The sequence below is a fragment of the Mytilus californianus genome, unplaced genomic scaffold, assembly GCF_021869535.1.
Source record: "Mytilus californianus isolate M0D057914Y unplaced genomic scaffold, xbMytCali1.0.p SCAF_7, whole genome shotgun sequence".
In the NCBI taxonomy this organism is placed as follows: Eukaryota; Metazoa; Mollusca; class Bivalvia; order Mytilida; family Mytilidae; genus Mytilus; species Mytilus californianus.
Window position 1 is genome coordinate 78864118 of NW_026262723.1, and position 255668 is coordinate 79119785.

Consider the following 255668-nt stretch of genomic DNA (forward strand, 5'->3'; position numbering starts at 1 on the left):
TTAAAAAGTGACAAAAATCTCTCATCAGATGAACCTGAAATTTGAGGCCAAAATCGGCCCTTACCGGACCTACTCCTTTGCAAAAGAGAGGCAAAATATTCCAAAGGATATTCAAACTCATAAATCGAAAACAAACAGACATTGTCATTAAAAAAAACCCGAAAAACGATAAAAAGACAAACCACAGTACACAAAACACAAGATATAAAACTAAAGATTTGCAAATGATTAATAAAGTTTATTTGTCTATAAAATTTGTTAGCTTAATTATCATATTAAGTAAGACTTCACCATTTAATACAGAATTTTACGTGTTCAACACTAATTTCTTAGAGTGAAAAAAAAAAGAACGCACTGGAAACTTCTAGATTAATAAGCGGCAACTGTATCAACAATACTAATGGAATAATAATTACATGAGAATAAAAAAATTCATTAAAAACCAAGGGCCTGTTTATCGAAACTTTCCTAAGATCGGTCCTAAGAATTTCTTAGGACAGAAATTAGGATAAAGTTAGGACCGACTCACGACATGTCTCAGCATGCACATCGAAGCTATCTTAGGATTATCTTAGCTAGGATGTCCTAACCGCTGTCCTAAGTATTGGCGTTAAAGAAAATAACAAATTAAATATGAAAAAATGAAAATATTGTATCACATATAACCAATAACTATAATTTAAAAAAAAAAGATAAATAATTAGAAAATAATTATTATTTTTAAATTAAAGGTGATAAATACTTTTTATATTATGATTGCACATTAAAACTCATAAAACAAAACATAAGACAAAAAATATAACTACGTTTTATATAAGAATTGAAACAAACGAATTGTAAATAGTTAAAATAAAATATATAATCGGTAAAATCATTATATGCTTTGAGTGAGCTGAATTCGAAGTGTCACGGTTTCATACTTAAAAGTTCAAAGGCAAATCTCGTGCATCTTTCATATAGATACTGAGTACTTCAACTATTTTATTACTGCAAATAACATGCGATGATACGTGTGAATATAAGAGACGAAATTCGAATTCTACCGATGCAAAACTACAGACTCTCCTGGACGACGTGGACAAGAGTAACACTTTGCTTTTTGGTAAATTGTCAAATGTTGCAGCAAATGGTGCTGAAAAGAGGGATAGGGATTTAATATGCATTGAGGGTACTACCATTTGATTTTTATGGGGGGGGACTAGGTTTACATTTGAAAAAAAGGCAGGACAGGAGTTCGGAGTAAAAAAAGGCAAGATGAGCAACTTTGCCGAAAAGCAAGATTACAATTTATGTAAAAAAAAGTTAGGATAAACTAATAAAATAAAGGCAGGACAGGAGTTTGGAAGTAAAAAAAAAATGCAGGATGAGGAATTTTGCCCAAAAAAAAGCAGGATGACAATTTACATGTATGTAAAAAAAAGTCAGGATAAACTAATGAAAAAAAGGCAGGACCGAATAGACTGAAAAATAAAAAGGAAGGACAGAGATTACATAAAAGGCAGAACAACATTAATCATCCTAGGCACCCCACCCCCCACCTCCGTCATAAAAATCAAATTGTAGTTCCCTAAAGTAAATGTAACCAATACAGGCCATATTTGTTTATAAAACAACCATCCTAAATATATCCTAAAGTTAGGACCATCCTAAGACCATCTTAAGACACCTAAATTGGTATCTTAAAGTTAGGACAATTCCTAGGATTTTCCGAAGTTACGACATGTTTGATAAACCCACTTAGGATTAAGATATGCCCTAAGTTGGTCTTAGGACACGTCCTAATTCTAAGACTGCTTCGATAAATAGGCCCCAGGGGCCTGTTTATCGAAACTGTCCTAAGATCGGTCCTAAGAATTTCTTAGGACAGAAATTAGGATAAAGTTAGGACCGACTCACGACATGTCTCAGCATGCACATCGAAGCTATCTTAGGATTATCTTAGCTAGGATGTCCTAACCGCTGTCCTAAGTATTGGCGTTAAAGAAAATAACAAATTAAATATGAAAAAATGAAAATATTGTATCACATATAACCAATAACTATAATTTAAAAAAAAAAGATAAATAATTAGAAAATAATTATTATTTTTAAATTAAAGGTGATAAATACTTTTTATATTATGATTGCACATTAAAACTCATAAAACAAAACATAAGACAAAAAATATAACTACGTTTTATATAAGAATTGAAACAAACGAATTGTAAATAGTTAAAATAAAATATATAATCGGTAAAATCATTATATGCTTTGAGTGAGCTGAATTCGAAGTGTCACGGTTTCATACTTAAAAGTTCAAAGGCAAATCTCGTGCATCTTTCATATAGATACTGAGTACTTCAACTATTTTATTACTGCAAATAACATGCGATGATACGTGTGAATATAAGAGACGAAATTCGAATTCTACCGATGCAAAACTACAGACTCTCCTGGACGCCGTGGACAAGAGTAACACTTTTTGGTAAATTGTCAAATGTTGCAACAAATGGTGCTGAAAAGAGGGATAGGGATTTAATAAGCATTATGGGAACTACCATTTGATTTATAGGGGGAACGGTGTGAGGGGGACTAGGATGAAATTTGAAAAAAGGCAGGACAGGAGTTTGGAGTAAAAAAAGGCAGGATGAGCAACTTTGCAAAAAAAAAAAAAGCAAGATGACAATTTATGTAAAAAAAAGTCAGGATAAACTAATAAAATAAAGGCAGGACAGGAGTTTGGGAGTAAAAAAAATGCAGGATGAGGAACTTTGCAAAAAAAGGCAGGATGACAATTTACATGTATGTAAAAAAAAAGTCAGGATAAACTAATAAAAAAAAAGGCAGGACCGAATAGAGTGAAAAATAAACAGGAAGGACAGAGATTACAACAAAAAAAAAAGCAGAACAACATTTTTCATCCTAGCCCACTCCAACCTCCCCAAGCGCTGTATTGGTATTTGTTTTAGTTTCTTTGACATAATACTTGTAATTCAAGATAATTAAGAGATTAGTACCCGTTCGGTGGAGTTGTTACAACCATGTACTATTAATTGTATCGGATTGTTGAATGCATGCCATTGGTCATTCACGAGTTATAAAACGTGGTACTTGTTCATGTAAATTAAAATCCGATTTGGAATTTGAGAAGTGTTTTATTAAACAGGAGATTTTTTTTCCACTACCGCAATTGTCAAAACTATAGTACTTTTATTTCTCAAATTATTGAAAACATTGAGTCATACATTTATAAGAACATGATACCACAATTACAAAAACACTGGTTGTTCCAGCATTGCAACGTTAACATTTGTTTGAAAAAACAGTACATACATTTCTAGGAGAGTGATAAATAAAGGTACACGGTTATTTCATTTCCACAGATATGAAATTTTGTTTCAATAACCCTTATTTGTAGGAATAGCGGTAAATACTTTTTAGTTAAAATTATATGACTGTACAATATAGTCTAATATTAGAGTGCAACCTGAATTATAACAAACAAGTATGTTCAAATATACAAATGATTATCAGCCTGTCAAAAAGGCTTATGATGTACTGTCATGATTTGATACGCATTATGTTTTCATTACTGAAAAATTAAAAAATTAAAATAATTAAAGTCCAAAAAATATAGTAAGGCACGTTATCAATTAACCACAGATTGTCTTATGAAAAACAGTTCAAAATTATATGCTGAACTAATTATCAGCTAAAGGTATGATAGTTATAATACTACAAGATCACAATCTTTGCAAAACAATGTTCAAAGATATTTTTACAACTTGTAAAAAAAATATACTAAGTAACTTTGCAACAGCCAATGTAGCAATCAATTAAACAATTATGCAAATAGAAGTGAAAGGTAACAGTGGACATACATATAATTTTATCCACTTAAATATATGTAGTTTAATATTTTAAATTATAAAAAAAATAGCTCGTGTATTGATATCATATCAACATAAACAAATCATACACACACATAAAAAGATAAGGGTAATAAATCATTATGTAACCAACAATTAAAATATTGAAATGGTGTATAAGGTATCAGTTGCTGACGTCTTGAAAGTCTACATAAAAATGTATTTTGTAGCGAGTAATTATATCCACATAAAGAAATTGACATAATTGGTTTCAAAACAAATATTTACATTTCAAACATTTTCCGTATGTACATTTCACAGCAATGATATCTCTCTGTATGAGAGATAAACAAAAGTATATTCAAACGAGTAATTGTTTATGTTCAAATTTGCATTAGGCTATGATTTTTTCTTGCGACATTTCTTGACAAATGTTTGACATCTTCCATAAAAAATTAGAATTGCAACTAATACAACAATCACAACAAGAAGTAAAAATGTTGGCCATACCACAATGTATGCAGTTGTAAGTTGAGGAGCTTCTGAATTTCGCGTTCCTTCTGAATTCGGCATTCCTCCTGAAATATGAATAAATGGTAATATTAAAGAACAACAAACCTAGAAGAAAATGAAATGTAATTAAAATAAAATAGAATGACATAAATAGTGATCAATTGTTGATAAAGGAAAGAATTTAGTGTCCTTTATATTTCATTTATGCCAAATACCAATATTGGCCACTTTCCACCCTTCTAAATTTATTAATAAATTTCGATATTTTAAAACCAATACGATACAGTTTTGAACCCACAAGCTATTTTTCACCAAGTCAATTCAAATATGTAATAAAAAATATACCTTCATGTGCTAAATTTAGAGATCTAAGTGGGGTCGAAATTTAGACATTCACCTAAAATTTCGGTTTCTTGTACATTTCTTTCCTTTGGACAGACATATTTAACTTTTTTGTTTCAAAATATAGACACTTGCGAATTTTTGTAAAAATATTTGGAATATCTTCTTTACAAAAGCATATTCTTACTTTTCGTAACAATTCTTTGGAAATATTTCAATTTTATTAAATTTCAATAATTTAGAAAAAAAATACTGGATTTTTTTGCTGTATATGCATCTAATTTAAAAAAAAATCATCGGTGATTTCTTCATAAAAATGGGAATAAATAATCTCCATACAGTATCAAGTTAAATAATAAATAATCTACATACAGTATCAAGTTAAATAATAAATAATCTCCATACGGTATCAAGTTAAATAATAAATAATCTCCATACAGTATCAAGTTAAATAATAAATAATCTCCATACAGTATCAAGTTAAATATCTTTTAAAGAATTGGATTCCGTGTACTCGTTTTTAAGCTAATGATTAAAATCGCTCGAAAAATGCATCTTTTCCCGATATGTCGCAGTTCGACGTCGCAAAATAATTACATTTTACGTTAGAAACGTCATTACCTCCCCTGCAACTGTATCGTTTGCCCTTAAGGGATACCGACATGTAGACTAAACAATTATTATGTTCCTATATGTAAGTCTTAAAAGTTGAGTGAAATTCCTCAAACTATTTCTTAACAGCAGAAACTGTTGCTAACATTTAGTATGGGTGCAATCTGTTTTGTTTCAGGGATCTGAGTTGGAAACTATGAAATGTTGGTTATTCCAAAAAGGTACACCCGCCCCGATACATCACTAAACCATCAACAGGTTTTGCATTTCGTGCAACCCGCTGAAAGTGCCAAGACACTATAAATGGTAAAAAATAAAAAAAATAATACTTTATAAATTGTATGAGTACGAAGCGCATTTCTGGTTTTACCTTCATCAGGAACGCTCAAAGTCAGAAATGGATGTGTAAGTAAAAACATAAACGCGAGAAGAGCTTTATGACTTAAAGAGACATATTTAATAAGGACAATAGCTTAATCAAAGCAAGTTTCGTTTAGGTGTGCATATCATTTCAGGTAAAAACGATGATAATGTTGTTTATGATAGGTTTCAACAGAACCTATGGTGCATCATTTCAGCAATGTATTCCAATCAATTAGTACATAATAAGATTACTCTAAAGAGTTTCCCGTAAAATTGGTAAAGATTTGGCTTTGCAATACATGTGATAAATTAAAAAAGAGTATTTCCTCTGACGAGTGTGTTTGCCAAAAAAAAAAAATGAATCGCAAAAAAAAGTTCTAAGTTCCTTAAAGGTCAGATGTGTTCTAAATCTAGATATAATAGTAGTCTCTCAAATGCCTTATCTATACTATTAAACGAGAAGACCTCATTTTGTGTGTCGCTTCTCTTCCTTCCCCAATAAATTAATCATCATGCCTCTGTGTCCTATAGGTACCATGCATAGTCGCATTTGTCATCCATTCTTATGATTATTCAGTTTGGGTTATTTTGGGAGAAAAACGAAGAAAAAGGCGTCCGGATATTGTTTCCGTCATCAGACCGACTTTTAAGTCATACCCAAGACTTCCGATTATAAACTTTAAAAGAGGGGGTATAGGGTTATTTTCGTGCAACGTGTTTTGCCACTTTTTATATCACGTGCAGCCGTGAAAAATGTTCGTTATTCACCGTGTTTCTTGAAATCGATAAAAAGATCAACGTGCAAGAAATTTTTAATTGTTCGCTCATCGTGAAATGGCAATTTTATTTCGCGTTCTTCCGTGCAGATACCCCCCCCCCCCACTTTTCTCCCCTCTTTAAACATAATTTTCATAATTACTCGGAGACAGGACAATTATTTTCGCGTTATTCTGCATGTATACTATGATTATAATCCTATAATATATAGAGACTCTCTATATAATATAGCAGTGATCGCCGTGGAGAAGAAACTTGGAATTGATAGTTAATAGCAAATACACTTTATTTATATTATATGTATGTTCATAGTATACAGAAACGCGAAAATCATGGAATTTAACAGAGAGCAAGAAAATAACGGACTTTGGAAAAAAGGGAGAGGGCTTAAAATAAATGTCCTGTCTCCAAGTGCCTATGACTCAGTTTGATACCTTTTCTGAAATTCTCCAGACATAAAATCTTTTACAAAAATTTATCCTATAACAGTTTACATACTTTCAACCAAGCTTTAAATACCCGCGATTTCGCGGGTGTGTTCTAGTATATGTAATTATCGCATCTCGGGTACTCGTAAATAGTGACGTTGTGATTGGTTTAACGCCGTCACGTCATCGCTCACGGCAAAATCAAAGGTACTTTATTTAAATCATTTGCACCACGTGACTTTGTCCCTTTTGATCAAATTACTTCCCTTAGCTTAAGATTGAAAATATAATTTATTGTAGATTTGCGGATAATCCAGTCCTTTTCCGTCATGTATCTAAAACTAATGTATCTTTAAAAACTTCCTTTGGCGGATATTTACAAAAATGCTGTGTTATTCTAAGGGAAAATGCTTAAAATTTGACTTTTAACGAAATGGGAAGGTTGAAATCATCATGTTTTTAAAAGAATTTGGCCGAAAACTTAAGAAAGCAGGTAAGTTAAAAGTTATTTAACTTTAAAATTCAACCTACAAGGTGTTTCCCTATATGCGAACAAATCATGAACAATATCTTCTTGCATGTGTATTTCTGTTTTGAATCTTGCTATTTTACGATTTTACGTCATTTTATTTGATCTTATATAGCAATTACACAATGGTTACGCTTCCTATATGCGAACAAATTGTTCATTCGACATAGGTATTTGCATATTGGCATTTTTATTAAAAGGGCTTATATAATCCTATTGTAATGGCTGCCGTCATGATAAGGCAAAATGGCCGCTATGCAAATTAGCAAATTACCCCAAATTTTGCCATATGTGGTCGTCCCCTTTGGATCCGTAGGGGGTCAGGAGATTTTATATTGGTATCATGACGTCACGTCTACTATTAATGGTGAAGTACTAGTAATATATTAATGATATTGTATTTCATTGTTAATTTTTAAACAAAATGTGACAGGAAAAGTTCCGAGTGTGGTAAGTTCGTTATACGGCTCACCCATAAGGCAAAATTTTGAGTACTTTGTATAAATACTAGTAGACAAATATCCCAATTTCTAAGTCGTATCATTAATTTGTCCGCATATAGGTGAATTGTACATGTTTTTGCCTTCTGTCCTTGTAAAAATGAACCTTGCCATCTTTGAAAACTTTCGGCCTTTTCAATTTGAAAATCGGAAGCGTAACCGTAGTATAATTGCTATATTAAATAACGAATATTCGAAAAAAATGCAAGATTAAAAATAGATATAAAGTTACAAGATTTTTTCATGATTTGTCCGCATATAGGGAAATACCTTGCTGGTTGAATTTTCAGGTTACGTAACTTTATCTTACCTGTTTTCTTGAGTTTTCTGCCAAATTCTTTTAAAACATGATGATTTCATCCTTCCCATTTCGTAACAAGTCAAGTTTTAGGCATTTTTCCTTAGAATTACACAGCATATTTGTAAATATTCTCCAAGGGAAGTTTTTAAAGACACATTAGTTTTAGATCCGAGACGGAAAAAGACTTGATTATCCCCAAATTTGACATAATTTATATTTTTTAATCTACAACTAAGGGAATTAATTTAATCAAAAGGGCCGAAGTCATGTGGTGCAAACCCTATAAAGTACCTAGTATTTTGCCATATGTACTGACCCCCTACGGACCCAAACAGCCTCACCCCTATGAGGTTTACTAACTCTCTAAGGATCCGTAGATCTAGTAGATCTTTTATAATTACCTTTCATAGCAGAAACTGACAGTCCACAAATTGGATAAACACCATTCATTGTTTCTGGAAGAGACACAAAATAGTACACCTTCAACAATGTTCCACTTGTGATTTACAAAGCAACACATGGAAATCCCTTTAATGAGCAAAAACTCACACTTGCCTTAAATGAGCACAACTATCTACTTGCATTACCCAAATATTTTAACGCGTGACAGACATTGTATGACAGACCTGCATGAATAAATACTTGAGATGATTTGTGTAAATAAATTGCTGATATTTGCTGCTCAAGTGTATTGTGCTAAATTTAAAATATATAAATAATATTTTTTAATTAAAGTTACTCATAAAATTGTAGTGTGTTCTATGTCGTTTAAAACCTGATTTCCAGTAATTTGAAAATTCTCAAACAACGTAGTTTTGCCACCGAAATTCTTAACTTCAATCTTATGAGTAATACACTACTTTCTAGTAGTGTGGGTTTGCATTGCGAAACATGTTAATATCAATGAATGTGATATATCTGAACTCAGATGAATTCAAAATATATATATATACATGAATCTTATGTGATCCCGAGGTGCTTAGTCGAGCAATCATCAAAAGAAGAGAGAATATGTTACATATGACACTCTAAACCTTAATCATCTTGCTACCACTAATTTTAAATGGTGGCATTTCGTGTGCCAGAAAATACGACAGCTGGACGTTTGTGACGTCACATGCTTAAAAGTGAAGTAGATGTAAGCAACTTTATCGCACCGCGGGTAAATTATCACGTTGTGATTGGTTTAACGCCGTCACGTGGTGACCCCCTATGGATCCGTAGGGGGTTAGTAAATTCCATAGTGGGTTCATGACGTCACGTCTACTGTTAATGGTGACGTCATCTATTGATGTTTTTTGTATTTCATTGTTTATTTTTCTACAAAACGCTGCAGAAAAAGTATCGCGTGCAAACAAAGAGAAAACCCCATATCATAGTAGTACAGATGTACGATATTGTTCTTATTTCTGTTTATAAATATTCGGACCCTTGAACCCAATGCATTTGTATAGGGTTTATACCATACCTACCTTTCCATTTACAGATATATGTTTCACGATTGCTTAGTCGTAGAAAACATTCAAGGTTATTAGAATTGTTGCAGTTTTCCAATCCATTCAATTCCTCAGATCTATTACACAGTCTTACCTAAACAATAAAAAATACGACGAATTAGTCGGAAACGCATTTTTTTCTTCTTAAAATTTCACTTTTTAAACTTGATTATTACACAACGTATACAATTTTAATCATATTTGGTAATAACATTTACCATTCCTGCATTTACATGAAACGTAATTGATGCAGTCACTTTCTTTAAACGAACTGTTTATAAAACGTTGAAATAATTGGAGACAATAAATTGTCTAAGCCTAACATAAATAGGACCTCAGCCTTATTTAGCATAACTTTTCGAAATATTTGGTTTTCAATGATCTCCAACTTCGTTATTGTTTCTGCGTCCTGTCTTTCTGGTAACAAGGACGAGTCTTATGTAGACGAAACGATCGTCTGACGTTATATATATAATATTATTATACTTCATGTCAAAATGCCAGGTTTTGATTGGTTAGTACGAGGGGGACAATTTATTCTATCCCCTGGCAAATACTCTATTACCCTTCACGGAGACGCTTGCTCAAGTGTGCGCTTTAATAAATACGGATGATTGTTATGTACAAGACGACATAGTTTATTACTTTGAATTTGAAATTTAATAGACAGTAATAACAGAACATTCAGTATAATAAATTAAATAACACATACCTGAGAGGGTGATAGAGCAGATTGTTACCCCTCGAAAAGACATTGTCAACCTTGGCTTCGCCTCAGTTGACAATGTTTTCTCGGGGTAACAATCTGCTCTATCACCTTCTCAGCTATGTGTTATTTATATAATGTTATATCTATGATTACATCTAAGGAAAAGGTTAAATAAAGTATGTTGCACTTTTCTTTGAAATAAGCACTAACAATATAATTGGAAACAATAAATTGTCAAATACTAACGTAAATATGCCCTCAGCCTTATTTAGCATAACTTTTTGAAATATTTGGTTTTCAATGATCTTCAATTTCGTCATTGTTTCTGTATCCTGTGTCTCCGGCATTAAGGACGAGTCTTATGTAGACAAAACGCGCGTCTGGCGTTATAAATAATAAGGTTATATCTTTGATTACGTCCAAGGAAAAGGTTAAATAAAGTTAGTTGCATTTTTCGTTGAAAAAGCCCTACAATTTTTTTAATCACATTTTAGGGATTTGAAGTTTTGCATATAATAGTTACTTGTGTAGATATGACACCAGAACTGAAGCCGGTTAGAATCACGCAGATTATTATTTATCATGCAACATGATTTGTCGTTAAAAGGATATAGAACATCGTGAAAATAAGCTCATATTCAATACTATATATAGAAGATCTTACAACTGTTTTATATGTTGATGACCATAAAGAATTATGATTCGAAGTGCCAATTAGTTTACATTGAGCTAACAATCTCTATAAACACAAGCGCCATAAAATGAAGATGTTATATTCTGTTTGTAATAATATCTGTACAGTTACAGTCACCCTTCTAAGCAAAATCTAAGGATTTATGATATTTTAATTTTGGCGAAAGACATTTTTTAATAAGAATAAAGAATAACGGCTCAATCAGAATGGGAAATAAAAAAAGAAATGTACACCTGACAGAATAAATTAATATCCTTTAATCTGTTATCAACATTGTAAGTTTTTATTTGTAAGACCATTTTGGTTTCTAGTAGCAATTTGTTTTATTTCGTTTTTGATAGCACAAATGAAGGTAAGTTCATTATTTGGCACATAAGATTTCTGATATAGTGTTAATACTTACAGTGATCTTTGTACAGTAAGTACCATTTGTTCCTAAATAAAAAGAAATCAAATGAAATATAATGATCATTAATGATGAATGAATAAAAGTTAAAAGTGCAGAAAAATATTTCAAAATTTCTTTTGTAAAGTAAAAATACATTTATTGTCCGTTTATAGACTTAAAACTAAGGTTCCAACTCCCTCAGACAAAAATGACCGTAGATGGATTTGGCTGTTATATTTAGAGGTTCCCTTTTTGTCGTTTAGCTCTTCACATGTTTCGGTCCTAATTAATGAAAAAGCGTTTCGGACGTCTTACATTTATGAAGTGTTACAGATCTTCTAAACTTAACACTGACCTATTTTCCGTACATTCAGCAGTTCGATTTTGAGCTACACACTTTACATAAGTCTAAAATTTAACCTACTATATCTATAGTTCATAGTATCGAACTTCTGATAAAACATATGCAATTAGAATATATACACGTTTTGAGATCCCATTAGACATTATCTTATTGATAACATTTAACTTGAGTCATTTCTCCAATGTTGAACTATGCTTGAATATTCTTCGCTTAGTTGTCAAATTCAAATTCAACTTAGATATTCTCATTTAGGTTTTGATAAATATCGTAACAAGTTTCCCTTAATTACACGTTATATTTGTCTTATTTCCTGATGGGTATATGAGGGTATTTCATCAAGAATGTACAATTAACAAGGTTGTCAGGTCTTTATACAATACAAGTTGAGTGCGGATTGAGAAATGGGATGTCAAAGTTTAATTATCAGTGACTATTTTAAGACGGATATGTATTTTTTTTAATAGTATTTTCATCTTCAGATCTTTTTTTTTCATTTGAATTAAACTGAATACGTTTGTAACAAATACAAAAACATGAGATATATTTGAGGCACTTTGTAAATAAACAAATATAAGATCAGGCAAATATATCAAGAATCCCTTAAGAACGTTTTAAATATAAGATTCTAGTTTTTTCTTACTTGAAATTGTGTTGACGGGTTTAGAATATAGTTATTTATTTTATGATAGGTCAATCAGATTTAGGTTATAATTATTATTTTCATTAAAATAAACATTCAATACATTCACGGTTTAATTTGCACTTTTCATGATTGCATTTTTTAAAGGCATACATAAGGGATTTTTCTTCCCGTAGGATATTTTTGTCCTATAAGAATCTTTTTGTTCCATAGGAGATATTTGTCTCAGATACATGTAGGATATATAATGTCTCATAGCACAAAACTTTAGTTTTGATCCAAAAGATTCGGATATAATAGTTATTTTGATTGAAACAAATAATTCATAGAGGTTTCGTATGTATCTTCCTTAAATTGAATATCTCTGTAGCGTGCTCAATCGTGAGTTATTGGTTAATTAGTTCTGTCACTGATCGTGTCAAACCAAAGACTGCAAAATTTGTATTGGTCCTTTACATGCTAAGCACATGTTATATACAAGTAAGAGCAAGAGCTAGTTGACTAGTACTCTGACTCGGAATAATGTTCTGCATGAATGCGTCGATATTTCCACGACTTTCAGCGTGCTCTATCAAGATAAAAATTTAGGTCAGCAATTTTGTCTGTATATTAATTTTTTATTGCGTTTTCTTAAATATAAAATTTAATGTGCAGTTCCTGTTATATATGTATATTGACAAGACGATTAAAAAATATTTGAACGAAGAAATAAGTTAAACATACCTTTTTTACACTTGCACTCCAAAGATTGAGCAGTCGTTCGTAACCTTGTGCACTTTTTACATATGCCGGAGTTTTGGCATGGACAATGATCCTCATTTGTGCATAATTTGCCTTCAAATACAATAATGTTGCTAGTATGTATGCTTTTAAGTTAAAAGATCAGTAAATACTTTGATTAAATTAATCAAGAACACAAAGGGATGGTTAAACCCAATTGTGTTTTGAAGTTCTTTCTTTATCAGTTTAAGGAATAACCACTGAACCTTTATAACTGATTTATAAACTGTACAGTCAAATATCCTTAAAAAGTGTTACTCTATAATTTTTTACATTTTTGTACTACACTGTCACTAGTATGTAAATAATTTAACCACAACTAGCAATAAAAATGTGTTTTTCGTTCTCATCTACAAAATATGTCTATTGGTGAATGGATGGATTGGTGTTTTATAATAAAATTGAGAATGGAAAATTTAAAATTTTATGTCCATTAGTAAGTAATTATAACACGCGTATCAGGACGAGAACATGTTGATGTGTTATAAATATGAGCCCTGATTTGTAATATAGATTGAGCCATAATTTAACGTGTAATGTCACAAGGGAACAAGTCTGTTGGGAGACATGTGACCAAACCAGCCATCCGAGACATCAAGTCATGAATTTCGTGCGCCAAATATTCGCATGCATCGGGTACGACCAAAACAAGTTAGGTGAAATAAGCCAAAAATTAATATCTTTTGAGCGCACAAAACTCAAAGGACTTCGACAGAACGCAAAAAATCATGCAAGTTCAAGTTTTGCTTTGGGATTGTAACTCAGATTAAATATGAAGATAAAGGATATAACAGTTAAGTCTGCCTCATATCTTGACTTACATCAAGAAATTGACAATGAGGAAGGTTGAAAACAAAACTTTACGACAAAAGAGATGATTTCAGCTTCCCAATTGTGACCTTTCCATTTCTATGTAGCAACATTCAAGCAGCGCCTGCATACGGAGTATATATCTCCTAGTTGATACGATATTCCAGGCTTGTATTTCCTATCATGCTTTCTTTGATAGAGGGTTGCTGCTCACAAGGAAGCTATTAAACCAAGAGTTCCAAGCGGTAAAGTTGAAATCGTCCCTTCGAAAATTTTACGGACTCCATCACGAGTTGGTTGACCGTTATGGAATATCCGTTTCACAGATGACGACGGATATATTCCAATTGTCGTAACTACAATCCCGTCCACTTTTCTTCGAATGTGACCTACCTAATTTGACTTATCACCGGGTTTGCACTTACATGAGCAATACGACGGGTGCCACATGTGGAGCAGGATCTGCTTACTTTTCCGGAGCACCCGAGATCAATCCCGGTTTTTGGTGGGGTTCATGTTGCTCGGAAGCAATCTCGTTATTTGATTTAGATAGTAAAAATAATAAACTCGCCGAATGCTCGTTTATTATTATATTGAAATTAAACTCTAGTTGATGTCAAGCGACATCCAATTCTCACTCGTTATGAAACCTATGATTGATTTTCGTTTGTTGGTTTGAACCATAAATCATGTCGTTGGTTTTCTAGTTTGAACTGTTTTACATTTTGTCATGTCGGGGGCAATTAGAATCCGAAGTCCATGAAAGATACAGTCCTCTATCCGTATATAAACTTCCAGGACTTCCCAATTACACAGTTTGCGATGTTATATTACATGTACACGTTCACTTATAGCTTTCGCCTGTCATTTATTTCCCGCATGAATATATGTTTGTATCACACTAAACGGTATGTGAAATGAATAAGTGATACGAAAGTTGCGTTAATTTGATTGGCCAATCCTGCAATATGATACGGACTTGCGACATATCCATTGGCTACTAGTACTTGAAAGCAATTAACTCCAGTTGATATCAAGCGACATTTAATCGTTATAAAAGAGAAGAGGAAGATACCAAAGGGATATTTAAACAAACTTACACTGCCATGGCAAAAAACGAAAAACAACTACCATAGACGAACAACAGTATACAAAACACAACATTGAAAACTAAAGACTGAGCAATATGAACCCCATCAAAACAAGGGGATGATCTCAGGTGCCCGGAAGGGTTTGCAGATTCTGTTCCATATAATGAAACCTGTAATTATACCATTCACATAAAATCAAACACCATTCCTCTTTCTCCATTGAATTGTATATCATATTGCACAATCCAAGTTTACTTATACTATTTTATGAATTGAATACTAGTAATGCAATGTTTTAGTAGAGAAGGATTGCCATTTGAATTTCCAATATCAAAATCAAACTAAAAGAAAACTGAAACCAAATACAAGGTTCCTAATCGCACGATATATCATTCCTCATTGCACATAAATCATTTCACAAATAGACCAAACCACCATTCAAAATTAATCCGCACACGACTTATTGCAAATTCGTAAATGACGCTTGTCTTTCGTTTTACTAAAAAAAGGCCATGTTCTAATTACAACAAAACATGTATGATAGTTTACATGTCATTGACGTCTCAATAAAATTTGCAAAGTCTTTTTATTTCAAACTAAACCAGAGATCAAACTTTAGTTGTACATTTGTGTTGTCGATTGCGATATTTAAAAAAAATCTGTTATACAGTAAGTTTAAATGTATCTGTACACTTTTTAACTGTGACATAGTTTATTTTCAAAAAAATTTGGCTTCTTCAAATGACTACGTATACCTGTCGGTCCGCTTTGTCGGGAAAAGTTAGATTTCAAATAAGTCTCTCATGTCATGGTCTATGCTCATTTAACATGGACAGGAAATATGTTTGTCTACATTTTAAAACCTCGCTGACGCTTGATATAAAGATATCAACAAATATGCATATCAAAATGAGCCACTTGTATGGCATGAAAGAATTATTGCAACCTGAAATAATTAGGACTCGTGCCGGTTCCAAATTGATCTGAAGTGAAATAAGTTTTGATAAAACAACCTTGACATAAGGCATATTAAGACAAATACATTGTTATAGCTAATGCTTTATGCAGAGCTTGTTAAGAAGAAGAGATATCACATGTTGTTCCCCTTTTAAGAAAAACGCTGAAAACGCCGAAACATTCCTAAGTATAATGTATCATTCATTCTCGTATGCATACAGCAATACGCTGGTACTTGTTCTATGACAGTCAATACATAATTGTATCGGTACAAAATGTAAGAAATACGACAAAAGAGACGATTACAACTATATCATCTTCTTGTTGCATATAGCGTGCACATTTCACAACGTGACCGGTTTTATGGAATATGTTCGAATGAACATAACCTATAATTACAACATAAGTACTTTTACAGGATTACAGAAACATGTATCACCGACTTTTGGATATTTGAAATGAATACATTCGGTAACACCATCTTTTAGGTAAATACAATAATTCTCTTAAAAAATAATTTTAAACGGTATTTCGAACCCACCCTTTCATAGATATGTCGTTAGTTGAACTAGAACACATGTGTCAAAAGCGAGGGCCACATGCGTTATAGACTCACTAATTCAGGATTCTGTCTTCCTTGGTCTGATGACGTTAAATACTTATTGGCCTCTCTACTGCCGATTTAATATAAATTTCATATCTGTATGAAAGCTGATAGGAGTGGTGTTACTACTGATTTGTTTGTTTTCGTTAGCGGCAGTATTCAACCAATGTAACTACCTACCTTATCTAGCTTCAAATGGCACATTCCGATCCTGTTTTCCATTTTATACGCTTTTTTTTTTCAAATAAGCTGTCATCCGGTTGGAAATGACAGCGTTCAGGGTTTTTTTAATGCGTGTATAATATAAACGACATATGACCAAGAAATAAAAATGAAAGGTTTGTGTGGACGTAAAACTGATTTTAGCCCAATACATTATTTCAAGATATCTGTTGTCTTTTCTCGTATGTATGATTTTTGAAGGGGTCGGGTTTATGTTTCCCTGAAGAGTATTGTTGTGGATTCTCTTTTCATGTTATTTTCGAAAATTTCAGCTTCGATCTCACATGGATCCGTTGACTTTGGATAAGGAAGTCATACGAAAATTTTGTATATTTAATGAAATGATATGAAATTATTTTAAGCGGTTCCGTACTTACAAGTTCTTTTCCTGTAATGGTCGGTCTGGGACTCCGTGTTACTATTCACACTTGGGCAAGTAACATTATAGTCGCACAAACATAGAAGAGGGATAAACAGCTCGGTACCCGGACACTGATAATGTTTTATTACGTAACTACTACTTCCATCTGAAAAAGATATTTTGGTTTAAACGTAAAGTAATAAATTGTTTTAAAAAGGGTTGACAGTCTCACTTTTTCTTCAGACATACCTACCTTCCTCAGTCGAGATAGACCTAAATTGTATATAATTTTGATATTGCCTGAGTTTTAAAGATCCAGTCAGAACGTATTGTGCTGCTGGATACTAATATTTAAAAACAACTTGACACTGATTGTCCACTCATAAATATGACATATTAAGGCGGCAGTAATTAGTTGATATTGAAATCTCGTAAATCGATAAGAAAGTAACTATGCAAGGTAAAAAGTAAAATAACAAAAATAGCGAACTCCAAGGAAAATCAAAAACGGGAAGTCCTTTATCAAATGGCAATATCAAAAGCTCAAAAACTTCAAACAAATGGAAAACAACTGTCATATTCCTGACTTGGTACAGGCTTATGTAGAAAATGGTGGGTTTTATAGCTAGCTTAACCGCTCACTTGTATGACAGTTATATAGAATTCCATTATATTGACAACAATGTGTGAGCAAAACAGATAGACATACTAAGTAAAAATGTCCAAAACTGGGGTACAGCAGTCAACATTGTGTTATAATTTTAATCACTATAAAAACAAATAACTATTTCAACAAAGATAAACAAAATGGCATATAGACACTCTATAGACAAAGTACATCAGTAAAAATGAAAGACAAAAATACAAAAATGACCATAGCACAATGACACAATGACGGGATGTACATAAAAGTATATTACCAAAAATGGACTAAATAGTAAAGGTTAAAAATATGCAAAGACAAATTAGAAGAACATTATAACACGTAATTAAGATGACAAACAACATCAGTACCTAGAATCTATACTTCAAGACCATTGACACAATGACACAATGACGGGATGTATAAAAGTATATTACCAAAAATGGACTAAATAGTAAAGGTTAAAAATATGCAAAGACAAATTAGAAGAACATTATAACACGTAATTAAGATGACAAACAACATCAGTACCTAGAATCTATACTTCAAGACCATTGTGTATCATTTGTGAAGTTGATACGGAATGCTTATCAATCAAGGTCTTGGTATTTTCCGCTGAACTTTTTTAGAAAAAGGACTAGACGTTCTTTGGCATAACTCTGGTTCATCAACTTTTTGTTCAGGCGCTGGTGACGTTTTATAAAGTCTGAGTAGCAGCTGCAAGCTCTTTAATACCGAATGAGTTGGGAAATGTATATCCCATAAGGAGGTAAAGTTGGTATATTGCTGCTAAGGCGGGTGAAATTTATAATTTCAAAATTTAATTCGTCGCGTTTGTGGTCGATTTCATAACAGCGTGGGCATGGACACATGGTTTTTAAATGTTAACGTGCGTATCACTGGCTGTCGACGACAAAGATTTCACCCAATTACAGTATGTCAGAGAGTGTACAAAATTACTATCTGTCACATCTCCATTCATGAAATAAAAGTTTAAAATATGATTTATATAAATTACATAAAAAATTATTTTGAAAGCCTATATCATTAGGGGTTACATCATCAAGTAATCATAATAATGTTATATTTTTTCTCTGCACAAAACTGAAGTTCTATGGCTCATTAAAAAATACGATACAAATATATTCGTACGAGTTGAACATAATAGTAACCTACGATCAGTTGTCTTTTTTAATTCTTTTTTTTGTAATTAAAACCCGGACCTTCACGAAAACCATTTTAGTCCTCTGGACTAGATAATGTTTTGCACGGAACACATTGAAGACTCCAATGATCAGAGTTTCTTAGTTATTTAAATATCATGCTAACAAAAATTTCACTAGTGGAAAATCAAGAAGCATATGAATCCGGTCGTTTACGTGCAAAACATTCAAATTATAAAAAAAAAATGATATTTTGATTGAACACAAATCGCAGTTCGTTATTTTTAATGTGTTTTGTTGTAGCAATATCTATACAGTTTATGGAAAGATCTAGGGTTTTGATTACTGTAAAATATAATTAAAGGAGATTTACTGATTGTTGGTTGCTTAACGTCCAGTAGCAAATATTTCATTCATATTCATGACAGTATTAAAGGAGACGTCGGGTTTTAGTCAATGAGACTGACAGCACCCCTACACATTCCACGAGAATAATGTACACTAAAGGAAATGTAGAAATAGTAATAATTAAAAGATTTTGCCTGAAACACGTAGATACCAACAGTGTTTTGACGTCAGAATACATTTGCATAGTAATTTAAAAAATACAAAATGTAAACATGTCCATGATAAATTGACCAATCGACACAATGAATTGCTGGTTACTACGAGTTTACTATCAACTAAGAACACGTGGAATTTGGTTGAAAACTGTTTTTTTTTTTTCATTTCAGCTCGGAATCCCACGTTTCTTTTTTTCCTCGTCTTGTGTATTAAATTTAATGTATATAACATAATCTTCAATATACACGCTCTGATTTTTAAATTTGTAAATCAGCTTCAGGGTTCGGCCTTTTTGGACTTGTCACAGTAGTTAAACAGTTTTTGTCGTTGTTATGCACTTACCAGTGCATGCATTTGAAGTCTTTTAGCCATGGCTCTTTTATTTGCTAATTTAATTTTTGTAATGATAGATCATACAATCTATTGTGTGCCAAACAACATTTTTGAGTTCATTTAACGGATATTTGTCCATCTTTTTCTAAATTTTACGAAATTACTTCCGTTGTTTTGGAAACCAGAATGTAAGTTCAACTTATGTCTTTAAGGGTTTTCTTGTAGTTTGGTTTGATTGTTGTCTCGTGAACAAGTGTCAAATTTTTGTTGGTTTATATATCCATGATATGAGTGGATTTAAAACACAAATTTCTAAGAAACGAAACAACTATTCGCGAATATGAGAGTAGAACTAAATATGTATCTTTTTTTTTAAATGTAAATACAAATGAAGAAAAAGTAAGAAAAATTCTTTTCTGGCAATCAGTGAAAAATTAAGTAGTATGTCAGTTATAGTCAACTGTAAACACATAGCAGTCCATCATATATTGCAAATCATTCAGTGGATTGGTTAATCGCCAAAATAAAAAAAAACCAGTGCTTTATTTGTAAACAAAACACTAGCTAATACATGCATTGACGGAAGCATAAGTATGCTAAATAATACATGTCCGTATAAGGCAATGTTCCCGACCTGCCAAATGCAGCTGTTTTGTTGATTTGAAAAACTCGCATATTAATTGGACATCTGTAGATTTTTAACTAGCCATCAGGCGTTTTATAGACCATCGCACATCATCGAAAGGACCATCGCACTTCGGCGCAGACCATCGCACTTCAGCGTGACCATCGCACCTCCGAGTCCTATATATGTATTTAAAGATCTAAGGCAGCGAGTGAGTCGAGACACTGACACATCGTATCAGGCAACCAATTTGTGATGGTGACCCTAAATTTTAAGTATGCGTCGGTTTCATTCGTTCTTCCTCATAACTTTGTTGGGAGCATTTTTGATTAAGGATGAAAACCCTGTTAAAATGTTTATATAGTGAGAACATGCATGAGCCTAACGTATTAACTGCGATTATGTAAAATATGATTTGCCATTTCTATATCCTTCACTTTCTGTGAAAAGTTATTTTTGTCTTCATCATTCGTGCATTAAATGTGTAATATCGAATTGAAAAAAAAGCTATAAATATGACTGTAATAGTGTAGAAAGTGCACTATTAATTCAATGAATTTACTTTATAAGTACATTTGATTTAATTTTCTTTAAAAATGATATAATTTTATAATAAGTAGTTAAATATAATAATTTAAGTAGATCAGCACATTTTCCATTGGGTTTTGCATTTATCCCCCACTGAATTTGTTTTAAAGGCATGTGATATAATAAATAATGTTGATCCTTGCATAATTGATCTCTTGATAGAGTGGGAAGCAGGTAATGCTATCCTCTTTAATAATTTGTTTCTGCAACTGATGTGACTGTCGGCGTGATTTTTTCGAAATTGTGCTGTTACAGACATGAGAATAACATACATTAAATATTTCAGCACATAAAGAACAAATCTGTATTTACTTGAGTTATGACAACTCGTACTATTGCGACAAAATGTAACTTTTCTTGAATTGTGTACATCTTCAGTATCGTAACACCAAAGGATTTTTACGATCTTTTTAAATAGTACTATACACGTATATATTCAGACTAAATAGTTTTGGTAGGTCAAATATATAAAACATTCATAGTTGTCGAATATAAGTTCCGTATTTAGAAAACAGAAATCTCATACGTTGTCTGTGAAAACACGATCTGTTATTGGTTATTAAATGTTAAATTTATAATGCTAAACTTTGGTCTTCTTGCATCGTCATTCGCATCAACCTTTGATTACTTTTTAAGGTGAGTAAACTAAGTCATGCAAAAGTACATATTTAAAAGTATTTCAAATTCTTTATTAACGTTGAGCCTTACTCATACATTTGTTAAACTACCGTTTACACAAAATAAGTATACTCACCAATAACCTTTTTTGGTGTGCAATACTCAGTCAAATCATCTGGAACTACAGTGAAAAAACAACATTAGTACACATTCAATATGTTTTGATAAATTAATTACCCGAACAAACACGCCGTCTCTTGTATACCTTATAATTTGTGGAGGCCAAAAGTGCAGCAGCTAATACTTCATATCTTACATAATCATGATTTTTCTTTTTTCTATAGTTATATAAGTTATATAGACCTAGCCCAAGGTAAAATTCTTTGAATAAGGTCAGCCTATTTAGAAAAGACACAGCTGCTCTTACTTTAAATGGTACATAATAGGCGAAGAAGTAACCAATGACATCCAAAACTATTTCGTAGGACACAGTGGAGGATCAAAAGTAGGATACCTATTTGCATTCGAGGCCATCATGGCATCATGCTACGAAGACTACCTTGGCCTTCTGACTCACATGACATTAAAATAATAATAAAAAAAACCAAAAACAAAACCAAACAAATAAATAAATAAATAGATAAATAAAGATGTTTTTACTATTATCTATTCAAAAAGAGCAGCGAAAGATACCAAAGGGATACTCAAACTCATATGTCGAAAACAAACTGACGATACCATGGCGAAAACGAAAAACGATCAAAAGACAAATAGCAGTATACATGCACAACATAGAAGTCTAAATGACTAATCTGTTATGAGTTCTGTGTTGAATAAATTTTTCTTCTTCTAGCTGTGGTTGATACATTTCAATATGAAAATAACAACTTAATATTTAATGCGTCTGAAGCCTTTTTCTGAATTTACCTCTAGGAACACTCAAGTCCTAACCTGTATGGTGAATACGGCGGTATTGCATACGAATCCAAAGAACGGGGCTGTGTCAAGTAAAAAGCGGTATATAATATCTGTTAACTCTCCAAAAAACTCTGAATGTTCTATAAACCAGGACTTTGACATCTCTTATCCATGTTATCTGTTTGAAACCTTAACAAGATGTTTATCATTCTGAACTTTTTATTTTGTTTGTTTTTAGAGGTTAAAAACTATGGTGGATTATCGGTGACGGAAATGATAAAAATCGATTAAAGAAGCATGCATCTACGCTATCGAAGTAAACTTATCGAAAATTGAGATAATGATATATGATACCGACTATCCAAATGGGAATTTATATTGCTTTCATTTATGAAATTATATTTCAGCATTTATTCCTCATTGTTCAATTGAATTTCGTATTCCGTGTAGTTTTGTTTCTCTTTGATTGTCATACTGTTGCTTACTCTCTTCGGTATGGGTTTTTATAGTCCATTGGTATCTTCTAGGTTTCAGTATTAAAATATGTATTTTTTTCTCCTATGATTCATTTTAATCAACTGTAAGGTGCTATTGGGTACTTTGGATGAGTGTTTTATTATACTTTATACTTAAGTGCTGCTTATTTGATAGTGTTTGCCTCACAAATTTTGAAAACAAATTAACATTTAATGAACTTTAAGCTTTGTGTGCGATTTTTAGCGAGCAATTAGGAGCGTATGCAGTCATAAAATGAAGTGCAAAATCATGAATTTCTCAATATGATCGGAGATTTTTATTGATATTTTGTAAACTTTCAGTTTTCAGTAACCTTGTTGTCTGTGTTGTATAATAAAGATGTGGCATAAATGTCAATAAGGCAAGTATCACAAAGGACCAAAAGGACAACGATGTGAACTATAACAGGTCACCATACGGCTTTCAGCAACAAAACCCAGTCTGTATATCAAGCACCATATATCCGGATGACAAAATTTGAAATAATTAAATAAAGAAAACCAACGGCATGATTTATACTACTAAGAATATAGATTAGAATGTTGGTTTTCCCGTTTGAATGGTTTTACACTAGTAATTTTTGGGGCCCTTTATAGCTTACTGTTCGGTGTGAGCCAAGGCTCTGTGTTGAAGACCGTACTTTGACCTATAATGGTTTACTTTTATAAATTTTGACTTGGATGGATAGTTGTCTCATTGGCACTCATGCCACATCTTCTTATGTCTAAAGAAGTATAGAATTTTAAAGGAAAATAAGTTTCATTTCACTTCTTACAATTTTTTGCCGTTAAAGAGTAAATTTGGAATAACTTTTCTTCAGTCAACACGTTTGTTTATCTTGAATATATAATCTATATAGTTGCAACAGTACTCTATTGGTTGATTGGAACATTTACTCAAAACTTTCTTATATTCATTGCAGCCAAGGAAGGTGCATGGTCGATAGAGATCGTGTCATTACGTATGCAGGTATTTATTAGGGGGTGGACAGGGGGTCCTTGATTCCCGCTTCCTAACCCCTATCTCCCACTTCCCTGCCCCTTAAGCCCAGACAAAAAATGGTCAAAACATATTTCCTAGGATATCCCAATTTTTACTCCCCCTCTTCCCCCAGACTCCCATGTCCTCCCCCCTAACTCATGCTTCCCACCCCCTCATTTATACTTCCTTGGCTTTCAATTTTGAGATTTGGCGTTGCTGTTAAAGATAAAAACGGGGGAAAAAAACTTCGAACGCACCATCATCATCGGAAGCACAACATTTATTAAATTATTTTCATTTTGTTTGCACTCATTAAAGGGGGTCATACATCTTTAATAATAATATCAATTTTAATCTAATTTTCAAATATTTTAACAAAAAATTGAAGACAACAGGACCACAATACAATACAATTAACTGAATACAAACTCACGTGATTCCCAGTATTCCAAATCAGTATTGTAAGCACATGTCCTTTCTGTGGTAAAGAACAAAGTATAATTTCACTGTCAATTGTTACATGTGTTATATTGTCAAGTATTTTGGGCGATTCCTGATTCCTGTTATCCTTGTATGTATGTGTATAGTTGTTATTCATAATAATCGGTCTGTCATTTTTTTAACTTTGTAGCAAAGTTGGCCCAAGTATAGTATAAAGTAAAATAACAAAAATATCGAACTCCAAGGAAAATTCAAAAACGGAAAGTCCTTTATCAAATGGCGAAATGAAAAAGCTGCAACTGCAACAAAAACAAACGCCAACATACACAGAAACGGACTATTTGATAACAACTGCCATATTCCTGACTTGGTACAGGACATTTTAAGAGTAAATTGGTGGGTTGAACCTGGTTTTATAGCTAGTGCAAACACGCAAGAACACTCAGCACAGAGAAATGCATAAATAAATAATATAATAGTACATTACAACATGTAAACCGCAGAATAACAACGGACATCTCCCATTAACGACAGCACAGGACACCACAAACTGCGCGTCACATGAATGGATCAACGCCACAAAAAGTGACATATTTTTGTGACGTATATATAATCTTGAAATTCATACAATTATATGGAACGAGATCCAAAAATTCACAATTATTTTCACAATACTAGTCCAAATTATTATCTTGATTATGACGATCTTGAAAGGCTATTTTAAATTAATGCTGTGACGACGTCATTATTATTTGGACTAACACAATACTTTATCCATGGAAAATGAAAATTAACTCGACTATACTGACATATAAGACATATGTGAATTGTACAGAAAATACAGAATTCAAACCACAAAAGATAAGACATAACACAATATCGAACCGTACAAAAGAAACATCATAACTAAATACATGAATGTTGGATGTATAAATACCGAGACACGTCGCCAGTATAGCAATGTGAATTCACACTCGGCAAAACAGTCATATTCGAGAATAGGTCACGTTCGGTACTTAGCAGACAGACGACGTAGATGGTAAACCACAGACATTATCCAGGTATACTAATTAAATTACATATTAAAAGAATGTTGTTTTTTTCTTTCTTGAATAAATGTAAAGTTATTGGGTGATTCGATTTTAATTAGATTAAAGTTAGACAGGTTGTCAGGTAGACAAGTTAATAATGAATCAATAAGTAATTTTTAAAATGTATACAAAGAATATCTTCGATTGTTTGGGTATGCGGACTATTGACTTTTCGAACACGAGTAAAAGTTGTAAAAAATGTTTCTATACATTTAAAAAAAATCTTCTGGGTTTATTCTGTTTGTGACAGGGCCTTCTCTGTTATATTTGTTTTTTAAAAGAGACAAATAACTGCGCCGGTACACGCAAACTCTTTTTTTTTTTTTTTTTTACATTTGTAATGAAATACGTTTGAAATAAAGTCGAAGTATCATTTTCACATTTATCAAAATGTTCCAGATAATTTGATAGACAACAAAGAGATATCAGTGAAAGCTATGTTACTTTATAGATAAAGTATACACAATTGATATCGAACACATTTCTAACTTATGAGAGATGCACGTTCTATCAGACAGGTGACATCTCTGGTCTTCGGATAATTTTAAATAATGAAAGATTTAAAAAGTTTTTAGAGCTAATTTCATATGCTTGTAGGGCAAGACTTTGGTTGACTTGCTTGCTTTGTTTGTATTTGCTCAAGCATTGTAATTAAGATTGTTATCTACAAACGATATAGATAGAACGTTATCCTGTGGGTTAGGAACACCTAACGTCAACAAACTGATTACCACAAATAAAGCAAGCCAACATTTTATCTATGATATACAATTCAATGTAGACTTGCTCATTTAGTACATTAAAATGATGTCGTGGATCAAGTTAAGCTGTAGCAGGCATTGCATTCAGTATCAAATTTGTGACTTCCAATAACATATACTCGGTCCTGTCGGTTGAATATATGTGTCTTTGTAGTTAATTGTCGGTTGTCCTATTTTTGGTTTAATAGCCTTGTATAGTAAAATGGATTTTTACCAATTTGATTTTCCATTACCTCTTATCGGTCTAACTCTATAGGAGGACATCTTATATTGACATACAATAGAATTCCAAGATAACGTATACATAATTAAATGTGCGTTTAGTGAATCAAGAAAAAATCTCGTTACCTCTAAACCAAATATTGGGAAGTTAAAAGTTGAGATACGAAAACCAAAAATAACAAACAAAAAGGATGTGTACCTCGTTAAATTTTCTTGAAATATGTTTTTACTTGTAAAACGCAATCATTACCTTGAGTTTTATCAGATGTTTTCAACGAAGATACACTTGAACCAGATGGCTTGGAAAAATAATAGTGGAATGACTGCAAATCAGGTAACATACATATAATCATCACCAGACATACAATGGCACACACGAAAATTGCCCATAGTAAACGACTTATGCTCTACAAAATAGAATGTAGATCAGAGTTTGTTTAAAAAGCATTTTAAAAGCATTTATTAGGAATCTGAATGATAATGACAACATAAATTAATGATGCAACCAAATAATACTACTGATCCAAAGTTCCATTTATCATGTAAGTAAACGCTGTTTTTGACCCTATAATCATTGGTATGTAAATTGCATTTTTAAAACTGCATCGAATTAAATTCAACATCATTTCGTTTAAGAAAAAGATAACATTATTCTACAATGTTTCAAAAAAGTTTTCAGTTATCGTCAAAACCGATCGAAATTCAATATTTACAAAATTACTCGAAGAAACGTTACTCTCAAATTATAATTATTTTAAAAATAAATGTGGTTTGATTGCCTGCCAATGAGACAACTATCCACCAGAGTTCTAATGACGTGGATATATGCAGTTATAGGTTACCGAACGGCCTTAAACAATAAGAAAAACTCATACCGTATAGTCAGCTATAAAAGGCCCAGACAGGAAAAATGTGAATCAATTTAAACGTGAAAACTAACGGCCTAATTTATAATAATACAATGTAAGAAAATCCAATATAACAGCCATGAACCAACGACATCCACTGAATTACAGGATCCTGACTTGGGACAGGCACATAAAGAATATGTCGGGTTAACCATATTTGTGATCGCTCAAACTTAATAAGTTTGGATCTTCTGCAAGACCATCTTAAAAACCTGTTTTGTTTAAAATTCCAGCCTCTGGTGGTCTGCAAAATTACTTTATTGTTTCAAACTTCAACCTTTAAACTGAAAACACTTGATTGATTTTTAGGGGTAGACTCTCGCAAAAAGATATTTTCCAGTAGAGGAAAAAAATCACTGAAACTTTATTCATTTTTTTTTCTCAACATGTTCCATATCTGTTGGTACAAAAACACTCAAACACAATTAAGTTATTTATCAAATAAACTATCCGACCATTTAAGAATGCACATGAGAATGGAACTGTACAATTAATATGGTATTTATTATAGCTTAATTACTTTTTTATCATTATAATGGTTTTTATACTTGGGATCTTCTACCGAAAGAACGAAATTATCTTTTTCACATATTTCCCCATTGCCATCATCTCTGTTTTGTTCATTTGTATCAGCCATTCTTCATTGTCTGAAAAATAATTATTTTTATGAATATCTAGGGTCCTAAATAATATAATGAAACTTTATCACAATTATTATAGTTTAAATACAAATTCTACACAGGACGACCAATAAATGAGATTGATATGGGGTCATGCATATGAGAATGGAATGGCAAATGCAAATTTAAAATAAAAGTTTATCGACAGGTTGTAGGTATTCCTATGGGCACCAATTGCGCCCCTTTTATAGCAGACTTGTTCTTGTACTGTTATGAATCATAGTTTATGACCAAACTCGGTAAAGACCCGTCTAAATTGCATTTAATTGATAAATTCAACAACACTTACCGTTATCTTGATGATATTTTTTTTGTTAAATAATCAAGAATTTTCTAAATATACTGCCGAAATTTACCAAAAGGAACTTACTTTAAATAAATCAGCTATAAACGGTAATAACTGTCCTTTCCTAGATTAAGATATTTCAGTTTTACACGGGAAACTCTACACTAAAATTTATGACAAAAGGGACGATATTTCGTTCCCTATTGGTAATTTTCCTTTTTTTGACGGTGATGTTCCTTTGGCACCATCTTACGGTGTTTATATATCACAACTCGTTCGCTATGCCCGTGTCTGTTGTGACGTTTAGGATTTCAATGAACCTAATCTAATATTATGTATTACTGGTAATTTATTAAGTCAGGGATTTCGTTACCACAAATTACTTAAAACCCTTACTAAATTCTTCCATAGATATAAAGATTTGGTTTTGAAGTTTGGTTTTACCTGTAGAAAACTTATTTCAAACGGGATAGCACATCCTCATTTTTACGGAGATGTTGTTTACCGAGCCCGGAAATTTAGAAACGATCCGGGTAAACTTGTCGATCCTTTTAAATAAACTTGTTCTAAAAGGTTACCAATTCAACACTGTAATTAGATCTTTGAATATTGTTTTTATTGGTATAAATATTGATTTTGTTATCAGTAAATTAAAATCAAACTAAATATTATTTTTATATACATAAAAATTATGCAAATTCATGGCTCTACAATCTGTCGATACCTGTATCTTGGCATTGCACAAGGTCATGTTTTTCTCTGGCTGTTTATGACGCCTTTACACTAAATCCATTGAAAGTTGGATGTGTTCTGATTGATATTTTAGTCTTAGATGCACGACGTTTTTTATTAGTTGTTATTGGCTTTGAACTAGCTCAGTGTCAGTAACTGCGAGTACTCTCAGATCTGTACTTATTGTCTTTTTGTTGTGTGGATGTATAAGTACCCATCCACGTCCACTCTGTGTTTTTGTTAGATGTATTTCTATTTGTATCCATCTGATGAGTTAAGCCTTTTTCAACTAATTTTTATAGTTTGTTCTTATGTTGTACTGTTACACCACTGTCCCAGGTTAGGGGAAGGTTGGCGCCTTCAAACTAGTTTAACCCCGCCACATTCTTTATGTGCCTGTCCCAAGTCAGGAGCCTGTACTTGAGTGGTGGTTGTTGTTTGATGCTGTTTGTCATATTTGTTTTTCGTTTATTGTTTTGTATAGTGTGTTCTTGTGTTGTGTTGTTGCACCACTGACCCTGGTTAGGGGGAGGGTTTGGCGCCATCTAGCTAGTTTAACCCAGCCACATTCTGTATGTGCCTGTCCCAAGTCAGGAGCCTGTAATTCAGTGGTTGTCGTTTGTTGCTGTGTAACATATTTGTTTTTCGTTCATTATTTTGATCATAAATTAGGCCGTTAGTTTTCTCGTTTGAATTGTTTTACATTTGTCATTTCGGTGCCTTTTATAGCTGACTATGCGGTATGGGTTTTGCTCATTGTTGAAGGCCGTACGGTGACCTATAGCTGTTAATTTCTGTGTCATTTTAGTCTCTTGTGGAGAGTTGTCTCATTGGCAATCATACAACATCTTCTTTTTATAATTAATACACTGTAATAAAGAAATGACACGTTTGAGCATATTTTATTTCATACGTACAAAAATTCTGAAATATACCACCCACTTCCGGAAAAAAGTCTGTTCAAGATATAAATTTTTATCTGAACTGAGTACTACCTTTTTTTTTCTCGGAAAAACAATTATAAAAATTGAGTTTATTCTAAAATCATTCTATTTTTAGGAGTCAAAATGTGGTTACTGTATAAAAGGACAAGGTTTACTTTTGCAAAATATGGCTTTTAATTTCAACTTGATCATATACTATCAAAAAGGCTACACTTGGTTTCCTAAAGGGGTCTTTTGCAAAAGCTTTTGTGTTCAGTTAAAAAGTAAAATAACAAAAATACCGAACTCCAAGGAAAATTCAAAACGGCAAGTCCTTTATCAAATGGCAAAATTATAAGCTCAAACACTTCAAACGAATGGAAAACAACTGTCATATTCCTGACTTGGTACGTAAAATAAACATCTTCATATACCAGTTCATTGTATGCTCAAAAAGTCGGCTCATTTTCGATATTGTGTCAAAGTATAATGATTGTGTGCCATTTGATTTAAACTAAAATCTTCAGAAAACCTTGACCTCCAACCAACGATCCAAAATGTTCGGTTACCAATGTTTATATTGGATCCTCAGACACAACCCGTTTCTGGACAAAGTTTGGTGGAGCTATCTATGCGAAAAACTGTTATCAATTATTAAATAGATCGACTGAACTGACGTTACAACATAAATAATGCAATATTTAGAGGGTCATATTAACTTCGTAGTTTATAATGTGATATGACAAAAAGAATTTATTTTGTATCAATATTTATATCAGTCACCACTGTTTCTAATCAAAATTTGTGTAGTATTTTGGTCCAATCAAAAAACCCAGAAACAATATATTAAACACATATTTAAACACTATGTTACTTGGGTGATCCTATATGAGTTTTTGCGATTTTGTATACCACCATGAAATAAGATATGACTACCATAGTGGAACATAATAAAGCCATGCAAGAAATATGCACATTCAGCTTTTCAAAAACCATATCACACATTATTGTTGTGTTTTGTGTACTGTTGTTTGTCTGTTTGTCTTTTTTTCTTTTTTAGCCATGGTGTTGTCAGTTTACTTTCGACTTATGAGTTTGAATATCTCTTTGGTATCTTTCGCCTCTCTTTTAGAATCTAAATTGTGCACTTAGGGTGTTCCTGTACTAATTTTGAGTCCAGGAGCCTATCCGAGCACAGGTCTGTTTTTGTTAGATATTTTTCTGCTTTGTATCGATCTGATGAGTTAAGCCCTTTTCAACTGATTTTCATAGTTTGTTTTTATGTTGTGCTGTTACACCACTGTCCCAGGTTAGGGGGGTTGGCGCCTTCAAACATGTTTAACCCTCTCATAAGTCAGGAGCCTGAGACCAGTGGTTGTCGTTGGTTCATGTCCGTCATTTTTCGTAACTTTTTTTGTTATAGTACATTGAGCCGTTAGTTGTTTTAATTGAATTGTTTCATATTTTTCATGTCAGGGACTTTTATAGACGACTATACGGTATGGGTTTTTCTCATTGTTGAAGGCCGTACGGTTGTCTATAATTGCTAACATCCATTTCATTTGAACTTTGGTGGATAGTTGGCAATCATATTAAATCTCCTCATTTTTATATAATCACTAGAGTGGATTTCTGTATTTGGCAAAACTTTTCCAAAATTCGGGTCCTTAATGATCTTCAGCTTTGTATTTTATTTGGCCGTTCTACTTTTTGTTTGACGTCACTGATGAGTCATTTGTAGAGAACACGCGCGTCTGGTGCACACACTTATAAGCTTTATGTCTTTGGTGAGTTGTTTTTACAATGCATTCATTTGGAAATCCGTACAAATAAAAAAATGAATTGTAGCTCCTCCAAATCTTGAACATTATAAACAAATATTGAATAAATGACACCATCATGGTTAGCTTCTAACAGCTGCTCAAATTGCCCTGGACAAGTAAAAAAAATATTTTTTTTTTTTAACTTGGATATTTTTAGTATTTTCCTTTCTAAATATAGACATTAAAATAGTAATGAACCATAAGAGTAAGAATCAGTTGTTGACGCATTCTTTGATGAACCATTCAGATTGAACCGGATTATAGGAAAACTTTATATATATGTTTGAAATAAAATTAACATCAAAATAAATATGAATGTTAAAAGTCTAGCGCTTTCATCCTTCCTGGGACTTATCAAGACGTTGTTAAGTGATTCTATGGCGTTATGTCATCGTTTCGTTAAGTGTTTCTTTGACATTACGTCATCGTATTGTTACACTGTTTTTATCTATCTAACTGTTCGGGTGTTTCCGGTATTTGGAAAAGAAACAGTTCTTATCTGTTTAGTTTTGGTCTGAATATCTTTATGATATCCTTTTCCATTTATATAGAACGGGATAATTTTGAATTTAATATTTTCACATCGTTCAATGTGTTCGCTTAACGAAATTTTCCGTGTGCTAGGGTCTCGATTTTGTTGTCTATGAACCCTGACCCTTTCACAAAGGCTATTTCCCGTTTGTCTAATATAGTTTTCCATGCATCCTTGACAGGTAATGCAGTATACTAGTATAAAATTTTTGGTCTTGCATGTCATATTGGCGTTAATTGTGAATGATTTTCCATCTTTTAATATCTTGGACGTTCCGGTCTCTAGATAATTATGATTATCCCTACCTTTGCAAACTCTATATCATGTCAACACAAATATTGAAAAGTTGACTCGGTCATTTCGAATTTTGCTCGCGTTATTTGTATTTTTTCCTTCACTTTTTTTGCCTGTCGGCGACAATTTATTATCTGATCTTCTTTGAGAACTTTTTAAAGTTCTTACTTCGTAAAAGAATCGGCAGGTTTTACTTTTGCGGCATTACAAATTGTTGGTTACTCCAGGATCATATTTAGTAACAAATGATAGTATTAAGCTGTTCGTTTCTTTTTCATTTGTTAATTCCTTTGCCTTTTTAATACCGTCTTCGATTAGTTTGACTGGGTAACTCTGTTGAATAAGATATTCTTATTTTTCGTAGGTCTTCAGTAACAACTATGGCGTAAATTCGTCTTGCCATACAATAGGGAATGTTCCGCTTTGTATGTGACGGTTGACACGAGTAGAAGTTCAGATATTGATGTGTGTCAGTTTTCTCATAAAATATATCTGTAGTAATTTGACCATTTGATATTTTAATCAAAATGTATAAAAATGGTAACTGTTCTGTACTGGTTTCCATAGTAAAGATGATTGAGGGGTGCAGAAAGTTTAATATATCATGGAGTATGTTCGATTCTTCTCGTGACTTTGTCCAAAAAAAGGAAACAGTCATCAAGATATCTTGTCCATTGGTTTAAAAAGTATTTTTGAATGTTTCATCAAATTTTTCACCTATTTTTGTATATAGCGTTTCTTCTAAGAAGTCCATTACTAGGTTTGCATACGTTGTGCCAATTGCAGTACCTTTTATTTGTTTATATGTTGCACCATCGAAATTAGATATATTTTTTTCGAGTACTATTCTAAGTGCTTCAATAATGAATTCAGTTTTGAATCTACTGTCTACTAGTATTTTATCTCTGAATTCATAAACCAAGAATTAAACTGCTACCAGTCCTAATTCGTCGGGTATGTTTGTGTATAGACTTGTGACATCGAAACTGGTGAGAATTGTTTGTTCTGGAACTGTTGTAGGTATATGGTTTAAAAAGTCCATATGATCTTGTATGTAACTTTTGATAATTGGGCACAGCGTTTTCATGACAAAATCCAGGAAATGGCTTAAGTGTTGCGTTACTGACTGTGGACCGGCTACAATTGGTCTCAACTTTAAGTCGGTTGGTCTAAGTATTTCTATATTTTAGGTGTTTTGTTCCTGAATGGCTTTTGTACTTCAATACTTTTGTGTCTTGTTGGTAAGCCATAAAAGGTACTTTTCTTTACTTCATAGTTGCAGCGATAGGCTATTTCCTGCTTAGTAACGTTTCCGAATATTTGATAACTAAACGTTAAGTTTTTCACAAAACATATTTATCATAGCTTTTTGTTTGTTTAACGTAATATTGGTCGTAATGAAGTGGTTCCAAAACTTTATCTCGATAGTAATCTTTATCCATAATTGTAATTGCGCCTCCTTCATATTATTGAATTGTCTCTCTTAATATTTTGTAATGCGTCTTTTTCGTTGCGAGTAAGATTTTGTTTTCAAGTTTGTTGGTTGACTAGGAATTTGGTAATTGTATCAATATACGTATCTAAATCGGAATTCCGCCTTTGTTTTGGTTTTACTATTGATTTATCATCTTTCGACTCTGTGCCAAAATTTTCTCGAAGGCGGAGACGTCTACAAAAACTTAACGTCATAGAAACACTTAACAACGTCTTGATAAATCCCATGAAGGATGAAAGCGCTAGACTTTTAACATATGTGTTTATTTTGATGTTAATTTTATTTCAAATATATAATTATGTGCATCAATGAAGAAATACTTTTTATTCATATATCTATATATATATAAATAAATTTTAACCTGATAATTATTTATGAGCTTTCTCAAAGTTCAGCACTACTTTTTTAGGAAAAGGTTTCTGTGGGTAAATATATACCAGATCCGCATCAGTATCTATCCCAGATTAAGCACATGGACCTTGGGAAATTGTTTGATTCCCAGTGTTTTCACCCACTGGATATACAGCATTTAACGTTCATTAATAACATTCCTGTGCCCTATGTTTTAAGATGGCAAAACAGTTGCCTCTAGGGAAGTTTTTCGGAGGAAAAACGGAAAGAAAATTTACCTCATTTTATGTCCATAAGTGGAAGAATAGAAATTTCTAAAGCAAGTACAAAATTTAGGCAATTTGTTGTCTCTTTCAGACAAGTAATATATGATGGTCACTTGCCCAAAAAGCATGTTGTTTAAAAAAAACCAATGTCGTGCCCTGCACAATGCCAATTTTGAGCACAACCAATACATAAACTCAGTGGAGAAAACAGTGTCAAAACATACTAAACAAATTAAACAATTACTATCCACACCGATCTGTGTCCACACTTGTCTGTGTTGTACAAAAATATGTGTTGTACAGAGTGTGTATGTTACCGATATTTATAAAGTGTTATCTACGTTTATCAGTTCTTGAGAACCTTTTGACATAGATCTAATTGCATAAAAAAGTTGATTTGAAAGACATTCAAGTTGTATAGCCTTATATAAATCCCAGGTATATATTAATATGTCATTTAAAATATTTTATGGACTAAGAATCTGTTGTATATATATATCATCAGGATATATTGTTATACATGAACTTTGAAATGACATGCAACAGTCTATATTCTTTCTAACAAACGCTTTTGAGTATTTTATTATTATATATTATTAACTTGTAATTGTATGTATATGTATTCTTATAAAATATGCCATGGAATTATGCTTATGCACGAAGGTCTGCACGTTTGTTGTATCAAATGTGATGATGTGGTTCATCCCCAGTGGCGGATCCAGAAATTTTAATAAGGGGGGGGGGGGGGGGGGGGGGGGGCACTGACTGCCTAAGAGGGGGCCCGCTCCAGTCATGCTTCAGTAATTCCCTATATAATCAACAAAATTTTTCCCACAAAAGGGGGGACCCGGGCCCCCTAAAAAACCCTCTAAATCCGCCTATGATCCCGTAGGGATTAACAGGGTAGCGCAGTTATGATATTTGTACTCTAATAGATCTCACTGTGTGTAAACTACCCTGGCAAAAAATGTTTGGACTCAACAGACAGAGAAAAGGTAGGATTTCTGTTTATTTATTTGTTATTTTTATTATATTGAAGAATATATAAATGCATATATAACTATTTTCGATTGTGAGATGTAATATTTTCATCAACCGTTCTAGATTAACGGAGAAATAATTAAAAAGGCACGTCAAAATGGTGAATTGAGTGATCCTTGCCTCGAATTTGTTTTATTTCTCGTAAAATTGTGCACGGTGTACGGAAAGAAATAAACGAAAAGAAAGATATTAACATGGAGATTGCAAGACTAGTCACTTTGAGTACCCGGTTTTTTTCGATTTGAAACCACAAATTTATTGAAAGCGACGTTAACATGGATCTGAACATTGTCCGTCGAAAGAAATTCAATATATATGTTATTGTAAAACAAACCTATCTTGTTAAAATTCAATTTTAAACGGGCATTTTTCGTGCCATCACGAGTTGGTTGACCGCTATGGAATATCTGTTTCACTGATGACGACGGATATGTTCCAATTGTCGAAACTACAATCCCGTCCCCTTTCCCCTGAATGTGACCTACCGAATTAGACATATCACCGGGTTTGTACTTACATGAGTAACTCGACGGGTGCCACATGTTGAGCAGGATCTGCTTACTCTTCCGGAGCACCTGGGATCACCTCCAGTTTATGGTGGGGTTCGTGTTGCTCAGTCTAAGGTTTTGTGTTTAGTGTACTGTTGTTTGTCTTTTTCTTTTTTAGCCATGGCGTTGTCCGTTTATTTTTGACTTGTGAGTTTGAATGTCCCTTTGGTATCCTTCGCCTCTCTTTCGAAATAGGAATACACATTTTTCGAATGCAAAACATATACCTTATTGTACTTATCTTCGAACTAATTTCAAATGGAATATAAATACTTTATACCATGCACTTACATTAATTATTTCATCACATTATGATGTTTGTTTGTTTACTATACTAGTATGTAATGATGTAAAAATAAGAAGATGTGGTATGATTGTGTCACCATGATATCAATTTATTAAAAGAGTAAAGCTAGTATGCTTTACTATACTATACGATTTGTTTACAACATTTTCTATCATTTATTCATTTATTCATTCATTAACGGACAGTCAGAAAAAGACTTAGTCTATCCTATTATGCACGAATTAATCATGCATGCAACCCCGCTAAATTTTCTGGTAATATATGTATAATACTGTGTAACTCGTATTGTACGACTTTCCTCCGAGGAGAGGTAATAGTTATACACCGAGGGATAGGTGTGTCTGGATAAGAAACCCCGTCGGCCGGAGGCCGGAGGGGTTTCTTATCCAGACACGCCGTATCCCGAGGTGTATAACTAACTTACACCCCATTCTAAACCCATTATTTGTTAACATTGATTATTAAATGAAAAAAAAAACCGATAGCATATTTATTGACAATATCAAACCATGATTTATAAGATTTTTTTTTTTATTACATGAAACCCCACTAGTAACCTTTCTTAGGGTATCTTTGTTCAAACTTTGACAAGTGAGTATATTTTACAAATGTCAAAGTTGTTTTGCATATTCCCGTTAAATCCATGTGCTAAAATGGATCAGCGAAGGTTGACCGTTTCGTGTATTCTTATTACAAACAAAAAATACATCATGCTCCTTGTATGCAGTTGTCAATATGGACGGGTATAAGACGGACGACATTTTGTGGCAAGCGTTGGGTTTGGTAGAAGAGACTTAAGATAAAGGCAATATTATAACTCAAAGTACTTACCTGTATCAGTGTAATAAAGGTAATCATAACGTTACTTTATATCTTACGGTTTTATAACCCCCCCCCCCTCCCCCGCCCCTCTTCTCAAAATAAACAAACATTCATATTCGGACATACTAAGGGATAGGTGGGAACCGACTATCAGACACGCTCAACATACAAAGATACAGATTTAATATTTAGGAACTCCCTTTTTGGGGGCAAACAGGGGCTGATCCAGCTAAGGGTTCCCAACTCAAGAGAAAAGGGGGGGGTCCAACCATTCAAATGCATTGATCTTTTAAATAAAAGTCGGGTCCAAACCGCGAACCCCCAACCCCCAGATCGGCCAATGGGTAACCGGGGGAGGGGGGTCCCGGGAGTTAGAATCCCCATTTTTTTAAAAAGACCAATGCTTTAGAATAGAGACATATGACTGGGATAAAAAAGATTACCTTCAAGCAAAGGAGTATTTAAAGGATTATTCTTGTATTCAAAATAGATGCTTATTTTTTTTTTCGCAATTGGAATTTCCTAAAATGTGTTTTTTTAATATCTTGAAACAATTTGTAGTGAACACTATTAGTAGTTTCTTATGTTCATGCTATTTAAAAAAAATCAATTTCTATTGTTACGAATAACAATGGACTTTGTTTGCGGGATGTAGAAGCAGGGGTTTCCAGAAACCCCGCTCGTCACACCCTGTGGTCAAAATCCTTTGTTATTCGTAACAATAGATCTATTCAATTTACACTTGTTTCAGAAATAGAAACTATGAAGTATAACAATAGACAAGGACACTTTTTTTAAGTGACACAGACACTTTTTATGAATAGAGTCACTCGTGCATTCAGTGAGTTCATAGGCTTTTTTTCGTACACTTTGTGACCATATTACCTGTTTCCATAAATATAATTCATACGAAAATTGTTCATAAGAAGTATATTTATAAAAAGCTAACTAACGATGTCTCAAAATGCTGAAATTAGATAAATAATTTACTGACTGTTTCCATGTACAAACCTCTATTCGGTTTGCTTAGAAGTTAAGCTGAAATTTTTCAAATCGTCTAAATCGAACAATATGGAGGATTTCCCCTTTTATGTTCATGTTGAAGGAATTTGTTTAAGTCGAATTGTGATAGCGCAAAATCAGTCTCAACGTCAAATAAACTACCACTGATTTTGAACATTGGGATGGAAAATGAAAAAAAATGTTGTCACGTGATCAATACTTGGGTCTACTCGAATATTACATTGCTGTAATGAGCATGAAAATAAACTGAAAAATTTGATTTCCAAAATATGTTGATCCAAAAATTTAAATCCATTATTTTTCAATACATGTTATTTCTGTTGTTTATTTATTTTGTTTGTTTGTTTTTTTAGGGGGGGAGGGGTGGGGGGCAATTGCCCTTCCAACTTTCAAAATTGAGGGAGGTGGCAAAAAAATATTTGTTTGTTTGTTTGTACGTACGTATGTTTTTTTTTCCTTGGTTTGACATTTTTTTATATTTAAATATGATATGGCTACGGAAGAGGACATTATCTTACTTCTAGACTATAAGACCATTATTATAGAAAATATAAGTTGTCACTTTAAGCCTGCAAAAAAAGTGCTTGCCCGTCTCAAAAATTGTATATAAAAAAAGAGCTTACCCCTCTAAAACTTAAAGACAATCAACAATGATTTAGGTTCTTCTTCTATTTTAATGTTTGAATGTAACTTTATGTCTGGAAATCAAAGAATAGACTTTGGTGTAATACAAAATACAAAATGTGCTTGTTAATTCCATATATTGTTGTTTAAATCCAGTCTGAATATACATGTATAGATTTGATTTTATCTGAAGTGCAGCCTGATACAATATACATATAAACATCACAATTACATCTCAATACATAAGTAATAGTATACTATATCAGCAAGCCTTTAATAAAGGCTTAAAAAGTGCTAACAATATTCATACAAGTCATAAACATATGAAGAAATATTAACCATACTATTAAATGCACAAAGTTTATATGTATTCTGAAATCTGAGGTGTTTTTCAATTTATAACAGTTTAATGTATCTCTTTTTAAGTCTTTGTTCTATTAAATAATTGCATAAGTGGTAGTTTTTAATGTTAAAAGCAGAATTATCATTTAAAAGTAGCAATGCCTGTAATATATCATATAAATAAGAGGATGTGGTATGAGTGCCAATGAGACAACTATCCATCCAAGTCACAATGTGGAAAAAGTAAACAATTATATGTCAAAGTACGGCCTTCAACACGGAGCCTTGGTTCACACCGAACAGCAAGCTATAAAGGGCCCCAAAAAGACGAGTATGAAACAATTCAAACAGGAAAACCAACTATCTAATCTATATAAAAAACGAGAAACACTTATGAACCACACCAATAAACGACAACCACTGAAAAATAGGCTCCTGACTTAGGACAAGTGCATACAAATGCAGCGGGTTTAAACGTTTAAACCGGCGCCAACCTTCACTCTAACCTTCACTCTAACCTGAAACAGGTTACATACCTTGTATAGTCATGTATATTTGGAAAACATTAAAAAGCAGGAATTGTTTCCCCTTTTCAGGAACAAAAATAATTGATTCACATCTACATATACATTAAAATCTATGTATTTGTTATTTATAGTGCTAGATTAAGTTTGCATAGATTGTTTCATCTATCAATATCAAATTGAATTCAGAACATAGTATAGACAAGACTAAAACATGTGAAACTCATCAATATTCTTTTCTTAAAATGACAGTAAATTATATATCTAATCAATAAATTATCTCTCCTTTCTAACAGTTTTGTATTGAATTCAGATCCCTTTTTACATTTTTACTCAAGTCCATTCAAAATATGGGAGGCATAATCTGCATATATTTTAATTGCACCACAAAAACTAATTTAATAAAACCTTTCGGATTTCCATGAATACAGGTATCATAATTATATACTGCTTGGTTCTTGAAATATAATAGAAATACTTGTACACTGTAAGACTGGTGTTTGAAATATGTTTGGAACAAAATATTGCTTAATAAATTGATCATATATCTGTCTTTAAGATTAATATAGAATATCATCCATACTATAAAATTATCTATCATTGAAACATTTTATAGAGGACAGCCTATGGTATTATTTAAAGTAGAACAAATTGAAATTAGTGAAAATAAGTCAGTATGCAAATCTATTTCTACAGTTATTTTATATTTTTAAGCATTGATCAGAAGCTATATACTGAATATATCAAACAAGTATAATTTTACAATCTTCAATACATGGAAGATAACTCCATTCATGTGAAAATTGTTGGTTGATCAAAGTTTTGAAATGTTGTGTTTTCTTGTTATATTATTAAATTAGGTGCTATCAAATTATTTCTAAAATGTTGTGTTTTCATATTACATGATTTAATAATTTCTAAAATGTATTGTTTTCATGCTACATGATATAATTATTTCTAAAATGTTGTGTTTTCATGTTACATGATTTAATTCTTTAAATTCATTACTATTGTTTTTATCTTGTGTTGTGTGCCTGCAAAAGAAATTTCCTAAACACCGAAAAATGTATAGCAAATTTTTTCCTATTAAATAAGTTCTGGCCCATCCACTATATATATTAAAAAAAAAGATCTCGCCCATCCAAATATTTACACAAAAAAGTGCTTGCCCCGCCCCATTTTGCACCGGCCCACCCATCTTATAAATATTGAAAGGTCCCTTATTTCAGAGTAGAAGATTTTTGTAAAAATTAACGGACAACGACGGACGACCGACGACGTAAGCCAAGTGATGAGAAAAGCTCACTTTGCCCTTTGGGTCAGGTGAGCTAAAAACCAACCAAGAATTTCAAATAAGATTGCATCGTTCTTAAATAAACAAAAAAATGTATAACAATTCATAATTCAATCTCACACAAACGGGAAAAACTAATCAGACAAAGCAAAATTAAAATAAGTTTTGTTCCAATAAAGCAGATATTCATGTGTTTACGGATTCAAATAAATGATAAGTTGTCTTCTGAAAGAAATAGTTCTCCAACGAGCCATCAAGCTCCTTTTGAAAACCGGAGTTTAATTTACGTTATGCGATTATGGATTATTTTCTTTGACAAAACCGGGTCCTGCTTTGTTAATTTTTAGGACGAAACCGGGTCGTACACATTGACAAAACCGGGTCCTTCCTTTTTGACATGACCCATTTCTTTTGTTCCATGCACAGAAATACAAATATTGATGTGCTCAAAGTGACTACTCTTGCAATCTCCATGTTAATATCTTTCTTTCCGTACAACGTGCACAATTTTACGAGAAATTAAACAAATTCGAGACAAGGTTCACTCAATTCATCATTTTGACGTGCCTTTTTACTTATTTCTCCTTTAATCTAGAACGGTTGACGAAAATATTACATCTCACAATCGAAAATAGTTATATATGTATTTATATTCTTCAATATAATAAAGATAACAAATAAATAAACAGAAATCCTACCTTTTTTCTGTCTGTTGATGGTCCGTCACCGTACCGGATATTATATACCATCGAGTCCAAACATTTTTTTGCCGGGGTAGTTTAGACACAGTGGATCTTCAAAACAAACAAAAAACACATTTCGAGGCCATTCAAAATAAATCAAATTTGGTCAGAAGTTACCAATCGGGTAGCTTGGAAGAAGCACACTAGTCTTGTCTTATTAAACTCGACAAGGGTTCCGCTGATCAAGCCTTTCTCAACTAGTTTGGGAGCCTCTCCTACGTTATACAACTAACAAATTGTCATTTTTGTTAACAAAATTATTTTAACTTACGTGAGCCTCTATAAACAAAGTAAAACTCGTTATGGTGCCCAGTTCTATTTCTAAAAAAGTTAAAATGCGGTTGACAAACATCTAACATGCAGTATAAGACAACTGCTAAATTAACTTAGTTAAATACTAAGTCAAACAACAAAGTTGTCATTTTTGGCACTATCCGTCCATGGTAAACTAAATACTTTTTACTTCCTGTTCATTTTTTCACGAACTTAAAATATCCCATACTTTCATTATCCTAATACAGTATCAGACGAAAATCATATTCTACTGTGTAGTTGTAATAACGAAAATCATATTAGAATGTGCAATTGTGAACAGATACGCTAGCTACTTCCTGGTAATGAATGACAATGCATACGATAAATAAGTTAAGTAAACAGATAAACTACTACCTCTGTGTATCAGGTGCAAGTTTTCTTAGAACAGTTAAACGTTTAATGGAATAATATATATCAATAAAACGGAATACATTTGTTTATGATTATTTGCGTAAATTCAGATACAGTGGTTTAGTTTCTGTTTAAAAAATCAGAAACAATGAGGTAGATGATCAAGAAAAAGTGTGTATTTTTTTTTTAATACAACTGTCATACAAGTCGGAGGTTTAACTAGCTATAAAACCAGGTTTAACCAACCACGTTCTTCGGAAAATGCATGTACCAAGTCAGGAATATGACAGTTGTTTTCCATTCGTTCCGTTGGTTGATAAAGTCTAACGTTTGATTTTGTCAGTTTTTATTGACCCCCACGTTTTGAATTTACCGTGGAGTTCGGTATTTTTGTTAATACTTTTTTAGTAAGATTTCTGCGTTGATAATCAGTTCTATTCTTTTATGAGACATTAATGACCACTACCAAGATGAAGCATGCTGCAGCTTAATATTATAAAATGCATAAAATGAAGAAAATGTTGTTGAAACCATGCTTCACCCACTGAATATGAAGTATTTATATCATTTAACTGTATTGTTTATGAATCCTGATTCCGTTTTACCTTTCACAATGACTAAAAGTTTTTAGTTTATAAGAGAGGATACTGAGAACTTAAAATATGAAAAACCCAATGTAAACGCGTTCTGTGATTGGTTATGTATCAAAGTATGATTGTATTATAGAGATAGGATTATGAATAAAAGGCATGTTTACAGTTAAAAAGATTACAAATTATCTGTATTAGTTTTACACGATAAAGTAATGATAATATTAAGGTGACATCTACTATTTAACAATAACCCTGCACCTACATCCCAGTCCTATTCTGTTTACCATTGTTTGTTTCGAAAACAACCACCTTTTATATGTTTTGATAAACTTGAAAAACACAAATAGCAGATGGCAGTTGCAGATCTTCATATTGTAACGCCCTGGTCGAGCATTACGAAGCTAAATATATCGAGATATATAACACGAGATACAGGATCAACCTTGGTAGCAGGCCTATCAATTACTCTTTCACTGGTAATTGTGAAACTTCAATGCATGGTAACTTGCAAATAACTTGGTTGCTCAACTGAGCAGTCTAGACACTGGTTTCTAATTCTTAATAAGATAAAAATATAACAAAAACAGTTATAAGTTTAATCAGTCATAAATATCAATAAATATCATAAATAAATGCTCCAGAGCGAGAAAACAATACAGGGACCCCCCCCCCCCCCCCCCCCCCCCCCCCCCCCCCCCCCCCCCCCCCCCCCAAATTGACGTTAATCGTCGTATGTAAACATGGAGAAAGTTGTAGTATTCGTAGTAAATGATATAGGTCACTTGGTCAGGTCATAAATATATATAAAATCGGGGTTATCATTAACCTGGTAATGGTTTTGAGTTGAAAGGTTCACAACTGGTTCGCTCTGGTTATGGTTTATGGAACTAAAATGGTCAAGGTTCCGTGAGCTGTAAACTGTCAGAATCGTCTGCAACAGCGTATTTATACTTCGGAAGTCCGCGGACACAGAAAGTGTGTCCGTTACTATAGGTGTAAGTGTGTCCGGCAAATTAACGTAGTGATTGGTTGTAAAATCACATGTACATGATAAGGGGTTCTGGAAACTTGGCCATTTCTGTCAATTTTGATTGGTCTTGATAACCGGACGTTCCTACGGCAATATGGTAAATGGCGCAAATACAAATAGAAATGCACAACTGTCGAGGGAAAAAGGGAGATATGGGTTTATCAAAGATAAACCTTAGGAAAAACATACCCTAGTTACAATATAGACCCTTAACGTAAATCGAGCAAGCAGGTGAGAAAACGAGACAAGCGATATACAGGTCAAACTAAAGCTGGGAACATGTCAAGGTACCCTCCTGGTCAAACAGTGAGAACGAACCCTGTCCTTATCATATTTTCCATTAACAATAATATAATATATACAGTACAGTATAATACGGCCGTGATACCTGAAATGGAAAGTGTTCATATGCACAGACCTTTCGTTCATAATATATACGCAACAGTGCAGCTCAGAGTAGCGGAATGCAAAAATAAAAGTGAAAGTAGAAATGAACTCTCTGAGAAACACAAGAAAAGAATGAAATATGATACATATAAACCTACTAGCCTTAACTCCTACCCTTAGGCATAACACTCCCCCACCAGGGTAAAAAGGGTTCGTCCTCGAACTAAAAATAAAAATAGGATACCTGCCTACCAAGCACTTACCTACCTTAAAAAATAAACCCTTACTCTTCTGTTAGTGCTGGCTGATCTGAAGTCCACATTTCCTTAAGTTCCAAAACGGTACCCTCGGATAGGTAACATCTGTCCTCCTTCATAATGGTTCTAACACACACAAGAACTAACTGTCTCTGGTACTTTGCCTTCTGAGAGGTTCTGCATAAGTTTACTTTCTCTTTTAAGGTGCTCGCTAATATATGATTGTTATATTGCGATGGGGCCCCAGCTAAAAATAATCTGGGGTCCAAGCATAGATGTTCATAATTATCTGTTGAAAGTGATAACGGTTTCATATTCCAAATATTTGTTGGTACAGTACAGTCTATTATAGATGTTTATAGTTAGTTTTGGGTTAAATTTAGTAGCAGGTTTAATATAAAGAAAGAAAAATGGCAGTTCCTTAATAGTTAGCTGTTTAGGAGATGCTGTAGATTCTTCTGTACTCGAAGTAGTGGTGAGGTCTAAAGTTGAAGCAGTGTCTGTTGGTTTCCTGGTCTTGGTTATGGTTATGGACAAATCTAAAATAATTGCTGAAGGTGATGGTTCTGCTGGTTCCTGAATATTGGTTACACATGGGGTAAGATCTAAGGACGATGGTTATACTGGTTCCTGAATATTAATTATAATTGTAGTAAAATCTAAAGGTGATGGTTCTGCGGGATCCTGAATGTTGGTATACTTGTTTTTAAATTTAAAGATGATGCATCTGCTGGTTTCTGAAAGTTGGTTTTACATGAGGTAAAATCTAAAGATGATTGTTCTGTTAGTTCAATGTCAATGGAAAAGGTATCAGGTGAATTTACATGTGAAAGGTATTTGGCGAAAAGTTGATCTGATGGAATGACAGCCTCAGGTGGTGGTTCCTCATTTAACAGCTGTCTCTGCGATGGAGGTCAGAAAAATCTGGCATGCTGGCGTCCAGAAATTCAGTAAGTTGTATAGTAGTTTCTGTGAGTATATTCAGCGGTCTGATCTCTAGGGTATATTCCTCCCTCCCACAAACGTAACTACTTCTTCCTGTCATCAGATTTGTGTATTTGTCAAGATATTTCTCGTGTTGGCTGACCCTGTACCCGTCACACTTTGGTTTTGAATATGGACACCACCGGCACTTTATAAACTCTTGACTGTGGGACCTCCTGATATGTCTTTGGAGGCTGTTTCTAACTGGAAAACGCTTCCCACAGTCATTGTATTGGTATAGATAGTTGTTGTCTGTTTTAAGTAAATCACTCATACTACAAAATATAAAATAAAAACTTTTTTTAACACACAGGACCTCTAAGGTTCTGGTAGGGAGTTATCCTATCCCTAGTTAAACTTATTATTTTAACAGCATCAATATATATACAGGAATATGAACATATATATATATTTATATATATAATTACATACAAGAAAACAAATGTCTGGTTGGTTTAACTTCTTCAAATAGAATATAAATGGGTTTTTAATGACGCATATCATGTTTACAACATGTTGTATAAATAAGTTAAATCACTGGTAATGTGAATTATTAAAAACAAGGTATACACCTTCATATATACACGTACAATGCACATATATGAATAATTAATCACTTTAAAAAAAATGCACCAACTTTGTATGGTGTTGATTTTCATTCGGTCACTGGTATCATGACTATCAGCTTTGTTTACACTATATGTGTATATAATTTAATTTTGGATGTAACGCGTCTGCTGATTGGCTGACGTTGTTTTGTTTATCAGCTCATAGACATAATTTAGTCATGTGACCGTGACGTCAGCAACGTTTTTTCATTGTTTACTCCGGTTTAAAATGGAATTTAGAATTAAATTATAAGAAATAACTGTAATATTTTATCTGTCTATTCGAAATAACATAAAAAATGTGATGCACACTTTAAAATAACCCGCTACGCGGGTTATTCAGTGTGCATCACATTTTTGATGTTATTTCTTCATAGACAGAAAAAATATTACAGTTATCCCTTAAATATAGCTCAAGTATAACTTTTGTTTTTTTTTTCTTTTGAGACATATCACACAAGAAATCTTTGGTATTCATAAATAAATGTTTCAATCGAAATTAAAGGTTCTCACTTCATTAATATTCAGGTAATTGAGCTACTAACAACAATGAATATAACAATAACACATTGAATATCACTCAAATTAATGGTAATACTAAACATATCTATAATGTAATAATATCAGTCATGGTCTGTCTGTGCTCTGTCTAATTAGTCCCCTACCGTCTGTCTGTCTGTCTGTCGTCTGTCTGTCCTTCTGTCAGTCCGGCAAATCAGTTTTCCACACTTTTTTTCTTCATGCTTGAAGATATTGATTTGATATTTTGTATATTGTTTTATCATGACAAGTTACAGATCAAGTTCGAATTTTGTTCCGGTCTGATAATTGTGTGCAGAGTTATGGTCCTTGGACTTGGAAAATTCACTCAAATATTCAGTTTTCCGCACTTTTTTTCGTCATGCTTAAAGCTATCGATTTGATAATTGGTATATAGTTATATCATGACAAGTTACAGACCAAGTTTGAATTTTGTTACGGTTTGATGATTTTTTGCAGAGTTATGGTCCTTGGACTTAGAAAATTCACTTAAATTATCAGTTTTCCGCACTTTTTTTCGTCATGCTTGAAGATATTGACTTGATATTTGTTATATAGTTTACACCATGACAAGTTATAGATCAAGTTAGCATTTTGTTCCAGTACAATTAATTTTTAACCGGTAGGGAACTATGTATTGCCATGCAATACTCTCAGAATGCTTGTTTATTCTTGACTCGATCGATCGAAGTCTGGTATTTTTGGCTTGTTCCCCTAATGGTTGATACCACCTTTTCATATTCCATTGAAAAGGTTCTAGTCTGTTCACATGAACAACTTTAAATTTGACTTTTGGACCTTCCTGAATTTTATATAAAACATCTGAAAGCACTTAAAAAACAGTAAAGGGGCCGTACCACAGCATTTGAAATTAAGTGAATGTCCTTTATATTTCCTGGGGTCAAGTAGGAGTACTTCGTCTCCTGCTTTAAATTTGGGAAAAGTACAAGATAGTTCATAACACCTCTTTTGTCGATAACTTGCACTATCAAGACGGTCTCTCAACACTTCATGGACCTTTTCTATTTGGTCGGTTAACTGATCAACATAGTTACAGTATGTTTGTTAGGTTAAATTCCACAAGCCCCCACAAAATTAAATCTATTGGCAGCCTTACTTCTCTGCCCATCATCATGAAACATGATCTTTCTCCCAAGGTTTCATGAACCGATGACCTATAAGTCATCGTAAGGTACGGAAAATATATGGTACCAGTCCTTTTGGTGTTTAGCAATAAATTTGCTAATCATGTCTTCAATGGTTCGATTTATTCTTTCCACCAATCATGAACTTTGGGGGTGAAATGGACTATTTCTGGTTTTGTCAATATTTAATTTCTTACACAATTGTATAAACAGGTCAAAGGTATATTGAGATCCCTGATCGGTATGTATTTGTAGGGGTAGACCATAACGGCATACAAATTCTTTTAACAGCTTATCTGCCACAGTTTTGGATTCAATTTCAAACTCAATATGCTTCTGCATATCAGGTAAAATAATCTGTCACTACAATAATATAGTTGTTGCCCTTATAGGTCCTGGTCACTGGACCCAAGATATCAATAGATCTTCTTTCTAAATGTTCCTCAACAACATAAGTCTTCATTTGTCATTTGGTATGATGGGAAGGTTGATTCTTTTTTTGACACTCAATGCAACGCTTACAAAACCTTTCTAGAAAATTGATATACCCTGCCCAATAAAACCTATGCCTAATTCTGGCAATAGTGCCACGCTGCCTCCCTGGTGCTAGAGTCGGCCACCAGAGAACACAGGGTCACAAAGAAAAAGAGAGTAAAAGGATCTATAAAGTGTAAGGTTCGACGTCCACTGTTTACCGCCGAACCAAAACACGTTACAGAAAGGGAAATCGTATACTTGTGGTTATATATATATATACTCAGTTGTTAAATAAAATATCTGAATAAAATAAAGTTTCATATTTTATTAATATCGAAAATAATCCACGACGGAGAGAATGGGTCTTGCAGGCTCTGTCACTGGTCTGTTCGGGTCCCCGGTAATGGTTGGTCTTACAGTATACAAACAAACTTTTGATAATAATCAGCTAATAATATATAATTCAACAGTTAAGTAACCCAGTGGTCCCTTATTTGGACTCTTTCAATAATCCCAATTTAAGGATATTATCACAATTTCACAGTATTCAACATCGACTTATCATCATAAAACATCTAAAACAAATATTAAATACAGAAAGCAACAATTTTACTCCCGTCACCCACAACCTTAGCACCGTCACCGGCAACCTTAGCACCGACCACCGTCACCGACAACCTTAATTATTTAGCACCGTCACCCACAACCTTAGCACCGTCACCGACAACCTTAATTATTTAGCACCGTCACCGACAACCTTAATTATTTAGCACCGTCACCCACAACCTTAGCACCGTCACCGACAACCTTAGCACCGTCACCGGCAACCTGATTTAGCACCGGCACCGACCACCTTAAATAAAAACAAAATTAAATATTATTATATACCGTATTTACTAACTTTCAACACTTGATTATAATTATCAGACATCTCTATTTGAATTTGCCGCTCTCTAACTTTTCCAACCCAACAATCTCTCGGTTCTGGTGTTGCTTTTTCTTTTATACTTCCGACTGACCAATGGCAGAGCTTGTTACATATTGTTTACCAATCGGCAACCATGGATCATACAAGGGAAGTTCCCGCAATGTTGATATTATTTGTAAACATGGAGTAATCTTCATCAATAAAGATGGTTTTCAACTTTAAATTTATTAGTAGATCATTAGAAGACATTAGTCTGGGTTTATTTTCAAACCAGGTAACTAACAAATGCAAATATTTCCTTTTGGTGCTAATATTTTAAGTGCGCAAATGAGAATTAAATCTCACGGAACAATTGTCAATCTTTATTTTAACACACCAATCTCTCCACGAGTCTTTCATGCAGTTTTAATTATATTTTATAGCCGATACCAATCTAGCGAACTAACGTGGATATTCTGTTTATTATGTCATAAACAAGTATGACGAGCTTTTGCCGTAAGGATACAGAGAAAATATGGAGGCCGTACGTGAAACAAAACTTCTTGACATACACAAATCTACTGTGTTTTAGTAATCACACCTTGAAACAACAGCCAAAATAACCAATTGTAGTTCTTATATTAGTTCCAACATTGAACCTCTCATTAACATCTACCCCTTATTCTCCATAATTTCAAGAAACTATCAAGACAAAGGTTTACTATAAAAAGGGGGGAAGGCCGGCATTACATTGCCCCCACCTTTAAGGATTTGGTCCCCAAATAAATTCGTCTGTAAGGCTTAATTTGACCACAACCAATTTATTCGTTTTGAAGAACATACAACTAAATTTTCACCAATACTTATTTTTCCGGTATATCATCCTACACAAACAGGACTTTAGTACTTTGATTTTTTTTTTTTTTATTATTGTATCTTCCAAAGACACAAATCACTACAATAATCAACAATAAACAATTAATAAATTAACAGTCCTCCTTCAATACATCAATATCCATTCATCTTGCACACACACATGTCATTAAGTCTCTCTTCAACAGCCACAATAAGTCCCGACAGCTGATAGTATTTAGCCTCTAGCATCAGTTCATGTAAATAGTTTGACTCCCTTGGAAGGTAACGTTTCTCTACATTACAGTTGTTGCGAAGGTAATTCAAAATGATTTTGAAGTGGGCTGGATCTCGATCAAAGAAATACACGTTCTTGGATGGCCTAAACGGACTTAAAGGTTGAAGCATTAAAGCAAAAACACATGACGGGTCAGCTCTTAGTGTAGTTTTGCTGGTTTCAAATCTCAACCCACCAATATTTAAAGTAATGATATTTTCTTGTGTGTCTTGTAACGTTTGCAAAAATGTTTCTACTTGCGCCGCGGAGGTACTCATAACTACAGTTCTATCTAATTTGGGAGCTTCTTCTATCACACTAATTTGTTCCACTGTCCTTTCTCTACCAATCTCTATGTTGTCTACCTCTTTCTTATCAACTTCCCCGGATTTGTTTCTGTCCGACTTATCTGACGAGGAGGATGAGGAAGAGGAACTGGATGAGCCTGATGAAGATGAAGAAGAGGATCTCTGTCTTGATGAGGTCTTTTCTTTTCTCTCCTTATCCAGACTGGATCTTTCAGTATCTGATACATGAATGTCTAGATCCAAATTAACAATTTTTTTCTCAGCTCTACTACGTTTACCCTCATCCTCAGAATCCAAGCAGATTGTGATATTGTCCCCTATTTCACTGGATAAATCTTGCAATACCGATCTTATTTTAGCCAATTTTCGTTCTTTGGTATCAAGTAGCAGTGGTATTTTAGCCTGACTTTGCCCCTGTATCTCATTTTCATTATCATTAACAGCAGTTCTGTCTCTTTTTCTTCCTTCTGTCTCGTCTTTCTTTGTTTCCACTCGGTTGTACGTTTTCTCTGATCTGTTGGTTCTCATGCTCCTGACTGATCCCTCAATACTATTTCTCCTTCTATAATTTAATATTGGAATTTCTTTCCCATCTGTATCTACCAGTTTTATTTTCTTGATTAACTCTTCAACTTTATATAATTCCATCTCTTCTTCTGCTTCTTTTCCTCTAGACCCGGTTTTGTTATTAAAACATAACATTTCCTTATCCGAGATCTTACATCCATGTGAAGAACTTCTCCTCTGGAAGATCTTCTTGCATTCTGGGCATTTCCAACCATAATCGCTATGCCTCTCTAATACATGCCTTTCTACCAGCCAACGTTTTTCAAAGCTCATATCATTACATACGGCACATATCCATTTGTTCTGAAAATACATAAAATGCACAATAATAAATCCAATGTTTGATTTATACTGATTCATAGAAGAAGCAATCTTGAAATAAATATGAATATTTAGTTACTTTTCTGTTTGTTTCAACAATTTGATGTCAACATTTAAGTTTATGTAGGCGTATAAATATATATACGTACATATATATACAAGTCTGAATTGAAACCAACGCTCAAACCTATGATTGTGTAGGATAAAAACCGCAATTATTTTATACGTGTGCATGCAAAAGTCTTGTTAGAGCCATACATTTTATTTACAGTATCTACTGTATTTTCTTCATCTTAATATGAGAAAATATAAACTTCATATCTACCAAAACTACCCTTTGCATTAACATATAAAACTAAACACTTTTTATTCCTATCTAAGGAAGATTAGAAATATAGACGAAAAGAAAACGAACATATTTATTATTCACGAAGCTCCAATAGTAACCATTCCTTCGTCACTATATTATATTAAACTATTAAACCTTTAGTCATCAAATAACATCACACTCGAAAAGTAGGTATATACTAACAATATTAAAGTCATATTTACAACAATCTGTCTAATTCCACACACAAAAAAAAAACTAACAACAACCAACCAATACAACTTATCAAAATAATCAAATTCTACGTCATACAGTCTACTGAAACCAAGTAGGCTTATTGTCACCGTCATAAAGTTTTAATTTGTCGTGATGGACAACTTTGGCCTGACTTTTTGGACTTTGTTTTATTCTATACAGTACGTCATTAAGCTTGGAAACAATCACATAAGGACCATGCCAAGGTCTCTGAAGTTTTGGATTTCTCCCAACTTTGCGCCGATATTGGTAGTACCATACCGGGTCACCCACCTTGTATTGATTTTGATGTATTTTATGATCATACACCTTCTTCATCGAATTACAAGATATATTCATATTTCTACGGGCTAGCTCATGAACAAGCGCTAGGGCCTGTTCCAACTCGTGTAAGTAATCCTCCGACGGTTGATGATTTAAATCATCGAATTTATTTAAAGGCCTTCCGAGAACAAGGTCGACCGGAAGATTAATATCACGTCCAAACATCATTTGACAAGGAGTAACACCAGTTGTCTCATGCTCCGATGAACGATAAGCCATCATAATAAGGGGAACATATTGATCCCAGTCCTTTTGGTGTACAGACACAAAAGAAGACAACATATTTTCTATCGTTCTCATGAAACGCTCCACCATACCATCAGACTGGGGCCGCATTACTGTGGTCCGAGTTTTATCAATATCTAAAATTCTACATAGTTCTCTAAATAATCGAGATTCAAAATTTGCTCCCTGGTCCGTATGTACTTGCATGGGTACACCAAATATTGTAATGAAGTTGTCAACAAAGCTTCTAGCCACCGTCTCTGCCTCTTGATTCCGAATAGGAATTGCCTGAATAAACTTTGTAAAGTAGTCTCCAATAACGAGTAAATACTTATTACCCTTATCAGAAGTTGGAAGAGGGCCCATTATATCAAGTGCGACCCTTTCAAGGGGGGCTCCAACGTTGTACTGGCGCATTGGTGCCTTTGGCTTTCGTATAGGCGCTTTTCTGCTAGCGCATATGTCACATTTGCGACACCAATTTTCTACATATTTACGAAGTCCAAACCAAAAGTATCGTTGTCGCACTTTACTCAGAGTCTTTTTAACCCCCAGATGACCACCCGTTGGACTATCGTGTAATTGTGCTAGAACAAATTTCTTTAAATTTTCTGGGATAACTATCTGCCAGGTAATCTCGTCCCCATTTTCATTCTCCCACTTTCTATATAGGACCCCATCTTTAATTACAAAAGAATCGAGTCTGTTCCAGTAGTGTTTAACTTCTGGACTAAATTTCGAGACAACAGACCACTCGGGTTTGTTGGTATTGTCTTTCCACTGACGTACAAGTGTTAAAATTGCGTCTTGTTTTTGTTCATTTTGTATATCCAAGTTCTGACCTAATGGATTATTAACCTCTGTGTTTATAATCTCATTGTTATTCAACTGACCATCTGTACTTTTCATACTTCTTGTTACAACACGTACTGTAGTACCCTTTTCACCCTCATTTACTGGTGATAACTTAGGTATTTTCTGTAGTAACCTAATATTTTTATCTGAATTTATTTTGTTTGATTTTGCACCCGAAAATTTATCAACCGACAGTGCCTTGTCTTGTATGTTTTCATTTGAGCGATCAATTTTGCCGCCGTACACGCATCTCTCATCAGTAAATGCCTCTTTGTGTACAACCTCGATTGGCAGTTTGCTACATGATTGCTCATAATTAATTTCTTTCAAATCTAAGGGACTGTTTGACACTGGTTCACCGACAGTTACTGAATCATTGTCTTGGGCTATTACCCCGACAACCGATATGCGTTCTGTGGTCTCTTTGCGTGAGCAGTGAGAACAATCGTCCCTACAGGGTCTTCGACTTAATGCGTCAGCATTGGAATGAACCCGTCCTGGTCTATGCACAATTGAAAAATTATAACTTCCTAGTATTTCCAACCAACGAGCCAACTGACCTTCTGGGTTTTTAAAATTCACTAGCCAGCGAAGTGACCCATGGTCAGTACGAACCGTAAATTTACGACCATACAAGTAATGATGAAAATTTTGGACCGCCCGAACAATGGCCAGAAGTTCTTTTCGTGTAATACAATAATTTCTCTCACATTTAGAAAAAGTTTTGCTATGGTAAGCGATGGGTCGTTCAAAACCGTCTTGCATTTGTGATAGTACTGCCCCCATACCAACAGCGCTAGCGTCACAATCCAGAATAAATTCTCCATTGTTTAATGGATAGCCCAGAACCGGGGCAGTTATTAACAAATCTTTTAGTTTTTCAAAGGCCTCTTGACAACCGTCAGACCAACTAAATCTCTTACCCTTTTCCGTTAATTGATGCAAAGGTTTAGCTATAGTGGCGAAATTTTTTACAAATCGCCTATAGTACGAACAGAGCCCAATAAATGATCTTACTTCCCGCACATTTTTAGGAACCGGCCAGTCGCGTACTGCTTTGATTTTTGAATCATCAGTACTTATCCCCTCTTGCGTAATATGGTGACCTAAGAAAGTGACCTCCTTTTGTGTTATAACACATTTACCAGGGTGTAACTTGAGATTTGATTCCCTTAGACGGTCACATACTTCACTTAAATTCCTTATGTGCTCGTCAAAGTCCTTTGAAAAGACGATAATATCGTCCAGATAAACTAAGCAAATTTTCCAAGTAAGCCCTGAAAATATTCGTTCCACCAACCGTTCGAAAGTGGCTGGTGCTCCACTTAGTCCAAAACATAATACTTTGAATTGCCATAACCCACTTCCAGGAATTGCAAAGGCAGTTTTCTCCCTGTCGCTTTCTTCAAGGCCGCACTGCCAATAACCAGACCTCATGTCTAAAGTGGAAAACCAGCTGTTCCCGCTCAGTGCGTCGAGCGTATCGTCTATTCTCGGAATAGGTTGGCAATCATTTAAAGTTAGAGAATTTAATTTACGAAAATCACAACAAAAGCGAATGCTTTGATCTGTTTTGGTTACCATGACAACAGGTGAACACCAAGCACTATTAGAGGGTTCAATGATACCCCGTGCCGACATTGTCTCAATTTCTTTTTGTGCAGCTTCGCGCTTCGCCAAGGGCAGTCGATAAGGCCTTTGCTTTATAGGTTTTGCATCCCCTGTATTTATCTTGTGTTTAATTAATTCAGTATAACCTATGTCTGAAGAAGATTTTGAGAAAACAACCTGATAAGAACACAAAAATTCTTTCAGTTGATCCCTATTTTCTTCTTTTTAAACCTACGGAACCCTTATTAAACACTTCAACCAAGTGTTCAGGTAGTTCACTATCAGATGTTCCCCTAACACAGTTCACCGAATTCTGTTGTTTATTACATGAGATAACCGTCTCTATTTCTACTGGTTCAAAAATGCCTGCTACCGTATTTTTATGAATTTTTACAGGTGTTTCGCTAAAATTAGCAATTCTTAATGGTATAAGGTTACTACTTTGCTGTACAACAGCCCTGGCTATCAATAGTCCAGTTTTTCCTAAAAAATTCTCATCAGTTTCAACAATTCCAACCGAATTGTATTTAACTCGACCACATGCTTTGCCTTTAATTATCATTTCACTCCGCGGCGGAACTTCAACAGTTTCCGCTACGGAGATTTTACAACACGAGGCCTCACCTCTGTTCGTGAAACAAGGAATAAACTCATCCTTAATTCGTAGACAACCCTTAGTAAAAAGGATATCCACATGATATTTGATCATAAAATCTGTTCCGAGAATTGCGGCATCCTTTATTTCCGCCAATAAAAATTCATGCTTGAACAACTGATTATCTAACATTATTTCTAAATTCACCTTCCCTAAAAATTCGGAAGCATCTCCCGTTGCGGTCAGTAAATTCATTCTAACGGGCGTAACTTGGGGTCGTAGTTCTGGTGCAATACTATCAAAAATATCTTTCTTTAATATTGACACACTTGCACCAGAATCAACTAGTGTAGGGACCTTTAATGAATTAATAGTAGCCAAAACAAAACAACCGTTCTCCTGACCCCAAGTAACGTTTGAAATGATAGTGTTGGGTCTTTTTACTGCTGCCGGGAATTGACCCTCGTTCCCGACATTTGCTCGTTTTCCGACCTACGGAATCCCCCTCTGTTATTGTTAAAATTTCTATTGAAATTATTTTGATTTCTTCTATGATTATTTTCTCCTCTGAATTGCTGGCCATTTAGATTTTTGATATTAACTACTTCGCTTGTCAAAGATTTAATGCCTTGTTTAATTTCATTAATTTCCCGTTTCAGACTATGATCTTGAACGGTTTCAGTATCGACCGTACGAACGTTACGACCTTTCTGTCTATCAGCAACTCGTAAGGCCTCAAGTCTCACGGCAATATTCTCGGCCTCATTGATTGATTTTGGTCCAACCTCCCTCAACCTGAGTCGTACTTCCGTCTCAGGTATTGCATCAATAAAATAATCTAAAGCTAACGTGTCCCTAACCAATGGAGAAGTGCCAGGATAAGCCCGACGTGTTAGTTTTTTTATAGCCTGAGCTAATTCAGGCAGAGTTTCATTTCTTAAACGTACTCGTGTTTGCAACTCTGCTCTAAATACTTCAGCTCTATTGACTGAACCAAACCTATTCTTAAGAGATGTGACCAAGCTGTCAAAATTGTGACGTTCCTCTTCCGTGATCTCATTAAGAATTGCCCGTGCTCCGCCAGACAAACTACTAGCTAATAACAAAGCTTTTATTTTTTAACTCCAATTATGCAATTCTGCTAACAAATTAAATTGCGTTAAATACTCTTCTAAATCATCATTACCGTCATACATTTGGGGTTTTATTTTACAACTCAATTCATATTTGCCATTTGACCTATCGTTATCAACTAAATTACTGTTATTACTGATGTCTGCCCTTCCTTTAGTAATTTTTGGTGAACTTATTACGTCCCTACTACTATTTTCAGAAGGTCTACTTGAGATTGTGGAGACAAGTCTCGTTTCAAAATTTGAAAACATTTCTTGCATTCTATTGGTGAAATCGGACATACATTGGTCCATTACCCTTCTCATTTCCAGTCTAGTCTCTGCAACCATTCTCTCCGTTGCTCCTTCACTTCTAGACATTCTAACAGGAGAACTTTCAAAATTATTTTCAGGTAGCGTTTCTTCATCGTCCTCCCTTTTGTCTAAATGGGGCTTGAACGAAATAACATCCGAATCGTCCATACTTTACAAAATAAAGGCCTAATACAACCAAACTGTGTCAATTCAAACTTTCAACACGACTCTACTTTAAAATCCCACCGCTGCCACCAAATTGCCACGCTGCCTCCCTGGTGCTAGAGTCGGCCACCAGAGAACACAGGGTCACAAAGAAAAAGAGAGTAAAAGGATCTATAAAGTGTAAGGTTCGACGTCCACTGTTTACCGCCGAACCAAAACACGTTACAGAAAGGGAAATCGTATACTTGTGGTTATATATATATATACTCAGTTGTTAAATAAAATATCTGAATAAAATAAAGTTTCATATTTTATTAATATCGAAAATAATCCACGACGGAGAGAATGGGTCTTGCAGGCTCTGTCACTGGTCTGTTCGGGTCCCCGGTAATGGTTGGTCTTACAGTATACAAACAAACTTTTGATAATAATCAGCTAATAATATATAATTCAACAGTTAAGTAACCCAGTGGTCCCTTATTTGGACTCTTTCAATAATCCCAATTTAAGGATATTATCACAATTTCACAGTATTCAACATCGACTTATCATCATAAAACATCTAAAACAAATATTAAATACAGAAAGCAACAATTTTACTCCCGTCACCCACAACCTTAGCACCGTCACCGGCAACCTTAGCACCGACCACCGTCACCGACAACCTTAATTATTTAGCACCGTCACCCACAACCTTAGCACCGTCACCGACAACCTTAATTATTTAGCACCGTCACCGACAACCTTAATTATTTAGCACCGTCACCCACAACCTTAGCACCGTCACCGACAACCTTAGCACCGTCACCGGCAACCTGATTTAGCACCGGCACCGACCACCTTAAATAAAAACAAAATTAAATATTATTATATACCGTATTTACTAACTTTCAACACTTGATTATAATTATCAGACATCTCTATTTGAATTTGCCGCTCTCTAACTTTTCCAACCCAACAATCTCTCGGTTCTGGTGTTGCTTTTTCTTTTATACTTCCGACTGACCAATGGCAGAGCTTGTTACATATTGTTTACCAATCGGCAACCATGGATCATACAAGGGAAGTTCCCGCAATGTTGATATTATTTGTAAACATGGAGTAATCTTCATCAATAAAGATGGTTTTCAACTTTAAATTTATTAGTAGATCATTAGAAGACATTAGTCTGGGTTTATTTTCAAACCAGGTAACTAACAAATGCAAATGTTTCCTTTTGGTGCTAATATTTTAAGTGCGCAAATGAGAATTAAATCTCACGGAACAATTGTCAATCTTTATTTAACACACCAATCTCTCCACGAGTCTTTCATGCAGTTTTAATTATATTTTATAGCCGATACCAATCTAGCGAACTAACGTGGATATTCTGTTTATTATGTCATAAACAAGTATGACGAGCTTTTGCCGTAAGGATACAGAGAAAATATGGAGGCCGTGCGTGAAACAAAACTTCTTGACATACACAAATCTACTGTGTTTTAGTAATCACACCTTGAAACAACAGCCAAAATAACCAATTGTAGTTCTTATATTAGTTCCAACATTGAACCTCTCATTAACATCTACCCCTTATTCTCCATAATTTCAAGAAACTATCAAGACAAAGGTTTACTATAAAAAGGGGGGAAGGCCGGCATTACAATAGTACGTTTGAACCCTAAATGACCCCCTAATTGGTCATTTTGTAACACGAGTAACACATGGTTTCTATCTGCACTAAGTAAAATATATTGTTATGTTTCTTCTTTGGTTGTGGCATTTTCCCACTTCCTTTAAAGTATTCCATCTTTGATTATAAGTCTATCCCATTGACTCCAATAGGTTTTATGATTTTGACTGAGATGTGAAATATCAGGCCACTTTGGTTTTTCTCATGACTTTTCCAAGTCAATATTTTAAGAATAACAGGGTCTTCTAATTGGGCTTGTTTAAAATCTTCAGGGGTCTTCTGGTCATACCAATTGGTAGTACAGGAACATCTTCAGTTTCATTTTCATCCAACCTATCTATCGACCTTATTGCTGGATTTTCTATTTGGTAATTTTCCTCTGTAATATCCCTAGTATCACAGTGATTACTATTTATACACGGCCGTCTAGATCAGCATCATCGTTTTCATGCTTTAAACCAGCACGGTGCTTTATAATGAAAGTATAGGTTCCTAATATTTCTAGCCAACGGGCTAATTTGCCTTCAGGGTTTTTAAAATACTTGAGCCAGTTTAGGGCTCCATGGTCAGTTCTCACTGTGAAATTGACTCCGTACAAATAATGATGAATTTGTTTCACAGCTTAAACAATAGTTAATGATTCCCTTCTAGTGATACACTAATGACGTTCAGTTTTCTATAAAGTACGACTGTAATAAGCAATAACACATTTTTTGCCGTCATCACTGATTTGGGATAAAACTGCCCCCACCTCTGTGCCACTGGCATCAGTGTCTAAAAATAAGTTCCTTTTCAATACAAGGATATGTTAAAATCGGGATAGTCGTAAGGGTTTTTTTTAGAATATTGAATGCTGTTTCATATTCAGCATTCCATTTAATAACCACATTCTTTTCTGTAAGGGACGGGTTATTTTTGAAAAATGAATTTTCTATAGTAGGAGCAGGTTCCAAGAAAACTTCTAACTTCCTTAACATTGGTTGGCATAGGCCATGCCTTTACAGCCTCTATTTTAATTAGATCTGGTGAAATACGCTCTGCACTTACAACAAGTCCCAAAAATGATACTTTTTTTGGGAAAATAATACACTCTTTAGGAGCAATTTTTAACCCAGCCAACTGGATTCTATCGAAAACTTCTCGGAGCTTGGTAATGTGCTCCTCAAATGATTTAGAAAAAAACAATGATATCGTCGAGGTAGATTACACAAATCTCCCATTGTAATCCAGATAAAATATACTGCATTGGTCTGGAAAAGGTTGCACCGGCGTCACACAAACCAAAAGGCATACGATTGATTCGAAAAGGCTTTTACTGGTAACAAAAGCTGTTTTAGCCGCGTCTTTGGGATCCATGACTACTTGGTGATATCCACTGGCCAAATCGAGAGTACTGAACCATTGGTTTCCCCTTAGTGCGTCAAGACAGTCCTCTATTCTTGGTAAGGGAAAATTGTCCTTAATAGACAGGTCGTTGACGAAGCAATATCTATATACAGGCGAATTGACTGGTCTCGCGTGCGAACAACTACAATAGGGGAGCTCAATGGTGACTGGGCATGACGTATGATACCCCCATTAAGCATTCGTTGTATTTCGTCATCTTCCTTCCTTTGAGCCAAAGGGACACGTCGTGGGTTTTGTTTTACAGGACGAGCATCTTCTGTATTTATTTATGTTGTGTTATGTCTGTCCTACCCAGGTCATTTTTGGACACCACAGAGGCTACAGAGTATTCAGTCAAAAGCTATATTACAATTTTGTATTGATCCACCTTATGGTTATTTTTCCATTTTTCCATCACAACTTGCATATGTTCAGGTAAAACTAAATCAGGCTCTGCATTTATATTTCCAAATATGTTTTCTGAACATACAGTTTCAGCTGTACCAGCACAAGTATTTTTATATAAGGTCTGGGGCAAATCAGTCACATACATGACACGTAAAGGTAAATTATCTCCCTTGAATGTGCAAATATATTTTGCAACAAGGAGACCCTTGTTCTTAAAAGACTGACTGGTATTGTCAAGAATCATGGTTGAATGTATGAATCTTTATTGCATTTGCAACAACATTGCTTTAGCAAAACAACAAAGTATATACATATATGACAAATATGACAGAATACAGAGAACAATTAAATAATGCAGAGATAACTTATAATAACACATGCATGTGTACAACATATTAACTGATAATTTGTGATCTTAATTTCCATGCAGCCTTTAGATAATTACATAGTTTCTTAGTTAAGCTTTTTGACCCAGTTGTACCATAAGGTAGTTTCTCCTTTGGTAGTGCATGAATATATTTGAATCTCTAAATGACAGTCCACAGTTTTTAATAAAAGATTTTTATTTGGTACATCAACCACACAGCGATTGTTATACGTGAAATCATACCCTAGTACAACTGGTATGTCAATATCAGCAACCACAAAAACTTGGTCAATGTACTGATCATATATTAATAATGGTATTTAATGGTGCCTAATGGTCTAACATTATGCCCGTCTGCCATTTTCAAGTCATTTTCATATGATTGTAACTTGGACACAGATGTTATGGGCGATGCATATGAGAAGTGATTCAAATTAGGGATAAACCTCATTTAGCAGAAAAAAGTATCAACTTATAAGTATCTAAAATACAAAATATGTTTTATAGCCGAACATTCATGCATGATAAATAAGTTAATCATAAGTCGGATGTTAAAGTAAAATATGGGATTTGGGTTGCTTGTGTAACGTGTTTGGAAACAAAAAACCGAGAATCGAACTTATAAAACACAAGAAATACTCCAAACAACGAATTTGGAAGTTCCCGAGACACCGAGTCTCTGAAACACCGTAGTCACCAGATAATCACAAACTACCTGTTCGAGGGACTGCGACCATTCCCATGAAAATTACAGTATCAACTGTAGAAAAGGGAAAGTGACAAATAAGAACAGCTCATGCAATCATTATTTCTTTTCATTATAGTACATCATAGTGATTAAAATCTAAGTGAAATTTAACATTTTATTTTTCATAGCTTTTACATACCAATATATACAGTTAAATGCGCTTATTGAAAATGATACCATGATGGGCAACAGCTACAACTTGTCATTGATTGGTATCCCGTGAAACCAGTTTACCCACCAGGAACCAGCAGACAATTCTACAGAACTGTACAATAGGTTAAAATACTTCAGACATGGAAGTGGGTATATTCCAAAGTTCAAACTCATGGAGAAAATAGTTGTCAATGGAGTAATCGAAACCTTATTTTATAAAATATTAAAGGTAATTATTGAAATAAATTGTGTCGACATTTTTATTTCAAGCAATAAAAGTCAAAACTGACATGTTAACGGTGGATTTGATTCACTAAATTCTTTCACAAAAACTGTTGAATTTACCTTTATTCTGTACATAAAAATATTCTAATTCCAAATTCTACATTTACAAAATAATGTTTTATTTGCAGTATATTGTACCAAGAATCATGTCCACTACCTCAGACAGCCATTTTCTTTCCAAAGGAGAGCTTCTGGGATCATATTCGTCCTAGGGATATATCATGGAACTTCGAAAAATTTATTTTTGATCGACAAGGTCGACCTCTTATAAGATGTCTACCAAAAGTTGAAACAGTTGATATTCAGGGTATATCAGAAGTTGTTGGAAAAAGCAATTTAGATGTTTCGCGAAACCAGCTTTAATCATTCTGGGAAAGAATTTCCTAAAATGTATTGAATTGAAAAATACAACCACTGTTCGCTAAATGCAATATGTTTTTCAGTTATATTAATGTATCGTTTAATCATTAAAAATTTGTTCCAGACAATAAGTGGAGAGCAAATTTTGATGTTTCATTTGAAGAATATGGTTTGTGCATTGCCAATTTCATAAAAATGAAACCATAATCGTACATAATACCAACTAATATTAGGATTTATTGATTTCGTTTAATTTTTTATTTTTTTCGATACAAAAGACGCTGTCCGGCGCCTCCAAATAAACTTATCATAGATACCAGACTTAAAATTTTGCACGCTAGGCGCACGTTTCGTGTACAAAAGACTCATCAGTGACGCTCGAATAAAAAAAAGTTAAAATGACCAAATAAATCATGAAGTTCAAGAGCTCTGAGAACTTAAATTGCCAAAAGGTGCAGTATCCGTTTACAGACGTACAACAGATAAGTCTCACTCCATAATATGGCAGAATAGTCAACCAGTTGACGGTGGCCGCTTACCGGAAGAAGAAGAAGAAGAAGAACAGATAAGTCTTTTAAATGAATGATGCCTGAAATGGCAAAGTCGACATTCCATTTCTATTAAATTTTTCTTTAATTGGAATCTTTATTCTAGTCAATTATGTCTTTTATCGAGAGAATGGGTTTGTCCCGATTTTCTTATATATTAGCTTTGTAAGAAGTGTATAGTAATACCAATTTACGTTTACCATACAAAAAAAGGTAAAGATTGACAAATATAGACGAAAAAAAAATGGGGATCATGTTACATGTAACTGTGGGAGATATGTTAGGTGAATGAGAATGATAGTCATTTTCTGCTATGCATGTTTCATTCGGCAATACACTTTAAACTCATGAGCAGTAGCAAACTTCTATTGATTAGGGAGCATCGGTTGCCGAGTGGTCTGAGTAGTTCACTTACTGTACCACTAGCCTATCAACACTGACATTGTGAGTTTGAGTCCCGCACGTGGCATGTGCCGTTCAACTCCAATCTTAATTGACTATAGTACTGTCATTTTTTTTCCTGCCGAAGGTCTGTGGTTCTCTTTACGGTCACTCCAACTTTCTCCACCAATAAAAGCTGGTCGCTGCGAAATAGCCAATAGTGCTGACAGTGGTCAAACACCAAAAGCTGATCAAAAAGGAGAGAAAAAGATATCAAATGAACATTCAAACTCATAAGTCGAAAACAAACTGACAATGCCATGGAAAAATCGAAAAACGACCAAACGACAAAGACAAACAACAGTTTACAAAACACAACATAGAAAAAAAAAAACTGAGCAACAGGAACCCCACTATCAGGTCTTATGTGTCATGGAAGGGTGAGCAGATCCTTTTCTACATGTTGCACCCGTCGTGTTGCTCATGTAAGTACAAACCAGATGATAAGACTAAATTGGAAAGTCACATTCGAATAAAGAGTATGGGATTATGTCTTAATAAACCATCTCGACAACAAACATTTAGATGTATTGCATCAATATCACCATATGATGCGAATAAATTCAAACTGCACAACAACTAAAGAGAAATGTAGCTGAATAAACGTTTTTTATTTTCCAAAGATGAAACAAAAAGCTATTAAGGAAATCCGAATTTAACACTACGTAGCAGGTTTTTGTCATTTTTCATGAGTCAAACGAAGAATTCAGTTTCTCTATTTTATTTTGAACCTTGGATGTTGATTCAATAAGTAGTAAGCCATAAAGTATCATCATTCCAGTGAATAGGATATTTTCATTTCAAAAAGCAAGATGACAGACATTTTGAAGACCGACAGTGACCTATAGTTGGTTACATCCTCGTCATTTGGTCTCTGGTGGTAAGTTGTCATACCACATAATATTATTTTTATACCAAACTAATTTTTATATATAGATGTTTTTGGCTGCTTAAAATGATTAGTTACTAAATGATCTTATCACTGAAAATTGACAGTTACTGAAATAATTAGAACACGATTATATCTGGAATAGAATACTGATTAAAATACCCTTATAAATTTGTTTTTGATTTCTTCACACACTCAACTATTTGATGTTCAGTGAAACTGATATTTCATAACGGTCAACCAACTCATGAAGGAGTCCGTAAAATTTTCGAGGGACGATTACAACTTTATCACTTGGAATTCTTGGTTTAATAGCTTCATTGTCAGCAGAAACCCTCTATCAAGGAAATCATGATATAAAATGCAAACATAGCCATATTGTATCAACTAGGAGAGGTATACTCAATATGCAGGCGCTGCTGGAATGTTGCTACATAGCAATAGAAAGTTTACAATTGGTCGTTAAGTTTTGTTCTCAACCGACCCTCATTGTCAATTTCTATATGTAAGTCAAGTTATGAGACAGACTTTACTGTATAATCTGTAAAGTACATTTGTACATAAACTGTCTGAAATTTTATCAAAATGTTTAATTCATTGTTAATAAACCAAGTCAGTACTATATAAACTTCTTTTTGAATTTTCCACACACTCAACTATTTTATCACTTAAAAATTGAAATCTTTGCTCATAGGAAATAATATCAAATATTTTTTATAATAAAAATGACAACCAACCGCACAAGTTATCCAGAAATATTTGTTCTTTTCTTGTAAAAATGAAATACATATATGTACTGTACATTCAGTATGTTTTGTTTCCCTATTGGAGATATGTTATTGGTTCCTGAATAGCTTATTTGTTCCTTTTCAAACTAGTTGGTACACTTCACTTGTCAACCTGTTTTTTTTATATTATTATGAGTAGGAGTGTGTTTAGTCTTTGCTAAAGGTAAAATTTACCCGGCTTTGTCTATAATTTTTGTACTTTTTGGTTTAACTTTATCAGCTCTTCAATTTTTAAGAAGGTTTGGATTTTCAAATATTTTGGCCTCGAGTATCACTGAAGAGATATTTATTGTCGAAATGCGTATCTGGTGTAGTAAAGTTGGTACTAATCATGTTATTAATGAAGCAAGAGCCTTAGGATTCTTATATATATATATATGGATGGTCTACTTGCTTTATAGAAGGATAACAGTAATTGTAGTGCCGATTATCTTTTTTGCGTTCTTTCTTTTTGTTTCCTTATTTGTTTCTACATAAATGCAGTATGTGATACCAGTATTTTAAATGAATTACTTTTTGTTTTTATGTTTGTCGCATTCCGATAAGTTATGTGTGTTCTTACAAATCTGCTGCAAGATATTTGCCTCAAATAAACACATTTTTATTGTATAAATTTCTAATCGAAATATTACATACTATGTATAGCAGATTTGCTCTCGTGTGGCATTTGATGTCAACGTAGACATATAAAAATAAGGAGATATGGTATGATTGCCGATGAGACAACTCTCCAACGAGACCAAATGACATAGAAGTTAACAACTATAGGTCACGGTACATCCTTCGACAATGAGCAAATCCCATACCGCATAGTCAGCTGAAAAAGGCTGTGCATTTATTCGGTATTGCTGTCCGATTTGTAATTTTTTGGCATTTTTGCTGTATACCTGAGCATAATCATTTAAGTACAGTTCAAAATAATATCGTGTACCTTAAGGTTTTTTGATGTTTGTGAAGAGAGTAAGCTAAATATAAAGTTTAAATTTCATACAGTGAAACAATTATAATAAAAGTGATAACAGGAATAATTATTACAAAAAATTTGGACAGTACAGCATACCACCAACAACCGACTCGTACAATCGAAGACAAACAGCTCCTTATTTACTAGTGTTTGTAACTTTTCACCTCAAATTCAAAGAACGTTTTCTAATTTGTTTCTTTTGGGGAAATGTAAGTTTGAGTTGTCCTCTTTCCTGAAATGGTATCATTATTTTTTTTTATTTGACTGTCTTTTTGTTTAAACCTGCAAATTCAATTGGTCAGAAAATAATCCCCGATATTAACTTATTTAGAAATAATAATCAAATTAAAGAAGACATGACATGCTGACTTTTCCACGAAACTGCAAGTTCTTTTTTTTATGGAATTTAAACTGCATGCATTGGTTTTAAATGTCAAAGGAGTTTGAAAGAATGACCGTGATTTTAAAATGAACAAAAACAGTTTGTTTTGATAAATTTTTGATTGATTAATCTAGACATCATTTAAATCAAACAAAAGATTACTGTGAAATCATATCAGTATTATTACAAACTCTATTGTGTCGGATGCATCCAAAAGGATTTCCTTAAAAAAATAGAGTGCTACACAATCATGTTAATTTTATATTCAACACACATATTACATAACTATACTTGTACAAAATAACAAAAATAACACGTAAGAAATATGACAAACAGCAATCATTGGAATATTTTGAATTGAATCATGAAAATCGTGAAACAAAAACTATAACATCCATTAATCCTTCAATTCATCAACAATTTCTACATAAACATACCAGTATGAGTATATTATGGACGGATAAACCATGAAAATTTGTAATATACAATGATTAGTTTGAAGAATTTGCCCTGATTTGATTTTTACTGGGATCACCCGTTGATTTAATGGTTACAATACTGTTACAAACTTGAAAAAAAGATTCAACGACTTTAAATTTTTCAAAACTTCCAAATATATATTTGTTTAGTAATATCTAATTAGAAATCAGCCTTCACTTTTTATACAGAAATTTACTTTTCATGAATTTTACAAGTTCTACATTTATAATATTAATCTATTTTGAATATCAATAAAAATGAATAGATTGGAGGGATTCGAAAAAGAGAAAGACTGGGTACGCGAGTATATTAAAAGTTTTAACTAAAAAATGGTTTCATTAGGTTAAAAATATGAAAAGTACACAAAAATCAGGTTACATATGTATATATCAAAAAGGGTTCTAGCATGAAACAATATAAAACATATGGATTTTGCGGTGTACAATGTACATTTATGGATTAATCTTCAATATCATCCATCGTGGGCAAAATTTGGGAAAGATAATGATATTTAAAATCAATGAGAAAATAGAAAGATAAAATTTAGTAAAACAGAAAATGATGTGAGGTTAATTATATATACATGCATGTTGGAGGAAGTCACATAACATTTATCAGCTTAAAAGAATCAAATCTGAAAAAAAGATATATATGAGAAAATAAAGGGCATTTTAAACCTATAAACATAATTGGCATATGACACTTTCTTTAAATGGTAGTGCTGTGCTTGTGTTAAGTCTAGTAAAGTTCTGAATTATTTCATTTCAGTTGTGAATATTACAAATCTTAAAAGCTTAAATGATTGTATCCACATCAAAATTGTAGTCATACTACGAGGAATACTAATTCACATTTCTGGTATGGAAACTTGATAAGTGTTATTTTTTCCTGAAGATGCGTGCAACATTTGCCAATGGACGTTAAGGAAATAACAACAATTCATGTCATCAAATCAAAAGAATTGTTATAGACGTCAAGCAAGCAGCAACCAATCAATAAATCAAGAATTATTGGAACCATGTTTCCAAAAAAAGGAAGAAGTTACAAAAAAAAATAGATAAAACAAATCATAAGTCTAAGAAAAACAGATTCAAAATTAAAACGACGAAAAGAATCAAAACACTACACAAGAACTGGAGGCGGAGAAACACAAACCAAATAATAAATCCGGAAAAGGGGAAGGAGTAAATGAATAAAGTTGCTAATAAAAAAAGTTATATCTTATTAAAAACAAGGTGCAGAAATTTCAGAAATGTTATAAGAATGACAATTTTATTCTACAATTATTGTTAAAGAAAATACTGGTTATTCAAGAAATGTTTCGTTCGGACATGTTTAGAATACATATATAATAGTAATGTTCGAATAGAAATAGTATTTTATAAACTATATAAATACTAATGAAAATTTCAGCTTAAATATTATATATGAAATAGTTCATTACATCTCATCATTTTTGTTAATTTATGCATTTTGAATTATTGATATAAGGGTATCAAAATCTGGATATATTAAATTCCATTTCTGTTGAAATAATGGAATTGTGTACTACTGCAAGATTGCAATTCTTGTACAATAATGTTTTCGAAGACTTACCGTTTGTAAAACATTGTAATACTAGTATTGTTTGCCCTAGCCGAGGTCGCAACTGTACTGAATTATTCATTATTATCAGTCAGTTAGGTTAAATTTGTCCAGGTTTTATTGACTAGTGCGTCCAGCTAAAATATCTTACTTATATTGGTTACAGGTACATCGATGTTATACATGTATTTTATATGTTTTTTCATTTTTTTTATCTACGTGTTATGAAATCGAGTATATAAACTCATTATAGATATCAGGATTAAAATTTTGTACGCCAGACGCGCATTTCGTCTACGGTAAGACTCGTCAGTGACACTCGAATAAAAAAAGTTAAAAAGGCCAAATATTGTAAATATAGCTAAGGTAATATATTCCTGTATACCGAGATCGTCATTGTACTATTGCACGTGCTATTTATATATTAATCTATTTATACAGGGGACTCGTGTTTATCGGCAATCTTCAAATATTTATTAAGTCGATGGTTAACAAGAATCTACAAATGTCGATACTTTTAAAGAATTTTATGCATTGTTTTTTTTTTTCTGTCGGACATTTTAGTTTGTCATAAATCAAATTTAAAAATTTGAGTCAGTTCGATGGGTATGAATTCGCCCATTTAATACTAAGTTGCTTAAATATATGCCATGCAAATTGTTTAATTAACTGACATATTATACAACTGAATATATCAACTAAACAATACAAAAAAATATATCAAAATTTAATGTTAAACATTCGGTAATGCCAATGAAATTTGGTACCGTTTACAATGTGAAGTTTATTATCTGTTAAAAATGTAAAAATGAATGTCAGTTTTTAACATCTTGAAAGTGTTTATCAAGAAAACGATGAATAAGCGTTCCCTGCAAAAATTCGCCGCGATTTTAGCACTTGTAAATGTAGCTGATTAGGAATCAATTGAAAAGATATATGCTTTATTGCTGAATCAAGAGAGTACTATATTCAGAAAGAAAAATATATGTCACAAAGACAGAAATCCCAATCGTTCTCCTCGAAAAATAATCTCCACACGATGTTATTGAAATATTTTGTTTATACATTTTCCGTGTGAACATACTTGTTAAGTGAGGGATTATCATAAGTACGTTAACACACTATTATACTTCAATATATCGTTGTGCATCTATACACATTTTGTATCAAGCTTTGCTTTTGCAACATTTTTTGACAATTTTTCGAAATTTTTCATAACTCGACAGTATAACAGCCAGCAAAAGAAGTACAAATATTGCCCATGATAAATTATGTAAAGTTTTAAGTTGAGGAGCACTGTTCATGTATTGAGGAGCTTCTGATTCGGACAGTCCTGAAATATGGATAAACATGGATAAATGGTAATACATAAAGAATAATCATAAAGAAAATAATTACACAATTATTTTATATCGTCCTTTTGAAAATTTTGCTGAAAAACGAAATAACTTATTTCCCAAATTGGAATAATGTGGAAAATTGAAAAAAAAAAAAAAATAATAATATAGCAAGTGGACAACTTTTTTATGCGATATATCTATTACAACAAATATGTACGCTTTTCCGCGATTAACCATTACACTTAAAGCTTGGTTTTGCATTTCTTGCAACCCGGTCAATATACACCAATAAATAGTGCTATGCAAGTTAGGTTTAGGATTGCCATTTCATTTCAAGTTAGAGATAATGATGATGGGGATGATAGATGGCTGTTTAACGTCCATGGCAAAATCAAATGGATATTCTTGACGAGACCATGTTAGTGCGATATGAATATTAAACATGCTTTGTACTAGACAGACATGCTGGTCCGGATTTTTAACGTGCTAGTTCACAAAAGAATGAACACCCAACCCGGACACATATTCTGACTCCTAGGAGACAATTCTTTGCTCTTACTTCTTAATTTCGCGTACTTAGCAGGCAAGCAGCATCTCTCAAGTTTGAAGTCTTTGGTTTGAACCGGCAGGGGCTTGAACCCACAACCTGTCGTACACGCTTGCTATCACGAGACCACCGAGGGGTCTGGTTGAAAGATGACAAGAGGATTTCTAAAATCGTTTCACGGAACCTATGATACATCAAATCTGAAATGTATCACACCCAACCAGTACTTTATGAGGGTACGTTATGAATGGTTTGCTGGTGAATTTTGAAAACATTTGGCTTTGTTATTGAGGTGGTAAATCAATTTTAAAAATTGACCTATTAGAATAGTGGAATGAACACTGTTCGGGACAAGTTTGCCATTCCGCTGCGTGCATAAGTTGACACATTAATTTTCATAGATAGAGAAAAATGAAATTATGACTAACATGGTATTGGCTCCCTGATATATGTCTCTGGTAAGTATTTTAAACATATTCTGAAAAAGATTAACTAAAGCCTAGGGGACAGCAACACAAACTAGGTGTTTATGCATCCAAAGGTCAGATACCGTTTTCATTTCGACGATAAGCGCCAAAAGCATATGGGCATCTGATTTGTGTAACCATATCTTGAAATGAGATTAATCTCAGGGATCGGAGGACAGCAAAACAACTTAAGCTTTTCAGGGGCGGATAAAGGATTTTTAAAAGTTGGCGTAATTCCATACAACAGATTATATACTGCCAAGCGTAGCGAGACGAATTTTTTCATACTGTTTTATGCTATAAATGTTTTGCTATCAAAAGGAAGAGGGGGAGGGGTCGTACGCCCTGTACGCCCTCTAGATCCGCCACTGCTTTTAAACAATCAAAGGTCAGATATCGGCTTCATCTCGACGGTAAAACCCAGATCACAATGGACGTCTGATTTGTTTTCAAAAAAGGTTTTGGATTTTTTTTTACGTCAGTTGCATGTGTCCTGTGTCAGGAAACAGTGTCAGACATTTTACTTGGTATACCACTGATTTATCACACGAGAATAAAGCGGTAGTTACAATTTTAGAAAAATCGCCAATAAGACTAACGAGTAAAGTGAACTTAAATAACTAAGAAACAGACAAGTGAATTTAAATCTTATGGAATCTATTATATGTACCTTCTTTCGTAGCAGAAATTGACTGTCCACAATTCGGATAATCATCACCCATTGTTTCTGAAAAAAAGACAGGAAATAGATCACAATAAACGGTGTTAAAATTATTTGAAATTAGTTTTTTCCAAATAAATTACTTTCTTCAAATATAGATAGTATTATTATTATTAAAATTTACAAAGCAATACATGGCCATCCCTTAAATGACATTCAAACCACTTTGAGATCTTTCGTGTCTTATTAATTTTTGCTGATCAAGTCAAAGAGTTCTTTTAATATTAAAGTTACGACGAACAACACAATATGTCGTTAGAAAATGCAATTTCAATCTTGGCATTGGATAAAATATCACGAAGTCACGAGCCTCATTTTAAAACTGTATCTTACACGTCAAAGTTTTAGATTCAAGATGAGATTTGTACCATTGAAAACCTTCATTCCTTTTGTGATGCCCATACGGACACTATGCTATATTTCCCCTCTGTTCGTTTTGATGGAAACTGTAGCAGCATTTCTTTCTTTCCATTTATTTTTTCACCAAATAAAGTGTAACACTGTTTTGTCAGTAGGAAAAATTAAAGGTCGCCTTTTTGTTGGCATGCAATATATATGTAGCTTATCGCACAGTAGATAAAACCCATGTTATATAGAAGTGCACTTGTGGAACGACGTCATTCTGTCTATGAAAAGTATTACTTCAAAGTTAGTATACATGTTTATGCATCTGTAACTAATTTTTATTATTAACTTCAGCTCCTTTGAATTACAGAAGTATGGAAAACTTGTACCGTTTAGCAGTTTTTCGATTATTGTACCATTGCCGGTTGATGTATTATAAAAGACTTAGTTTATTGGTAAGTGTCAAATATTTTGACTAGCATTTTTCAGAAAATATTGCCCCATTTCCAATTTTAACAAAACCTGAGGATAAATTATCATTGAAAATCAAAGTAGATATTTAATTAAAAGAAGCAGGGTAGAAATAACACTCATAAATCCTATTCTTTGGGTGTTCATAGGGCTTCGAAGATATAAAAAGTTGTTGTGGATTTTTGTGACTGATGTATATTGTATTAGTAGGTCTATATTTCATGTTTGTGCTAATTCGGGTTTTTAAATAAGCCAATCAAATAAAGTTTTGAGATTACTTAATTTATTCCGTTTCTTTTTTTATTCTTATTTTTCAATATTTTAGTCTTTCTCCGCTATATGAACTTTCTTGACTTGATGATCATTTAAACCCATGTCAGTTTTGCTCTAACTGCTTTAGTTTTTGAGGTACATGTATAAGCAGAAACTGCATTTTATGCCTGGTATGTTCTTTTTTGACAACAGCGGTTAGTTTTGCTTATGAATCAAAGTTCTCCCGTATACAATTATTGAACTAGATTCCCCAAGGAACATTCAGATAACGTTTGGTAAAATGTGACCCAGTAATTTCAGTGAAAATATTCAAACATTTTACGACGCCGAACGACTAACGACGGAGGACGATGACCAACGCCAAATGATGACAAAAGCTCTCCTGTCTGAAACAAGGACAGGTGAGCTAAAAAAAGCACTGTCAAATTTAATGGTGATTTAAAGCCTTCTGTGCTGATCCGATGAAATAGTGGCTGAAATTAAATATGTACCCATCATCGAGAATCACCTGAAAATCCTGTTTAATTGTCTATAAAAGTTGCTAACATTATCCAATATGGTACACGAAGTGCTAGTCATCAATGTTTACAAAAAAATTAGAAAGTGTTAAGGAAGAAAACAAGGTTTCAACTCCCTCAGGTGAAGTTGACCTTAGATGAATTTTGCTATTTTTTTGGGTACTTTTTGGTCATATAGCTCTTTACCTGTTTCGGTCCTTATACATCCTTGGCTTTCAAATATTTGGCTTTGAGCGTTCCTGATGAAGGTAAATCCAGAAAAGAGCTTCGGACGCATGAAATTAATAACGTGTTGTTTTCATTTTTTAAGGCTGTAGGGTGAACACGATAGTAGTTTATTAGACAAGTATCTAATTTTCCCAGCATACCAAATTCACAATACTAAAATCAGGATTAAAACCTCGTGCCACCCGTCTGATAATAGAATAAAACAATTTGATAAAAGCAATTTTTAATCAAAAGTAAAACTACTTAGCAACTGAAAAAACGTCAGCATCCTTATGTATCGATCACATAAGATGAACTAAAAGCCTATGTTTTAAGAAAAATACATATATTCAATATTTTAATCTGTGACACTTTAATTCGTGGATTAACAATGCATGGTCTTGAGACTTAGTTTGGAGCATCCATATCATGTACAAGTATATGCCAAGTTAAATAATATAAATCCTACTTTCATTACTCAATAGTGTGAATTGTTTGATTTTCGTCTTATAAAATGAATTTAATACTTTGACACTTGAACCTATTGCACTTGTACCGATATAACTTTTTTTTAAATGCATGACCTACCTGTCCAATGACTTTTTTGCTTATACATGTATCTCAAAAAATAGCCTTCTAGCGGAGAAAGACTAAAATAATGAAAAAAGAAAAAAGAAACGGAGCAAATTAATTAATCTTCCAACATTACTTGCTGGGAAAATTATTCTCTGAAATAGCATGACCTACCTGTCCAATTACAGATGAATGTTTTATTATTATTTAGTTGTACAAAACATTCTGGGTTGTTAGAATTCATGCAGTTTTCTAATCCATTTATCTTCTCACATAGAGTACAATGTCTTTTCTAAAAAAACGAAATGTATTAATAAGTAACTAATTTAACACACAATTTTTACAAAAAACCACTTAAAGCTCTAGACATTAAAAGGTTGAATAAAGTGAGTTGCACTTATCTACGCAATTCATGTGTTAGAAACTTACAACGTAAATAATTTTTACCTTCTGTTTAAATAAATCATGGATTTGAGGTCCTGTCTATGACACAAGTACGCAAGCTGGCTAGAACCGCAAAAAATATCGTTGTTATAACAAACTTTGTATTATTTTAACATGTTACATGTATGTATAGTTGCATAATTGCAATGTCCTATGGGTGGTTAAATGTAACATATACTGGAAGAATGGACTGCACTATTCATTTATATTTCGACAAAAATAAAATTGCACTTTGTCAATCACAGTATTTGAGCGCAAGCTTACATGCAATGATGCACGTTTATTTCATTTTTGCTTTAATTTAATTTTGTTAAGACTCTTCTAAGTTTTCGTGACAAATTTGAAAAAAAAAAAATTTGACTTTTGATAATTCATATGAAGGTGAGTCCACGTTTAGACAAATAAAATATGTATGATAGTGTGTATACTTACAGTTATCTTTGTACAGTAGGTACCATTTGTTCCTAGATTGGATAAGGATAAATGAAGAAAATATTTTCAAAATACGAAGATATAGAAGAAAAAATGCGTATTTTACAGAGAAAAGATACATTGATTGCTTTTTTTTTTATTCTCATATTTCATGTATTTTTTTGCAAAATTCATATTGACAAGACATTGTTTGGTAGAGCAATATATTTATGTTTTGCATCTATTACGGTTTTATTTTATCAGAAGATGCTTAAATATATTGTATTTACATTCATTATAATTTGTAGTCAGCTAGCTTAATTATCTTAGTAGAGCATCACTTTTGATTAATATGTTTTCTATTGGTCAGTAAACCTTAGGCGGGGATCGTTTGTTTAGCTTTTCTTTGTGTTTGGCAGTTGGCTTTTAGTCTTTGTCTTAAGTGGTGGGTATTTCTTCAGGTTTTGGAAATTGTCATATTTTTGAATTAGAAATAGTATCGGACTATCATATTCTTTAGTAAAGATATGTGCAAAATATTCATAACCGCTACGATGATAAACCTGGAAATCATGAACGGCTTTTTTGAACATCAAATATATAAACAAAGGTATTGATTCTAGTATATTTAATGACTTTTTCATTCAAAAACTTAATACCTTCCAATTTTGATAACACAGAACCACCTATTATTTTGTATATGTTACAGGCATTATAGATGACTAAAAATACCTAGTCATTTTATAAAATGACTGAAATTTTTAAAACAAAATTCAACAAACTGCCTGTTCTGTTTCAGGTAATTTGTTAAAAAAAAAGGATACTTATCATTTGAATGCATCTGACCAAATACACAATATATTGCAAAGAAAATAATTAATTGTTTGGTAAAATTGAAATTATCTTCCAAAACAAGCCTGGAAAATTTATAATCTTTGTAGTGAAACTACGTAAAAGTATTTACTCACTATATGTATTGTAATTTTATGATCTTCTTGTCGTAATGGCAGAAGTACAAATTGTTCTTACAATAGAAAACAAATTTTTAGAAAATCTAGATTCAAAACAGAAGTTTGGTATATCAAACAGAGAAAAATAAGCATGTTTTTTTTGTCGACTGATTGTTGTTTGTTTGCATGCAGTATCATTGTTTGATTGGGACAGAAACTTTGCGTTGAATTTATACATCATGCACCCCAAACATTATATAAAATAACAAATAACTGTCGAGTTCGTTTTTTTTTAGGAATTTTTTTAAATAATCAGTATAATCTATTTTTAATTATTAAAACTCTTAAAATGCCAGGTTTAAAATTCATTTATTATCATAGATAAAACTGCTCTAGTGTTTGATACTTTTAATTGCTCAGTTTTTTTTAATAGTTCATTCTATAAAATAATTTCAGGCATTTTGTAAAATGATATAAAATGCCTGAATGTAACGGGTACTTTTGAAAATGCCTATATTTAGAAAATGCCTGTAACAAATACATACAAAAAAGCCCAGCAGAAGTTTAATTTTTAATTATTCATTAAATATTATTGAAGTTGGGAGCAACAAAGCATTTGATTCATTATCTGCATTCATAGAAGATAAAATATGACTTCACAGAAGAGCTGTCGCTGGCTTCAATCATAATAAAAAACTAAAAAAGTTACTTAATTTGGATTCACTTCTAGTATCACATACAGTGTTTGATAGTTCACTAAAGAAATCTTTAAATGCAAAATATTAAATCAACTTTAGCATATTAGATCTAATAACATGGATAAACTCAGATTTTATAGTACAATGTGCTCATCATTTACCTTAGTCGTTACATAAAAAAATTAATTAGTGGAGACTAGCAACTGAAAGATTCTGCAAAATTTCCGGAGAAGTTGAAGATGAAGTGCACTTTCTTTTTATATTGCCCCATATATAAAAATATTCGAGAAAAGTTTAGTAGTTTCAAGAATTTGATTAAAGATGATGCCGATGATATTAAATCAGTAATATATTTACATTATTTGCCATGTTGTATATGTTGTACACTTGGATTACGCAAAGTCATATACATTTTAAATGCTTTTTCCAATAAAACATTTGATTTCGTTTGCTATGATAATTCAAGGGCAGCTATATAACTCGCTGTCGTTGCATACTTCACAATGTATGAAGTGCAGAGAAATGTATAATGTAATAGTTTAATACAGAATTTCAAATGGCGTAATTATCATTTTATGTAGCGTGTAAAACTATTATTTAAAAGCACAAAGGAAACTTACACAGCTTTCCGGTATCCATCACGAGATATTGATTTCATATTAATTGATTTTTACTACTGATCGGATTGTAAGAGTAAAACCATCATTGTTTTTCCCCTATAAGTCTTTGTTATATTGGCATTTTAAAAAAAGTGCAGAATTTATCATTGTTTCAAACACAAAAAACATTCTTGGTATGAGTTAAGTTTTATCCCGTCCAGTACTAGAGTGAAAATTTCACAAAACATTTCATTGCATTTAAAATAATAACCATCACCGGCAGTAAACCAAACAAATTTTCACCCTTTTATTTCCTTTTTACAAGCTTTAGTAACCATGTCACCTTAGCTTTCCAAAGTATTTTAAAGAAACACCAAATAAAAAAAGAAAGGTGCTTTGAAACACCCATGATATGCGTTATAACTCAGTAATGCTTTTATGCAATTAAATGCAGGGTTAACTTCCTACAACTATCAAATTCAAGGGAATATTTTTTTTGAATCTTTTTTGTATGAAACCGGATGTGACATACTACGATTTGGTGGTATTACACCTAAAGAAGGCCAACAAATGTGATTTTTTTCTGCGAAATACTGGTTATTTCAAACATTATTGTCAAGTTTTGTCATAATCATTTCAATAGTTTGAGAGAAATTCAGTATAATGTAAGACATTAACTACAGCAAGTTGGGCAAACTTTCATCGAAAAATCCAAATAATCCGCATCATGATAGAATATAGTGTTGACTAATAAATTCACAAATAAATGATCAAATATTCATATCATCTGCAAAAAACAGTTGTATTTGATACAAAAGATGACTCTAAAATGATAAACATCACTAATGTACCTCTTTGTCTTCATTATAAGGTTCCTTTTGGTCGAATATACCTCTCATTCCCTCAAAAGTTTACCTTTGTGGCTATTAAATCAAACTTCTGGGGGGTAACTATCACACATTTATGTAAGAAATGTGATAATACATGAGTAACTGAAGTGTTCAAGCTGAGTGAACTATCCATATACAAGTTTACTGACTCCATGGAGATTTCAATAAGTCCTTACGTGAAACTTAAGTTAACGCCGGGTTCCAGAGAGGGACATACATGTATAATGGTTCTCTTTTAGTAAGTTATTTGTTGTCACTGCTTCAAAAACATTTCATGTACTTATTACTGTATATTTATTAAAGAATCACTAAGGAATACGTACAGCCCAATATAGGAAAAGCTCCGTAAACACTGATTACGCCTTGCTCTGCCTACTTATATTCATTGTAGAGCCATATTTCAAGGCAATATTCCCTTAAATATGTTTTTGAGACTCAATCCACTCAGAATATTTTATGTTTGCAATATTTGAGTGAAATAGCATGAAATTAAAAAAAATGAGAGTACATACAATGCCAAAGGTGCATGTGCAGCTTCCCTAAATAGGAGTAATACCACCATTGTTTCCCCCTATAAGTCTATGTTAAATTGGCATTTTGTGCAAAATTTATCTTTTTTTTCAAATAAAAAAATACTTGGCATGAGTAAACTTTTATCCTATCCAAAACTACAGTGAAATTTTCACAAACAATTTCATTGCATTGTTTTTGTTGCACTTAAGTGTTCCTGTTGTTACTTTGTTTTTCTCTTATAGTTGATGTGTTTCCCTCGGCTTTAGTTTGTAACCCGGATTTGTTTTCTCTCAATCGATTTATGACTTTTGAACATCGGTATACTACTGTTGCCTTTATATAAGATAATAACCATCATCGGAAGTAAACCAATCAAATGTTCATACTTTTCCCCTTTTTACAAGCTAAAGTAACCGTGTCAACACAATTTTCCAAAGTATTTCATAAAAACACCTAATAAAAAAAATAAAGGTGCTTTGAAACACCCAAGATATGTGTTTATTTTTTTCTGCAATGACATATAGGGTTAATTTCCAACAACTGTCATATATTAAAGTGATTTTTTTCGACCCTTTTTTGTATGAAACCGGGTGTGAAGTACTATGATTTGGTGGTTTTACACCTATATAAGAGTTATTAGTGTACCTGGTATACAGTCACACCGCACATATGTAGACTTATTATGAGCAGAACATTCTCTACATTTGCCGGAGTTCTGACAGGGACAATGATCTTTATCTGTACAAGTTTTACCTGTAAATACATGTTATAATAACAGTAATTATTTTCATCAAATTACCTCAGAACATATAGAGAATTAATCAATTGTTTCCCTTATTTGCCTAACAACCACGGTGTCCTTACCCACCCTATGTGTTTTAAAGTATTTAATCAAAAGATTTATTTACAATTGGACTTTAACTAATTAAAACGTAAAATATCTATTCAAATAATTTGTGTATTATTTTCCAATTTCATGTTAACAAGGTTTACGAAATATTTAAATAATAGTCAGTTACGCGTAATGTACGTACGTACGAACGTAGATAAATATAGATTCTACCACTGCATCGAGTGTGATACGATATTTATCCACTCGAGACAGTTAAATTTTCAAATTTAAAACGCGAGGCTCGCCGAGCGTTTTAAATATTTAAAATTTAACTGTCGAGAGTGGATAAATATCGTATTACACGAGATTTGGTGGTGGAATCTGTTTCTCTAATGACTTTCAAACAATATGCAGTCAAAGTTATTCCTTCTTTTTGAATGATCTGCAAAAAGATGTGTTCTTTCTATGTGACGTCATCAGGCATGGTAGCCTTTTTTCATGCCGTCACAATAGGAAATTCAGAGGAAAGCAAGAAAATTCGACGTCATAATCGGATTTTAACCAATGAAGAACTGAGATCAAACGAACCACACGTTGATTAAATTTTTTTATACAATGGGTGCAGAAAGGGATAAATTGACGAAGAATTAGAGAAATACAATTAACAAGTATTTGCTTTAATCTTGGAGGTTATATTAGAAGAGAGCACACTATGCTTGAAATAAAGTTGGCTTCCTCAGGAAAGCAATGAAATCAGAATAAAATTATAAAATTATAAAAAAACCGACATTCTTATCACCCACTTGATGTGGTCCTCTGATGTACCAAGCTGTTACCGCGAACAATTCGGGTAATTAGAAGAATCGTTAATGTCACTGGGTTATTAAATACTGTATCAATTCAGTTTGCATGTGTTTATACTATGCAATGACATTTGATGCAAAATTCGAAAGTATGTCGTCTAACTACGATAAAAAACACAAGGGCCGTGTGCAGAATTTGCAATGTGACGGTGACCATTTATTAATTTTTTTTTATTGAAACGGAGAGGAATTTATTCGATAACCATTGAACAGTTTCAACCTTTCTCAGGATGCAGCGCTGTAGATATCAGGACATAGGCGTTTTCTGGAAGTCCTTAATGTGTCCACGGAAGAAAAAATACCTTGTTAAAATGCAGTACTACATTAATAACACGGTCAAGTGACAGAAAATGGAAACATAAACGGTGTACTGGTGTATTGTCGTTAATTCATGGGAGGTTTCCGTTGTTTTTCTGTGGTTTACATGTTGTAATGTACTGTTATATTTTTTATTTATGTATTTCTCTGTCCTGAGTATTCTTGCGTTTATTTGTACTGTTTTTCTGTCACGTAATGTTGTCATTTTAGCGGTATTTTTAACATTGCCATATTAGCGGAGGTCTGGCTAGACATGAAACCAGGTTCAACCCACCATTTTTCTTAAAATGTCCTGTACCAAGTCAGGAATAGGGCAGTTGTTATCAAATAGTCCGTTTCTATGTATGTTGGTGTTTTTATTTGTTGCAGTTCAGTGTTTCTGTTGTTCCGTTGTTTTCCTGTTATAGTTGATGTGTTTCCTTCGATTCAAGTTTGTAACCCGGATTTGTTTTCGCTTAATCGATTTATGACTATTGAACAGCGGTATACTTCTGTTGGCTTTATTTATATAAAACTAGACATAGTAGGCATGTAGACTGGCACCTCGCAAATGTGATTTCATGTGTAGATCCCTTTTTTCAATAATACGACGTCTTTTTTATCAATATTTTCAGGCACTGTTGAATTATTCATTAAAAAATGGGAAAGACTTTCATTGTTTTTGATAGGTAACTTTTGACTTATAGTCATAAGTTATGCAGAACATCAGGTCGGTCGAATCGTTCGTCTTTACAGATGTAGAATATTTCTATATCATTAAATTCTTTTTTCAGGTTCCTACGCTTCAGCTTCGCAAATAAATGGTTTGTCGCCTGATTTTACTCAACTAAATACAATGTTGCTGTGACTTGACTGCATTTCTTCCTCCTATTGAAGTTCATTTTCTGACCCTATTTTACAAAACCAAACTATTCAGCTGGCCAGAAATTTAAACCAAACTGATGTAGAAAACCAGTCAGTAAATTTTATGTGCTCATTTCTCTTTCATTGCTCTTTCGAAATATTGATCTTATCTACCTTTAAAACTCAAAGAGAATGTATTTAAGCTTTAGTTATAATTCACTAAATATTTTAGATTTTAAGAAAACTTTGTAGCATGCATAGAAAAAACACCATTTTAGAATAATTTCAAAGCTTAAGTTTTGGTTTTTTAGCAATTCAAAAGTTACTGCCTTTCACTTCTTGAATGTCTTTTTTTCTGACCAGTTGAACATTTTGGTTTGATAAATAAATTGCAACTGGGTGAGAATTTTGAATGAATCGCAATAGGTGGAGTGTAACACTTACCGCCAAGTCAAAGTAAACAAGAAAGGGGAAAGATACTTATGGGATAAGCAAACTCATAATCGAAAATTAATTGACAATGCAAATGCTCCCCCCTCCCCCTGAAAAAAAATTCGACCAAAAAGACAAACAACAGTATACAAACACAACATAGATAATATTGAGCAACACAAACCGGGGGTGATATGCGGTGTTCTGGAAGGGTAAACAGGTACTGCTCCAGGTATCATTTTGTTTTTTCTTGACTTTTTTAGATGATGCGATATGTACGGATTTTGAAAGGCATTTCTGATAAAAAAAATATTATGTTGCAGTTTAAATAAAAAAGTAGCAATTCAAATCCAAATTTTTACGTTAAGGTCATACGATTAATTACAGGGGAGATAATGACGTCGCTAACGTAAAATGTTATTTTTTTGCAACGTCAAACTGTGACATATTGGGAAAAGAGGCATTTTTCGACTCATTTAAATCATTAGCTTGAAAACGAGTGCATTGACCCTTATTTTTTTAAAATGATATTTGGCTTGCTCATGTATGTAGATTATTTGTACCATTTTGTTTTAACAAATTACCGCTAGAATTTTTTAAATTAGATAAATATACCACAAAAATGCCGTTTTTAAATTAAAATTATAAAAAGTTCATAAAAATGAATCATTTCCAAAACATTGTTGCACAAGTTAAGGGCGTTATTATGAAATAAGATATTCCAAATGTTTTTTACACAAATTCTTTTGTGTTTATCTTTTTTTCTCTTAACAGGCTTATTAATGAATATTAACAATATATGAAGATTAGCAATAAAAGCGCTGTTCATTTGTATTTTATGTTTTTGTTGTGCATATACTGATTTTGTGTCATGGATGGATACCCCATGTTCATTCTGTTCTATTCTATTAAATCAACAAACTAAATAAAATAGATTAACGATTTTAAATGTCACAATTCATAGACAAACAAAATTCACAGGTATCTTAAAGGATTGGATTTGAGACCGGGTGCGTCAATAGGCTAGTGTTCGTTTCCGTCTGTGAATTATGACTTTTGATTATTGCGGCTTAGATCTTACATATTACTTTTCCTGGAAAGGAAGGAAGACGAAACATATTTGCTCTCAGATGTTTTATTAGCTAGTATGAAACTAGAAATAGTGGTTTCATACTTACATTTTCTTTTCCTATAATGATCGGTCTGGGTAGTCGTTGCATTGTTTACATTTAGACACGTAGTATTATAGTCGCACAAACATCGTTGAGGGATATACCACTGGGTTCCAGGACACTGAAACAACAGATTCACGTGAGCCGCAGATCCATCTGAAAGACAAAGAATGTGAAAGTTTTCTGTATCAGAGAAAATAATAATCTACAAAATATAAATTTCGATAAACAGACACGTCACATCTTCCTCAATTGAGAAATTTACCATAATCTATTATAATGTTTCAAATATTGCCTTAGTTTAAGATGCAGCCAAGTCAGAATGTAATATCCCCCCCTCCCCCAGAAACAGTAAAAGAAATTTCAAAGTTTTTCTCTAAAATGTTGATAATTTCCTTCTGATGACCTATTAAATTTAGACCAAAACAATCTGCGGACTCGTTAAAAGAGATATTTCTATTTTGTTTGTTCTACATAAATGGTATATAGTTACGATACTGTTGTTAGGTCATTAAAGATGCCATATTTTGGAATAAATATTGATTCACTCATAGGGTCTTTGCATCGGAAATAAACACATTTAGTCTAAAACCAGTTGTTGACATGATACGGGTTATGTTCTTATCATATATTTTATGATGCTATGATACTAAACCCCTAACGGGAGGGATTGTTCTTGATTTTTATATGATGAAGACATAATCTTTATATCAGTTTAATTTAGGTCTGGAGCCGAGATGTCAGTAACTGCTAGTTGACCTTTGATAATTTATGTATCATTGTCATTTTGCTTAGTTTTTTCTGTTACCTATATTGACATTTGACTCGGACTTTTTTTGAACTGAGTTTTACTGTGCGTATTGCTGTGTGTTTGTTTATTCTACATTGGCTAGAGGTAGAGGGGGAGGGTTGAGATTTCACAAAAATATTTAACCCCGCCGCATTTTTGCGCCTGTCCCAAGTCAGGAGCATCTGGCCTTTGTTAGTCTTGTATGTTTTTTTTAATTCTAGTTCATTTATATGTTTCGGAGTTTAGTGTGAAGTCCATATCCACTGAACTAGTACACATTTTTATTAAGGAGTCAGCTGAAACCCGCCTCCGGGTGCGGGATTTTCTCGCTGTGTTGAAGACCCATTTGTGGCCTTGTGCTGTTTTCTGCTCTTTAGTCGGGTTGTTGTCTTTTTGACACATTCCCCATTTCCATTCCCAATTTTATGTCGGCGAAACACGTAAAACTAAAGTCAAAGAGACCTTGAGTCTTTGATATGAGGCCCTTTGACCATTAGCCGAAAATTGCAAATGCTCGGAAACCGTAAAAGTAATCGATGTAATGTTTTTCACAAATTGAAAGTAACGACTTGATGCAAAGCCAATTTATTTGGGTCTAAGTACAATAGCGACTTTCAACAAGATTTTTCTCCCTTTGAATATTTAAAATATAAGGTGTTTGGTAGAATAACTTCTAATACATTTATATCAGAGACTTGGGATCTTCAACCTTCAAAATAAGGTCAATGTTGAAACCTAATTTGCTTTGTAGATTCCCCTGAAAGTAAAAGAGCCAGACAAAAAGGGAAACAAATGGAGCAAAATGCTGCGGACATTATGGCAAAGATTTCATATATTCATTTTTTACAAGTCCGATAACATTTATAGTTGTTGGCCCCTTGAAACTAATTTATGATTTATTGGTTATAGCTTCATATTGGTATAATTAAACTCATCATAGAACCCAGGAATACAATTTTGTACGACAAGCGCGCGTTTCATCTACAGAAGACTCATCAGTGACGCTCAAATAAAAAAAGCTGAAAGCCAAATAAAGAACGAAGTTGAAGAGCATTGAGGACCTATAATTCCGAAAATGTTGCCAACTACATCTAAAATAGTCTATTCCTGTGGTTGACAATCCTTTATTTTTATTATAATTATGACCATATCAATGATAATTCATGTCAACACAGAAGTGCTAACTACTGGGCTAGTGATACCCTCGGACAGGAAAAATATGTATAAGTAAAAATTGGTATATGATAAAGCCACATATTCACCCAATTTTATCAATATAACGGAACTATATCAACTGTCATACAAGTGGTAGTTTTAGCTATCTATAGAACCAGATTTGCGCAATCATTTTTCTTCGAAAAATGCCTGTACCAAGTCAAGAATATGACAGTTGTTTTTCATTCGTTCAGTTGGTTGATAATATTTTATGAGTTTTTATGGACCTTTTTGAATTTATCTTGGACTTCGGTATTGTTGCTTTACTTTTTAAAAAAAAATGAGATCAACCGGAAATGTAAATTCTTTTTGCACTAATTCATGAAAAAGTATCTTGAAACCATAGTGTTTTAGAATCAGCAAATACTAACAAATCATACTGCCCATTTGTGAAACTTTTATATATTTTAATAAGTGCAAGCTCAGTTCCTCCTAATGCATAAAGGGACCTTTTAAACCTCTAGTTACTATCTCTGAACATTTTTTTATATAACTTTATATACGTTCATTCAAACGTTAATGATCCATAAGACTTAGCATGAATTTGTTGGGCGGCAGACCTTCAGTTTTATCTAATTCTATATACTTATTGTACTAATTACATTATATAAAAATAATGTAATATGGTATGATTGCCAAGTTATGTACATTTTGATGAAGTTTAAGCTTTATATGGATTTATTTATATTTGTGTTTACTTTTTTTTTATATATAAATCAGGCCGTCATTTCCATCGTTTGAATTGTTTTAATTTTGTCGGGACCTTAAATACGGTCCGATGCTATGCGGTTTGTAATATTGTTAATTGTTGAAGGTCGTACGGTGATTTATAGTCGCCAAAATCTACGTCATTTGGTCTTTGGTGGATAATTGTCGCATTGGCAGTCATACCACATCTCCTTACTATATATTTAAGACACGGAAATGTTCATAATGGATTCTAAAGTTTAGTTTTTTTTAACATAAAACAAAAAAATATTTAGACTGCTGTAATTACATTACATACGAATGCTCACCATATATTTTTGGTCTGCAATATTCATCCAAATTATCTGGAACTATAGTAAGAAAAGTATTTATGCATAATTTGTATTCGAATAGATAGGAATGCTTCACATTACTCACATTGTATAAATAGTGTATTCTGAATAACCGGTGGCACATTTACATGTATAACAGACACATTATTATTAAGCCAGAACCCGACATGTAATCAAAAGCACTATCTTTTCTTACCCATTTGGTGATCACTCCGCCATGAAGACCACTGAGTCAATTCTGACTCACAGTAAAGTAAAACATAATTAATTAAAGTCATATGGTACTACAAAACAAAAAATGTTCAAATTACTTGAATAGGTTTTGATGTTTTACAGTAAAACTAATGCACGTGACCTTTCTTGTAAAAAAAACCCTTTATCTTATCAAAATCTTCAAGAAATGTACTGCTATTGAATTATTGTCTTCTCGTGCTCTAATTCGTCAAAACTTTTCCGTATGCAGTGACCTTAACTACGTTTATATATCGTAATAACTTCGGTCACCGCACAGCGTAAGTGCGAGAGAAACATCGTGATATAAATATGTTAACAAACGTGCACTTGCAGGATGATAGTATTAATTGATTCTTAAAGAATAAATTGAATACACCAAAACATTTAACAACTGTTCTGAAAAAGTTAAATAAACAAATGGGAACGCACGGAAATTACAAATGTTTTTAACATCGCTTTACCAATTCACACATTTTCAAGTGCTCCGTGATTCTGTGTTGACTGTTAATTAATGTGACGATCCGGTAATCTTCGGTAACAAACTTGAAAGTTGATAAGCTTGCGATCAACAATCATTGAATTCATTTGTCGATAATACGTTATAAAATTCAGAATACATGGAAAAAAAACCGTGCGTAGAGGACTTAGTTTAGTATATATGCATGCATTGCAATAATTTCCTTTAAATCATATGAAACGAGTTTCTTTTACATAATATTATAGAAATTATTATGCATAATTTCAAAAACGGATCATAATCACAATTTTTGCCCAAAAGTTTGTAATAATATATCCATTTTATCTTGGATTTGTTTGTTGATTTTGTCAAGGTATCACCCCCCCCCCCCCACCCCCCCTCATCAGAATTTATCGGATTTTGATTTTTTTTTTCTTTGCTATTTTTTCGTTCATGTTCCTTATATCTCCTATTTATGTTGGTATTTTTTGCATGCAAAGTTGCATTTATCTTGAAAAGCATTGTGCCAACCTTAATCATTTTAGATGAATGGTTGACAGGATACGGGATACAACTCTTAAAAGGTATTTTAATGTACTTTCCAATAAAAATTGAATGTGCAATGGGTCAACAGTGCTATATAATGAAGAACTAAATGAACATGATAAACTCGTACTTACGTGTTTTCAAGTATCTCTCATCTGTGTAATAAACATGTGTCCTTTCTATGGAAAAGAAAAAAGATATATGTCACTGAAAATTGGTGTATGTCAATATGACGATGTTATGCTGAACAATCGCTAACGTCCACTAAATGCTAGTTGTGACAATGCAGCAATCAGGTTTGTTATAGTCCTGTTTAAACATATAAGTTTTGATGAATTTAAGCCCCCAAAATTAATTTGTTTTTCATAAGTAAGGTCAAATAAAAAAAAAACAACACCAAACCGTCAGATCGGGTGTCAAAGTGTGCATCCTCTATTGGATCGTCAGCAATGGGTGACAGTTCCTAACATCTTCGTCATTTGGTCTCTGGTTAATAGTTGTCCCATTTGCAATAATCATACCATATCTTCCTATTTATATATTTACGCTGGAGTTCGGTATTTTTGTTTTGACATTTTTCAACAAAGTTGTCGGGGCCATATAGTTTTACCCTTGTCCGTCTTTCCGTCCTTACGTCATTCCGTCATTCCGTCATTCCGCAACAAACCATTGTATGCAATTGTTTTCTAAACGCCTTCAGATATTGGGCTGATTTTTGGTATGTGAGTTAACCATGATGAGTTACAGATCAAGTTTAAGTTTCGTTCCGCTCTGCTGATTTTTGCCGAAATTACGGGTTTAGGACTTTGAAAATAGTTGAAAATCACAGTTATACGGACTTTTTTTCTATACGCCTTCAGATTTTGCGCTGATTTTTGATATGTGAATCTACCATGATGAGTTACAGATCAAGTTTATGTTTCGTTCCGCTATGCTGACTTTCATGTCGTTTCAACACATCTTGTTAGATCTGCAGTGCATCCGCTTCCTGTTTGCTGATAGTTTGAAATTTAACTTCTCAGTGATCAAGGAAATTTTTCATCAAACTAGTATTGGTCTTGAGAGCTGGATACTATCCATGCATGTTTGTGTCCACATGTGTTGTTGAAATTGCAGATTTTTCAACTTTTTGAGACGGGGCCATTCGTGTCGTTCCGACACATCTATTTTGTTTTAAATTCAGCCGAGTATTTTCTGTTACATAGCCTTCTGTTTTATATCATTGTTGAAATGAGATTTGTGATGTTTGTTTTATTTCTTTTTCTTTAAATTTATAATGAACTACGGTTAAAAAAGTCACCAATGATCAGGCATAGAAGTATCAGTTAAATTCAACGATATGTTCCAAGTAAATTTAACAACAATAACACATTGGAAATGAAGGGAAACCTACAATTGTTGGTGTGTTGAGAAATTGAATTAGTGATTCAAATGTAGCAACAATTAGACAATGGATTAACGTTAACAGGCTGTTTATGAGACTCAAATAATAAGTCAACACGTATTAACTTGTAAAGATGATTTTGAAAATAAATATATAACATTTAGCCCAGTAGTCAGCAATTCTTTGCTGACATGAATTATCATTGATATGGTCATAATAATAAATTAACTGTTCACAAAACTTAGAATTTTTTGAAATACGAAGGATTTTCTACCCTAGGAATAGTTTACCTTAGCTGTATTTGACAAAACCTTTCGGATTTTTTGGTCCTCAATGCTCTCCAACTTCGTATTTTTTTTTTGGCCTTTTAAACGTTTTTGATTTAAACGTCACTGATGAGTCTTTTGTAGACGAAACGCGCATCTTGCGTACAAATTTAAATCCTGGTTTCTATGATGAGTTTATTAAGTATTGGTCGAAGTTGTTTCCATATATTTCAATTTAATGTATTAAATACAAATTTGCATTAGTTTAAGCTCATTAAGCAGAACAATTTTGTGATACATTCAAGCCTTACGTGAAAAAGAAAGACAAGGCATGATAAGGCCACTCTTTTGGTATTCATGAATTCTAAAATGCACGAGGCCAAATTATTTAAAAACCCAAACCATATTACAAACGTTTAAGAACTGACATAACTTTAAGGACCTTAAGTATTGCATAAAGGAGATATATTCCTTGATTTTAAATAATTAACTTATTGCAATAATAACTGGTCTTTCTTTAGACAGTCATTGTTCATGGATATGCGCAGACATGAGCTATTCTTTAAATTTATTGCTTGACAATATTTTTGTTCATTATTGTTTGGTTTTATATCGCCAAAGTATGGGTCCCAATTGCGCACATCTGAATGATGATCCTTTTCCATTCTGTTGTGAATTTGTTTTCATAGAAACATTTCAGAAATGGAAAATGAAAAAAATCCGACAAATGAATTAAAATTATAAACAATAAGAACACATACCTAAGATATGTACTTTCTGTTAATATTAACTAGTTGATTAAATATGCAGGATGTATTTATCCAAAAGATTGAGATTAATACAAGAGGTTGTAATATTGACAGCAAACCGGATATTCCTGCAGGAAAACGAAATTTTGCAATCTGGACCCCCAAACATGATCAATAATAATAATAATAAAAATAAGATTTTTTGTAGGGTTCAGAAATGGAAAGGCCAAAATCAATCTAAGTATCACTTCTTGCTACTTGAAGGTCTACAACTCAAGAACGATTAAAGTTGAAATCGTGAAAATCGATCTTGACCTTTATTTCGTTACAGGAAACAACATATCTAAATTTGAAAAGATTTCGTCGAAGCGTTTTCAAAAAATTGCACGGACAACGCTCTAAGTATCATTTGCGCTACTTAATGGTCTACAACTCAAAAACGATAAAAGCTGCCCGCCCGCTGTACATCACTAAACTAATATTTCCCTTTGAAATCAGGTTAAAAATTACAATAACAATGAATATTGTCCGTTTTAGATATAACAGTACTGGTGTTAAGTGGAAAATTCAGGGTAAAATCTTGTTCAATTTTACAAACTTCCTTTTTGGATGGCGATATACCTCTTGCTACATCCCATACGGCGCGTACATTTGAAAAGTACAATTTGCTAGAGTATGTTATAATGTAGCTCAATGTTTTGATTATAACCTTGTATTAACATAAACGTTACATTAACAGGGTTGCATATATCAGAGACTTTTGAATACTTTCCAAAAAATTAACAGTTGTTATCAGTATCTTATATGTAGAACTCACGATTTTTGTTAACCGTTTTATTGATATGTCGTAAACAAAATAAAAAAATGAAAAAAAATGTATATTTAAACTCGAATAAATTCTGAAATCTTACACCTGCAAGGGCTACAGTGGTGATATACTGGTTACTAAAACGATTAAATGGTTATTATTCCGATGGTCTTACGATTTTTGATACTTACTGGTTTCTCAAAAATACTGCCGATTTCAATTGAATTATGTGATGAGACTTCATGAAACCTGTAGGGAGTTTTGTTTTTACTATTATTCTATTTACTTGAGCGGCAGTATTCAACTAACAGATGTTGCTACATAAGCTAGCTTCCAGTAATAGTTAGCAAATTTTAATCCGTCTATCCAAATTATGTGCTTGTGTAATTTAGTGGTTATCCTGTAACTTTTTTACTCTCCTGTGCGGCTTATTCTTGTATGTGTGCGTGCACATAAAAATTGTTTAACCCGGACACATTTTTTGCCGGTACCAAGTCAGGCTATCTAAACCGTATGTTCTTCATTATATAAATAAGAAAATTTGGTGTGATTGTCAATGAAACAACCTTCCACCAGAGACGGAATGTCGTATACGTTAGCAACTTTGGGTCACCGTGCGACCTACAATAAAGAACTAAAACAACCCATACAGTAAAGTAAGCTACAAAAGGCCGAAAAAGGGTAAATATAAATTGTTATTTGTACCTTTATTTTTTTTGGAGGAGTCGGTTGTGTGTGGTTTAGTTGGTTCGTTGTATGTTTGGTAATTCCTGCATGTTATCCTTTGTAAGTATCATAATAAGTTTCATCGGATTAAACTTGTGACTTCATCATTAAAAATGTTGTCCAATGTTTGCATGCGTCTTTGTGGTTTTAAATTGTCTAGTGACCTTTGTCTTCCTTCGGTTTTATCGGTATATATAACATGATATATTCTTTGTGTGTTGATTTTCAAAAGCAACTTATATAATAATATCTATATTAGACCATTTTACATTGTTATATTATGGAATTACAGGATAGTAAAAATAATTCAATGCGCATTGAAAATATCTCGTCAGTGTTGCATTTAGCCATATAAACGTTGAAAAGTGTAACATAAAATATACATTATAAAAAAGGACGTAAATATTCTTATAGTTAAAAAAATGTTTTGCTTTCATCGTGTGAAATACTATCGTTTACCTTTAAAGTTATCTGGTGTCCTCACAGACGACGAATGTGAACCAGACGGCTGGGTAGAGTTACAGTACAATGACGGATATACAGCTAATGCCCATACAGCCAACACCAGACTTATAAAAACAAATATGGAAGGTATCCATTGAATAACATATCTGCTCTACAATAATAATAATAAATAAGATGATGTTTTAACTAGTGTTGTGAATATATTCAAATAGGATGGGGATAGGGTTCAATATAACCTGTAAATAAAAGATTTTTTTTCACCCAATATTCGTAATATGTCTGAACATTGCTTTCCCGAACATGAATCGACATTCCCGTGTTTTTTTTTTTTTTAAACTTAATGAAAAGAAGATACCTCTATACTACAATTTTTAATAAATCTGTTCAGTTTTCGAGGAAATCACAAAAAATCATAAATAAACATAAACCACAGTTTTGTTTTTTTTTTGTCATTTTTGAAATTAGATTGTGATGGTAGAGACATTTTTTTTAGACTAAATGCGATTCCTAGTTTATTGTCGAAGATCATAAGTTGAATTATCAATTGATTTAAAATCCTAATACAGGATCGTTATCAATATATATAAAATCCAATACTAATTACAAACTTCCAACAAGTACACGTAAAATATATTACATCTACTACATTGACTAACCGGTTACTTGGACAATCTTTCTACCAATTAACCGGTTAACCGATAGTCAAATTGATGTTTTAAAGGTCTTCAGTACTCTACAAATGCATGGTTTTATAATAAGATGAATTTAAGGTTATGGTTTGACATTATAAGGCTTGGCTTTGAGCAGTCCTGATAAAGTTTTATTTTTGATAATCCAACACTACCTTGGCGTCTACTATGGCATTTGTAATAACTTCAGATTTAGAAGATGAAAATCGTTTTAATATCATCGGATTAATAATGTCTACAACTGGTGATTTTTTCATTTTCTCTGGTGTCCCAGAACATGCTGTGGAGTGTTTCAGTTTGAGTTTATTAAGCTTGTTACTCGTACCACACAATAATATACATTAATTCCATTCACATAATTTGAGTTTTACCATTTTTGAAGTAAAATGATGAAATAAATCGTAAAATTTAATCAGCTACCAACTGTTCACAATACATGTACGTTAATTATGTTTACTTTAGACTATCTTGCCCCTAGCTGATATAAAAGTTGTCTATGTGTTAATTAATTTTGTAAAATTGGAGTGTTTTCAAGGTTAACAATAGTAATCAATATAATGGACAATTAATCTGTCAAATTAATTAGCAAGGGTTTCATCCTGGTTTGCCCACATTTAATTGCAGGTTTATAAAAACATAGGGTGTTTTGTTGTTTTAGCAATTATAGTTTATTTCTGAATTATAGTAAAATTTTACCTGTAAAATTTTATAACAAATACTTAAGGTGACTAGGGCGTCTTAATTAAAATTGATAGAATTTTTTAATAATTTGTCAAAATGAAGTTTTTATCGCGCTTTTTTCAAAAATATAATAAAAAGTATGGATCACCGGACTTTTTTTCACGCTACAGGTTGTGCAAAATTGTCAGATTTTGTATAGATTATGCAAGGAAAATCAAATTTTGTGTGATAAAAAGAAAACTACATGATAGAATTTTAAGATATAATGTGAGAAGATAGCTCTTATAACATGATTTCAGATAAGAAAAAGAAAAAATGGGGTCACCGAATTTGTTTTCCTGCTACAAATTAAAATAGGTAAATTCACAACACTTTCTATTATAAAAATTACTTTATCTGAGTTATCTCCCCTTATTTGGCAAAGTTGAAAAAAAATTAATCAAACACTAATATGGTGTTTTTGAAAAATTACAGCCGTAATTATGATAAAACACACAATTTTATATATTTACATCAAAAATCTAACACATAAATTACATAATAATCTCAAAATTTGCACATTTCATCAAAGATCTAGACCAACGTTATCTACTACTTCAAAATCCAAGATGGAGGAAGACACCCGAGCCACCTTAATTTAACTATTAAATCAAGGAAAATGTGCAAAGATATTTTATACATTTACCAGAAAATTGAATGAATTTGACAAATATTTAAAAAAAAAAAATACAAAAAAAATGTTTATTAGATTGACAAATTATCGAACATTTTAAAAAATTGTTAACAAATAGTTCATTCCGAAAACAAAATATGTAAAAAGTAGATTAATGAAACTTGAGCATGAATAAGTGTCATTTAAAATTCTTTTTATTTATATAATTGTTCACCGTATTTATTTTTTTTATTTTATTTTATTCGGAAATTTACATTCAAGCTGTTAATGATTCCACACACAGAAGTAGCACCATACTGTATTTATAATGAAGCTTGCCCATGCATTGCCTATAGTGTCATAACTGAACTTGCTAAATAACCAATAGAAAATGACAAAAAAAAGGAAATGTGGACACTGTAAATTAACTGGACATTGTAAATAAAAAAATGGGAAAATTACATGCCCAGCATTGCCTTAACAATAAATTATGAGGATTATTAAATATATATATATTTCAAATCCTTTACTTCAAGAGATATGTTGACAGGATATCATTTCTTTGTGTTAATTGTTTAACCTAGATATATAGACTATTAACATACGTAAACTAACTTGGAATACAGCCCAGTGTTTCATTTCAATAGGACAGAAATAAAAACAAACACAGTTGTTGTATTCTGTTTTTTTTTTTAATTTTCACCAAATACCAGAAAGAAGGGCAAAATTGTCATTTTTCACTATTGAGATAACATTACAAAAGGCCATTTCTTATAAAACTACAGCCCATATCACTCTGAAACTTTGCAGTAATGTTTCTCTTACACATAGGTGCGTTTGCATAGAAAAAAATCTCATTTTGCACCATGGACCTCATTTGCACCCAAAATCTCATGGCTGGTCACAAGTGCCCCATATTACTTATTTTTACCATAGTGCTTTATTTATTTCCTTTTGCAATGCATGTATAAATTTGATTCATTAATAATATAAATTATGTTTGCAATAAAAGAAAATTTGATCATATATTGGTCTATTTACATCATAATCATTTAGAAACTGATGAATTATCAAGACACTTTTATAAATGAACGCCATTGTTTTGTAGTTAGTTGTATGTCAAATGAATCAATTGAATTGATGATAAATTATTGAGAAAAAAAATGTTTGATTTATTTATCATTTATCTATAGAAATAAAAACGGAACTACAAAATGAAAAATACCTGAATATATAGATAACACAGATAAACTATCAATCTATTAAGTTGGAACAGACTATACAATTGTATGCTCATTAAACCTTTTGTCTTTTTTGTTTTCTTTACTAATAGATAATTGGTATAATTAAATGTGGGCAAACCAGGAATAAACCATTAGCAAGACTATCATTTTAAAAATTAATTAATGATTTCAATACACATTTATCTCAAATCTGTTAAAATTGAAAAAAAGGTCCGGTTAACCGGTTAGCGTTTTTAGTATTCGATATTCGGTCTTTCCGACGATTAACCGGTTAACCGATTAACCGTTGACAACACTACTTTTTATGTTGTAATGTTGCACTACTGTCTCAGGTTAGGGTAGAGGTTGACGCCTGTTAAAACGTTTAAACCCGCTGCATTTTTATGCACCTGTCCTAAGTCAAGAGCCTGTTGTTCAGTGGTTGTCGTTTGTTGGTGTGGTTCATAGGTGTTTCTCGTTTCTCGTTTTTATATAGATTAGACCGTTGATTTTCCTGTTTGAATTGTTTTACACTAGTAATTTTGGGTCCTTTATAGCTTGCTGTTCGGTGTGAGCCAAGGCTCCGTGTTGAAGACCGTACTTTGACCTATTGTTAACTTGTTATACATTGTGACTTGGATGGAGAGTTGTCTCATTGGCACTCATACCACATCTTATTTATATTTTCTATCAGTTAGTAAATTATTATGAAATTAAAGAACTGATCACATTTTAAAAATAACATGGAAAATTTACAACCATATTTCAAAATTGATCAACACTGACAATAAGAGTTTAGCTTGTAAAATTTAAGATAAATATGTTTTGGCATCAATATAGTAAGGAAATCATGTTGAAACGTCAACGAAACGGCGTTTTACTGTTCAATAAATAACAAAAATACCGAACTCCAAGGAAAATCCAAAACGGGAAGTCCCATATCAAATGGCAAAATCAAAAGCTCAAAATCATCAAACGAATGGAAAACAACTTTGATATTCCTGACTTGGTACGGGCATTTCCTTATGTAGAAAATAGTGGATTAAACCTGGTTTTATAGCTAACTAAACCTCTCTCTTGTTTTACAGTCGCATATAATTCCATTATATTGACAACAATTTGTGAACAAAACAAACAGACATAAGAGTTAAGCTGGGATAACTATAATTGATTCAATTGGTTAATTTACTGTATTTCTATCTTGCAATTTAATGAATGTCATATTCTATATATTATATCAAAGTATGTTAAAATATTGTTGAAATCCAATGAGTTGTTTTGTTATTCACAGTGGATATTAATTGAACACTATACTTTGCATTAGGTTGGCATTGTGTATTTTAAGTAATGACATGATAAAACTACATATTCCAATAGTTTACAAGAAAACACGTATACATTTTAAATACTTTACTCTTGGATTACAATAAATAGAAAGTCAATATTCAACAGAATGTTCGTACACGTACACGCCTTCAAGTTGTCCAGATCCTCTGTCATTCTACTGTGTTGTTTAAACTTTTGAACATTAGTGTGATTGTTATTTTAAGTAGAAGACCAACGCGAACATTGATATACCATATAATAATAAACTGTAATAATATTCATGTTATATCGTTTATTAACTACAACAATATAATTGATTACATACAACGCATTCTATCCGACAAATACGGGTGAATTTACAAGAGACCGAACTGTACAATATGGACTAAAACTTTTATGGTTTGGATTATAGCTTACTTACTTTTATAGCACCACAACCGTTTGTTTCTTTGGGAGGGGTACTCTGCAGCCCACTTTCTTCATCTGCAGGTGGATATTCGTCACCAGCATCCCTGTTAAGTTGATCTAATACAGGTGTATCAGTCATTCTTCATTGTCTGACAAAATATGTTCATAAATAATATACGTAAATAAATATCGTTATTATGACGTTTCATTACATCTTTATTCATATCAAAATTCAACACATCAAATTCAATATTTCAGATATAAAATAGGCATAAAAAAAAAATAGATGAATAGGGGACCATATCGATGAAAACAAAATTAAATTTCTAAACCAAAAGGTATATAAATTGGGCATGGCAAACTTTCCTTGAATTTATTTCACACAATGGCCATTTTCAAAATGTCTTTCAATATTTACTCCAATGCACAGTATTAAGAGTATTAGCTACAATAGAAAACTAATTTATGTTCTTATTGTCCACCGGTAGATAATCAGTATTACTAATGTAGCTGTTTGCTTTAAATTAACAGTCTTAGTTTGACGAGAAAGGCGTTTTCTGCTTATGATAAGAAAAGATCACTGTGTCATTCGGGAGCAGAAAAGAAGTTGAATTTGAAAATATTCTTGGCACATATAGCTTTGTCAGGTCAATTTTTGTAAAACAAAAACAAAATGCCGAGGCAGAGTAGTTCGAAGATTGAAACATGACTATAATAAGTCTAACTTAGATGAAGTAAATGCAGAAAGCGAAATCAAATAAAGGAATTTCTTAAATGCATATGGACAATACTTGTTTTAGTGAGGTGCAATAATTTTAAAATTTGATAATTCAAATGAAAACAAGACTGTTATAAATGAAAGGAAATAAAGCATGAACCAAATAAAGCAAACACAATATACAGTACTAAAATTTAGATGGCAAAATACAAATGAACAATTAGAGATGTTAGACGCTCTACTAAAGGTTGGAACTTAATCTAAAGGAGGAGAATACACAGTGACATAGTTTAAATACCGATATAAGGTAGAGTTAATAATACAGTTATTTTAGTTAGTTAAAAGTGTCTACGGATTTTGAGTAGTGATTTATATCATATTCATATATCCAAGGATACTTTGAAAAGTCATTTCACTGTATATTGTGTGTCTTTCATTTGCTTCATGATGTATTTCCTTTGATTTATAACATTAAAAACACACGAAATGAGGTTCATTGGCACATACATGACATTGTTATGATAGTTAGGATATTTCACAGGATGTTATCGCGCAAGGAAGGATTGTAAATATGAATACACGACGGTGAACTAATGTACATGTAAAGAACTCAATGAATGTAAGAGTAATTGTTGTGGAAGCGTGAGGCAATATCGCAACAAGTATTTATCAATGTTATAAATTTCAATAGTATTAACAGTTACATTGTGGTAGAATAGATATGTCACAGCATTTATTGTAATTACATGGTCCTGTCGGATTATATTAAGGTAATAGTTTTAGGAATTTTTTTGTAAATATAATATGAAATAAACATGATAAAATGATCATCATTGCAAGAATTGTACTTAGAACCTTCCAATGTACAAGTGTAACAAGGAAAAAGTAAAATCACAAAAATACCGAACTCCGAGGAAAATTCAAAACGGAAAGTCCCTAATCAAATGGCAAAATCAAAAGCTCAAACACATCAAACGTATGGATAACAACTGTCATATTCCTGACTTGGTACAGGCATTTTCTAATGTAGAAACTGGTGGATTAAACCTGGTTTTATAGCTAGCTAAACCTCTCACTTGTATGACAGTCGCATAAAATTCCATTATATTGACAATGATGTGTGAACAAAACAAACAGACATAATAGGTAAAAATGTCAAAATAGGGGTATAACAGTCAACATTATGTTATAATCTTAATCACTATGAAAACAGACAAATATGTAACAAATAAACAAAACAAAAAAAGGCATATAGACAAAGCACATAAGCAAAAATGAAAGACAAGAATACAAAAATTTACCATAGCCCAATAACACAATGACGGGATGTATAAGTACCGAGTCACGTCAAATGAATAACATCAAAAATAAATTAAACAGTAAAAGTAATATTCAAAAAGACAAATAAAAGAATACTATAACACGTTATTAAGATGATAAACAACGTCAGTACCCAGAATCTATACTTCAAGACCATCGTGTATTATTTGTGAAGTAGATACGGAATATTTATCAACAGGGTCTTGGTACCTTCCGATGAACTTTTTTAGAAAAAGGACGAGACGTTCTTTGACATAACCCTGGTTCATCAACTTTCTGCTCAGACACTGGTGATGTTTTACAAAGTCTGAGTAGCAGCTGCAAGCTCTTGAATACCGAATAAGTTAGGAAATGTATATCCCATATGCAAGTGAAGTTGGTATATTGTTATAAGAGCGATGAACAATGTATCAATTTCCTTTATGATGCTAGCGAGGACTACCACTGATTGTAGAAAGCGACAATTTTGAGAATCAGAGTTTCTCAGCATAATTGCATATGTAAGATCTTCAAACGGCCTCTTTAAAAAAAAGGACATGTTTGTTCTACATATCATGTAAAAGATGATTAAACTTTTAAAAGTATTCAATCTGGTGGAAATATGATATGTTTTAGGTTATTTCATTGTAAATACTAAAACAACTTCATAACATATATAGTCTTATGCTATACACATTTAAGAGCATTTATAATCCTTTGTAATATTAAGAATATTATTTATAAATCCCTAAGAATATTGCTCTATTCTTTAAAATAATAAAAGTTCGTATCTATGTTAGTATATTCCGACGTCTTCTGGTATTGAAAGAGGTTGGATTCACCTATATATAAAGATATATTGAAATGTATTTGAAATGCATAATTTTTTTTTTAAATGTGTACTAATTTTAATGATAGTACAACCTTGTTATGTATTGCTTAAGAGAGAACGAGACATGCATCATAGTTACACACTAAGTCAAACTGCGTTGTTATAGTCCAGCGGATCGGTGACAAAATTCTGGGTTTGATGATAAAAGCACAAAATTTGACATGGTAATAGTTCTTCGTGTTTCAAACAATATAAGCTATGAACCCACCTTGAAATTTCAAAATGGCGGCTTTTTCCAAGATGGGCGCCATAAGATATACAAAATCAACAAAATTCACTTATAGAAGGTTACAAAGTGTATTGTTTTGACAATAAAACCTAATGCCCTATAATACCAAGTGTATGCTCATTTATATACTAAAGCCAAACGTCAAAAAATTTGTGAGGAAAGTATAGAAAATCATAGTAACGGTACCATTTTTGCAGAACAGTCGTCTACATCGAGGGAGCACGTATAGACACTGGAGTTATTCCAATATTTAAGCTAGACATAATAAAAATGTATATTTTCGCTGTGATTATCTGGAAGAGGACACATTAATGATCTAAAAATTGCAGCAATCTCAGGCTTGCCAGGCCATTAACAAGGCAGATGCTTGCTTCTTCTGTTTAGTTGCAATTAACAAGCGACCGCAACAATCTGTTTGTATGACATCGATACTTGAAAAAAAATGCACATGAAGGTAGTTCAAAAAGACACGATGAAGGCGAAAGTCTTTTCAACAATCATTAAAGACATTAGTTGATAATCGTTTGGCCAAATCTTCAGATGCAGTCCAGTTAATGCATTGAGGCAAATACGACGCTATCCATTTCAAAGTTACTTTTGTTTTATTTCTCTATTCTTCTTTAACATTACATTCAGCTGGACTAAAACCATCTCATAATGTATTAAGGCCTTCTACTTGATGCTAGAACCAGGAAAGGAGGTACTTAATGACAAAATGTACAGTTTACGCCTGTCGTTTATGAATGATCGAATTATCTATTTATCTACAGTACTAGAAGATTCCATTAATGGAACATTCAAAATGGAATATGTGGTTCTTCACACGAAACTTGTAGGTTTGAAACAGCAACCGTTGACAATATTGACAACAACAAGAGTTCAAATACGGCTAAAGAATCGTTACATAGTAACAAACATTCAAAATGGAATATGTGGTTCTTCCCACGAAACCTGTAGGTTTAAAACAGCAACCGTTGACAATATTGACAACAACAAGAGTTCAAATACGGCTAAAGAATCGTTACATAGTACGACAATTTCCATATTTCAGCCTTTTCTTAGTCTAACTTGGCAAATTCGTCATAACCTTTTGCTTTGAAATATATGCATTTCACTTATAACCTCTTGTACTTTAACCAATATATTATGCGCCAGCAAAATTGGTCATATTATTGTTATAACGTAGAATATATTTTACTATATAATAAGATATATCCTTAATACTAACCAAATAAAACCATGCGTATTATAATTGCATCTAATAATAAATGTTTTATGGACATGCACTATGTCAATTGTCTAACCAGATATACATGTATGGAAATCTGTTAAATTAGTCAATCGTGAAACTATATTCTCATATGGTATAAATAAGCAAATAATTTTGTTAACATGGCTTGAAGCAGTTGACAATGAACACATTAAATATGTCTGGACACCATTCCATGCATGTAGAGCCAAGACAAATGGTCATCCGCCTTTATATATCAGTACGCATTCACCAATGGTTCAGGAAGAAATCAAATCTGTCACAACGATTCGACATTCCATGAATACAGTCCAGCAATGTGTTTATTTTTTCCGAGACATGTATCAATTATCACTTGTGATTAATCGTTTTTTGCTTTTGCAAAATCGGAACAGTGGAACTGGGCAAACATATTTCTAGCAGAACAAAGAAAAGTTTTGATTTTTGGTCTTCATATATAAATAGCATAGACATGGCATCGTTGAGAACCTCATGTGATTGGTTAGAAAACAGTGGTTGAAAAAGTGTTCAATCAAGGAAACATAATACTTAATGAATAGCAGAATTTTTTAGAGGCTCTCATGCATCATGAACAAGATATTTCCATGCGATTACAGTAGGTGTACATCTCATTCTTATGCAAAAATCCTGACATAATTTTTACTTAGGAACGAGACCCTGGTATGAACTATGTAACATTCAAAGAATGGAGTAATAAGAGGGAAATTGACAGTCCACTTAACCACAACTGGTCTGTAACATTAAAGATAGTTTAACGGTATCAGATAATCCACATGTTCTACACCAGGAACGGATCAAAAGCAAAAAAAAAAAAAAAAAAAAACAACATTTTCAAAGCAGGTGATAGCTTTAGGCGGGGGAATGTATCAGCCTTTTACCCAGAGTGCTACTTTAAGTGAATGCGGATGGCATATACCTTCTTGGACATTTATCAAAAAGGTATCAGCCTTTTGTAATAAGGTAATACAATGTGGTTGACAGATATAAAACGGATGTCACGGTGGATGAAAATGCACGAGGACAATGATGTTATGTACGGTCCTGTTTAAAATGTGGTGGGCAGTTGGGCAAACACAAAATGGGCTGTCCTTAAGAAACATTTTGAAAACTGTTGTGAAAATATGTTGTTGTTTGGACAATAAAAAAGATGGAGAAGATACTTAGGCAATCAAAAATGATAAGTAAAACAAAACCAGATAAGAACAAAAAACGCAAAAAAGGGACTAACACAAATCGCTACACAAAAATCTAAAAATTTAGCAACACCAACCCCAAATGAAAACCGGGGATGCTCTCATGTGCTCAAGAAGGGTCAGAAGTTCCTGTTCAACAAGTGACACCTACCTAGGTCCTCTTGTTTAAATAGATCGATGAGTTATATCCAGTAATTAGGCATATATCATATAAAAGTGGATTTATAAATATCTCTTTTATAACCCTTAGAATTCACAAAATATGAATCATGTAAAAACCTTTGGTACATGTAAAATTTACTAAAACTTGACCGAATGTGAACGTTTGGAATGAAATAATGTTTTCCATGGCTGTACGATGGATAAATAAGACTTTCACTGGTTGACAACACAGACATTAAAAATAAAGAGCAAATAACACAACATTGAAAGTATAAACAACAAGAGTCCTTGTTAATCAACACTAAGGGCCAACGCATGTGTTCGGAAGGGTGTTTATTTTTTTGGCTAACTGGTTGCACGCGTAATGTTACTCATTTTCATTAGAAATTTGGTGATAAGTCGTATTTATTTATCATCTTGATGTTACCACAATCGATGAAAAAGAAATAATTGTGGCAAGGAGAAGAGGAACATATCCATTATCATTTGTGACTCAGATGGTACCTAATGGTCTAACAAATTCTGATGGCGTCACGATAATTGTTCGAATCTTTCCATTTATGGGATCATTGATTAAAGTGTTTTTCAAGCAGCATCCATTTATCATGGAAACGCAATACCTAGAATATTGTGTGAACTACAAATTGCAATTCGATAGAAGAAATAAATATCAGCAAAGCCTTGTCTCAGTTTTATTTATTTTCACTTTTTGTGGCCATTTTGAAATTTTCCGCCATTTTGAAAAGAAATGATTTACGAGAAACGTTGGATTACATTTTATATGTTTTTAAGAGATTTGATTTGACTATTATTTGCTTTTATACATGATAGTTGTAAAATTTAGACTGATCGGCAGGCATCTTGAAAATGGCCGCCATATCGGATTTTTCAGAGTGGGTCCATAGCTTATATTGATTACCACATATAATTATACAATTGTGCAAAGTTTCATGCTTTTATCATCAAACCTACAATTCGTCTTAAAATATGCACGAATCAGTTGGACTATTATCATTTGTAGCACTGCCGTTTGGCTGAACATGATAAACATGAGGTATTTTACTTACTGAGTCATACATTCAATATTGGAAATTCCCTCAAAACATAATACATCCTAATACATTATATCAGCAATTATCTTCGGTTTTAAAAAATTAAAAACTTGCATTTTTCGCAATGAAAATCGTATCTTTATAAAGATTATATCATAGTCTATCCGATTCACTACTTCCTGGTATGACACTGAATAAATTAGGTTTACAGATAAACAACTGTGTACAAGGTGTTATTTGTGATAGTGTCACCTTATTTCTAAGAGGAATGAAACGATACTTTTAATTGAAAGTTATTAAATACCAGTAAACGGAATAAATACTCTGCGATTCTTTGCGTTAAACATGAAACATTCGTTTAGTTTTTGTTGCTGTTTGCATAAATTCTCAAAATAATGCGGACTTTAAGATCCAAGAAAAAGCGCGAAACCAGCATTTGGTAGGTACGCTGAGTAAATTGTCTACATTATCTTTTATAGGATATGTTTGTAAATTTACCATGTTTATCATAAATTAAGTAAAAATAAGTTACAGATGTATAAACTATGCTTATTTCTTTGTATATATCATAATGATATAAACCATTTCAGTTCAGTGTAAAAGGATCAATTTGATCCTCCTTGTTTCAAGTCAAATTTATCAAACTGTCTAATATGACGTTATAATCTAGATAGAGATATAACGGATATATGCAACATATAGTTTTTTTTTAATTTGAAGCTCAAATGACAATCATTTGTCTGTAACTTTCATGTCGAATGGAAGTAAAAATATATCAGATGATAATCAAGAGGCTTATGAGAGCCTGATATCGCTCACCTGTAATTTCAGTTTCAGGCATTTGACTTTTTGTAGATCTTACTTTGCTGAACAATTTTGTCATTTACACCTTCTCTCTTTCTATAATAATATTAAAGATAATACATAACCCAAAACTGTAAAATTTCCTAAAAATTAACTATTTCCGGACAGTAACCCAACAATAAGTTGTCCTATTTGTGTGAAGATTACTTGACAGTAGATCTTAACACTTTCACCTATGTCAGTTTTGCTCTTACTGCTTTAGTTTTTGAGATGAAAGCCATAATCTTCATTTGACCCCTATGTTCTTTCTTTAGAAACTGTCGCCATGTTTTTTTAATGGATCAAATCCCAGAATACAATCTATAAACTAGATACCCTAAGGAACATTCAGTTAAAGTTTTTTAGTATTTGGCCAAGTAGTTTCAGAGGAAAGAAATTTTGAAAAAGTAATAGACTTTCACAAAAATTGTTAAAAAAAAACATATTAAGGGCAATAACTCCTTAAGAGGTCAATTTACTATTTTGATCATGTTGACTTATTTGTAGATCTTACTTAGCTGAACACTTATTGCCATTTATACTTTCTCTCTATTTATCATAATATTAAAGAAAATAACCAAAAACAGTAAAATTTAATAAAAATAAACTATGTCCAACAGTAACCCAACAATGGGTTGTCGAATTTGTCTGTAAATTTCATAACAGATAGATCATGACCAATTTATCACTTTAACTCCCATTCATGTTTGCTCTAACTGCTGTAGTTTTTGAGATATAAGCCTGATGGTTCAAAACTTCGGATACAATTTATAAACTAGATACACTAAGGAACATTCAGTTAAAGTTTGGAAGTATTTGGCCCTGTAGTTTCAGAGAAGAAGATTTTTTAAAAAGTAATAGACTTGCACGAAAAAATGTTAAAAAAAAACGTTTCAAGGGCAATAACTGCTTAAGTAGTCAATTGGCTATTTTGATCATTTAACTTGTTTGTAAATCCAACTTAGCTGGACATTTTTGCCATTTACACTTTCTCTCTATCTATTATAATATTAAAGATAATAACCAAAAACTGTAAAATTTCATAAAAAAAACCTATTTCGGACAGTTACCCAACAATGGGTGGTCCAATTGGTCTGAAAATTTCATAGAAGATAGGTCTTGGCTTATTCATCACTTTAACTACTGTAATTTTTGCTCTTACTGCTATTTTCTTTTTGTAGCCATGGCGGCAATGTTTGATGATGGATCAAAACCATGGATACAATTTATAAACTAGATACCTTAAGGAACATTCAGTTAAAGTTTGAAGATATTTGACTCAGTAGTTTCAGAGGAGAAAATTCTTGAAATAGTTTACAACGACGACGACGACAGACAGCGACAGACGACGACGACAACGACAATCGACGGACGACAACGGACGCCAAGTGATGACATAAGCTCACATGGGGCCCTTCGGGCCCAGTGAGCTAAAAATGGTATATCAACACGAGAAATACTGTGATTAGTATTGTAGTAGTCTCAAATTAGTGTAATAACTAATGTAGTAAAAACATATATAAACGTCAACACATAAAAGATGAATTGATACTCAAAAACTTATACTCACTAAATATCATCAAATAGGTAAAATTTTCTTTAGAATGAATATATTTTAGATGACATAATTATATCAAATAAATCTATCCGAAATCGCACATGTTTGCTTAAGTAGCAATTAACCCGACCGATACTAAGTTAAAAGCTGTTAACTTAGTAAATTGTTACAGGAAATGTGCAATATAGAAAGTGTTACGTAAAAAAATATATATCAGAGAACTGCGTTTTCAACTTTGGACCCTTTGATTTGTGGACAACTTGTGAATCTGCAATTACTTATCTGACATATATGTGTATTAAACTTGCTTTGAAAGGTTTTTTGAATGACTGAAAGGCAAAATGAAATAGAAAATTTGAATTTTCTGAAGGCTACTTGATGTAAGTTTACTAGTATAGTAATTTTACTATCAAAATGTCTTACTCTGTCAAATGAAAATTTTTAAGTGTTGAACATATTTTGAAACCAGGACAAATGTCAATACTGTTTTTTTTTTTATAAAACAGACTGCTATTTGGAAACCTATAGTGATGAATATGTATCCTTAGTCCGGTTTTCACTACTTGTAAACGTTATTTTTATGAATATTAATCCTTGGACTAAGAAAGAAAAAAAAGCAGTATATGCAAGTATTTTACACTTGTGTGAATTATATACTTTTTATTTTGCATATGAATACAGGGTATTTCTATTAAGAAATTACACCCTCAAATATTATGTCGTTTTTCTAAAGGAACGTAATATATTATCGATTAATTATTCATATATGTATTTCTCATTAATGCGTATACAATGATAAAGTAAAACATAGACACCATTAGGAAAAAAATAAATAGGTAAAGGTGCTTTAAGACATGCTAATTTGTTTGTGAGTGTAAACAATCAAACAATGCTATGAGCAGAACTGTACTTTTTTAATTTCATCAACTGTTTATTTTCTTTGTAAATCGCAGTAATAACTAAATAAAAGGTCAGGGTAATTGATCAATTATTAAATTATTACTGCGATTTAAAAAGACAAAATAATCATGGTATCTGACTCTTAAGTCATTTTGATAATTCATAAGGGTTGGCTTGTTATGCCAGCTCAAAAAAATTGTCATAGTTTCTTTTTGTTGGTTTGCTCTCTATGTTAATAACAGCAATAAATAAATAAAAGGACAAGGTAATTCATAGTATTTAACTCTAAAGTCATTTTGATGGTTCATAAGGGTTGGCTTGTTATAGCAGATGGCGTTATTTGTCTAGCCTTAATGGGATTATTTCATTCACAGAAGGGACTAGTTGTTTAAGTCAAACATAAAAAAATGAGGCTTGATGTACAAATGTTTTTTCTTTGTGTTTTCACATTCTCGAATTTAAGGGACCAAACACTCATCTTATTATATATCTTGTACCGTTTAATGTAATGATCTCAAAAGAAAATATCCCCCCTTAAATGTCGCTTTGGAATATTCCACTGTAAATAAACTCATGAGGATTAAAATTTTGTACCCCAGACGCACGATTCGTCTACAAAAGACTCGTCAGTGACGCTCGAATCAGAAAATTTAAAAGGCTAATTAAAGTACGAAGTTAAACAGCATTGAAGAAAAAGGGTTTTGCCAATACAGCTAAGGTAATCTATTCCTGGGGTAGAAAATCCTTAGTGTGTAATTTTGATAAAATTATTAAAATTAATTATTATCAATTTTCACCATCATAGTCTTTAAATTGTATTTTCCATCATGTTAAGGTTGATTACAACGAAAGATAAATGGTAATGAACTTAATATAATAGCTGTATGGTGCTGACCTAAGCCAGATCGAACAGCTTAGATTAGGAATATAGCAACACCCAAAATGCTTAAATTTGAACAAGTTTTTGTCAATTATAGAAAGTAAACAACGATCTCATAGGTAGTTTCTCAGAGCAGAAGTCCATAAAGCCTGACAAAATTAAACGTCAGACACTATAGACCAACTGAACGATATTTTTGTATAAATTATTGAGGACAAAGTCCTCATAACAATAGAAAAACAATAGGAAGAAAAATCTTTGTAAAAATTAATATACATGTACTAGTGAATCCAAAAACTTCCAATTTAAAATATGCTTTTTAGTCTTTCGCGTTTTGCAAATATCCGTGTCAGTTTTCGTATTTCTCGGGATTTGTTCGTAAGACATCAGAAAGGGGAATACAATTGCCCTCAATTTTACTCTCTGATTTCACTACAAAGGAGCATTAAATTTTACGCAATTTGAATATCTGATTTCCGTAAAGTCATTAAGATATTAACTATAAATTTATCCAAAACGTAGCTCTCAACTGTCTCGATTCTCTACATATACATTTGATTTTATAAGCGAGATTTGAATTATGTCTATTGAACAATTTCTGTTCGTTCTGTATTTATTAGATGTATAGTTTGCATCTCCAGTCGGTGCAGATTTTCGAGGTTGTGAGAGGCAGGGTGAGATTGGAACTTTGAATAACATGAACTGAACTGTTTTATAATATCTAGTTTTTACATAAAACGAGTCTTTAATGCTTATTAAATACAAGATTTTATAAGATAAAAAACAAAATGCAAAAAGAATTTTAGGGAAGTTATTGGGATTTATATAAACACAGATAAAAAAAACGCCGAAATGTCGGTCTTTTTCAATTTCATGTATAAATAATTAGAAATTCATTTTAATAAAGATTAAACCATACCTTAAACAAACAGTGGAGACTAAACTTTTCTTTTTTTTTTACATAGAAATTGATAACAGAAGTTATGTAAGACATCCAGGTCTCAAACATGAAGACAATGAAGGGTTATATTTCCACTTTATATGTTTATTTTTTCTTATTGAATATGACTTTTTAGGTTGCACTTTGTAAATACAGCTGTTTCACAAACCACGCCTCTTTTGGGGAGATATTTGATATTCATAGATATATTGTTCAGTTTAAGTATTGGTTCCCAGATATGATCTCTATGTTTCATCTCATAGAGAAACAACTTGGGAATATTACCAGTATAAAGACACATGGATAGTGGCCAAATTTAATTCTGATGAAGACCCAAAGTGAACGGAGGGGTAGTACAGAATTTAGTATAATTATAAACTATCATAAGTTCGAGGCATATAAATGTTTAAAATATGCCGCACAGTCCTATATTTTGACCTGTGAAAAAAATAGAAGTGCATATGAACTTTCCATTCTAGAATATGATTTTTACGACGTCTCATTGTAAAAGTGGCACAGTTTTAGACGTAAAAGGAGTTCCTATGGGAAATAGCATTGTCTATATTTCCACCTTTAATGTCATTGCACAAAGTCAAACACAATGATTTCAAAAATAATAAAAATCAAAATTCTTTTATTTGTTTAATAATAAAAAAGTTATTACATAACTAGTAAACATACTTCGTACTCTTTTACATAGTTAAAACATATTTTTTTGTTCAAAATGACAAATGGATCAGGCACAAGTTTTACAACTTAGTAACGTCTTCTCCAATACATGTAACACCTGCTTCATAAGAAATACGATATAGATAAACAAAGAAGGTGAATTTATATTTTTCGTCCTTTGTTTACAACACCACATCTAAATCAAATATTTACAATTAAAATATCAACGCGTCCTATAATTTCTACAACCATAGTATTTGTGTAGATTTACAATTGTACTTGATCACTATAATCATTTGTGTATAATATAACATCTTTATTATAACAAAATATTGCACAGTCTGAAGAATCATTAAGGTTCATGTGGACCTTTTGGCTAAAATGACTGCGTTTTCACCTTAAAATTTACTCCGAGTACAGACAAACCTGTGCATCTGAAAAAGTTTTAAAGTATAGCATGCCCTAGATAAATAAAATTCAAATGCATTGTATGTTTTAGAAAATTTAAACTTAACTGGATTTTGCAGTGCACTTTTTTTCGTCCCTGTAGAAGGTGATAAAATTAACAAACAGTTGAGTTTCACTTGATATGGTCCACTCAGGTACACGGTTTAAATCACCAATTATTGTCAGGTATCTATTGTCCACGTCAATCAATACAGTTCACTTCAATTATTACATGTGGGGAAGTTTTCACAACTTAGTTTATTTTGGCATCTTCTGGAAGAATGAAAAAAAGTGCACTGCAAAATCCTGTTAAGTTTTTAATTTTCTAAAACATAAAATATATTTGAATTTTTATTTATGTAGAGCATGCTATGCCTTAAAACTGTTCCAGATACTCAGGTTTGTCTGTACTCAGAGTAAATTTCGAGGTGAAAATGCAGCCATTTTAGCCAAAGGGTCCACATGAACCTTAACATTAGATACATTGACAACTCGTTTTTCTTCAATCACAAATTACATAAACTTAAATCATATTTACAATTAATACATTAATTCATTAAATACATGCATCATTATATAACATTTGTATTCAAATTTACATTATTGCATTCATAAGGAGATTGTGAGTGATATCGTAATTGATGTCAACGGACTAAAAAAAATGAACAGTGACTTTATTGTGATTATATACAACATAAATGAAAGGAAAACACATTAACCTTCTTTACAAACAGTAAGGAATCAAAGACGACATTGGTCCCAATTTTGTTCACATGGAAAGTGAGAAGAAACTTTAAGTCATATGATACATCATATTCAACAAAAAAATTGAAAATGTTTTATATACTTGAATGAAGTTTTATTATACAACGTGTACATGGACTTTTCTTTTAAATCCTTAATTCTATCAAAATCTTTTAAAAAATGTACTACTATGGAATCATTTACTTCCCATAATCTCATTCGCACACAGTTTTTCCGTATTTAGTGACCTTTACCATGGCATCTCTCGTTAGAAATATATTCAAACACACAGCGCAAATGCGAATGAAAAAATCGTAATGGACGATAAGATGAACAAAAGTGAAAAGAAGATACATGTAGTAACAATCGATTCAGAAAGAAAAAAAAAGATACACCAAAGCATTTAACAATAAAAAAATTAGATAAAGTATCAAGGTCAAAACAAGTAAACTTCGTCACAAAAACACGCAAGTTATATAACAGCCGAAGTTTTAGCTCAACAATCAATGAAAATAATATTGTTGGTCTATTATACGTTAAATATAAAAAAAAGTACACGAAGGACTTTTTTTTGGTATATATGCATGCCTTGGTTCAATAATGTGCTAAACATTATACTCACCAGAAACTCGACTCTATTGACTTTAATAAAGCACAAAAGCTTATGAAAAAAACAGAACCCAAGCCCCTTGATAAACAATACCCAAACCATTTAAATATGAAATATTAATAGATGAGTTACATATAAAATAAGTAAAATCAAGTGATAAGGAAATAAAATGTAATTTTATTAAATAAATCATTACAAGTGTAGGTGACAATTTCATTACGTTATCTCAAAACGATGCTGATTCAGTCAAAAACCTTTTATCCTACTTTTTAAAATCGAGATTTCTTGTTTGTATTTTTTCCTTTAACACTATTTTACATAAATGCATGATATTTAACTTAAATAGATATTTGTATGAATAGCTGCAGAAGATTCATATATATATATCCTCTCTATTGTTTATCAATCCGTACTGAGCTTCTGAATCTTTTTTATCTATCTTTTAATTCTCATTTGGTCCAAAAATTGTTTTAAATCGTTATTCTAAGTGAGATCAAAAGTTAATTTGTTATAATATGCTCAACATATATATACAATTTGATAATAAGCATCAATATCAATAATTTAATTTAAAGCCTTTTTAAAAAAACAACAAAAGGAATGTAAAACATGAATCAATATTTGTATCGGGAGTTGGTTAAAGTAAAAGTCCATTGCCATGGGAAGTATGCCCCTTATAAAAACTACAATTGCAAACAAATCATTTTACTCTATGAAACAAAAACATAAAAAAAAAATAACACTGAGAAGTTAGGACTAAATTACTTAACAAATTGAAATGTAAAAATTAACAGGAAATTATTACTTCAGGCAGACAATAGAAATAAACCTAAACTCAGTAGACATTTGTGATTATTTAAACCTAAACTCAGTAGACATTTGTGATTTTTTAAACCTGTATTTTTGGGGTCATTAAAAGTTTAATGCAGCAGCTTAATATGTTTGCATGGTATATACTTAATTATATGCAAATTATTTTGTGGAGCTAAAATATTAAATGTATCTTTATAATTCAACACATGTAGTCACTAAACAATTCAGTTTGGTAGGTGAAAAACATTTAAGATCTTCACGCATATCTATAATTTCTATTGAACATACAACCATGTAAAGATTAAAAAAACTGATCTGCTAAATACATTACTTCGCATCTTTGCCCCAGAAACAATATTTTGAAGAAAAACAAATCCTAAAAATGGATAACAACTTTATCGTCAATAGAAATTCGCATTACCTTAAATAACTGTCATACAAGCGAGAGGTTTCGTCAGCTTTAAAACCAGATTTAATCCACAATTTTCCACATAAGGACATGCCTGTACCAAGTCAGGAATATGATAGTTGTTTACCATTCGTTTGATGTATTTGAGTTTTTTATTTTGCCATTTGATAAGGGACTTTCCCTTTAAATTTTCCTAAGAGTTCGGTATTTTTACTTTTTACATCTTTTAGCTGTAAACGTTCGAGTACCTGCTTTGCCCTTAAAACATATAAAACAAAAACAAATGAAATATCATCTCGCTTCAGATTTCTTAATTCTTATATTTTAAAGCGAAATGTTGCTCTAGTAACATAAACAATTTGCGTCACTAGAAAACCAAATAAATTGGTCAAGTGATATATCATTGAAATGAGTCATGAAATCAGAGAAGTTGCGGGTTTGAATAAGAAAATAACAATGTGATACTATAGTTGTTTAAACATCAAGCGCACATATTACTATATAGAATAAGGTATGATATGGCCACTTGTACGCACATTGAATCGAAATTTAAACAGTATCATAAATCTGCCAAATAACATCCTTATTAGTCTGACAGATTTCAGTGTTATGAATTTTGTCCTACGAATTTGCATCAAGTCTTCACACTTCGTGATTTTTTACTAGTGCAAATCGTCAAAATCTGCCGAATTAGCCTCATTTTGGGTATTGTCATTATATGAGAAAAGATATCCAAACATATATTTTGAAAGTCTGTAATAATTTAACTTTTTTTGTAATTTAAGGGGCCAATTAATGGTTCGAATCATACCTCCTCCTTTTTGTGATTTTATATGGCATATTGTCAAATTAAGATTTAGGCATATTAAGGGTCTTATTTCTGAAAATGTATCGAACAGGAACGCTCAAACTAAAACAATCGAAAGCCAGGGATAGATGCGCATCTTATGCAGTAAAATTGGTACCGTTTATTTTATCATCATGTTGAAATGAGGAGAGTGATTGTTCCGCTGTCATTAAATAATTTGAAAAAATAAAAAGATGCAACAGTTCATTAAATCTGGCAGATATGCCCTATTTCTATCCAAACACTAAACAGATTATTGTTGAAACAAGTTTGTAACGAACAAAATATGGACGGATAGCAAAAACATTTTGTCTTCCCACAGATGTGGTTGAGACAAAAAAGATTATATTTCCGATAACTTTCTCACAACAATTAAATGCTTCTTACTACCTGACTGGAAAAGTGCCGTTAATATCGTTCTCGTGAATACATATATGCAATAACAAATGAAGCAATATTTCATTAATATTATTCGACACTAATGTCTTACTGAAAATTTAAAAAATGCACTTTGTATCTTAACTAGAAGACTCTCGTTAATAATATGAAACATAGCCTTCAATTTTTTATCATCACTAAAAGACAATTTAGGAGTCTCTAACTACATTATAAGTACTCCTCTTTGTGAATGCATCCTCTATTTCCAATCCAAACGCTCAAGTGTGGCATAAACTTATTTCACATATTATAATATGGATTTTATTACCATCCTTTAAACAATAGCTGTTGTTTACAAATAATTGTAATGGAATAAATTATTGCTGGCTTTTGGAGTTTACAAGTCAAGCTGCAAATTGTCTGTCAATTCAATCTGAAATACTTAATCAATCCTATCATACTTCTCATGATATGTCAAATTGACCACTTGATTCCTTCCTACACAGACTAATATTTACATATAGCAATATGCAGATGGCAATAGCAATTAAGGAAATACAAATAATTATTAATGATTTTAATTGATTCTCTCCGGAACTCTTCTTGTCTCCCTGCTTTTCTGCAAAAACAAAAAGAAAAATAAATCACTTAATCATAGTTTCAAAATTCATCAGTTTCATGTGATGAAGGTTATTCAAGAATAACATGTTACACACGATGCAAAAGCAAATTAGTATCATATGTTTTATAATTGGTATTTTTTGTTTTTATGCCCCACCTAGGGGCATTATGTTTTTCGGTCTGTGCGTCCGTTCGTCCGTCTTTCTCGCTTCAGGTTAAAGTTTTTGGTCGCTTCAGGTTAAAGTTTTTGGTCAAGGTAGTTTTTGATGAAGTTGAAGTCCAATCAACTTGAAACTTAGTATCATGTTTCCTATGATATGATCTTTCTCATTGCCACTCATGGGGCATCCGTGTATTATGGACACATTCTTGTAATAAGCTACATTTCAAATATCTTCGTTCAGTCAAGGTGTAATACCCCAAATCATAGTACGTCACATCCGGTTTCATACGAAAAAGGGTCGAAAAAATATTCCTTTGATTTTAACAGTTGTAGGAAAAGTAAAATCACAAAAATACTGAACTCCGAGGAAAATTCAAAAAGAAAAGTCCCTAATCAAATGGCAAAATCAAAAGCTCAAACACATCAAACGAATGGATAACAACTGTCATATTCCTGACTTGGTACAGGCATTTTTTTATGTAGAAAATGGTGGATTGAACCTGGTTTTATACCCTTCATTTCACTGCAAAAAAAAAAAAAGAATGTGTCCATAGTACACGGATGTCCCACTCGCACTATCATTTTCTACGTTCGGTGGACCATAAAATTGGAGTCAAAACTCTAATTTGGCATTAAAACTAGAAAGATCATATCATAGGGAACATGTGTACTAAGTTTCAAGTTGATTGGACTTCAACTTCATCAAAAATTACCTTGACCAAAAACTTTAACCTGAAGCGGGACAGACGGACGAACGGACGCACAGACCGAAAAACGTAATGCCCCTAGGTGGGGCATAAAAATCTGAGTCATTAAAATATATCTTGGGTGTTTAAAAGCACCATTTGTTTTTTATTTGCTGTTTCTATAAAATATTTTCATGTGACATGGTTATTTAAGCTTGTTAACAGGAAAAATGGGGTGAAAATGTGATTGGTTTTCTGTCGGTGATGGTAATTATCTTATATGCAATGAAATGTTATGTGAAATTTTCACTGTAGTACTGGACAGGATAAAACTTTACTCATGCCAAGTACTTCTTTATTTGAAACAAAGATAAATTCTGCACATTTTGAAAAGTTCCAATTTAACAAAGACTGATAGGGGAAATCAAGGGTGGTATTACTCCTCAACGGAAGTTATATGACGGTTCAGCCATTAGCAAATCTTCTGTACAAATGATTATTTTCCCAATAGTTGCAATTATATATGAAACTTGTTTACACCTGTAGGTTTAAATCATTAGTTGACTGCCCATTCGTACCCTTATCAATTAAAAAGGAACTCTGCCTTGCTGCGCATTGCCGGGGTTGTGGGTCATCAATTCATGTTCTCAAATCAGCTTTCATTTCTCTGAGTCGGTTTTGTACTTGATAATAATAATAATATACTAGTATTTAATTGTTTTATAACTTCATCTGTTTAAACTGCCTTCTGCATATTGAATTTTAAATTTATTTACACATAAAGAACGAAGTAAAAGGAGTATTAATGATAATAAGACAACATTCCAAAGACAAAATAAATGTGAAACAATTAAAAACAGAAAACCAACGGGCGTATTATAAACGGATAAAATGAGAAATAAGTACGCAGGACAGCAACCAACGATAACAAATGGATTACGGGCTGCTGGACTGAAACGATCACATATATAATGTAAACATGTCTTTCTCATCTCAGGATCCTGTAATTCAGTAGTTGTCTTTGGTTCATTTATGTCTTTTTTCTCGTATCAAAATTATATCGTTATAAATTAGGCCGCTACTTTTCTCATTTTATTTTTCACATTTTTCATTTCGGGGCTTTTATAGATGACTATATGGTATAAGTTGTTTTCATTGTTGAAGGCCGTACGATGACCTATAATTACTTATATCCACGTCATTTGAATTCTGGTGGATAGTTGTCGCATTGGCAATCATATTACATCTCCTTATTGTTATATTGTTAGCGCTAAATCCTTCTTCGAACATGCGACAGTCGTGTACGAGTACAACAATAGAACAAACTGTAAAAATCTGTTGAAAAGGGGCTACTAACCTGCCTCTACCATGAGGTCGTACTGTGCATGTTTTCTATCAAAAAGTGAACAATCTACGTGAAGTTCTGATGAATCTACAAAATTAGATTTAGAATATTATTTATGAACTAAGGATTGAATATGAAGCGAAATGGATTCTTAAAAAAAAGGTTATTTTATTTCCTCAACCTATTTATCATTCCTCAACCTATTTATCACATTTCATTGGAATACGATATGAACTTTGTATCATTCATTCTTACAACTAAGCATTAATAACATATGTTTACACTAATATGATCTGTTTGGTTCAACATATTTATTGTCGAAATGCGCATCTTGTGCAGTAAAATTGGTACCGTTTATGTTATTACTACCACTGGGTCAATACCTCTGCTGATGGATTTGTAGTCCCGAGGGTATCACCAGCCAAGTAGCTCATACTTCTGTACTGGCATGCAAAATACGGATATTGTGTTATGAAAACTTGCTGTTATAAAATTTTGGAAATTATCTTAAATTAAGGAATATATCTCCATCATGCAAAGCGCTGTTTAAATAAATGGTACCAATTTTACTGCACCAGATGCGCATTTCGACAATAAATGTTTCTTCAGTGATGCTCGAGGTCAAAATATTTGAAAATCCAAAGCTTATTAAAAAATGAGGAGGTTTTTATAAACCAAAAAGTATAGCCAAAGTCGGGCAAGGTATCAGAGCTTTGCATGAGGAATAATAAATAGTATATGAGAATAACTGAGAGATTGTAACATAAAATAAGTCTATAAATATTATTGTTTTGTTTAGTTAGTGTCAAGGTAGATAAATCTCGTTTGTATATTTGGAAAAAATCTGGATTGTTGACATAGAATATATGGTCAAGACATCTGCATGTATTATATTAAAACCAATTAAATGCTATTGTGTCATGTCTTTATGAAGTTAAAACAGTTTAACTATGATGTGTGACAGTACAGGATTAGCCTGGAATATTATCATTTGTCGACTTACCAGACAAAGTGCATTTGAAGGTATTCTCGCCATATGTGACCAAACAAGTATTATTATTACTGCTATTACACATGTCATAAGACGATGGAATGTCTGATTCAACTACTAGATGACAAATTCTTTTCTGAAATTATCAAATAAAACAAGAAAATATTAACGTGATAGATACTAGTACAAAAATGTTAAATTTAACTGGATAAAGGTCATTAATATGGTACTTGCAGTCATAATGGAAAAATTAACATAATTTAAATATCATCAGAATTTACAATACTTTTTTCTACTGTTGTATGCTCTTCTGTACATTTCCGTATTTTAGCGATTTCCCATATATAACCAATCCAGAGTAATGCTATTTATCAAATATGGGGATACTCATCATAATAAAACTTCTGAGTATTTGAGATTAAGCTTACCTTTCACAAAAAGAATTTTCAAGTTGCTTTCAGTAGAAATTTGTGAAGTTCTAGAACCTTTTCCTAATTTCTTTTGTGCTTTTACGTAGCCACAAAATAGAAAAATAATAAAACCGACTTGTGTTACTTACATTTATTTTTGTGCAATATTTTCCCTCCGTACCTGAAAAAAAAATTAGGTGAGAAAAATACAAGCCACTGTCTGAAGCTTCTTGATTGATCTAGTCTTAAATGAATAATATCAACGCATTATTTCAACTCTGTACCAAGAATTAATGAGTACTTTTAACAACTCATCAATGAAACATGCTTTAATTGATTTAAAACATCAAGAAAATACAAGCAAACAAACAAATCATTTGGCAAATCAAAGTTAAATTAAGAACCAATAATGAATTGTTCACAGAACAAATAAAGGTCTTTCTTCTTACCCAAATATATGATAAGATAAAATGCTTCGCTAGGCGCAGCTTGATACGACCGCAGAGGTCGAACCCTGAACAGTTGGGGCAAGTATGGACACAACATTCAAGCTTGATACAGCTCTGAATTTGGATTGTGATTAAATATTTGACACAGCATAGGTTTCTGACACAGAAAGAATGTGGTCTAAGAACTTCAATTTTTATTAATTTACCTATTATGGTCCAATGTCCAAAATCAAAATACATGGTTAGATTCAGCATATCAAAGAACCCCATATATTCAATTTTTGTTGAAATCAAACAAAGTTTAATTTTGGACCCCAACTTGGACAAACTTGAAAACTGGTCCCATAATAAAAAATCTAAACACATGTTTAGATTCAGCATATCAAAGTACCCGAAGAATTCAATTTTTGTTAAAATCAAACTAAGTTTAATTTTGGACCCTTTGGACCTTAATGTAGACAAATTTAAAAAACGGGACCCAAAATTAAAAATCTAAAAACACGGTTAGATTTGGCATATCAAAGAACCCCAATAATTCAATTTTTGATGAAATCAAACAAAGTTTAATTTTGGACCCTTTTGACCTCAATATGAACCAATTTGATAGCGGGCCCACAAATAAAAAATCTAAATACATGGTAAGATTCAGCATATCAAAGAACCCCATATATTCAATTTTTGTTGAAATCAAACAAAGTTTAATTTTGGACCCCAATTTGGACCAACTTGAAAACTGGGCCAAAAATCTAAAATCTAAATACATGTTTAGATTCAGCATATCAAAGAACCCCATATATTCAATTTTTGTTGAAATCAAACAAAGTTTAATTTTGGACCCCAACTTGGACCAACTTGAAAACTGGTCCCATAATCAAAAATCTAAACACATGTTTAGATTCAGCATATCAAAGAACCCCAAAAATTCAATTTTTGTTAAAATCAAACTAAGTTTAATTTTGGACCCTTTGGACCTTAATGTAGACCAATTTAAAAAACAGGACCCAAAATTAAAAATCTAAATACACGGTTAGATTTGGCATATCAAAGAACCCCAATAATTCAATTTTTTATGAAATCAAACAAAGTTTAATTGTGGACCCTTTTGACCTCAATATGAACCAATTTGATAGCGGGCCCACAAATAAAAAATCTAAATACATGGTAAGATTCAGCATATCAAAGAACCCCATATATTCATTTTTTGTTGAAATCAAACAAATTTTAATTTTGGACCCCAATTTGGACCAACTTGAAAACTGGGCCAAAAATCTAAAATCTAAATACATGTTTAGATTCAGCATATCAAAGAACCCCATATATTCAATTTTTGTTGAAATCAAACAAAGTTTAATTTTGGACCCCAACTTGGACCAACTTGAAAACTGGGCCCATAATCAAAAATCTAAACACATGTTTAGATTCAGCATATCAAAGAACCCTAAGAATTCAATTTTTTTTAAATCAAACTAAGTTTAATTTTGGACCCTTTGGACCTTAATGTAGACCAATTTAAAAAACGGGACCCAAAATTAAAAATCTAAATACACGGTTAGATTCGGCATATCAAAGAACCCCAATAATTCAATTTTTGATGAAATCAAACAAAGTTAAATTTTGGACCCTTTGGACCTTAATGTGGACCAATTTAAAAACGGGGCCCAAAATCCAAAAACTTAATACACGGTTAGATTCAGCATATTAAAGAACCCCATGAATTCAAGAATAAAACCCCATTGAAATTGATCAAGAAATAAGCAATTTATACGAAGTATCTTCTTTTGCACAATACTGTGCAATTGAATATTTCTTGCTATTGCGCAATACTGTACAATTGACAATTTCTTGCTATTGCGCAATATTGTGCTATTGGATATTTCTTGCTATTGCGCAATACTGTTAAATTGAAGATTTCTTGCTATTGCGCAATACTGTGCAATTGAAGATTTCTTGCTATTGTGCAATACTGTGCAATTGAAAATTTCTTGCTATTGCACAATACTTATTATATAATAATTTACACATCCTGTTTGGTGTGTATCTCCTACCATATCATTATTATTTCCTTTAAATATAAATCAGAAATAACCAACTTAAAATGGAAAATTTTAAAAGAAAAAAAAAAGGAATAAAAAGAAAAAAAAAAAAAAAAAAATCCCCCCCCCAATTTTTGAACCCCCTTATGATTCATCACCCCCAAACTCAATCCCAGCCTTCCCTTTGTGGTATGGTACCTTGCAGTACAATTTCAGAGAGATCCATACACTTGAACACAAGTTATTGTCTGGAAACTAGAAAAATGCTTATTTTTGGCCCCTTTTTGGCCCCCAATTCCTAAACATTTCGGGCAATTACCCCCAAACTCAATTCCAGCTTTCCCTTTGTGATATGGAACCTTGTAGTACAATTTCAGAAATATCCAAACACTTACACACAAGTTATTGTCATGAAACTAGAAAAATGCTTGTTTTTTGCCCCTTTTTTGGCCCCTAATTCCTAAAATTTTGAGGCAATTACCCCCAAAATCAATTACAGCCTTCCCTTTGTGATATGGAACCTTGTGGTACAATGTCAGAGAGATCCATACACTTACACACAAGTTATTGTCTGAAAGTTACAAAAATGCTTATTTTTGGCCCCTTTTTGGCCCCTAATTCCTTAACTGTTGGTACCATAACCCCCAAAATCAATCCCAACCTTCCTGTCGTGGTATTGAACCTTATGGTGAAATTTCATGGAGATCCATTCACTTAAACTAAAGTTAGAGTGCGAAAACCAATGTGTCTTCGGACGACGCCGGACGACGCCGGACGACGACGACGACGACGACGACGACGACGACGACGACGACGCCAACGTCATACCAGTATACGACCAAAAAATTTTTAATTTTTGCGGTCGTATAAAAAGGAGTAGGTCCAGAAAGACCCCTTTTTGGCCCCAAAAGATAGCAGTTTTTCAAAATTGTTAAAATGTAAACTTTTAGCTATTTATTGGAAAGTAGAATACTTCTGCTACATAAATATGGGCAGTATTTGACAATACAATGCATATATATCGGGTATTAGCATCATTAAGTCATGCTAAATTACTGAAATCTTCACAATTTTAGTATTTGGGTTAAATTTTAGACGATTTCCGTCTTAAATGGAAGTGGCCGCATTTGTGTTCATTCTTAATATTTAAATGCAAGTTGTATTTGATGATAATACATAACATATATAAAGGTTGATAGTGAACTCTGATGCGGCCACTTTCATTTTTGACAAAAACCATCTGAAAAGTGACATATTATGGCATACTTGATAGATTTTTCATATTTAAGCTTGCATCTGAGCTTCTTTAATGATAAATTCAGTTCAAATCTGTCACATAAACTAATTGAATCGACTGAAGAAGACACTTAAGTGTTTAAAAAGTGACCAAAATCTTTCATCAGATGAACCTGAAATTTGAGGCCAAAATCGACCCTTACCGGACCTACTCCTTTGGTGAAAAATAATACGTTCCGATTAAAAAAAAAAGGTCCATCGTAAGAAGATAATTTATTTCATACGGATTCCTTTTTTTTTATCTTTTATTGCATACTGATTCCTAAAAAGCAATAGACTTATGTACTCTTTACGTGAATTAATGGAGATAGTTAACAACGTCTGGTTTAAGAAAGTAATTTCCGGTTTCATTTGATAGGTTATTTCACAATTATTTCAAAAAGACATACGGTTTGTTTACTTTTTAGGATGAAATAAGTGAGATAATTTGCAACTTCAGGTTTAAAAATATCACTTCCAGTTTAACATGATACTTTACACCGATTCCAAAAAAAAAAAAAAGTAATGTTTCTAAGGGGCATTAATTACTCTTTTAAAAATAATTGATCGGCACTGATGTTCGAACTCGTTCAAGAAATTGCTAACATAAACCTATGATATAAGTTTCATAAAAATCTGGCAAGAACTGTACACGTGAGAGCGCTAACAAGACGGGACGGACGCACATGCAAAAGACCCTTTGGCTTTATTATCCACCATTATGAAGGTATAGCAAAGGTAAAATCCAAATTCAAGGTCATCGGTCATGGATCTCAAACCACACTGGAGACCATAGGTTTCGATTATGTATGGTTTAGAAGTTGCTCCAAATCATAAAGGGGTGAAGACTTTTACAAAAGTCACCTGAGCGAATGTATTAAATGTGCAACACCTAGAAACCAACAATTTGATAAAAAAAAAAATTGTCAATAACTTTTCATGTTTCTGAGGATTAGCGGTAATAAGCAAACTTCAAAATTAAAAGGTGTCCTTAACCTCAAATTCCTTTAGATGAACCAGAGACCTCAAATCAAAGGACCCTATGTCTCTATCACACTACGGTAAATGCATTTTTCTTAAATAACCCTTCTGTCACATACAGAAAGGGAAATAACTCTCATATAGAGTCTCCGGATCGCTTTAAACATGAACAGAATATCCTGAGGATATAACGAGCAAATTTAAAAAAAATCGTCGATTTCTTTTCGGTGGAGAAGGTGTATCGATAACAATATAAACATAACTTTCACAGGAAAAGTGTATGGTTACACATGGTCAACTGTAAAAGCGTATTTACTGTTCGATATTATGTGCCATATACTTCTCGATATCTTGCAAAACAAAACAAAAAAATCTCCATATCAAAAAGTGGCGGAAAAAAAATCAAAATCAAAACGGTTTCCTACAGGTAAGTGGAAAGACTTAAAAATTAAAAAAAATGTGTAAAAATATGGAATTAGAGAGTAACGATTAATAAGTAGAACCCTAACGAGATAAATCATAGGCAACGAGACATGTGCGTTGACAAACGCAGAAGCCATTAAAAAGATCATGGAAGACTATCATCGGTGCCAAATTATCTAGTGCAAGTAATTTACTGTATACCTACCACTCGAACAGTGACAATTGAGTTCCGTCGCCACAAAGCGATCAGGGCAGGTCTCACACTTTCCATTGTTTTGGCACGGGCAGTGCATTTTATCTCTGCATAAAGTGCCTGTAATTGAAATGAAATCGTTGTAAGCATAAAACATATCTTATGAATTAAATTTTATTTCATTTTCAGTTTATAACTTTAATTATACATGTAACCTTGTAGGGTAAACAATTAAAATACATTTAACTAGAACACACCCGCGGGTCCGTGACTGAATTGAAGTACCCATGCCTTTTTTTTTATAAATAAGAAGATGTGGTATGAGTGCTAATGAGACAACTCTCCACCAAAGCACAATGTATAAAAAGTAAACAACTAAAGGTCAAAGTATGGCCTTCAACACGGAACCTTGGCTCACACCGAACAGCAAGCTATAAAGGGTCCCAAAATGACTAGTGTAAAACAATTCAAACAGGAAAACCAATGGTCTTATTTATATAAAAAACGAGAAACACCTATGAACCACACCAACAAACGACAAACACTGAACAACAGGCTCCTGACTTAGAACAGGAGCATAAAAATGCAGCTTTAGCCTGGATTTTTAGTATTCGTATTGTCATATGATAAAGTCATGCTGATTATAAGGTGCACATTTTTCTCTGCTTTCAAAATCTTTCTGTTTGAACCCGTCCTGGTTTTCTTACTACAACCGGAAACTACTTGTGACATTACTATTGGTATCGGTATCGGATTTGACCCGTAAACTTGTTAATCATTAGTAATATTAATTAATTGGAAAACAAAAGGGCCTGGAATTGTGTAATTTTTACAGAGGATGACCTTGAGGTCACTCCGATGTATTGCTATCGCCTAAATTTCCATTATGCAAATTAGTTTTGGGATTTCAACCGATCTATAAAAATTATAGATCCGCGGTCATTACAAGGGAAAAAAGTGCATTTTTATACCTGCGATTCCGTTCTCCGTTCGTACGATGTTTCATCAAAAAATGGAATCATTTCAGTTGTTGATTTAGTACTGAAAATTTGACTGAATTATCTCCTTATTAAATACGGTTTTATATGTTTAATAGGTGTTTAAGAAAGAGGTCAGGTGCTCATGTTCATTCATAAAATTATCGTTCATTCATGAATTTATCGTAAAATCAAAATCACTACACAGGTCACACAGGTTGTATACGTAGTGTCAAAAGATTACCTGTATAGTATCTAAAAAATAGACAAACTTAACTGACTCCCCTCACTGTAGTGTGTGATAACATTTTGTGAGGGAATTCGATGTTTGCTATACCACTGTTCATTTCAACGCACTTTATGACGATACCACTTTAACAATATGAATGAAATTTTTTGCAGTGTTTTAAGAAATAATTTTACTTTAAAATCGCGTTTCATTTGTGAACTATTAAATGTTTTACAAGGACGAATTTTCTGTATAAAGTCAATAATTGTGTGAACTTTTGAAGCCCAAACTTTTTATAGCCTTAAATACGCTAATGAAAGATCCGAAAACTATACCCATACAGAACGACATGTTTTTGAAATTGTAGCAAAACTTTTGGTTGACAAATTTTAATTCGTTATTGCATAAATATTAACTTGAAATATCTGTCATTTTCTCCCTACCCAGTTTACCTCTATTACTCATTATGATGTGGACTTGACATTGTTATTGAATCTTATGCAATTTGATTGGATTAAGTTATTATTAGATTACCTTCAAACTGTTCATGCTTTTTCGTACGAGTATATTGATTAAAACAGAGCGTGCATGAATGTGTACAGAAAATTAAATGACCTGCAAACTGGACACTGGACCAGTCCATATTACGTTTTATCAATGAATAGATTTTTTTTTATTTCCCAAATTACAGGGCCCATAAAGGGCATAAAATCAGATACAATTGATTTACATAATTGGTAACAACAACAATAATAGCGGCATATAAATAGATATTTAGTATATAAGCATTGGTCAGAATCAGATGAACGAAACTTAAGGTATGAAAGGTAACAATTGCCACTTTTTATCTTTTCACATAATTTTCCACATACACATTAGATAAATTATTTTTGATAGCCTATTGCGGAGAAAAAAGAGAAAGTTTGCTGTATTAACGTTCTATTCCATTAAATACGCCATTTTTCGAAGATAAATGCAGAAAAACATTTATGAACGGCTACGCCAGGTAAAATTGTTGTTTATCCTAAAAAAAAATACAATTTTCAGTTTCATTAGAATATTATAATAATAATAAATCCCAAATTTATGTAGTCATTAGATAAAGTCCTTATATGTCCGATCTGCCTATTTTTGGACATCAAAAGACAATACGATCGTTTTAAGGTCAATTTCGTCTACCTCACACAATTTTGTTAGGCACTATAATGAAATGGACCTGAAATTTATTTCACATGTTTCCTGAAAATTGATAAATATCAAAGCAACATAGAGCTGTTTGTTCTAGTTCGTATAATGACAATTTAATGTCATGTTTGTTTGTGATGACCCCCCTTTTCGGGATTGCATCAGAATTATAGTTATCTCGTATCGCATGAGGATGACACATGTCAACTGAGCAATTATGTTTGGGACTTAGTTTTAAGAAATGATGTCAAAGTAACATTATGAAAATATTTTTAGTAAGCTGAAATATATATTTATTTTTTACATGTTTATGTCTTGTAAGATATTTTATTTCTGTCCCGTTTTTCAACATTTGCGTCTGGAAAGTTGAAATGTTTTAACTGAATGGTTAATTTAAATTAATTATGAAAATGGTTAAAATTAAATCAATAAAGGAAATTATTGCCCAGTTACAAACACTATCAGGGGATAATCCATAATGATTTTTTTTTTCAGTTATATGTTTCAGCACATGTATAATTAACCCCAACTTTAGCCTGGTAAACTTGTTGTCTCCTTGTAGAATATAAAACATATTTAAAATGATTTCCTGCTAAAGTCTTATATTGATATAAAGTTAAAACCGTCTTGCTTCTCAATAGTCAACACTCCTGTCCTGTCAGGTTTAATTCTTATTATATATATGGATGAAAAATAAAAGTCCACAAAACATTAACATGGCAGCAATTGCTTTTACTGCCTTTAAGGCTTTGATTTTTTTTTACAGAAGAGTGTCCACCATGCACTTGCATTACACTATAATAATAGTAGAATAGTATGATATACAAATAGATGAAAATTATATATACATGCAACCGTAATATTAATATGATATATAACAACAAACCAGTGTATTCTCTGGAACTATTATTATATTAGTATAATAGTCTAAGGTATACTGATTTGTATCACTACAATATAATAGTTATTACGGTGAGGTTGAATTTCCTGTCATTTATTCATCATCCAAGCACGAACTTGTATAAGAAAAAAAAATCTCTGTAAATTAACCTCAGTTTCAGGTATAGAGATGTGATCTGTTTCTGTGACATGTGCTTTTGACCATCCACAAGAACCTGCGGTCATCCGATGTTCAGTACTTCAGTACTTTGATTAATCATCATCATTATCGTATATTAGGTATATATACAGTTGAATTCTTTGAATCGTCGTTTTAACGTCATGCCGGCTAACAAATTGGACCTCGTTATTTTAGTAGTATAGATACTATCCTCCGATAAATTTAACTCGGACGCACTTTGTTTACGCGAAAGATTTATTAATTGATCACTAATTTTGCACGTATTCATTTTACATGTTACATATGAAAATATATAGATTCTTCAAAATCATGTACGCGCTTACGTCTAAAGTGTAAACAGTATTCTGCTTCGTAATTATATAACGTGTAAATATTGATCGTTTATCAAATAATAAAATTAACAGTACCAATGTTTCTGCACCAGATGCGCATTTCGACAATAAATGTTTCTTCAGTGATGCTCGAGGTCCAAATATTTAAAAATCCAAAGCTTATTAAAAAATAAGGAGGTTTTATTAACCAAAAAGTATAGCCAAAGTCGGGCAAGGTTTCAGAGCTTTGCATGAGGAAGATATATTCCTTAATTTAAAATAATTTCCAAAATTTTGTAACAGCAAATTTTAATAACATAAAATTCGCATTTTCATCCCAGTACCGAAGTACTCGCTAATGGGCTGGTGATACCCTCGGGTCTAACAGTCCACATGCAGAAGATTCGACCCAATGGTAGCAATAACATTAACGGTACCAATTTTTCTGCACCTGGTGCGCATTTCGACAATAAATGTTTCTTCGGTGACCACAGAAGTTATTTCATATTGAACTTTGTGTCTGATGGTCCGATGGTCTAACTTCTATCTAATTTTCTAACAAGTCTTTTTATAATATTAAACAATATCAAATATATGTTTATACGTGTAAAAATTATATATTTATCCTGATATTAATCAAGACATTTTCCAAAAATTTATCTGTACTTACATGTAACATGAATGAGCGCAAATGTTGGGATTTTTACAACCAAGAAAAGAAGACAAAGTATGGACAAAGTATGGAAAAACATATATCCAACCATCGATCTTCCTCACTTTAAAGGAAGGGAAAGAGATAGAGATTTTAGTTCACAACATATGTGTTTCGTCTACAGAAGACAATGCAACAACTATCCACCAGAGACAAAAATGTCAACGACTAGCTTTGCATGCAAAAGCCGAAGAGGAATACAAAATATATATACACAAACGATTACATAGTAATCCGATGATCTAGAGTAGTCTTTCAGTCAAAGAAAAAAAAAACAATGACTTACAGTTCTGTTTTCTATACAAGTCTTTAGTATGATGCTTGCACTGACTGTGTGTATCGCACAAGCAAAAGGGTGGTATGAACATGTCAGTAAAATTATGTGTATTTGGACAAGCAAACCAGTTCATTTTTGTGGCTGAAATATAAGTTATATGAAAGAAAATTATATATACGACATCCAGCGTTCATTATCGCGAAAAGATGACCAAACGTCATGTATATCTTACATTGTAAGTTGAAGTTTACTATTAAAAAACAGTAATCAACTCAATAATATTATAATCTTGTTTCATTAAAAAATTAAGCACATAACATATAAAAGAGGTGACAGAAATTTTCCGATCTTTCAAACTATAATTAAACTGATTTGTTACAAATTAACAAAGAGAAAAAAACTATCACTCATGAAGAAGAATACAAATTAAAATTCAAATCTAGATCTAAATCCGCAAAAACACGTCTCGATGCTGACACATCGTATCGCCCAATTCGTCATGGCGATCGTTTAACTTGTATAGTGTCGATCATCCTCATGAAAACTGCTGGTAAAGATTTTGTGTTAAGAGCAAGCATTTTGTGCAAATCCGTATAATGTGTGAATACAAGCGTGTAACTTCTTGGTGCAGGTATGTAAATGCCGAATTCTGGAGCTCGGTATTTATTACTATTGAGGAACAAGGATTGAAAATGTTAAAGAGGGGACTGACATTTGCCGTGTTAGATTCTAGTTTGAAGTTGTACACCTGTTTTGATTTCATGAAAAAGAGCTAGTATACGAAGTCGAGCTTCCCATTTAAGTATTTTCCTTAACTTTCATATACAAGATGACCTGGATAGAATACCTTATAAAGGTGGGTAATAATACACAAAATAATCATTTGAGTTCAAGAATGTGTTGCGGTTGACTTCAGTATACATCAGTACTGTATAGTCGTGAATTTTGTGATCCCGAGTAAGAGAGTTAACATGTTAATGCAGTTGCCTACACGCGTCCCTATTTAGGTGTACAGTAATGTAGAAATGTGAATGCAAAAATATTACCTCCAACAACTTTCTGAGGTTTACACAAGTGGTCAATGTCATCTGGAACTAAAAAGAAATTAATAGTATAACTAATAATATAAAAATAAGGAGATGTGATACATTTGCAAATGAGGAAAATAGGTAGGTGTTCATCCATATAACTTTTAATGTTTAGTATTTTTCATTATTATATACTTAGTAGTAAATTGTGTGTGTAATACAATTGATGACAATCGTAATGTATAAGCCATCCGTGATGATATCGATATCAGCCACGGTTGCAAAGGCTTTATCAAACCCCTAATCTGTATTACGTTACGTATTCGGTATCAGTCAGGGTTACAAAACTTTATCAAACCCCTAATATGTATTACGTCATATTATTAATCGAATACTTTTAAGGATTTGTGATTCGTTAAAACTTGATCACATGTACATTTGTATTTGCTCAGTTTGCACGCCAATACTGTTGTGTTTAGCTTTTCGTAGGTCAAAAACAGCACTTCGTCCTCAGTCCATATGCTTCTCTTAGGTCGATATAACCTCGTATCGACCTCATACAAAGGCTATAATTGTATAATGTCTCGTGAAAAATAGATAAGAGAGAGAGTATTTTGTACTTGAGGTACATGTATATAATAAACTGTATATGATATGGCTTTTTCGATATCACACACTGTATAAACCGTCAACCAATATAATACCTCGAGCAGAGCTCTTGGGTTATATTGGTGTCTCGGTTTGATACAGGTGTGATATTGAAAAAGCCATATAACATTCTCTATTTATATCACTACATTGCCTACCATTAAATGAAGATCTAAAAAAAATATAAAAACTAATCTCAGCATCCTTTAAAGAAAAATACGAAAACTACCACTTTCAATTATTATCAAATCTTAATTTTTGAATATTCAAACTAACAATATTTTTTTTAAATGTGTTCGACTAATAACTACTATTCTCTATAGTAACTTGCATTTCCCTGAAGCAGGTTATCTCAATTTCAGTTAAGTTTGTTTTTTTAATTCAACATCTTGCTCGTTATTTTTTGTCGTGTGGATTGAAGTCATATTGACCTAAATGAATGATTTTTTTATCCATGTTTATTATCTATTTTTTTACTTGGCAAACAACTTCACTTTTGACAGAATTAAAATGTTAAGTATCGGACGACACATATGTATAAGTGAAAGACATATGGACACTTTCACTGTAATTGTTTTGTTGAAAGCGGCAGAATTTGATGACAACATGTGAAATTTTAATACAAAAGAATCTAAACGATACACTGATTTTTATTGTACGTACGTTTATATCCAATAGTGTACTGTTTATTAGCCCACTAAAAGAGTTTAAACGAACGAGGTTTGTGATCCCATAAATTGTGAAACCCTACCCCATGTTTGTAACTAAGGAATTTTGGTTCCGATTGTAACTGTTTTGGAAATCTATGTTTTAATTTATTAAAAACATGTCTAGACTTGAGGTGATTTAAAGCCTAGTATATTGTATAGACACTTGTTAAGTATTGAAGAATATATTATTTTGACCTCTAAATGTCGTGAGTTTTTTTTTTTGTGTCGTTGGGTGATTGTCTCATTGGCGTATATATACATCATACCGATTCTTATTTTATTTACATAAACAATGTTTTGCAATATCTTTCAAATATACAAAATCAAAATGTAATTTACACGTTTGATGTTATTGCGAACATTTTGCATGTTTTTTTGTACAATTTTGCATAGACGGACATCCATAAAAGAATTGAATCAATCATAATCCAAAGGTGTATATGTACGAAAATGCATTGCCTTAGTTTGAGAAAAATAAAATCTATTATTTTTGTGAAATAAATACATGGACTGCAACTCTTTGAGCATCATGGTTACGAAATTGGTATTTATTAATATAAAATTAAGAGATGTGGCATGTGACTGACAATCTATTCACAAGAGAGCAAAGGTCGACGATATTTATCATTCAATTCAAAAACAAGCATAGCTGAATTTTATACAATCTATTTATGATGAGAAAATTCAGAAATGTTTTACTAATTTATAATTACTTCACAGCAAATCGGAAAAAAAATATTTATAGGAGACGATACGTACGGCTTTCTAAAAACTCAGATCTTGTATGGTGTATGCAGTAATTATCTGAAATAGAAAAAAATATTATCCAAAACTTACACAGAATTTTGCGAATATTATGTCTTATTCACTAATAAATATCAATTTGAATGTCGTCCTGGATATGCATGAAATATTTGCAACTGGACGTTAATCATACAATAATTAGTTAGAGAATTTCTATAAAAGCATGCAAAGCAAACCTTTGATCGACTTGCTTGCTATGTTTTTTTGGATGTTTGCAAACAATAGGTAGGGAGAGTTTCAGTATGTTTACTATATACTGGAATTTGATTGGACAATAAACATTACCTTCATTTCAAGGTTAAGTTCCACATTGTATGTTAATGTTTATTGTCAAATCAAATCCCAGTATATATTAAACAGACTGAAACTCCGCCTACTTATTGTTTGCAAACATCCAAACAAACACAGCAAACAAGTCGATCAAAGTTTTGCTTTGCATGCTTTTATAGAAAAGCTGTAAATAATTTGATAATAAATATATATTTCTTTAGATATCCGATTTCGCATCCATTGTAAAAGGACAATAACTCCTGTCAAGTACATTTATAATAGCCCCCATTACCACAGCAGAAACATTCATGATTGCATGTACTTTAAAGTTTAGAGCTGCATATTGCGTACATCAAATACATTTTTAAAGTTATGTCGATCAGGGAAGTCTTAAATGAAAAAGGATTATCAATACTCATCAGTTTCATAATATTTGTAATATATTTTTGGATATAAAATATTATAAATATCATCATTACTTGTTTTTTCTTGAATACATATTCTTTATTGCCCAGTAGTGTATGCTAACCAAATGAATAGAGTAATCCTTTTTTTAATATAAGCATATACTGTATATAATAGAACATTTGATCACAACTTATGATCGTCATTTTCATAACTTTATGTGTAAGCTCTTGAATATATCAGACTTAATGCTATTTTGAAAATATTGATTATTAAAAGCAGCAATCTTCTAAAGTCGTACTTATTCCAATCCGTATTTACTTAACAAAGTGTTCAGTTCACATGTATATGAACCTGCATGCTAAAAATATTTAAAAAAAATGTTGTTATCTTAGTATTTATACTCAGAAAGACAGGGGTATAAAGAGGTTGAAACAATATGGTGATTCTATTTTAGCATTCCAACGTATTGCCAAATATTACTTAGCTACCAATACTACGGTGTGAAAAGGCACGCACCTCTTTCAGGAGGCAGAACGTACTTCGAGCTAGCATTCAGAAACACAAGAGTTTTCTTTCATTCTTTGATATATGTATATGATATCTATTATTTGAAGTTGTGTTTCATCGTCTTTAAAACCAATATTCTCAGTCAAGTTATTCATCTGATCTTTTTTCTACATTTATTAAAATATAAAAAAGATGAAATAAGACAGATAAATTTCATGCGTCCGAATTTACTTTTCTAGATTTACATTCAGTTAAAACGCTAAAACTCAAATATTTGAAAGCAAGAGATGTATAAATACGTAGAAACGTTAGGAACGAAATGACCAAAAGGAATCTAAACGGAATTGCCAAATCAGCTAAGGTCAAGTTTGGAAGGCTTGGATACTCATAAAATCAATGAAACCCACACGACCGCTTACGTGTCTGCCCCAAATCAGAAACATCATTTGAAGCTCTCGTCGTTGTTTTCGTCAGGACTAGCGTTTGTGTTCATTTAGGAGTTTGGTCAGGTTCGATACACAACTTGACATGCATTCTTAACAATTATTTTATTATTGAGGACCAGTGTTGACCTGCAAAGATAATCTTTAGTAATTTATGTTCCTGAATTGTTGTCCTATGGATATCTCCCTTTTTCATAGTTTTGACATTCAATTTCAGCAAGCTGAATGTGCTACAGATGTAACATTTGAATAGTCTTGGCTTCTTACCTTCTTTATGCTTGGTTGTTTTATTTGAACTATGAGCTGATGTTACACCATTGTTTGAATCTTGAGTACTGTTATCTGATTTCGGTAAATCGATTAATACTGCTATCAACAATGCTACCACACAAATAAGCATGAAAACAACAACACACGGCAGCCACTGAAAACAAGTTTTTTTCTTTAATAATTAAATTATAAGACGTAAGCATTCCATAGAATACTGGCATTCGGCTAGTCAGATATCTCAAATAAAGAACAAATATGTATATTGTTTCTTTTCAGATAGTCAGATTAACACAATCAATGACAACAAAACATAATACATTCATATCTGGCTTCACCTTCTTAAACGACACAGTCTTAAGTCATTCTTTATTCTTTGAATCAAAAATAAACACAAAATGCATTATATTATTAGATACCGATTTTTCTGTGAAAATTTCACTGACATCAATTCGTGTGATGCACAGTTCATAATTCTATTGTGGTGTACGGGTGATCTGTCGTATAGGAGTTGTCCGTTGTTATTCTGTGGTTTACATGTTATAATGTAATATTATATTATTTATTTATGTATTTATCTGTCCTGAGTGTTCATGTGTTTATTTGTACTGTATTCCTGTCACGTAATGTTGTCTTTTAGCGGTATTTTTAACATTGCCATATAAGCGGGAGGTTTGGCTAGCCATAAAACCAGGTTCAACCCACCATTTTTTCTTAAAATGTCCTGTACCAAGTCGGGTATATGGCAGTTGTTATCAAATAATCCGTTTCTATGTATGTTGGCGTTTATTTTTGTAGCAGTTTAGTGTTTCTTTTGTTCTGTTGTTTTCCTCTTATAGTTGATGTGTTTCCCTCGGTTTTGGTTTGTGACCTGGATTTGTTTTCGCTTATTCGACTTATGACTATTGAACAGCGGTATACTACTGTTGCCTTTTCTATGTTTATGAACATAGAGAATACATTTCAGATGAAGCAGCAACTCCGTCAACAATGACTAATGGAATACTAAAAGTCCAACGAATTCGAAAACAAGTGACAAACAACTGGTGTTTATACTATATACAAAGCTCTAAATCGCCACTAAAATATGGCAAAAGCAACAATTAGTGAGACGGGAACATGAACATTTGACAGGATTTAACTAGTTTCTTTAGTATATAAATCCTCCCCCTTTTAATCTACATTACTGGACTGTTTATCAAAAGGTACAAAATAAATGACGTTATAATAGATAGTAATAAATCATGAAAACAAACAAATAAACAATAATTGTAAAAATATCGTATCAGAGACTGCATGCACTTTTTGAATGAAAGATCAAAGTATTTAACCTGCTTTTGATGAAAATTAATCATGGTAGTCATACAATTTAATATTTGTGACTGTACTCCATACTTGAAGTTTGGCTCTCACCGACATGTTTAACCCAACCATTCGTGACAGTTTGGATTGGTTCTAACCTCTCTTAAAATCTGCCAGAAACTGTTAGAACTGTTCTAGGCATGTCCTCGATATCTTGAGAAAAGTTTCTGACAAAAGCCTATCTACCCTAGAAATGTTTTGTTTTCTAAATCCTGGTATCTACTAGTATGTTAATTGAGTTTATATTGGACAGTTCTAACTTAGAACAATTGTGAACAGTGCTATCCAAGAACAGATTTTAACAGTTCTATCATAGAACAGATTCTAACAGTTTTTAACGGTTCTACGTTAGAACAGAGACTGACAGTACTATCTACGAACAGTTTTTTGCAGTTCTACCTTAGAACAAATTCTAACAGTTCTATCTCTAATCTGTTTTGAACAGTTCTATTTATAAACTCGTTTCTTCATCTATTTATTACTTGCATTCTATTTTCATCATTTTCGATAAAATATTGTAATATCCTAGTTACTGTCTAGAAATATTTAGTTCTTTCATTTTAAGAAATTATTCCTACTTTCGTTATCTTTTTTCATTCTTAGTTATGTGACCCGTTGTTATTAATTAGCGCATACAAAATTCACCAAATAATACGAAACCACATGCATAATTCTAAATCAGGTGAAATTAGGTAATGCACCATTCACAAAGAAAATGATTTTGCCATCCTGCAATTCAAATATTTCATCTGTATTATCATATACAAAAGAAGTATTATAAATCAATTTTAAACTTTGAGATATAAAAGAACTAGCATACACCCAAGTTTATAGAAGTATTCTAAACACAGAAGATGAAACCTGTAATGGTTTTTATTATTATTTTTAATCCTGATATCGAAAATATGTTTTACAGCGAAAACATGACTAAGAGCGGCTCTAACTTACGTATTTTAGAATTGTTTTACCCTACAACAAAAAATAAGAAAAGACGTATAAAGTTTGTCTAAAATTGATTAGAGAAACAGATTCCACCACAGCATTTTCGTGCAATACGACATTTCTCCACTCGCGACAGTTAAATTATATAAAAAAAAACAACAACAAAAAACACACACTTGTTAGTCCTTACGTTTTTAATTTGAAAATTTAACTGTTGGATAATTTAGATATATCGTATAACACTGGATGCAGAGGCCTATATTTCTTGGCGTACATAACACTTAAATCAAAGAAAATAAGGAAAATAAATATGTGTAAGAAAAACAAACCTTTTTCACTTTTTGACGACACCTGACAGTCTTGGAACGTGTGGTTGTTTGAATTTGTCTGACTGAATCGTCTAAAAGTTGGTGATCAGTACCTGATGTATCCATGACAGTAAGTTCTGACGTCATTTTTTTTTACCTGAAAAAAAATACTACTAAAATGTACATTGGCTATATAAGTATAGGAAGCTAGAAAGTAATTTCAATTCACAGGTACACAAACAGTTAAATAAAATGTTTATTGCAAACACGAAATTAAACACCTCAATTAATTTGAAAGGAGTCGTTCGAATATTGTTTAACATTATTCTAATTATTTTTTTCATTGTGTTTGTCTTATTACAAAATCAGCCGTGATCGTAAATAGTTTAATGGTGATTAACGTATGTTTACAAAATTATAATTAATTAACTTGTCACTTGACGAACACATTTTCTATACACACCAAGACAACATATAACATATACATGTAGTCGCATAGAACTGTTACACAAACATGGCAGTTGTGGACTGAATATGGGTTTCAAGAAAACACAGTTTTGGCCAAGACAGTCATTTAACTACGAATGATTGACCAATCAACGATACTATACCATATAAAGAATCGAAGTTTCTGAAAACAAGCTTAAAGTACATAAACTGATATTAGGAAATCATGCCGTACTGCTGCTGGACTCTTGTATCAGTTGCTGAACTCCAAAGAAAGTTTCGTGAAGCAACGTCGTAACACGATGTGTTGCAATGCATAAAACAAGATTTCAATGAAGAAAAACAAACGAAACATTTACTATTGCTTAAAACCACCAATAAGCGAGTTGTTGTTCATTCCAAAATATACAAGCCGCCATGATTGAACAATACTTTAACCATAACCTTTATCAATAAGTCTAGTAAGCCAAGAAGAAAGATTTGCAGAACAATTCCTCAACATGCAAGCTTTATCATATATGATTATTTGGTAGGGTTAAACTAGTTACACGTCTTCCTTTAATATCGATATGTCGATTAACAAATCGGTCATTGTTAATGTTTGATTTGATAAAAATGAGTTGAGGTGATTGAATTTCATTTGTGTATTGAAAAAACATTGGATCTGAATTAGCACTTTTAGTTCTATACCGTCTATGAACACATGCCTCTACTATTAATCTCTATATCTATGATAAAATTATGTAATAAGATTGTTAATCAATTTTTGATTTATGATATCTATGTCCTTGCTGTAAAAGTTTCATTTTGGAAATGATAATATTACGTTCATTTGAATCCGAAACATTAATGCATATACGAGCATTTAAAATTAATAGAAAAAAATCCTTTCCTTTAGAAGTAGTCGACTTAACATTATCACCAAAACATGAAAGGAAAAATAGGAAAGGAAAAGTACTCCCGTCGATCACATGTTTCTTTATGAAAATTACAATGAGCAATAATAATTTCAAGGTCTAAAAGAGAACATCGATCTTTTTTTTTTTATGTTGGATGTAGTAAGAATGAGTTTGTTGATAAACTTTCATTATTGTATTAGATATAAAACATCTAGATTGATTTCCAAAAATATATCGACTAGCTACCTCTAGGAATTGTTAGACATATCTTACAAGAGATATGTGTTGATATAAAAAAAAGATGTGTTACGATTGCCGATGAGACAACTCTCCACCAGAGACCAAATGACATAGAAGTTAAAAGCTATAGGTCATCGTACGACCTTCAACAATGAGCAAGACCAATACCTCATAGTCAGCTATAAAAGACCCAGGAATGACAAATGTAAAACAATTCAAACGAACGACAAAACTAATGGCCTGATTTATGTACAAAACAATGAAAGAAAAACATGATATGCAGCAGCAAACGACAATCACTGAATTACAGGCTCCTGACTTTGAACAGAATGTTGCGGGGTTAAACTTGTTTGTTTGCGCCAAACCCTCCCCTAACCTCGGATAGTGGTGTAAGAGTACAACATAAGAACAAACTATAAAAATATTTCTGAAATTTTATCATAAACACACTGCGATTCATAACAGGAAATGAATAAATTTGCAAATATTTGGGCACAATTAATCAAATAGGAATATCATTTGATTAACGGAATGTAATATTAAAAAAAATACCCCGAAAATGATAAAGAAATATCGAATGACTTCAATGTTTTGTAATTTCAAATAATGCATTTTTACAAGTTTTATTACTGTAAAAGGAAATATGACGACTGCGGTAGATATAATTACATCTAGATTTATTAAATATCATTTCAATAAATAGGAAAACATGTTATTGAGTGAATATTGTGAGGGTATTACCAGTGTCTGAGCAGAAAGTTGATGAGCCAGGGTTAGGTCAAACGTCCTTTTTCTAAAAAGGTTCATCGGAAGATACCAAGACCTTGTTGATAAATATTCCGTTTCAACTTCACAAATAATACATGATGGTCTTGAAGTATAGATTCTATGTACTGACGTTGTTTATCATCTTATTTACGTGTTATAGTGTTCTTTTATTTGTCTTTGTAAATCATTGACCTTTACTGTTTAGTCCATTTTTGGAAATATCCTTTTGGCGTGGCTCGGTACTTATGCATCCCGCCAATGCGTTGTTGTACTATGGTCATTTTATGTATTCTTGTCTTTCATTTTTGCTTATGTGCTTTGTCTATATGCCATTTTGTTTTTCTTTGTTGACATATTTTGTTTTATAAGGATTAAGATTATAACACAATGTTCACTGCTTTACCCATATTTTTGAAATTTTTACCTATTATGTCTGTTTGCTTTGTTCACACATTGTTGTCAATATAATGGAATTTTATGCGACTGTCATACAAGTGAGATGTTTAGCTAGCTATAAAACCAGGTTTAATCCGCCATTTTTCGCATAAGGAAATGCCTGTACCAAGTCGGGAATATAACAGTTGTTTTCCATTCGTTTGATATGTTTGAGCTTTTGATTTTGCCATTTGATAAGGGACTTTCCGATTTGAAGTTCGGTATTTTTGTTATTTTACTTTTTAGTATACTTAATAGGTAAAATATATCTGTCAATGGAGACAAGTTGAGCCTCACAGTTAATCATACGTGCTTATTCATGATTTTTGTATGCAGCTAATGATTGTGCACTAACATCAGAGATTATGAAAATTGCTCACTTAGAATAAAGGACGACGCACTGAAATAACAGTTTATGTAGGAGGACGATAACGACAATTCCATAAATTTAAATATATAAACTATCATAAAGCAACCCAAGGAAACATACATATATTCACACCCCCCCCCCCCCCCCCCCCCCCATCCTACCTTAAATATATATATATATATATATATATAAACAAGTCTAAATTGAAAAAAACGTTCTATCCTATGATTGCGTTGGATATATATATATGATCTCTAAAAGACATCATACGTTCGTCAACGATAGACAAGTGACTAATAATCATTACAATATATTTGGTCCGGGTACAGAGAAAGAGAACAAAAATGACAATATTTGGAAAATGTCTCCCTCGAATTCCTTTGTAACTCCAGAACTCTCACTGCGCGTATTGTTAATGTTATACATCGTTTCTTATTTATTTCCATCCGCCGTTATGTAGTTTTTCGTTTTCATCAAGGGCCTATATCCACCGAGTATGATATAAATAACATGCAAAAATAAGATTATCGAAACACTTGCCAATCGAACACTAACCAATGATGTGCTGAAGGTCCATCAATATAAAAGAGAGGCGAAAGAGAGCAAAAGACATTCAAACTCATAAGTCGAAAATAAACTGACAACGCCATGGTTAAAAAAGAAAAAAGACAAACAGACGAACATCAGTACACAAAACACAACATAGAAAACTAAAGACTGAGCAACACGAACCCCACCAAAAACTAGGGGTGATCTCAGGTGCTCCGGAAGGGTAAGTAGATCCTGCTCCACATGTGGCACCCGTCTTGTTGCTCATGTTAGTATTAACCCGGTAATAAGTCTGATTCGGTAGGTCACATTCGGGGAAAAGGGGACGGGATTGCAGGAACGACATTTGGACAAATACGCTATCATCTGTAAAACGGATATTCCATAACGGTCAACCAACTCGTGATGGCGTACGTAATATTTACGTAGGGATGATTTTAACTTCACCACTTAGATCTCTTGGTTTAAAAGCTTGCTTCCTTGTGAGCAGCAACCCTCTATCAAGGAAATCATGATATGAAATACCAGCCCTGGAATATCGTATCAACTGGGAGATATATACTCTGTATGCAGGCGTTGCTTGAAAGTTGGTACATTGAAATGGAAATTTCACAATTGGGAAGCTGAAATCATCTCTTTTGTCGTAAAGTTTTGTTTTCAACCGACCCTCATTGTCAATTTCTAGATGTAAGTCAAGATATGAGGCAGACTTAACTGTATCTGTTTTATCCTTAATCTCAAGTTCGATAGGATAGATGCATTCAAAATAGTCACCAAATTTTGAATTATTTAGTGAGAGAACATCATCTATATAGTGGAAAGTAAAGTTAAAGGATACTGCTAACTTCTTTTCTTTCTTCATAAGAAGTTCCTGTATGAAGTCAGCCTCATATGAATAAAAGAACAAGTCGACAAGAAGAGGGGCACAGTTGGTTCCCATGGGAATGCCGACTGTTTGTTCAAAAACACGTCCTCCAAACGTAACAAATATGTTGTCAATCATGAAATCAAGCATCTTCATAATGTCCGTTTCAGAGAACTTTTTGTTTGAACCAGAGTGATTCTTTTCAAAGTAGGATTTATCCCTCCCTAAGACAAGATACTTGTATCTACATTGGGCATTCTTTTTTATGAAACGAAACAGGACCAACTCTTCAAATTGTCTTTTAGTTTGGAATGTGTAAAGTGTAGAAAAGTCAAATATTTTAATACTATTGCAAGATGAAAGAGTTTTAGATTGTATGTACTCTAAAAGATCTTTGGAATTTTTTAGTATCCACATCTGATTCACGCCACCTCTAGAATATGTAGTTTTACAATAACTTGGAAGCCCGGCTTTGATTGCTGATAAAATTGAAGTTAATAATTTAGAAAGAGGTTTCGTGGAGCACTTGACAATTTTTTAGTATCCACATCTGATTCACACCACCTCTAGAATATGTAGTTTCACAATAACTTTGAAACCCGGCTTTGATTGCTGATAAAATTGATGTTAATAATTTAGAAAGAGGTTTTGTGGAGCTGTTGGAAGACCCAGCAATATAACGTTTTTGTCAGGACACTTATATAGTTAAGGTATCCAATACAGTGATGGATCCAGTTCTTCATCTTTGGTTGAATCGTTTGTAATCTGCCTTATTAACTTAGGCGGACAATTTCTAACTTGATGAAGTTAAATTAAGGAAAGATTTAATGTAATATGACTTTCATATATATGGATTCGAAATTCTATGTTAGTATTGTTTATCTTAAGTGTCTGTGATGTCACCTCTTTTTTTATTGTTTTGATACTGCTTATTTCTCGTTAAAGAAGATAACAGAATAAGAGAAACGTACTTGCAGTGACGTTTTAGTATGACTCCACTTGAAAAGACATTTTTATTAAAGTAAAAAAATACTATTATCTTGTAATTGTTTTCATTTATTACTGTTTCATTGTAAAAAAAAAGTGAAAGCAGCCACTCTATATTGCACAAACAGATAAGCTTACATTTGCATAATTAAAGCATACAGGTAAAAGCAGGATGAAGCTATGTGTGCACAAGACAAGCGAGGAAATAGTGCATCTACAATTTTTAAATAGGCCGAGTAAAACCTTAACTGCACATTTAAACAAATGAATATAATGATGCAATCTTTCTATTTGCCCTCGGTATGTGTATAGCTTGGATTATTTAATATAGATTCTTTAAGTTTTAAGAACAAAAGGTGTACATGTAACATGACTACTTACAGTTTCACATGGTTCTTCATGCAATCGTATATAAACAGCATGCTGATGCAGCAACAAAAAAAGCAAAATTCCGATGCTACACGTTATTTATTCCATGAAACAAACTGAAGCAAATGTTAAATGAAAATTCCTGAACATTTTAAACAGGTAGAATGTATTTTCCGAGTACAAGTACAAGACAAAATAAATCTCTTACTTATTCAAACAAATAATTGCATTTACAACACAATGCATAACATTTCGCCTCAATTCATTGAGATTTCATGTCAATATAAAATAAAATAAGTTAGGTCACAACCCCGTAATATCTTATTTCTTTATATCTTATTTCTTTATTTCATCGAAAATTATTTATACTATGCGTAAGTCACGTTTTACGTTGAATTGGAAAAACGAGTTGTGGATACTAGCAATTCACACTTTTCCCCCTCTAAAAATAGATTATCTGAAAGTGAAAGTGACAAAAACTTGTGGCAAATTGTAATATTGTCCTAAGTTTGATTTACGACAACGAAAATAGAATTGATGACGTTAATTTTAATCCGTTGAAATGCATAAACATTCTCTCAGAAAATGAAAAGATTTACGACAAAATGCCAAAAAGGAGAGTTAAAAATTGCAAGTTTTCAGTATCTTTTTAGCGTTGATAACTATAGAATTTTATAAATAATTTATTGCACTAATTCAGATGAACCTACAATGTACGCGTTCATTTATACCTTAAATACGAAATATATTCTTTAAGTTATTTACATATGTTTTATATAAGAGAGTGGCGAAAGATACCAAAGGGACATTCAAACTCATAAGTCGAAAATAAAGACACAAAACACAAAACAGAAAACTAATGACTGACCAACATTTAAAACTGGGGGTGATCTCAGGTGCTCCGGGTGGGGGTGGGGGTGGGGGTGGGGGATGGGGAGGGGGAAAGGACCTGAGATCCTGCTCCACTTGTGGCACCCGTCGTTTTGCTCATGTAAGTACAAACCCGGTGATAAGTCTTATTCGGTAGGTCACATTCGGGGAAAAGGGAACGGGACTGTAGTTACGACAATTGGAACATATCCGTTGTCATCTGTGAAACGGATAAACCATAACGGTCAACCAATTCGTTTCATATCTAATGAAAACGAAACAACACATTAAAAAAACCTGAAATGAAATTGCTCTATTCCACTCAACTTGATAGGTTGTCTATTATTTTCATTACGAAGTGTTGTTGCAATTCATTTTAATGAAATAAATATTTTATTGTTTTCTCAAAAGTATCTCCTGATATTCATGATTTCACAGCACAATATAATCATCGATACGTTTCCCTGTACAGTATGCGATATATCACCCGGATGATTCTCAATATAAAAATAGCCGGAATAAACGTGTAACGTGTTATAAGCTCCGTATTATAGGTGCTCCTCACACAAAAATGTGGAACACAGGATATGTTACTGCTGAGAAATAAATGGGAAGTAGACAATTGGAAATCATCACGTTTGACGTTACAGATTCTAGTTTCATGTCGTCCATTTGTCTCAATATCGAGTATAGGTCAAGTTAACTACACAGGTAAATTACTGTTGCTTTTTGCTTAACATATCCATTTTGAATATATAAGCTAAATAAAAGCTACCGAGGTATTCGCATTAACCCTAAAATGAGGCAGACGACGAATGATTTATTTTTTGCTCTATTTGTGTCTCAATCTTTAGACAGTCTATATATCGTATAATGGAACAAAGCAGTAGACAGATGATTATGTATTGTTACAAAGTCAGTCTTTAAACAGAGGCCACCACAAAAAGATATGAAATACTGGTTCTGATGTAGACGCACATATATCATTTTTTATTCTGCAATATTGCCCAAGAAATTAATTTTGTTAAATATTTTTTACATAAAAATAACACTTTATGGATCTGTTGCGTCGAAAACGTTTTTCTGGATTTAACTTCACCATGCTTCAAAGCAAAAAAATTGAAAAAAAACAAGGATGTAGAAATATTTGTTCAGCTTCGTTCATCATTAATATTTAACAAAAGGGTCTCTCTATTTTTTGGGAGTTCCTTCATTTTGCGATTCCTTCATTTTTGGTTTAATATAAAAATAAGGAGATGTGGTATGATTGCAAATGAGACAACTATCCACCAAAGTTCAAATGAAGTGGATGTAAGCAATTATAGGCATCCGTACGGCCTTCAACAATGAAGAAGACTCATATCGCATAGTCGGCTATAAAAAGCCCCGACATGAAAAATATGAATCAATTCAATTGAGAAAACTAACGGCCTAATTTATAACAAAACAATTTACGAAAAACGAATATGACAGACATGACCTTTTTTGTGTGTTTTAAATGGATTAATCAACATCGGTAAATTACTGTTGCCTTTTATCAACTAGGCTTATGTATATAAGATGAGTCTTGCACTTCTTAAGCAATCTTTCTCACATTGCAAAGACATTATAGCTAAAAGGGTGAATGCATTAAAATATAAAAGAAAATTATATTAAAAAATTCCCCCATTCAATACATATGCATTCAGAGATCATAATAAAATACAATGCAGTGTTCGTTTCATCACAATTGCTGAGAGAAAATGATTTCGAGCGTAAACCGACTTATTTTGGCGAGCGATTTAATTTCTGGACTTTTGCGACAAGCAAACTAATGCGAATATTAATCGTCGCGAAAATATCAAACCAGAATCTTCTCTTATATGATGAATGCATCAACTTAGTTAGGAAATAGCAAAACATAACTTGTCGCGAAATCGGTTAGGAATGGATAAACACGAAAAAGTATTCGCAAGAATAAGTTGGTTTACAGTATTTTTTTTTAGGGTTAATTCAATTTGTATTTGAATGCTTAGTAAGATATTTCAGAATGTTTTCTATTTCATTTTTTGCATATAAAATTGAGAATGGAAATGGGGAATGTGTCAAAGAGACAACAACCCGACCATAGAACAGACAACAGCAGAAGGTCACCAACAGGTCTTCAATGCAGCGAGAAATTCCCGCACCCGGAGGCGTCCTTCAGCTGGCCCCTAAATATGAATGGTTTTCCTTCTTGAAAAATATGCTTAATGTCAAATGTGGGTTTATATCTTTTACAATCTATTATCAAATGTGTTGAAATATTTCATTGCTGTCCAAAAATATTCATAAAAGTTTATATTGGAAACATTTAAATTATTTAAATGACGTACATCTGCTTCTTCAATAATCCGCTTTTAAAAAATTCGTAACATTGCGAATAAATAATTATATATGCAAAGTTCTAGTTAATTAGTCAGACATAGGAATTTTCAGCTTCAACTTACAGGAAAATTATGGGGAATTTCTTTCGGAATGTTGATTAATTCAAAAAGATAATTGAATTACCAATCAGACATTTAAATCTGATTGTACATGTATTTTCTCATTTCGAATACTAAACTGATAAGTCAATCACATATGAAAAAAATCCCATGTATTAATAAAAGTCTATTTTTGTATGTAGAGACTATTTTTACTTTGCGGGAAATTAGCATAAATTTCCTCCTAAAGTAGTCTAGGAATTCCAAAGTAAAAACTTGAATGATTTTTTATTTGATAAAAATAAATGCTATACTATCGAAAAGTACAACAGACCTTATTTTGTGTTATTACCACATTTGCAAAGAATTATACAGGGGGGGGGGGGGGGGGATATAAGGACAGAAAATCTGTGCAAACAATTCTCTAATAACCTTCAGCAGAATGTTTTATAGACTACATTAAGGAAGTAGAAAACCCCAAGAGGGTCATGTTCTCGTTTGGTGTTGTTTTTTTTTACTACGAAATTTATAAATTCACAGTATAATCTATTGTAAGAATAAATCATCAGAAATATAAAGTTTCATACTTGAAAGGTATCATTTTCTTTTCATAAGAAAGCATAAACGAGAATTACCTTGAAATCGAAAATATATAGACGCCCGAGTTTTTAAAATCCAAAAAGACTTTCCTGCTGTATTTTTGTCAATTTTAGCACAGGATAAATTAATTCAGAAAAGTTATATTAACAGTTGTTTGACATTTAAGTACAGAAATTAAGTAAAATGTAGACAATGTACTCAGAAATGAAGTAGTTCCTACTTATCACTTAAAACACTTGATTACTGGTCATTTTTAAAATTAAAAAGAATACATACACTTTTGTTTTGCAAATATATAACTTTGGATTTCCATGTCTAACCATTCCGGATAACAATAATTTCAATGTGTAAATGAAACACTCAGAAAAAAGCCTTAAACATACACGTGGAATAAAAAATGCGAACTGATTATCTGCTTTATTTTTTAGAATAAGAATGCAGAATTTTTAAGAATGCAGATTATGTATCTATATTGTTCTTATGTTATATTTAACTCTTCGTATACTTAGAAATGTCCTACATTAATAGGTGTGTATTTTTACTACCAGGGAAGCAATATTAACACGTCTAGTAAGAAAAAACAAAATTGAACTCTCCGTGAATAAAAACATTAATAACATAACTAAGGTGACATTTTAAGAAGTTCATTCAAAATTGTGTTGTTAATATTACAAAAATATAAAAAATTCTTAATTACGTGTACTTCAAATGAGTCATACGCATATTAAAAAGTACAGTGGCGGATCCAGAACTTTTTGTAAAAGGGGGGGGGGGGGGGGGGGGGGGGGCGCCCGCTGACTGACCTAAGGGGGGGGGCGCCCGCTCCAGTCACGCTTCAGTGATTCCCTATATAATCAACCAAATTTTTCCCACGAAAGGGGGGGGGGGGCGGACCCCCCAGGCCCCCCCCCTAGATCCGCCTATGAAGTACCTATTAATTTGGTCACATCTAGTTAAGTTTGCCTCCTCCAATTCCCTCAGTGGTCTCAAAGAAGTGTTAAGACTATGCTACAATAGCCAACACGAGCCATTTAAGCGTGGTGAACTCAAATGAAATGAGTGGTGGTGATCCAAATGAATATAGATGCAGTGTTTATGTTTCAGTAGAGGATGGAAGGTTATATGTAAAATACAATTATATCACTAAAGTGATTTTGAACTAAACATGCAATTTTCATATAAAAAAAACAAACAAAGTCATTATATAGAAATGTAAAGGCTTGGTCAATATGGAGAAATTGTCTTAGCGAAAAAAAACGGCACTGATAGGTCACGGATCGTAATCCATTAAGATCTCTTCTGTCGAAATAAAAGTTTTTTTCAGCAGACGACATTTACTTCGCTTAATACAACAACAAACATATACTGAACTGGCTTTATCTAAACATATATTATAAGTTTTTATATATAAATGCTCAAAAAGGACGTAATTGACCAAATGGAAATATCTAAAAACATCTACACAAAACTCATCTTATCTATATTTAGACCTTTCTAACCGTGTTTTAATTAACATCATCGTTCAATCTTAGTAGTTGGAGCAAAAAATGTTGTCTTACAACCATAGATTAAGCCGACGATGAAAAGCATTTCTCGACTATCAAAAGCTATATTTTATAAAGCCAGTTTTGCCGAGTGGTCTTTGGCGCTGGAAACGGTGCAGGCGGTGTTGCGAGGATATCATAGTAGCATTGGTTCAAATCCCACTGAGAAAAGAACTAAAATTTGCTACTTCAAATTTTGCAGATCTAACATTGGTGAGTTAAATTTAAGACAAAGTATATATAAATATATATGAAAAAGTGTCTCATGGAACAGAATCATCAATGAGAACTTACCAAACTTTATGAATAGTGTTCGTCCAGAATTGTTCTATATACTCCGTCAAGTATCTATTGACGAAACGGCAACTTTGGCTTACACGGGAAAATAAGAAAACAAAAAGAAGTGTATACTTGGGAAGTTTAAACATTTGCAAATAATAGTTAAATGAATCTTTCTATCCATAATGCTATTCATTTTACATTTAAAGAGTACATATCATGTTTCATTTGAACTATTGATTCTAGAATGTATTGATAGCGTTCAACTATATACGAATACTTCTAAGTATCAACGGATTCTTATAAAGTATAAAATATCTTGCAAACTGAAAGTATAGATATTAGTAATGTCCGTAATGACTAAAAATACTTTTTAAAGAAATGATCTTAACAGATGTACATTTCGCGGAATATTACATTTCATGTAATTTCGTTTCATTAAAAAAAACGAAAGCTGGGGAAAATATTAGTATTTATTATTATATAATGCGGTTAATTTCTTTATTTTCAACAGATAAACAATATTTGTTCTCGGAATTTACAGCGTTCAACTTTTAGAAAATACAAAGTTCTGTCAACTGCAGGTTATCTCAAATATCAATTCTACCATTTCTTACAGTTACATTCTGGAATATGCACTTTCTTCGTAGTTATTCAGTAAACAATTATTGTGAAGCTCAATATTTATATCTTGATGTAAATGAAAGCATATGTGTTGTAAGTATTCTACGTTTAAAGTTTATTATACTGTAAAATTAATAATTTTAGAATTTTAAGATATGAACAGTAACATACCTTCAATTTATTCTACAGTTCTTCCTGAAAAAAATCGGTTAATGATACCATTCCAGAGATTAACATCTCAAAACAAAATGTCAGAAAACATTTTAAAAAAAAATCTTTCAACAATGAAACTTAATATGTAGGGCGCTGGGCACAGAACAGGCGGCGTTGCAAGAAAGTGATAGAAGCAGGGATTCAAATCCAGCTGAGGAAAAAACTAAACATTTCTACCTCAACTTTTGAAGATCTACCATTTGATACAAGATCTACTGTATATTGAAATATTGATTACAAAATGTATCAATACTGTTCAACATCAATAGTTTCATATATACTTATAGTTCTAAGTATTATTGAATTCTTATAAAGAATTTCTTACAAACTGAAAGTATAGGAATTAGGTTTGCCCATAATGACATAAAAATGAATCTTATAAAAATCATCTGAAAAAATGTACATTTCGCGGAATATTAAATTTTTTGTTATATCGTTTCATTTAAAAACGAAAGCTCGTGGGACATATGATTAAATAGTACTAATATTGAATGCGGTTTATTTTTGTTTTCACAACACATAAATAATCTTTGTTCTCGGAATTTATAGCGTCATACTTTTTGAAAATATAAAGTTCTGTCAACTGTCACAGTGGTTTGTCTCCACTATCGATTTTGTCAATTCGAACAACGAAGTTTTCGAATTGTAAATAGTTACATCTGCCTATATTCGTCTTCGGGATTTTAATTTACACGATTAATATTTCAGTAAAGAATATTTTCAAAGCTCAACATTTATAGCTCACTGCTTCGGATTTTCAATGAATACATCCTTTTTGTAAGTATTCTAGATTTTAAGTTTTATATACTGTGACATTTATAATTTTATATTTTTTTTATTATGAAAAGTTGCATATTTTCCTGCTATTCAAAAGTCGTTTAATTATTTCATTCAAAAGATAAATATCTCAAAAAGATATGTCAGACAAAATTAAATAAAAATATCGCGACAATGTAACACATTTAACCAAGTAACAAAATAAAAAAAAAGTAATACTGCTGGTATTTTTTCATGAATTTTAATTTAATTATTAAAATAGTTTGAGGCCAATAATATATATTATCCCAATTAATATGTACTTAATGACGGTCATTGGTTTATATTATAATGAGGATGCCATATTTCCTTGTCAGCATATCCTATTTAATCATGTAAGCTTCGAACAAAGTTTTGAATTTTAAATGTTGACAATTTACTCTATAAGAATTTCTTTTCACTTGTCTACTATTTTTTTGTAAAACACCCCTGAAAAACATTGAGGTTTATCAAAATAAAATAAACGAAAAATATTCACTTATTATTCAAATATAATCAAAGCATTTTCCCTGCTATTACTTTTTCCTGAGCAAAAAAAAAAATGCATAAAGTTAACTATGTATACAATGAGACCACTGCAAACTATATTCATGGGAAGCCATTTTATTGACATATTTAATAAAAGATAGAAGTAATATAAAGTTTTACCACGATTCCTTCCCTTTAAGTTGCTGCATACTTACAAAATTGCAATTGTTAAATAATAATAAAAAAGTGGTACTTACATTAGAATACAATTGAAATTGTTGTCATTTAGGGTCAATAAAAGCTAGAAGGCGACGTTTTCTGTGTTGAAATGACACGAACTGATTCGGTAGTTTCCGTCATTTGCACACGAATATATATACAAAAACCACGTCGGCGATACATTGGACAGCCAAGTAATAGTTTAAAATTAGCATATGAATGTATCTTTCTCTTAAAAAAAAACTGTGCATATAGAGTCTGGGCTATAATGTGATCGTTGGTCGGTTATGCTGTCATTGTTATTTTTGTTTCATTAACCAAATACCGTTCTGACATGACAGTCAACATGTACTCTCATACCGCGTTACAGTGAAACAGCTTTTTAGCATCTTAACAATTAGCTCATTTTAGGAATCTTTTGGTTAACTGCAATCAAATAATTGCTGCTGAGTTTTGAAAGCCCTTTTTAAAATAAATAAATAAGTGAAGTTTTCTTTTATACTCAGTCCGTCACCTTTATCCCATAATTTGCCTTTCATTTTTTGTCAGTAAGGATAGTTCTATATTTCTCAAGATTTTTATGAAATTTCACTCGTTAATATATTCGCATACAAAGTTCATTGAAATGCAAAAAATTACGCATTCAGGTACCTAATGGGGATTCGGTGCTTGGAGATTTTTCCACAAGACTTAAACGTCTTGGTAGGATCCCGTTAGACGATGTGCTTATAGTAGTGCAAAATACAACTACCTTCTAAAAGTATAACTGATAGTCCCTCCTGGTCCAATCATTTTTAAATGAATATTAAGAGATAAATACACATACAATGAATGTAATACTTTTCTCAAGTTGTGCAATTGAGTCCAAATATCTTTTGCATACAGCAAGCTCTACATTGGTAGGGGTAGGGACAACGTTTGAATAAATTAGAGTATAAACATTTAAAAAGTTAAATTTGCTAAAGAAAATGGACAATATGACCTAATGGGATACCTTCTGTCAAATGATTTGTGTCGAGTTTTGAAGCCTAGAAAATATCAATGAAAACGCACAAAAGTATCTTTATATATCTGTAAATTTCTTTTGAAGCTTATAATTCCTGTTTTGGAAAGTCGATACACTTTTTTGGGGTAGGAATTTAGCAATTTTGACTCCCAAAATGTTATTTGGAAATTTATTTATATATTTCTGATATATGTATAACGTTTATACTTCTTGAGATATGGTGAAAAAAGACTGCGACTAAAATTTGAAAATATATAAACATCGACAAAAGGATCAACACTTTTTTTTCAAAAGCACTTTATTGCGTTTATAAGATATAGCATTGTTACTGAATTTTCAGTTTAATTGATATAAAGTTTATAGGAATTTGGTTTAATTTTTGAACCTATGAAAAAAATGTAAAAATATAAAACTTTTGTAGAAAATTTAAGGAAAAGGTGAGAACCACTATTATTTTTCTGCAATTTGCACGGCCGCAATTTTTTTCAATTTCACCTAATTTTAGTTACAAAAAAACAATTATATATATCAAGATTTTAAGGTGGTACTGGTTTTTCTTGCAAAATGTCATAACAATGTTCAAGATTACTAATATATCCTTTGTTGATCAGAGGGTTTTTTCTACAAATACTTTCTACAAAGATTCTATTAGCCTAAAAAGTCTTGGTAGGCCCAAAAAAGTAATTATTATTGCTAAATGAAGATAACATTTTATAAATTTCTTGCGTCTGAATGGATTTTCTTGATTTACCCGTATTTTCACTCCAAATATAAAGTAAAACCTTTGGGACAGGTGTTTCCAAAACCCCAAAATAATAGGTGTTGGGGAGGTTTAGTGTATGTTATTTTTTAAATTTTCGACTTAAAGTATGCACCATGTCTTCCATTTATTCTTTAACAACGTACTACACAATTCTTTTTTATAAATTGTTGTAAAACAATTTTTTTTAAAATGTGTTTTACAATTGTTGTTGCGCAAGGAGCAGATGACGCACTCGTCCTCCAATCAATGAGAGTATACATTTGTAGGAATGAATATAACGATGTGTAAACATTAAACTCGTTCTTAAAATATCGTGAAACATATATAAAATATTAAAATTAATCTGAATCGACTAATCTGGAAATCGTCAAAATGAAGGAACCTTAATTTCATCAGTGGTATAAAACAAATATGTGTTTTAATGAAAACATTTTTGAGTTATCCCCACGCATATGACCAGTATGACAAAATTGCTTAGTTTTAACAATTAAATTCCTTTTTCTTTCAATACTTACTGGCCACTGAAATAACTGCAGATTTCAATTGAATTTTACGATGAATCTTCATGAAACCTGTTTGAAGTGTTGGTCATGATTTTCGTGTTATTGTGAGTGGCAGTGTCCAAACAACATGTGTACATTAGCTAGCTTCCTGCAGTAAAAGATCACAATTTGTCCTTGTTTTCTCAAATATATGCCGTTTTTACATTTTTTGGTTGAAGCGGTCATCCTGTTTGTAGCTGCACTTTGCAGGTTTATATTGAACTTTTTTGTGTTACATAAGGTCTTGATAGACACAGAGGGATTTTTGTGCGCACGTAAAACTGGTTTAACCACATGGTGTGTCTGTATCAGTTTAATGAGAGACAGGCTATCTGGACCATGTGTTGTTTGTTGTTGTCTGTCTGTCTGTTGTATTGTGCAGTATTTTTGGAAATTCCTGTTATCCCTTTAAAAGTATTGTTGAGTTATTTAGAGAGTTGTCCAATCAGACAAATAACGATATACTATATCATTAAGTCCGTCTTCGATAGCCTTATACAATAAGTGAACATTTTATATAAAAAAACGTTAATAGATAAAAGAAGATGTGGAATGAGTACCAATGAGACAACTCTCCATCCAAGTCAAAATTTATAAAAGTAAACCATTATAGGTCACAGTACGGTCTTCAACACGGAGCCTTGGCTCACACCGAACAGTAAGCTATAAAGGGCCCCAAAAAATACTAGTGTAAAACCATTCAAAACGGGAAAACCAACGGTCTAATCTATATAAAAAACGAGAAACGAGAAACACTTATGAACCACATCAACAAACGACAACTAATGTTTGTTTTGTAACAACATTGTATCTATTTACACAGTAACGACAGCTTTGTTCCTGGTCGTGGACATGCTAGCAGTTAAATGAGATTCTGATTTTACAAATGCAAAGTGATGTGAAAAGAAAGCTTGACAGAAAGATTTTGGTAGATTTTGACAGCAGTACTATTCAAACTGAGATATATAAATTGTATTTTGTTGTAACTAAAATCTAAACATTAAAAAAAAAAATTCAAATGACTAAATGAATGCCTGTCTTTAATATTCCAAATTATTAATGTTTCAGGGAGAAACGTGTTAATACAATTGAAAACATTTATGCTGGGTTGGAGCTCAACTTACTTTTAAATTGCAAATAAAAGTGTTCAGCATGACTAAAATCAAATGAAGATAAAGTACTAATACTATGGCCCCCTTTTTTAAATTTTAGATATGATTAATGTTTGAATGATATACATTTTAAGTAATGTAGTTTCAATCTGTTTATGAAATCTTATTTACTGATGTTATTCAGTTATACTTTACAGTTTTCTTTCAAACTTTTTGTTAAACATACATGATTTAACAATTAGTTAAGAAATAAGATAAATCTTAATGTAATTTTAACCATACCTGCTTGTATAATCAACTTCTGCGGAGCTACATTTATTGTCGAAGTTTGAAAAAATGTCAATGTAAAAAAAAAGACTTTTCCTCGTCAATGTGTTAGCTAAAAAAAATTCAGCATGCCAAGACCGAAATAAAAGCAGACAATATATTTGATGTTAAGGCATTATCTAGCAAACCTTTTAATTGAGGAAAGTGTTAAAATGTCAAAATTAAATTGAAAGCCATCAAGTCTTGATATTTATTATTCGAATAATTCTGCTGACGGTAAATCGAAAATTAGTTGACAACTGGTATTTTCCAATTCATGCACAATTCTTGTTAAAAAAAGTTTGAATAAGCCATTTTTACATTTTGTAAATATATTTTGCAGATAATTTTATTTATAGTAAAGCAGCCATTGGTTTTCTTGTTTGAATCGTTTTGTCATGTCGGGGTCTTTACTAGCTGACTATACGTCTAATTGGAAATCAGGTTCATACAACATCTTCCTTTTTATAATGTTAGTTCGACAGTGATAAAAATTAAACTTTAACGAAAGGGACTACCTACATTTGTAGTAGTCAATAACATTTCCTAACATTAAGTTTTTAGCCAGCATTCATGTACCTGCAGAGAAGATTTTATTGAATAAATTTGTAATCCTTCAATTTTATTTAAGGGTGTTCGCTAATGAAATTAGACGAACTATTTTTTCAATAGATAATGTACAAAATAAATATGAAAATAAGAAGATGTGGTATGATTGCCAAAGAGACAACTCTCCACCAGAGACTAAATGACGTAGAATTCATTATAAGTCATCATATCACGGAAAGATATACTAGTAGACGGGTCTTTTGCAATTTAACAAAACCAACACCGTATAATGATCTATAAAGTACCGAGCATGCATAAGTGTGATATATTTCAAACGAGAAAAAAAATCAATGGCTTGATTTATGCAAAAAACCATAATTTTAAAACATTTTGTTAGACATGATTGTGCTTAGTATAAACCTTTTAAAATTCAAAATGAATTTCTTGGAAATATCAGAAGTGTTAACGAAATACTATTGAAAACAAGCAATGCAGATAGAGAGCTTCCCGTAGGTAACAGTTAGTTGGCTGCATATCATGGAAGATACCGCAGGGATATTCAAACTCATGTCGATGACGAACTGACAACTCCATGGCAACAAAACGAGAAAAAAAAACAAGACAAACAACAGTATACAAAACACAACACAGAAACCAATGACTGAGCAACACAAACCACACCAAAATCCGTAGGCGATCTCAGGTGCTTCAGAAGGGTAAGAAGATCCTGCTACACGTGTGGTACCCGTCGTGTTACTCATATAGGTACAAACTCGGTAACAAGTTTAATTCGTTGATGTCACATTTAAGAATAAGAGGACGGGATTGTGGTTCTGACAATTAGAAAATATCCGTTGTTATCTGTGAAATACATATTCCATATCGGTCAACCGACTCGTGAATGCGTCCATAAAATTGTGGAAGGAATGACTTCATCTTTGTCATTTGGAACCATTGGTTTGATAGCTTCCTTGTAAGCAGCAACCCTCTATCAAGGAAATCATGATATGAACTGCAAGCTCTATATTATCGTATTAAATGGGAGATATATACTTCATTATGCAGGCGCTGAAGGAAGGTTTTTACGTAGGAATGAAAAGTTCACAAGTAGGAAGTTGAAATCACCTCTTTTGTCGTAAAGTATTGTTTTCAGCCGACCCTCATTGTCAATTTCAAGATGTATGTAAAGATATGAGGCAAACTTAACTGTATCTGTTAAGTTTGATTCAACATAGTCACCAAACTTTGAATGATTTAGTACTTTAGTGCGAGGAATTGAAAGAATGATTCTGCAAAGATGCCTACTTGCGTACGTTCAAATTTGTGTACCAATCTACTTTGGTAGCCTAATATATGAATTGTTCAATATGATGTAATATTTGAATTGCACGAAATGACACTCAACAGTAAACCAAGAAATAAAAATTGTAAATAGATACCAATGTTTTCACATTAATCATAAAAAGGTAATATCGTGTATGAACTGTGAAGGACGATTACTGCACATTATGTCGCCATTTATTGATCGGAAAATTCGAAACCACCAAGGCAAATATAAAATTGTATTCATTAAGATTTATAAAGATTTACCTGTTACAGATGTATTTCCGAAAATGGTGTTTAACATATTAAAGTAAATCAATACATGTAATTCTAGTACACGCAGTCATGATTTTCTGTAATATATGATTGCGAAATCTACGAGGAACCAAATATCGGTAGCTATTTATAGTTTTTATTTCTTGTTAAATATTATATTATCATTAAATGAAACTTGATATTTATGTGGTAATGTTTATTGGAAAAAGGTGTCACTGAACTTGTAATCAGTATAAGAATGTCCTAAATATATAAGCCCCCTTCCCCGGCTCATCCGTCAGTGAATGATTATAACAGGATTTTTGGTGCTCAAGAGTAAAAAGGGGAAATGGTGAGATAAACTCAAAAGCAAAATATTCCTTAACCTGCCTCAATATACGTTTATGAATGCATTTTGTCCTTGGTGAGGAACTTAAAAATATATACACTCAAAGTTTAATAAGTTCAGCTAGATCTAAATAAAAATATTTTCTTTTTGCATATAATTATAAAAGATAAGTTTTTCTAAATATGAAAAAGTAAAAATATATGGTATACCTAAATGAGACGGCATATTCAACGACATAAACAAACAAACAAAACGGTATCAACAGAGTTTTTCTTGTTGTTGAAGGCTATACGGTAGTTGTCTCAATGGCAATCATACCACATCTCCTTATTTTGATATTAGACAAATTTCTAAATAATACCTTAGATGATCTAAATCGCCAGGCGACTAGAATTGTTTTGAATAAATTAAAACTGCCATTGACACCAATTTTACTTAAGAACACAAAACATTAAAAATATACTTAAGACGACCACTAAACATGTAAAACTAGCTTTATCAGATCGCAATTATTAATCTCGTTCATCAGAGTCTCGTTCTACAGAATAACATAAGGTACATGGGGAAGAACGTATAAATATAATACCAGTATATACCATGGGTTAAAGCAAATGGTGATAAATCATGCCGTATTAAAGTGCTTGTAACCCCTGAAAGTACGAGTATAAGAAACGTAACATTTTACACTTCTCAGTTTCTCGTTCATGTACAACTGATTACATAAATGTATTTTGCAATAGAGTGAAAGAATAATATCATCTAAAGATTGACTCACATGCATGTAAAAACTGATTGTGTTAGCATATGCCACTAAAGAAAAAAAAATAGTGGAGAAATTAATAACCTCCTACACAATTTCTTGTTTATGCATTGGAAAGGATGTTAATATATATATTGGTTTGTAGTTTGACTTTCAAAATAAAACGCTAACAAAGACTACAAAAAAAAAACCGCATATCCTGGGTAGCTAACAGTGCACAACGTATAATGTTTGACACATCAATAAAAATGATATCTCAAGTTTCACAAATGTTAATAATATGATAAAGCTATATTTGAATGAAAAGAAGTTATGGGTTATACCAAACCCTCCGATAAAACCTTTTTTTTAATCAAACAATTAAACGCATGCTTCTTAGGTGAAGTGACTTTGTATTGTAGCACACCTTCTGTTGATTGATTGATTGTTTGTTGGTGTATAACGCCTCTTTAAACAATATTGGCTATATCGTGGCGGCCAGTTTTTATTAGTGGAGGAAGCCGAAGTGCACGGAGAGAACAACTGACTTTCGGAGGAAAAACTGACAATCCTAGTCATTTAAGATTAAAATCGAAAATACCTGCCACTTGCAGGGTTCAAACTCACAACATCAGTGTTGACAGACTAGTTATTATACCGTAGATAACCTATTTAAACACTCGGACATCACGACCCCTTCATCTTAGAAAATTGCAAAGATATAGTGAAGTGAACATTTAATTTCACCACTCTATATAAGTCCTCATTCTAGAAAAGGACGAAAGAGTGGTAAATTTGCAACCACAGTTACTTATGTAAATGCACATTTTTATGTAGATTGATTCAAAGCCTTTGTCCAACTGACATGTTGTAGATTTTTCGTTAGTCTAAACGTTTTTTAGTTATTTTAGTTTTTAGTTCTTTCTCAATGCCGTACGCTACAAGTTCTTTACATAGTCCTAGTAATGAACCTCTACGCATATCCACTATCTCCTTTATATCTTAACTGGCCCAATATGAGTTACCAGTATTTAGACATCAAAAACTTTGTCAAAACTTCATGAATTTTATGAAACTCGGAGCAGAAGTTTCTACATGATCAATTATCTGCAGCCAAAAAATAAAAGTATTTTTTTCCGTTTTCGTATATTTTATTGATAAATGAACTTAGTTTATTGCAGTTAATATCTAGATAGACTTTTTGGTTAAAGATTCTAAACTTGAGTAGCCATGTCAAATCTTGTTTCGGAATTATACAAAACTTGGACTAAAGCTTCTTCATAATCAAAAGATAGCACCTTGAGCAAAATTCAGGTTTTTTTTATTCACATGAAAAATGTGAAACAATTCAAATGATAAAACTAAAAGGCCTTATTTATATCAATACAATTTACGAAAACAAATATGACAGACATGAACCAAGGACAACTACTGAATTACAGGCTCCCGACTTGGGACAGGCACATAAAGAATGTGGCGTTGTTTTTAGCGCTAAACCCTCCTCGTTACCTGGGACATGTACAGTGCCCGGTGGTGTAAAAGCACAACATAAGAACTAAGTGTAAAAATAAGTTACAAATAACTTAACTCAATAGATCGGTACGAAACACAAAAAAGAAACAACTAACATAAAAGAAATAGACATAAAGCACCGATATAAAAGTACACACATTTACTGATAGCTAGTTCATAGCTAATTACAACCAATAAATATGTTCTATTAGATTAAAGTGGCGACCAGTACACTCTCAAAGGATTTAGAGCAAATACGTCATAAATAGTCGCATGACCTTGTGCAAGGTCAAAATATAAGTAAACAGTATCGACAAGATGTAGGATTATGAGCATCCATAACTATACATATATAGCAATATGTATATATCTAGTTTTAGCCCATTATTTTGAAAACCATTGTAGATAGAACAAAAATGTAAACAGCAAAAATAGTCGGCAATGCAAGATCTAAATAAAACCAATATGACTGAAACCATAAATCGGCTCCTTGCATTTTAATGTCCTAACATCATAATTTAATAGGAAACTGTTGTAGATGTACGGCGACTGTAAAATACAAAGCAATGTCACCAATATAAGATCGACTAAAGACAGAAGGATTTTTTACCTTGTAATGACGAGTTTTTTACCATATTTTTTTTCCCATTTTGCCAATTATTATTAAAGCTATAATAAATAGACAGAAATTGTAAACAACACAAAGATCATCTAGACATGATACACAAATGAGTCTCGTGTGACCAAAAACTGTTGATACAGCTAATTCGAGTTCTTTAATGTTGGTTTGTATCTCTAATAAATCATTGAAAACAAAGATGTATAAAGAAAAACAGCAGGCAACAAAAATGGAAAACCAGTAATTTGAGATCTACAAATCATTTGAGTGTATTAAATATTGTCATAATTGCTTAGCGGAGGGCCATTTTAGTTTGGGGAAAGGGTGTGGAGATTGGCATATTTTGAAAGAAAAAATATTCTGATTTCTGCGAAATTAAATATAATGATATTGGTGCTCTACAAAAATAAATTTAATGGCCTTGATTTCACTTGAATGAACTCGAAAAGATATATATTTGAAAATATATAATTTGTTTTATGGAAAAAAATAATCGCGAAAAGATGAAAATAAATATGACAGACATTAACCAAGGACAACTACTGAATTACAGGCTCCTGACTTGGGACAGGCACATAAAGAATGTGGCGTTGTTTTTTTCCAAGTGAGGTATTCAGGCTCTTAAGAGCCTCTTATATTCATACGTATTCTGAAAATTTTATGGCTACTTTTAAGTGATTTAGGTGTCAATCAAAAGGCGATGTGCGTCCCTACATTGACTGTATGTTTTCTACACTCATTGAATTATTTGCTTATATGTAATTTATCTCTTGTTCCACAGAAGAAGAAAAAAACTGTGACTGAATTCGAAATAGTATTGTTTAAAAAGACATTTATAAACTGCACATACTTAAGTTAATGGCATCTAACTGACAATATATTGGCTAACTCCTCAAATTCTCCGTTTGCTGAGTAAACGGTGTCTTTTCATTATAGTTATGCAAGGTGCAAAACAAATAAATAAAAACTAAATTTTTACCGAATTATGATAAATATTTATACCCGTAAGTGGCTTAGGTACATTTACGTAAAAACAAAACGCAGGCACGAACTACATCGTATAAAAGAAAGGAAAAAAAAAACCCCTACTAATTAATGATGATGATGTATGACTGTTAAACGTCTCATTGGCAATCATACCACACAACATTAAATAGAATGATAGTAAACAAAATGAACAATTTCGTGGCAAGTCTTGTTCTTCTTATGTAAAATGAAAGAGAAGATATTCTTCAAATCGATTTAAATTTAGGTGTCTTTGATGAGACTTTAGAAAAAGTTTCTCCCGTGCTATTCTGACATTCGTATTTTTGGTACGTTCTAATGACATGTTTTCGTACATTTCTTTCTCTGTTACCCACAACACTGCTCTTGTAATAAAGTTACAAGCATAATATTTTTCTTTTCAATTTCTTAACTTTTTCAGAATGCTTTGGAATCGTCTTCATGTGACTTCACCAAATGATTTTCAATTTAGTAGAGAAAATTGTTTTGAAAACAATTGTAAAGGTACTATACAACTAAGGTTGTTAAGTATGTTTACAGCGGCGCCTCATTATCAATTAACAGGTGCATTCAAAATCCTGAATAAGGTAACGAAATACCATCTTTTATTGATATTGAATGATATTGTTATTTTTTTATCTCCTTAGTTTACGCACTATAGAGATAACCTTTGCAAGCTTTATACTAAGTAAACGATGTTTTCTGTCAGCTATAAATGACAGACACTTATGTTATCATCGATTTTTTTATTTATTCTTTGTTGAACAATCTAAATACAAGTACTTGATTTTATCTGTATGTTACTTCCCTGTGACTGAAAGAAAAACATATCAATTTAAGTAGGAAAATGTTGTATGACTTCGGGCTACCAAGTTCTAAGGACAGTCAAATGGGAGGGGGGTTGACAAACGTACGAGTGCATTCAAGATTACTTAAAATAAATCCCTACTAGATGAGCTGTCGAATTCTTTTACTTGAAACTTTACGTAAAGAAATACCCCGCATAATTTTACAATACCTATCTGTTTAATAATTATAATACTGCGGACTACAAATTTTGGTAAAAATAGCATAGGTTACCCCCCGAAAATATGTTTTACGAAAACAATTGTATTAGTTTTGTAATATTTTGTTTAAGAATGTAGACTAGTGACAGCATGGAATAAAGCAGTAAGCTAAAAAAAATAAAATTGCGGTAGTTTGAAATTGAGCCAATTAGTTTTTACTGCCTAATCAGTTTACTATGTGCACAATGAAATACATCATAAGAATAATCTCTCAAAAAAGGTTATGAGTTCCTTATATATATATCTTCCCAAAATACACAAGGTTAATAACCCTGGTAGACCCATTGTATCCGCAAACGGCCACCCGACTGAGAAAATCTCATGTAGAAAATCTTCCTTCTCACATTCAAGACACAACAGATTATCTTCGTAAAATGGAATCCATGAACCCTCTTCCTCCGGAAACCCTCCTTGTCACTTTAGATGTCACCTCATTGTATACCAACATACCTCATGATGACAGAATACAATCGTGTAAGGAAATATGGGACTCTCGCAACACCTTAGAACCACCTACCGAATGTTTAGTCCAGCTGCTCACTCTGGTTCTGAAATGCAACAATTTCACCTTTAATGGTGAACATTACCTTCAGATAAACGGGACAGCGATGGGGACTAAAATGGCACCGTCATACGCCAATATTTTCATGGGAAAATTAGAGAAACAAATTATTTCAACATCTTTATCCAAACCTCTGTCTTTGGTCCGTTTCATCGATGATGTTGACATGAAATGGATTGAATCCCAACAAAAATTGGATGATTTTATCAGACATGCAAACAACGCCCACCAGTCAATTAAATTTACATATGAAATTTCCGACTCCAAAATATCTTTCTTAGACACTACTACATCATTAAGGACGGTGTAATATCAACAGATCTCTACTGTAAACCTACAGATAAACATCAGCACCTTTCTCCCCAAAGCTGTCACCCCAAACACTGTACAAAAAGTATCCCGTACAGTCAAGCTCTCAGAGTAAAGCGGATTTGCTCCTCTGAGGAGGCTGTCACTAAACGGTTACAGGAACTTCGCGGTTTTTTGACCAAACGAGGTTATAAGAAATTGGACATAGATAAGGGATTTGCGCGTGCTAATAACAACAGCTGCAATGACCTATTACAGTACAAACAGAAGAGGCGCAGCAAAATAGTTCCGTTTGTTTTAACATACAATCCCGCCTTTACTAACCTTTCACGTTTGATCCATGCCAATTGGCAAACTATTGCCAAGCACCCAAAATTGTCCAAGATCTTTCCCAATCCTCCTGTCTTAGCTTTTCGGAGACCAGCAAGTCTGAAAGACTTATTTGTGAGAGCTGACGTCTCCTCTAATAAAAGCTGTTCAACTGCAGGATGGTGCAAGTCGTGTGGTAACAGACGATATCTGACTTGCCAACAAATACTGAATACTCAAACATATTCTTGCCACTCCACTGGGTCTGTGTACTATTTTGTAATGTAACTTGCAAAACACAGAATGTTGTATACCTTCTTCAGTGTCGATGTGGCATGCAGTATATTGGCGAGACAGAACAGTCATTCAACAAACGCATGAATGGTCATCGAAGTGACTACACCTGCAAGCCCGACCTCCCCGTAAGTCGCCCAAGCTGATCTCAAAAACCTTACAATCACAATCATAGACCACAACGAGGGTTGGTCAAGGGCCGAAAGACTTGCTCGGGAAAGGTTTTGGATAAGAAAGCTAAGGACAGTTTCCCCAGAGGGCATAAATGAAAACATAGAATGAGTCACTCATTTTCCCTACCATCACTCATTTTCCTGACATCATTTGTTTCCAGTTACTCCGGCTTCCTTACTTGACTCTTACAGTTTTAAGGATTCTTTTGGAATTCTTTGAATTTTACTAGTTTAAATACCAGGGTTCTTTTCATTTGGTAGGGATGTACCAGTACGCATCCTGGTCCAATTATTTAACCTTAGCCTAAATTTACTATTATTTTTTCTTTTCATTATAAAACTGCTATTTATTTGGGATGATAAATACGCAGCCTCTGTTTGACATATTTTACCAGCTTATATCGACCAGTGCTGTTTTTTTGGGAATGTATTTACACGCAGTTGTTGTAACATCTTAACTGACGTCATTTTGGAATTTTAGAGTTGTGCCAGTTCATATCTCTAATTACTATTTTCATTTTAGGCATGTCTTTGAGTCGTTTTTTGGAAATTTTAAAAAATTTATTAGCGTCTCTACATATGATGTTCGGGTGAAACTGTTTCACTTTTTTTATTGTATAAAATTCAAGATTGCTATAGTTTAATAATCAGAATAGATTGATCTGATTCATTTTACATCGTGCTCATACTGATGAAGGATATCTGTTATCCGAAATATTTATAGTTACATTTGTTCGTTTATTGTCATTTTTTGTTGATGTTGTACCCTTTTAGACTGGTTATATATTATATTTTGTAGTGTACTGTATCATATTTATATGATCCATCGCCCCGTAAGATTTATCGTTGGCTATTATTCAGTCATTTTATATATATATATATATTCAGATATGTATTTGATCAATATTAAAGTAAATTTATATTCTCGAGATTCATGAAAAAATATGGAAATATTTATATATTATTTAGAGAGAAGGTATCTCACTTCGTACCTTATCACCTACTTTCCTACGTGAATCATAGGAGAAATCTCCAGTACAATTCGTAGAATATTTAATTTCTTTTTGGGTCGGTGGGCATGATTCATTTCCGCTATCATTCCTCTTTTAAAGCAGTCGGCACTTTTAATGAAATTCGACGTCTGTCGGCAGAACGGATCAATTTTGCTCGTCGTGTCGTCGTATTTTGATTCTTAAAGCTAGGTTCACACTGCCGATCAGATCAACTCGATGATCCCGATTGCCCAAATTATCTATTCGATGATCCCAACCAATTCAAGATCTCTACACGATCTCTACTCGACTAGCTAGACTAAATCAACTATACTAGATCTCAAACCGATCTCGACCAGACAAGATCGACCTGATCGTATAGGGGTCGTAGGGATAATCGACAATTGGTCGGGTATGCACAATTTCAGTATTAAAACGTCTGATGTTTATGTCCCCGCCGCAACGGAGGGGACATTTAAGTGTTACCCTTGTCCGTCTGTACGTCCGTCCGTACGTACGTCCCGAAATTGGTTTCCGTTCTCTAACTTTAGTTTGCCTCAACCAAAAATGTCATGAAACTCATACTAAATGCTTATTACCACAACACAGAGATCAAGTTTGAATTTGGGTGGTGTCACTTTTACCGTTCTAGAGTTTTGCCCTTTTACAAATAGAAAAATTTCTGAATTTTTCGTTTCCGTTCTTTAACTTAAGTTTGACTCAACCAAATGTTACGAAACTGATACACAATGCTTACATTGTATTACCACAAAACTCAGATCCAGTTGGAATTTGGGTAGGTCACTTTTACCGTTCTAGAGTTATGTCCCTTTATAACGTTATTACAAGCGGGGGCATCATCTGTGCCGTTATCATTCAGTATATCACAGAAGCTCTGAGTAAAATCATACATGTAAAATATCTATATGGAGATAGATCAGTTGCATTTGTGGGCAAGGTGGTTAGAGCTTCAGAGGGACCGGTTCACAGCTTTGACAGAACTTGAAGAGGAACTTGAAGAGGAGCTGCCTTTAATTAAGTAAGTTATAAAATATCATAATCTTAACGTACATCTTTTGCTGTTTGAGGGTATCAATTTTTATCTCTTTTTCAAAACAATTTTTCATCATGGTATCCCCTTTTTAGTCTCTACCGGTACTGATGAAATGCAAAAGATAAGGAACTCTGTTGATTTAATTTAACAACGGAATTTCAATTGTTTAATTGTAAATAATTTGCGAAAAAAAAAACAACAAAAGTTATCAATAACTTGTGATAATAGAGTTGCATTTGAATATAATTTGTATAACTACACATTGTTTGTTTTTACTGTGCAGACTTTCCCGTGCAAGGCGAGTGGTGTAAAACGCATTTGGTATCCTTGCCATGCGGTTTCAAGGCCTGCTTGGCTGCTTGAATCAGTCTCCATAGACCATTGATTCCATCATTCTTGCATGAATTACACAGCATAATCTTCACAGAAATTGAAATCCTTCTATCGTACGCCAGGCCATCGAAAATGAGAATGAGCACAATCAATTACAAAATGGTGAATGGCGTCAGGGAAGGCAGATGGCAGATGATGATCATACCCATGGAAGGAATGATGTAACATGGGTCCGTCTAAGAGACTATCGTTAGCACTATTTCAACTCACCAGCAGGTTCTGAATCAGTTGAGTGGCAAGAGAGTATTTATTTAGTTCAGCAGTGGAATTATACTGTTACTTGTAGTTTCACCGTTACACCGCCGATGTAGATATTTTAGTATGACATCTTGTTCTCATGTGTTATAAAATTGCCAAGAGTGTTTTGAAATAAAGAATTATGTTTTGTTTAGGTTCAAAGTTAATTCTTGCTTTGGTATATGTTTTGCCTTTTTTCTGCGTTTTAAAAAAAATTGTAGTTTCTTGATTGCAGGTTTATAAGGAGATCTTTAGAGTTAAGGAAATCCTTAAAATAATAATAATAATAATAATAATGTCATTGATATCAATTTGAACTATTTGTATTTTCATTTATAAAGTTGACTCTTTTTTTTTCTTGAAAATGACACCACCAAATGAGACTTGTCACCGGATTGGTACCTATGCTAAGTAATACGACGGGTGCAACGTGAAGTACAGGATCTGCTTACCCTTCCGGAGTACATGAGTTCACTCCAGCAAGTTATAAGAGTTGATCAGATCTGCACACCATTTTAAGGAATCTTGTAGCAGTAATGTGAACTCGTGTAAGACCGAGTAGAGATTAAAAAGTGGTCGAATTTGGTCGAGTAGAGATCGGGTATTGGTCGAGTTGGTCTGGGATAAAAAACAATAGTAGTCGCAGTGATCGGGAAGCGATCGGGCAATGATCGAGTTAATCTGAACCACACATGAAACAGGATGGCGTTGGTCGGGAAGCAATCGGATATTGATCGAGAAAAGGTCGATGATTGAGTACTGATCGGTTAAATATTTGTATTCCGACCAAACTCGATCTCTGCACGATCTTTTCCCGATCAATTCGACCGCTACTCGACGAATTCACGATCTCTTCTCAGACTCAAGTGATTGGCTTCTCGATCCCTACTCGAACATTTTTGACATGTCAAAAATTGTCCGGTAGAAAGTCAGTGCGATGACGAGCTAGGTAGACCACCCCGAACATTCTTGTCGAACGAGTCAGACCAGTTTCCCGATCGCTTAATCTGTCTTGATCGGGCTTGATCGAGTTGATCTGATCGGTAGTATGAACCTAGCTTAAATGACGGAAGTATTGTATGGGCGACAACTATAATTCCGATAAGATAAGCTGGTTCTCGGCTGACTACTACACTTTGTTTGAGTGTAGCGTAATACAAGCGGATTCCAGTTAAACCTGATGATAGCGTTTCTTTGTTTACATTAAAAATGACGTCACAACTAAAATCCTAAACAACAGGACCAACATCGGAAACGTTTCCGTATTTCCGTTTCCTTTTCAACAGATTCTGAAGTCAATTCAAAAAATGATTTATACGGACTTCGTCCCCTTTCACAGGTAACACCTGCCTCATATTACTTTATATTGTTATGATGTACTCTCGTACCTTATCGTGCTGCACAATAACGTTCGGGACATTTATTTCAGGGAACCGGATTTGGCGCGGAATTCCTGACTAGACGCCATCTAAATAACTATCGACATGACCCATGAAAACTGTTGATGCCATGCAATCCTGCTATAATTATTAGTATAATGTAGAATCCGCGTTTGACTGAACACCAAATAGTATCAGGTCACGGTTAAAAGGAAGTTATGGCCACGTCACGTTAACACATTTAGCATTCTAAAACATATGTGAAAAATTACCTCTTTGGGAGTAAACGTGTAATTTTAAGAGCAAAAATTCAAAAAAACAAAGTAATATGAGTAGCATATTACTGAATTGACATACAAACGTTTCTTTTTTTATTACGAAGTGTTGGCAAATAATTCAATGTAATAAAAATCTCACAAAAAATACTTAAAATATTTATAACTAATTTATATTTAAACTGCATACGGACAACGTACATACTAACAAAATACATTATAAATAAAGATAATTAAAATAAATTACATATGTATTGAAAATGCATAATTAACAGAATTTTTTTAAACTTTTGATGTCTAAACCATTTATTTTAGAAATCCCGCTGGGGTCTTACTTTAATTTTAGCTTGATTTGGACAAGGTGGAAAAGTTTAAGCACTCTCAAATGATTAAACACAGTTACAAAGTCTTGCATCTAAACTATCAAGCTATATATTAGATTTTCTCTTTACTAATGTCTTTTAGGTTCAAATATTTTCTGTTTTTATAGGTTTAATAGACTATTTTAAATTACCGACTTTTGACTCCGAAGTTTATATTTTTTCGACAGGTTACCTACTCTGTGGTAGGACATCCTGGTACCAAGTCAAGTAAGAGCAACGTAAAGAAGTAAAATATAACTTTCAATCGGTACAATTTTGGGGAAAATGAACTGCTATATATTTTCTTACACGACAAAATCATCGGAAAACAGTAAACTTTCCTCTCAAATTACACCGATAATAATATGTTTGATTTTACTTATTTTGGTTGCTCTTACTTGACCAAGTACCAGAATGTCCTACCACAGAAAAGGTAACCTGTCGAAAAAATATAAACTTCGGAGTCAAAAGTCGGTAATATGAAAATAGTCTATAGCTTTGTGTATTGAACTGTTGGTGTTTTACCTTTTTATCTTGTTCTTTTGACCATTTCTTTAATTTCTACTGTATTCTTGTAAGCACTCGACAAATTTATTTTATATCTATACTATATGCTCTGTATGCTATTATTGTTATAGAAGGCTCTATATATATATATATATTTTCAATTTAGACTTGCTTATATTTTTTCGTTTGGGCTTGTATTATATTTGCCTTCGGGTTTATATGATCCGTTCATCCTATTTTGACTCCTCAACATTCAAGAGTCTATCCTAAATTGAGGTAAATTATATGGCCTTCCAAATACCGTTTCGATTCCTAACATCACTGAAGAGACATTAATTGTCGAAATCCGGATATGGTGTACAAAAATATTTGCACCTTTTGTTTGCGGTATACCATCTTTTCTGCTAGTTTATTGTTTTCTGTTTGGTATTAAATTTATAATCAAGATCCATTTATTACACCGGGTGATCCGTTTATTTGGCAATCGCCAATGGCAGTCAGCAGGGTTTAAGAACATTTGTTGTTCGACCTGTTAGTCAAATGCGTTTTGTTAAAATATACTTTTTCACTTTTTTGGTCTTTTGGAAAATGTTGTTTGTGCTGTATTTAGACCCCTCTAACAAGAAATTTGTTTTGCATGCTAACGTATAAAAATTGCGGTTTTTATCCAACGCAATCATAGGTTTGAACGTTGTTTTCAATTTAGACTTGCTTATATATATTGTTATGTTTTGAACTTAAAAAATTGTACTTTAAAGTAATTTTAGTACTAACAGTCCTTTAATTAGCAGTGATCTAAAACTAAGTGTAATGTCCCACTTCCCTATTGTGACAAAATTGGCAAGATTGTGTTATTGTATGACAAGCAGTTCATCCAAGTAAATATTATGTTTTCAAAATAAAGAAAAAATTAGATTTCACAAAACATGTATTTCTCTGTATGCACAACGTACGTATGACTTATAAATGTTACTAACTCGTGTCTTAAGAATAATTGAATCTATTATGTAGATAATTAACATATGTTGATTTGATTGCTGATCAGTAAATTAAGTTACATTGTGTGGCCTTGACTTGTTTCATGTTTATGTTACATTTAGTGACCTTTACTTGTTTTTAGCTTGGTCTTTATGTAATTCCCACATAACAACCATCTCGATACAGTTTACTACTACTGGGTGTTTAACGACCTTGACTACCCATGAGGGTGTCGCACGGTCGGTAATTTTATACGTAGACATATTTAGAACATGACATATGTTATAGACATACGTCTCTTGTTTAAGATCTCATGGTTACTACGAGATGACTTTTGATAGTTTGGGTCGTTGGGTTGTCGTAAAACTAACGTACGTATTATTCACCACATCTTTTTATATCTCTATTTATTCATTCGGAACTATATAATATGTCTTATTTAAAGCACAAATTTTAATTTGCTTCACCCATAACAACCAAAACATATAAACATTTCGATTTAGTCCTTCTAAGCCAAAAAAGTTAAAATCTAATATAATTGCTGATTTATAATATTTATTCGTTGTTTGTCCACAAATATACATAAATTCATGTATAAAAGAGATGAGGGGTACACATTGTAAAGGGAACAAAATCCTGACGTCACTAATCTAGATGTCAACATATAGTCTTAAAAAATACTGATGTCTATGCAATATGTCCTCTAAATTGAATGTGTGAATAAATCAAAAAAATGACTGCCTGAAATCACCCATCTATCTACATCAAATCCTCAAAATCACAGAAAAACAAAACATTAAGATATAATAAATGGCATGCAAACACTTATGATATAGATTTTAAAAATATAAACGTCAATTAAGGTATTTTTGTGTTTGTTTTTCTTGTTTTCGGATCTCTATATTGAAACGAAATGCTTTGTATTGTACATGCACTTTAAAAAAATGTATACAATTTATAAAATATAACCGAAATCACAGTATTGATTTTTAATAGTCTTTACATACTTGAGCAAATTTCAAAACAAGATTTAAATGATCGATAGAAAATATCTAAGCTTTAATTGGTGTTTCTGTGACTATAGGGCGTCATTTATATTTTTACTTATAAGACATAATTCCGATTATACTTTAATCGCCCAAGGTTCTTGGGTCAATATATTCTAAAATTTACTACCAACAAGATCAGCTTTATTCATTTTACTCAGTCAAGTCACCCAAACACTATAGCTATATACTGTGTAACATATATCGGTCAATAATACTTGGAGTGGCAAAACCCCCTGTATCATTATTCAATAAGGTCAAAAGAAGTGAGTGTAAAAAAAAAGAAAGGAAAATATGAAAAGAAAAAATGACAGTGAGTCAAATAAAATACCGAAATGCCGTTCGTTTGTCAATGTGCACCAATGACCAACTGACAATGATGTAAACAACTATAAGTCAGCGTACGGCCTCCACCAATGAGCATAACACATATCGTATAGTAAGCAATAACAGGCCCGAGAAAGAAGAGTGTGTACCAATTCAAATAAGGAGGTTAAGCATTAAACGGTAATTTGTTTATTTTTCCAATGAATTTGAATTGCAATCAGACTTTGTTACATACACACCTGTTATCTAACAATAAGCTAATGAAGTAAAGTGTTATCAGCTTACTAGGTAACATCCGCAGATGTGTGACCTCTGTTTAGTGCAGTCTAATGTATGTTAGATATTTAGTAATACATAGATAGATAAAGATAGATCAATAGAGGACCCATATTGATTATGTTTTAATGTTGTACAATGCATAATACAAGTTGCTTTGCATATCATGCACCACACTTAATGGTGTAAAAAGTTCGATTATAAATTCCCGGTAATAAGTAACAAATGTTTTATTATGTATACCCATCACATATCTTGTTGGAGATGTCATTTAATTTTATTTCTTATGTTTCAATGTTTACTTGTTTTTTTTTCTGAAATATGACTTTTACGAGAAACTTTTTCCGAATGCTCATTCGAGTATAAAAAGTATGTCAAATTGTTAAGGGATATGTCTTGATTTTAAAAAATGCTCCCTAACCGGCGTGTGTCTAAATCCGGTTGAGATTCAAATTTTTATATCATTGGAAGGTTTCATATTCTTTGCAGCTTTCTCATGTTGAGTACATTTGATAACAGTTTGGAGTTAATTCATAGCTGGAGAGAAAAAAAACTACCTGCAAAACCCATTAATAAGTAAAATAATAGTTACAAAATCATTTCGAGTTACGTTCGCTTTATATCTACCCTTGTGTGATCGTGTCCTTTTTTCGGCCAAAAAATCTTATCCCAGTGCTTTGAAATGATCCAAGTATGCAAATAATTATATATGATCTATAGCATCATTTTATACGACCAAATATGTGACAACTCAGTGCAGATAGTCTACATCGGCTTATCCCGTGTTATAATGGACTAGCAACACAAATTACATATCTTCTTCCGATAAGCGGTCCCAGTCAACTGGTTGACTATTCTGCAACATTTTTGGAGTATACATACTTCGTCTGACTGAAATTTAGCCTAAACTTTTAGATCTGCTATTTTTGTCCTCCCCTCCGCGAGATTTAAACACGCGTTTAAACAAATGCTTATGAGAGCTTGTTGCAACTCCCTTTGCATTGTTCCATGCGCCATAGACAATGTATATGTACACAGAAAGTCTACATACACTTTTAATATAATTAATCTTTTATCTTTAATGTAAATATAAAAACAAATGTAAATTTGTTTATTATCCAGACAACTTCCGAAATATGTTTAAGAGGTTTAAATAATTTATACTGTAAAGTATTTCATGATATCTAACATGTCTAACTAGACAAGATCAATAACAGACACTTCACATTAAACACATGTGCAGTAAAGTAAATATTCCGTACAGACTCAAACAGTTTCTAGCAAGACTCTAACAATATATGATATTTCATTTATAAATGTGACATATTGATCTTTGCATGTATTGTGACATGAAGGTATACAAATTATAATTGCAAATTATGTCACACATAAAAACGCACTGCTAACTCAATCTATATCACAAAAAGATTACCGGGACAGAAAATCAGTGTATTTTGCATGTAAATACCGATGATTCCGATCTCAAGGCAGAAGCACCACAACTAGTCGGTATGGAAAAGCTGTCAATCCCGAGTGTCAATAAACCAAGGAAAAAAAACAGACTCATTTTTCATCAATGCTTATAATTATATAAATACATTTTAAATATTCATTTACAAGTAATAATATTTAAACATGTTAAATTTAAATATGCTCCCTACCTTGCACTGTTAATTCTTCGACATCAATCCGTACAATGTTTGGGAATCCCCATGTTTTTATATATGCAATGTTTTAATATATTTTAGGGAATCCTCTGATCCTATGATACTTTGATTAACACTAAATTTCCTCAGCAAGACTCCTACATATATTATTCAAAACTTTACGATTTCCGAAAACGCGTGCTACCAGATATCATTCCCGGAAGAAAATTACTACTATCAAGTCGGTCACACTTTAATAATATCATTTGCGTGTCAATAATTTGTAAATATGACATAAAGGATATAGATCACTGATAGATCGACTCGAGACGGTACATATTGAATTAGATTTCAATGATTACAATAATTATTGGACTTCAAAAAGTAAATGAAAACAGTAGCACATATACTTCAGTAGATCAAAGCTATTTTTAACATATTAACAAGGTCAGGAAACATTTATTTATAAACGCTATACTAGGAAATCCAGAAATGAAAAAAAACCAGCTACGTCATGAGCTCATGATACATGCTTCGTCTCCTTTTTCGAAATGGAACTTACTTCTCCAACTAAGACACATATATTAATTTGAAAAATTGCCCATCAATTTGTCTTAAACATTCAATATCAGGAATGACATCAGCAAAGATTATCAAAATCGAAAGAATATATACTTTCATCATCCTTACATTGTAAAAACCATGTATCAAATCCACTAGGAAACACCGTATAACGAAAATATGAATCTTTACAAAAAAGACTTCAGCCTTAAATAGAGAGGGTAAAAGTCGAAAAGGGGTCAATCAATATATAAAACTTATAAACATTGTCTTTATTTTAATTTATATTGTCATGTCACACTTAAAACAGACAAAATAATATCTACTTCAAGGATTGATAGCTAAACTGTACCACTAATGAGATGACCTCAGTTCTACTTTGTGAACTTTCATTTTGTTTACTGTACGTGTAGCAATACCAGCGGCATCTGCAAAAGAAGTTTGTATCTAACAGTTATTCTAGTTCTTGTGTTTTCTATTAGGAGAGTTTGCTTACAATTCATCGACTGAAACCAGGTTCATTCAGGGTAATTAGAATTCATATCTTCTAAAGTAAAACCAATACATTACCTAATTGTGGTCATGTTTTACTATTTAACAATAAGGAATCTTTCCGACCCTCTAATGAACTCAAAAACTTGTCTAAAGATATTTTCATTTTGATCTCGAGTAAGTAAATAACTGTCCGAGGTTAATAGTTCTATCTTGAATGACAGTCATTTTGGGAGCCAGATAAAATTTCATATGTCTAAATGAAAATAAACTTTAGTTACAGTTCAAAAAGAAATGTTGCAAGTCTTCACGAGAGCTTTTCAACAAAGGGTTCCTAAATGGTAATGCTAAAGTCATCATTCGAAAAAAAATTACAATCACAATCTTCATGCTATTTGGGTTTCTGGCACATAAGCAGAAATATTTTAAAATATTGCAATGATATTTTTTTTTTACTTTTTATACATAGAATTGAGAATGGAAACGAGGAATGTGTCAAAGGGAAAACAACCCGACCAAATTGTTGAAAACAGCCCAAAGCCACCAATGGGTTTCAACGCAGCGAGAAAATTCCGCACCCGAAGGCGGGCTTCAGCTGGCCCTAAGCAATAATGTACACTAGTAAAGCGAAATAGACGCCTCACTAAACTATAAATGAACCAAAAATTAAAAAAAAACCAAACACACACACAAGACTAATAAAGGCTACAGGTTCCAAACTTTGGACAGACGGATAAATGCAGCGGGGTTAAACATGTTTTGTGATTGCAATCCTCCCCCTATACCCATAGACAATATGGAATAAACAAACACACAGCAATACAAACAGTAAAACTCAGTTTAAAAGAAGTCCGAGTCAGATGTTAAAATAGGTAACAGAAACTACGCAAAATGACAATGATCAACATAAATTAACAAAGGACTACTATCAGTTACTAACATGCCAGCTCCAAGCCCAAATTAAAGTGATCAAAAGATAATGTCTTCATCAAATGAAAATCAAACACGATTCCTCCCGTTAGGGGTTTGGTATCATGCCATCATAAATTATACGAGAAGAACATAACCCGAATCATGCCAACAACTGGTCTCAGAATAAATGTGTTTATTTCGAAGCAAATACCATATGAGTGAATCTATACTAATCCCAAAAAATACCATCGTTAATGACTTGACAACAGTATCGTAACTATACCCCTCCTGAATAAGTCTGTTTAAAGGTAAGGTTAGCCTTTGAGGTGAATAACGACTTTTTGTGCTTTGTATAGAATATCACCATAAAAGATGGGATGTGAAATACTTGAACGTATAAAATATCTGTACGTTGATTTATATTTACGAATGATGTCCTTTTGTAGTAAAATTTTTGACAAGTGCGAGTTCGTATGTAACTACTGCAAAGTTTTCATTAAGATGGTCTGTGACCTTATAAACTTGATTTTAATGTCACTTTGTTTAAATCTTTGGAATACATTTTAGTTTGTTTTGAGATACATACCTGTATAACTCAACATTTAAAATATTAACAAGAAGGACAATGTCATATAACATCGCATGACATTGGTATATCAAAATAAGTATTAAATGCATAAATTGAATCTTATACCAATAAAAGTAACCAACTTTACATACACATATATTTCTGGACTAATAGCAATATTCCAGGAATACGGTTTCACAGAGGAATATACAATCTTTGGATCTGCATCTTACCGTATAATATACTTTCTCCAGACTTTTAAGAATTAATAGAACATGGATTTGTTGAACTATGGACAATACAGCCATATAATCTCTTGGGTAACAGAGCGCATCATTCATAACATATTGTGTCACGTTGATCTTCATACAATAACTATGTAATGAATTGACTACAGTGCATAATGAAAATCGAAGAACATTACATTTATATACCATAACAGTCTTCATGCCCTTTGGCTTTCAGACACTTACTCATACCAATTTAAAAATATTGCCATATTATTTTTTTTTAAACTTTTTCTATATGCATGTAGATATGCGAAGTTCATATGTACCTACTACCCTGTTTTCATTAAGTTGGTCTATTACCTTTTTAAACTTAGGGTATAGTGTTACTATGTTTACATTTTTAGTACATTTTAGTTTGTTTTTCAATACATACATTTAAAATATTAACATGAAGGACAATGTCATAACATACATGTATACATTTCGGAACCAAGGCATGTAATTGACGGACACAGGAATACTATTGTATCAAAATAGGTATAAAATACAGAAATTTAATTTATATTGGTATTTGAATAAAGGTAACCAACTTAACATTTACATATATTTCAGGACTCAGAATATCAATATTCTTGGCATACGCGGTTTCACTGAGGATTTATACAATCTGCATACTTACTCAAGACTTTTAAGAACTATTAGAACATGGAATTGTTGAACTAAGGACAATACAGCCGGATAATCTAAATCATTTATATAATATCTATTTGTATATGTTTCATTTGTTTGCTAATGGTATTTTTTGATTTTTTCTTTTGGAGGGAGGTGGGGTCATAAATCAGGCGACTGGTATTCTCGATTGAATTAAATCCCATTTTGTAATGTCGGGGTCTTTTATAGCTGACTATACGCTCTTGGTTTTGCTCGCTGTTGACGACCGTATGCTACACTATAGTTGCTTAAATCCACATCAATTGGACTCTGGTGGAAAGTTATCTCATAGGCGATCCTACCAAATCCCCTTATTTTTATTTTTACTGTGTGTCCAGACGCACATTTCCTCTACGTAAGAAACATTAGTGTGGCAATCGAACCAAAACAATGAGAAGGCCAAACAATAATGAAGATACAGAAGATTGAAAAATAAGGCAATAAGATAGGTTGTACCAAATATGGCTGAGGCAATCTATGACTAGGTTAGAAAAACCTTGTGTCGGAAAGATTTAACATTATATGAACATTAAATTGACAGAAAAGGACCGTATAAATGATCGCATACATATTAATTATCCTTCTATTGACTTATTTTTTTCCAAATAAGGCCTTTGGAGAAAACCTGTCTGCTTAAGAAGTATAAATAAAACTTAAATAAGCTTTCTCTGTATATGTACACTTATAATCAGGAAAGTATTTCCGAGTGCCCACTTGAAACGTAATAATGTTCGAATATTCGAATATAAGTTCAAGAGGTAAACTGTGTAAGTAGGGGAACGTGCTCGTGCAAACGAAGTTAGATACAAAACATTTTTACTCAAATAGCCACCAAAGGATAGAAATTCTGTTTTGGAATATGTCAAAACAAATCAAACAAGCGTTGTGATAAAACTAATCTAAAATAAAGTAAAAACAAATATAGGTAAATATAATTAGGACAAGTTTGAGCTTTTTCGTCAATTTCAATTTTATTTACTTTGACGTACGTTCTTAATGTACGCGTGTTAAAGGAAAAAGTGCAAAAAAAAGTTAAATCACAAAAATACTGAACTCCGAGGAAAATTCAAAACGGAAAGTCCCTAATCAAATGGCAAAATCAAAAGCACAAATACATCAAACGAACGGACAACTACTGTCATATTCCTGACTTGGTACAGGCATAGTGCACAAACTACCTTGTATTCATCGATGTCAATGTGGTTTCTATGTGTCACAGTCTTGTCTATCCTGCATACCTGAAAACTAATTATATCTTTATTTAAAACTTTCGCATATGGTCATGTTTAGATTAAGATAAAAGGAACTTTGGAATACACGTTTAACTTGTTTGATTCTAGTGTCACTGATGAGTCTTTTGTAGACGAAACGCGCGGCTGTCGAATAAAATTATAAGTCTGGTATCTTTGATGGATTTTTTTTACAACCACTGTGTCGACGCTGGTGGAGTTTTCCCCCTGAGGATATTATCAGGCCAGTAGTGAGCACATATATGTTGACATTAGTTATCATTGATATGGTGATATGAATGGATAAACAGTTTACAAAACTATGACTTGTCAAAAAACTAGGGATTTTCTACCTCAGGAATGGTTTACCTTAGCTGTATGTGGCAAATCGGAATTTTTGGTCCTCAATGCTCTTCAACTTCGTACCTTTTTTTGCCTTTTTACTTTCAACTTTATTGATTCAAGCGTCACTGATGAGTCTTTTGTAGACGAATGCGCGTCTGGCGTATTAAATAAAAGCCTGGTATCTTTGATGAGTTATAATTTACAAGAAAGTTACCAACGACACAGACAACAAGAAAACATCTGAAATATTCGATACTAAGGACTTGGTACTCCTAGGTATAGTTTGCCGTAGCCATTTTCGGCACAACTTTTCAGTTTTTTAAAGCTCTACAACTTCGTATTTTATTTGGCCTTCGAACTATTTTAATTCGAGCGCCACTGATGTTTCTTATGTAGATTAAATGCGCGTCTGGCGTACAAAATTATAATCCTGGTATCTTTGATGAGTATTTACATGTTTTGATAATGTTGTTTATAACTCAGGTAATGTTTTGATAATGTTGTTTATGACTCAGGTAATGATTTAAACAAGAGACATGTGCTTATCTACTATGGTGTCATAACTAGGGTGGAAACTGTGTTCTCTTCTGAAGGTAAGTTAACAACGAGTTGTAGTGAGGTTCGTGTTTCTATGGAAGATTGTTTGGACTGTTGTATTTCAAGTCATTTTTACTTTAGGCTGTGCTACGATATTTATTGGCTCCTTGGTACAAAGAATGAAAGGTAAATTGTTTTTTTAAGGATATTTTGTTTTCAATATAATTGATGTATACAACTTCGTCAGTTGCCATTTCCCTAAAAAAACCTCTGACAAAGACCTCAAGGCATTATCGATTAAAACTGTTGTAAGAATCGAACAACACGTTGATAAAGTGTTGTTTACTACGTCCAATGTCCAATATTCCATACTCATTCAAGACGAGATAAAAATTAACAGTGACATATATTATGGGTAGGTTCTGTAAGGTAGGTCGACCGAAATGAATGACAGGAAATTTAGACTGCCACTGGAAAATATGATTATGTTTGATAGAGGCTGATATGTTGCCGCCATCTACGGACACACAACAGAGTTGTTATAAGAATATTAAATCGCGCATATAGGTGGCACGGTAGTATTTCCTGGCCCATAGGGATAATGATAGCCTTTTTAGAATTTTCACCACTTTCTTACACTGCCCAAAATTTTACATACACAGTTAACTGAAGTACTTTCCTTATAATATACAGAAATGAATTTGAATATGTATCATGACCGTTTACCTTTTTTTGCTATCTGTAAAAACCTAAGGCCACTAGTGCTTTTATCATGCAGTGAATACAAAATTAAAAAAAATTCTCAAAAATTCATTTTCACCTGTATGTAAAATTATTTCATATTTTTCTACACCTGATTCATCCCTCAGTTTGGGAAAGTATGTTCAGTTGATACTGCATTTTTTATTCAGATACATTGACTTAAGTAGGGTACACAAAAGAGCAACCTAAATTCCGGAATGCAAATACTACCGTGCCACCTATAGGGAAAACGGTACTATTACATTTTCCCAGCATTAGGTTGGTCTTTTGTGTACCCAAGGCAGGTGAAGGAAGTCAACTTAGGAGCGCTGTGATTGGATGTTAGGGTACAATATATTTTTTTATTTATCTATGAATAACTGCAGTGTGTATATTTACAATATAAATTTTGAAACCTATTGAAATATTTTCTAGAGAATTATTCGAAAAGACTTCAAAAATTTCATAAATTTGGTGTAAAATGACGGTGGGCATGGATAACATTAACAAGCTCCATTGGAAGTTGGTCATGCTACTATTTGGCTTTAATTTTCAAAACAGAATAATAAAGTACTAACACCACACATAACTGTTTTATCGGGGTTTTTATTATAAAAGTGGTAAATTTAGAAAATGTTAGTATTGTCGCCTATGGCAGAATAAATAGTACCGTTTTCCCTATACTGAAGATAGCAAGGGAAATCAAAATCAATCCGACTTCAGTTAAAGTATACTATTTTGAAGCTTTTGGTTAGTACATTTGATTTTTATCACAAAGAATAGAATTTTTTCACTGAGAACAATACTGTGTTGAGAAAAGTGCTGAGTCATCATAATAAGTCAAATTGATGGGTACTGATATAAAACTTTATTCTAGGATTTCAATATTAACTATATTGTATAAAATGCACCAAACTATAGTTCTTTTGTATTTGTTTTCACCTTTCGCAATGATTAATTCAATTGGAAACACCAGAATTCAAGTAGCGACAAATATTTTTAACTGAAATATTTGCCTTTTTTGCTGTGTTATTCCCTAAATGTATCACTTGGGTATTTCTGTAGACATAATCTATTCAAATGGGAAATTGTCTGGTTAAGTTTGTACTGTTTATGGAGTAAGGCAACATTTGGTCATACTAGAAGCATTTTCAGTGTTAAAATTGTCCATCTAAGAAAACAAGAGGCCCACTTGAGGCTAAATTTAGATAGAATTTATACTCTCCTGTGTAAAGAATTGGTCATATTCTTGGCAATTCATGCAGCAAATATTTCAATAGTGCTTCATTTTGTAGTTTCTATCTTTTATTATATCAGGCATATATAATTTTTCATTTTCTACTGTTTGAAAGGACTTTTGTTGGAAATTAATACTCCCAAGGGACATAATTCAGCTTTTTCATAGATTAATACAGGCAACAAATGCAACTTTACAGCTGAGTATTTTGCATATTTAATGTTGAAAGTGTCTAATATCTTTGTTCTCATCATCTCAAGACAGAATAATGGATTTTATAACAAGCTCTGAAATTTTGAACCACAATATGGCATATACTAAAGCATGGAATGGAGATTAGTATGAAAAATCTTGAGTTTGTGCTTATGTTGTAAATTTTGGATGAAATGAATACAAATTGAATGGAACTGTTTATTTTTTTCTGTTTAAATGGAACTGTTTATTATTCTTTTTAAATAAGATAAGATATGATTGGATACATGTTGTTTATTAAGCCTTATCTGAAAGAAGTAGAGAAAGAGGTAAACCAGAATGTAGGGGTGGGGACATTAAATGATCCATGTTTCTTTAAGTAATGGGAACATACAAGTATTTATTATAGCCAAGGTTTTCACAATAACCCAGTATTGCATTAATGGTGTCAAAAGAATTCTTTATATCTTAGTGTCACAGTATAGGGAAAACGGTACTATTACATTTTCCCAGCATTAGGTTGGTCTTTTGTGTACCCAAGGCAGGTGAAGGAAGTCAACTTAGGAGCGCTGTGATTGGATGTTAGGGTACAATATATTTTTTTATTTATCTATGAATAACTGCAGTGTGTATATTTACAATATAAATTTTGAAACCTATTGAAATATTTTCTAGAGAATTATTCGAAAAGACTTCAAAAATTTCATAAATTTGGTGTAAAATGACGGTGGGCATGGATAACATTAACAAGCTCCATTGGAAGTTGGTCATGCTACTATTTGGCTTTAATTTTCAAAACAGAATAATAAAGTACTAACACCACACATAACTGTTTTATCGGGGTTTTTATTATAAAAAGTGGTAAATTTAGAAAATGTTAGTATTGTCGCCTATGGCAGAATAAATAGTACCGTTTTCCCTATAGCGATGTACCATCCTACTAAAGAAATCAAATTTAACGTCCCCATTCAAACTAGACATGGTTGCGTATTTATACATTTGTTCACAGTCAAACGGACTCTTTACTTTAAGTCGTAAAGGAGAGATCCAGGCATGACCATTTTTCGATACCACATTCAACTCCAGGGTGTTATAAAATAGTATAAATAAAAATAAATTGATTCGGGAAAAAAATTGAAAGTAATACAATGAAGAATTCTAAATTTCAGACACAATTGGAGAATGTACCTCAAAACGATGAAACCAAATATACATATAATTCTTTATAATATACATGATTTTTGACAAACCGACTTATCGTAATTTATGCATACAGATATTCAAAGCATTATGTAACGCTATCTAACCATACAGCACCAAGGAAAGAAATGTATGTTAAAAATAATTTGTTTGTTACTAGTTATCTCAATAAAGGTGTGTATTATACAGCTCTGGTGTCAATAAATTTTCCAGATAAAGTTCAGTAGTGTGGGATGTTATGAATATATGTTTGGTACATTGCACTTAATTACAATGTATTTTAAGCTTGACTTTTACTTTTCTTACAAATTTATTTCGTATCCTTTGCAGATTAGAACGCAAGCTGTTGAGGCATCAACTTCAATGCCGTATTCAATGTTTTTAATGCTGTAGTCGACTCGGTCAGCTAGGCTATATAAAATTTTGATTTCGTTAGTTGGTTGAAATCTTTCTCATCGTATAATGCGTGAGTTGAATCATTCGCTCTACATATCAATGAACTGTCCGTGTCGGATATGCTCCAACGTTTCATCAACAATTAACATACGATCTGATAAACTTCAGCCAAATTCTCAAAACCGACATTAGTTCTCACTCTGATCCTTAGGCAGGCGTATGCTATCGGCCTTTTAAGTGAATAGCTCATCTAGTAGAATCTCGGTCAAGACTCGTCGCTGTTCAACAAAACGTGAAAGCATTAGCTATGTAGAATTTCATATGGTACATTATCCTGAAAATGTGCATGGTCAGAAATACCAAGAATGTTTTGATTCTAACATATTTCTCTCATTACAGTAGAAAGTAGAATTACAAAAATACTGAACTCCAAGATATTCAAACGGAAAGTCCCTTATCAAATGGCAAATTCAAATGCTCAAACACATCAAAGTAGGTGAGTTTCAGAAGTGTCTAACAAGTTTCCTACATTTTGAAGTATTTTTCCTACAGATTTCATTACAAATGAAGGTTTGATGAAAAGCTGCAACGTATGGCCAAATCAGCCATAAGTATCCCACTCTGGACATTTGCTTCTGGCACTTAACAGGTTTTGGCAGTCATGAACATAAGTATCATCTAACTCAAATTATGAAACAACTGATCCTTACTTATTCGCAATATATTGTTCCGTGAAAAGTATGTCTCTCTGGCAAAACTTGTGTGCACAAAACATTTGATTGCAGTTGCCAGTCATCAGATATGTGGTGTTCAGTTACGGTGACATAGCTATCCGTGGTATTTGAGGTCTAAATGTCGGTGGTGAGTGATGCAATCTGAGCAGACAAATGGTCTGAAATAATTCTGGTTTTTTGCTCACTAAAAAGTTTTCGATTCGGGATTTTATGGTATTACGTGATGGAGCATATATTCCGGTACAATGAGTTACACAAGTTTAAGAAAACTATATCCATGTCCACCACACAGCCCTCTATTTTTCGCTATTCTGGAGCGCTCTTTCATCTGGTATTAAATGTCAGATAAGCTATTACACCCCAGTTCTATTGTTATACTTCATAGTTTCTATTTCTGAAACATGTGTAAATTGAATAGATCTATTGTTTCGAATACCAATGGATTTTGACCACAGGGTGTGACGAGCGGGGTTTCTGGAAACCCCTGCTTCTACATCCCGCAAACAAAGTCCATTGTTATTCGTAACAATAGAAATTGATTATTTTTTAAATGGCATGCATGAACATAAGAAATTACTAATAGTGTTCACTACAAATTGTTTCATGATATTAAAAAAACACATTTTAGGAAATTCCAATAATCATCTATATGGAATACAAAAATAATCCTTTAAATACTCTTTTGCTTGAAGGTAATTTTTTTTTATCACAGTCATATGTCTCTATTCTAAAGCATTCTAGAGCAAAAAAAATGCCAAATGGGGATTCTAACTCCCGGACACCACCCCCCTCCCCCCGGTTACCCAGTGGCCGATCCGGGATTGGGGGTTCCGCGGGTTAGACCCGACTTTTATTTAAAAGATCAATGCATTGAATGGTTGGACCCCCCTTTTTCTCTTGAATTGGGAACCCCCGGGATCAGCCCCTGATTGCCCCCGTAAAAGGGAGTTCCTCTATATTATATATTAAATATTATATGTTGAGCGTGTCTGGTAGTCGGGGTTTTTAATGCAGACACACCTATCCCTTAGTATGTTCGAATATGAATGTTTGTTTATTCTCGAGAAGAGTGGTGAGGGGGGGGGGGGGCTTTTTTTTTGATAAAATCGTAAGATATAATATACAGTTATGATTATTAAACTGATACAGGTAAGTACTTTGGGTTATAATATTGCCTTTATCTTTAGTCTCTTCTGCCAAATCCAACGCTTGCCACTAAATGTCGTCCGTCTTATACCCGTCCATATTGACAACTGTATACCAGGAGCATGATGTATTTTTTGTTTGTAATAAGAATACACGAAACAGTCAACCTTGACCTGCTGATCCATATTAGCACAGGATTTAACGGGAATATGCAAAAACAATTTGACATTTGTAAAATATACTCACTTGTCAAAGTTTGGACGAAGATAACCAAAGAAAGGTTACTAGTGGGGTTTCATGTAAAAAGTTAAACTGTGTACAAGATGGTGTAATATGACTCCTAACAATGTAAACACTACCTGACTACAGGTTTTGTCATAGATAGAGATTTCACTTTATCAAAAATTATGAAAGAAAGTAGAAAAGTAATTATTTTCATGCTTATCAAGTGTATTCTGAAATCTTAATCATGGAATTTTGAGTCTGGACGTTGTGATTTAAATAAGGTGGGAAGTTGCTGGTTTCTAAGTCAAGACAAAATAAGATTGGTATTTGCTGCTTCTCTGCTTTTAAACAAAATATAAACGAGTAAGTGCAGAGACTGGTCAGCCCAGAATTAGAATGTTGTTTCTAATTATTCCGCTGATCTACGATTACTCATTAACAAGTAGGAGAGATCGATTACGGGGAGGGACTGAATTATTCAGGTTAGTTGTCCACTGTTGTTTTCTGACAATCAAATCATTCAAAGAATATCCAAATCAAGTAAATAAGTTTTCAATTGTCACAAATATGTTAGATTATATAAGAAAGTTGTCCCCTATTGATCTGTTTTTTTTTATAACGAAAGCATATCTAAAAAATTTGCACTTTAAAACAAACAGTTACTTTCTGTTGATTTTTTTTTCATCCCTAACATAAAGATATGAAATTGTTTATTCTTATTTATATTGTGCATTAAATATACACCTGAAATTATAGTTCATGTTTTGTACAAAAACAATGCCATCCACTATTTTTATCACAAAGGATGCAGAAATTATCACTGTATAGTTATACAACAAAGTTCAGTAGTAAGTAGTCTGAAACGATCTTTCTGATATGACATTCGTGATTTTCTCTTTAGAATTTGCATTTATCTTTTTGGCGAAAGTTGATTGTTTAAATTGTGAATTCGACGGGCACTGAACAGGATGTTTACGTTCAGCATGGTTATGCATGTTTAGTGCTGCAACAGTATTTGTTTACTTTTAATTCCGATGGGCAATAATCAGAATTTTTCAGTTTTATAAATTTGTATTTCCCTCAAACACGATACACTGTGGATAGTTTTAAATGGTGCGATTTATTTATGATTTAAATAGGAAAGGGGAAAAGCGAATAGTGTATTTTGCATGGTGTAATGGTGTATGGTGCATTGTGCAATTTTTTATGGTATTAGTGAGAAGTTAACACAATTCAAGGACTATAAATCTGTTCATTTAGCAAAAAAATAATTTTGTAAGGTTTCAAATTGAATTATTTTTCTAATTTTGCTATTTCGGGGGCAAAATAATGGCCATTATCATATCACCTCCTTCAGGTCATACAAAAATAAACACTTTGTAGAAGATTTGTACTTTAGTGGATCTAAATTATTACGATGAAGTCATCCCTTCAAAGTTTTTTGACGTAATCATGATTAAGTTGGCCGTTATGGAATTCTTTTTGTTTTTATTCATTGCGGTTATGTTGATTGGTTTGCAAAACTTAAAACTAGATACCCTAAATTAAATTGATAATCCAGACCAAGTCTGGTGAAAATTTTATCTAACGATAATGCACGCAATGCACTAAGGCAAATCGTATGTGGTACGGAAGATAAAGTCTGATATCCGGGTTTTATCGCTTTCTATATGACCCTTATAAGACATGCACTTTTGAAACATTTTTTTATCTTGTTACGTAATACTAGTATTTTAAATTACACACAGCTTTTATGATTTTGAATTTTGATAATTAATCTGCAAAACACTAAGTATAGGAGTGAATCGGGTGGTTTTAGAATATTACTTGAAAAATAAGTTTTCACTTTCCACTTTGCTTTTCTAAATGGGGCTTCATCTTATGCAGCTTATACTACGTATCTCTTACACGAACACTATACTGCAGGAATATATCATCAGATATTGAAAATGGCACTGTACTCTACGCCTCACAGGCCCGGCACTGTAAATTTTGGCTTGGACTCTCAAAGAGAAATGGACCATCGGGATGTTGTAAAAGGATTTCTTTTCTGGAAGTTCCATCAAGTCCATCATACCAAGAATGTCAATTATTGATGAATAAGGCCAAGCACATATCGAACGAAATCATATTGAAAGTAAATTGAGGCAAAAACTGCCATTTTCAGTTATTTAGAATACAGACCTAAAGCATGTTATACCAACAGCAGAACTTATATTGAGGAGAAAGGGTTTAGAAACTGACGTTAACATTATACCTTACAATGTTTATGCCAAAAAAAAAAAAATACTATGCTGTCTTCTGCTCTCTTGAAGAAAAATGTATGCTTAATAAATAAATATCAATATCCCATTAATTAATGAAATCTTTACTAAAACTTATTGTCTTATTCTATACCAATAATAAGATTTCAGCTGTGTAATCTGATATAGAAATATACGACAAGCATACCTTCTGAAATTTTTACACTTAATGACCCCATACGGACCTTTCATTTGATATACGACAAGCATACCTTCTGAAACTTTTCGCTTTTTACACTTAATGACCCCATCCCCATCCGCCTTTATTTTCGAGATCGGAAGTATGATATATGTAATGAAGACTTGATGATCATTCATTTGATATGCGGCAACGCCATGTTCTAGAAAGTTTGATTTTTGCACTTAATAACCCCATACAACTCATTTTTTCAGGACAGGAATCTGATATTTGAAATGTACACGTACGACTTTTCATTTGAAATACAACAACCTCACCTTAAAAGAAAATTTTATTTTTTGCACTCAATGACCCCACCAAACCCATATTTTGGGGACGTCAATTTGATATTTGAAATGTATGCTTTATGGACTTCCATTTGATATGCGACAACCTAACCATCTTATAAGTTTGCATTTTTTGCACTAAATGACCCCACCCTTCTCCCTGGGATGAAAAAGGGGTTTAACATTTTCATGTTTGACAAAGTGCCAAAAATAATGCAATATCAATTATATAAATAGAACTTATGAAACTTACAAAGTAAATGCAAAACATGAAAATTTCAAATTGATTTCTAGGTTTTTTTTTCTCATTGAATGTTTTTGGTATTTGGTCAAACATATAACCATGTTGAACGCTTTAATTTCTGAAAATTTCAGGTGGTAAACTGTTGTTTATTCAGAAATACATGCCTCCGCTCGCAAAATTTCAAACTGCATTATCTCTTAAACGACAACAGATATCTCAAATATCAAATATATGATGCAATATCAAACTTAAGAACCGGAAGTCGTAGAGACATGGGACTACCACCATTCAACTCAAGACCACTTGCACTTTCAAATGTCACAAGGTCAAGGTCATAGTACACTCTGAAGGTCAAGGTTAAATTTCATCATGACCTGACATTGACCTCAAATTGAAGGTCTTGAATTACTGGTCATCTTTGCAGTTTATAGTAGGTTGATATCTGTTACCTTTTAAAAGATAAACATATGTTACTATAGTTTTAAGAATTATGTTAATGTAACTTTTGAACAGATAGTCGGACATGTATAAAATGTAGAGCCCGTCGAGAGGAACATTTTATACACAGTATGTATGCAGCAAACTCTTATCGTTTTATTAATATGCAAGCTTGAAATTGCAGCGTAAATTTGTTTCGCACTCGGTGACCTTTGACCTTGGGTGCAAAGTAAAGGTCACATGAATTAAAGATTTTTGGTGTAGGTCCCAAGTCTCCACGACATCCGGTTCTCGAAATAGATTTTTTTTTTAAATTGTGTATAATTTTTCAAGGGAAATAAATCCTTATAAAGATTGATAACAAACTAATTGTTTATGTTTATTAACATTGCCATTTGTTCTTGTAGATGCTGCAATTTTCAATTCGATTCTATCTCTAATACTTTTTAAGAAAAATGCAAATAAAAGAAATTGCTTCAAGGGGATATAACTCTCAAAGGGGATAATGAAATCCTACGCAGCCTCATATGGTAATACATCATGTTGAGATCTACCTATTATACAAATAAGGTCATGATATCTTAAAACACAACGAGAGGGGGCCATGTTGAAGAAAAACCAATACAAGGGAGATAACTTCTAAAGGGGGTGATGAAATCCTTAATACTTCATGATGAGGTCTGTCGGTGGTCCATATTTGGTCTTGATAACTCCAATAGAAATGAGGGGAGGGCAGGTCAAAAAAATGTTGGAAGAATAAAAAAAAAAAAAAAAGAAAAAAAAAAAAAAAAAAAACATTAGAAAAACAATAAGGTCTTTCCTAACGGAGTGGAAAGACCTTAATTATCTACACACTTAAGTGCTTCACAGTAAAACATTAAAAACAAAGGGGAATTTTGATTTTGAAACCAAGCGTGTGTTGATATCATAACTATGTCAACTTTTGTTTAAATTCACATTAGTATCATTTCAGTTTGAGAAGAAAATTGTACCTTAGTCTTAGGACTGTTTCATGAACTTCATTCAATGATTCAGTTTGTTTTTCAAACAATTAAATGAAATATAATCATTTTCTATATGTAATAAAATTTATAGATTACAGCACAATTTCTGTACTTTGTTAGTCATTAGTAATCAGACATATGATATACTATGAAAAGAGGTTAAATACTGGGAAAATATCACATAATGACAACTTTTATCATTCCTAATTTATATACAAGTGGTTAGAACTCAAATTGAAGTAATAATTATCTAATTTAAAACACCAATACATCAATGTTAAGATAATACATAGAATTACAAGCAATGGGATATTTGTATCATATTAAAATGTTTTCTCAGTAATCATACTTTCAAAGTTATATTTCAACCCAATAGGGATTTGAGTATAGAGATATGAAGACGAACTTAATCAGCAGTTACCTCCATACCTAGGGACGTCTACTTTGCTGACAGGGATGTATGAATGTACTGTCAAGAATGGACGGAATGGGGACATTAATTTCGCGTTGAGAGATTGTTTTTTATAAGAATCCATAGATGGCAGGGTTTATAATAATAATAATAATATCCTTATTTAAGAGAGTAACTCATTTGGATTAAACAAATTTTCGATACATTATTAAATACATGAATCAAACATAATCAATCTACCAAATTGAATATACAAAGATAAACAATAAATATATATACATATACCAAAAATAAAACACCTATGGTATACATACTCCATACTTAGGGAGTCTACTTGAGTGACAGGGATGTACAAATATACTGTCAAGAACGGTCGGAATGTGAACAATTTCCAACTGTATCTATTGCCCCCTTCACATACACGGATTTTTCTTACGAATCCTTACGGGTCGCACAAATTCACAGAACCTTAAGATGTGGCCACTTTTAAGACCGATTTAACAGTTGGAACGAGTTACTACGATGTTCGAGCTATTTACTGCTTATTACGAGTAATTAAAATTTATTTACGACAAAATTCCATGATATGTTATGAGTTGTTACGGATAACTACGATCATCCTACTGGAATTTTTACGAGCTTTACATTTTACGGATTATTTTCCGAAATGTTACTATTCATCGAAGCTGTAACGTGATATTTACGACCGGTTAACGTGTTGTTACGAATAGTTACGAGGTAATAACGAGTATTTCGAGTCCTTATGATTTAGCAGCTTTTACTTCTTCCCCCAAATCGTAAACGATACGTAAGAATACGTAAAGTATACGCTTCTTTTCGTAAAACTCGTATACTACACGTAAAGTGCTCGTAATAACTCGTAACAATCTGGTTGGCCATCGTAACACGACCCGAATGAAATTGTAAGCAACACGTAAGCACTCGTAATAATCCGTAGGCAAATCGTAAATTAACCGTATTAGATCATTATCTAACCGTAACAAATCGTAAATTTTTTTTTTACGGATGGTTACGATACTTAATGATTGTTGTGAGTTATTTAAGAAAAAATCAATCCGTGGACATTCGCAAGAAAATTTTTGACACGTCAAAATTTTTTTCTCTCCTTTCATGGATCCTTAAGAGTGTCTGCGAGTTGCAACGAGTTATTAACGTATAGCAGCGAGTAATTTACGGATGCTTGTGACTGACTACGAGCTGGCGATCTGTATAAACTCGTAAGAAAAATCCGTGTATGTGAAAAGAGCATATGTGAAGGAGACATAACGGTTTATAACAGATTTTTCTGTCTACTTTTTTAACAAGTTTAGAGTGAATTCTACAGTAACCAGTATCAGACAATGTAAAGGATGAAGACAAAATTAACCATATTATTTTTAGCTTATTTGCTACCTATTAAAACGAAAGCCAAAGATACAAAAGAAAAATTGACAATCAGTATTCTTAAGTCGTAGAGAAATCGACGCAAAAAAATAAAACAGACGAAATTAAAAAACAAACAAAAGTCTACAAAACACTACATAGAAAAGTAAAGACTGAGCAGCAAGAATCCAACTAAAACATCGGAGGTGATCTACGGGAAAGAAGACTCTGCTGCACACGTGGCAACCGTCGTGTTGTTTATTTTAAGTATTCGGTGATGTCACATTCAAAGAAAAAAGGTCATTACTATGGCTACGACAGTTTGAACGTATCCGTAGACATCTGTGACGGTCAACCAATCAGGATGACGACCGTTAATCTTTCGAAACGATGACGTCAACGTTACCACTAGGAACCCTTGGTTCAATATCTCCCTTGTTAGCAGCATTCTTCTGTCAAGGAAACTTCTATCAAGGAAAGTTTGATAGAAAACTCAAACTCTGGTATATCGTATATATATATTTGGCCCAAATCTGAAATCTACGTTCTCCCTATACTAAAAAGGAAAGATATTCCGTATGATCAAGTGCAGAAGGCAAATCGGACTATACTATCTGTCAGTCAAGGCTATAAAACTATTCGAACACTAGACCCATTCGTACCAGCAGACAATATGTACTTTGATAATGTGCACCTTAACACTACTAAAGGCATACCATGGCTTGTTAAATTTTTGAAAAAAGGTATGAATATTACACCCTCGAAAACCAATTCATCGCAACCGTACAAGTCAACCACAAGACATATGGATCAACCCAACCAAACTACAAGACGTTATGACCACCAATTTAACCAGTATTCAACACATGGGGATCACCCAGCAAACCAAAGATACAGACATTATAGTAACAACCAAGTTAACAATATTCAATACCAACCAGAGTTTTCACAATCACCACGGTTTCCGCAACCACAACCATACACAACCATTCAACATGAACACTAGTCAACAACGACCACCGTTTCCGCAAACTCCACCGTTTCCACAACCACAACGATTCAACATGAACACTAGTCAACAACGACCACCGTTTCCGCAAACAACCACATTCAACATGAACAATAACCTACACAGGATGCCATTTCCGCAAGCACCACCAGTCAACTTACCGCCTGTGCCATTTTATCCGTGGCCATGGGGCCCATTTAACCAACTAAGTAACCAAAATGGCTTTGCAAATTATCCGTAAACACATTTGTTATCTATCAGTATTAATTGGGTATCAAAAGCTATACATGTAAACTAACTTGTCTATTATAGTTGAAAAACAATTGTTATTTGGTGTACTTATTTGCCTGATTAGTCAAGATATGACTAAAATCAGTGTTTTTGTTTTTGTTTGTTCTTTTCAAATATATATAAAAAATACGAATGTTTGTAAGAAAAAAATAAAGTAAAATGTTTTTCCGTTTCTTTTATGATAAATCAAAATAAATTTTGATGAAACTTCTATTCTATGGTATATAACCATCTATGGAAAAAATTGAAAAAATGGATAATTTAATTCATTGTAGTTTTGAATTCATCAATTCCTTGACAAAGGATCATCCAAAAACAACTCTTAGTTTGTCCTTTTAACTTATATTGGTAACATCTAATTTAAATCCTTTAACTAAAATAATGCCAAAACTTAGTTCTACTGAATATAACCTGAACATTGGCATGTGGAATATTCAAGGTTTAAATTCAGAAAAAATTAGTGAACATGCATTTGTAAATTTTGTATCAAAAATGCATATTATTAGTCTCGTTGAAACTTGGAGTGACAGTGGTAAACCTGTTGATAATATACCTGGATTTGATTTTATATGTAACAGTACCAGGAAAAAACATAAAAGAGCCAGACGTGGCTCTGGTGGTATTGCTCTGTATGTCAGAAGTTCTATATATAAAGGTATATCCAAACTATCTTGTACTCATAATAATGCTGTATGGGTTAAACTAGATAAACATTTTTTTAATCTAAAGAATGATATTTTTATTGCTACAGTATATTTTTCACTAGAGTATTTTTCTGGTTGTACAGAAGATATAAATGAAGTTTATTCAAAGTTGCTTAGGAATATTGAGCACTACAGTCAACTCGGAGATATTTTAATTCAAGGTGATTTTAATGCCTATACTAATACTATTCCTGACTTTGTAATCTCTGATGAAGCAAAATCCCCAAAATCAAATGACCATGAGTATTCAATTGACTCTCACAATTTAAGATATAATCCTGATTTGAAATCTGCAAACAGGAGTGGAAAATTATTAATTGATTTATGTAAAGAATCCGGACTCAGAATACTGAATGGAAGAACTATTGGAGACCCTATGGGCAAATGTACATGTATAACATATAATGGTTCCAGTCTTGTAGACTATACACTTGTGTCTTCTAATATATTAGAATGCATTGGAAACTTTAAAGTTAATGAGTGTACTACAATTTCAGATCATTGTCCCATCAGTTGCTCTTTACTTACTTGCTTTCAAAAATGTAAAAACACAGGGACAAAATTAGATCCTCTCCCTGGTAAATTTATTTGGGATAACAAAGCAATTGGTTGCTATACTACAAACATTCAAAGCTCACATGTGAAACAAAGACTAGATGATTTTGTAAGTGATAGGCAGATCGATTCTAATATAGCTGTGGAAAAATTTAACGCTATATTATGTGCTACAGCTCTTTCATCCACTAAATTTGTTCAAAAGAAAATCATGAATAGGCCTATCAAGAAAAATAAAAAACCATGGTTCTCGGACTCTTGTCATGACCTTCATACTACAGTTAAAAAGTATTGTTTTCTTGTAAATAAGTTTCCAGACAATGGATCCTACAGAAAATCATTTTACTCATTTAAATCTAAATTAAGAAGAAGGTGTAAACAAGAAGAAAGAAGTTACAAAAGTCAAATCTGTGACCAAATTTCACTAAATATCAAAAAAGACCCAAAGACATTTTGGAATTTACTTAACAAATTAAATGCTCTATCAGAATTAAAAGAAGAAAACCATTTTGATCAAGAATTATTTATAAACTACTTTAAAAAAATGAACAGTACTTCTAATATCCAAAACAATAAATTCCACGACATAATTATTGAAAAGTTGAAAGCCTTAAAAAAGACACTAAATACATGCAATTCTGACAACGAATTTAATCAACCAATTCAGCCAGTTGAAATCTTAAAGGCAGTTAAAACACTTAAAAATGGTAAATCATCAGCTGGGGACTTAATTTCTAATGAAATTATTAAATGTGGTATGCCAGTATTATTAGAACCCCTATCAAAACTTTTCAACCTAGTATTTATGAAAGGCAGCTTCCAAAAATTATGGAACAAAAGTCTTATCACATTAATTCATAAAAAGGGGAACAAATCTGACCCCTCTAATTATAGAGGTATCTCATTGACTTCTAATTTGGGAAAATTATTCAATAAAATTATACACACCAGACTTATGAAGTTCATTAACACCAATAATTTGATAAGTGAAAATCAAATTGGCTTCAAAGAAAAAGCTAGAACAGCAGATCACATCTTCTCATTAAAGTCAATTGTTGATAAATATAAACTAAAAAAAAGAAAGTTTTTGCAGCATTTATAGATCTACGAAAATCCTTTGATACTGTCTGGAGGGAGGGTTTATTTTACATCCTACTCCAAAACAGACTTCCAGGCAAGCTTTTTAATGTCATTCAATCAATGTATAATGAAAACAAATGCAGAATTAAATTTCAAAATGGTATTAGCCACGAATTTATATATATCAAATTGCGGAGTAAAACAAGGGGATGTACTTAGCCCAACTTTGTTTAATATTTATATAGATGGCCTTGTAAATGACCTTGATCATGCAAACACTCAACCAATTGTTATAGGACATGTTAAACTAACATCATTATTATATGCAGATGATATTATTCTATTGTCAGAAACCCAAGAAGGGCTACAAAATGCACTTAATGAGTTAACTAAATTTTGTTCCCTGTGGAAACTTGATGTAAACAAACAAAAATCAAAAATTATAATATTCAATTCTAATGGGAAATCCCATTGTAATTATTTTAAAGTAGAAAACGAGCATCTTGAGACTGTTAAATCTTATTGTTACCTTGGAATAACAATAAATTATTCAGGCAATTTAAGTCATTCAGAAAAAATTCTTATGGAAAAAGGTAGAAAGGCTTGGTTTAAAATTAAAAAAACGGTTTCTTTAGATAATTCTTGCAATATGCTTGAAAAATTATTTGATACTTTAGTTGTCCCAATCACTTTTAATGGAAGTGAAGTATGGGATGTAAGCGAAGTGTTCAAAGATTCAGATCCATTTGAACATTTACATATAAAATTTATTAAAGAAATTTTAGGGGTACAGTACAAAATAACAAATGTAGCTTGTCTAGCTGAGACAAACAGAACCCCTTTGTACTTAAAAATTCAGCTTTCAGCTATAAAATTTCTAAACCACATTGTGAATTCACCTAATTCTTTAGTCTATAAAATATATAATATTGTAGAGAAAACAAGTAAATGGGTTAACATTGTAAAAGATTGGTTAAATAAATTAGGTTTTGGCCATCTTACTTTTGATACTATTAATTTAAAATATTACATAAATACTATCCAACAAAGAATCTTTGACCAGGCATATCAAATTATGAATTGTTCTATCCATAAATGTGAAAAATTAAATTTCTTTTGTAAGACTAAAAAAATTGGAAAAAGACCCCCGTATATTGATATATGTAAATTCAAAACTGACAGATCAGTTTTCAGTAAACTTAAACTCAGTGCCCATTCCCTAGCAATTGAAAGGGGGCGTTATACCAACACCGAAAGAAGTAAACGCATTTGCTTATCCTGTAATAGACAAGAAATTGAGGATGAATACCATTTCTTCTCAGTCTGTCCATGCTATATATCATTGAGGGACACCTATATACAAAATATTAATAAAAATCTTAATTTCAATTTTATTAAATAGCAGTCTGTCAGTCATTATAAAACTCATCATAAAGTATATTAATGATTGTTTTTTATTGAGAACATCTGTATAACTTATATTTCTGTTAATATATATGTATCCTAATTTTTGTTTTTGTTTTTTGTACATGAACATTAATGATGTGTTAACTGTCGATACACACATATATTTATGGTCTCCCCCCCCCCCCTGTGAATACCACTGTCACTCTAATATAATTATAGTCAATTTAACTATTGTCAGTTTATTGTCTCAATACTGTTTGCCATAACCATTTAATGTAAATGTGTTTGTGCTAATAAATATTGTCTATTGTCTATTGTCTATATATAACAAGTCTAAAAGGGTACAACATCACCAAATAATAAAATCATGAACAAATTTTAGATATTTCGGATAACTAATATCCTTCATCAGTAAGATGGAAAATGAATCTTATCTTGACATGTGGTAGTCAAATTGAAATAATAATCTTGATCGCGATACAAATTATCAATAATCAATACGCTGGTAATTTTTACAGAGGATGACCTTGAGGTCATTCCGATGTATTGCTATCGCCTAAATTTCCATTATGCAAATTAGTTTTGGGATTTCAACCGATCTATAAAAATTATAGATCCGCGGTCATTACAAGGGAAAAAAGTGCATTTTCCGTTCGTACGATGTTTCATAAAAAAATTGAATCATTTCAGTTGTTGATTTAGTACTGAAAATTTGAGTGAATTATCTCCTTATTAAATACGGTTTTATATGTTTAATTGGTGTTTGAGAAAGAGGTCAGGTGCTCATGCTCATTCATAAAATTATCGTTCATTCATGAATTTATCGTAAAATCAAAATCACTACACAGGTCACACAGGTTGTATACGTAGTGTCAAATGATTACCTGTTATCTAAAAATAGACAAACTTAACTGACTCCCCTTACTATAGTGTGTGATACATGTAACATTTTGTGAGGGAATTCGATGTTTGCTATACCACTGTTCATTTCAACGCACTTTATGACGATACCACTTTATCAATATGAATGAAATTTTTTGCAGTGCTATAAGAAATAATTTTATTTTAAAATCGTGTATCATTTGTGAACTATTAAATGTTTTACAAGGACGAATTTTCTGTATAAAGTCAATAATTGTGTGAACTTTTGAAGCCCAAACTTTTTATAGCCTTAAATACGCTAATGAAAGATCCGAAAACTATACCCATACAGAACGGACATTTTTTTGAAATTGTAGCAAAACTTTTGGTTGACAAATTTTAATTCGTTATTGCATAAATATCAACTTGAAATATCTGTCATTTTCTCCCTACCCAGTTTACCCCTATTACTCATTATGATGTGGACTGGACATTGTTATTGAATCTTATGCAATTTGATTGGATTAAGTTATTATTAGATTACCTTCAAACTGTTCATGCTTTTTCGTACGAGTATATTGATTAAATCAGAGTGTGCATGAATGTGTACAGTAAATTAAATGACCTGCAAACTGGACACTGGACCAGTCCATATTACGTTTTATCAATGAATAGAGTTTTTTTTTTATTTCCCAAATTACAGCGCCCATAAAGTGCATAAAATCAGATACAATTGATTTACATAATTGGTAACAACAACAATAATAGCAGCATATAAATAGATATTTAGTATATAAGCATTGGTCAGAATCGGATGAATGAAACTTAAGGTATGAAAGGTAACAATTGCCACTTTTTATCTTTTTACATAATTTTCCACATACACATTAGATAAATTATTTTTGATAGCCTATTGCGGAGAAAAAAGAGAAAACTTACTGTATTAACGTTCTATTCCATTAAATACGCCATTTTTCGAAGATAAATGCAGAAAACATTTTATGCACGGCTACGCCAGGTAAAATTGTTGTTTATCCTAACAAAAAAATACAATTTTCAGTTTCATTAGAATATTATAATAATAATAAATCCCAAATTTATCATAGTAGTCATTAGATAAAGTCCTTATATGTCCGATCTGCCTATTTTTGGACATCAAAAGAAAATACAATCGTTTTAAGGTCAATTTCGTCTACCTCACACAATCTTGTTAGGCACTATAATGAAATGGACCTGAAATTTATTTCACATGTTTCCTGAAAATTGATAAATATCAAAGCAACATAAAGCTGTTTGTTCTAGTTCGTATAATGACAATTTAATGTCATGTTTGTTTGTGATGACCCCCCTTTTCGGGATTGCATCAGAATTATAGTTATCTCGTATCGCATGAGGATGACACATATCAACTGAGCAATTATGTTTGGGACTTAGTTTTAAGAAATGATGTCAAAGTAACATTATGAAAATATTTTTAGTAAGCTGAAATATATATTTATTTTTTACATGTTTATGTCTTGTAAGATATTTTATTTCTGTCCCGTTTTTCAACATTTGCGTCTGGAAAGTTGAAATGTTTTAACTGAATGGTTAATTTAAATTTATTATGAAAATTGTTAAAATTAAATCAATAAAGGAAATTATTGCCCAGTTACAAACACTACCAGGGGATAATCCATAATGATTTTTTTTTTAGTTATATGTTTCTGCACATGTATAATTAACCCCAACTTTAGCCTGGTAAACTTGTTGTCTCCTTGTGAAATATAAAACATATTTAAAATGATTTCCTGCTAAAGTCTTTTATTGATATAAAGTTAAAACCGTCTTGCTTCTCACTAGTCAACACTCCTGTCCTGTCAGGTTTAATTCTTATATATATGGATGAAAAATAAAAGTCCACAAAACATTAACATGACAGCAATTGCTTTTACAGCCTTTAAGGCTTTGGTTTTTTTTTACAGAAGAGTGTCCACCATGCACTTGCACTGCACTATAATAATAGTAGAATAGAATGATATACAAATAGATGAAAATTATATAAACATGCAACCGTAATATTAATATAATATATAACAACAAACCAGTGTATTCTCTGGAACTATTATTATATTAGTATAATAGTCTAAGGTATACTGATTTGTATCACTACAATATATAATAGTTATTACGGTGAGGTTGCATTTCCTGTCATTTATTCATCATCCAAGCACGAACTTGTATCAGAAAAAAAAAAATCTGTAAATTAACCTCAGTTCAGGTATAGAGATGTGATCTGTTTCTGTGACATGTGCTTTTGACCATCCACAAGAACATGCGGTCATCCGATGTTCAGTACTTCAGTACTTTGATTTTCAATATTGACGTTTGGGAGGAGGAATAAATTCCTTAAAACTGTAAGAGTTCTGTACGGAAGCCTGAGTTACTGGAAACAAGTGATGGTAGGAAAATGAGTGATGGTAGGGAAAATGAGTGACTCATTCTATGTTTTTTCATTAATGCCTTCTGGGGAAACTGTCCTTAGCTTTCTTATTCAAAACCTTTCCCGAGCAAGTCTGTCGGCCCTTGACCAACCCTCGTTGTGGTCTATGATAGTGATGGTAAGATTTTTGAGATCAGCTTGGGCGTGTCCAGGTGATCTCAAATGACGACTTACGGGGAGGTCGGGCTTGCAGGTGTAGTTACTTCGATGACCATTCATGCGTTTGTTGAATGGCTGTTCTGTCTCGCCAACATTCTGCATGCCACATCGACACTGAAGAAGGTATACAACATTCTGGGTTTTGCAAGTTACATTGCAAAATATAGTGTACACAGACCCAGTGGAGTGGCAAGTAAATGTTTGAGTATTCAGTATTTGTTGGCAAGTCAGACATCGTCTGTTACCACACGACTTGCACCATCCTGCAGTTGAACAGCTTTTATTGGAGGAGACATCAGCTCTCACAAATAAGTCTTTCAGACTTGCCGGTCTCCGAAAAGCTAAGACAGGAGGTTTGGGAAAGATCTTGAATAATTTTGGGTACTTGGCAATAATTTGCCAATTGGCACGGATCAGACGTGAAAGGTTAGTATAGGCGGGATTGTATGTTAAAACAAACTTAACTATTTCGCTGCACCTCTTCTGTTTGTACTGTAATAGGTCATTGCGGCTGTTATTGTTAGCACGCGCAAACACCATCCTGCAGTTGAACAGCTTTTATTGGAGGAGTCATCAGCTCTCACAAATAAGTCTTTCAGACTTGCTGGTCTCCGAAAAGCTAAGACAGGAGGTTTGGGAAAGATCTTGGATAATTCTGGGTGCTTGGCAATAATTTTCCAATTGGCACGGATCAAACGTGAAAGGTTAGTATAGGCGGGATTGTATGTTAAAACAAACTTAACTATTTCGCTGCACCTCTTCTGTTTGTACTGTAATAGGTCATTGCGGCTGTTATTGTTAGCACGCGCAAACCCCTTATCTATGTCCCATTTCTTATAACCTCGTTTGGTCAAAAATCCGTGAAGTTCCTGTAACCGTTTAGTAACAGCCTCCACAGAGGAGTAAATCCGCTTTACTCTGAGAGCTTGACTGTACGGGATACTTTTTGTACAGTGTTTGGGGTGACAGCTTTGGTTAGAAAGGTACTGATGTTTATCTTTAGGTTTACATTACAGGTCTGTTGATATGACACCGTCCTTTATAGATGTAGTTGTGTCTAAGAAAGATATTTCATATGTAAAGTTAATTGACTGGTGGGCGTTGTTTGCATGTCTGATAAAATCATCCAGTTTTTGTTGGGATTCAATCTATTTCATGTCAACATCATCGATGAAACGGAATCAAGACAGAGGTTTGGATAAATTGTTGAAATGATTTGTTTCTCTGATTTGCCTATGAAAATATTGGCGCAAGACGGTGCCATTTTCATCCCCATCGCTGTCCCGTTTATCTGAAGGTAATGTTCACCATTTAAGGTGAAATTGTTGCATTTCAGAACCTGAGTAAGCAGCTGGACTAAACATTCGGTAGGTGGTTTTAAAGTGTTGCGCGAGTCCCATATTTCCTTACACGGTTGTATTCCGTCATCATGAGGTATGTTGATATACAATGAGATGACATCTAAAGTGACAAGGAGTGTTTCCGGAGGAAAAGGGTTCATGGATTCCATTTTGCGAAAGTAATCTATGATGTCTTGAATGTGAGAAGGAAGATTTTCTACATGAGATCTTTTAAAAATAAAAGTCTACGAATTCCGAGATTTTCTCAGTCGGGTGGCCGTTTGCGGAAACAATAGGTCTACCAGGGTTGTAAACCTTGTGTATTTTGTGAAGATGATACAGTCGACCAGGCTTGGCGTTCTCTGGTTTTAAATATCCGATTGTATCCTCATCTATTTGACCGTCATTGTGCATGGTTTGTAACGCAGTAATAATTTTGGAACTAAACTCGGAGGTAGGGTCATGGTCAAGCTTCTTATAAAATCTCTCATCAGAGAGCTGACGCTCTGCTTCCGCGATGTAGTTAGCTTTGTCCATTATCACAACGGCACTTCCCTTGTCTGCTGGTTTTATCACAATATCATCTCGGTTTCTCGGCGATTGTAAGGCTTTTTTCTCGTCAGAAGGGTTAAAGAACATCCGTTGTTCGACCTGCTAGTCAAATGCGTTTTGTTAAAATATACTTTGTCACTTTTTTGGTCTTTTGGAAAATGTTGTTTGTGCTGTATTTAGACCCCTTACCAAGAAATTTGTTTTGCATGCACACGTATAAAAATTGCGGTTTTTATCCAACGCAATCATAGGTTTGAACGTTGTTTTCAATTTAGACTTGTTTATATTTTTTTTTTGGGCTTGTATTATATTTGCCTTCGGGTTTTATATGATCCGTTCATCCTATTTCGACTCTTCAAAATTCAAGAGTCCATCCTAAATTGAGGTAAATTATATGGCCTTCCAAATACCGTTTCGATTCCTAACATCACTGAAGAGACATTAATAGTCGAAATCCGGATATGGTGTACTAAATTTTGCACCTTTTGTTGGCGGTATACCATCTTTTCCGCAAGTTCATTGTTTTCTGTTTGATATCAAATTAATATTTAAGATCCATTTTGTTACATCTGGTGATCATTTTATTTGGCAATTGCCATTGACAGTCAGCAGGGTTTAAGATCATCCGTTGTTCGACCTGCTAGTCAAATGCGTTTTGTTAAAATATACTTTGTCACCTTTTTGGTCTTTTGGAAAATGTTGTTTGTGCTGTATATATATAAGTCTAAGTCTAAAAATATATATATATATATAACCCCAGTGAATTTAAGTTTTCAGCTCTTATATCATGAACATCAATGATTACTTTAAACAACTTAGAGCTATTAAACAAAAACAAATTAGAACTGAACACCACTTATCTAATTTAACCGATTATGTGTATAATGAAAGTATTCCTAACGAACTACAAATCAAGCTCCTGCCACAAACACCTGGCAATTCATCCAACACATTACTTCGCAAATGGGATTAAACCCTCTACCATTATTCCAAGCGGTTAATGGTCCTCCTCAAACAACACTGCGAAGAACATCTGAAAACTCTTACTGGCGAATTTAACACCCTTTTTAATAGCTGCAAAAAAAATCTCACATCTGACAATTGTGATGCTATCAATGCTCGCCTTAAAGACATAACAACCATACAATCTCAAAATTTGAGTGAAAGGCAGAAAAGAGAATTCCGTAGGGATGACATCGAACATATCCATCCTTCTTTACCATCTGAAGAAAAGAGAAAACGAGTAAGACGCTTATATGTAGGTCACTAGAGACTGATTCGCCCTCCAACATTGTGGTCAATCTTTCCAAACACCAGTTAACGGAAGCTGAAACATCTCTTCTCTCGAGAGGCTTAAATTTCTGTCCTCTACCTGCCCCTGTCAATGAAACTAAATTGTCGGAAGACCTTGACAATTTTGCCAGAATTCAACGCATTAAGGAATATTTCGCGTCGAAGGAGAATAACAACAGAAGCTCGGATAGCGACTCAGAAATTTCAGAAGACGAGAGCAACTCCAAATTTATAAAAAAGAGTACTTGGATCCCTAAACCGAGCAAAAATGCCACCTTGGAATCATTTATTGACAATTTTAAGTCGGACATTATTAGAAATACTAGAAATAATAATAAACCTTTTGACAATCTTACCAATGAAGAACGAACTGCACTGAAAAACTTACGATCTAACGACAATATCGTCATTAAACCTGCAGACAAAGGCAGTGCAGTGGTTGTCATGGATAAATCTGCCTATATTCAAGAGGCTGAACGACAACTTGGCGATGCAAGGTTCTACCAAAAACTAGACTCTGATCCTACAACATCTTTTAGCAGAGAAATAACTGATAGTTTGGTAGAAATGCATAACGATGGTTTCATCGATGAAAAGACTCTTGAATATTTGAAACCAGAAAATCCAAAACCGGTCGGATTTGATCTTTTACCTAAAATTCATAAAGCCAATAACCCAGGAAGACCTATAGTTTCAGCGAACGGTCATCCGACGGAAAAAATATCGGAATTCGTTGACTTCCATCTTCGTCAACATGTTGAAGACTTACCATCTCACATCAAAGATACTACCGATTATCTTAGAAAATTGCAGGCCTTAAATCCACTCCCCTCCGACACGACACTTGTCTCTATGGACGTCACCTCCCTCTACACGAATATTCCACATGCAGATGGCATTGATGCATGTAAAGAAGTTTGGAATTCCCGACCAGTGAAATATCCACCTACTGAATGCCTGGTCAAAATGCTCACGCTGGTACTAAAAAACAACAACTTCACTTTTGATGGAGATCATTATCTGCAAGTTAATGGAACTGCTATGGGCACCAAAATGGCTCCATCATATGCCAACATATTTATGGGCAAATTAGAAAAACGACTCCTTGAATCTTCCATCGAAAACCGCTTTCCTGGTTTAGATTTATAGATGATGTGGATATGAAATGGAATAAAAATGACGAGGATTTAGATACATTCATCACTCATGCCAACAACATACATCCAAGTATCAAATTTACTCATGAGAAATCTAAATCCAAAATCACCTTCCTCGATACCTCCAGCTTGCTCACAGATGGCATCATATCCACTGATCTATATTCTAAGCCTTCTGACACTCACCAATAACTGTCCCCTAAAAGTTGCCATCCTGCTCATTGTACTAAGAGCATCCCGTACAGTCAGGCACTCAGAGTCAAGCGAATATGTTCCAACACAGAAACAACTAAAAAACAACTACGTCAACTCGAAACTCGCTTGAAGAGAAGGGGCTACAAACACAGAACTATCCAAAAAGGTTTTCAGAAAGCGGAAACTAATCCAAGGAGTAAACTGTTAGAATACAAATATAAAAAAAAATAAAAGGACTCCATGTGTTCTTACTTACCACCCATCTCTCAAAAACAGCTTCGGTGTCATTCGTGAGCATTGGAAAACAGTTGAAAAGAATTCCAAACTATCCAAGATTTTTCCCGAGCCTCCCATGATAGCTTTTAGGCAACCCAATAGTCTGCGGAACCTGCTGGTGCGGGCTGAAGTGTCTGATAATAGAAGTACTTCTGGAGAATGTCGTTCGTGTGATGAAAAACGCTGCAAATGCTGCCTACAGATGCATCACTCATCAACTTTTCACAGTAAGGCAACCGAAAATAACTATAGGATATTTTGCAATTTTAACTGCAAAAGTATGAATGTTATTTACATTCTAGAATGTTCGGTTTGTGGCCTCCAATATGTTGGTGAGTCAAATAAACTCATCATAGATACAAAGCAGCCTTTCCACAAACGCCTCAATGGCCATAGGAGTGATATCTCTAAGAAGCCACTTCTCCCAGTTTCTCAGCATTTCAGACAGTCTGGTCACAAACTTGATGACTTTAACCGCATGAAGATCCTAGTGATTGAACAGAACATTCACTGGAGTGATGCCCAGCGACAGGTTCGGGAAAACTTTTGGATAAAGGAACTAAATGTACATCATCCAAACGGCATCAATAATAAATACTAAGTTTTATTTTTCACTCATTTTGGGATGTAAATATACACAGTCACGTATATTTGAGTATTGAGTTTTGTTTTATATTATGATGTTCAGGATTTTGAATTAAATCAATAGACCAAAACTAAATGTAATACTGAGCTATTTTTATACATATAATCAGTATTGTTAAAATTATTGACACTGAAGAAGGCTATTTGTTAAGGTGAAATATTTGTCAACACGATTTAATAACAACATCTTCGTATAATACCATCTTATATTAGTATCGTTGTGCAAATCTCTAGACTTTTATATATATATATATATACTTTAGATGCAGGCGCTGCTGGAATGTTGCTTCACAGAAATAGAAAGTGTACAATTGGAAAGCTGAAATTATATCTTCTAAAATATTAGTTATAAAATGTTCTGAAACTACATAATATAGCTTCTGTTTGTATACATTGAATATTTAATTAATAACACAAATAGTTTTAGTGTAATTTATACATAATACAATTAATGTTTATGATGTTTATTTAGAATTGAAAACATAGTCTACACACTAGTTTTACAATTTCAAAACTTCTGTTTAGCATAGATCAGACAATAAGTCATATTTTACCAGGAGCACTCATCGAAAGCAGACAGTGACATAGGTCAATTTAAAAAGAGCTGTATAACCAAAATATACCTATAATGCAATTACATTAACGGTACCAATTGTTATTCACCAGATGTGCTTTTTGACAATTAAGGTCTCTTCAGTTATGCAACTATACTTTTTGTAAAATTATAAATTACAAGTCTCATCTCTGAATACATTTAAGTGATCAATCAATTTGCCATTGTATTCACTAAATTATTCAAAAGAGTTCATTAGTTTTGCATATGTTATGGACTTTGCCCGTGCAATCTTTCAAATAGGAGAAATAGTCTAAGACATTTGATCATTCGTACCATTCTTATGTAAAAGAGAGGCGAAAGATACCAGAGGGACATTCAAACTCATAAGTCGAAAATAAACTGACAAGGCCATGGCAAAAAACGAAAAGACCAAAACACAAAACAATAGGTCACGAAACACAACATAGCAAAATACAGACTGAGCAACCCCATCAAAAACTTAGGGTGATCTCAGGTGATCCGGAAGGGTAATCAGATCCTGCTCCACATGTGACATCCGTCGAGTTGCTCATGTAAGTACAAACCCGGTGATAAGTCTAATTCGGTAGATCATATTCGGAGAAAGATGGCGGGATTGTGGTTGTGACGATTGGAACATATCCACCGTCATCTGTAAAACAGATCTTCCGTTATGGTCAACTAACTCGACTCAATAAAGGAGTCAACGCATATTCAATAAGAATAAACTACTTTTACTATGGTGTTCTCGTAAATCTAATGTCACAATACCAATAAGTTACAGTTCAAGGACATCATTTACACAGATTGATCTTTAAAGATTTTTATATTTCACTGTACGGACTACAGTAGATATACATATACATGTATGACTATATATGTTTTATAATAGTTATATCTTACAAAACATGTGTTCCTGTGTAAACTAAGAGAAATTTGAAACCATGACCTTGAAAAGAGGTGTTTACATTTTATTATATTGACTTGATCGAACAAATATTCAGTAAATGCACCTAGCATTAGTATTGCGAATATCACATTGTTCGTAGAGTTTTAATTTTTACCTATGAATTTGATCTTACCATTAAATGAAAATGTTTGTCATTTAAATACATGTTAAAGTGTTCGACTTTCCTTTTATGCACTCATACTAATAACGAATTCAAAACTTAATTCATGTACAAGCAAGAGTCTGTCAAAATTCAATACATAATACCTAGACCAATATTTTCCTCTAAGTGTTTTTCAACAATGCTTAATTGACAAGGCTACAAGGTCAAATTGATTGATGACGCACCGAGGAAAAAAACAAAAATAGCACCCCACGTTGCTTGTAAAAAACGTAAGCTGTTTTATAGTCTCCACTGAAGACCACGTCATTGTTACGCATTATTAACTGCTGGTTAGCAAAACAAGCTGGTCACAATACACAAATTTAATGTTTTGTTCCTTATATCAATTTCCATTATACTCACGGTAGATACAGTGTCCGGCTGAGATCGTGTTTTTCGAGTGAATCGGTCCACTTTTTTCGAGTGTAGATCAGGTTTTTTCGAGTGGTATTACATGCGATCAGATCGATTTACTGCTATTTCGCGAATATAATAGTTGCATTCGTAGCTATTCATTTTATTCTGAATGCTATACATGTTTTGAGCACAAACGACGCACAATTTCCGTGTAATCACTCATAATTCAGTGTTTTATATTGTCCGTGTTTTTTGAGAGCAACATCTAAAACGTCCGGGTTTTTAAACAAATGGTCCTGGTTTTTTGAAGATAATATGAATAAGAAAGAAGACAATATTTGGCTTAAAACTTATTTTTCTAGTTAGAAACTGTTATTTAACGAAGGACAATATTATTAATTCCTAATAAGTCACAAAAACATATTACTATGTCGATCAAATTTTACCCTTTTCAATTTAATGATAACTTTCTGTTCTGAAAACATATTACCATAACCTTGCAGTATTAGGATATATAAGAAATAACTTGGTCCTGCTTAAAACGGTCTTTAGAACCGAGGAAAGGACCTAAAAAATAACCAAATCCATCCAAGGTCAACTTTGCCTGATAGAGTTGAAACCTTAGTTTCTTTCTAATTTTTAAAATTATAAACGGACAATCTTAAATGATTGATTTTTGGCTGCTTAACGTCCAGTGGCAAATATGTCATGCATGTTCAAGACGAGAACCAACTGACAATAAATCCTATAACAGAGGACATTCGGGATGAATGTCGGAAAATGTCGGCTGCCACTGAAAATTAGGGTATATTGGATATGGACAGAAATGTTGCCTTGCAACAGGCCACCTACGTCAAAGAGCTGTTGCAAGGGTTCTAAACGTGCAGTGAGTGTGGCACTCTCTACACGCCCCATTTTGACCGGAGGTGGCTTTGTACTTAAACATCCCGCACAACCAAACGGACGCCATATTTTGGCAAGGGTTTAACTGCCGGTCGGAAGAGGCAGTACGTGACCATATTTCTATTCCCAAGTCCCCTTTGGAGGTTAACAATTTTAGAGAGGTTTGTTATAAATCATGTCAGTACCGAAGTACTGGCTACTGAGCTGATGAATAACCAGGGAACTTATCCAATGTATTTAATAAACAACGAAATAAATAATCGGTAAGCTTTAATACGATCCCTTTGAAATAATTAAAAAAAACGAAATGTGCATATAATATGCGTACACCTCATAAATATAATTCTTTTAATTTCTGTTGGAAACAAACACCCGAGTATAAAATTTTGCCAAATAAAAATAAAAATAAAATAAAAATTGCAAAAATATATACATATAAAAAAAAACAAAAAATTGAAAAAAATATTTTTCCAAAAATTAAAAAAAACCAATATTTTCCAAATTTTCGAAAACAAAGAAAGATTTAAAAAGGTAATATTTGACAATGCGCAGCAACATGGGTTACGAAATAATGTCGCGGAAGTTCTTCATAAGCATTTTTCAATTTTACACCCGGTATAAAAATGAGAAATGGAACGCTTCATAAGAAATAAATTCGTTAACTTGGTGTACTCAGGGATGGACGGAATTTTACACCGGTGTTGAAAATGCACACATCCTTCGGCTACGCCTCAGGTTTATGAATTTTTTCACACCGGTGTAAAATTCTGTACAACCCTGATTACACCAAGATAACTAATATTATCATAAAGACAAACGAAAAAGAAACATCTAGCATGTATTTTCTGTATAAAAATCACACATTTTCCGCTTTACGCACTATGTGAATGTACGTCTCAATCGAACATGTCTGAGCTAACCTAAAGATTGTTTACATCATGAAATATTTACTGTATGAAATCCATATCAGTACACTTTCATGAAGATATCTGAATACAAATGAACGATGCCTTTTTATGAAATGTACGTGTTAATACAGCATTGTCAAACTGGTTAAGTGCATTGTTCCGTGCTTTGAAAATTACTTCATTTGAACCTTTACATTGTTTTTAACTGTAAATGCACTGACATATTACATTTTAAACCATAGTATTTTTTTTAACTCGATAAAACAAGGACGCACTCGAAAGAAAACACGGACTGCTCTCGAAAAAACAAGGACATATAAAAATGAATTTACTCTCCAAAATCTACTTTTCAATGCAAAAACAAATTTAAAATTTGTGTAAAGTGTCTGTATATCTAAGTATATATACTTACGGGTGCGGGAGTTTCTCGCTGCATTGAAGACCCATTGGTGGCCTTCGGCTGTTGTCTGCTCTATGGTCGGGTTGTTGTCTCTTTGACACATTCCCCATTTCCATTCTCAATTTTATAGGTTCCATGTAAGTATCTCCATTTATATTTGCATTGGTATGTGTATAAAAATGGCTTTAATCTATATTTGGAATATAGCATTGTAAGGCTAAATTAAACACTTTTAAAAACAAAATAATGTAAGGTTGATAATAAATTTTTATCACAAATACTCATTTACCTTCTATGATATTACATGTAAGGTTCTGGCATCTTATTTTTACGTCTTACCAGAAAAGAAGTCTGCTTGTTTATATTTTTAATCATATTCACTCGAAAAAACGTGGTCACACTCGAAAAAAACCGATCAAATCACTCGAAAAAACACGATTCAAGCCGGACACTATACCTACCGTGATACTATTGGATTTATCTATTGATTTTCCAAGTATTACTCTTTTGAGATCTTGCCAGATGCTCAGAACTTCCGCTATCTCACTGGTCCAGCATTTAAAATAATAATCCTATTTAATTTCAAATTGTTGTATCAGACTGTGATTACAGAGTTTTGAGAGTGTTAAATGATTGACTTCTCCAAAAGAAATTTCAATTTGGATTCCCTTCCAAATGAAATAATCCCGCTTTCCGAATCATTACATGCCAAAAAATCAGCATCTTTGTTCTTTACCAAGATCACTAAAATCATCTATAATACCAAGGAATTTTACTCTGTTTTTGCTGAGCTGGATGCAGTTTCCTTCTTTTCTTACACATGGACTAATGAACATCTTTCAGATCTTTCTGTTCTAAATTTTCTTCACAACAATTTTGAAGATTTCGGAACTAAAATTTTAGAAGGTCGCTCAATTAAAGTATCCCTTGTTTTGCATTCTGTTATCGAAATCTGTTTTTCTAGATTTTCTTGATTTGTTTCATATAAAATTAAAAAAAAAGGAGATGTGGTATGATTGCCAATGAGACAGTACAGTATATAATCTTCAGATAATGAAGGACTACTGAAAACCGAAAGAAGAGACAACTATCCACTCAAGTTCAAATGAAGTGGATGTAAGCAATTATAGGCAACCGTACGGCCTTAAACAATGAGAAAAACCAATATCGTATGGTCGGCTATAAAAGGCCCCAACACAAAAAATATGAAACAATTCAATTGAGAAAAACTAACTACCTAATTTATAACAAAACAATTTACGAAAAAAAAAACCTGAACCAACGACAACCACTGAACTACAGGCTTCTGACATGGGACAGGCACATAAAGAATGTGGCGGGGTTAAACATGTTTGTGAGCGCTCAACCCTCCCCCATAACCTGGGACAGTAGTGTTACAGCACAACATAAAAATCATTCGAAAATAGCTTAACTCATCAGATCGATAAAAAGCAGAAAAAACATCTAACAAAAACACAGACCGGAAGTGTTATTAATAAGTTCTTATTCAGCACTCAAATTAATGGTATAAAACTCACCCATAAATAACAAAATTTAATCTGATTTCACCATTTTTTCTTACTAGCAAACTTATTTTTTAGAATTCCAGACATCTTGACTTGTGCAAAAATCATTATATCACCGAACAAATTATTTATTTATGAATATTCTAACTTTTCTTGAGTGTTCAGTTAAAATCGAAGTCGAAAATTCAAGTACGTTCTAAATGTATACAGGTAAATCATATATAAATTATATATAAATTATATATAAATATACTAAATAAATAAATGATTTTGGGAATACGTTGAAGGTATAAAAAGTCAAGAGATTTCCGAATGCAATTAGGTGCTTTCGGGCACTCGGGTTCAAAACCTTGGTTCCATCCGGGTCTTTTGGTTCTGAACCTTGGTTCTATCCGGGTTCTTTGGGTCGAAACCATGGTAACTGGTTCAACATCCGGGGTGTTTGATTATAGGAACCCATCGTCTTGAGTCTATCCGGTTCTTTTCTTTTATTTCCCGTTGAGCTTCGAGAAGTTATCCGCAAGTATCCGAATAAAGAGATAAAGTAGGTCAAAGACGCTTATCTTGTTTTATATCATTTATACATTTCAGCATCGCCGGAAAATGAAGCTGTAAGGTAAATACCTTCTTATCTTAATTATTTAGCATGGGAAACTGGACAAAAATATAATATCGTATATATTTATATCAACACAAATATACAGTATATCTAACATCCGTTTTTAGAATCAGTGTCGTTCCGTTTTCATTTATTTTTCACTGCTCATCCCTCATTTCCGTCAATATTTTCCAGAAGTTATAAAAACACAATTAGGACATGTCGTTCATTTGGCCAGCGGTATGTGCATATAGCCACTTGCCGACTTGCTTATATATTTGATTGAACATTTATTTTCAACTTCGACTGAATTGTAACAAATCGTTTTGTTCAAACATGAGTATTAAAAGACATCTAAAAGAGCAACACAACAATGGCTCAATCGAATGTAATGTCTGTAAAGCTTCTTTCAATCGCAGAGCTTGTATAAAGCACATCAGTTAAAATGTTCTACAAAAAAAAGTGAATGTGATGCTAAAAACAATAATGTCATCATTTATTTCAAATGTTTCAGGGTATTGAATTGGAATTACCAGCAATCAAATAGGAAATGATGAACAAGTAAACTTAAATTATTTGACATCATAGTAAGTTATAAAATATTATATGTAGAATAAATTTGTAAAGTTTTGACACTCTTGCAAAGGGGTTAGGAGCATATCATTATGGCTTTGTTCGCCAAAACTAAAGAAATCTAAATTGAAATTGAATACAACATTGATTTACAGAAAACTTAAATATTTGAATAGAAGAATTATTATAGTTTGTCATCTTGTGTATTTACCCTTTTGAAGGGCTTTTGTGGTTGTGTGGTCCAAGTAGTTATTACTGTAATCAATAGCCAGTTAACACCGAGGTTGTGAGTTCGAACCCTGCTCGTGCTGGTTTGCTCCAATGTTAAATGACAAAAATTGTTTCATATCGAGGGTCGGTGGTTTCTCCGGGCACTCCGGTTTTCTTCACCAATAAAAACTAGCCGCCACGAAATAGCCTAAGTGCGCTTTAAAGTGTCGTTAAAACACCAATAATCAATCAATATTTACCATTTTGTACCGCCATTACTAGCTTTGTTATGAATATTTTTAATATAATTTCATTTCTTCCTTTGTATTCTACATCTAATAGAAGTAATTTGCATAATTTTTCCAGGATCTCCATGGAGTTTTGTAACAAGCCGTGAAAATTCAAGTTACATTGTATCATGATTATGGCTAGTATTTCAAAGTATATCACTGGATTGAGCTCACTGTCTAAGTGTAGATTTAAAGTTCTTTTCATTGAGCTTTGTTTATTGTTATACAGTCTGTATGGAATTAAGATTTGAAAACAGACCACCCATATCTTCATGTACATGAAATGAACTGCAAGGTAAGATGGTTGAAACATTTTGCATAATCTATATAATATGAAGCAGGTGTTACCTGTGAAAGGGGACGAAGCCCGTATAAATTATTTTTTGAATTCAAGCATATCTTAACTCCAGAATCTGTTGAAAAAGAAACGCAAATACAGAAACATTTCCGATGTTCGTCCTGTTGTATTTAAGTTGTGACGTCATTTTCAATGTAAACAAAGAAACGCTATGATTTCATTAGTATGTTGATTTTTATATTGATTTTTAGTTTTAATTGATTTGCCTACTGTTATACATCTTTGCTAGCCAAGGATTACAATCCAGTCCCCTCCATCCTTGGCAGATCAAGCCAACATTTGTGATTACAATGGTGTGTCATCTAACGATAGACCAAAGTCACACCCATTCCTACTACATAATTATTGACCAATGGTAGCACTTGAATACTCTTCAGTAGGGAGGTGTAAAAACGGTTGTGTCTAGTGTTTTGTGTATTTAGGTATAATTTTTATGTCAAATGGATCTTTTTACAAAAATAGAATTAAATTGTTGGATCAGGGTAGAAAAGCAATGTATAGTATGTTGAGAAAATGTAGATCCTTAGGTTTGCCTATTGATATCCAACTTAAAATGTTTGAAACTATGGTTTCTCCAATTCTGCTTTATGATTGTGAAGTGTGGGGTTATGAGAATAATGATGCTGTTGAATCTTTGTTTTTACAATTTTACAAAATTATACTGGGCGTTAAAAAATCTACTCCTAATTGTATTTTATATGGATAACTAGGTAGATATCCTACTGACATATTTATAAAGAGCAGAATGATAGGTATGTGGAAAAGGCTCATATGTAATAAACAAGACAAGATATCCGCTATGTTGTACAAATTGTTATTTAACATGCATAATAAAGATTTTTTCCATTCTAAATGGATAACATGTATTGAAAATATCTTAAATGATTGTGGATTTTCTGAATATTAGATTGCACAAAATGTACCGAAATGTATATGTTTATCAAAACTTGTAAAACAAAGACTATGTGATCAATTTAAGCAGAATTGGGGTACAACTATTTTTAACTCACCAAAATATCTTAACTATCGAATTTTTAAATGTAATCATGGTTTAGAATATTATTTACTTAATTTATCACTTGATTTCAAGAAAGCCTTATGCAATTTTAGATGTCTTAATCATTTAATCCCTATTGAAAGGGGTCGCTTTTGGGGTATAGAACGAGACGACAGAATTTGTGACATTTGTAATAAAAATCAACTAGGGGATGAATATCATTACTTGTTTGATTGTACATTTTTCAATGATGAAAGGAAATCATTATTACCTTGTAATCTTATTACCAACCATAATACTGACAAATTTTATGAGTTGTTTAATTCTGACTCGTACAATGCTGTTCTTTAAATTGCAAAATTTTGTAAAATTGTACTTAGTCTAGCTGTTGTGAATTAAATCAATATTGTTTCAACCATTAATATGTCCATTTGAAATTTATTGTCTTCCTTAAAACGCATTACTTTTTCATGTATATATGTTAATGAATGTTTATAATGTTCACTACATTACTTTGTTACTTTGTTATTTTGTTATATTATGAATACTTATATTGTATTTGTGTTATTGTTCACATACACCTGTTTGGGTCTTTGAGAAAATAAAAACTTGAAACTTGAAACTTGAAATTTCGCGAAGCAAGGAACCGAAAATAAACATAAACATTGGCATTCCAACATTTGCACGAGAAAAACATACCAAGAAACTTCAATTAGTTAATTAAAAACTTTAAGATTGTCACTAGATATCGTCCTATGTTTTGAGGGGGTGGGGGTGAAGACTTGTTGCACAATCAGCACATGGCAATTGTTTATTTACATTTTCTACATTTACACGTTCTCATCGTAAAGGCTCTTTTTGATTGGGTGCAGCCAGTTACATTTTCAACCATCTGTACTGCCTACTGAAGAGTCCCAAGTACAAATGGTCATTCATTTATATATCATATTTATGTAAAGGGACGAAACTCACAAGGCCTAAATGACTTCTAAATTTAAAATTGAAAAACATGTTAAACTTATTTGTTGAATTTAAATTTATCTTTTATCTACATGCTCCTATTTTCATCTACACTTTCTTTCAAATTCCATTATTTATATCTTTCTCCACAAAACAAAATTGTTTATGTAATATTTTTTTGCAATTCAAATTCAGTCAAATACTATAGTCATGATATTTAATTTTGAGTTTTCATATTTCCTTTTTTTTCTCATATAAATCTATAATCATGAACAAACAAAATTGTATTTATTATTTTATTTAAATTAATATTATATTTGGAAAAAGAAATCTTTTATATAATTTCAACAAGGCCTTGAGAGTCTAGGCAGAAAACCTTTCCAGACACACAATACAAGTGTAGTTTCTGCACCTACACTATATAAACTCACCTTGTTCTAAAGGGTCATGTGAGGTATTGCCATTACATTTTATAAATAGTCTGAAAATCTTCATATTTAAATCTTTTGGCTACTAGAACCAAAATTGGGAGTAATTTTCATATTTAAAGGTACTTCACCAAATTATATTTTTTTAGTGTGGATGTGAAATTTATAATGGTTGCAAGGTCCGATTACCTGGAATTGCAAAGATCCTCTTAGGAATTTCTTTGCATATTTATTTAAAATATTGTAGAAATGATCCTTAAACCAATTTTGATTTTATGTTGCCACTGAACACAGTGACTATCACAGTGGAACGTAATAAAGCCATACAAGATATATCCACATACAGCTTCTCAAAAACCAAATCGCACATTAAAATCCAAACTGTGCACTTAGGCCACACCAATTTGATTTTTAGTTCTTCGGACAAAAGCTCCAAAAAATATGGGGCGAGCGAGCGAAATTTTATGTATTTATTTCTTGAAAATGAGTTTTGTTGAGGCGGGTGCTCTACAAGTGGAGCGAGCGGTATAATTTTTTTTTAAATTGTGCGATTTAGAATATTTGTACATGTTAAAACTGGGTTACTTCAAAGAAAAAGGAGGATAAACATGTTCTTATGCAAATAAGTTGATGTATTTGTGCCTGTAGTACAGTCAGTACCATACCCAACTTTTTGGTTCGCTTTGGTTTAGTATAATTTTGATTATTTTCGTCAAATAAGCTTTGACTGCGTGAATTTTTATTTAAATTCATACATGTGTATATATTAAGGAAGCATATCAGATGCAGTTTAGCAAGAGGAGTTATGTTAGTTAGGTAAATGAAATGTGTTGAATACAATTAAAATATGTGTATGTATTCCAAAAAGATACCCATGAAAAATATTAAATATTTTTTTGATATAATAGTTGTTTTCATTATATGGTAATGATTGTTTATTGGCTGCTTGACATCCAGTTGGAACTATTTATCCATAATAGGATCAACATAATGAGTGAGGTGAATATTTCAACAACATCCTGAGTAAGATAATTATATTGCTATGCATGCAGATCTCAATGTATTAAAACATTTAATCCCGCTGCAAATGTTTGCACCTGTCCTTAGTCAGGAATCTGATGTACAGTAGTTATCGTTTGTTTATGTAGTATATACGTGTTTCTCGTTTCTCGTTTTTATAAAGATTAGATCGCGCTGGTTTTCCCGTTTGAATGGTTTTACACTAGCAATTTTTGGGGCCCTTTATAGCTTGCTGTTCGGTGTGAGCCAAGGCTCCGTGTTGAAGGCCATACCTTGACCTATAATGGTTTACTTTTATAAATTGTTACTTGGATGGAGAGTTGTCTCATTGGCACTCATACCACATCTTCCTATATCTATTCCCTTAAAATACATTTAACCACATTCACATGCATTATTCTGACTTAGCAAAATACTTTTTCCTTTTGCCCCTGAAACCTGCAATGTATTTCAAACTGGAAGTGGTTGCACCAATAACACATCCCTAATTATTATTAGCATGCCAATCCCAATACCACCACTTTGGTCTCGAATGTTGGAACTCTTAAATTTTCCCTTACAAAAGAGTTCTGATTGCATGTCAATAGACTAACAAGGGGATATGGAGTTTTCATTAAAATAAGACAAATCTGTCATTTTTCAAAAATTCATGTGAATTTAATATTAATTTCATCCAAGACAGATAGCTCTAGATATCTATGTCTGTTGTAGTCCGAGATTACTCTGACGTCCAACGGCTGTTTTGCCAGACAAGCTGGGCCCGTGGGACAACAGCCCCCCGCCCCCCCCCCCCCCCCCCCCCCCCCCCCCCCCCATCTTGTCTGGCAAACAGCTATTGGGCGTCGGAGTAATCTCGGACTATGTCTGTTGAAACAATGATCGGGGATGACAATGGTTCTAACAAGTACTGATGTGATCGTGGTCAACTAACGAAAGATTTTTTATTTGTGTCTACTAGAACAGGTAAAATGAAATGCATTTCAAATAACTGTGTGTTTAATAACTACGTGTCCTCGGCAATGATCTGACACAACTTCAGTTAGCCTGGGATCCTGGCTAACTGCTTGTTGACAGTAGATGCCAGGCTAAACTTCAGTTGGCATCCCGATTTTTGACCTTTTATTTACAAATCGATTTATCACACGTGCGTTTGAATCGCTCGGAGCAATATATGCACGAGAAAAATTCGTAAGGGTTCCGCGGAACCCAGTGTCTCGCCTACTTTTGCTGTTAATTGCAGGCTCAACAAAAATGAGGAAAAAAATCAATAAAAATATTCCTTTAGATACTATCTTTTGATTGTAAGAAGCTTCTGTCAAAGTTTGGTATAAATCCAGGATAGTTTATGAATCTAATAAATGTTTTAAAAACTTTAACTGCAGACTGTATTTAATGTTAACTGGAAGAAAAACTAAGTCCATTTATAAGTAAAATACGGATAAACAGGTACAAATTTTAACAAAATTTCCTTCTAGATACTAGCTTTTGATCATAAACAAGCTTCTGTCCAAAATTTGGTACAAATCCAGGATAGTTTAAGAAAGTTATTAAAATTTTAAAAACTTTAACCACAGAGTGAATGTATTGTTTCCTGGCAGAAAAACTAAGTCCATTTATAAGTAAAATACGGAAAAAATGAAATTTTTTTTTTAACAAATTTACTTCTGGATACTATCTTATGATCACAAACAAGCTTCTGTCCAAGTTAGGTACAAATCAAGGATAGTTTAAGAAAGTTATTAAAATTTTAAAAACTTTAACCACAGAGTGAATGTATTGTTTCCTGGCAGAAAAACTAAGTCCATTTATAAGAAAAATACGGAAAAAATGAAATTTTTTTTTTAACAAATTTACTTCTGGATATTATCTTATGATCATAAACAAGCTTCTGTCCAAGTTTGGTACAAATCCAGGATAGTTTAAAAAAGTTATTAAAATTTTAAAAACTTTAACCACAGAGTGAATGTAATGTTTCCTGGCAGAAAAACTAAGTCCATTTACAAGTAAAATACGGAAAAACAGGAATTTTATTTTTACAAAATTTACTTCTGGATTTAATCTTATGATCATAAACAAGTTTCTGTCCAAGTTTGGTAGAAATCCAGGATAGTTTAAGAAAGTTATTAAAATTTCAAAAACTTTAACCACAGAGTGAATATTTGTGGACGCCGCCGACGACAACGACGACGACGACGACGACGACGCCGACGCCGACGGAATGTAGGATCGCTATGTCTCGCTTTTTCGAATAAAGTCGAAGGCTCGACAAAAACGTCTAAGAGAAAAAAAAATGTCAAGGATAAACTAACTTTGGAGCGGCATGCGGCCTAAAAATTGGCGGAAGCGGTAATTATTTTTTTTTATTGAAAAGTCAATTTCTCCAAAACAGGAGCGGGAAAATCCAAAGAACTATTAATCAAATTGGTGTGGCCTTAGGGTGTTCCTCTACTAATTTTGAGTTTTGGTGTCTATTCTAAAAGAAGTATTGTCACTAGGGTGGAATAGTAGTTTACCTTAGCTGTATATGACAAAACCTTTCCGAATTTAGGGTACTCATAAGCTTTATACTTAATTTGGCCTTTTCACTTTTTAGATTTGAGTGTCGCTGATGAGTCTTTTGTATTTGAAAAGTGCGTCTGGTAACAAAATTATTAGCCAGCCTGGTGTGTGATGAGTTTTTTTTTTTTTCAATGCAGTCATTTTGGAAATGCATAAAAATACAGAAAAAAATGTACCTTGAACATTATAATTAGATATGAATAAATGACATTATCATGGTTAGACATTATACACTGTCACAGCTGCTGACAAGTAAAAATTTAAAGTTTAAAAAAATATAGAATCTGTTCTTCATTAACTCTCTTATAACAAATGAATCATTATTAATAATTCCTGACAATATCGAAAACTTGAATATTTTTAGTATTTTCGTTTCTAAATATAAACATGAAACACTGATGGCCCATTAGAGTAAACATCAGTTGTTGACGCATTCTTTGGTGAAACATTCAGTTTGGACCTGATTATTTTAGAAAACGTATCTGATACACGATAATATAAATTAGAGATCACCTTAATATTGCCGATTTTTTATAATCCTTGAACAAAAAAGATATAAATATGAAAAAAATATACAAATTTACAAATAAATTTTAACCTGATAATTATGAGCTTTCTCAAAGTCCAGTATTTCTTTATTGAAGAGAACAAAATGCAGTACAATCAAGCATAGTTGTATAGAAGAATGAACCCATTTTTTACCATCTTTTTACCGAGAAAAAATATGCTATCCTTTAGCTCAATAAAACCATACATTCTCCAGCTAAAGGCACCCTTAAATGTCCAAGGGATCAAATAATATCCTTTCAAGGCAATAAAGCATAAAACCAACTCAGTTACTTAAACTCATCAATACACCATTAAAAAGAAAACAGGAACTTTATACTTCATTAAATAAAGCTAAAAAATAAGAATTATTATATAAGTTCCATAAAGCATTCGAAATCAACATTGAATATATATTTATAAAAACGATAATACTTGTAATATACAAATGAATAAGGCACAATTGATTCCGTTAAATGGTGCAGTTAATACTGTCCCAAAAATGGACAGTGGCGCAATCAATCAAATTTTTAAACGACAATTGGAACAAATTGATTCCGGCAGTGGATGTATTAATTGTTCCTGATGATCTCATCAATGTCAAGAACAAAATAGTTTCAAAATTAGAAAAGGGAAGATCAAAAGGTATATTGAATTCTGTATTGTCGAATCTTAAATTTGCAATTCACAAACCTACAGTTATTTATGTTTATTGTTTGAAACACTTATTGTTTCGAACAGGTTGAAGTTTTAACACATCAAAAGACGTCCTCAACACACAGGTTTCATTTGACAACCGCCTGTGCAAAATGAGGACAGTCACCTATTTTTTTATTTTTTTTCAGTGAAATGGTATGATAAAGCATTATTTTGGTGGCTCATACCGTAAAATCAAGATTATTATGAATTTATTAAATATAATCCTTTTGACAATGTATGTCAATTAGTAAATAATATGGTCCTATGCATCAGATTTTCTAACTTGTTACTGCTATTCTGACTAACCAAGATAGCCACCATGAATAAGCAAATTTCAAAATATTATTAAATAAAAATACACACAGAAACTATTTTTCTATACATTAATAAAGCTGAGTTTCTGGTTTTTGATGTGATTGAATGTTGTTTGCTTATTTTCTGGATTTTGAGATCCACCCCTTATCATTTAAATACATATACCATATATGTACATTGTCGGAAAATATATAATTTATTTGTATGAGCTTTAGAAACAGAACGAAAAGCGAGACTCGCCGAGCTTTTCTCCTGTTTCGTAGCGAGTACAAATAAATTTTATATTTTCCGACAATGTACATATATTGTTTTTATCCTGCAATTTACACTCGATGTTTGAAACTTTAGTTGTTAAAATCAAAATTATTGTCTTTATTTTTTCAAAGAAATCGACATAGTTTAAACGCGGACCGCGAAATGAACTGTTACGCATAAAGAAATATCCACATTACCGCTTGCTCAACATGGAAGCGGGGTAACAGGAGACTTTATTAGTACAAATAAAGCAAAAATTTATTTGTGTACCTGTTATTTGTACAATAGTTGGCTGATTGCAGGATGAATAGGATATACAGCTTTTTTCATCAACGGTGAGTATAGTGTTATAATGATGATAAGCAGCCACCGGTGAAGGTGGTGAACGAGTACTTTTTTGGGAGGCTAACCACTTTTGTCTGGTGCTTGCTCAGCTAAATTGGAATTTGATCAAGGTCAGTTAGTACGAGAGACAGTTGGTTGGTGACAAGGGTATGTTTGATGGTGGTGTCAATTTTGTCTCCACGTCACAGAACCTATTTATTCAAGTGTTGAAATTCAGATATATGTTAAAGTTCAAAATGAAAATACTTTATGAATGGTTAATCTCTTATAAACTGGCGAAGTTGGTTATAGATAGAGGCTTGGTGACAAAGATATGCATAAGATTTATCAGTAGATAGAACAGCCATTTTATATGTAAATACGTTGTATCATGCACATTTATTCCACATCTCAGTATCTTCCATAAAAGGAAAACCAGAAATAACATTTATGTAAAAAAAAATTTTTTTTCATTTTCATCAACAACTGATTGCTGACAAGGATATGCAGATTGCAATTAAATAGTATTTAAGTGTTGAAATTCGCCGATTTCTTGTAGAGACGAAAAAGGGCTGGTGTCTTGACTATTTTGGAATTTGACTGAAGTCAGTTAGTACGAGATAGGGTTGATTGGTGACAAGGGTATGCATGAAATTCATCAGTAGATAGAGCAGTCATTTTATTTGTTAATACGTTGTCTCATGCACATTTATTCCACATCCCAGTATTTTCCATTAAAACCATCCACATAACTTCTCTTTATGTTTTTATGTGTTTGAACTTTTGATTTTGCCATTTGATTGGGGACTTTCCTTTTTTAATTTTCCTCGGAGTTCAATATTTTTGTGATTTTACTTTTTATCATTAAAGGATGACTATAGTCCAAGCTGCTAGTCGTTCTCTATATGGGATTTTATATTTTGCTGCTTTGTTGGATCGTTGTCTCATGGAAAGTTATTCCACATATTTTCTCTTTAATATAATAGGATTATTACATCTCAAGTTGCTAGGCGTTCTCTGTATGAGATTTGTATTTTGTTGTTTTGTTGAAAATCGTTGTCTCATTGACAATTATTCCACCTCTCAGTATTTTCCATATAACAAAAACTATAAATAACATATATAAACTATATTATACATTTTCAGCACTACCATGTCGGTAAAGTAACAGAGTTTCAACCAGTAATATAGTATATATAAAACAGATGTCAGAATACTACAAAAAGTCCCCCAAAAATACAAAACACCAAATATTTTTGAAAACTTATATCTTGAGTTTAACACAGTATTGCATTTTTGAGCACACACAAAGCACCAAGTTTTACAAAATTAAGTTTAGTAGTAATAAAATATGTCACTTTGTTCCAAAACACAATAAAATGTCACTAAACTTTTACAACCAATAATAATACATATATAGTATTTTCTCCTTAGTACCATAACAGTATAAAAATTGGCAAATGTGAATGGATTTCCTTAAATACTGGAATGTTAAAGATAGATGTGATTGAATTATTGACTAGACAAAAACAATCATATCCATACATATGCCTTTGAGTATCACGTCCAATAATTAAAAAAAAATTAAAATTAAAAAAATTCTATCAACTATTATACATTAAAGTGCACTACAATAATAGACATTTCTTCTATATAAAGTATCAAAAAACTCACACAGTATCAAAGTACCCGAGTATTAAGATAATTTCTCATACAGTATCACAGCCTAGTAAACCTAGGTTTATGGAACCATTGAAATGATGAAATGCTGTGAAATTCTCAACATGAAAGCAGTTGTACTTTAAAAATCATACAATGGATGTAAAATGGATGTTATTAACATTTTAAATTCTAGAGCACCTGAGATGGAATATTGTTGATACAAGCAAATAAAACAAGAAGGATAAGTTCGTAATATTTACAGTTACAACAAAAAATATTTTGAAAATAAGAGTTATTTTAACAACCATTAAAATATTTTACCAGTAAAACTCTTAATAGCGTGAATATAAAGGTTTGTTTTAATTTCAATTGATAACAAGAGAGAAACTTTAATCCTCTAGAAGAGTTATTTTCAACATATAAAATCACTACATTTTTGTCTATTTTAATCTTAAGAATAACAACTACATGTACATGTATAAACTACATGAATATTTTATAATACTTAAAACTTCGTTCAATTATTTCTGACTGTAAAAACCAATCAAATAACTAACATGAATCATAACAGATATATACAGTCATTTAAACTCATCATAAATGGTCAAGATCTCTGCATCATTGCCCGTTTCTTACACATGGTCAAGTCCACAAGACTTTTGTTTGTAATAATAAATAAACGAAGTCTAAGTCATTGCAATTGCAATTAAGGTTCTTAACTTAATCAAAATTTGAGGTACAATCAGTATGATAGTAAAACGAAAGAGACAAATACAAACTATATGCATAATCTACACAAGATTTATAATTTCATGTCCTCATTGAATGCCTAAGTATCTAAGATACTTTTTATATTATTTATACGATTAATGTTTATATCAACATGTCAATTGGAAAATGTAATTCCTAATACCTGTTATATCTCAATCAAGTTTCAACACAAGTTAAGGTGGTACATAACACTACAGGTTAGATAACTCGGTAAACATCAGCTGAACGTTTTAATCACGCTCTATTGTTAATGAAATATTAAGCTTCTCAATGATCAAAATTAGTGTTTGTCAAACTGCTATATATCCAATGAAATTTTTCCGATAAAGTGTGTGGTTCAAGTTTTTTTGAAATTTTTTTTTTTTGTCAAAGGGTCAAAGTAAATATTTTTGTCAAAATTTTGTGAAAATTAAACGAGCCAAATTAATTTTAGTCAAGGTGTTTGGTACCACCTTAAATAAACTTCAAAATCACAGAGGACTGCTTTCATGCAATTCAAATAATTTCAGCTTTATTTCTTACCTACAATAAGATTTAGCTTACAATTTATACTTGTGCTAATTATCTTATTTCAACATGCAAATGATATATTCCAATCATTACTTTCATCAAGTCTCATATCTCACCTCACAAGACTTTAAATATCATTTCTAATACTTAGTATATGTCATAAATATCACTGTATAATAATGTAACATTGTATTAATCAAAACTAATAAATCTCTTCAAGCGCCATTATTTCACAAGGTTTTGAATTTTAATTTCCTCAACGTTTACCATTGTTCTTTAGGTAATGACTACAAGTTACCGATATTCACTGAGGCCAACGGCCGAATTAAATATCAGTTTTTCAAAAGTCTATTAAGTCACATATTTACCGAAAGAAAAGACAACGTAATTGTTTTATTAAATATAAACATTTGTGGTGTTACATCTTACAAAGTCTATCCAAATTATGTTTGCAAAGAATACCGCTAAAGCCGGTACTAGAGGCTGTCTTAAAATTGCTGTGAGGTGAGTTTTTTTGCTCCTTGTTGAAGGCCTAACTGTGACTTTGAAATGAAGAACAGCAATAAAAGCGCTGTTTCTTTGCTTTTTGTGTGTTTTTTGCTGTGCATGTACTAATTTTATGTCATGGATGGATACCCTATATCCTTTGTTTTTTCTATAGTTATACATTTTATAATATACATATATCAGCACGCCCTTCATAGACTTATAAAGTCTCATTTAAATGAGGAGCGCAAGGTAATATGTGAGGAAATAGTGTATATGCTGACATAATGTATGTAATAATCTATTAGGACTGAGGAGTAAAATAAGGTACAGGAAGAAAATCGAACTGCTACGAAAATCAAGGGACAGCATTAGCTACTAGCAACTCGCACATTTCAAATTGGTCATAGATAGTATTCAGGGTTGATTTGTCAATTGTTGTCATTGTGTGTTTTTCTAAACCACAGGTTTTTTCTTTTCCCTTAATTTTCCTATGACTTCGTTTTTCTACCTTGTCCCTATACTTCTTTCTTATTATCATATATTTTACTCTTCCTTTCAAAACAGGGGATCTATGCTTCATCTTCTCACTTTCATCCCAAACTAAAGCACTTCCTTCTCGTATACCTCATCCCACGCTTCCTTAAAAAAGGATTATCGAATCCTTCTCATACCTAGAATCGCATTCCTCTTTAAATGAGGAACAATTTCAACGAGTAACTTAATAATTGAAATCCATTGAGACGTAGCACTATGTTAACCGTTATGAACAGCAAATCGATCATTCGAACAATGCAACGTCTGTACTGTAGTAAATAAAACAATAACCAGCAAGGTTGTTATCAAAGTGAGAAACGTTGTGTTTCTTTTATATATTTATGTACTGAAGAAAATATTACAAAATTGTCATTTGTATCTAAGTTATCATTACCAAACAATAACAAATCAATTGTAACGGGAATGTCTAAGTGGGTCAGTTCAGTAAGCATAACATTTCTTTGCGGTGCAAAGTTATTACAACATAATAAATAGTGTTCAACCCTTTCACTTATGTAACCACATGCACAATATGCATCCTGTACTAAGTTGGCCTTGTATAAATCTGTACTAAGTGCACTGCACTTATTGCGAAGCCTTGCATGTAATATAGATAAATAATCTATCTCCATAAAAATAGTACCTAGGAGGTTTTACGTTATGAAAATACAATTGTTGCAATTGTAACTTGAAAGAAGAGAAAGTAGGAATTGGACGAATATGCAAATCTAGTTTATTCCACAATGTAATAGAAGATGGAAAATAAGACTGTTGATAAACTGATAGACGGTTCGATCGATGGTATATTTATGTTATGTCTATTTCGCAGGTTATAATTAGTAGTATCTGATACATACGGAGGAACCAATGCTTGTAAATAATCCGGTGTTTGGTTATTTACAATTTTATAAAACATGGTCAATTTTTTAACTTCCCTTCTTACACTTAATTTCTCCCATCCCGTCTCTCTATAAATAGAGTTAATACTAGCATAACATGGTATTACTAAACCGGTAACTATACGTGCTGCTTCAATCTGAATCTTTTCTAACCGTTCGGAATTAATTTGCCCACAGTTGTCCCAAACTTCAGATGAATATTCCAAAATAGGACGAATAAAAATCATATAAATCTTTTCAAGATATTCCCTTTTTAGTTTAAATTTTAGTTTCCTCAGAACGTTTACTTGTTTTGACGTCTTCTCTTTCAGTTTATCAACATGTTTATTCCATTTACAGTCACTACTAAAAATAATACCTAAATGCTTATGTGTATCTACAGGAGCTATTGAGACTCCACCAAAATCAAAAGTAAGGACGTTCTGCATATTCCTAGTATTAAAAATCATGATATCTGTGTTATTAGGATTAAATTTTAGCATCCACTTTTCAGACAAATTTTGCAAATTATCTAGATCAATATTTATTAAAGTGTTTAGACGTGTAACATCAGGTGCAGTATGGCCAATAGATGTGTCATCAGCAAAAAGTCTACTGAACCCACTTAGATCATCTGCAATGTCATTTATATAAACCAAGAATAATAATGGACCAAGTACCGACCCCTGGGGCACACCGGCTCTTAAGCAGCCCAATGTGGACAGTGAATCTTTCATAACCACTCTTTGTGACCGTCCCGATAAGTAACTTTTCAACCAACATAATAAATCCCCATTAATGCCATATTTTTCGAGTTTATATAAAAGACCTTTGATCCAAACTGTATCAAAAGCTTTACTTATTTCCACAAATGTTATACAAGTAATTTGCTTGTCGTTTAATGCCTTTAAAAATATTATTATACAACTCGATCAACTGATGGGTAGTAGAATATCCGGGAATGAATCCCGATTGAAACTTGTATAATAGATTATGTGAATGCAAATGATTAAAAATATTTTTGAAAAGTATTTTTTCAAGAAGTTTGCTAACACAAGATAATAAAGAGGCAGGTCTATAATTTGAGGGCAAAGATTTATCACCACTTTTAAATAATGAAATAACATGTGCAATTTTCCACTGATTTGGGAATATTTTATCCCGTAATGACCTATTGAATAATAAACATAATGGTTTTGAAATTTGATTTCTGACAGCAAGTAACATTCTGTTGCTTATAATATCAGGCCCCACCGCTTTATTAACATCAAGTGTGGAAATTATATCGTGCACGTCTTGTTCACTAACTACAATCAATGACAGGAAATCAGCACAACGATCGTTAAAGACTGGTAAATCCTTATCTGGATTCTCTAAATTAGCTATAGAACAAAAATATTTATTCAAAATTTCTGACTTTTCAGTACTCTCATATGCCAAATTATAATTTTGATTCGGATCCTTCAAAGGCGGTCCGTCATGAACAGGCCTGTCGTTTTTAATGTGCATATTAATAATCTTCAAATATTGTTTCGGATTCGCTTGTTTGATTTCATCTAAATTTTCATTTAAACTAGCGTAAAATTGTTTTTTTAGCCTGCTTTTTCAAGTTATTTACTTTGTTTCGCTGTTGTTTAAACTTAAGTTCAGCCGAAGCTGATTTCAAACGTAGAAATAATTTACGAAATCTGTCGCGCTTGCGCATTTCACGACGCAAGTTAGAATTATACCAAATTTTGTCATTACATCGTACTACAACTTCTCGTGTAGGTATACACTCTGATGCTATGTCAAGGAGTGATTTAGTGAAATTAGTGCAAGCAACATTTATATTATCTGCGTCAGAAATCAAATGCTCCCAATTGGTCCCCAACACCTTTTGATTCATGAGGTCAAAATCCCCATTTTTATAATCCCAAATCTTCCGCTTATAAGTACGACTACTAGACATTTGCGGAAACTAGGTCTATACCTAGGATTACATTTAGACTTACGATTACGGTTGACGAAAAACAAGGGGTTCCTCTCAAAATAATAAAAAATAAACCCAATTGAGATACATAGTGAAATGAAATGATATTTTGTTTTATCATGTAAATAAGTCTTTTCGACGACACACAAATGCAGAAACTTATGGTCACAACAGATGTGAATCGGCACAAAGTCTCCATAACTTTGTGGGTTTTTTTTAATTCTCCGATGGCGTGGTCAACCTCTACTCTATAGTGTGTAATATGTCTATTTAATTTTCTACACTTCTTCTGCATATTCTAGGTTTGTCTTATGTAAGGTGTCAATACTGGATATCTTTTGGATATATTTTGTCGCCTAGCAAAAACAGCTGAGTCAGGAAAGGTAATTCTTGTCCTATATTTCTCATCAACATATATTGCTGATGCCAAAGGAATCCGCACTCAATATACCATATCCTATCTTCGTTCAATATTACAACTTGAGTGTGAATGCAGTGACAATGTCTGTGTCCTGAGAAATACTGTTCCTGTGGTTCCGTTATCGGCCACAAACTTTCAGTCGATAGCCCTGCTGCAAACGGAAGTTTTGGCCACTCACCTTACAAGTTCTGCCAATCATCCAAAGAAGGCAAATAAATAAGACGGTTATATGTTTCTTGAAAAAGGTATACATGTATTTGTTTCGTCTTTGGTAGTCGAAACACTAACGTCAACTATTTCAGAATACGGGTTCGATTGTAACCATAACATAAAAGAAGAATTCTTTTGCCCGGGCAAAGCTTATGATCCCGACCGGTTCTCTGTCTGAAGAGATCATTAACATCGGCTACAATTTGAAGTAACGTTTCAGGAGTTTCACCTGTAAAAGAAATATCATTTGCTTGCAAAACAAATGAACACATCTCTCCCATTCCAAAAGTGTACATCTTTACCTATAATATTTCCCTGAGTGTAACATATTGGCCGTCGGTGGTCAAATAGGACTTCCAGGGTTAGAATCAGACGACGAATGAAATGTCACGGAACCATAACATCTGGTGGAGTCTGCATCAGGGCAGGTAAAGCTACCATGATGGTTAATCTGGGTTCTTCATAACGGGGGAAATAAAATAAATGCACGAAATACACTTTTGATTTATTCATTTTCCCTATTAATAGTTCCACTCGCTTTACAAAAGTGGGTGGTATATTGTAATTGGGAGTCGTTCGTCTTTTATACGATTACACTTTTGTATCCGCCACTACTCCTTAAACAACTTAAATAGTGTGTGATTTTTTTTTAAATAACGTTTAAATCTTGCCAAATAATATAAACGGTATTTTTCTACTGTTTTTAACGTTAACGATACATGTAGTAAATATCACGTTGGCGATTGTTTTTAATATCAGCTTATAATTTATTCCTAATGAAATATGAAAATATCTCGTTATAAATGATGTGTCATGTGTTTGATTAAGATTCGGATCCAATTGATATTCGTGTGCATTCAAATATCTATACAAGCAAAGAGCATGTAAGTTAAGAATTATGTAATACAATTTTATTTTATATCATATAACTACTTTATTTCTAAAGAAATATAAGAAAAAATCATCGTTTAAAAAAATTGTTTGACTTGCAAAAATCTAAAATAGGGTTCATAGACATCCGTGTACTTTAAAAGACAACCTGAATGCTTTAAGAATATTTAAACGAAATTCTTGTGAACTCTGACAAATGAGGATAATGTGACAAACCACAATATAAACTGAATCAAGTTGACGCTAACGATAGTCGAAAATTACCATTTGGCGACTGACGGTAAATGGCATTTCAACCATCTTGAAAGATTTCTAGGATCACATATTACAACACGGGCCCGTATATGTAAAGACGAATATATATCTGCTTTATATTTTCATTGCATTGTAAGATATTTGTTGTTTTACATTTCTAATTGATCTCGTTATACCGTCATAAAACAATTTATAGTAACAGAACTTATTGGAATGCATCAAACTGACAAGTTGTCACAGCAAGCTAAGATGGTCAGACAGGGGAAACTGAGAAGAAAAAAATCTAGACAAAAACAAACAAAAATCATATTAAACGTAAAAACCACGAAGAGCCACTGGTCTGACAAGTGTTTTAAACTGGTCCGAGCTGTCTTTAAAAGTGGTCCGGGTTATCTTTAAATTGGCCCGAGATTTCACCTCAGGCTGCTAAGAAGCCATTTTTTACCGATATTTCGTTGAAATCCCGTTGTTCAACTATAGAAAAACATCATAGGAGTTAGTCTTTGTTTTGAACCGACGGTTTATATTTACATTTTGAAACGACCCAAAATTTAAATGCTACCTGTAAGTGTAATTGTAATCCTAATCGTAGGTGTATAACAGTTTCCGCAAATGTCTACTTGTAAATCCGCAATCAATTGTGACACATGTTCCATCGTGATCACTGATCCCTCTTTCAATAGGTATTGTGTCTTTATCGACAACAGGTATTAAATCTGTATAACTAAAATAGGATCAAGCAACGAAGTGTTACCTGTACGTGTACCAAAGTGCGTCGGCTTATCTATAATGTTAATGAGGCCGTTAATGAAAATAATATCTCCTATATTTGACGATATATCTGACATGAAATGTTTGTTCAGATCGCCCAAACAAATTATACTACTATTTTCATCTAAAGCCCTTTTCAACATCATATCAAAATATTGCCAGAAACAAACTGAAGACTGTCGTTCTGATCTATAATTAATATCTATCAGTATTGACCGAAGTTTCGTCTTTAATTCGAACCACATACTTTCAACTTGATCATGTTCTAAATCAACCCGACGAATAATATTAATAAAACTTTTATAATACATAATTATGCCACCGCCGTTGGCATTCCGGTCTTTTCGAACTGGTGTCTCAAAACCCAATAAGGATATATCCAAATCAGTAACGTTAATATCTAAATGTGATTCGGTAAAAAATACTATATCGAAATCTCCAATAATGTCAGTAATATAATTCAGTTTTTTTCTTAGGCTTCTAATATTACCGTGGAAAATTGACAATATTTTTTCGGGCGGGTCTGATGTGCCTCCTGGACCAGGATTACTTTCTATATCACCACATATTAACAATAAGCTATATAACAACATATAAAATGATACAATATCAGAGTATGATTTGTATTTATTTAGTATCCATAACTTATATTTCTCCAAATTTACACATATTTCAAAAAGTACATCATTAAAACTAACAGTATGTTTAATAACTGTTTTTACACAACCAGAGCTAATTTTGCAATAAAACAGTCCTTTTGATATTCTGTGTGCAACAATATCACTACCCATTGTCGTAAACAAAGTATTGTAATATTAAACTAGATGCTCTAAAGAGCCTGTGTCGCTCACCTTGGTCTATGTGCATAGTAAACAAAGGACACAGATGGATTCGTGACAAAATTGTGTTTTGGTGATGGTGATGTGTTTGTAGATCTTACTTTACTAAACATTCTTGCTGCTTACAATTATCTCTATCTATAATGAAATTGGCCCAGTAGTTACAGTGGAAAGTATTTTGTAAAAAATTACAAAAATTTACAAAATTTATGAAAATTGTAAAAAATTGACTATAAAGGGCAATAACTCCTTAAGGGATCAATTGACAATTTTGGTCATGTTGACTTATTTGTAGATCTTACTTTGCTGTACATTATTGCTGTTTACAGTTTATCTCTATCTATAATAATATTCAAGATAATAACCAAAAGCTGCAAAATTTTCTTAAAATTACCAATTCAAGGGCAGCAACCCAACAACGTGTTGCCTGATCGGTCTGAAAATTTCAGGGCAGATAGATCTTGACCTAATGAACAATTTTATCCTTGTCAGATTTGCTCTAAAAGCTTTTGTTTCAGAGATATGAGCCAAAAACTGCATTTTACTCTATGTACTATTTTTTAGCCATGTCGGCCATCTTGGTTCGCGGGCGGGGTCATCGGACACATTTTTTAAACTAGATACCCTTATGATGATTGTGGACAAGTTTGGTTAAATTTGTCCTAGTAGTTTCAGAGGAGAAGATTTTTGTAAAAGATTACAAAAATTTACGAAAAATGGTTAAAAATTGACTATAAAGGGCAATAACTCCTTAAGGGGTCAACTGACCATTTTGGTCAAGTTGACTTATTTGTAGATCTTACTTTGCTGAACATTATTGCTGTTTACAGTTTATCTCTATCTATAATAATATTCAAGATAATAACCAAAAACGGCAAAATTTCCTTTAAATTACTAATTCAGGGGCAGCAACCCAACAACGGGTTGTCAGATTCATCTGAAAATTTCAGGGCAGATAGATCTTGACCTGATAAACAATTTAATCCAGTCAGATTTGCTCTATATGCTTTGGTTTCAGAGATATAAGCCAAAATCTACATTTTACCCCTATGTTCTATTTTTAGCCATGGCGGCCATCTTGGTTAGTTGGCCGGGATACCGGACACATTTTTTAAACTAGATACCCCAATGATGATTGTGGCCAAGTTTGGTTAAATTTGGCCAAGTAGTTTCAGAGGAGAAGATTTTTGTAAAAGTTAACGACGACGGACGACGGCGACGACGGACGACGGACGCCAAGTGATGAGAAAAGCTCATTTGGCCCTTTGGGCCAGGTGAGCTAAAAATAGTACCGTTTTAAGACATTTAAAGAATACAAACAATAACACTTCGAATGATCACAATTGAGTTTTTCAACGGCATTACATGCTGTAATAATTATGTACAAATTGATGTATAACAACGTAAAAGTTGAACACATTGAAAAGGGGGGTGGTTGCGAAATTAAACGAGAGAAGTTCGTGACAATCTAAAAAACAGCATTTCTATGGAAGAGATGAATAAAAGTTATTGATGATCAGATGCAAAAAAAAACCAGAAATTATAGTATTTTCAATTTCTATTATCGATAAAAGAAATTAGAGGCGGAGTCTACTTTGATTGATTTTAAGGCCATAAGTTATTTACTACGATCCATCACGCTAGAGTAAGCATGACACCTGAATGTGAAATAAACATCACAAAAGAATTTATATCTTAGTTTGGAACTGAGAACTGTACTCATACATTTATTACAGTATTTACACACTCAACAGTGTATGTAAACAGAACCACGTGCTATGTCATATAATAAACAATAACAAAAGACAGGATAATACAGTTCAAAAACACAAGAAAAATTAATAGATACATTCGTCTGAATTTACTAAATACAACCCAATTTTATACAGAATTTGTTAGTACAAAAATATGAAACTTGGTGCAAACGTAATGTCTAATCCTTATCTTGGCTATCACCCTCAAGGACTTCCCCACCGAGTTTATATATGTCTTGTCTGGATTTTACCCTTTTCGGGCTGGATACATCATTTTCTTCACAAGTATTGTGCCGTCATGTGTCCAGAATGAATGTATCTTTTCTTTGGTACGCAGAGTATTTAGTCTATTTATCAGATCATATCTGTGTTTCGTTAGGTTCTCAGCTATAAAAATCTTGTCGGGGTTGTTTTTAAGTTTCTTTTTATTGCTGAAGACCATGTTACGCTGACGATAAGAAAGGAATCTTACGATAATGGAGATTTTTCCGTCTTTCATTTCACCAATGGGATGTGATCGACCTATGTCGAAAATACTCAATTTGACTTGGATTTTTTTGTTACAAATGCGTAAGACTAGATCATCTGTATCAATTTGTGTTATGATTACACCGTTATCATCAGTAGGCACAGGGACATTATGGAACCTTAAACTTGTTCTCCTTGAATGTTGCTCTTGTTCCTCTATTCTAGATTCTACTACCTTGCCTAGCTTGGATTTTAGTTATTTTATTTCGTCGCTTTGTTTTTTCAGTTCTGCCTTTTGCAATATCAGAGCATCTTTGTTTTGAGAAATCGTGTCAATATATCATGGTTGGATTCGGTCATCAACAATTTCTATTATTTTGGGCTTCACTTGATCCATGATTTTTTTGTTATCATAAGAATTATTGTATTGATAAATGCTTGGTTGTTTAATGTAGCACATACCACTTCTGATAATTTAAATACTGTTTCATTTTCGATGGATTTTGCAAGAATGTGCTCATTATTAAATCAACTCACTTTGATTGATATTCAATTTCTTCAAAATACACACTTCCACAAGTTGTTGATGACTGAATTCAGCATACAGATATCTCATATAATAATTGTACAATTCAATCCATTAATATTTTGACAAGAAATACTTCATAATATAGATTTTCTCTCGCTTTTCGCTGCTCTAAAAATTTTCAAACCTCCATACTCAAGGGCACATAACTCGATTTATGCTTTGCTTTTTGTGTTTTTTGCTGTGCATGTACTAATTTTGTGTCATGGATGGATACCCCATATCCTTTGTTTTTTCTATAGTTATACATTTTATAATATACATATATCAGCACGCCCTTCATAGACTTATAAAGTCTCATTTGAATGAGGAGCGCAAGGTAATATGTGAGGAAATAGTGTATATGCTGAAATAATGTATGTAATAATCTATTAGGACTGAGGAGTAAAATAAGGTACAGGAAGAAAACCGAACTGCTACGAAAATCAAGGGACAGCATTAGCAACTAGCAACTCGCACATTTCAAATTGGTTATAGTAAATGTCATTGTGTGTTTTTCTTAACCACAGGTTTTTCTTTTCCCTTAATTTTCCTATGACTTCGTTTTTCTACATTGTCCCTATACTTCTTTCTTATTATCATATATTTTACTCTTCCTTTCAAAACAGGGGATCTATGCTTCATCTTCTCACTTTCATCCCAAACTAAAGCACTTCCTTCTCATATACCTCATCCCACGCTTCCTTAAAAAAGGATTATCGAATCCTTCTCATACCTAGAATCGCATTCCTCTTTAAATGAGGAACAATTTCAACGAGTAACGAGATGTAACAGTACGAGTATAACATAAATCAAGAGACAAGAGGACAAAGTTGAATAGTGTGTGTTTATATTATTATATCATAGTTAAAAAAAATCATACCAAACATTAGGACACAAAAAATATTTCTGTATTCTGTAGTGAATATTTTAGTTTATCTCCGGTATTACAACAGTACCAGTATACACACAGGTTACAAGTACAATTGCCATAATAAAAAAAAATAGTTGAGCTATTCGCCAACAACTGCTTGCCAAGTTATCATTTATGATATATCTAATATCCTGAATTCATTTTTTTCTGACGTCTGTGTCGAATCGCAGAACCATTTTCAAGCATCTAATAAGTTGAAAATGCCGCACCTGTTATGTTGTAGACTACCAATTTTCAAGTTTCTCGTGATTGATATAAAACTGTTATTTAGTGCAATCATTTTTGTTGATGTGTTAATTAATTGTTTGGTCTATATCACTCAATACAGTATGGAACCATTCATTTGAAATACTGCAACAACAACAACAACAAAAAAAAAACAAAAACGCTGCATTAATTCACTTTAGCTAGATATTTCGTTTTTATATTTTCATAGGCTGGCACTCCCCTGCGTTTTTCACTCAATCTAAGTATCGACTTTATAATTTCAATTTAACAAATCACAATATTTATATTAAACCCAATATTGAAGTTGAATTATATTACAAAAAGCACTCTTCATTGAAATGTTACATCATGGTTCATTCATTTATTTGCATCAATCACTTCAGGCGGTTCATACGATTCTACCAATTTGTCAAAAAGGTACATGTGTACCTCCTCTTTTTAACAGCATACTTCCAAGCTTCATTCATCTTCCTCGTATTCATCGTTCTCTATTAAACGTTTGGCTGTATTTTTTTATTTTTCTGTGAATCAAATCGGTCCTCATGTTATCATATCATAATATCAGATCCAGATATCTCGATATAATTTCTTTTCGAAACGTTGGAATCATGCTTTTAAATATTAATTGACGCGCAACGGCTTCATCGTCACCATCGTTTGTAAGATTATGTACTTTCTCACTAAATATTAATTCAAATTTTCGAAAAGATTTTGAAACGATATTACTCGATGGGTCACTTGATTCATCTTCTGATGCTTCTTCATCGTCAGTTTCACCCGAAAAGCTACTAGAAGCATCGGAATAAACGCTATCGGTTTCCGAAGTCTCAGTATCTACAACTTCGTTATTTGTTTTATCGGAGTCATGTAAGTCTTCCTCGTTGTTTATTGGTCTCGTATGTGACATTTTGTGAATGGAATGTATATGACGATTCAAATTATCACTTCTTGAGAATTTCCTCTTGCAAACTTCACAACTGATTACTTAGTATTACAAGTGAGAGAATGGAAATGAAAAAAAATATGATACATTGCCTATATATGACAGTGATTTGACTGGTTTAATGAGGAGGAGTGGAATGAGGAGGAAGTAAACATCACTCCTCCTGGAAAGAGGAGGAAGCAAACATTACTCCTCCTGGAATGAGGAGGAAGCAAACATCACTCTTTATTCCACTCCTAATTTTCCTCATTCCAGGACGAGTGATTTTTTATTCCTACTCATTCCATTCCTCATTCCTCAACTTCGCCAGTCTATAAAGGTTAACTATCCAAAAAGTACTTTCAGTTTGAACTTTAACATTTATCTGAATTTCAACACTTGAATAAATAGGTTCTGTGACGTGGAGACAAAATGGACACCACTATCAAACATACCCTTGTCACCAACCAACTGTCTCTCGTACTAAATGACCTTGGTCAAATACCAATTTAGCTAAGCAAGCACCAGACAAAAGTGGTTAACCACCCAAAAAGTACTCGTTCACCACCTTCACCAGTGGCTGCTTATCATCATTATAACACTACTACGGTGTCTAGAACAACAAAAAATGGTCCGCGTCAGCATGGACTGCAAAATCCATTGTAGATGGGGAGTGTTATGTCGTCCAGACGTCCGAGGGCCGTGGTTTTGGGTAACGGACCAGTTTTCCACCGCGGTAGTACCCAACCTAAGCCTAGTTATACGTGATATCGAGTTACCACTGATCCTGAACAGGCTTCCTGTAGACATTTATTACTGTGTCCATGACTAATCCACCAGTAAAACTTCGACGTGGTTAGCGGGCTGCATATCTGACCAACAAGGCCGTTGTGAAGAGCAGCACCTCTAACTAAAATAGTCAAGAAACAAAATCATCACACGCAAAATCAAAATGGCCGCCTTCTCCAACAATACAACAACAACATTATAATGCTCAGCAAACGCCTAAGGGCACGATCCTACCGTGCGAAGGCTTAACAGCCAGTCAAGGTCGTTAAAACCACCCTAGTTTTTTTTTCATCCAAATATGATCGACCCACTTTACACAATCACGTAACTGATCCTGAGATCATTTTCGTGCTGTGAAAAGCGGGTAATTTGTGTACTATACAAAAAGCTTGCACATATGTTGAAGTTGTGAAACTGATATTATGAAATTGTTTCAGTAATCTTTTCTCATTTCATCCAAGATTACTGAAACTTTACAGAAAGATTGCACATTTGTTGAATATGTGCATCTGCTATTATATAATTGTTCGAAGAATATTTCTCATTTTTACAGGCTTAGTAACTTAGTCATTTTCAGCAAAATTTATGAAAGACAGTACAAGTTTTGTGTAAACAATTCCTTATACCGTTTCAATGAAGGAAACTCCTGAGTATACTAAACCGTCATAATTTAATTTTTGTTTCGGAGATTAGTGTGGCCTCCATTTAGCTAAATATAGTATACATTATTGTAAAAGGGGCCAGCTGAAACCTGCTTCCGGATGCGGGATTTTCTCACTGCGTGAAAGATCCGTAGGTGACTCCGGCCAATTTTCAGCTTTTTGGTCTGGTTGTTGTCTCTTTGACACATTCCCCGTTTCCTCTCTCTAATTCTATTGATATTGGTTGTCTTGATAAGTGCGTTGTTCTATGTTGGTGTAATGAAAATCATTTTAACAATTCTAAAAAAAATGTGAAAATACACAATGTAGTTCTACAGCGTTGGTTTCTTTCTACACAAAGACTAACTTTTTAATTGTGTTGCTGCCTTTCACTTTAATGCCTAACTTTTCAAATCTCTCCCAAATTACTATTTGTGCAGTATCTAAATTATTATTTTCCTCTGACAGTAGTTTTAGTTTATGAATACCGCATTCTCCGCAATCTCTTGTAAGGCATGATATTCTGTGGACACCATCTTGTTTGTTGCATAGGATGACATCTACAATGTCACTTATGTAATCATAAATATGGAAATTATTTTCATTATATGCATCAATTGAATTTAATATCTTTTTACGAAAGTTCATACAATATTTGAAGCGCTTTTGGTTTCTTCATGGTACCTGCAGCAACAGGTTTGTCTATTTTTCGGACTGACTTGGCGAATAAAATGTAGTTTACAGTTTTTAAAACAACGTTGGGATATAGTCATCAAGTAAAATTCAAGGTATACGTCGGTTTGTGTTTTTAAGTAGATATACTTGGTGACTGGTACGTTCTGGGCCCATTCCATCCTCGTTTCACATCCTTTGTTATCTGTAGGACGGGAAATGCCGGGTTTCATCCAAAAATTATACGCCGGTCGTTTTTTTCATTATATCCAGCCTCTGTGCGAGTCTTTCTGCATGCATAGACTCATCAGGATTTTTGTGATTTTAAAAATCGTTGTTCTGACTCGGGTTCCCCCATTCCATCCTCTTACTGGCAGTCTTTAATTTTTTTGCTATGCTGTTACGTAAGACAATGTAAGAGCCTCTATAACCTTCCCAAAATGATGGATGCCACAAGAACGTTCATTGATAAAACGGAATCTTTTGATCTTTCGTTTTGTAACTGTCTATTGCTGTGTTGATATCTTTAAGGGAAGCCTTAAAAGTTTTCTATTACCCTATCCTTCTGGTCTCGGGTAGAGATACAACTTCCGCCTTTCTAAGATTTTGTGTGTTGGAGAAAGCCAGCAAGGGTAGTAATCGCCTGTAAGGTGTTCTTGGCAACGCTTGTTTTAATCTCTCAATGGCTCTGTGTTTAGTAGTCCTGTTATTTAACACATTTTGGGTAATGTATTTGCTTCTTAAAGATTGCCTGTAATTCTGGGGTACATGTATTTGTGTACATATAGTAAGTGGATTTTATATTTCTGTTTTGTAGTTTGAGGCAAAGTTTTGCTGTAGACGCTTCAAGAGTTTCTGTTTTCTGTTAAATTCCATTTTCTTCTAGACAGGCATTTTGTGTTTTACTGTTTAAAAGGGAAAACATGAGAAGTCAATTATAACTTCAAAGCAGTAAACTAATAATGTGTATTTAAATTTATAAATTTTCTGCATTAAATTCTATAATGCAATAATGCACACGTAAATCATAAAATTTCCCGCATAATAAAATATGCTATAAGAAATATGGATTCCGTCATTTCGGAAGAATAAGGGTACAGTGCATAGTTCAGTTTGTAGATAGAGAGGTGACCTTAAACTGTACTTGAAGACTTGCATGTCGATTGTTGAATAAGATATGTTGTCCTCTAGATATCTTATAATTCTTATTTGGTTGCTGTCTCATTGACGTTAAGACCATGTCTTCTTTTGTTCATATTTAAAGTGACTGTACTCCCGCATGCAGTCAAATATTACTATTGGGCCATCTTTTACCCGAACACAAATCGCTTATCTCTCTCTCTCTCTCTTAAATTAATTTACTAAAGAAAAAAATATATATGAAATAAAAATATCCATTTATACGAGTTTACTTGTATATGTATGCATTGGGATCTTTTTGTCACTAGTATAGATCATTTTCATATGAGGTGACTCGAGTTTGTCTGCTGACAGTAATGGTGTGACATTCATATCGTTGTACACGGAGATAAGTATGGGATTGGCCTGAGAGAACTTCATGGATGGATACCCCATATCCTTATTTTTTATATTAACGGGAGTTTGTCTCTCCTGCTGTGTGGAGGCAGTAAAAGAGTTTCCCCGCGCTTGAAATGTATGCTCTTCTGTATTTTTAAGTTATGGTGTATTTATACTTGAGATATCTTCGCTTAGGTGTACCACATCATTCTCTCAAATTTAGGTCAGTTAGTGTACTTCAATTTTGATAAGACGCACACCACCTATTCTAGGCCCTCATTCCTATCCACGTTAAAATTTTCACTTCCAAACATTTTATGGGGGGCGGGATCAATATACCGTTATTTATACATCAGACCGTACTGGTTACCGGAACTTTGGATACACTAAAAAGTAAAATAACAAAAATACCGAACTCCAAGGAAAATTCAAATTGGAAAGTCCCTTATTAATTGCAAAATCAAAAGCTCAAACACATCAAACGAATAGAAAACAACTGTTATATTCCGGACTTGGTACAGACATTTCCTTATGTAGAAAATGGTGGATAGAACCTTGTTTTATAGCTAGCTAAACCTCTCAATTGTATGACAGTCGCATAAAATTCCATTGTATTGACAACAATGTGTGAACAAAACAAACAGACATAATAGGTAAAAATGTCAAAAATAGGGATACAGCAGTGAACATTGTGTTATTATCTTAATCACTATAAAATCAAAGGAATATGTCTCCAAAGAAAAACAAAATGGCATATAAAAAAATTACCACAGCACAACAAAAAATTGGCGGGATGCATAAGTACCGAGCTACGCCAAAAGGATATTACCAAAAATGGACTAAACAGTAAAGGTTAATAATTTACAAAGACAAATAAAAGAACACTTTAACACGTAATTAAGATGATAAACAACGTCAGTACCTAGAATCTATACTTCAAGACCATCATGTATTATTTGTGAAGTTGATACGGGATATTTATCAACAAGGTCTTGGTATCTTCCGATGAACTTTTTTTTAGAAAAAGGACGAGACGTTCTTTGACAAAACCCTGGTTCATCAACTTTCTTCTCAGACACTGGTGACGTTTTATAAAGTCCGGGTAGCAGCTGTAAGCTCTTGAATACCGGATGAGGTGGGAAATGTATATCCCATATGCAGGTGAAGTTGGTATATTGCTATTAAGGTGGGAGGAAATTGATAATTTAAAAATTAAAATCGTCTCGTTTGTCATAGATTTTGGTACTGAGATGACCGCTTATGTCAAATTCGAGGTAAAAGTCTAAAAATGAGGCGGAGGAAGCCGTGTCTGTTGTTTCTTTAATTTCTAGTTCTGGAGTATATATTAATGGAACCCAATCAGAAAAGTTTGGATTGTTAATGGAAAGAACATCATCAAGATATCTGAATGTGAAATTAAATGATCTGGCTTCTTTGATCTTCTTGGTCCTTGGTCTTGACAAGTGTCTGAAGGAACTCCGACTCATCTGAAAATAAGAAGCGGTCGGCAAGGAGTGGCGCACAGTTCGTTTCCATAGGAATGCCGACAATTTGTTGAAAAAGTCTACCTCCAAATTCAACAAATATGTTGTCAATAAGAAACTCCAACATACTGATCACTTGTTCGTCTGTGTAGCATGTTTGACCTTTTTGTTCACTATTAACAAAACATGCCGTATGGTATCCCAAAGTAATAAATTTATAGCGTATGCTACCATTTTTATATTGAAAACCATTTTGGACTATTTCTTTTAGACGATTTTTCAATTTCACATATGGAATGGTGGAATTATACAGGGACAAAAAATCAAAAGTTTTGATAGAATTAATTTCAGAGAAAGATCGAGATTTAAAATTATCCAGAAGTTCTTTAGAGATTTTTAGAATCCACATATGGTTAATACCACTACGCGAGTAAACAGTTTCACAGTATTTCTGAAGACCCTCTTTCACTGCGGACAGATTTTTTGTCAATCTAATGGACAATTCCTTTGTAGAACATGCAGATGAGCCGGCAATGTACCGTTGTTTGTACGGAATTTTGTGAAGCTTATGTATCCAATACGAACAAGGTAAGTCCTCAGATTTGCTGTTCAATGTAATGTTCATTGAAGCCATGAAGGACTTATGATTCGCCAAAATCTCATCTTTGTCAAATGATATGTTTTTGTATGTAGGATTACATGAGTGCTCATTTATTCTTCATTCTTTTACAAGACACTCGTAGTAGTACGATTTACATACAAAGACAATATCATTTGAAGCTTTGTCCGCAAGAACAACAACATATATAAACCAAGTACTTCATATCTGAGAAACAGGCAATATATTCCCTCAATTTTAGAAGTCATTCATACATTTTGTATTATTCAAAATAACCAGTCAGTATGTGTTCTACAAGGATCACCAGTCCTTCGCCTTTCATTTGATACCTTAATAACTACATCTATGCATAGAATCTATTTTGTTTTGTATATGTACTACTTTCCAGTATGTTCTTTTTTAATCGGGCCCGATATAGTAGTGATACATCTTACACTATCACAATCATTTTGCAAACAATTCCGCTCAATCCGGCGCTAGGGGCCGCTTTAAACTTACAGCGAGGTGAGAGTTTCTTTTTCTCCGTGTTGAAGGCCTCACTGTGACTTTTAAATGAAGAACAGCAATAAAAGCGCTGTTCCTTTGCTTTGTATGTGTTTTTTAGATGTGCATGTACTGATTTTGTGTCATGAATTTATACCCCATATCCTTTGTTTTTCTATTTGATTTATAATTTCAACAAAAATATAAATTGTTTTAACAATAACGCTGTGAAAGAAGTGTGTATTTCAAATCGTTTATAATCTGGCTCGATCAGGGGCCTACAAATTGAGATGAATTTTATTTTGATCGTAGTCTCTATTTTTTACTAAATGTTTCTATTTGTGAAAGTGAGATATAGATAATAAAAAAAAACCCAACAAGATGCTTGTTTTACTTCTATGCATGCCCGGAGCTTTTTTTACAGGTAACACATAATTCATAATAAGTATGACAATAGATATGATAAATTTTTAACATACTTGTAAATTTAAAGTATACTAGAACATACCCGCGACATCGCGGGTCCGTGACTGAATTAAAGAACCTGCGCCTTATTCTTGGCCTGGATTTTTAGTATTCGTATTGTTATCTGATAAAGTCAAGCTGATTATAAGGTGCACAGTTTTCTCTGCTTCCAAAATCTTTCTGTTTGAACCCGTACTGGTTTCCTCAACCGGAAACTACATGCGACATAATATACTATTGGTATCGGTATCGTATTCTACCCGGAACTTGTTAATTATTGGTAATATTAATTCTGTGGAAAACAAAAGGGCCTGGAATGGTGTAATATTTTAATCTAACACCATTGTCCTATATTAGCTATATATAAAGTTGAATTCTTTGGCTCGTCGTTTTTACGTCATGCTGGCTAACAAATTGGACCTCGTTATTTTAGTAGTATAGATGTTCTAAAAAAAATAACAAGTGGTTATGAGAAATCCCGCAATTATATCTTACGACATACATACTTTGACCTATAATGGTTTACTTTTATAAATTTTGACTTGGATTGAGAGTTGTCTCATTGGCACTCATACCACATCTTCTTATATCTATATACCTTTATTGCGAACATTTCAGATTATTTTGTACTCCGTTTCCTAATTTTAGCGAATAATGATCGCTTTAGTACTATTTAAGTCAGTTTGGAAAGTTGCGTCAAGGCACAAACATGGAGTTTCGTTTGTCAGAAACAAGTCGGAGAAAAACATCATTGGTGTATGATGGATTTACATTCCGTATCAACAGAACACTTAAGGCAAGGGATATTTCATGGCGATGCACCGTAAATAATTGCAAAGGTATTTCAGCAGATTCCCTATTTCCTCCAAGTCTTTGGGCATCACTACCATCCGCAGAATCCAGGCATACTACAAACGGCCCGGAATCATTCAATGCTCTCTACAATGAGCAATTTTATTCTGCATATCCATGTGCTAATAGTATTTTTGTGTTTGTGTTTTCTTATAGCAATGGACTTTAAATATTCAGAACGTTACGACATGTAAAATCAGTACTTTTAATCTTTAAATTTGATATGTTTTTACATTTTTATCTATTTATATTTTCAGGCCTAAGTGCTTGTTCGTAATAAAACGAACGTATCCTGCTCGAAAATAATAATTGAATAAATGAATAAGTATAATCTACCTGAGTTAACCTGTAAAACTATGCGCGCAAATGTAATCAAAAGCTGCGCGCAAATGTAATAATACTAAGCGCAAATGTAATGCACCGACATGCGTACAAATACGAGAACTTGATTGAATAATTCGGTTTAAGATTTTTCGTGACAACGCCGGCGTCAAACTGCAATAATGGGGATATTTCATTGTACTTTTTTTCGGACTTTTGAGATGCATCTGTAATGAACGTATATTTCATATCATTTTAGGGACATTCATGTAGTTTTCCTTTTTACCAGTTGAAAGGTGTTAATTATTGTAGATCAAGTGAAATCTTAATTGATAAACAGTCTTTAAATGTGTAAATGTCGTTTTTGTCAAGTTTCAAGTTTTCTTCAAGTTGTTATTTTCTCAAAGTGTGTGAACAATAACACAAAAACAATGTAAGTATTCATAATATAACAAAATAACAAAGTGATGCAGTGAACATTATAAACATTCATTAACATATATACATGTGAAAAAGATGCGTAAAGGAAGACAGTAAATTTCAATTGGACATATTAATGGTTGAAACAATATATATCAACAACAGCTAGTACAATTTTACAAAATTTTGCAATTTTAAGAACAACATTGTAAGAGAGAAAATTAAACAACTCATAAAATTTGTCAGTATAATGGTTGGTAATAAGTTTACAAGGTAATAATGATTTCCTTTCATCATTGAAAAATGTACAATCAAACAAGTCATCCCCTAGTTAGTCACAAATTCTGTCTTCACGTTCTATACCCCAAAAGCGACCGCTTTCAATTGGGAGTCGATGATTAACACATCTTAAATTGCATAAGGCTTTCTTTAAATCATCTGGTAAATTAAGTAAATAATATTCTAAACCATGATTACATTTAAAAAGTCTATAGTTAAGACATTTTAGAGAGTTAAAAAAGTTGAACCCCTATTCTGCTTAAATTGATCACATAATCTCTGTTTTACAAGTTTAAATAAACATATACAATTCGGTACATTTTGTCCAATCCAATATTCAGAAAATCCACAATCATTCAAGATATTTTCAATACATGTTATCCACTTAGAATGCAAAATATCTTTCTTATGTATATTAAACAACAATTTGTACAACATAGCAGATATCTTGTCTTGTTTATTTCATCAATAGGAATATTTTATTGGACACGGGAAAACTGACAATGCTTTGAAAATCACACCGTTCCTAGGTAGTGATGACTTCAGAAAAGGTTTTAGGACATGTTCAAATTTTCTGACATGATTTAGATGTTACGTCAAAATGTTAAACAATTACAACAAAAATGACACCGGCCTTATTTATGATAAAAACAACAAACGAAAAAAAAAACCAATATGACAGACAGCAACTAACAACAACCTGACAGAACAGGCATATAAAAAAAAGCGGCTGATATAATAGAGAATGGAAATGGAAAATGTGTCAAAGAGACAACAACCCGTCAAAAGAGCAGAAAAAAGCCCAAGGCCACCAATTGTCTTCAACGCAGCGAGAAAATCCAACACCCGGAGGCGGGCTTCGGCTAGCTCCTAAACAATAATGTATACTAGTTCAGCGAAATGGACGCCACACTAAGCTCCGAAACATACAAATGACCAAAATTGAAAAAAAAACACACAAGGCTAACAAAGGCTAGAGGTTACTGACTTACTTGTTAAACATGTTTTGTGAGATCTCAATCCTCCCCTATACCTCTAGCTTAATAAACAAAAACACAGCAATACGCACAAATAAACTCATTTCAAAAGAAGTCCCCTAATCAAAAAGGTATACTAGTTCAGCGAAATGGAAGCCACACCAAACTCTGAAACAAACAAATAAACCAAAATTTAAAAAAAAACACACAAGACTAACAAAGGCTAGAGGTTCAACATTTTTAAGGCGCCCACCCTCCCATAACTGCGACAGTGGTGCAATAGCAAAACATAAGAATTTTAAAATTTATAAATTTTTCGACTTAACAAATTGGCACGAAGAACACAAAAGCATCTAACATAAAGACAAAAGACGCAAAGTACCAATCTGAGAGTACTCGCAGTTACTGAAAACTAATTCAAAGTTAATAAAAAAAAAAAATGGTAGATAAAACTAAAGTAGCAAACAGTGCACATAAAACGGATTTAGTATAGACGTCATAAACAGTCAGAGAAAAACATGACATTTGTTGACTGGTTTCTGTCTTCTTGAAATTCATAATTTCTTATACATTATTACCAACAGACCGATTTTCTTTTCCATTTTGGTCTGGTTATCACCTTGAAAAATAACAGATGGGATATCAGTTTTGTGTTCTACTTAACTGGATTCTAAAACCAGAAGTATATGATAAGCAGATTAATACCTGACATTACCAAATACCCCGATATCATTCCTCGATCGGTATCAGACCCTTCATGGGAGAAGACTTTATAAGTTTGATTAACTTGTGTCTCATCCCTTTTGCATATTTAAGCAAATAAATATGTTTTAAACTAATCAGACCTCGGGATGATGACCTAACCGAAATGGAAAAGGCCGTATATTTATCTGTATTTCATATACTTGCATATTATATATCTTTAATAAATATGAACTATCATTTTGTTAAAAATGAAAGTGAAAGTGCATTTTATTTTCAGAATATCGCAAAAGGAAATGTGTATTGTGTGTTTCTATTAGATACGACATAATTGTGTTATTAGTTCCTGGATTATAGTGAGGTAAGAACTTTTTTGTAACAAACGTGTTAACATAAAGATTAATAAAAGACAAAAATATCACAACATTTAAGTAAAAATTTCAAACTGAATTACATCGTTTCATGTTTTTAATTGGTAGGTGTAATTTAAAATGGACCACAACACTTAGAGAATAATTTTTTGTGAGAAAATGGACGCAAGTAATGTGACAAACGGCTCTGGAGATAACGAAATACAGAAGTCCAAATCTGAGGTAACAATTTACGCTCTCATTAAAGTATTACGTTGTTGTTCGCAGCCAGTATGATTGGATTGGATTGATTGATTGATTGATTGGTTGATTTATTGATTGATTGATTGTTGCTTGCTATCCAGAAAATAAGATTATTAAATGTAACTTTACATTCCCTACTGGTTATTCGGGAAATATAAAAAAAAATAAAAAAATCGATTAATCCAAAATTAGTGAACACAGAAAAAGAAGTCAAGTTTTTTTTTTGCGGAGTCATGGTTTGCTTTTACAGGCCAGTTAATGTAGCTCATAATAAATTTATTCAATTTCATAATATACTCGTTTATAATCAAAACAATAAGAATTATATAGCAATGTTACTTCTGGCGAGGATACATGATGCACAATACAAACGGGAACACTTTATGTTAAACAAAACAACGTTACAAAGTAAAAACCGCATTAACTTCACATGATAAATTTCGAGTTATCGTTCTTTAATCAATATCATATTTTCAGGAACTTGTAGAGACGAATATATTAGGAAAGCGTAGAAATTCAACATCACCATCACTGACAGATGAACCAGCCATAAAGAAAATCAAAAGTGACTGTGATCAACCTGAAAATAAAAAGGATAACGACGAGGAAAATATACAACAACCTGTGAAAAGAAGAGAAGAAGCGGTATTTTTTTACCATATACAAATAAACACTTATATTTACATTTTATCTACCTTAACTCGCGTAAGTGGTTGAATCTAGATGATAGCCCCACGTGAACATTTATTAGTCTCTCACTCTAGAAGTTGTGCTATATTGCATTTACCTTGTCCGTCCGTTTGTTCGTCCGAACGTCAAACACTTATTTCAATCACAATTTACTCAGGTGCTACTTAACAGAATAACTTCATATTTGGTCAGCAGTATGAAAGTAACGACTTGTAACGTGAGAGGGGAGCACTTATAGGACCTGCGGTACATAATGGTCAATTACATATGATGGCAAACAATCCTACTGCCAAATGGTCTATGAGCAGTTGCGTTAACAAAGTATTTTAGACGATCGGAAACTATGACCATATCCTCTACTGCTAGGGGCAATAAAATAAATGTCTTTCAGGCTTTTGAATGAGATAAAAGTATAAATTTCACAAAATTATGAAGATTTGTTAACATGTTAGTTCTTATTGGTAGAAACTGTTGAAGTTGACAGTAGAGCTTTCTTTAATCCGTGCTTTTTCAATATTCCAGTCAGTTTATATTTAAGAATTCCAAATTTTTCATTTCCTCTTGATAGTATTTATGAAATACCGTAGCATAACAAACACAGACGAAAACGAATCAAATACTTCTGAATTCCATATGAAAAAACTCACTAAAGATACCAGGCTTATAATTCGGTATGTCAGATGCCTGTTTCGTTTACATATAAGATTCATTAGTGAAGCTCGAATCAAAGCAGATAAGATGCAAAGTTGAAGAGCAAAAAAACATCAAACATCATTCCGAAAAGTTGTGCCACATACGGCTTAGGCAATGTATGCCTGAGGGTAAACACACTCTTATTGCTAAAACGGTTAAGAAAACGATTTTGCGTGACGTATGGGGATTTCCTTGATAGAGGGGTGCTGCGTACAAGTAAGTTATTGAAACAGCGGTTCTTCATGGACAATATGAAGTTATATTTTTTCGAAAGTTTTAAGAATGCCTTCATGATTTAGGTGGCCCTCACGAAATATATCTGTTAACAGGCGATTATGCACAGACATTTTACATTTTTCATATCCAATCCCGCCCCGGTTTATGACAAAATGTGACTTATTACAGGATTTATTTTTATTATCAAGACTTTTGAGGCCTTGTCCAGTTGAGCAGTCGCTGCATACCCTTCTAAAACACATGAGTTCATTCAAAAGTTGAATGGGGTTTGTGCTTTTCTGTTTAGCGTTTTGTGGACTGTTGTTATTCGTTCATATTTAATCTTTTGAACATGGCGTTGACTGTTTTTCGTCAACTTCTAGTATTTTATTGTCCACCTTGGTACATTCTTACCTTTTGTAGCATTTTATCTTTAATATTTATATATTTAGAAATAAGAACACTATATTTTGGTGCGTCCGACGAATTTTTCAGGATTTTCCTTTATCAGGAACTTTCAAAATCAAATACCCAAAGAGCTACTCGACTTATAGAAGAGATTTTTAATGACTAAATTGATATTTGGTAACCTGCAAAAAAATGAAAACAACGCGTTATAAATTTAATGCGTCCGAAGCGCTCTTCTGGAATTTTTTGAGGAACGCTCAAAGCCGAATATTTAAAAGCCAAGGATGTATAAATCCGAAACAGTTGAAGATCTATATAATCCAAAATGACCTAAAATAATTGCCAAATCCTTCTAAGACCAACTTTGCCTGAGGGAGTTGACACCTTAGTTTCTTTATAATTTCAAAATTTATAAACGGGCTAATTTAGAAAGGTTTGTTATTAATCATGTCAGTACCGAAGTACTGACTACTGAGCTGATGATAACCTCGGGGAATGAAAGTCCACCAGCAGAGGTATCGACCCAGTGCTGTAAAAAATGAAAACAACACGTTATAAATTTCTTGCGTCCGAAGCGCTTTTCTGGACAATTGTTCACATCTTTGTTTTTATCATGTATAGTTTCTAATTTGCAATCGTACCACATTTCCTATTTTTTATACAAATGATAATTATGGAAATGATAGGTTGTAGAGGGAAGATATTAATGTTTCTTACAAGTCAGTGATCCTTTTGCAAGTTTGTGTCTGTGAAAAAAAAAGTATAAAAGTGTTATACATCAATATAAAGTTCAAAGGGCGATTTCCTTAACAAATAAAACAAATCTATTTTATCATTATTTTTTATTTAGTTGAGGTATTTTTTAAGTTAGTACTTTGTGTTCTTATTATCAGGAAAAGTTTCTAAAGTTGTACCGATTACTTCATGAAAATGATGATATAAGCGAGGGATTATCAGCAAAAAAACCAAATGCGAAAGAAGATGTTGCTACCCATGTTGCAACCGGAAGTAGAAGAGGCTATTCTTCTCAGTATATTTCAACCTGTGCGTCACTTTACAAAGCAGAATCTTTTAGAAATTTGAAACTTAAAAGTGGATATAAATGGGGTATGAAGCACATTGCCGAAATCGACGTTGGAAGTTTACCAGAAGACGTAACAATAATTGATTTGAGAACAAATATATTGAGAAAAAAATACGAGATAAATGACAAGGAGGTAAATGAAAAATTCCACAAATTTGCAGAAAGTCACCAGGAAGTTTTACTGGTTGGTAAAGTACCAGAATCATGTTTAAAATTAATAAAATTCACCGGAGTAGTTCCAGACTCGGACAAAAGTTCCAATGATTCTGATGATTTTGGGTTTGACTATGATTCTTACAATTCAAATCCAGATTCAGATTCAGATTGTTACTAATTCCAGGCAGGATTACTGTATAATGTAAAACACTGAAGATTCTGTATAAAATAAAAACCAAACATGCAAGTAAACTTTAATACAAATTATAGGGCCAAACTGTCATAAAAGAATTCTAAACTATTAATGTTGTCTGAAAAACCGAGGGTTGCTTCAAGAATAGCAACGAAATATATTTAGTGTTACATGTAGATTATTAAAATCTTAAACAAATCAGTAAAGATATGCAGTTCTTTGATCAAAACGAACAACAATTATCACACTGACAATAACTTTTCTTTGTCAAATGTTTCACTTTTGAGAAAAATTTGAATTTATTAATTCTAAATCTTCGTTTAATACTAGTTCTATATATTCTGTATATGAAACAAGAATAGCTTGATGATTTAGTGTATGGAAATTTTTTTTACATGCTTTAATTTTTTTACCTGAATTGAAAACCAATTTATGTTTTAATCTACCGATTACCTTGAAGGTAATATATGAAAAACTATAATGAAAATAATTCAAACACTTAAAAAAAAATCAGTGAAAATATTTTCAAACTTAAGATAAAAAGTATATATTTTTTAGCTTGTTTTTAACTCCTTGTGGTGCAAAATCATTTTATTCATTAAGTTTTCTATGGGGTAAAACTCATAATGTGAGCAGAAAAATATAAAAGAATTCTGAAATGAAATATAAGTAATTACAATGTATATTGCCTGCTTCCAAAATTGTGTAAAATTTAAAAAAAAAACAGAATTTGGTCTTCATTTTAAATTTTCTTGCTACTGAACAAAAGTTCAATCTGTTACAAAACAAAACTAAATATAAACGGAATTATCTGTCTCCATAAATTGAATTCTAAAAATATGTGGATAAATAGGAAGTGTTTTTGTATTTTTATTTGTGTTTTGGACATATTCATCGATTCTACTTTTATTCATAATTAAAGTTGAACTTATGAGTCTAACTTATTGTACTTAAAATCTGTAATAAAACAAAATGAAATGTATTTCTCTTCGTCAATTTTTATTTCTTCGAATAATTGGACAAATAGGAAGTATTTTTTATTCATCGATTTTCCTTTATCGTTTAAAGTTGAAGTCTTATGTGCTTATAAAATATGCATTCTGATTTTCATTGCCATTGTTTGGCAGTGTTTTGTTATGTGAGTTCTATCATGTCATATCATATTTTCGATAAATCAATTTCCACATGTTCCACAATGAGACAAATTTTATAGAGTCAACAAAAGGGAACACCATTCGTAAAAACTTAAAATTTACTGCTCTCCTTTAATCAAAGACACTCAAAAGTATCGTTTTCTTTTTATTTTGTGAGAGGAAAAGAGATGATAGGATTACAAAAACCTTGAGTAGGCATTTGTTTACCTAGTGCTTAACGACGTGGAGCGGGTGAAAAATTTTCATAGAAAGAAAAATGGCAGAAGATAAACCCGATTGCAGCAGTGCAAAAATGACGCTTTAAACATGGATAAATTTGTCGTAGAATATAGTGTCCAGGATAACAAGCGTCTAAAATTTATCTCTTTTGCATTGACACATCAACTATAAATAATGGAAAAACTATTTTGAATATGATAAATTCTTGGGGTGACTGAAACGTTTTAGCCTATAATTTGATAAATTGTAATCCTCAAGAATGATGATATCATTATTTGATGTTTTAACTACTATTGCCTTTTATCTATATAGCGTGTGAGTGTATGTTTGTGTGATTTAGAATATTTTTTATAAAGGTAACATCAAATGCGTGAAAAAAATATAATAATATTATATAGCCGACTATACGGTATGGGTTTTTCTCATTGTTGAAGGCCATACGGTTGCCTATAATCGCTTACATCCACTTCATAAGAACTTTGGTGGATAGTTGTCTCATTGGCAATCATACCACATATCCCTATTTTTATAATAAAAAATGAAAACATGGACATTGAGTGTAAGCACTTACTTATTCGTTCGCTCGTGAACATATTCCTTAAAGAGACATGATTAAGATTGATACATATGTTTCAATAAAAGAAGATGATGTAAATACGTCAATGAAACAACAACTCAACGAAAAAAATTACTAAAAGACACCTATAGAGGGAAACTAAACATTAGAATGTGGCAATACAGTATATCCAGCTCTAAATTTACCAATGTCTTAAAAAGGTGTAAAAAAGTTGTGAAATAACTAAACAGAAACAATCAAAGAAATGATATATTTTCTAGTCCATAGAGATTCAAAGTTACCCAACATTTTATTGAAAGCTATCTTTATAGCAGAAAGTGAAGGTAATGGATGTTAATATAAAAATAAGGAGCGGTGACTGCCCATGAGACAACTATCCACCGGATACCAAAGGACGAGGATATAAACAACTACTGGTACGTCCTTTAAAATGAACAAAACCAATATCGTATAGCAAACTATATAAAAGGCAACGGGATCCCAAAATGTGAAACAATTTATAAGACAAAACCAACGACCTGATGTTTTCTAACTACTGGTTAACTGGTACGTCATTCAAAATGAGCAAAACCAATATCGTATAGCAAACTATATAAAATCCCAAAAGAAGAAGTCCATAAAAACTGACAAAATCAAACCCTATCAATCAACGGAACAAGCGAAAAACAACTACAATAAACCTGACTTGGTACAGGCATTTATAAACTATTACATTAAAAAGTATATTGTCGACATTAGTTTAGAAGAAACATTTTGCTAGATACAGAGTGGTTTTGTTATATAATAAGATCAGTCCCTTTCTAAAATAAACTAGAGGTACCTCTTCTCAGTTTAGACAAATATTCATAAAACTAAAGAAACAAGTTGTAATGAGCTGTTCAAATCGACTTTATAGTAACATGTAAGGAAATATTCCTGTTCTAGTAGACATTGCACAATTTAACATACATGTAACAAATCTGACATATGTCGTATACATAATATAATATTAGTATAAACTATTCTGTATTGATTGTAAGACCTCTTTGAATGTCAGTCCTCCACTGTTGACAGTTAAAATTTGTATACTCCGTTTAATGAACTACTTAATAATCTTATCAAAACAGATATTTTCCGATTTATTTTAAAATGTTTTTTCGATAAATCTAGATCTTGTTATATCCTTTGTAGTGATTACAATCCCTTTTCAGTAATGAAACATAAAAAATATACGCTAACTGAAAATGCACAGTTATGCTTTAGACTTCGGAATTTTGCTTGATAATATTTATGGTTGTTTTGAAGGTAAAGTGTTACGTCAAGTGATATACATTACGATAGGCTGTGCTCCTCTTACTGGAGATTTATTCATTTACTGTTATGAGTCATAGTTTAGGGCTGAACTTTATATAGACCTAACGATACACCACTTGACAGATATTTGCAATAATAAGGTAATTAGACGATATATTACCTGTACACAAACCATATTTTTCCCTAATACACAAATGAAATCCAACCTTCTCAACGTCTAATATTACAAATTACTTATTATTCTGAATACGCTTTGCTGAATGACCAAATCGGGCATGAAAACGAACGATGTCGACTCTACCTCCGAACCATACAAAAGGTAGGATTTGATGTGTGCCATAGGAGACAGTTCTAGGGCAGAAATCATTTGAATCTTTAGAAGAGTGGGCAGGGAATTTTATAATAGCGGTTTGGTTTTGAAAAATAAAAAAATTGTCAACACAAAGTATTAAACATTATAAAAGAAGAATGTGTCTGAGGACACGAATGCCCTTGCTCAAGCTTTGCAGTTTTTCAAGTTAAAAAGGGGCATACCTCTAGAATGGCAAAATTAGAATTGTGTAGGAGTTTCAAATATTTGGAGGAGACAAACTAAAGTTAGAGTGCGGAAACTGACAAATTTGCAATTTTCCATGTTATAAAGAGTCATAACTCTAGAACCGTTTATGATATTCTGCCAAAATTTGATCTATGTCTGCGTTGTGTGGTACTTAGCATTGTGTATGAGTTTTATGAAATTTATATCAGGCAAACCTTAATTAGAGTGCGGAAACGAAAAAATATGCAATTCTCCAAGTTATAAAGGGGCCTAATTCTAGAACGGTGATTGACTCATTGCCCAATTCGAACTCTGTCTGAGAGTTTTGGTTCTTAGCATTGTGTGTGAGTTTCATAAAATTTGGACGAGGAAAACTTAAGTTAGAGTGCGGAAACGAAACAAAATGCAATTTTCTTAGTAGTGAAGGGGCATAACTCTAGAACGGTAAATGACTCACTGCCAAAATATCAACTCTGTCTGCGAGTTTTGGTTTTCAGCATTGTGTTTGAGTTTCATAAAATTTGAATGAAGAAAACGTAAGTTAGAGTGCGGAAACGAAAAAGGGGACGGACTGATGGATGGACGGAAGGAAGGAAGGACGGACTGGTAGACAGAAGGAAGGACGGACGGGTAGACGGAAGGAAGGAAGGACGGACGGGTGTGGACGGAAGGAAGGGAGGAAGGAAGGACGGGCGGACGGACAGTCCAGGGTAACCCTTAATACCCTCGTTGACTACGGCGGAGGCATAAACAAGTTTTGGATATCTTAGGAAAATTGATGTGACAACCAAAAAATGAAAAAAATATTAAAGAGAGGCGAAATATACCAAAGGGACATTCATACTCATAAGTCCAAAATAAATTGACAACGCCATGGCTAAAAAAGAAAAAGACAAACAGACAAACAAAAGTGCACAAAACACAACAATGGAAACTAAAGACTGAGCAACACGAACTAAACCAAAAATCAAGAATGATCTCAGGTGCTCTGGAAGGGTAAGCAGATCCTACTCCACATATGGCACCCGTCGTGTTGCTCATGTTAGTACAAACCCAGTAATAAGTCTAAATCGGTAGGTCACATTCGGGGAAAGTAAAATAACAAAAATACCGAACTCCAAGGAAAGTTGAAAACGGAAAAAGTCCCTTATCAAATGGCAAAATTAAAAGCTCAAACACATCAAACGAATGAAAAACAACTGTCATATTCCTGACTTTGTACAGGTATTTTCTTATGTAGAAAATGGTGGATTAAACCTGGTTTTAAACCTCTCACTTGTATGACAGTCGCATAAAATTCAAATTTATTGACGACAATGTGTGAACAAAACAAACAGACATAATAGGTAAAAAGGTCAAAAATAGGGGAACAGCAGTCAACATTGTGTTATAATCTTAATCACTATAAAAACAAACAAATATGTCAACAACGAAAAACAAAATGGCATATAGACAAAGCACATAAGCAAAAATGAAAGACAAGAATACAAAAAATGACGATAGCACAATTACACAATGGCGGGATGTATAAATACCGAGCCACACCAAGAGGATTTTACCAAAAATTAAATAAACAGTAAAGTAAATAATTTACACAGACAAATAAAAGAACAATATAACACATAATTATGGTAACAGTTGTTACCTAGAATCTATACTTCAAGACCATCGTGTATTATTTGTGAAGTTAATACGGAATATTTATCAACAAGGTCTTGGTATCTTCCGATGAACTTTTTTAGAAAAAGGACGAGACGTTCTTTGACATAACCCTGGTTCATCAACTTTCTGCTCAGACACTGGTGATGTTTTATAAAGTCTGAGTAGCAGCTACAAGCTCTTGAATACCGATTGAGTTGGGAAATGTATAAGCCATATTCCGGTTGAAGTTGGTATATTGCTACCAAGGTAGGGGAAGGGATTGTAGTTACGACATTTGGAACATATTCGCTATCATCTGTATAACGGATATTCCATAACGGTCAACCAACTCGTGATGGCGTCCGTAAAATTTTCGAAGGGATGATTACAACTTCATCATTTGGAACTCTTGGCTTAAAAGCTTCCTTGTGAGCAGCAACCCTCTATCAAGGAAATCATGATAGGAAATACAGCAAACATATTAACAAAAACAAATGCACATACACTGAACGA

At 32.7% G+C, this 255668-nt stretch overlaps 3 protein-coding genes and 1 long non-coding RNA gene across 15 annotated transcripts; 2 read left to right on the top strand and 2 right to left on the bottom strand.

Annotated features, from left to right (window-relative positions):
* Positions 1-223: 223 nt before the first annotated feature.
* On the bottom strand, positions 224-173194 carry LOC127708950 (uncharacterized). Of its 12 annotated transcripts, none has more exons than XM_052214159.1 (12): positions 42623-43000; positions 39448-39522; positions 28222-28348; positions 27044-27200; positions 24712-24756; positions 22000-22044; positions 17346-17495; positions 13228-13338; positions 11516-11547; positions 9686-9803; positions 8615-8668; positions 224-4426 (listed from the first exon to the last, which is right to left on the bottom strand). In XM_052214159.1, exons 3-12 carry the CDS (start codon positions 28336-28338, stop codon positions 4248-4250), a joined length of 1008 nt encoding a protein of 335 aa, XP_052070119.1. In that variant the 5' UTR covers positions 28339-28348; positions 39448-39522; positions 42623-43000; the 3' UTR covers positions 224-4247. The 12 variants fall into 12 exon arrangements, with proteins under 12 accessions (XP_052070119.1, XP_052070118.1, XP_052070115.1 ...); XM_052214158.1 differs by lacking the exon at positions 42623-43000 and adding an exon at positions 42307-42613; XM_052214155.1 differs by lacking the exons at positions 39448-39522; positions 42623-43000 and adding an exon at positions 172776-173194.
* LOC127708949 (serrate RNA effector molecule homolog) lies at positions 49141-52463 on the bottom strand. The gene is made up of 2 exons (XM_052214153.1): positions 49825-52463; positions 49141-49766 (listed from the first exon to the last, which is right to left on the bottom strand). Exon 1 carries the CDS (start codon positions 52307-52309, stop codon positions 50954-50956), a length of 1356 nt encoding a protein of 451 aa, XP_052070113.1. The 5' UTR covers positions 52310-52463; the 3' UTR covers positions 49141-49766; positions 49825-50953.
* LOC127708953 (uncharacterized) lies at positions 148496-153813 on the top strand. Its single transcript, XR_007985446.1, has 3 exons — positions 148496-148871; positions 149700-149768; positions 153629-153813. It is a non-coding gene; the product is annotated as an uncharacterized LOC127708953 (long non-coding RNA).
* Positions 173195-245887: 72693 nt separating the features above from the next.
* Positions 245888-249920, top strand: LOC127707970 (uncharacterized). The gene is made up of 4 exons (XM_052212740.1): positions 245888-246040; positions 246159-246272; positions 246771-246938; positions 249194-249920. The coding sequence occupies exons 2-4, from the start codon at positions 246210-246212 to the stop codon at positions 249716-249718; spliced, it is 756 nt and encodes a 251-aa protein (XP_052068700.1). The 5' UTR covers positions 245888-246040; positions 246159-246209; the 3' UTR covers positions 249719-249920.
* Positions 249921-255668: the final 5748 nt, after the last annotated feature.

Bases quoted from the DNA above. Each gene is read 5' to 3' on its own strand.
- LOC127708950 (XM_052214155.1), bottom strand. From the start codon at position 28,338: ATGGCTGATACAAATGAACAAAACAGAGATGATGGCAATGGGGAAATA. The intron at 11,548-13,227 runs GTATGTTTAACT...CTTTTTATTTAG, and splicing joins GGAGTGCAAGTGTAAAAAAG to GAACAAATGGTACTTACTGT. The intron at 9,804-11,515 runs GTAAGTATTAAC...TTTATTGTTTAG, and splicing joins CTTACTGTACAAAGATCACT to GTAAGACTGTGTAATAGATC.
- LOC127708949 (XM_052214153.1), bottom strand. From the start codon at position 52,309: ATGAATCAGTATAAATCAAACATTGGATTTATTATTGTGCATTTTATG.
- LOC127707970 (XM_052212740.1), top strand. From the start codon at position 246,210: ATGGACGCAAGTAATGTGACAAACGGCTCTGGAGATAACGAAATACAG. The intron at 246,273-246,770 runs GTAACAATTTAC...TCATATTTTCAG, and splicing joins TACAGAAGTCCAAATCTGAG to GAACTTGTAGAGACGAATAT. The intron at 246,939-249,193 runs GTATTTTTTTAC...TCTTATTATCAG, and splicing joins TGAAAAGAAGAGAAGAAGCG to GAAAAGTTTCTAAAGTTGTA.